The sequence below is a fragment of the Hemitrygon akajei genome, chromosome 6 (assembly GCF_048418815.1).
Source record: "Hemitrygon akajei chromosome 6, sHemAka1.3, whole genome shotgun sequence".
NCBI classification, from domain to species: Eukaryota; Metazoa; Chordata; class Chondrichthyes; order Myliobatiformes; family Dasyatidae; genus Hemitrygon; species Hemitrygon akajei.
In genome coordinates, this window is record NC_133129.1 from 149689983 (window position 1) to 149977716 (window position 287734).

Sequence of the window (287734 nt, forward strand, 5' to 3'; positions counted from 1 at the left end):
TGGCTAGAGTTTGCCAGAAGATATGTGGCCGACTCTGAAGTCGGCTGGAAGAAGGTTCTTTTGGTCTGATGAAACCAAAAATTGAGCTGTTCAGCCATGAGACTAAACGCTATGTTTGGTGTAAGCCAAACACCACATATCATCAAAAACACACCATCCATACTGTGAGGCATAGTGGTGGCTGCATCATGCTGTGGGGATGCTTCACTGCAACAGGCCCTGGAAGGCTTGTGAAGGTAGAGGGTAAAATGAATGCAGCAAATACAGGGAAATCCTGGAGGAAACCTTGGTGCAGTCTGCAAGAGAACTGTGACTTGGGACAAGATTTGTTTTCCAGCAAGACAATGATCATAAGCATAAAGCCATAGCTACACAGAAATGGCTTAAAAATGACAAAGTAATGTCCTGGACTGGCCAAGTCAGAGTCCAGACCAAAATCCAATTGAGAATTTGTGGCTACACTTGAAAATCCCCATACAATCTGACAGAGCTTGAGCAGTTCTTTAAAGAAGAATGTGGAAAAAATGTAAGTGTCCATACGTACAAGGCTGATAGAGACCCATCCACACAGACTCAAGGCTGCAATTGCTGCCAAAGGTGCATCTCCATATACTGACTTGAAGGGGGTGAATAATTATGCAATCAATTATTTTGTCTTTAATAATTGTAATAAATTTAGACCAATTTGTAGAAAGTTGTTTTCACTTTGACATGAGAGTCTTTCCTGTTGAACAGTGTCAAAAAAGACAAATTAAATGCATTGTGATTCAATGTTGTAGAACAATAAAACATGAAAACTTCCAGAGGGTGAATACTTTGTATAGGCACGATATCAGGAGGTGAATACAATGTGAGTGGAGCCTTTAGGAACTTTTTAGCAAGCTTGAAATATTGCACATTTTTAGATACTTGGCAAAAGCCTATAAAAAGGAGTGTGGTTTAAGTGGAGCAGCCATTGTGGAAGTGGCTGTTGTGTGAGTGAGCCAGAGTTAGAGTGGAGAACTCGAGGCTTTGGTTCATGAGGCTTCAATGAGAAAAGGCAGAGACTAAGGTAAGTTCTTTCTTTCATTACCTATTAGTGACTAGTTAGAATATCAAAACTGAATGCTGGGTCAGAGGTATGTTCTTCATGTCAGGTGTAGGAGATCTAGGAGACCTCCAGTCTCCATGAGGTGCATCCAGATGCAGCTCCTTATAAACCTTGTTGGGGAACTGGAGTTGCAGCTGGATAACCTGCAGCTCATTTGGGAAATGAGGAGGTGATTGATAAGAGCTATAGCATAAGGTGGTCATCCCTAAGTTGCAAGAGGCAGGTAGGAGAAGGAAAGGGAATAGGCAGACAGTGCAGAGTATCCCTGTGGTCATTCCCCTCAGTAACAAATATACCACTTTGGATGCTGCTCGGGGGGTGGGGGGGGAGTGACCTACCAGGGGAAAACCAAAATTACCTGGCACTGAGTGGCTCAGAAGCCAGTGGGGGGTGGGGGGAGAAGTGCAGTGGTGAAAGAGTGGTCAATAGATTCTGTCAGCATGGAAGAGACACCCAGATGGTGTGTTGCATCCTAGGTACCAGTGTCAGGGGAGTCTCATGTGGGTCCACAGCATTCTAAAGGGGAATGGTGAGCTGGTTGAGTGGTGTCACAACAATAACCTTGCACTCAACATCAGTAAGACCAAAGAATTGATTGTGGATTTCAGGGAAGGGAAGTGGAGGGAACACACCAGTCCACAACGAGGGATTAGAAGTGGAAAGGGTGAGCAGTTTCTGGTTCCCGGGTAAGAATATCTCTTAAGATCTATCCTGGGCCCAACATACCGATGCAGTTACAAAGAAGGCATGACAGCGGCTATATTTCATTAGGAGTTTCTGGAGACTTTGTGCGTCACAAGACACTCGCAAATTTCCACAGATTTACTATGGAGAGCATTCTAACTGATTGCCTCACCGTCTGGTAGGGAGGGGTCACTGCACTGGTTTGGAAAAAGTTGCAGAAAATTGTAAGCTCAGGCAGCTCCTTCATGGGCATTAGGCTCCACAGCATTAAGGCAGCATCCATATTAAGGATTCCCTTCACTCAGGACATGCCCTCTTCTCATTGCTACCATCAAGGAGGAGGTATAGGAGCCTGAAGACACACATTTTTCATTTCAGGAACAGTTTCTTCTCCCTCCACCATCAGATTTCTGAATGAACATGAACACTACCTCACTTTTTTCCCTCTCCTTTTGCACTACCTATTTTATTTAATTTTCTTATATATATATACTTCTTATTGTAATTTATAGTTCTTTTAAATTATTCTGTATTGGAATGTACTGCTGCTGCAAAACATCAAGTCTCATGACATATGCCAAATGCTGGAGGAACTCAGCAGGCCAGGCAGCAAGAGTACAGTCAACGTATCTCGTTTGTTCATGATGTATGCCACTGATCCTGATGAGTGGCACGTTGTCAAAGGCTGTCTGAACAGTCCCTGGCTGTTACAAGGACAGGAATGGCTGCTGGATGTTCCTGGATTTAGATGTTTCAAAAGGGACAGGGAGGAAGGTAAAAGAAGTGGGGAAGTGGCATTCCTAATCAGGGATAGTATCACAGCTGCAGAAGGAGAGGATATTATGGAGGGATCCTGTACTGAGCAGTGTGGGTGGAAGTCAAAAAAAGGAAGGGAGCAGCTATTCTCTCGGGAGTTTCTATATATAGACCCTTCCCCAATAGCAACAGAGACACTGAGGAACAGATCAGGTGGCAGATTTTAGAAAGGTGCAAAAATAACAGGGTTGTTGTCACGGCTGACTTCAACTTCCCAAATATCAACTAGCACCTACTTAGTGTAAAAGGATTAGATGGGGTGGAATTTCTCCAGAAGGGATTCCTGACACAATATATAGACAGACCAACTAGATCAGAAGCCACATTGGATCTGGTGCTAGGCAATGACCCAAGTCAGGTGTCAGATCTCTCAGCAGGTGAACATTTCGGAGACAGTGACCACAACTCCCTGACTTTTACCAAAATCTTATATGGAAATAAGAACATATGGTATGGGAAAGCATTTTATTGAAACAGGGAGATTATGGTTTTATTAGGCAGGAACTTGGGTGATGGGCAAATTATTAGACAGAATTCCCAGAGACAGCATTTATGGGCACTTGAAGCAGCATAGGGTGATTAGAGATTGTCGGCATGGTTTTCTGAGGAGTAGGTCATGCTTCACCAGCCTGATTGAATTCTCTGAGGATGTAACAAAGAACATTGATGAAAGTAGAGTAGTGGATGCAGTGAATAAATGTGGTAAGGCATTTGAAAAGGTTCCCATGGTGGGTTCATTCAGAAAACCATAAGGCATGAGATCCAGAGAAACTTGGCTGTGTGGATTCAGAATTGGCTTGCCCATTGATGACAGAGAGTGGTTGTAAATGAAGTATTTTCTGCCTGGAGGTTGGTGACTAGGGATGTTCCACAGGGATCTGTTCTGGACCTCCTGCTCTCTGCGATTTTTATGAATGACTTGGATGAGGAAGTGAAAAGATGGGTTAGTAAGTTTGCAGATGATATGAAGGTTGGTGGAGATGTGGTTAGTTGTAGGTTACAACAGGATATTGACAAACTGTAGAGCTGGGCTGAGAAGTTCAACCTGGAAAAGTTTGAAGTGAAAATCCTCCATTAATGGCAAGATTGCTAGCAGTGTGAAGGAACAGAGGGATCTTGGTATCCACATCCAAAGATCCCTCAATGTTGTCATACAAGTTGATAGGGTTGCTAAGAAGTCAAATGTTGTGTTGGCCTTCATGAGTTGGTGGGATGTGGTCAAGGGCCACAAGAAAATGTTGCAACTCTATAAAACTATGGTTAGACCACACTCAGAATATAGTGTGCATTTCTGGTTGCCTCATTATGGGAAATACGTAGAAGCTTTAAAGAGGGTGCAGAAGGGACTAACGAGGATTAGAAAGTATGTCTTATAAGGATAGGTTGAGTGAGCTAGGTCTTTTCTCTTTGGAGCAAAAGAGACTGAGATGTGACTTGTTAGAGATACACAAAATGATAAGAGGCATAGATTGAGTGGATAGCCAGAGATTTCTTCCCAGCGTGGAATTTCTAATATGATGGAGCATAATTTTAAGGTGATTGGACAAAAGTACAGAGGAGATGTCAAAGGTACATTTTTATACAAAGAGTGGTGGTGCGTGGTACACTTTGATAGAGGTGATGGTAGAGGCAGCTACATTAGGGGCATTGAAGAAACTCTTATGTAGGCACATGGATGATAGAATAATGGAGGATGATGAAGATGGGAAGGGTTAGATTGATCTCAGAGTAGGTTATAAAGTCAGCACAACATCATGGGCCAAAGGACCCATACTGTGCTGTACTGTTCTATGTTGTATGTTATTATCGTCTGTCCTACTGCTTCTCTGCGGTGCTCCCTTGTGGATGCAACCAAGCGTGAGGAAGCTGCTGAGAGCTGTAAACCATGATCACCAATAGCTGTACGGATTGCAGAGTTAATGGAGGAGACTCTCCCCTGCTCCTTGACAGGTAAACGGGAGAAAGTTTCAGGTACCCCAGTGCCTGCTTTGCCTCCATGCTTTCACCATGTGGCAGCAGTCAGAGTGAGCTGGTTGATGGGACCTACAGCAATGCTAGGAGTGTGACCTCCGTCAATCTGACACAGGATAAATTTGTGCTCTGCAGAGCACTGCCATTCTCCACGGTAGTGCATTAGCTCTGACACCAACAGGGTACCGTGAAAGCCCCCGACAACAGTGATACCAGAGCCACAAAGCAACAAACTGAGCTTAGTTGGCATAAGACAGAGCTTCTACTACAGCACTCATATATTGCACAAGTGCTTGAGCTGAAATAGAAACTGTGACCCATGGCAGAGCTTTGTGTGCTGTGGAGCTAAGCACTACTTCCATGCTGGCAGATAAGGGCTCCTGGCTTTGTGTGAAGTCCCTCATATTTCTTGGCTTCTCCAGTGGACTTTCAGAAAAGCTCTGGCTTCTTTCATGAGCATGCCTACTACACCCTGAAAATTTGCTGCTCACTATCCTTATCCTTATCCAGAGGAAAACTGATGCACAGCCGTGGAGCTGACACATGAGCTACTAACGGCCTGTCAGGCTGCTGCAGTCCATTTTTTGCCTATGGCTCTCCAGATGTAGACGTCTTTAAACCCCCTTCTCTAGTATGCAAAATGCCAGAATCTGAGCTGGGGAACATGAATACCAGATGCAGAGTTGTCTTTTTTCTCTGAAACCTGGGGCTCATCTGCCTGCGAGAATAATTGTAGTGGTCATTGGCAGGAATATTACAGAGCAGGAGGAAGAAAGAATGACTCCATAGCCTTCAGAGAACTGAGAGCATAGGAGACAAAACAAATCCTTCAGGAGTCAGTAGGTATATTACAAACATATCGGTAATATACATACAGTATATGTGGAAACAGCTCTGCATTGATGAACAAACCCACAATCCAAATGCCTTTCAGATTTTTCCTGCCAAATAAATCAATTGAAATCAGTGAGTTTTTACATGCCTTGGGATCCTGTGCCTAGAGTCCTGTTCTAAGCTTTGCCCACCAGCTATGTGCAAGTTTTACATTTAAACTTACAAACTATGATTGATAGAGGGTGACTGACCCATGGAAATGACTTCCTAGCAGTACATTTCTTTCCTATCAAGGGACCAAAAATTAATTTCCACAGTCTTGATAACTTAACTGTTACTCCTTGACCTGATAGAGTCCCAATAACATTTTTCTATCAGTTGTGTTTTTGGCGTACACCTAAACAACATAATTTCATTAATGCATGCTATGTAAGTTACATAGTTCTCTATAATTTGTACAATTTCTTTTGATCTTCCTTGTAAATTCTCCAATTAGTTGTTGTTGGTTTTACACTAATGATATATTGCTGTCCATGAATATTTGTGAATATCTGTTTGCCTTGAAGCCCTGAGATATTACCACATACTGTGTCTGGCTGTTAAATATGTAACTCAAGTCTATTTTCCTGAAGTGCACACTGTGATAACTTCTAGAAGTTGCATAGTGAAGTAGCTTGAACAGTGCAGGAGAAAAGTATAAATCAAAGGTGGAACTGAGTATTTTGCTGAGCCAAACATTATCCCAATTTCAAGAACTTCATTTTTTAGTATCATACATTCTTCCAATTGTGCTAATAGATTAATCAGGCTGAAAGACACATAATTCACATGGTTTCATTTAAAGAAATGCAAAATTTATTCTTTTTATGATAGTAAATCATTTTAATTATATTTATTTACCATTCCTGAAACTCGTTATTCCCTATGTATAAAATAAAATTAACAGGTGAATAGTAGAATCAGACTGTGAAGTAACTAGTAAAGAAAATGATACCTGAGATAATACTCTCATTCAATATTTATGAGGAAATGGCAAATTAGCTTCAGGTATTTTGAAACATCACAAATTAAGATATGGTACTTAAAATATGAATTTAGTTACTCAATTAAAATTTGTTTTTATTATTTTATACTCTATATATGATGATTTAAGGAGTTTAAATCCATGTGTAGGCATTACAGTGGCTGATTTTTCAAAGTTTTGTACATTTTAAAAGTTTAAGCTTTATTAAATGATCATTATATAAAACAGTAAGTGTGTTATACCTCACATGGGTATAATGAGATGTAATCCAATTTTTGAGAAACATCATCGCACACAAGGCAAAAATACTGAATGAATTAATTAGTATCCAATAGTGATCATCCGCTGTCCTCTTAGTCATTATAGGAACAGCAACCCAGCACACAGTGAGCAACGGTCTACTGAAATCTTGTTATGTGTTTAACAAATTAATTAACTATTTGCTCATGGATGTTGCTTTTGATGTTTAATATAGAAAACATGTTCTGGTTATTCAGCCAATCTCTCCAGATTTCTTCTTGAACACACCAAGCTGTTTCTAACAAAGTACAGATGAATCTGAAGTGACACCTACAGACAATTTGAAGAACTGAAGACTAAACTATAATTTTCCAGTTTTCAAAACACTGGAAATTTTGAACAACACACACAAAATGATGAAGAAACTCAGCAAGATTGGGTAGATCTATGGAGGGGAATAAATAATCAATGTTTTGGGCTGCGACCCTTCTTCAGGAAAATAATAGTGTAGCGTTGATTTAATATTACACACAATACAATAAATCAGTACAACTTATATACTTAAAGTTGTTCGGTACTGAAGAAATGACTCTGCTTTCTATTGGAGACAGATTTGCATTAGTCGCAAATGGCGCAACTTCAAGAAGCTCTTCAAATGCTTCATAATTTGTCCTTAGGCTTCAGTGGTATATCAACCAACTACTGTTTCCAAATAAGCTTATAACCACACTGTAAAGATGTGATGAGGATACTGTAATGCCATCCTTTCTTCAATATAGGCAGTTAACAGTTTATACAAAAACAGCCAATATCAAATCGATCATTATTGCAACTTTTAGTTTAGAAAAACAAACAATATGCAATCCATCACATGTTGCCATTTTGTTTCCTCGTTGCAGTTATTTCTATCACCAACCTAATATCCGCCAAATCTCACCCCTCCCATCCAGACCTCAAGTAAATCAATCTAGTATTCCTTAAATGGCGTGGCAGTGCAGAGATACACCTCTACCAAAGGAGGTGTAAAGTGCTCCTTCACTCCACTGACCTGCAAATCACCCTTGGACAATGTGCAGTAGCTGCTGAGCCCCTCGATCAGGGTCACGTGAAGCCACGAGGAGCAGGTGGTGCATATCACAAGTCCTGGTTACGTGACCACTGACACCAAGCAGGCAACCTCTGAAGAGTATCATTAATGGCTGGGGTCACCCCTCTTGCCCAGAAGAAGGCAATGGCAAACTGTTTCTGTAGAAAAATTTGCCAAGAACAGTCATGGTCATAGACCATAATTGCCCACGCTATACAAAATGGCACATAATGATGATGATGATTCCTGGAAAAGGCCAAGTAAACTGATGTTAGGAGTAAGCATGGGAGTGCAGAGGAGTGGATGAGATGATTAGTGGCATTTCAGGTACCACTAAGCCATCCTGGCTGTATTATTTCTGGTGCTTTGGTATGCAATGTATTAGTATCTTTATCCGGAGTTGTTCTGGGTAATGGTTATTATAATTGTTAAATGCCCCCAATTAACCAACAAGGTAAATCAAATCAAAATCTGGCAAGATCACATTTTGCATAAGCTAATTCTCAAAAAGTGTTAGTCCCAATAAGACACCTTTTATACATCTGCTAAAATGACTACATCTATGGACAAATCAGGTTGAATAGGAATGTTTTGGTTATATGAAGGTAACAAACAAAATGCAGCCTATTTAAATCCAAAATGAATGAAATTAGGTTCCTTATACATTCAATTTAGATGACAGCATTTTCAGATCACCATACATTAATATCCTATTAGATCATTTCTGACAACTTTTCACTTTAAAAGCAAGCTTTTAAAAGAACACTTATTCTCCAGGGTTAAAACTAATTGCAGTAATATTTAAATGAGGTTCTTTATTACAATTGCAAATAACCCAATCACAGAAGCCATCAAAAAAATGGGAAATGTCAGGAAAACGATTGATGGTACTCACTTTGAAAATGTCATCCATTGTTTCAAGTGGCTTTTACTCTAGGCTCTGATTAGTTACTTCGATACAAAAGCATTTAGTCAATGTGACAGTGTTCCATTTTGATGGCTAGCATAATACATGTTCAATGTAGATCATTTATTACCTTAATATGCAATATCTCATATAATTTAATATAATCTTCATAAGATTCAATTATATCTACTCAAAGCTTTTCCACTGGTTATAGAAGACAGCAGGCATCTCGCCACTGTTAGAGATGTATTTACTTCAATTATCATTACAGAATTATCATATAAGTATTGACAGCATTTAGAAACAGCCTTTGTAAACTATGAAAACATTTTATATGGTAGAAGTATATAGGTTTATTATTTTTTAGCTAATTTAGCTTAATGCATTTAGTTATGTCAATATTTAGCATTCAAAAGTTACTGTTCTATGCTGTTGTTTTCATAATTATTGACTATTACATATGGTAGGGATCTTTGATTCAGGCTATGTTAGTTTTGATATAAAGTCTAAATCAAGATTCCAAGATTTTATGGCATGTACAGTATATGAAAGGCAAGCACAAAAAAAATTACCTAGCCATCAAATTCATATTCACTACCACTGCTGAGTTTTAGTTAACTACATAGTCGCCATTAATAGAATCATGCAGTCATCCTCATCAACTTCTGCTTTGAAAATAAACTTACAGTAAATGGCTTAACAGAATAACCACAGCGGAAGCAGAGGAAGAAGCTTGGCCAGGAAATAACTGGGAGGAAGGTCAAATGTGTGACAGTGAGAGAGACCAAGTATGCAGCCAGGGGTGAGGACAGATGAGTGGCCAGGAGTTGGGATACATGCGAGGCCAGGAGAGTGGCCTGATGTGAGGACAGATGAAAGGCCTAGGGCTGGGACAGATGAGGCTAGTTCAGACAAGTATGATTCAGGAGTGTAGCCAGTTAGGGTCAGGAACTAAGAGAGGTACAAGGCTAGGAGTGGAGAGAAGCGCAAGGTCAGAAGTGTGGCCAGAGTTTGGGCCAGATATAAAGCCAGGAGTGCAAACAGCAGCTGGGATGGGTGGGGGGGGGGGGCAAGGGGACTAGAAATTGTGGAGGCATCTTTCAAGAATCACTATATTCTAGAATAGTTCCAGAGGACTGGCAAATGCACCCCCCCCCCCCACCACCCACTCTTTAAGAAGGGAGGGAAGCAAAAGAGAGGGAATTGTAGGCCAATTAGCATGACATGTGTGGTTGGGAAGGTATTGGAGTCCATTATTAATGATAAAGTTTTGGGGTACTTAGAAGTACATAAAAAAAATAGCCAAAAGGAAACCTTGTCTGATAAATCTGTTGGAATTCTTAAAGGAAATAACAAGCAAAATAGACAAAGGAAAGTCAATGGATGTTGTTTACTTGGATTTTCAGAAGGCCTTTAACAAGGTGCATATATGAGGTTGCTAAACAAGGTAAGAGCCCATGAAATTACAGTAAAGATACCAACATGGATAGAAGATTAGCTGACTGACAGGAGGCAAAGAGTGGGAATAAAGGGAGCTTATTCTGGTTGGTTGCTGGTGACTAGTGGTGTTCTGTAGGGGTAGGTGTTGGAACCACTTCCTTTTACATTATATATCTATGATCTGGATGAAGGGATTAATGGCTTTGTGGCCAAGTTTGCAAACAGCACAAAAATAGGTACTGGGACAGGTAGTGTTGAGGAAGCAGGGAGTCTGCAGAAGAACTTGTACAGTTTAGTAGAATGGGCAAAGAAGCAGCAGATAGAATGCAGCGTAGGGAAGTGTATGGTTATGTAACATGGTAGAAGGAATAAAGGCAGAAACTATTTTCTAAATGGGGAGCAAATTCAGAATCAGAGATACTGTACAAAGGAACTTGGGAATCTTAGTGCAGGATTCCTTAAAGGCTAACCTGCAGGTGGAAAGGAAGGCAAACATAATGTAGGCCTTCATTTTGAGACGACTATAATATAAAAGCAAGGATGTAATGCTGAGGTTTTATAAGGCATTCATCAGACCACTCCTGGAAAACGGTGAGCAGTTTTGAGCCCTTTTTCTAAGAGAATATGTGCTGGCATTAGGGAGGGTCCAGAGAAGGTACATGAGAATGATCCCAGGAATGAGAGGGTTAACATTTGAGGAGCATTTGATGGCTCTAGGCCTATACTATTAACTTTTTGACATGTCATAAGTATACCTTATTATTTGAGGTAATGTTACGTGAGTTGTGTGTGAGTTATATGTACTGTGTTGTGCACATTATTTCAGAGGAACATTACTTCATTTGGCTGTATATATGTATATGGGTGAATGACAATAAACTTCAACTCAAACTTAAACAACCAGAGTTCAGAAAAGTGGGGTAGGGAGAATCTCACTGAAAACTATCGAATATTGAAAGGCTTAAACAGTGTGAACATGGAGATGATGTTTCCTATAGTGGGAAAGTCTAGGATCAGAGGGCACAGTCACAGAATACAAGGATGTCCCTTTAGAACAGAGATGAGGAGGAACTTATTTAGCCAGAGGGTGGTGAATCTGTGGAATTCACTGCCACTATTGGCTGTGGAGACTAAGTCATTGGGTATATTTAAAACAGAGGTTGATAGGTTCTTGATTAGTAAGGGTGTCAAAGATTATAAGGAAAAGGCAGGAGAATAGTGTTGAGGGGAATAAATCAGCCATAATGGAATGGGGGAGCAGATTCAACAGGCTGAAGAAATGCAGGGAAAATTAGGATGAGATTCAAACTTAGGTGAAGTAAGGACTATGAGGAGCAGGTGAGTGTATTGACTATGATTGGTGAATAAATTATTCTGGATTAACTGTTTGCTTCACGACCTTCCAACTCAATCTAACATGAAAACCATAGGCTGTGATCATTGATGCAGTTAACTAAGATAAAGTGAGAAAGGACTTTGAAAAAAAAACCCTGGGCCACATCCCTGTAGTATACTAAACTGATCCTGGACAACATCAGTGCTAGAGCAGGCACTGGGGAAAAACACAAACACCAGGCAAGGTATGATCAGTGGGAGGGAATAAGAAAAGTCAACCCCAGTAGTTTTCTCCTCCTAGTAAGATGTTTAGAGCACAATCCTTTCATCACTGACATCCCATTTTACCCAGCAAACAAATGTAAGATTTCATGGCAGCATCACCAATGCAGCCACTAACACCAGTGAGAGAGAATCATAGAATGATTAGAGCACAGGAGACCTCCATTCAGACACCTGTCTGCATCAGCTCTTGACCACAGTATAGCATCATTCAAGCAAGAGAGCACAGGAGAGTGCTTTCACAGACAGTGCAGTCAGTTTGACAGAGGAATCCACTGAAAATCTTCAACACACACAAAATGCTGGTGGAACGCAGCAGGCCAGGCAGCATCTATAGGAAGAAGTACAGTCGACGTTTTGGGCTGAGACCCTTCATCAGGACTAACTGAAAGAAGAGATAGTAAGAAATTTGAAAGTGGAAGGGGGAGAGGGAGATCCAAAATGGTAGGAGAAGACAGGAGGGGGAGGGATGAAGCTAAGACCTGGAAAGTTGATTGGCAAAAGGGATACACAGCTGGAGAAGGGAAAGGATCCTGGGACAGGAGGCCTCGGGAGAAAGAAAGGGGGAATGGAGCACCAGAGGGAGATAGAGAACAGGCAAGGAATGATTGTAAGCGGGGCAGAAAGAGAAAAAAGAGAGAAAAGAAAAAAAGGGGAATGAATAAATGAATGAATGAATGAATGAATAAATAGATAGATAGATAGATAGATAGATAGATAGATAGATAGATAGATAGATAGATAAATAGATAGATAGATAGATAGATGATAGATAGATAGATAATAGATAGATAAATAAATAAATAAGGGATGGGGTAAGAAGGGGAGGAGGGGCATTAACGGCAGTTAGAGAAGTCAATGTTCATGCCATCAGGTTGGAGGCTACCCAGCCGGTATATAAGGTATTGTTCCTCCAACCTGAGAGTGGCTTTATCTTGACAATAGAGGAGGCCATGGATAGACATATCAGAAAGGGAATGGGATGTGGAATTAAAAGGTGTGGCCACTGGGAGATCCTGCTTTCTCTGGCAGACAGAGCATAGGTGTTCAGCGAAACAGTCTTCCAGTCTGCAGCAGTACCTCATTTCTAAAACAGGGTCTTTGACATGAAAGATCAACTCTGTCCTTCTTTCCAAAGATGCTGCCTGACCTTCTGATTCTTCTTCCAGCATTCTTTTTTGCAGAGGAAACTGAAATAATTGTTCTGGGTGCTAAAAAGGAACGATAAAAAGTCAGTGCTTACTTAGAATCCTTGTCATTACAGACCCACAAACCAAGCCAAAAACCTTGGTGTTGTGGTGGACTCTGATTTAAATTTTAACTTCCACATTAAGACAATTACAAAGTCAGCCCACTACCATCTGAAAAATATAGCAAGAGTTAAAGGTCATATGTCTCAGCAAGATCTAGAAAAACCCATCCATGCATTTATTTTAGTTGGCTTGACTACTGTAATGGCATTTTCACAGGTCTCTGTAAAAAAATCCCTCAGACAGCTGCAGCTCATTCAGAACAATGCTACCAGAATCCTCACTAAGACCAAGTAAGTAGAATATATCACTCCAGTTCTCAGATCGCTACAGATTGTCTTTAAAATATTACTACTGGTTTATAAAGAACTGGATGGTCTGCAGCCAAAATACATCTCCGATCTCTTGCTACATTATGAACCTTCCCGAGCTCTCAGGTCATCTGGGGAGGGTCTGCTTACCGTCCCCAGGGTCAGAACTAAACATGGTGAAGTAGCTTTTAGTTACTATGCTCCATGTATCTGGAATAACCTTCCAGAGGATCTGAAGTCTGCCCCAATCTTAAGTTCTTTTAAACTGAGGCTTAAAACTTTTCTTTTTGCTGTAGCTTTTAATTAGAATCTTCTGCAATGTAACTTCTAGTTATCATATCTATTTTTGTGTGATCTTATTTTCTTATATATTGTCTGAAATTTAATGATTGATTTTTATATCTTGTTCTATGTAAAGCACTTTGAACTGCCTTGTGTTTGAAAAATGCTATAGAAATAAACTTGTTTGCTTGCTTTGTTGGTTCTTCTGATTTCCAGCATCTACAGCTTTTTTCTATTTTTGATTTTTGTGAGAAAATCACCATTGAAGCTCTCAAGAACACCACAAAGATAACTCTTTTTCGACAGTACCTCACAGACAACTGTCACTTCCTCCTGCTTGAGTCATGGGACTCTTATTATCAATCATTGGATGCTAATTTTCTGTGCTGGATCCTCCAGGAGTATGGTGTATTTTAGAGCCCTTGAAAATGTGCAGCTGGGATAACATAGGAAACAAAGTCTTAATGCTGCCTCTATACAGTATTGTTTGAAGAAAAGTTAAAGCTTCTAGCTAGCTAAGACCTTAATGGAAGCTGGTCCTTTCCCATTCCATTCCTGTTACATCCTAATTATTATAAGTCAGCATTTCCTCTTAAGAGTGTGAACATGAGTTAAGGTGCAAATGGTACAAGGCTATGGATTATAAAAGGCATTGGAGGCATCACATAGTAAATATGAATGAAGTCAGAAAAACAGAGATAAAAAGCTAGATGGAAAATTTATCTTATCTGAGAAAGTGTCTCCAATATAAGTGAAGAACTAACAAGCAATCAAACGAGCATAAAATAAAGAGATGTTAATGATTTGATCTGAGAGGAGTTGGGGGAATTGTTCAGCAATTGACATCACAAAAATACAAACTGTAATTGGTGTTCACTGTCAGCAACAGGTGAACATGCAATTAAGATGAGAATTTGTAGAGTATCTCTTTTTGATTATGGGAGAAGGTTGTGGAATAAGATAGGGCAGTGGGTAAGAGAACATGTCACTATAGTGAAGAGGAGCTGGAAATGTATACTGAACCAATATCCATTCCTCATTCAGCATCACTAAGAAACCATCATTTGCTGGTTTTATATTGTTTTTGTGGGAGATTTCTGAGCAATTACTGGTTGCTCTACTTCCTATGTTATAATGATTACCTTACCTCAAATGTATTTATCTCTTTGGACAACCTGAGGCCACAAAAGATCTACTAAATGCAATTTTATTTTTAAATATGTCCTTGTCTACTTTCCAGAAATAGAAGTTAATGTTTGGATAGTTAACTAACACCTTGTTTTAGGAAGTCGACTCGATTTATAAAATAAATGCTGTGAACATCCTGCCCTCTGATTAGGCAGGATACTGTCCTCAGTGTAAAGTGTAGGTGTCCATCAGCAAAGTTGATTATTATAAGATTATTATAGACGAGGCTCAAATGTTAAAATCTGTTGACATCAGTGAAAACCCACCTCATTGTATAATAATTTTATGGACAAATGGGTAACTGGAATACAAGAGGGCACTTTGCAATAAAGGTTATGGCTGCACAAGATTAAATCTATCGCTTTGTCAATGTAAGCTGAAAAGAATAGAATTGACTGAATTAAGAGTTTATCTTTAGTAGGAGGTATATATGCATACCTACCACTGCTTCCTTTTTACATTTTACAAATAAAAAGGCTGGCTAATGATATTTCTAAGGAGGCACATTATGGAGTTCGTTCAAAGGGACAAATAAATTCCATGTGTTTATTACTGTCAGCTGAACCCTGAAATTGGTGTTACTCCTCAGAACAGTGGCAGTAATTCTATTTTAGACAGATAACAAGCATGCATGACTGTGCCTTGTGAGTCACACTGAACTGTCATTGTACAGGATGATTTATACTAAAATATTTTATTTTATCTTAGAATAAGCTAAAGGTAAGTGACACCTTACATATATTTATAGCTTTAAATTACACTATTCAAGTTATCTATTATTTAGTACAATAGTACGAAAAAAGCTCTATTATTGACTTCTCCTGCTTGGATTGTTTCACAGCTTCTTTCAGCTGTCTTAACTTATTTTGGATTGATTTCAGTAATCATTGCAAGTTATCCGTGCCTTCCCCTCGTGTTTAATAAGCAATCATGGCTGAGATTTTAAATTATGGGCATTAACCCAGATTACCACATTGCTACCGCTTTAACATTCAGAATGCATCAAGTGACTATCAAAATAATTGCAGTGATTTTAAATTGTTAAGGTATTATTCTGGAGGTGTATGGAGTTCTCATGCATAGCTTGAAGTATTGGTTGAACTTCCCTGCATTACCATAGCAACTGCATTTTCAAACATACTTCATTAGCTGTAAAGTGTTTTCGACCATCTTGAGATAGGCCTCACATGGGAAAATCAATGCCAACAAATGGAAGCTCCTGTTCTATTCATTAGATTTCCATGCACTGTACATCAGACAAATTTTGCTTCTATTATGGTGATCAATAAGATTTGAAGCATAGCATATATTCATAAATAACACTTTGAATGGTGGCATATCAAATCTAACAAAACCTGAGCATTACACATATGATTGCTTTGATAAAGTCTATTAGTACAAAATAGGTAAACATAGCAGGTACGTTCAGTTGTCTCTGATTGGCGGTCAGTTGCATAGTGACAGGTCTTCAGCCAGTTCCAGGGAAGTTCCAGAGATGTAAGCCTACTGTAATTCAAAAATGCTGAGAGAGAGAGAGAGAGATGTTGCTCCATCTGCACTCTCTTTCGATACCAACTCTTGGGCTTGATTGTCGGCTGCTTGGAAGTCACACTCTTAAAGTACAAGGTCAGTCACCTCAGGACCAAGCTGAAAAGAAGGGTCTTCGCCCAGAGAGTACAGAACCTTTAGAAGTTTTACACAAGAAATTGTGGCACTAAGTTGCAAACTGTTTTCATGATGGAGAAACAAAACATTATTATATGTAAAGGCAAACAAAAGAAATGCAAACAAATGGTGCAGCAGAAGTGAAACTTACTAATCAAAATACTTCAACAGCTTTAGTTAAATTACAACTATCATAATAATTGTTTTGAATGTCCATCAGAAAACATTGCTAAATATCTGTTACAGAGCCTTTATGGCTTTAATTGCAGTAGTTGCTCTAGTATCCCCATTCCCTCAGCCTTGCCTCCTATTACAATGTTCCAGACTCAGGTAGAATGCCACAAAGTGACAACTGTTAACAAAACGGTTGGGAAGGAGAACTGCCAGAGGCCGTAGTACATATTGATACCAAAGACATAGGTAGGAAAATGGAAGAGATCCTGAAAACAGACTACAGGAAGTTAGGAAGGAAATTAGAAGGAGAACCTCAAAGGTAGTAATCTCGGGATTACTGCCTGTGGCACGCAACAGTAAGTATAGGAATAGAGTGAAGTGGCGGATAAATGCGTGGTTGAGGGATTGGAGCAGGGGGCAGGGATTCAGATTTCTGGATCATTGGGACCTCTTTTGGGGCAGGCGTGACCTGTACAAAAAGGACGGGTTGCACTTGAATCCAAGGGGGACCTATATCCCAGCAGGGAAGTTTGCTAAGGCTGTTGGGGAGAGTTTAAACTAGAATTGCTGGGTTGTGGGAATCAAACTGAAGAAACAGAGGAAGAGGTGGTTGGCTTGCATGTAGAGAAAACTTGGAGACAGTGCAAGAGGGAGGATAGGCAGGTGATAGAGAAGGGATGCGCTCAGACCGATGGTTTGAGATGTGTCTATTTTAATGCAAGAAGCATCATGAACAAAGCGGATGAGCTTAGAGTGTGGACCAGTACTTGGAGCTATGGTGGTGTGGCCATTACAGAGACTTGGATGGCTCAGGGCCAGGAATGGCTACTTAGAGTGCCAGGCTTTAGATGTTTCAGAAAGGACAGGGAAGGAGGCAAAAGAGGTGGGGGCATGGCACTGTTGATCAGAGATAGTGTAACGGCTGCAGAAAAGGAGGAAGTCACAGAGGGATTGTCTACTGGGTCTCTATGTGTGGAAGTTAGAAACAGGAAGGGGTCTACTCTACTAGGTGTTTCTTATAGACCACCCAATAGTGACAGAGACATCAAGGAGCAGGTTGGGAGACAGATTCTGGAGAGATGTAATAATAACAGGGTTGTTGTGGTGGGAGAGATTTTAATTTCCCAAATATTGATTGGTATCTCCCTAGAGTAAGAGGTTTAGATGGGGTGGAGTTTGTTAGGTGTGTTCAGGAAGGTTTCCTGACACAATATGTAGATAAGCCTACAACAGGAGAGTCTGTTCTTGATCTGGTATGTGGAAATGAAGCTTGTCAAGTGTCAGGTCTCTCAGTGGGAGAGTATTTTGGAGATTGTGATCACAATTCTATCTCCTTTACCATAGCATTGGAGAGGGAGAGGAACAGACAAGTCAGGAAAGTGTTTCATTAAAATAAGGGGAAATATGAAGCTATCAGGCAGGAACTTGGAAGCATAAATTGGAAACAAATGCTCTCAGGGAAATGTATGGCAGAAATGTGGCAAATGTTCAGGGGATATTTGCATGCTGTTCTGCATAGGTATGTTCCAATGAGTCAGGGAAAGGATGGTAGGGTACAGGAATTATGGTGTACAAAGGCTATTGAAAATCTAGTCAAATGTTGCAGCTATATAGGACTCTAGTCAGACCCCACTTGGAGTATTGTGCATAGTTCTGGTCACCTCACTACAGGAAGGATGTGGAAAGGGTGCAAGAGGAGATTTACAAGGATGTTGCCTGGATTGGGGAGCATGCACTACGAGAATAGATTGAGTGAACTTGGCCTTTTCTCCTCGGAGCGACAGAGTATGAGAGATTACCTGATAGAGGTGTATAAGATGATGAGGGGCATTGATCGTGTGGATAGTCAGAGGCTTTACCCAGGGTTGAAATAGGTATCATGAGAGGGTACAGTTTTAAGGTGCTTGGAAGTAGGTACAGAGGAGATGTCAGGGGTAAGTTTTTTACGCAGAGAGTGGTGAGTGTGTGGAATGGGCTGCCAGCGATGGTGCTGGAGGTGGATACGATAGGGTCTTTTAAGAGACTCCTGGATAGGTACATGGGGCTATGAGAAAGCCTAGGTAATTTCTAAAGTAAGTACATGTTCGGCACAGCATTGTGCACTGAAGGGCCTGTATTGCACTGTAGTTTTTCTATGTTTCTATGTTAAAAGAGAGGTCAGATACTCTTAGATTGCAAGCAGGCAAATATGTAGTTCAAAAGGCATCATGGTCAGCATGGACACTGTGTGCCAAAGGGCTGTTCCTATGCTATATTCAATTAGATACAATTAGTGATGAGCCAAATCATATAGCAAAAAATTAGATACTAGCCTGTAGATCGGGGTTACAAGTGTGCTTAAGGAAACAAGGTTTTAAACTCCCTATACCAACTATCTTACTTGCAAACATGTAGTCTCTGGTGAATAAAATCGATGATCTCAGAGCTAGGGTGCTGGGTCAGAGGACATTAGGGCTGACTGTGTCCTTTGTTTCACGGAATCTTGGTTAACCACTTCCGTACCGGATGCAGCGATCCAGATTGACAGGTTTACTATACACTGTCAGGATAGATCTATAGAGTCTATCAAAAGCAGAGGTAGAGGAATATGCCTCATGATCAATTCTTCCTGATGCACAAATATATCAGTACTGTCCCAATTCTGCTCACCAGACCTGGAATATCCAGCAGTGTAAGTGTCGTCCTTTTTACCTACCATGGGAGTTCTCTGGGGTCATTTTGGTAGCAGATTAAGTTGCACCTCAGGCCAATGTCAAGCAGGCTTTAGATGATCTGAGCAATGGGATCAGCATGCATGAAACAGCGCACCCTAATGCCTTCACTATCATTTTGGGAGATTTTAACCAGGCCATTCTGAAAAATCACTAAGTGACTACCATCAACAGATCACTTGCAATAACAGAGGAAACAACACACTACACCATTGTTACACCACCATCAAGAATGCCTACCGTGCTATTCCACTGCCTCACTTCAGGAAGTCTGATCACCTGGCCGTACTTCTACTCCCTGAGTATAGGCAGAGACTGAAGACTGCAGCACCAGCAGAGAGGACCAAGAGGGCATGGACAAGGGAAGCACAGGAGCACCTATGGGACTGCTTTGAATCGGTGGACTGGACTGTATTCAGGGATTCATCTTCCAACCTGGATGAGTATGCTGCAGTTGTCACCAACTTCATTAAAACCTATGTGGATGAGTGTGTGCCTATAAAGACTTACTGTATATTCCCAAACCAAAAGCCATGGATGAACCAGGAGTACGTCATCTGCTGAAGGCTAGATCTGTGGCATTCAAGTCTGGTGATCCAGGCCTGTACCAGAAAGCCAGGTATGATTTGCAGAAGGCTATTTCAAGGGCAAAGAGACAATTTCGAATGAAGTTGGAGGCAACATCAGATGCACAGCAACTCTGGCACGGTCTGCAAGACATTACCTCCTACAAAGCGAAACTCATTAGCATGAATGGCAGTGATGCTTCATTACCAGATGAACTCAACACCTTCTATGCCCGCTTTGAATGGGAGAACACAACTACAGCTGTGAAAATCCCTGCTGTCCCTGTGATCTCCATTTCAGAGGCCGATGTTAGGCTGTCTTTTAAAAAAGTGAACCCTCGCAAGGCAGAAGCTCCCGATGGAGTAGCTGGTAAGGCTGTGAAAACCTGTGCCAACCAACTAGCGGGAGTATTCAAGGACACTTTCAACCTCTCCCTGCTACAAGCGGAAGTTCCCACTTGCTTCAAAAAGAGATCAATTATACCAGTGCCTAAGAGAAATAATGTGGGCTGCCTTCATGATGATCGCCCGGTAGCACTCATATCGACAGTGATGAAATACTTTGAGACGTTGGTCATAACTAGACTGAACTCCTGCCTCAGCAAGGACCTGGACCCATTGCAATTTGCCTATTGCCACAATAGGTCAACGGCAGTCGCAATCTCAATGGCTCTCCACATGGCTTTAGACCACCTGGATAACACAAACACCTATGTCAGGATACTGTTCATCAACTATAGCTCAGCATTTAATACCATCACTCCCATAATCCTGAATGAGAAGTTGTAGAAACTGGGCCTCTGTACCTCCTTCTACAATTGGATCCTTGACTTCCTAACTGGAAGACCACAATCTGTGCGGATTGGTGATAACATATCCTCCTTGCTGACTACCAACACTAGTGCACCTCAGGGATGTGTACTCAGCCCACTGCTCTACTCTCTATATACTCATGACTGTGTGGCTAGGCATAGTTCAAATACCACCTATGAATTTGCTGACGATACAACCATTGTTGGTAGAATCTCAGGTGGTACAGGAGTGAGATATGCCAACTAGTGGAGTGGTGCCACAGCAACAACCTGGCACTCAACATCAGTAAGACAAAAGAGCTGATTGTGGAATTCAGGAAGGGCAAGATAAAGGAACACATACCAATCCTCACAGAGGTATCAGAAGTGGAGAGAGTAAGCTGCTTCAAGTTCCAGGATGTCAAGATCCCTGAGGATCTAACCTGGTGCCAATATGATGATGTAGTTATAAAGAAGGCAAGACAGTGGCAATACTTTATTAGGAGTTTGAAGAGATTTGGCTCATCAACAAATACTTCAAAAACTTCTATGGTTGTACCATGGGGAGCATTCTGACAGGCTGCATCACTGTCTGGTGTGGAGGGGCTACTGCACAGGACTGAAGGAAGTTGCAGAGGGTTGCAAATCTGGTCAGCTCCATCTTGGGAACTAGCCTACAAATTACCCAGGAGATCTTCAGGGAGCAGTGTCTCAGAAAGGAAGCATCCATTATTAAGGACCTCCAGCACCTAGGGAATGCCCTTTTCTCATTCATTCCATCAGGTAGGAGGTACAGAAGCCTGAAGGCACACACTCTGTGATTCAAGAACAGCTTCTTCTCCTCTGCTATCCAATTCCTAAATGAACATTGAATCCTTAGACACTACCTCACTTTTTTTAAATATAATGTATTTCTGTTTTTGCACGTATTTAAAAATCTATTCAACATATGTAATTGATTTATTTGTTTATTTATTTATTTTTTTCTGTGCTAAATTATGTATTGCATTGAATTGCTGCTGCTAAGTTAACAAATTTCACATCACTTGCTGGTGGTAATAAATCTGATTCTGATTGTAAAATCAGTTTCAAATTTATCTCCCCAAGGAAGAAAGGAACCGAATATGGCAGCTACTGACCTGCAGCTTTCAAATAATACTGACTGGGAACAGGCTGTCTGCCTGTTTTCACTTAGTCTACAATGTACACTTTCTGTTTAAAGTAACAATCCAATGTCACATTTCCCTCTATATCAACTCTGTGTGGGTGAGTAACTGTGTGCAATAATTTGGTGGAAGTGATTTTTACAACTGAGTTTTTTTTCCGTAGCTTTGAATATAGTAACAATAATCAGATTTTTAATTGTTTTGATGAATTAGACAAGTCATAAGTTCACAGAGGACAATTATCACCATCAGTTTCATATCTTCACTGGGTTCATGTAGAATTGCTTATAAATATAAAATACAGCATGACTGACTTCAATTATAGATTAGCTCAGTGTTACGGTCATGAGAGTATATGCAAGTAACAAACAACATAAACAATAAAGGTCCCACTCTGGCAAATGCAGCATGGAATTATATTTGGAAACAATTTTCATTTTGTCTAATGTATATACAAATCATTTTTATTATTTCGTATGACTATTGATAGAGTGAATAACCTAAACAAACAATAGGTCATTGCAGTATAGTCTAGGCAGATAATGTCTGCAGTATATCAACCAAATATGCACGGTGAAAACGAGAGTTTAAATGCAAGAATGGACAAATTGCACACATAATGTCTGCAAAGTACAGTAGTGGCATATATACTAATACCATAAAGAAAATTTTGTTCAAGTACGAAGGTATGAGCCACAACACAGGTTCAGTTACTGAACAAAAATTAATCAGTTAATTCCAATTATATGAATTTCTAAATGTTTTAAAAACATGAGTTTGCAAATTTTCTTTTTTTTATCATCTGTTTTTGACTATTTGTATTCACTATTGCTCAAATGTTAATAATTAGTAAGGAGTCAGTCACTTTTGAGACCATAGTTGTGATTCCATAGTGGAAGGGTGAAGGATGTTACTGTACAGCTACAGAACATTCTGAAAGGGAAGGGGAACAGCATCCTAGTCAACAAGAAGGAAAAGGGATGAGGCCCTGCTGGCAGCTTAGGTAGATAGAAAAGAGGTTATAAAGCAGGATTTCAAAGAACGTAATCTCAAGATTATTCTCAATACTTTCCACTATATATAAGACATTTCTGAGGCCTTACAACTATCTCTAGGGCAGTTATATATACATAAAACTGTATGTTCACAGCATTCACAAAGTGATATCATATGGTGACAAGGAGGCAGATAGGCTGGTTGAGTGGTATCGTAATGATTTTGTACTCAATATCAATAAGACCAAGGAATTGTATGCGGACTTCAGGAAGGGGAAGTCAAGGGAACACACACATATCCTCATTGAATGGGTCAACAAAGGAGGGGCGAGCAGCTTCAAATTCCTGAGTATCTACCCAGGCCTAAGATATTGATGCAATAATGAAGACGACATGCAGGTGGCTATATTTCATTAGGAGCTGGGGATGACTTGGTATGACGCCATAGACTCTGGGAATTCTGTAGAGCATTCTGAGTGGTTCTGGTGCAGAGGTGCCAATGCACAGGATCGGAAAAATCTGTAGAGGATTGTAAACTCATCCAACTCCATCATGAGCACTAGCATCCCCTCTGCTGAGGACATCTTCAAAAGGTGTTGCCTCAAAAAAGCAGCATCCATTCTGAAGGACACTCAGCATCCAGAACACTTCTCTCTACTATCATTGATATAGAGGGGTAGGAGCCTGAAGACACATGGTCAATGTTTTAGGAACAACTTCTTCCCTTCCACTAATAGATTTCTGTAAGGTCCATGAACCATAAGCACAGCTCCAACGCCATATTCAAGTTTGATGTCACCACTGTTGTCGGCCAAATCAAAGGTGATGATGAATCAGCATACAGGATGGAGATTGAAAATTTGGCTGGGTGTTGTCATAGCAACAACTTCTCACTCAATGTCAGCAAGACCAAGGAACTAATATAGACTTCAGGAGAGGGAAACTAAAGATCCATGAGCCGTCCTCATCGGAGGATCAGAGGGGAAGATTGTAGCAACTTTGAATTTCCGGGTGTTAATATTTCAGAGGACCTGTGCTGGACCCAGCACTTAAGTTCAATTGTGAAGAAAGCATGGCAGCACCTCTGTTTCCTTAGGAGTCTGCAGAGATTCAACATGAAAACTTTGACAAACTTCTACAGATGTACAGTGAAGCGTCTGTAGCTGCATCACAGACTGAAATGGAAACATCAATGCCTTTGAATGAGAAATCCTACAAAAGGCAATAGATTTGGCCCAGTACATAATGAGCACATCTACAATAAACACTGTCATAAGAAAGCAGCACCCGTCATCAGAGATCCACACCACCCAGGTCATGCTCTCTTCTCACTGCTGCCATCAGGTCGAAGGTACAAGAGTCTTAGGAATCACACCACCAGGTTCAAAAAGAGTTACTACCCCTCAATCACCGGGCTCTTGAATAAAAGGGGATAACTACACTGACCTGCCCTATCATTAAAATGGTCCCACAATCAATGATCTCACTTTAAGAAGGCTTTATTTAATTATCTCATGTTCTTGTTTTTTATATTTGCATTTGCACAGATTGTTGTCTTGCACATTCTGGTTGATCTTTCATTGATCCCTTTGTAGTTACGATTCTATAGCTTTGCAGAGTATACCTGCAAGAAAATTAATCTCAGAGTTGTATATGGTGACATATATGTAGTGTGATAATAAATTTACTTTGAACTTTGAACTCATGAACACTACCTAGTTTGTTCTCTTTTTGTACTATTCATTTTTTACACATTCTTACTGCAAATCATAGTAATTTTTATGTATTGCATAAGCTGCTGCCGCAAAACAAATTTCACGACAAATTTCACGTCAGTAATAATAAGCCTGGTTCTGATTCTAAGAGTAAATAAATTATGGCACAAATAGAAATAAACAGCTATGATCTTACTGCCACCATGGAAACATGGCTGTAGGGAGACCAATGCTGGTTACTAAGTATTTGACATTTAGGAAGGACAGGCAAAGAAGAAAAAGAGTGGTGAAGCAGCATTAATGAAATAGGATATTAGAGCAGCAGTGAGAAATGATCTTAGCATGACAGATTACAGACTGAACAAATTAAATCTGCTGCAATAAGAAGCAAGATGAATTTATAAAATATATTCAGGACATTTTTCTAGATTAATATATGGAGAAATCAACTAAGAAAATCTTATTTCAAATCTTATTTTGTGCAAATGAGAAAGGGTTGATTGATAATCTTGTTGTCAAGGGCCCTCTCTTGGAGAGTAACCATAATATGATAGACTTTTAGTTTGAAAGTGATGCTAGTTGAATACAAAACTTGGCTTTTCAGTCTATACAGAGAAAATTATGAAAATGTGAGAGGAGAATTGGCTGTGATTGATTGGGAAATACATTAAAGTAATGACAATAGATAGGCAATAGTTAGCATTTTAAAAAATAACACATACATTGCAAAACAAATCTTTAAGGCTCAAAAAATCCAACAAGCAAAAGTGATTGACCTGTGACAGACTAGAAAACTTAAATCTGGTATTACATCAAATGAAGAGGCTTATAAAGTTGCCAGAATAGCAATAGACCCAAGGACTGAAAACAATTTAGAACTCAAAGAACCAAGAATTGATAATGAATGGGAAAGACTTTAAATGGTTGCTGCTTCACAGACCCAGAGACCCAGATACCCAGGTTCGAGCCTGACCATGGGTGCTGTCTATGTGGAGTTTGGACATTTTCCCTGTGAACTTTCAGGTCTCCTCAAGGTGCTTCAGTTTCCTCTCACATTTCAAAGAAGTACTGGTTAATAGGCCACTGTAAAATTCCTCTTGCAGTGGCAGAATCCAGGGAGAGTTTATGAAAAAGTGAAGGGAATATAATGGGATTAATGTAAAATTGGTGCAAAGAGATAGTTGATAGTTGGCATGAACCTGGTGGTCCAAAGGACTTGTCTCTGTGCTGTATCACACTCTAACTCTATAAAGGGAAACCGGTGGAGGTTGAGTATTTGGAATTTTGGAAGATGCGGCACATTAGAACACACAGAATTGGGAGTAAACCACTGACACCGATTGAAAGTAAACGATGGAAATAAATGGATCCTTCTCAGAATATCAAACCGTGCTTAATGAGAATCTCAGAGTATCAGTACTTTCACCTCTCCTAGTTACAATCTTCATGAATGATTTAGATGAGGGTACAACTGTCATATTTCCAAGTTTGCCCTTGATTATTAAACCTGGTAGGATTATGGATAGAGAGGAAGATGTGAAGTGGCTTCATGGAGACATAGACAGCTAAGTGAATGGGCAAGAACATGACAAATAGAAGGTAATGTGAAAAAAAAGTCAAGGATATCTATTTTGATGTACATAAGAAAAATCAGTGTATTTCTTAAACAGCAAGAGATTAGGCAGTGTTAGTCTTCAAAAAGACTTAATTGTATTTGTACACAAGTCATTGAAAGTCAGCATGCAGATACAACAGGGGATCAGAAGAACAAATAAAATATTGGTCCTTATCACAAGGGGCTTTGATTACAGATGTAATTAAGTTTTACTGAAATTATGTCAGGTTTTAGTGAGTCTGCAATTGAAGTAATGTACAACTTAGGTCTCCTTACCTAGAAAGGCTGTATCTGTCATAGACAAAGTACAGTGGAGATTCACTGGAGTGGTTCCAAGGATGGCAGTTTTACTGTACGGGCTGAGTGCAGCAGTCTGTGACTGTATTCTTCAGAGTTGAGCAATATGAAAGAAGTTCTTATCAAAATTTGCATAAGGGTTTGACAGGTCAGAGCAAAAAGGACAGCCTCTCAATGAGGGCTCTTGGGAACACAATTTGAGAACAAGTAGAAGACCATTTAGGACTGGGTTGAGGAGAAATGTCTTCACTCGGAATATAGTGAATCTTTGGAAATCTCTATCCAGGATGACCGTGAAAACTCAACCACTACACTCATTTGAAACAGAGATTGGTAGTTTTATTGTAACTAAGGAATGTAGGGATAATGTCTGAAAATAACAAGGAAGATCAACCATTATATTGATGAATGGTGGAGCAGCTTCAAAGACTTGATAATCTACTGCTGTTCCCATTTCTTTTGTTGTTATGCTCGCCTTAAAAAAATACACTCATTAAGCATTTGGATAAGTTGTACATCCAACCAGCAAATACAAGAAAAAAACTAAACAAGGTATTGCTGAAATACAGTATAGGAGAACAATGTCCAGGAAATTTTTAAGGACAAAATGATTTAATACCAAGCATACCATCGCACCTCTTGGAATAGGGGATACACATATGAAAAGCAAAAATAAAACTGCATATTTACAATACAATTTCCTTGCTGCAAATGAGGCCTGTCCTGCTGAATATTTCCAACATTTTCTGTTTTCTTTATTAAATATAGAGAGATCTTCATCTAAATTCTGTTAGTACATGATGAATTGCTAAAACAAAACAAGTCAACTTTGAAAATGTAATACATCATTATTTTCATTAAAATCAGAATATTCATACAGACTTGTAATATTGCATATTTCTTTTTCTCATAAAAATTAAGAATTGTTTTAAGAATAGAATTTTAATTTCACAATAAATGACATATCAATACTTTGCTCTCAATAATTCATTTTGTAACTAGTTGATGTGACTAGTAGAATAGATAAAGGAAAAGCAATAGAAATGGTGAGAAAATAAGTTAATACTTTAAACTATTTTACATGAATCAATTACCAATCTGTTGGGTAACATTTCCTCTATCTCTTTTTTATGCTTTCCTTAAATGTCCAAAGCCTTGAGTCAATTATTTTCAACCTCTATGTGACTTTCAGCATTACAGTCTTTCACCTAGTTAACGTTCTCAACTACAAATGTTAACTACCACTTTATTGGAGAAATTGGAGTTTGATGGGCAGATGTCACAATTGTTGCAGTATAAAACACTCTTATTTGGGTCAATGTACTCAGCCTTGATTGCAATGACAATTCCATCAAATAAAATCTCAACAAGTCACGGCACAATATTATGAAATGATTTCAAAGAGGTTTTCAAAACTGGAGCTAATTCAGCACAGCAACACGGACAGCACAGACATTCTTAAGTATTTGCACAGAATATAGGTTATAGAAAGACAATTTATTTTATTGTTAACATTTTTATGATACACCTGAGCTGGACACTTTTATTACAGGGTTGTGATGAAATATTAGCTAAGTGTTAATATAATGTAAGGAAATGCTTATGCTTAATGTAAAAGTTATAACTGGTACAGTATTACCTTGGGGGGAAAGTTTCTAATATGAATACTTTAAAAAGAAAAGATTAAAAGTTAAACCAGCTCATATAAAATAACTGGAATCACATTACAGAAGAAAAATCACATCTTTTGTATTATCTATTTTCTCATTTGCTTTTAAAAGCCCTGGATATGCCATCAAAACATTAGTCAAGATCAAGCATCATTACCCTTCTCCAGATAGCTGGATGGACTTGCACAAATTAACACATCTCAGGATTCATGGTGCATGATGTCATGCTACAATGCATATCATATTCATTAAACAGAATTTGTACTTTGTACAGCTCAGGAACAAATATATTCATTTGCATTAAATTTACCCACAAAAAGTCTGTCTTTACATTAATACTCGAGAAAATAAAAGACTGCTTTATCTAACATATATTACATTTCTATCCTTATTTGAATAAGTTGGGATCAAATTCTCAACTTACATTTCTGATAAATAACACTGCAATTAATTCAACCAAGATTAAAAATGGTTGAATATTTGGAGTGAATGTAGGGCATGCTAAATAATTGACCAGAAAAACACTTCTTCATGCCTAGTCAACTAACTATACAGAAAAATATTCTCTAATTCTTCTGGAAACATTAGCTCCTTTAGATTTTCTGCAGGTAACAACAGAGTAAATAAGCAGTAACAGTGACTCTACTTGGCAGAATAAAGACAAATATTTTAAATAAACTATTTCTGATTTTAACAATACTGATGTCTCTTTAAACAAGATAAATTATGAGTTTTCCAGCTATAGGCTATACCCAAAGAAATCACTATACACCTAAAGAAAGTTAGACAGTGAACAGTTTCCTGGTTTCAATCTTTTTTTTTGGAATTTTTATAAAATCGTGTGAAACATACAAAGCAAATGCTATGCCCAACACCATTCATAGCGGTCAGCAGAACAGAAAAAGCCAAATTCATTCTGTATTTTGTAATCCATCGTTCCTTCCTGAAGTATTTGCAATTAACATCATTTTGAAGTTTAGTAGTTTTGATGTTTAAATTCTTTATTCTATGTGCTCTTTTTGTTTTTGAAAGAAGATTTAATTGTATGTTTATATCCAGAGCCATTACTGGTTGGGGTTATGGATCTACGTAGCTCTGGCTTACCAGCGATAGAACCAGACCTGACTGATGGGATCAGATGTGTGGGTGACCATGCTCGTTTATCTTGCATTGGTGATCGTTTCATGCTTAATTTTGGAGAAACCTTGCTGCTCCCAGGAGGCTGAAATTAACCAACATACAAGTGAAAATTGATCATAAAATATTTTTTAAAAGAAAGTGAGATTAAAATTTCACTATCACCCTGGGTCACAAGTCATGGTTTGAAAATGATTATATTTTCTAAGTTAAATATTTAGAGAACTTCAGGTGAAACCTCAGGTCTCTAAATGTTTAAATTAAATTCAGATAGGTTTACAAATTATTAGAAGAAAGGATAAGCCCTGAGCATTTGATAAATCATTTTTCATATATTACTGAATTTTTCAAGCATGCAAAACAAGATAATAAGCATAAGCTGATTTAGACACTAACTTTGAATGGATCCTTTATACATGAAAACATGGAAGTGGCCAGTGATACAGGCCTACCTTAAGTTGCAGATATTCATTCCAACATTACATCTTTTTTTATCAGACAACACAAATATGTAACAGTGGAAATGATTTATGAGTTATTAAATGGAAATCAGTATTGAAGGTATGCATATAACTTTCCATGATGTTATGCCACTGAAGATTTTGATCTTAACCCCTACTTTAACTTCCTTGTGCAATTGGAAACTCGAAATCCTCACTTGCAGACCCAGTCAGTTTGGGTTGGCAACATCATCTCCTCCACAATCTCCATCAGCACAGATGCACCACAATGCTGTGTGCTGAGCCCTCTGCTTTACTGGCTTTATACTTATGACTGTGAGGCTAATCACAGCTCCAATAATATATTTAAGTTTGCTGATGACACCACCACTGTTGGCCAAATCAAAGGTAGTGATGAATCAGAATATAGGAGGGAGATTGAACATCTGGTTAAGAGGTGCCACAACAACCTCTCACTCAATCTCAGCAAGACCAAGGAGCTGATTATTGACTACAGGAGGAGGAAATTGGAGGTCCATACACCAGGACTTGTCAGGAGGATTGGAAGTGAAGAGGGTCAGCAACTTTAAATTCTGAATCACTATCAATAACTCTCGGAGACGGGAGGTGAAAGATAGGCTTTTATTAGCAGCAAAACGGAGCACGGCGTCTCGGAGACTGAGGGAGGGAGCAGTGCCTCCAATCACCTTTATACAGGGGTCTATGGGAGGAGCCACAGGAGCAGTCAGCAGAGGGGCATGTCCAGACAGGTATACATAGTTTACCACAAATTCATCAGTGTTATCACAGCATAGGACTTGTCCTAGGCCCAGCACATGAGGACTATTACAAAGAAAGTATGGCACCACCTCTACTTTCTTAGAAGTTTGTGAAGATTTGGCATGTCATCTAAAACTTTGACAAACTTCTATAGATGTGTGCTGGAGAGTATTGACCGGGTGCATCATGGTATGGAAATGCCAATACTATTGAACAGAAAAGCCTACAAAAGGTAATGGATAAGGCCCAGTCCATCACAGGTAAAGTCCTCCCCACCATTGACCACATCTACATGGAGCACTGTCGCAAGAAAGTAGCATCCATCATCAAAGACCCCAACCATTCAGACCAAGATCTCTTCTTACTGCTGCCACCAAGAAAGAGGTACGGAAGCCTCAGGACCCACACTACCAGTTTTATGTACAGTTATTATCCCTCAACCATCAGACTCTTGAACCAAGAGGGATAACTTCACTCAACTTCACTCACCACATCACTGAACTGTTCCCACAACCTCTGACTCACTTTCAAGGACTCTTCGTCTCATGTTCTCAATATTGGGTTATTTGTTTATTAAATATTACTATTGTTTATTTTTTCTCAACTCAAGCTGCTAAAACTTGAGGTAGCCAAGTACATTAATTTGTCAATTGCTAGGAACTTTCGGACTATTCTAGTGGTGTTTTGTATTGTGGATTTCTGAAGATTGACGTAAATATTACTGTGAAGCCTTAATTGTTTAATGCTATTGTGTAGTGCCTTTGGGAAGACACCAGTTGGAGATATTACTATTGGGACAATGTATTCATTGCTTGTGTTCCAAAGTCTTTCAATTTCCTCTTTTAATTCAGCATATTTCTGATGTTTTTCACTTACTGATTTTTGTAAAATATGTATGCTTGGAATGGCACCCTGGTAGCAGCAGAGATACCGAGGAGCAGATTTGGAGGCAGATTTTGGAAAGGTGCAAAAACAGGGTTGTTATCATGGGCGACTTTAACTTCCCTAATATTGATTGGCACTTGATTAGTTCCAAGGGTTTAGATGGGGCAGAGTTTGTTAAGTGTGTCCAGGATGGATTCCTGTCACAGTATGTTGACAGGCCGACTAGGGGGAATGCCATACTGGACCTAGTATTAGGTAACGAATCGAGTCAGGTCACAGATCTGTCAGTGGGTGAGCATTTGGGGGACAGTGATCACCGCTCCCTGACCTTTAGCATTATCATGGAAAAGGATAGAATCAGAGGACAGGAAAATTTTTAATTGGGGAAGGGCAAATTATGAGGCTATAAGGCTAGAACTTGCGGGTGTGAATTGGGATGATGTTTTTGCAGGGAAATGTACTATGGACATGTGGTCGATGTTTAAGGATCTCTTGCAGGATGTTAGGGATAAATTTGTCCTGGTGAAGAAAATAAAAAATGGTAGAGTGAAGGAACTATGGGTGACAAGTGAAGTGGAAAATCTAGTCAGGTGGAAGAAGGCAGCATACATGAGGTTTAGGAAGCAAGGATCAGATGGGACTGATCCTTGGGATCAGATTGGCGAGTAGGGTAAAGGAAAACCCCAAGGCATTCTTCAATTATGTGAAGAACAAATGGATGACAGGAGTGAAGGTAGGACCGATTAGAGATAAAAGTGGGAAGATGTGCCTGGAGGCTGTGGAAGTGAGCGAGGTCCTGAATGAATACTTCTCTTCGGTATTCACCACTGAGAGGGAACTTGATGACGGTGAGGACAATATGAGTGAGGTTGATATTAAGGGAGAGGAGGTGTTGGAGTTGTTAAAATACATTAGGCGGATAAGTCCGCGGGGCCTGACGGAATATTCCCCAGGCTGCTCCACGAGCAAGAGAAGAGATTGCTGAACCTCTGGCTAGGATCTTTATGTCCTCGTTGTCCACGGGAACGGTACCAGAGGATTGGAGGGAGGCGAATGTTGTCCCCTTGTTCAAAAAAGGTAGTAGGGATAGTCTAGGTAATTATAGACCAGTGAGCCTTACATCTGTGGTGGGAAAGCTGTTGGAAAAGATTCTCAGAGATGGGATCTATGGGCATTTAGAGAATCATGGTCTGATCAGGGACAGTCAGCATGGCTTTGTGAAGGGCAGATCGTGCCTAACAAGCCTGAAAGAGTTCTTTGAGGAGGTGACCAGGCATATAGATGAGGGTAGTACAGTGGATGTGATCTACATGGATTTTAGTAAGGCATTTGACAAGGTTCCACACGGTAGGCTTATTCAAAAAGTCAGAAGGCATGGGATCCAGGGAAGTTTGGCCAGGTGGATTCAGGATTAGCTTGCCTGCAGAAGGCAGAGGGTCGTGGTGGAGGGAGTACATTCAGACTGGAGGGTTGTGACCAGTGATGTCCCACAAGGATCTGTTCTGGGACCTCTATTTTATGTGATTTTTATTAACGACCTGGATGTGGGGTAGAAGGGTGGGTTGGCAAGTTTGCAGATGACACAAAGGTTGGTGGTGTTGTAGATAGTGTAGAGGATTGTCGAAGATTGCAGAGAGACATTGATAGGATGCAGAAGTGGTCTGAGAAGTGGCAGATGGAGTTCAACCCAGAGAAGTGTGAGGTGGTACACTTTGGAAGGACAAACTCCAAGGCAGAGTACAAAGTAAATGGCAGGATACTTGGTAGTATGGAGGAGCAAAGGGATCTGGGGGTACATGTCCACAGATCCCTGAAAGTTGCCTCACAGGTAGATAGGGTAGTTAAGAAAGCTTATGGGCTGTTAGCTTTCATAAGTCGAGGGACAGAGTTTAAGAGACACGATGTAATGATGCAGCTCTATAAAACTCTACTTAGGCCACACTTGGAGTACTGTGTCCAGTTCTGGTCGCCTCAGTATAGGAAGGATGTGGAAGCATTGGAAAGGGTACAGAGGAGATTTACCAGCATGCTGCCTGGTTTAGAGAGTATGGATTATGATCAGAGATTAAGGGAGCTAGGGCTTTACTCTTTGGAGAGAAGGAGGATGAGAGGAGAAATGATAGAGGTGTACAAGATATTAAGAGGAATAGACAGTGGACAGCCAGCACCTCTTCCCCAGGGCACCACTGCTCAGTACAAGAGGACATGGCTTTAAGGTAAGGGGAGGGAAGTTGAAGGGAGATATTAGAGGAAGGTTTTTCACTCAGAGAGTGGTTGGTGCGTGGAATGCACTGCCTGAGTCAGTGGTGGAAGCAGATACACTAGTGAACTTTAAGAGACTACTAGACAGGTATATGGAGGAATTTAAGGTGGGGGGTTATATGGGAGGCAGGGTTTGAGGGTCGGCACAACATTGTGGGCCGAAGGGCCTGTAATGTGCTGTACTATTCTATGTTCTATATCTATTAAATAAGTTGTTCTTGCTTATTTATCCTATATTATTATATTTGGATGGTTATTATGGATTGTCCTATCTGTAATAACTGATTAGTCATAATATAATTTGTGGTATTCTGACTCTAAAACTGGATCAGGTTTGTATTTACAGTAAGGTGTGATTTCATTTATGAGTTGGTATTTTAAATCAAGATTTTGATGAATGATATTTGCTACTTGATTGTGCCAGTGTAAGTAATCAGATTATGTTACACTGCTGCAGGATCCTGTAATATGGTGGATTATTATTATTCTTAGATTTTTGTGTATTTGCATTCTGGTTGTCTGTCTGTCCTGTCTTGCATTGATTTTATTGTGTGTCTGCAAGAAAATGAATCTCATAAATTAATCACTTTGATAATAAGCTTACTTTGAACTATTTGGGACAGCAATTAGCATTGTGGCACAAAATTAAGTTAGTAGATCTTTTTAAAGTTCTAAGATCGTATTACTAAAATCCCTTCCATTTTGCTTCCATGCCAAAGTGATTTTATTAATAATAAGAATTGTCAAACAAATCCTTTAACCAAAGAATACCCAACTCCTTTAACAGATAGTTAAACGTAAATTTTAAATAAAATGCTTTACAAAGAACAAACCAGACATGCTTCATGCAATGCTTTTAAAAATTGGAAAGTTTCTAAAAGATGTCATTTGATAGTTTATTTAATACATATAATTTTGTGCAATGCAAACATTAATTAAATGCATCCATAATTGTAAGCATCAGTAAATTAGATCCTACACAATTTCCTTTATATGCCTCAACTTTTGTACCACAAATAATGAATGACACTAACATTCCAGTTTCACTCTCCAATCAACATGTTTTTAAGTGCTTCCAGTCCCAACTTTCAAATTGTCATATTGGTTAGTTCTTGCAAATACTAATCTCATCAAAAAATTATTCCCTCCAATCCACCCCACGACACATCTTTTCCCCAGTCTAATGCTAACAAGCTGATGCAGGTACAAGAGATACAAGACTTGTAAAGAAGGTGCACTTTGACATCTATGATTTACATTATTAACAATATCAAGTAATGAGAATCATCATTGCATTCAGCAAACTCTGTAATTACTTGCTGTTGCAACACTGATTTTAACAAGATACTATCCAGCTTTCATGAGGATTTCCAACATTTACTATGAAACTACAAACCCCATTTCCAGAAAAATTGGGATCTTTTCCAAAATGCAATAAAAACAAAAATCTGTGATATGTTAATTCACGTGAACCCTTATTTAACTGACAAGAGAACAAAGAAAAGATTTTCAATAGCTTTACTGACCAACTTAATTGTATTTTGTAAATATACACAAATTTAGAATTTGATGGCTGCAACACACTCAACAAAAGTTGGGACAGAGTTAAAATAAGATTGAAAAGTGCACAGAATATTCAAGTAACACCGGTTTGGAAGACTCCACATTAAGCAGGCTAATTGGTAGCAGGTGAGGTATCATGACTGGGTATAAAAGTAGCATCCATCAAAGACTCAGTCTTTGCAAGCAAGGATGGGTCGTGGCTCACCTCTTTGTGCCAAAATTCGTGAGAGAATTGTTAGTCAGTTCAAAAGAAACATTTCCCAATGCAAGATTGCAGAGAATTTAGGTCTTTCAACATATACAGTACATAATATTGTGAAAAGATTCAGAGAATTCAGAGACATCTCAGTGCGTAAAGGGTAAGGTCAGAAACCACTGTTGAATGCGAGTGATCTTTGAGCCCTCAGGCGGCACTGCCTAAGAAACCGTCATGCTACTGTGATAACTATAGCCACCTGGGCTCGGGAGTACTTCAGAAAACCATTGTCATTTAACACAGTCCGTCACTGCATCCAGAAATGCAACTTGAAATTGTATTATGCAAGGAGGAAGCCATACATCAACTCTATGCAGAAACGCCGGCGAGTTCTCTGGGACCGAGCTCATCTCAGATGGACTGAAAGACTGTGAAACCGTGTGCTGTGGTTAGATGAGTCCACATTTCAGCTAGTTTTCGGAAAAAACGGGCGTAGAGTTCTCCATGCCAAAGATGAAAACGACCATCCTGATTGTTATCAGTGAAAGGTGCAAAAGCCAGCATCTGTGATGGTATGGGGGTGCATCAGTGCCCACAGCATGGGTGAGTTGCATGTATGTGAAGGTACCATTGACTCTGAGGTGTATATTAGGATTTTAGAGAGACACATGGTGCCATCAAGGCGACGTCTCTTCCCGGGATGTCCATGCTTATTTCAGCAGGACAATGCCAGACCACATTCTGCACGGGCTACTACAGCATGGCTTTGTAGACACAGAGTACGTGTGCTTGACTGGCCTGCTGCCAGTCCAGATCTATCTCCTATTGAAAATGTATGGCACATCATGAAGAGGAGAATCAGACAACGGAGACCACGGACTGTTGAGCAGCTGAAGTCTTATATCAAGCAAAAATGGACAAAATTTCCAATTGCAAATCTACTACAATTAGTATCCTCAGTTCCAAAACGATTAAAAAGTGTTATTAAAAGGAAAGGTGATGTAACACAAAGGTAAACATGCCTCTGTCCCAACTTTTGTTGAGTGTGTTGCAGCCATCAAATTCTAAATTTGTGTATATTTACAAAATACAATTAAGTTGGTCAGTAAAACTATTGAAAATCTTTTCTTTGTACTCTTGTCAGTTAAATAAAGGTTCACATGAACTAACATATCACAGATTTTTGGTTCTATTTCATTTTGGAAAATATCCCAACTTTTCTGGAAATGGGGTTTCTATATATCTTGTTGCACCATCAGGTTATGTATCCTTAAGTGTATTCTTTTAGAGTAAGAAATTTATAGCAGAGATGTACCTAATCGTGTAAGTCATTTTAATTATCGTTTTTTGATGTTCATGTGGAAACAATTCAGTTTTTCTTTAGCTTCCTTCTTTGCTGAATATTCACATTTCATTTCAGAGACTGCTGATATTCCAGAAGCACACAGTATCCTTACTATTCATTGGTTCCCCTTCTCCTTATCTACCACCCCATGAGCCTCTGCATCCAGCGGATCATTCTTTATAACTTATGCCACCTTCAATGCGATCCTACCACAAACACATCTTTACCCACCCCCTCCCACCCACTCTCCGTATCTTGCAAAGATCGCTATCTCTGTGATTCTCTTGTCCATTCATCCCTTCCCACTAATCTCCCTCCTGGCACTTATCCCTGCAAGTGGAAGTAGTAGACTGAAATCAGTATGAAAGGTCATTCATTGGTGATGTAGTGCAAAGTTTGAAAACAGCTTAGCAGCTTTCAGGTTTCTTTCTGCAGGCGGAGATCAGCATGGGGCCAATAAAAAGAAGGGAGGTGAAAGCAGTCCAGCTATTATTTGAGTGGCCATTATGTAAGTGGGCCAGTGTTAGAGTGGTCCAGGTTGGGCAAGCACAGGCAGAGGTTCTAAGTAAGTAAGTAAGAAAGTAAGTTTCCAGTCCGTTTTCCTTCTCTCTATTAGTACATTGCTAGGTGTGCTGAGAATGGATCCAGAGGTAGTGGAATGTTCTTTGTGTCAGATGTGGGAACTCTGGGAAAACTCCAGTCTCCTTGCTAACTACATCTGCACAAAGTGCATCAAAGTGCAGCTCCTTAGAGAGCATGTTAAGAAACTGCAGCTGAACGACCTCAGCTCATACAGGAAAATGAGAAGGTGATAGATAGGAGCTACGGGGAGATAGTCACTCCTAAGCTGCAGGAAGCAGGTACCTGAGTGACTGTCAGGAGAGGGAATAGGCAGCCAGTACAGAGTATCCCTGTGGCTGTCCCCTCAATAATTACAATAAGTATACTGCTTTGGAGGGTGGGGGAATGGCCAAACAAGGAAAAGTTGCAGAGACCAGACCTCTGGTATTGAGTCTGGCTCTGTGGCTCAGAAGCGAAGGGGTGTGAAGAGGAATGCAATAGTGATAGGGAATTCTATAACTAGAGGAGCAGAAAGCAGATTCTTTGGACGTGAAAGAGACAGCCGAATAATATGTTGCCCCCCAGGTGCCAGGGTCAGGAACGTCTTGGATCGAGTCCATGGTATTCTAAATGGGGAGGGTGAACAGCTGGAAGTCGTGATACATATTGATACCAAAGGCATAGGTAGGAAAAGGGAGGAGATCTTGAAGTGAGAATACAGAGAGTTAGATAGTAAGCTGAAAAGCAGGATCTCTAGATTTCTGTTTGCACCACATGCCAGTGAGGGTAAGAAGAGGATAGTTTGGCAGATGAATGTGTGGTTGATGAATTGTTGCATGGGACAGGTTTCAGATTTCTAAATCATTAGGAACTCTTCTGGGGAAGGTAAAACCTGTACAAAATATATGGGTTACACCTGAACCTCAGTGGGATGAGGTAAGTGTAACAGGGGGCCGAAATAAAAAACGGTGATGAATACAGTACTGAGAATGTCATATTTGAATGCATGCAGTTTACAGAATAAGGTATATGATCTTGTGGTGCATTTAGAGATTGGCAGGTATGATGTTGTGGGCATGACTGAATCATGGTTGAAATAAGATTACACTTAGAAGCTTAACATCAAAGGATACACATTGTATCGAAAGGACAGACAGGTAGGTAGAGGAGGTGGGGTGTCTCTATTGGTAAAATATAAAATACAATCCTTAGAAATAGATGGCACAGGATTGAAAGATGTACAGTAGAATCTTGTGGGTAGAGTTAAGAAAATGCAGGGATAAAAAGACCCTGATGAGAGTAATATATAGGCATCCAAACAGTAGGCAGGATGAGGGATATAAATTACAACAGGAGGTAGAAAAGGCATGTAAAAATGGGAATGTTGTAATAACCATGGGGGATTTCAATATACATCTAGATTGGGAAAATCCAGTTGGTGCTGGATTGCAAGAGAGGGAATCTGTAGGATGCTATGAGATGGATTTTTAGATCAGCTTGTGGTGGAGCCTTCTAGGGGAAAGGTAATTCTGGATTGGGATTGAGAGTAAAAGGAATTGCAGAGGTATGAGAGAGAAGCTAGCCAAAATAAATTGAAAGGGGAGACTAGCAGGGATGACAGCAGAAAAGCAATGGCTGGTGTTTATGGGGGAAATTCGTAAGGCAGAGGAAAGATACATCCTAAAGATACAGAATATTTCAAAGAGAGGATGAGGCAACTGTGGCTGACAAGGGAAGTCAAAGACAGCATAGAAAAACTAAAGAGAGGGCATATAATAAAGCAAAAAACTAGCAGGAAGTTTTAAAAAAAACAATAGAAAACAACTAGATTTTGAAATGGTTCCTGAAGACTGAAAAATTGCAAATGTCACTCCACTCCTTAAGAAGGGAGGTAGGCAGAAAAAAGAAAATTATAGGCCAGTTAGCTTGACTTCAATGGTTGGAAAAATGTTGGGGTCTATTACTAAGGATGAAGTTTTGGAGTACTTGGAGGCATTCGATAATATAGGCCAAAGTCTGCACGGTTTCTTTAAGGGGAACTCTTCCCTGATATATCTTTTGGAATTCTTTAATAAAATCACAGGTAGGATAGACAAAAGGGAGTCAATGGAAGTTGTTTATTTTGTTTTTTCAGATTACCTTAGACAAGGTACCACACATGAAACTGTTTAACAAAACAAGAGCAATGGTGTTACAGGAGAGATACTAGCATGGATAGAAGATTGGCTAAGTGGCAGGAGGCAAAGAGTGGGAATAAAAATGGCCTATTCTGGTTGGTTGCTGGTGACTAATGGTGTGCTGCTGGGTCTGCTTGTTTGTATGTCAATGATTTCGATGAAGGAATTGATGGCTTTGTGGATAAGTTTGCAGATGATCTGAAGACAGATGGACAGACAGGTAGTGTTGCAAGGTAGGGTTGCACAGTAGCATCGTGATTAGCACAATGCCTTATAGTACAGGCGACCCAGGTTCAATATCCACCGCAGCCTGTAAGGAGTTTGTATGTTTCCCCATGATTGCATGGGTTTTCTCCATGTTTTCTGGTTTCCTCCCACAATCCAAAGACATACCAACTGGTAGGTTAATTGATCATTATAAATAAACCCGCGATTAAGCTAGGGTTAAATCGGGGAATTGCTGGGCGGCATGGCTTGAAGGGCCAGAATGACCTATTCTGTGCTGTTACTCAATAAATACCGTAGATGTCGGATTATAAGCCGCTACTTTTTTCCCACATTTTGAACAGCTTTGAACACTGCGGCCTTTAATACGGTGCGGCTAATGCATGTTTTTTTTTCATGCCGCCAAAAACATTTTGCCTCGTAACAGTAGACCAATAAAATTGATGAGTAGTTCACAGAGGTCCAATGAAATTGTACGATAAATCAAGCGCACTTTCACAATTAAATTATTGTAAATCAGTCATTTGTACTCACCCTCATCAACATGGAAAACACTCGAAGAAAAGCATTCTGCTGCCTTTATGGCAGTTATTTAGTTTATAATATTTTCGCTTAGTAATTCATTTGTTAGTTAAAGTTAGAACTGTTTTAACTATATTTGTTTTCTGTACTACATCCCGGGATGCTATGACGTCACACCCGGTTTCGCCGCGTCTTGTGGGAAAATGCCAGTTTGCGATAAACGGGAAGGCGGGGGGCAAGCGGCGGAGCCAAAACACTGCTTTTAAGTTAAAGGCGATCAACAACTTTTCCTGGTAGGCTGCAGTATATATATTTTTTACCAGTCGTTAGGAGATATTGGAATGTTGTTCAGTAAAAAAGTATACGCAACGTATATTTAAAAGTAGCCGCGTTACAGGCACGGTTCGAAAAAAAGCATTTGCAATATGTATTTGTTTATGTTACCATATGGATTTAATTAAAAGTTAAAAAATCCTCACGTGTAATATCTTTCTGTGTAAATATCTCATATTACAACGTGGGACACCTGCGGCCGAAAATCCGGTGCGGCCGAAAATCCGGTGCGGCCTAAAATCCGGTGCGGCCTGTACAAGTACAAAATTGATTTTCTTTCTAAAATTAGAGCCAGCGGCTTTTAATCAGGTGCGCTCTGTAGTCCGGAATCTACGGTAAGTAAAAGTATCTAGACAGATAGGGGTAAGGACAAAGAAGTGGCAGATGGAATATAATGCAGGGAAGTGCATGGTCATGTACTTTACTAGAAGGAATAAAGGTGTGAACTATTTTCTAAATGGGGAGAAAATTTAAAACTCAGAGATGCAGAGGGACTTGGGAGTCATCGTGCAGGACTTCCTAAAGGTTAACTTGCAGGTTGAGTCAGCGATAAGGAAGGCAAATGCTATGTTAACATTCATTTCGAAAGGACTAGAATACAAAAGCAAGGATGTAATGCTAAGGCTTCATAAGGCATTGGTCAGGCAGCACTTGGAAAATTGTGAGCAATTTTTGGCCTCATATCAAAGAAAAGATGTGCTGGCTTTGGAAAGGGTCCAGAGGAGGTGCATGAGAATGATCTGAGGAATGAAAGGGTTAAAATATAGGAATATTTGATAGCTCTGAGCCTGTGCTTGCTAGAGTTTAGAAGAAAGTTGGGGGGGGGGGGGGGAAGAAACCCTGTTGTAACCAGGCAGATATTGAAAGGTCTGGATAAAGTGGGTGTGGAGAGGATGTTTCCTATAGTGGGGGAATCTGAGACCAGAGGACAAGGCCTCAGAATAGAGGGACATCCCTTTAGAACAGAGATGAGGAGAAATTTCTTTAGCTGGAGGGTGGTGAATCTGTGGAATTCATTGCTGTACAGGGCTGTGCAGACCAAGTCATTGAGTACATTTAAGGCACTAGTTTTGAGGTTCTTGATTAATCTGGTCATCAAAGGTTATGGGAAGAAGGCAGAAGAATGGGGTTGAGAGGGATAATAAATCAGCCATGATGGAATGGCAGAGCAGATTCGATGGACCAAATGGCCTATTTCTGCTCCAATGTCTTATGGTTTAAGTGCGACACCTGCCCGTTCACCTCCTCCCTCACCCCTCACCTCCATTCAGAGCCTCAAACAGTCCTTCAAAGCGAGGCAACACTTCACCTGCAAGTATGTCGGTCATCTACTGAATCCGGTGCAGCTTCCTCTACATCAGTAAGAGTATCATCACTCTATCTGCAACAAGCAGGATTTCCCAGTGGCCATTTTAATTACAAACCACATTCCTATTCCAACATGTCAGTCACAGGGAGGCCACTCAGCTTGGAGTTGCAGCATCTCATATTCCTTCCGGGTAGCCCCAACCTGATGGCATGAACGTTGATTTCTCTAACTTCCAGTGATTCCCTCCCCCCTTTTCTCTTCATCCATTTCCCACTCTGGCCCCCTTCTTACATCTTCCCTTCTCCTTTCCTGCCTATCACCACGCCCTGGTGTCCCTCCCTCTTTCCTTTCTCTGATGGTCCATTCTCCTCTCAGATTTTTTTCTTTTTCAGCCCTTTACCTCTTCCACCTATCACCTCCTAGCTTCTTACTTCATGCCCATCCCCCAAACACCTACCCCTTCTCCTGGCTTCAACTATCACCTTCTAGCTTGTACTCCCCACTCCCTCCACCTTCTTATTCAGATTACATCCCCTTTCTTTTTTAGTCCTGATGAAGGGTCTCGGTCAGAAACACCCCTTATTTATTTCCATAAGTGCTGATGAGCATTTTGTGTGTGTTACTCTGGATTTCCAGTATCTGCAGGATCTCTCGCGTTTATTCATTGGTTTGTTGACATTATAAGGCATAACAAATTTTGGATGGGAAAGTAAATTCAGAGACAGAAAGATAATTAATTATTAGATAGATAATGATGATGAACTTATTGACTTAATGATCAAGATACAACATTTCTCAAAGACACATACATAAAATACTTTAAAATTTCAACAGTATTTTAACTTTTAAATAAATTGCCAAAGAATTAAACAGAAAAAAGTTAATGATAAATTATATAATACTTTTCTTAGAAGACATTCAAAGTGATACATGTGAAATTCGGTGCGTTAAAGAATTCACAGGGTTTGTCATTAATGAGAAGTTGTCAACTTTTGTCAATTATTACTGAGGAGGAAGGGTGAAAGTTAAAAGAAAAGGTTTACTGCAAGAATTTTTTTTAGAACATCGCATATATTGTCATAGGAGTGGTTAAGGAAAGATCATTACATTTTTTCAAAGAAGAACTGAATATTTTTAACAGCATACAAGAGGGAGTGTATAAGAAAATGTAAACAAAGTAAATTGATTATGGATTGATCCAACAAGCGTTCCAAGTTTCTCTCCAAACATAAAAAGGTTACATATTAAGAAAGACAGATCTTTAAATCAAGACATAGGATCCAAGATTCTATATATGTTTTTCCTCTGATATTTAATGCTTTGGATTCTAAATCCCGAAAGAGGTATTCCTTATGAAACCTTCTTAAACTTCGTATAAAAAGTTAGCCTTGAACAAATCCACCTCACTGCACAAATATAGAGTAATAGAGAGAACTGTCTAACTTCAGTTTAGGTAACTGACAAGGTCAAGTAAAAGGTTATCAATCTGAAATTTTCACTTAGTTTCACTCCTCACAGATGCTGTGTGAACTGCTCAGTATTTTTAACCTTTCCTGCTTTTGTTTTTTTTAAAGTTTCTTAGCAATTGTAAGATTATTTTATCACTATCAACCTGAATTGCTTAACAAGGCTTAGGAAACAAATAACAGAAAATGCTAGAAATACTCAGCAGGTCAGGACTTATCTGTTGCAGAAGTAACAGAGTAAACACCCCTCCTGTAAGGCTGTCAATCTGAAATGTTAACTCTCTATTCTCTCACAGATGTGCCCAGATCCCCTAAGCATATGATTGGGAAGACAGGCAAATTTGAGGTTCCAGGCTGAAGACCCTTTGTCAGTGATCTTGACTCCACTTCTCCTCCCACAGGTGCAGCCTAATCTGCTAAGTTTTTCCAGCATTTCCTGTTTTAAATTACTAGCATCTTCAATATATTTTAAAATATTTCCATTTCTTTGAAAACAGAATCTCTGCAAATATTAGGAGTGATTAGACTGATCACAAAGTTGTTAAACAGGTATTGCCTTATTTCTATACAATGATCTAATCAGGAGGCCCCGCAAGAAAGACTTCTGCAGCTCAGCTGTGTTTTCTACAATAGGTGTACAAATTTCTCTCTTGAGAAAGCTGATTGCATCTGTGTAATCTAATTTCATTGACATATATGTCACTGCGGGAAATATATTTCACTGGATCCATTTAAACTGTAAATGATAATTGTTTTTCCTAAACCAGTCTGAATTAAAATAATAAATCATACTACTCTGGTGTATTATGTTCTCAAGTTTCCTTTTTGACATAGTGCTAACAAAAAAACTTGTTCAGTTTTTCCTCACATAACAGTTCTTCACAAAGATGTGTGGTCCAAGTTGTTTAAAGCATGATAGAGAACTGTGGAGGAATAATTGATGCTTACTGTCTTGAAGCAGATACTGACTTACATCATTCATTACATATTTCAAATGCATTGCTACTGGATTTATTGCTTAATAAATTTGATTCTCAACTTTCAGCAACAGTGTATTATTGTGGCATGCTCTGTGTTTTGAAGAGTTCAGGAGGATACATTGAAGCACAGTACTTCTTTCTGGAGGTTACTATAATGGAGGAGCAGGTAGTGTGGAGGAAACAGGCAGCCTGCATAGAGACTTAGATAAGTTTAGGGGAATGGGCAAAGAAGTGGCAAATGAAATACAATGTTGGAAAGTGTATGGTCATACACTTTAGTGGAAGAAATAAATGGGCAGACTATTATTTAGATGGGGAGAGAATTCAAAATGCAGAAATGCAAAGAGACTTGAGAGTCCTTGTGCAAGATAGCCTAAAGGTTAACCTCCAGGTTGAGTCAGTTGTGAAGGAGGTGAATACAATGTTGGCATTCATTTCTAGAGGTATAGAATTTAAGAGCAGGGATGTGATGTTGAGGCTCTATAAGGCACTCGTGAGACCACACTTGGAGTATTCTGTGCAGTTTTGGGCTCCTTATTTTAGAAGGGATATATTGACTTTGGAGAGGGTTCAGAGAGGACTCACAAAAATGATTCCAGGAATGAAAGGGTTACTGAATGAGGAACGTCTGGCAGTTCTTGGGCTGTATTCCCTGGAGTTCAGGAGAATTAGGGGGATCTCATAGAAACATACCGAATGTTAGAAGGCCTAAACAGATTAGATATGGCAAACTTAGTTCCCATGGTAGGGGAGTCTAGGACAAGAGGGTATGACCATGATTGTAGAACGTCCTTTTAGAACCGAGATGCGAAGAAATTACTTTAGTCACAGGGTGGTAAATATGTGGAATTTGTGGCCACGAGTGGCTGTGGAGGCCAAGTCATTGGGTGTATTTAAGGCAGAGATAGATAGGTTCTTGATTAGCCAGGGCATCAAAGGGTATGGGGTGAAAGTAGGGGAGTGGGGGTGACTGGAAGAATTGGATCAGCCCATGATTGAATGGCAGAGCAGACTCAATGGGCCGAATGGCCTACCTCTGTTCCTATATCTTATGGAAAAAGCACTGCTTGCCTTGTATCTTGGGCACCATAGGGAGAGGGAGTGTGCTATAATATAAACTCATTGGACCAAAACAGAACTGGAGAAAGTAACATAAATCTCTAAACTTTAAATCTCTACCTCTCTGATACTCAATACTGGCGCATCTCAAGGATGCATGTTTAGCTCACTGCTCTACTCTCTCTACACCCATGACTGTGTGGCTAGGCATAGCTCAAATGCCATCTACAACTTTGCAAGCAGAATTTCAGATGGTGACGAGAAGGCGTACAGAAGCGAGATGGTTCAGCAGTTGAGTGATGTCGCAACAACAACCTTACACTCAACATCAGTAAGACCAAAAGAATTGACTGTGGACTTCAGAAAGGATAAGTTGAGGAAACACACACCAGTCCTCATCGAGGGATCAGAAGTGGAAAGGGTGAGCAATTTCAGGTTCCTGGGTGTCAACATCTCTGAGGATCTATCCTAGGCCCAATATATTGATGCAGTTGTAAAGAAGGCATGACAGCGACTGTATTTCATTAGGAATTTGAGGAGATTTGACATCTCACCAAAGACGTTTGTAAATTTCTACAGATGTACCATGGAGAGCAATCTGACTGGCTGCATCAGCCCTCTGGTCTGGCGGTGGGGTAGGAGTGGAGGTCTGTGCAGCCTATTGAAATAAGCTGCAGGAGGTTGTAAACTCAGTATGCTCCATCGTGGGCACTAGTTACCCCAGCATCCAGGACATCCCCAAGGAGTGATGCCTCAAAAAAGCTGCATCCATCATTAAGAACCCCTATCACGGACATGCCCACTTCTCATTACTACCATCAGGGAGGAGGTACAGGTGCCTTAAGGCACACACTCAATAATTCAGGAACAGCTTCTTCCCCTCTACCGTCAGATAGCTGAATAGTCAGTGAACCCATGAATACTACCTCAGTATTGTTTTTCCCTTTTAGCACCACTTTTATACTGTTTATACTTCTTACTGAAATTTACATTAAAAAAAATATGGCAATGTACTGCTGGCACATAACAACAAATTTCACACATATGCCAATGATATTAAACCTGGTACAGATTCTGAAATCCAAAGAATTATTGGATAAAAATAGTATTTAAAGTCATCGGTGCACTTACACAAAATGCTGGAGGAACTCAGCAGGTCAGGCAGTATCAATGGAAATGAATAGATAGTCAATGTTTTGGGACAAGACCCTTCTTCAGGACTGAAAAGGAAGGGGAAAGAGAGAATAAAAAGGTGGGGGTAGGGGATAGATCTATTATCTATCTAGAAGGTGATAGATAAGCCAGGTCAAGGACTGGAGAAGAGGGAATCTGATAGGAGCAGAGAGTGGACCATAGGAGAAAGGAGAGAAAGGGAAGAAGGACAGCACCCAGGGGGAAGTAATAGGCAAGTGTGCCCAAGTCAACCCGAGCTACAAATCTTTCCCAACATCATAATGTAATAGGCAGATGAGAAGAGGTAAAAGATCAGAGTGAGGAATCGAGGAGGTGAGGCGGAGAATTTGTTTACCAGAAGGAGAAATCAATATTCATGCCATCAGACAGAATATAAGATGCTGTTCCTGCACCCTGAGGTGCCATGGACCGACATATTGGAATGAGAGCGGGAACTAGAATTAAAATATTTGGCCACTGGGAAGACCCGCTTGTGGAGCGGAGATGCTTGACGAAGCTGTCCCTCAATTTACAATAGGCTTCACCAATGTAGAGGAGGCAGCATCGGGAGCACCGGACACATTAGACGACCCCAGCAAATTCGCAGGTGAAGTGTTTGCCTGGGGCCCTGAATGGAGGTGAGGGATGAGGTGTATGGACAGATGTAGCATTTAAGCTGCTTGTAGAGATAAGTGCTGGGAGGGACGAATGGAGAAGGGAATCATGGAGGGAGCAATTCCTGAGGAAAGTGATGGGGGTGGGTGGGGGGGGGGGGGTAAGGTAATTATATGTTTAGTGGCCCAAAATGTCAACTATCTATTCACTTTCAAAGATGTTGCCTGACCTTCTGATTTCCTTCAACATTCTGTGTGTTTTGGTTTGGATTTCCAACATTTGCCAACTTCCTTGTGTTTATTACTAGTGTACTTAACTAGGCAGTAGTATAACTGAATGCATAGTAGAACTGAATGTAAGAAAGCAGCACCCATCATCAAAGACTCCACCATCCAAGCCATGCTCTCTTCACACTACTACCAGCGAGAAGCCTTAGGTCACACACCACCAGGTTCAGGAATAGTTATCATCCAACATCAGCCTCCTGAACCAGTGTGGATTCATTCCATGACCTACAGACTCACTTTCAAGGACTCTCTGCAACTCATGTTCTCAATATTTTTTCTAATTGACATAACTTGTCTTCTTTTGCATATTGATTGTTTGTCAGTCTTTGTTTATAATTTTCATTAATTCTACTGTTCTTTTTTCCTATAAATTTCTGTAAGAAAATGAATCTCAATATAATATACAGTTCCATATATGTACTTAACCATATGTCCTTCAGACATAGGAGCAGAATTAGGCCATTTGGCCCATCGAGACAGTTCTGCCATTCCATTAAGGCTGATTTCCTATCCCTCTCAACCCCACTCCTGCCTTTTCTTGACAGTAAGAACCTATCAACTTCTGCTTTAAATATACTTAGTGATTTGGCCTCCATAGCCATTTGAATTTCACAGATTCATAGATTATATTTTGATAATAAATTTACTTAGAATGTTGAATAGAGTAAAAAGAACAAAATGATAAATAGAAATACTAATACTGGAGATTGTAAAGAAAGAACATAGATTTGAGGAGCAAAATCAACACATACACATAGAAACAAGAACACCAGGAACAAATGCTGCAAGCACTGACATCAGTACTACAAGTCTGAAATCCAGCTGAGAGGATGCAGATCACAATGTCACTAATTTTTTACTGAATGTTAAACAGTTCAACACAGATTTAGTCTGGGAAGTGAGAAGTGGTAAAGTATACAGAAAACAAGGATCAGAAAAGATTTGTTACTTCATAGAGATATCAATGAGAGTGGATGTTATTGTCACATTATTTGAATTTTCCTGTATCCTTATTATCACAAACAAACAAAATCCTATCCGTGGTCCTAGTAGGGTCCACCTGGTACCTGAGAAGCAGATGTCATTTGCATCTTCTCCACTAAAACTACTCCTACATCAATGGTTGGAACAATACCTCCACCCGTGTTTCTTTGTTTATTGCCCTGGATCCTTCCTACAATATTATCCTGAAGTTAGACATTAAAGACGTATCCCTCTGTTTTCAATGGTCCTTCCCCTTGCGCATCAGAGGCCACATCCACAAAATGCAGTCCATGGCCTTCGGCAGTTCTATTTCTTCCATCATATAGGATGATATACAAGATTTTCCACCCAAAAGAAGAGCAGAAGCAAGTGGGAGAAGTAGAAGATAGAAAAGCCGTAACACAAAAATCACACAAATAATGCATACAGGATTGAAGTTGCTAATTTACTATGGACAATACCAAAGGGAAACTGTTAGCTTACTTTTTCTGTGGTCATACTGAAGTGCAAATATTTGTATGTTGTAAACTTCTGCATCTATATTCTACAATTCAATCTGAATTGCTGTAATTTTCTGTTTTCCTTGGACTTACAACTAAGGTTCCCCTAGAAAAACTTTTGTCCATTGTAACAGAGACATATGACTATGATCTGTAACTTATCCTGATTCAAAAGATCCCTCTGGAAAAATGTACCTCAGGGTTAGTAATCCATGTTTGAAATGGTTGGATCTATGAAAGGCAATGAGCAGTTCTAAGTTGACTGGTAAAGCCTATCTCCAAAATAAATTGATTACTAGAAAATGAAACACATTTAACTCGCAGTCCTTCAAACTGAGCTCATGCCTGATGAGCATTCCATGCACAGAATTCCGTTAGTCAAACAAAACTAGACAGGTATATGGAGGGACTTAAGGTGGGGGGCTATACGGGAGGCAGGGTTTGAGGGTCGGCACAACACTGTGGGCCGAAGGGCCTGTAATGTGTTGTACTATTCTATGTTCTATGTTTAAAAATACCCTTCAACTAAGGGAAATCAAGATATAGTGGCAAAATAATTGATTGCATAAGTATTCACCTCCTTCAAGTCAGTATTTAGTAGATGCACCTTTGGCAACAATTACAGCCTTGAGTCTGTGTGGATAGGTCTCTATCAGCTTTGCACACCTGGACACTGGAATATTTCCCCATTTTTCTTCACAAAACTGCTCATGCTCTGTCAGATAGCATGGGGATCATGAGCCCTTTTCAAGTGCAGCCACAAATTCTCAATTGAATTGAGGTCTGGACTCTGACTTGGTCACTCCAGGACATTAACTTTGTTATTTTTAAATCATTCCTATGTAGCTTTGGCTTTATGCTTAGGGTCATTGTCTTGCTAGAAAACAAACCTTCTCCCAAGTCGCAGTTCTCTTGCAGATTATATCATTTTTCCTTGTATTTTGCTGCATTCATTTGACCATTAAACCTTCTTTCAGCTGACTTCAGTCTCCCACATGCCTTCAGGCAACCTCTAGACAAGATTCCATGTGAGTTTTTTTCAACAGTGGCTTTTTCTTTGCCACCTCCCATAAAGCTATGATTGGAGAAGCACCCAGGCAACAGTTGTATGCGCAGTCTCTCCCATTTCAGCCAAAGCTTGTAACTTCTTCCAGAGTTGTCATGGATCTCTTGGTGATCTCCCTCACTAGTCCCCTTCTTGAACGGTCACTCAGTTTTTGAGGATAGCCTGCTCTTTCCATTTCTTGATGATTGACTTAACTCTACTCCAAGGGATATTCAGTGACTTGGAAATTTTCTTGTATCCATCTCCTGACTTGTGCTTTTCAATAATCTTTTTGCAGAGTTGCTTGGAGTGTTCTTTTGTCTTCATGGTGTAATTTTTGCCAAGATACTGATTCATCAGCAGTTGGACCTTCCAGATGCAGGTATATTTTGACTACAATCAATTGAAACACCTTGACTGCACACAGGTCTCCAAAAACAGATTTCCATTTAACTAATTGTGACTTCTAAAACCAATTGTCTTTAACAGTGCTGATTTGGTGTGTCATATTAAAGAGGGGGTGATTACTAATTATTATGTGTTTCATATTTGTCATTACCGTAAATTCCAGTATATAAGCCGAGAATATGGCCCTAAATTTTTGTCCTAAAATTAGGGGGTCAGCTTATACAGAGGGTGCCAACTTTGGAAAAACGAATACACGGAAGACAGGTCATATTTATTGGCTGTTATTGAGTCAAATTGGTTCCACCGTCGACACATGAATTCTTTGGTTTGTTTAAACTCACATCTAGTGGCTGGAGCACAGACATCAAACCACCAGGGACGACTGCAATGTCCGTATTTTCAGCTTCCTGTGCTGTTTTTGTCTCACCCGACAAGTGCACTTTGAACATGTCCCAGACAAGTAGCGACTTTTCCTTCCTGACACCTTCGGGACGTTGACGCCACACCTCCTTAACCCACTTCAAGCAACCCGCTTTGTCCATCCAGCAGCGTTCTTGAACATAAACAACACCCTGCGGGAATTTTCTGAGCAAACTTTGTTTTTTTGTCTCAACACAAGATCACATCTATTCATAAATCTGGTGCACCAACTTCGCATAGCTTTGAAATTTTCGCTGACTCACGGTGTTTTTCGGCCCGTTTCGACGCTTGAACTCGGATCATTTCTCTGGTAACAATGTATCCAGATGATCGCTGGTGATTCACTCACTCTAAAACTTTTTCTTCCAGTTCTGGCCACTGGCATATTTTCCCACGGTTTGCACATTTCATCTTTGGTATTTCCCTCAGAGTGTCCTCTGCCTTTCTCCACTCTGTCACTCTCTCTTGTTTACACTAAACTTCTTAGCAGCTGCAGAATTATTCATTCCTTTAGCAAAATAAACAACCTTCAGCTTGATCATATCGCATTTGTTTCAATCTTTTGTACATGGCGGTCGCAAACTCAATACTGAGTATACGTACAGATCCCGCCACCCCGAGTTATGTTTTAATGAGATTATGATGGGTGCTAAATGGTTTCACGGGGTTTACATTTCAGAGGATTCTTTTCCATTGGAAACCTAATCCAAAATTTCTCTCCTGATTTATTTATTAAGAATTCACCTATAATGTTCTACAATGTGTAGGCCTGTTTTCTTAGCAGGTATTGGTTCACAGAATTTCCAGGGTCCAGATCCAGCAAAGCTGAATACCGGCATGTGAGATTTTGCAATCTTTTCTGGTTAAATCAAAAACCTCTACAAAAGGGGTCGGCTTATACAAAGGTAACATGAAAAAGTCAGTTTTTTAACCCTGAAAATGGGGGTCATCTTATACTCCAAGTCAGTTTATATTCCGGAATATATGGTAACTTAGATTACTTTGTAGAGATCTGTTTTCACTTTGACACATAAGAGACTTTTTCTGTTGATCGGTGTCAACAAAGCCAAATTAAATCCACTGTGATTTAATGTTGTAAAACAATAAAATGTGATAACCTCCAAGGGGTGTGAATACTTTTTATAGGCACTATATATATTTATATACCTTTAACTTTACACAGCAGGTATCTTATTGAAACATCTGACCCACTGTTCTGAACCTGTGAGAGAGCATTATAAACAGCAATATAAATAGGAACAGATTAATCTGTTCACAAGCTCTGATGTTGTCTGTATTCACTTATCCAATAAATTTACATAATATCAAATGATAGTAGATTATTAGAAGCAGCTGATAAGGTATCTGATTTAAATATTACAAAAGTTTAGACCAAGTATTGCTGAAATGAATAGATCTATGTCTCCTTAAACTCTTAATGAAATATCGACTTTTTATTTGCATCAATATGTTGGGCCCAGGATAGATCCTCAGAGATGTTGATGATGCACCATCAATAACTCTCGGAGACTGGAAGTGAACGATAGGCTTTTATTAACAGCAAAAGGGAGCACAACATCTCGAAGACTGAGGGAGGAGCAGTGCCCCAATCGCCTTTATACAGGGGTCTGTGGGAGGAGTCACAGGAGCAGTCAGCAGAGGGACATGTCCAGACAGGTATACATAGTTTACCACAGTTGACACCCAGGAACTTGAAACTGCTGAACCTATCCATTTCTGTTCCCTCGATGAGAATTAGTGTGAGTTCCTTTGACTTCCCTTTCCTGAAGTCCACAATCAATTCCTTGGTCTTACTGATGTTGAGTGCAAAGTTGTTGCAATGACACCACTCAGTCAGCTGATCTATCTCACTCCTGTACACCTTCTTGTCACCATCCAAAATTCTGCCAACAACCATTGTGTCATCAGCAAATTTATAGATGCCATATGAACTGTGTCTAGCCACACAAATGTGGATGTAGAGAGAGTAGAGCAGTGAGCTAACCATCCTTGAAATTAACCAGTGTTGATTGTCATTGAGGATGAGACATTATTTCTGACCACACAGACTGTGGTCTCTTGATAAGGAAGTCAAGGATCCAGTTGCAGTGAGAGGTACAGAGGCTCAGGTTTTGGAGCTTGTTGATTAGAACTGATGGTATAATTGTGTTGAACACTGAGCTGCAAACTATAAACCTGATATTGGTATTACTATTGTCCAGGTGATCCAAGACCGTGGAAAGCCAGTGAGATTGCATCCACTGTAGATCTATTGTGGCGACAGGCAAATTGCAGTGACTCCAGGTCATTGCTTAGACAGATGTTGATTCTAGCCATAACCAACCTCTTAAATAACTTAACCACAGTAGATGCGACTGCTACTGGGTGGGTCATTGAGGTAGTCCACCCTGCTCTTCCTGGGCATTTGTATGATTGTCACCTTTTTGAAGTAAGTGGGAGCCTCTGACGGCAGCAGTGAGAGATTGAAGATGTTCTTGAACACTCCGCAAGTTGGTTGGCACAGGTTTTCAGGGACCTATCAGGCACGCCATCAGGGTGTGACACCGTGCAAGGATTCATTCACTTGAAAGATATTCTGACGTTGGTCTCCAAAACAGAAATCACAAGGTCTCTCTTTCAAACCATGCATCAAAGGCATTGAGCTCATCTAAAACTGACAAACTTCTATAGAAGTGTAGTGGAGAGTATATCGACTGGCTGTATCACAGCTCAGTATGGCAGCACCAGTCCCCTTGAACGGAAAATTCTACAAAATGTAGTGGATACAGCCCAGTCTATTACAGGAAAAGCCCTCCCAACAAATGAGCACATCTACATGAAATACTGTTGCAAGAAAGCAGCATCTATCATCACGGACCCCCACCACACAGGTCATGCCGTCTTTTCACTGCTGCCATTAGGAAGAAGGTGCAAGAGCCTCAGGTTTAGAAACAGTTACTACCCCCTCGACCATTAGGCTCTTCATTCATCTTCACTTACCTCATCATTGAAATGTTCCTACAACCAATGGACTTACTTTCAAGGACTCATCTCATGTTCTCAATATTTATTGCTTACTTATTTATATTATTGCTTCTCCTTTTTGCATTTGCACAGTTTGTTGTCTTCTGCCCTCTGGTTGAATGCTCTGTTGGGCAGTCTTTCATTGATCCTGTTATAGTTACTATTCTATAGCTTTGTTGGTTATGCCCACAAGAAATTGAATCTCAGTGTTGTAAATGGTGACATATATGCACTTAGATAATTGAATTTTGAGTGAAGCCTCAGTCATTATGATATTAGGCTTCAGTTTATAGAAGGTGATGGCCTGCAGACCCAGAGCTGACGTGCATCCAATTCCACCTCTAACCTTAATCAGAATTGTTTTATCAAACTTAAAATAGCCTTCCATAGGTCATACTTGGACTTCTTGTATAGCTTTGGATCACTGGTCTTGAATGCCACAGATCCAGCCTTCAGCAGTCTATGAATCTCCTAGTTCATCCACAGCTTTTGGTTTGGGTATGACCAGTATGTTCTCAAAGGCATATGCCCATCCACACAGGTCTTGATGGAGTTGGTAGCTCGAAGATGAATTTCGGAATATTGTCCAGTCCACCATTTTAAGGCAGCCTTGTAAGGTCCTCTGCCTCCCTTAACTACACCTTCTTGGTCCTCACCTCTGATACTGTGGTCTGTAGTCTCTTTCTATATGATGGGAGTAGAAATAGCCAGGTGATCAGACTTTACAAAGTATAAGTGTGGGATGGCACATTAAGTGTTCCTGCTAGTGGTTTAACAGTGGTCAAGTGTGGTGGCTCTTTTGGTTCCACAGGTAACATGATGGCCTCATTGAAATCTCCTTCAAAGATAGAGAAGGCCTCAGAGTGCTCAGTTTAATAACTCCTGATTATGTTGCTCAACTCATCTACAGCCTGCCTGAGGTGGAATGTAACCACTACCAGGATGATGGCAGAAAACTCCCTTGGATAACATTTGACTATTAGATGTTCCAGAATGGTTGAGCAAAACTGAGACAGAACTGCCACATTTGTGCAACACGATGACTTAATCATAAAGCATCACCTGCTCTGCCATTAAAAGACTGAGCTATCCTGTCTTTGCAGAAAATAGCAAAACCATTGAGCTGCAATGCTTCATTTGAAATGGCAGGGGATAGGCACGCTTCAATGAAGCAAAGACACAACAGTCTTTGATCTCCCTCTGGTACAGCAATCTCGCTTTGAGAGCTTCAATTTAATTTTCCTGAGACTGTACATTCATCAGCAGGATAGTCTGCAGTGGAAGGTTAAGGCCTCTGCATTTCAATAGTAACTGTTAGCTGGCATGGTGTCTCTGCTTCCACTTTCTTAAAGGAGAACAGCAATCGCGACCCAACTCTGCCATCTGAGGTTCAGTGATTTTGAGTATTGATAGGCCTTTTAAACATGTTAAGATGATGCTGCTTACTGTAGTAACCATGGCTGGGACTGTGGATTTCACCTGTAGTAGTCCTAAATGGGAACATTTGATGATTTCCATTGGAGCTGCATGCAAATAGTCACTACTTAATGGAGTCATCTTATCAGAACATGTACACAATCCTTTGCCATCTTTCTTTCATTTGTGGTATTGAAATCATCATCTTAAAGTGTTGTTTTAGTTTATAAAACTCTCTTAAATGGTAGCTTGTTCAGCTAATTGGGACAGACACTACATTCCTAATTTTTTATGAATGTGTGACTTAAGTTTGCTGCATTAAGTACTTGTGGTATATTTCTGTTTCTCTCTCAGTTTTAGTCTTATTCAATTGTTTATGTGAGTACTGCCCAATAAAGCACTGGAGCTTGGATGCTATATCCTGACTCCTGTATTCAATTGAGTGGAGGTTGACTTATTGCAGAATTGTGTGTTTCCTACTTCACACATAATTGGATCCTGGATTTGTTGACTTGTAGACTTCAGTCAGTTTAGATTGACAAAAACATCTCCTCCACAATCTCTATCAGCACAGGAGCACCACAGTGAAGTATGCTTCCAGTAGAAGTGGTAGAGGCAGGTTCGATTTTGTCATTTAAAAAAAAGTTGGGTAGGTATATGGACAGGAAAGGAATGGAGAGTTATGGGCTGAGTGCAGGTAGGTGGGACTAGGTGAGAGTAAGCATTCGGCACGGACTAGAAGGGCCGAGATGGCCTGTTTCCATGCTGTAATTGTTAAATGGTTATATGCTTCACCGCCTGCTCTACTCATTTTATATCTATGTCTGTGTGGCTAAGTACAGCTCCAACACCATATACAGGTTTGCTAATGACACCAGAATCAAATCAGAATCAGGTTTATTATCACCAGCGTGTGACGTAAAATTTGTTAACTTAGCAGCAGCAGTTCAATGCAATACATACTATAGAAGAAAAATAAACACAAAATAAAATAATAAATAAATAACCGTATATATACTGCATAAATTAAAAATCATGCAAAAAACTGTAGTGTCCCAGGGTTCAATGTCTATTTAGGAACCAGATGGGAGAGGGGAAGAAGTTGTTCCTGAATTGCTGAGTGTGCGCCTTTAGGCTTCTGTATCTCCTATCTGATGGTAACAGTGAGAAAAGGACATGCCCTGGGTGCTGGAGGTCCTTAATAATGGACATTGCCTTATGAGACACCGCTCCTTGAAAATGTCCTGGGTACTTTGTAGGGTAGTACCCATGATAAAGCCAACTAAATTTATAACACAATGCAGCTTCTTTCTGCCCTGTGCTGTAGCCCCCCAATACCAGACAGTGATGCAGCCAAATGAAGTATAACCACTGTCTTGCCTTCTTTATAACTGCATCGATATGATGGGACCAGGTTAGATCCTCAGAGATCTTGACACCCAGGAACTTGAAACTGCTCACTCTCTCCACTTCTGATCCTACTAGGATGATTGGCATGTGTTCCTTCATCTTACCCTTCTGGAAGTCCACAATCAGCTCTTTCGTCTGATGTTGAGTGCCAGATTGTTGCTATAACACCACTCCACTAGTTGGCATATCTCACTCCTGTACGCCCTCTCATCACCAGGTGGGATTCTACCAACAATGGTTGTATCATCAGCAAATTTATAGATGGTATTTGAGCTACGCATAGCCACACAGTCATGGGTATATAGAGAGTAGAGCAGTGGGCTAAGCACACACCCCTGAGGTGCAGCAGTGTTGATCGTCAGTGAGGAGGATATGTTATCACCAATCTGCACAGATTGTGGTCTTCCGGTTAGGAAGTCAAGTTTCCAATTGCAGAAGGAGGTACAGGGGCCCAGGTTCTGCAACTTCTCAATCAGGATTATGGGAATGATGGTATAAATGCTGAGCTGTAGTCGATGGACAGTATCCTGACATCGGTGTTTGTGTTGCCCAGGTGGTTTAAAGCCGTGTGAAGAGCCATTGAGCTTGCATCTGCTATTCAACTATTGTGGCAATAGGCAAATTGCAGTGGGTCCAGGTTCTTGCTGAGGCAGGAGTTCATTCTAGTCATGACCAAACACTATTGTGGGCTGTACCAAACACTATTGTGGTACTAAATCAGCATACAGGAGGGAAATTGAAAATTTGGCTGAGTGCTGTAATAACAACAACCTTTCACCCAGTGTCAATAAGACCAAGGAACAGAATGCAGAATTCAAGAGGGGAAAACCAGTGGTCCATGAGCCAGTAATCATAGGCAGATCAAAGGTGGAGAGGGTCAGTAACTTTAAATTCCTGGGTGCCACTCTCTCAGTGGACCTGTCCTGGACCTATCATATAAATAAAATTGCAAAGAAAGCTCAGCAGCACCTCTACTTCCTCAGGAGTCTGCAGGTATTCGGCATGTCATCAAAAACTTTGGCAAACTTCTATAGATGTATGGCCCAAGAATGTTACATGTTATCTTGTTTAGTGCTGATTGTGGTAATATTAGTATATTCAGGCACTGATGATTCTGTATAATACATGTTTTACTTAACTGTTCGGTTTACTTAAAGGCTGTTCGGTGGATGAGAATGAGATTCCTGGTTCGTATGTTGCCTCTCAGGTGCCAGGATCTGGGCCATCTTGGATCGAGTCCTCAACATTCTTAAGTGGGAAGGTGAGCAGCCGGAGGTCAAGGTCAACGTAGGTACTAATGACAAAGGTAGGAAGAGTAATAAGGAGCTCAAGTGAGTCTAAGGAGTTAGGTGCCAAGTTAAAGAACAGGACCTCCAGGGTTCTGATCTCAGGATTGCTATTCATGCCATGTGCCAGTGAGGCCAGAAATAGGAAGATCATACTGTTTAACACAAGGTGTTGGTGTAGAAGGGATTGTGTCACATTTTCAGATCATTGGGCTCTCCTTCAGGGAAAATGGGACGTATACAGAAGAGATGGTTTGCACCTGAACTGGAGAACTGAAGGGGGATTAATATCCTAGTGGAAAGGTTTGCTATTGCTGCTTGGGGGGGGGGGAATAAACTAGAATTGTAGGGGAATGAGAAACAGAGTGCCAGATCATGTAGTGGAGAGGTTGTGCAGATAGATACTGTTAAGACCTCAGAAAAAGTCATGAATCAAAAGGCTGAGCATGATCGACTAATGTTCTGAGCTGCATATATTTCAATGCAAAAAATGTTGTAAGCAAGGCAGATGAGCTCAGGGCATGGACCAACATATAGAATTATAATATTGTAGCCATTAGTGAGACTTGAATGTAGGAGGGGCATGACAGGCAGGTCAATATTCCAGTGTTCCTTTGTTTTAGACACGACAGAGTGGGAGGTGTAGGGGTGGCATTATGAGTCAGGGAAAATGTCATGTCAGTGCTCAGTCAGGACAGACTGAAGAACTCATCTAGTGAGGCTTTATAGGAGGAACTGAGGAATAAAAAAAAGGTATGACCACATTAATAGGGCTATATTACAGACCACCAAATAGTCCGAGGGATTTAGAGGAACACACTTGTAGAGAGATCGCAGACTGGTGCAAGAATCATAAGGTTGTTATAGCAGGTGTCTTTAAACTGGCCACATATTGACTGGGACTCCCATACTGTAACAGGACTAGGTAAGATAGAGCTTGCCAAGTGTGTTCAGGAAAATTTCCCTAATCAGTACATTGAAATTCCAATGACAGAGAGTACAATACTTGATCTATTAAAGAATCAGATGGAGTAGGTAACCGAAGTTTGTGTAGGAGGTACACATTACATCTAGTGATCATAATGCCATTAGTTTCAAAGTAAATATGAAAAGATAGGTCTTTTCCACAGGTTGAAATACAAAGTGCAACAATTGCAAGGGCCCTAGCAGAGATATTTAAATCATCCTTAGTGGAAGGTGAAATACCAGAGGATTGGAGGATAGCTAATGTTGTTCTGCTGTTTAAGAAAGGCTCTAAAAATAAACCAGGAAAAAGATTGGTGAGCCTGGCACCAGTGGTAAGAAAGTTATTGAAAGGTATACTAAAGAACCAAATATATGAGTATTTGGATAGACATGGACTGATTAGGGATAGTCAGCATGGCTTTGTGCATGGTAAGTCATGTCTAACCAACCTATAAGAGTTTTTCAAGGAAGTTCCCAGGGAAGTTGATGAAAGCAAGGCAGTGGATATTGTCTACATGGACTTTAGCAAGGTATTTGACAAGGTCCCACATGGCAGGTTGGTCAAGAAGGTTCAGTCACTTGGATGCAAGATGAGGTAGGGAATTGGATTAGATATTGGCTTCATAGGAGAAGCCAGAGAGTGGTAGTTGATGGTTGCCTCTCCGACTTTAGGCCTGTGATTAGTGGTGTGCCACAGGGATTTGTGCTGGGTCCGTTGTTGTTTGTCATCTATATCAATGGTCCAGACCATTGTGATTAACTGGATCAGCAAATTTGCGAATGACACCAAAATTGGGGCCATAGTGGACAATAAGGAGGAAGTTCAGAGCTTGCAACGGGATCTGAACCAGCTAGAAAAATGGGCTGAAAATGGCAGATGGAATTTAATACAGACAAGTGCAAGGTATTGTACTTCAGTAGAACCAGCCAGTGTAGGTCTTACACAGTGAATGATAAAGGACTAAAGAAAGCTGCAGAACGAAGAAATCTGGGAATGCAGGTCCATAATTTATTAAAAGTAGCGTCACAGGTAAATAGGGTTGTAAAGAAAGCTTTTGACACATTGGCCTTCATAAATTAAGGTACTGAGTACAGGAGTTGCAATGCTATGTTGAAATTGTAAAAGACATTAATGGGGCTTGATTTGGAGTATTGTGTGCAGTCCTGGTCACCTGCTTACAGGAAAAATGTAAATAAGGCTGAAATAGTACAGAGAAAATTTACAAGCATGTTGCCAGGACTGAAGGTCCTGAGTTATATGGAAATATTGAATAGGTCAGGACTATGTTCCTTGGAACACAGAAGATTGAGGGGAGATTTGATTAAGGTATACAAAATTATGAGGTATATAGATAGGGTAAATGCAACCAGATTTTTTCCACTGAGGTTGGGTAGGACTAGAACTAGAAGTCATGGGTTAAGGGTGAAAGGTGAAAAGCCTAAGAGGACCACCTTTTCACTCAGAGGGTTGTGAGAGTGTCAAACGAACTGCTAGTGCAAGTGGTGCATATGAGCTCAATTTCAATGCTTAAGAGAAGTTTGTATAGATACATAGATGGCAGGGGTATGGAAGGCTATGGTCTCGGTGCTTATCCATGAGACTAGGCAATTTAAAAGGCTTGGTACCTACTAGATGGGCTGAAGGGCTTGTTTCTGTGCTGTACTTTTCTATGAGTAAAGCCTTGAAGAAAAGCTTCTGGCTCATTTGATTTTTGAGAAGGGGTTTAACTCCCTGCCCAGTTTTATATGCAATGCACTGCAAGGTTAGTAGATACATCATCATGCATGCAAAGGCTTTTTTCCCTGGGACATGCTTTTCAAAGTGCAAATAATGTTATTATTGTAGTCCATACAGTGTACACTACCGTATAGTGTTAAGATTCACTTTCTTTCAAGGATTTACAGGAATAAAATAAATACAATAGAATTTTATGAAAAACAGCAAATCAAAGATCAGCTTTACACGTATTAGGAATTTGCTGTGGTCTGTTGGTACGACATTTAATTAACAACCAACATCCAACAAATAAACTTAGAGGTTAAAATACAGATATGGAATAAAATGTGCATAAATATATAAATACCGTCATGTATTTACAATGTGACTGCATTATTGAAAGTAATTTCAAGTCTTTTCAGTACAGTGCAGATGGTGGGGTCAGCTAACTAGAATGGTTGATCAGATTAACTACTGGAAAGAAATTTTTAATATGGCGTGAAGTTCATTTTAGTTTTATTAGCCCTATAGCACTTTCTAGAAGGGGCTTTTGAAAAGGGCAGTTTTCTGGGTGGTTTGTCTCCACAGTAACTTTTCCTGTTTGCTTCTTTGTTCCAAGCACATACAAGTCCTGCAGAGTTAGTAGACTACAGCCAATATATTTTTCAGTTGACCTGACTGTTCACTGCAGTTTTTTGTATTTTGTGAGAGGAGGCTGCACCAAAGCATATAGTAATAGCTGATGTGAGGAATCTCTCTATGATAGCAGATTGCACCAGTATGTTATGTGAAGAGAGAATTTTACCAACTGTCATAAGAATTACATCCTCTGTCAAGCCATTTTATTAATGAAAAAGATATGGTTCTCCCACCTGAAGTTCTATAAAATAATGATGCCCAGGAACCTTAATGTTGAAACAGTGCTAATTGTAGATTTGTTAACAATGAATGAGTGGATAGTAGACACATTTCTCCTGAAGTTGATTTGGATCTCCGTGGTTTTTGAGGACATTCACCCGCAAGTTGCTGTGATTGCACCAGGATATTAGTGTGTTTACCTCCAGGTGGTACTTGGATTCAACACCTCTTGTGATTAGTCCAATGACATTGCTCTCATCTGCAGATTTTATCAGTTTAACAGACAGACCACTGGAAATGCAGTCATTGGTGTATAGAGAAAATAGGAGAGGGGAAAGAACACCCCCTATAGTGTGCCTGGTGTGCACAACTACATATCAATTAAATAAAAAGCATGCACATGGTAGATTGGTTTACCAGGTGTATTCATAATTCAGCAAGAGAGAGAGAGAGAGATAATAATGTGCATGCGTACACAACAGTGCACGTGCAGACAACCAATTAATACATAGTGCTGGGGGGGGGGGGTCATTGCTCTAAAAGAAATAGATCCATATATTACATTTCTTCCCCCTTTAGATTAATGCAACATTAAAATTGTAGATGTACAAAATGATCAATTTCCCCTTCATAAATCCATATTCCAAATAAGCATGCTTTCATAGTAACAGTCTATAACTAACTTCACAGTTCTAAAGATTCAGTCTTTTAGGTGGCACTATTTCTTTCAGGATAATGCCTCTGGACCTGTGGAGTGGCATCAGGTTTGGCAGGTGTCTTGTCAATGATAATGTTCTCATTGCACCTCTGGACTTGTGGAGTGGCATCAAGTTTGATAGGTGACTTGTCTAAGGCAACGTTCTTGGATTCCCGTGTCACGTTGCTGTCAGTGACATCATCACTGAGAGGTAAATCACTTGTGACTGTAAAGTGCCCATCCTGTTGGATGTAGTTAACTCAGGTGTGTTCTTCAGTTGAGCATCCAGTATCTGGTCCACATGAAGTCTCCATGCACTGTGAACATCAGTGGTCCAGTTCTTGTAGCTATCCTACCAGGTGTCCACTTGTCTTCTGAGTAATCAAGCACTAGGACTTCCTGTCCAATCTTGAAGCTCCTTGCTGCTTCACTTGGCAACTGGCTGAACTGTTTAATCTGCACTTCCCTCCGGAGGTCAGGTTTCAGGAGGTCAATGCAAGATCTCAGATTCCTGTTCATGAACAGCTTTGCATGTGTTTGATTTGTCATTGCATGAACTGAATTCCGATACATAAAAAGGAAGCTATCCACTTTGTTTTGTAGAGAAATGTCCTCCTTGTCCATCACTTTAATAGACTTCTTTAAGGTTTGGATAAACACTTCAGCTAACCCATTTGCTGCTGGGTGGTGAAGAGCTGACTTGAAATGTCTGATGCCATTTTTTTTCATGAACAGTCGGAAATCTTCTGACATGTATTCTGGTTCGTTGTCACTCACAATTTGTGCAGGTAAGCAATTTCTAATGAAGATAGTCCTCAGAGCAGAGACAGCTTTTGCTGAGGTGGTTGGCTTCATTGGTATAACCTCCAGCCATTTCAAATGAGCATCCACAGCAATCAGAAAGATGGAGTCCATGAATGGCCCAGCAAACTCAATATGTGCTCTTTGCCATGGTGACAATGGCCACACCCATGGGTGTAACAGTGCCTTGTAGGGGTGCATTTTAAACTTTTTGGCATCCCAAGCAGATTTTGGCCATATTTTCACTCTGTTTTTCTAAACTCAGCTACCATACATAGCTCCAGGTGAGACTCTTCTTCGTGAGTGTTAGATTTTCTAACACTCTGGTGCGCAGTTTAGAGGGAACCATATCACGAGATCAACATATCAACATCATTTGACATACCGACAGTTGGTCTCGTCTCACTGTGATCTCTGAAATCATAGGGTTACCATGAACTGGCCATTCTTGCATGGTGATTTCATAGACTTTTGACAATGTCAGGTCATTCCTTGTTTCCTTTGTATTTCAAAATTTGTTACTGGCAACTGGTCCATCAATGTGATGTGGAACACTTCTGCTGGGTAACAATATGAAGACTTTTATTTTTCAGTTGCCAATACTGGAAGACATGATGAACCATCAGCGTTGCTGTATTGTTTGGTACCCTTGAACTCTATGTCATAAAAGTGGGCTCCTAGGAATAGTACCCAACATTGTAACCGGATAGCATTCATCACTGGGATTCCCTCCCTGAGATTGAAAATGAACACAAGGGCCTGGAGATCTGTCTCTAGCATAAGCATTTGTCCATAGGGATAGTGGTGGAACTTTATTCCCCATACTAGACAAAGGGCCTCTCGGTCGATCTGTGCGTGGTTGCATTCTGCACTCATCAGTGATCTTGACGTAAATGCAATTGGGCATTCAAATCCATCTTTCATGTGTGACAAAACAGCTCTAATGCCATAAGGGGGATGCATTGCACGCCAGTCTGATGGAAAGGGATGGGTCATAATGAGTGAGCAGTTCATCGGATGTTATTAGTCTCCTTGTTTCCTTGAATGCTTTTCCATGTCTTTGAGGTTCATATGAACCTTAAATCAGTGCTCCCCAAATTCCATCAGTATGTTGACTTTGCAACGAGAGGGGAGAACGCGTTGGATCTGGTTTTACACAAACATTCCCGACGCGTACCGGGCAGAGCCCCACCCCCTCCTCAGTTACTCAGACCACATCTCTGTTATGCTAATCCCAGCATATAGACTGCTCATCAGACACTCCAGACCAGTTCTGAAGCAGGTGAAAACCCGGCCAGCAGAAGCCATCTCTGCTCTTCAAGACTGCTTTGAGCACACTGACTGGCACACGTTCAGGGAGGCTGCAACTGATGGTGGCTTTACCAACTTAGAGGAGAACACAGCATCAGTGACTAGCAACATCAGCAAGTGCATTGATGATGTCACTGTGTCCAAAACCATCACTACACACTCTAACCAGAAGCCATGTATGACCATGGAGGTGCGTGTGCTGCTGAGGACCCGTGACTCCGCCCTCAGAGCAGGCGACAAGGCAGCCCCAACAGCAGTGAAGGCCAAATTGTCCCGGGCCATCAGAGAGGCAAAGCGTGCATACGCCCAGCGAATCCACAGCCACTTACAGGACAGCGGCGACACTCAGCACATGTGGGAGGGCATTCAGGACATCACCAACTTCAGGACAACATCACCTGCCTGTGCTAGTGATGCCTGCCTTCCAGATGCATTGAACAAATTCTACTCTCGTTTCGAGACAGAAAATAATGTGGTGGCAAGGAAGACCACTCCTCCTCCCAATGACCAGGTGCTGTGTCTTACCGTGGCCGATGTGAGGAAAACTCTGTGCAGGGTCAATCCATGGAAGGCTGCTGGACCAGACAATATTCCTGGTAGAGTGCTTAGAGGATGTGCAGACCAGCTGGCAGATGTTCTCACTGACATCTTCAACATCTCCCTGAGCAGCACTGTCATTCCAATGTGCTTCAAGGCAGCCACCATCGCCCCCGTGCCAAAGAAGTCTTCAGTGTCCTGCCTCAACGACTACCGTCCCGTTGCTCTCATATCCATCATCATGAAGCATTCAAGAGGCTCATCATGAGGCACATAAGGACCCTGATGCCCCCCTCACTGGACCCCCTGCAGTTCGTGTATTGTCCCAACCACTCAACAGACAATGCCATCACCACCACCCTCCACCTGGCCCTCACCCACCTGGACAAAAAAGACACATACGTTCGAATGCTGATCATAGTCTTCAGTTCAGCATTCAACACAATCATTCCTCAGTATCTGATTGGAAAGCTGAAACTGCTGGGCCTAAACACCTCCCTCTCTACAACTGGATCCTGGATTTCCTGACTGGGAGACCTCAGTCAGTCCGGATCAGGAGCAGCATCTCCAACACCATCACACTGAGCATGTGGGACCCCCGGGCTGTATGCTCAGTTCACTGCTGTTAACTCTGCTGACCCACGACTGTGTAGCAATAGATAGCTCGAATCACATCATCAAGTTCGCCGATGACACGACCATGGTGGATCTCATCAGCAAGAATGACGAGTCAGCTTACAGAGAGGAGGTGCAGCAGCTAACGGACTGGTGCAGAGCCAACAACCTGTCTCTGAATGTGAACAAATCTAAAGAGATGGTTGTTGACTTCAGGAGAGCATGGAGCGAGCACTCTCTGCTGAACATTGATCTCCTCCATTGAGATTGTTAAGAGCACCAAATTTCTTGGTGTTCACGTGGTGGAGAATCTCACCTAGTCCCTCAACACCAGCTCCATAGCCAAGAAAACCCAACAATGTCTCCACTTTCTGCTGTTATGATCCCAGCCCCCTCCGTTGTGAGAATCGCCAGAGCCCTAGTGAAGGGGGGGGTCAGTTACCCAAGAGAAGAGAGAGATACGTGCGGTGTCTCTCGTTTCACGGCGAGGCAAATCTGGCGACTGTGGTCATTGTCTCGTGGAGACACCTTTGTGAATTGGGAACTGTACTACGTGTATACCCTCAGGGCAACGTGGGTGGAGAGATGAAGAGAGATTGCATCATCCCAACCTGATTGACATCTGAGACCCCGCGAGTTCAGATAAAAGAGGGGTTGTAAAGACGGCCCCCGAGACGCACCAGAAGACACGCTAGAAATCCTGCGACAGCATTTGATAGCGATGGCCGGTGGTGGGGTTCGTGTGCGTCTTTTCCTTGCCTGGGATTGGCGACCTCACCACGAAAGAACGGCTTAGCTACAGGGGAGGCCACAAGTGAGCGTCCATTCCCCAACAAGTCTCCGACGAATCGAACTCCTAAAGGTTGGAAAACCCCGCCGGGTAACTGTTTCATTTAATCTCTATCTCTCTCTCTTTAACAAAGTGCACCAACGCGACACCACAAAAGACGGCAGCTGGTGGAACTGCAGTGAACGCAAGAGACTTTCAGATATACAGCGGACAATATATACATTACCCCTAGACAACGATAGAGCTTATTTCTTATTGGTTATTACTATACCTGCGCTTTAGATTGAGTATTGACGACTTATGGTATCTGAATGTTTGTATTAACCTTACTTTTGTGCCCCTTTATAAATAAAAAACGTTTGAAAATGGTACCATCAGACTTCAGCGGACCTCTCTATCTTTGCTGGTAAGTGATCCAGTTACGGGATACGTAACACTGCGAAGGCTGAGAAAACTCCATCTCCCACCCCCCATCCTCACCACATTCTACAGAGGATGTATCGAGAGAATCCTGAGCAGCTGCATCACTGCCTGGTTCAGGAATTGCACCATCTCGGATCGCAAGACCCTGCAGCGGATAGTGAGGTCAGCTGAGAAGATCATCGGGGTCTCTCTTCTCGCTATTACAGACATTTATACCACACGCTGCACCTGCAAAGCTAACAGCTTTGTGAAAGTCTCCACACACCCCTCACACAAACTCTTCTCCCTCCTGCCATCTGGCAAAAGGTACCGAAGCATTCGGGCTCTCACGACCAAACTGTGCAACAGTTTCTTCCCCCAAACCATCAGACTCCTCAATACTCAGAGTCTAGACTGACATCTACATCATTTATTATGATATTGTAATTTGTCCTCTGCTGTGCCTATTGTCTTGTTTATTGATTATTGCACTGTTTTGTGCACTTTATGTAGTCCTGTGCAGGTCTGTAGTCTAGTGCAGTTTTTATGTTGTTTTTACATAGATTACTGTAGCCTTCTGCTGTCTCACATAGTCTAGTGTAGTTTTGTGTTGTTTCATGTAACACCAGGGTCCTGGAGGAACATTGTTTTGTTTTTACTGTGTTCTGTACCAGCAGGTTATGGTCGAAATGACAATTGACTTGACACTTGACACGACATGACATGACCTGACTTGGACTTCTGACCATTCCCACCTTGCTCCTGTCTGTAACCGTGCATTCACTGGGTGCAGCACTGTAGCAATGTATGGAAGAAACCAGTGGTGGTAGTTTACAAGGTCCAAGTATGACCTGACTTGTGACACATTTTCCCATTTGGATGCCTGTAGCACTGATTCAATCTTCTCTTGTGATTTATGTAAGCCATGCTTGTCAATGACGTTCATCAGATTCATTCTTGAAAACTCACATTTATCTTTCTTTGAACACAGACCATATTCACGCAGTCTGGTAAGCACTTTACCAAAATTCTGGAGGTGCTCATCATCATTTTTGCCAGTCATGATGATATCATCAAGGTAACATTGTGTTCCTGGGATATTTTGGAGTACTTGGTCCATTGCTCTTTGCCAAATTGCTGGAGCTAATGCAATACCAAGGACAAGACAATTATACTGGACCAATCCCTTGTGAGTGTTGATTGTGAGGAATTTCCTGATTAACTCCTCAGTCTCCATTTGTAGATAGGCTTGTGACAAGTCAATCTTTGAAAACCTTTCCCCATCTGCCAAAGATGCAAAAATGTCTTCTATTTGTGGCAGGGGATACTGCACAGTGATTAGCACGGGGTTGATGCTCACCTTGATATCCCTACATCTGCAAACGGCTCCAGCCTTCCCTTTCTTGGTCCCCGGGACAATGGGCATGGCCCAGTCGCTCCACTCAACCTTGGAGAGAATTCCAGATGCCTCAAGCTCTGCAGTTCAGTGTAAGGCACGAGGCGTACTTTATGGAATCTTGGTGTTACTGCTTCATCCAGTTCAATTCTGGCCTTCATGACATTGAGTTTACCAATCCCCTTCTCAAACAGTTTCTCATTAGTATTAAGCAGCTGTACCAGTCTCTGGTTAGTGCTACCATTTGGGCTGCCATTGCCTGTTGATGTCACACTGAGTGCTTTGATGGAGTGCCAATCTAGTTGGATTTTTCTTAACCATTCATGCCCAAAATGTGCTGGCCCTACACTTCTCAATACATAAAGTTGTAATTGTTGTGTTTGGCCACTATATGTCAAATTTACTTTCAGACTCTGGATTATGGATAAAACTAATCGTGTATCCAGTTCCATTTTCAGTTTTACACCAGCCACATCTATTGTGATCCAAATGACTTTGTGATCTGATTCAATTATACAATGCACTTCTGGGCATGACAGTTCACCTATCAGACTCTATGTTGTCTGATTCTCTTTTACATTCAGTAACTTTACACATTTGCTTAGTTTTGTATTTGAGACTTTTCATTCAGTTGGTGCTTTTTGTCTGCCTTGCACACTCTCTCTATGTTACTTTGTCTATGCCACTTCCTGCAGACTTTTTCTTTGTATCACGGAAGGATTTGCTACATCAATAACATTTTTGGCTTTTTGCACCATTTAGGAACATTTTGTGCATTTCACATTCTAACCCCTTTTTCTGTAGTTCTGCTACATCCTTTGTTACCACCTCTAATAATATTGCAATGGTCAATGCCCATTCTAAAGTTAGGTCTCTTTCTGCCAGTAGCCATGTTTGAGTGCTTTGACTATGCATGCCATATACACGCCTGTCCCTTAATGCATCAGAAAGTCCATCTGTAAAGTCACAGTACTGGGGAAGTCTGCACAGTTCTGTAACATATTCAGAAATGTTTTCATCTTTTGGCTGGTTCCTTTTGTAAAATCTGAATCTCTCATCTATTACCAGCGGTTTAGGGCTCAAGTGATTTTGTAAAATTGTAACAATTTCATCGAAAGTCTTGCTTGCTGGCTTTGCAAGGGTTACTAAGTTGCATAAGAGACTGGATGTTCTTGCCCCCATTAAGCTAATAAATGTAGGGGCTTTCTCTTGCTCCTCCACATTGTTAGTGTTACTATACAGTTCCACCTTCTCAATATATAACTCCCAGCCTTCATTAGTGCTATCAATTCGTCAACTTTCCCGACTGAAGCCATCACCACTTTATTTTCATTTTAAATTCAGTGCAACTTTCACTGCATACTATGCAAAACTCGCCTTTATTAGTGTCTGTGACAGTTTTCTAGTGCTGTTCAACTCTTGCTGTTTTGTCCTGTAAATGTTGGAGCAGTTTGTGTTATTTCCTGACATTCAGGTTCGTACTTGTTGTCAATTTATTGTGTCTGTGCACAACATATATGTATCAAAATGAGTGAGACAGAGAAAACAATGCATATACATAGACAACAGCACATGCACGGACAACAGATCAATACATAGTGCTAAGGGATGGGGGTCATTGCTTTAAAAGAAATAGACCCATACATTAAAGTGCCAGATCAGTATGTGGAGATGTGCTTGCTTAAGTCTCATTTCCTGCCTCCTATGAGAGAGGCAATTTGTGATCCACCTGCCGATGGGAACTGGTTCTTTAAGTTTGTAAGTTTCTCTTGCAAAAGCTTAGGAATAATGGTATTGAAGACCAAACTGAAATCAACAAAGGGAATCCATTCAGACATACCAAAGGATATACATAAACAAAGGCTGATGAACAACCAATGTGCAAAAGATGACAAACTGCAAATAAAAGTAATACTGAAAACATGAGCTGTAAAGAGTCCTCTAAAGTGAGTCTGTAGGTCATAGCATCTGTTGAGAGTAGTAGCAAATGATGTTATCCATGCCAGTTCAGGAGCATGTTGGCTGTAAAGTAATAACTGTTCTTCATCCTGGTGATGTGTGACCTAAGGCTTCTGTACTTCCTGCCCGATGGTAGTCATGAGAAGAGAGCATGGCCTGGATGGTTTTTGATAATGCATGCTGCTTTCTTGTGGTAGTGCTCCATGTAAATATAATGAATTTTGGAGAGAGCTTTGCTTGAGATGGTCTGGGCTGTATTCACCACTTCCTGCAGACTTTCCCATTCCTGGGCATTGCTATGTCCATACCAGACCATGATGCAACCAATTAGGACTCTCTCCACTGCGTATCTATAAAAGTTTGTCAATGTCTTTGGTGACATGCCAAATCTAAGCAAACATTTAAGTGCTGCGCCTTCTTTGTGATGTCAGTTATGTGCTAGTGCCAGGATGGATCCTCTGATATGTTAAATCCTAGGAATTTTAAGCTACTGAACTTCTCCACCTCCATTCCCCTAATGAAGATTAGCTCATGGGCATCCAACTTCTTCCTTCTATATTCAGTAATTGGCTCTTTGATTTTGCTGACATTGAGTGAGAGGTTATTGCGGTGACACCATTCAAATAGATTTTCAAATTCCCTCCTAAATGTCGAATTGTCACAATCTTTGATTTCGCAAACAACAGTGGTGTCATCAGTAAACTTAAATACTGCATTAGAGTTGTACTTAGCTACATAAGCACCAGTATAAATCAAGTAGAGTAGAGGACTAAGCACACAGCTCTGTGGTGCACCTAGGTTTGTTGCTGCCGATCAGTACTAACCGGGGCCTCCCAGTAAGGAAATCAAGGATCCAGCTGCACAGGGAGGTACTGAGACCCGAGTCCTGGAGCTTAATGATGAGTTTTGAGGGAATGATAGTGTTCAATGCTGAGTTGTAGTCAATGAAGAGCACCATTACATATGCATCATCATTGTCCAGCTGTTCCAGAGCCGAGAGAAAAATCAATGCAATGGTATCTGCTGTTGACCTGTTGTGATGGAAACTGGAGTAGATCCAAGTTGCTCCTCAGGTAGGAGTTGATATGCTTAATGACAGAACTCTCAAAACACTTCATCATACTAGATGTCAATGCTACTCGATGCAAGTGCTGCTTTTAAATTTTCATATCCATTTTACAATCAGCAGGCAACTCAAGATGATTAAAATTTCTGCTTCCCACTGTGACTGGTTGCAGTATTTGTTCTCCTCCCCTTTTCCATGACCCACCCCCAGAGGACTTCTTGCACAGCAGAGAAGACCAGGGAATCACAGAATGCCAAAGATGGGATGCCTACAACTTAAGTCATTTGTGTAGCGTTTTTGCATACATGCCAGTTAGTGCAAGTTAGATCATCGTAACAATCATTTCTGGGTCAAATCTTGACTATCAGAAGGCCTGAACATTTCCACAGACATTCTATTTAGCATGGCTAATGTCTCTTCACCACTCCCCCCACCCCACACCACCTGCACTCAGTCAAACAATCAATTATGTCTCAGCTCTCACTGCATGTTTCTCTTCCACTTCTGTCAGGAAAAGGAGCTTCTATCGAAAAAGTACAGACTTCATTGTTACCGCTTAAGGATTGACCTATCAAATATTACACAAAGGAGTCTTGGTAAAACTGAAATCAATCAGCATCAAGGATAAAAACACTCCAGCATTTGGAGTCATAGCGATGGAAAATGATCGTGCTTGTTAGAGGCCATTCATTCCTGCCCAGGATAGAACACAGGAAATCATCAGGGTAGAATTTATCCAATCACCTTCAGCTATTTCATCAATGACTTGTTTTTACTATAAGGTTTAATGTGTGGTTCACTGATGATTGCAGTATAGCCAGTTCCATTTGCAACTCTTCAGCATACAGCAAGGTCTAGACAACATTTGGCAAGGACTCCGAAGTGAAAGGTAGTATTCAAATCCTAAAAGTGCCAGACAATAACCATCTACAACAAGTGAAAGTATAACAACCTACATTTGACATTCAATTTCAGTATCATTAAAAGTCTACCACCTGAAGCACAAATCCAATTATACAACCCTCATAAGTACTGGAGCCACAGAGCAGCTACATGAATATCCTGTGATGAATAATATAAATCCCAAAATCCCTGATATTTCCACCATCCACAAGGAGTACATAAGAAATGAGATTCTCTTACCTACATGCAAACCACAGGAGCTCCCTTCATTAACTGCAGTCTTTTTGTTTTGTTATAATAACTCCTGACTTGCATCCAGCAACCACTGGCTTTTGGATCAGTGTATGTTCACATTGGGTTGGACCTATTAGTAGCACAGGGCCTGTTCATCACATTCAGGGCTGGGTCATGGCAGCACTTTTCCTCTCTCACATCTACTCTTACTTGTGCTGCTATACTGTGGCTACCTTGTTAACTTACCCCCAGTGTTTGGCAATGTAATGACATGGGCAGTTGTGAGTTCTACACAGAAGTCCTGACAGGAACCGACACTGTGCTGTCTTAATACATGAATTCATTATCTATTTTACAGCAATTCTCCAAGCTTTTTAAATTACATTGGCATTTTTGGGAGGGATCTCAGAACGAGGTTGCCATTAATACTATATGCCATATATGATGGCACATCAAAGGAGAGTGAACTCCAATTAATGTGCAGAAATGTCCAGATTGATCCGGGTGAATCTTAATGTCTAACTTGTCCAGATGATAAGATGAACAATTTAAAAGAGAACTGAGAAGCAAGTTCTTGCAAATAGTGGGATGTTGATGGAATGAGCTCTCAAAGCAAGCGATTGAGGCAGGTACAATAACAATATTTAAAAGACATTTTGATAAGTACATGAATAGGAGGGCTTGAGGGATCTCAGCTAAACACAAGCAAATGGCACTAGCTTGGTGGGCACCATAGTTGGCATGGACACTTGAGTCAAAAAGGCATGTTTCCAAGCTATATTACTCTAAGATTCAAAGATCTTGGTTGTATGCTGTAACCTACATCAACTGCTACACAAAGATAGCATCTCAATGGAAATTCAGGAGATGAAAGGTACCCATTAGGAGAAAAGCACACATAATAGAGATACCATTTCCTGAAAATATTGGCTACAACAGACATTTATGCATCTAATATTTAAAGACTACTTCTGGCATTCATTTTAATTTCTTATATTGTTATCATGCCTCTAATACTTTTTACCCACCCACTCATTTTTTTCTTGTACCAATCCATTGTTTTCCTCTCAAAGCCATCATAATGTCTCTTTATAATTGTTTCTATTATCCCATGATCCAAACTTTCATTGAACACCATCTATTGGGTCATTTTAATTATTATTTTACATGTATTCGACATAACCATTCTTTGATAGATCTGCTTTATTCTTATTTTACGTGCATCTGATTTTTAGGTTTCATAATGCGGCAGGTAGAGCATTTAGGATTAAATGGTTTCAATTTAACAAATACTTTTTTTTCAGCATCTTCAGTCAGGAACCAAAAAAAAAGCATACTGAATATTGCACTAAAGTAGTACGATGCAAGTTTACTTTTCTGATCTTTAATGTTCTAACCATTGTCTTCAAGCCATAGGACACAGTGAATAGAGGTTAGAAAGCTTCAAGAGAGTTATTCTGAGTTCACTGAGACATATTGAACTCTCCCATTTCAAAGCAGTATTGAAAGAAGCATAGGATTAGGTCACTAACCAAAACATGCAACAGACTTTGCCTATGACTTCATGAATATCAGAATAGTAAAGGAAAAACATATTTATATAGGACAATTTCAACCCAAGAATGTTACAAAATTGTTTCGACAAATTAATCATAGAAACTTTGAACAAACAAGCCAAACATTCAAACGTTGTATTAGTACTGATCATTAAAAGAGTTCAAGTCCAATCCAATTTCTTAACAGTTAGACCACCTCCTTGTAGCCTAATGCATACATACTGTAAGTGCAATCAGAACCTCTGTCTCTACCACTCTTAGAGATCATGAAGCATAAGACCCAACCATAGTCTGGATAAAACAAGTTGAAAACAACAATTAATTATAGATTGACATGACTCTCCATTATTTCATATTCTATTCATTAGCATTACTGATACTTAGAACATAGCACAGTACAGCACAGGAACAGGTCCTATAACCCACAATGTTGTGCCAAGCTAATTAAATTAGTAATCAAATGACTAAGTAAACTAATTTCTTCTGCCTTCACACTGTCCATATCCTTCCATTTTCCTCACATTCACCTACCTGTCAAAATATCTCTTAAAGTCCCTAATGTATCTGGCTCTTCCAAAGTTCAAATTTCAAAATTTAAAGTAAATTTCTTATCAAAGTACACATATGTAACCTGATACAACCCTGAGATACATTTTCTTGTGGGCATACGCAATAAATTGATATTAGTATACTAACCATAATAGAACCAATTAAAGAATGCACCAATTGGGCATTCAAACAGTGTGCAATAAACAACAAACTGCGTCAATACAAAAAGAAATAACAAAAATAAATAAGCAATAAAATATCAAGAACATGAAATGAAGAGTCCTTGAAAATGAATCCATAAGATGTAGGAATATTTCAGTGATGGGGCAAGTGAAGTTAAGTGAAGTTATCCCATTCGGTTCAAAAGCCTAATGGTTAGGGGTAATAATAGTCAATAGATGCAGGAATAGGCCATTTCGCCCTTCGAGCCAGCACCGCCATTCACTGTGATCATGGCTGATCATCCACAATCAGTACCCTGTTCCTGCCTTCTCCCCATATCCCTTGATTCTGCTATCTTTAAGAGCTCTATCTAACTCTTTCTTGAAAGCATCCAGAGAATTGGCCTCCATTGCCTTGTGAGGCAGAGTATCCCAGAGATCCACGACTCTCTGGGTGAAAAAGATTTTCCTCAACTCCATTCTAAATGGCCTACCCCTTATTCTTAAACTGTGTCCTCTGGTTCTGAACTCCCCCAACATTAGGAACATGCTTCCTGCCTCTAGCGTGTCCAATCCCTTAATAATCTTATATGTTTCAATCAGATCCTCTCTCATCCTTCTAAATTCCAGTGTATACAAGCCCAGTCGCTCCAATCTTTCAACTTATGACAGTCCTGCCAACCCGGGAATTAACCTCGTGAACCTACGCTGCACTCCCTCAATAGCAAGAATGTCCTTCCTCAAACTTGGAGTCCAAAACTGCACGCAATTCTCCAGGTGTGGTCTCACCAGGGCCCTGTACAACTGCAGAAGGACTTCTTTACTCCTATACTCAACTCCCCTTGTTATGAAGGCTAACATGCCATTAGCTTTCTTCACCGCCTGCTGTACCTGCATTCTTACTTTCAGTGACTGATGAACAAGGACACCTAGATCTCGTTGTACTTCCCCTTTTCCTAGCTTGACACCATTCAGATAGTAATCTGCCTTCCTGTTCTTACCACCAAAGTGGATAACCTCACATTTATCCACATTAAACTGCATCTGTCCACTCACCCAACCTGTCCAAGTCACCCTGCATTCTCATAACATCCTCCTCACATTTCACACTGCCACCCAGCTTTGTGTCATCTGCAAATTTGCTAATGTTACTTTTAATCCCTTCATCTAAATCATTAATGTAGATTGTAAATAGCTGCGGTCCCAGCACCAAACCTTGTGGTACCCCACTAGTCACTGCCTGCCATTCTGAAAGGGACCCATTAATCCCTACTCTTTGTTTCCTGTCTGCCAACCAATTTTTTTTATCCATGTCAGTACCCTACTCCCAATACCATGTGCTCTAATTTTGCCCACTAATCTCCCATGTGGCACCTTATCAAAGGCTTTCTGAAAGTCTAGGTACACTACATCCACTGGCTCTCTCTTGTCCATTTTCATAGTTACATCCTCAAAAAATTCCAGAAGATTAGTCAAGTATGATTTCCCCTTCATAAGTCCATCTTGACTCGGACCGATCATGTTACTGCTATCCAAATGTGCCACTATTTCATCTTTTATAATTGACTCCAGCATCTTCCCCACCACTGATGTCAGGCTAACTGGTCTATAATTCCCTGTTTTCTCTCTCCCTCCTTTCTTAAAAAGTGGGATAACATTAGCTACCCTCCAATCCACAGGAACTGATCCTGAAACTATAGAACATTGGAAAATGATTACCAATGTGTTCATGATTTATAGAGCCACCTCCTTAAGTACCCTGGGATGCAGACCATCAGGCCCTGGGGATTTATCAGCCTTCAGTCTCATCAGTCTACCCAACACCATTTTCTGCCTAATGTGAATTTCCTTCAGTTCCTCCGTCACCCTAGGTCCTCTGGCCACTATTGTTACATCTGGGAGATTGTTTGTGTCTTCCCTAGTGAAGACAGATCCAAAGTACCTGCTCAACTTGCCTGCCATTTCCTTGTTCCCCATAATAAATTCACCTGTTTCTGTCTTCAAGGGCCCAACTTCGGTCTTAACTAATGTTTTCCTCTTCACATACCTAAAGAAGCTTTTACTATCCTCGTTTATATTCTTGGCTAGCTTACCTTCGTACCTCATCTTTTCTCCCCATATTGCCTTTTTAGTTATTTTCTGTTGCTCTTTAAGTTTCCCAGTCCTCTGGCTTCCCGCTCATCTTTGCTGTGTTATACTTCTCTTTTATTTTTATACTGTCCTTGACTTCCCTTGTCAGCCACGGTCACCCCCTACTCCCCTTAGAATCTTTCTTCCTCTTTGGAATGAACTGATCCTGCACCTTTAGTATTATTCCCAGAAATACCTGTCATTGTTGTTCTACTGTCAATCCCTCTAGTGTTCCTTCCAGTCAACTTTGGCCAGCTCCTCCCTCATGGCTCCATAGTCCCCTTTGCTCAACTGTAATACAGACCTTCCAATTTTCCCTTCTCTCTCTCAAATTGTAGATTAAAGCTTATCATATTATGGTCACTACCTCCAAATGGCTCCTTTACTTCGAGTTCCCTTTTCAAATCTGGTTCATTACACAACACTAAATCCAGAATTGCCTTCTCCTGGTAGGCCCCAGTACAAGCTGCTCTAAGAATCCATCTCGGAGGCACACCACAAACTCCCTTTCTTGGGGTCCAGTACCAACCTGATTTTCCCAGTCTACCTGCATGTTGAAATCCCACATAACAATCGTAGCATTACTTTTGCGACATGCCAATTTTAACTCTTGATTGAACTTGCATCCTATATCCAGGCTACTATTTGGGGGCCTGTAGATAACTCCCATTAGGGTCTTTTTGCCCTTACAATTTCTCAGCTCTATCCATACTGACTCTACATCTCCTGATTCTATGTCACAAGGGACCGCTCACAAGGGACCGAATTTCATTCCTCACCAACAGAGGCACCCCGCCCCCTCTGCCCACCTGTCTGTCCTTTCGATAGGATATATAGGATATAACTGTTCCTAAACCTGGCGGTGCATCCTTAGGCTCTTGTACCTTCTCCATGATGACAGCAGCAAGAAGGGACCATGGCCTGGGTGGTGGGAATCCCTGATGACGAATGCTCCTTTCTTGTGACAACACTCTGTATCGATGTGCTCAATGGTAGGGAGAGTTTTCCCCATGATGGACTGGGCCGTATCCACTACTTTTTGTAGGATTTTCCATTCAAGGGCATTGGTGTTTAAATACCAGGCTGAGATGCAACCAGTTAATATATTCTCCACCACACATCTATAGAAGTCTGTCAAAGTTTTAGATGTCATTTTGAATCTCCGCAAACTCCTAAGGAAGTAAAGATGCTGCTGTGCTTTCTCCAATTTCCTCCTCCTGTAGTCATGTATCAGTTCCTTAGTCTTGCTGACATTGACTTGTTATGGCACCACTCAGCCAAATTGTCAATCTTCCTCCTAGATGCTGATTTGTCACCACCTTTGATTTGGCCTACAGCAGTGGTGTGGTCAGCAAACTTAAAAATTACATTGGAGCTGTGCTAGCCACAGAGTTGTAAGTGTAAAGTGACTGAAGGAGTGGACTAAGCACATAGCCTTATGTGGCACCTGTGATGATGGAGATTGTCAAGGAGGTGCTGTTGCCAATCCAAATTGACTGGGGTCTGCAAGTGAGGAAATCTAGGATCCAATTGCACAAGACGGTGTTGAGGTCAAGCTCTTGAAGCTTTTTGATTAGTTTTGAGGGGATGGCAGTAATGTTTGCATGTCCGACTCAGAGACTGAAATCACTGGATCATTGGGGGCTGTGGAAGTTCATGATTACTCCTCCATGTTTTGATGGTCACAGCAAGCATAGAAGGCACTCTCATCTGGAAGTGAAGCCCTGTTGTCACCAACATTACTTGATTTTACTTTATAAGAGGTGTTAGTATTCCAGCCCTGCCACAACTGTTGTGAATCCTTCATTGATTCAAGTTTAGTCCAGAAGTTCCCTTCACACATGAGATGGTTTTCCAGAGATTGTACCTGGACCTCTTGTACTTTTCTTCATTGCCAGACAAATGCCTCTGATCTGGCCCTCAGCAGATTGCAGATCTCATGGTTCATCCAGGGCTTCTGATTGGGGGGACTCTGAATAATTTTGTGGGGGACACACTCATTAACAATGTTTTTTAATACAGTCTGTTACAACCATTCATTCAGATCCATAGATCAGTCCTTGAATATGGCCCAGACCACCAACTCAAAGCAATCCTGTAGTCACTCCTCTGCCTCCCACGACCACCTCTTTGTTGTTCTTATCTGGGAGCCTTGCTCTTTAGTCTTTGCCTGTATGCAGGTAGGAGAAGGACAACCAAGTGATCAGATTTCCAAAAATACAGTCTAGGCATGAAAAGGTAGGCATGCCTTATCTTTTTATTTCAGTGGTCCAGTGTATTAGGACCTCTGGTGCTACAGGTTATATGCTAATGGTAATTGAGCATGAATTTCATCAAACAAGCCTGGCTGAAGTCCCTGACTATGACTTGAAATTCATCGGGATGGACTGTTCCTTGTTTGGTGACAGCATCATGCAGTATTTCAAGAACTTGAGTACAGTATGTAAATTCCAAAGAGGCTCGTGGATGAGAACTCCCTATGTAAATAGAACAGATGGCATTTGATCTTCAGATGTTCAAGACTGGGGGAGCATGAGTTTGACAAAACCATCACATCAGAACACCACCTAGAGTTTATCATAAAAATCATACCTCCAGCTTTTTCCTTTTCCAAATCAGCAGTTTAGTCCATCCTGTGAATCAAGAAACCTTCAAGTCTGATCACCATATCTGGCCTTCTGGGAGTAAGCCATGTCTCAGTTAAACATTGAACACAACAGTCTCCTTTTTTCCCTTTGATTGAGCAATTTTGCACTCAGGTCCTCAATTTTGTTCTCCATTTGCTTACAAGATGCTAGGTAGAGGGGTCTCATTGCTGTGTTTAGCCTGGCTTGAAGACCCCACTTTTGCTTCACTTCTAGCCATGTTGATGGACTTTCATCTACTTAAAGGTGCCACACCTCCTTGCTTGAGAGTTAATTCCACCAAGTCCTTTAGAAGATCATGAAATTGGTAGTTCATCAAGTCAATTGAAAAGTATGTTCCTTAAAGGTAAACTATATGCTGTAGATTGCAGTGAGTGTAATTCAAAAGAGGTATACTTAGAAGTAATATATGTAACCCACTGAATGTCATCGTGGTTCACTGGTGCCATCTTATCACCATCCTAGGCAGCACATTCCAAGTATACCCCACTCTGAGTAAATTATCTTGCTCCTCACATCCCCTTTAAAATTACCCCTCTTGCCTTAAATGCATGCCCTTTGGCATTAGACATTTCAACCCTAGGAAAAAGATACTGTCTACTCGTATCTATACTTCTCATTAACATATAAACCTATCAGATCTTCACTCAGCCTGCATCGCTCCAGAGAAAACAACCCAAGTTTACCCAACCTCAAATCCACGCAACATCCTGCTAACCTTGAGTATCCTCTCCAAGGCCTTGACTGTACCTCCAGCTGGAATAATTTCCTTTGAGCACAGCCCTCTGTTTTCTATGGGCAATCCTAATGGCCAATTCACATTGATCCTATGCATATTAATCTTTTGATGAGCCTCCCAGGAGGGACTTTATCAAACACCTTACTAAAATTCAAGTAGACAACATCCACAGCTTTACCTTCATCAATCACCCTTGTTACCTCTTCAAAAAACACATCTTACCTACTCGCCAGTTCTCCAGGGCTGTGGCAAGAGAGGACACAAAGATACCGTTCAAGGCCCCAGCAATCTCTTCACTTGCCTCTCTACCTGGGGTATATCCCATCAGGCAGGCCTTGAGTACTTACCAATTATTGCTCTTTAAGCAACCTAACATTACCTCCTCCTTTATTTTGAAACAACCTAGCATATTAATATTCTTGGCACTGATCTCCCTTTCCTCTATGATTTAAGTCTGATGTAGTAAATCAGCTGATGTGTTCCTATATTTAGGCACCCAGATTATACCTGCTAGGCTGTTTTCTCAAAATCAGAACACCACAATGCACATAAATACTATTGCTAATGGTAATGATTTGAAACTGGGAAAAAATCCAAATGTTCTGTGCACTTGACCAATTCAAATTAGGTAGCACAACTGAATACCACAGAATATATGGTAATTGTTTCATGGCCATATGTCACAACTAATGAAACAAAATGGAAATTTACAAAATGAAGCTAGCCAAGCACCATTCTCAATCTTAAAAATATCTGGGACACAATTATCCAAAAAAAAACAAAATAGCTCTTTTAACTCCCAGAACTATAGATGTGCAAACAAAAAAAAGTTACACATTCCATGAACTGAAAATCCCTCAAGATACAAAATTAAATATTTTTAACTTTGGCACTCAAATCTAAAAGTCCAGAATGGTACAAACCAATATAATCATAACTGTACTAGCTATTTGTAATGTAGAACCATACTCCATATAGATTTCATATTGAACATTCAATACGTTTTAAGTTTAAATAGCCTAACTCCAATTATATATTTTATTTCAATTAACCATTTCAATTTTAATCTGATTTTACATTATTTGTAGGGACTCACATCGTTGCAGAACTTGTTTGTTTTCTTCACAGTAAGTGGCCCATCGCCAGGAAAGGCGGTAAAGATATCCTTCTTAAAGCTCTGGAAAATGACAAATTCAATTACTCATTTACCAATGCTGCCTGATTAAACAAGTGTCCCAGCAAGGATATTTGAACATTGAGGCATCTCCCATTGAAGATATGCAATTCAAAAGAAACACTGTCAACCAATTCAAGTAAATAATGTAATTGTAACTACTGAACCAGTATTGAATCATCTATTGGTCTCAAGGGCCTAAGAATGTGATGTCTTTTTGAGTTTAGAAGATACTCCTGTGTATGTGCTTCAGAAAAACGTCTGCTTTTGTGATGAATTTTGTGGAAGACTTCTGTATCACCAGCTTCAGTGTCACTTTAGTGATTTTGATCAGTCACAACATTTGAGTGCTCATCTGGGATACAATCATGACGCACTGTGTGACCAGCGACTTAAGCAGTCTAAAGTGGTGAATATTTTTAAGAGTAGCACCCACACTTACCTTTGTTCAGGTTAACGACTAGAAGATCATGAAGTAGCAAAGAAAATGGCAGAGAGCTGAACTAACAGACATAAAGAGTGTTTGTGTAAGGGGCCAGACATTTTTAAGTAGTTTGTGAGACTGTTATGAAAGGTGGTTACTGACCGCTCAGGATGTCAGAGAGCTGCATGTGTATATTCAGGCAGGATACTTGTTTGTGAGTGTGTTTGTGTGTTTTAAGAATAAGTTTGAAACTTCAGGGTAATAGATGTTATATGGAAGGGAATACAACAGGCATCATGAGTTCAGCAGTACAAATGTGGAAAATTGCAGAGTGCATACTCAGTGGTTTTAACCATGTAGTGTTACGTTTTTAACTATGGTCAGTACAGGAACTAGTGTGGAAATATTTGAGGGAGAGTTTATACCCAGGTACAGTACATCTGTTGAGATGGCACCTATTGAGGTTAGGCAACAGTAGGCTGAGAATCCTGTCGACCCAGACTTGACTCTGATTACTACCATTCACAAGCCCTTCACTGAGAAGCAAGCATTTTGTCAGCTATCCTCACTTAAAGTTGCTTGTAGGATTTCGAAATTCTGGGTCAAGCTCATAGAAATGATTGACATTCACCAGATGCACTGAAAGGATATACACATGTTGGTAAAAGCAAAATGTTTGAGAAATATACGGGACAGTGTGGCCCGAGAGTCCAGGATGGTGCATGGGCAACTAGCAGGATTGCCAGTAATGAGGAGAGATATAATTGTTTTAAGAAGGAAGTGAGTGAGTGATTGGGGGAGGTGAGAGTAACTGGGGAATGATAATGTCAGTGGTTCAGAGAGCTCATGAGCATGCTACGGATTATGTAGAGCATAAATTTCAAGCATATGAGGAATACTCAGGCTGGACAATCCAGGGAGGGATGATCCTTTTTCCTGAAAATGCTGAAGGAAGGCCTGAGCTCAGCACACCAAGAAGTTTTAGATTTGGAGATAGCAGCGGGATCGACCTACCCCGTGAACGTATCGTAGGCTGGGAGATAGACCAGAGGAGGGGAAAGAGAAATCATTAAGTGGATGTAGCTGCTTCAATGACACTGAGGACTTGTTTTGTGTGCCAGCAACCAATCAAATGTTACAGTTGTGGCCTGCTGGAACATAGTTGGTTGCAGTGTCCCAAAAACAGAGGAAGCTGTAAGAATCACTCACCAAAACAGATAGAAATGACAGCAGTGCATCCAGCCACATTTATAGAGCTGGTGACGGCAGCATCCAGTTCAGACAAGTGGATGGTGACAACCTCCATTGCCAGTAGTAACACAAAAGGTTTATTCGGAGGCCAACAATGTGATATGTTTTTTGACACCAGGTTGTCAGTTTTGATAACTGATCTATACATGCCCATGACTGGATGGGTAATTAATGTTACCCATGCAGGGGGTGAAACAATGAGAATAGAGAGAAGCAAGTCTCAGATACATGACATTGAGGGAGTGCAGCTTCTGGCAGATTTTTGGGTGTGTCCAAACAACGAGGGAACCGTCCCGAGGACAGACATACTAGGTAAGGTCAGTGCTATTACTGAGTCAGGAAATGGAGATATAACATGCACAGCAAACATATATGTTCCACAGAGCATACAACACGGCCCACAGAGAGACAGCAGCCCCATGCAGGGACAGAGGTTGGGATAATGTACATGAATCATGTCAGCAGGTCCCAATGGTAGGGGACAAACAGAGTCAAGACGTGTTAAAAGCAGTATAGCTGCCTGCAGATGTAACAATAATTAGACACACCAAAAGGGGGAGAGAAAGGAGCAGAAAGGGAATGAATGTGCAGATCATGTCACAAACGAACAACAGAAGAATATGAGATGACAGAAATTGAAGAGAAAGAAACTGCTGGAGCCAATTTATTCATATGATATGGAGATGTAATGGACCATTGTAAATGGATTAACACTTTGAGGGACAGAGCAGAACAGCAATATATTGCTGATCAGAGAGAGCCTGAGGGAGAGAAAATAGTCCTCCCACAGCCAGATGACCAAATCCTGCTAAGAGAGCTCCCTGAAAAGGCAGGGTTCACTTCCAGGTGGATAGGTCCACAGATAGTGCTCCTGATAAATTACATGTGTGTTTGTGTGCAGACCCAGCAAGGCAGCCAGTGGAAATACTGGAGTCAAATTAAACCATATGATTCACCTTCTCACCCACAGAGAGAACAAGGATTCAAGTCTACCCAGTAACAATGTCTTCACAGAGAATTTAAGAAATGAACACCAGCCTACCACTTCAGATCTGACCATTCCTGATGGAAGAAGACCCATGGATGAAAGGAATGGGAAGGCAAATGCAGAAGACACAGAGAACGTGTCAGCAAGCTGTTAATAACATGTTAATATATACCAGTGATGGTACTTAATAATGAAGGCTGGTTCTGTGAGGTGGATGGTTAGTTACATGGATCAAGATTGAAAGATATTGGGAGAAAAAGGTGTGAAGGGATCCAAGTTACAACAGACAACAATTTGCACAATCTTGATTACAAGGCACACTGAGAAAGAGAAGAAATTGCACACAGCATCTGAAGGCAGCCACCCCAGAATGGAATGAGAGTGGAGAGTGGACACAAATAAGCTGGGCCCAATTAGGCAAGCAATCAAAAGGACAGCCTGGGGGTGGGGGGGGGGGAACAGGGTGAGGCCTTGCAGCCATACCCATAGAGACCACCCCAACCCACCTGTAGATCAATCAAAAGGACTGATGGACTTGTCAGATTATTCTGACAATACACTACCACGGTGTTAAATGCGAACTGTTACCTGTAAACCTGAAAAGCCTTGCTGTGCTTCTGCCCCAAGAGTAACTACTGGTAGCCACTGCTGAGTTTTAGCTATCAGATATTGAAGGGGTGAAGATATGTAACTCGCAATGGGCCAGCAGAGGAGGCAACAACACATGAACAACAAAGCTACATTTTAAAGACTGGCTGACTCTGAGAGAACAAAAGTATCCAAGATGATGATGTGACCAAATTTCTGAAACATGTTATTGCAAGCTCTGCTTAGTCTCATAGATTGCCGATTAGGGATCATAGCATAGATGTAAATGCACATAGGGACATAATAGGTTAGTAATTATGGAAAGGATCCAATGTGAAGGGCACTTTTTCTGCCCTACTTAATTAGATACTTCTTAAAGTTTGGCCTTCCTGGGACAGATTTATGTCCGGGGCCAAGAGGAGGGTATGTTAAAGAGTATTCTGGAGTTATGTGAAGATAGCAAATACTAATACAAGCAAGAACCAGTCTTCAGATTTTATTGCAAATCGCGAGCAGCAAATTGAAATTAAAAGCACAAGCTGCCTCACAGACTAAGAGATAAGGTTTGAAAAATGCTGACCATGTGACATAAGAATCTGCATCAGCCAAACATTAAAACAATGGGATTGTGTCAATTAGTTTGTCTCAGTAAAGATGTTTAAACATTCAGAGGTGTCTCACTGTACATATGCAATTCAAAGGGCATGTATGATTTTGTGAATAGAACATGCAAGAGTCGTTTTATGTGCTTAACAAAAACCACAACCCTTTACTTCCATTACAAACAAAGCTCACACTAACATCATTACATCAGACACTGTCTCTTAAAGTGAACACAACAACTCAATGATGTTGAACATGTTTCTATTATGAACCCATTACATTACCCTACACGGGCCCCTCCAGAATTCACCAAAACTGGCATTGTGAATCTGTCTGGAGCTCATACGAGCTGCCTGTCTCAGGTCCTATGTGCCTCGGTTGGAATAACTGCAGATACCTTTGATTCATCCAGGGGTGTGCTGATACACACATAGTTATGTCGTGATGCAGAGGATATGAAAGTGGGACCATCCAGGTCTTGGTGGGCTGCTTCAAGGCACACTATAGGAATACATTCAGGTTTACACTTCCTCTCTACAATAAAGGTCTTCTTGTTCTGTTCCAAAATGCAGAACGGACCATCGTAAGGGGGCTTAGGGAATGTTGATATGCATCATGGTAGACAAAAATAAGTGAGGTGAAACGTAGGTCACCTGGAACCCAAGAGTGCTGTATGCCAGAACAGGAGGTAGGAACAGATGCAAAAGAACTGAGTTTACTGAAGAGGGTGGAATGCTGCTGAGATGCTGACCAGGCAGTCGTAGCATCAGGAATAAAATCATCTGGCACCCTTAGCAACAACCCATGCACCAACTCAGCTGCGGAGGACTGCAGATCCTTTTTTGGAGTTGTTCTATGCCCCAGCAGGACCCACAGGAGATGATCATGCTAACATTTATCCATCAGGGAGGCGCTCAGACCAGCCTTTAAGGAAGAGTAAAGCTGCTCACATAGGCCATCGGAATGCAGATGATGCAATTTAACAATGAGGCTCTGACCCATAATGGGCTAGAGGTCTTATGTGAATTGGGGACCGTGGTTGGAAGATATATCAGATGGGGTGTCGAACCAAACAACCCAGGTGTTTATGAACATACGGGCTATGTCTGCAGCCGTCATCGACGCTAAAGGGACAACCTATGGCCACCTGGTGGTACAGTTCACCATGGTAAGATGTACAGGACAGCTGGGGGGGGGGGGGGGTGGTGGTGGGAGGGAGAATCAAACAGGATCACATTGACATGGTAAAACTATCACTCAAGGACCTCAAAAATTACTGATGGTGCCCAAATGTGTCAGTTAATTTTCACCCGCTGATACACAATACAGCCTACATTCCAGTCTCGCACACCCTGCCTAAGGCCATACCATACAAACTTTAAAGCAACCGATCTCTGTGAAGTCTTTCCACCCAGATGTGAGAGGCCGTGAATGGAGTTAAAAACAGTCTGCCTTTTGTTTGGAGGGGCTGTGGGACGAGGGTCACTGGTTGAGACATTGCACAGGAAAGAAACTCCTGCATCCCCGAATGATATCAGCTAACCACAGGCCTATGACTGCCGTCCTTAAGACTGAACTTCTGGGTTGGTAGCTCGGTCGCTGGCCATGCCAGTATAGACAACTCCAATGTGTATGACATTGACTGTGAGCCGTGAGAGGTAATCGGCTACGGCATTATTTTTTCCTTCAATGTGCTGTATGCCAGTAGTAAATTCCAAAATGTAGGCCAGGGGTTGCTTCCATGCAGACCAAGGCTCTGACGCCTTGACCATCACATGCATGAGATGGCTGTGGTCAACAAATGCTGTGAAATGGCAAGCCCCAACAGAAAACGAAAATGGCAGGCAGATGTGCCGTACTTCCTTTTGGAGCAGCAGAACTGCTGGCTGAAGAAGGTGAGCAAATGCCACATGCCTGCGACCAACTGTTCGTGCACAGCACCCAGCATAGTCTGAGGCATCAGCAGTCATGGCTATAGGTGCATTAGGGAGTAGGTGTGCCAGCAGGGTCGCATTCATAAGAACTCATTTGGTGTTGTCAAATGCTCTGGTCACGTCTGCTGACCACACAAGCATGAGATTAGGAGCCCTGCACAAGGAGAGCACAAGTTCAGCAGCTCGTGGAATGAAACGGTGTTAGAAATTCGCCATTCCTAAAATGTCGTGTGCTTTGGTAATGCGGTGCAATGGAAAGTCCATAATAGCAGCGACTTTTGACAGCAGGGGTGTTGCACCTTCTGTGGAGATGCGGTGGCTGTGAAAGCCTATAATAGAAAAGCCAACCTATCATTTAGCAGGGTTAATAATTAGCCCATGTTGGCTTAAGTACCTGAAAAGTGTGCAGAGATGTGAAGGCAACAAGTACGTCATCCAGGTAAACAAAAGGAAAATCTAAATCTTTTAACACAGAGTCCGTTAGTCACTGGAAAGTCTGTGCTGCCTTTTTCAGCCCAAAAGGCATGCACAGAAACATAAATAGGCCAAATGAGGTTATAACAGCAGTTTTTGGAATGTCCTCAGCGCACATAGGCTGAGGTACCCCTGACAAAGTCCACTTTGGAAAAAATTATCTTTTAAGCTAAACGTGCCAAAAAGTTATGAATATACGGGACTGGGTAACGATCAAAGGTGGACAGTAACCACCTTTGGGCTTAGGGACCATATGGAAGGGTGGAGACCTGCACACAATGCCAAGCATTGCCACATTCACAAACTCAGCTCTTCTGGATCCAGACTACACAAGATCGTGTACCAGTAAACCAGTTGTGGAAATGCTTTGTGACTGTAGTGGAAAATGTATACTTGGTGAGGTCTGGGAATTCGCCTAGCAGGCAAGTGAATTCACATGTGGTGGTGCATTTATCAGACAGAGTCATCATGGGGAACTTACTTGGGGTAGAAAGTAATGACCCAAAGTCCTTTGCAACCACAAGCCAACAGTTCTTAAGATCTACTAACAGTCCTTTGGCACACAGGAAATCTGTACCGAATAGAGGCCTAGCAACTTTAGCCAAGACAAAGTTCAATGCGTAGCAGAGGCATCACCCCCTGGTGGTCATGTCCCATAAGTCTGTATCGTGCTGCTGTTAGCAGCCTCCAACAAGGGTCCATCGCTCTCTGCTTCGTAATCAATGGGTAAAGCTGGCAGCACATTTACTTGAGGTGCCTGTGTCACATTGGAAGTGTCGCCATTAAAGGGCACCTGTAATGGACAATAGACAACTCTGGCAGCTGGAACTGACAGTATTCACTGACCTTCAACATCCTGATGCACTGGCACTGTCGAGCTGCATGAGGGTTGGCAATTCTTGGTGTTCATGCTAAAGTGTGCGTGATAAAATCATAGATCCGGCTTTGTCTGGTTTGAAATCTTGGCCGTGAGTCTGCTGGCAGGGCTTATTGAGACAAGGAAAGGAGGAGAAACGATGCACCTCTGCTAGGTAAAGTGTAGACAATCGGCCACTTTAGCAAGCTCCCTATGGTCCTCCACAGGTTTATTAGTGAGGGCTGTGCAGAATTGTTCAGGCATTTGTTACATAAAGAGTTCTTTAAAAACAAAGCAAGGATGGTTCTTGCCCAGGAAAGGTAGCATGTGGTCCTTTAGTTCTGAAAGCCTAGCAACACCCAGGCTGGGCAAGGAGAGCAAATGACTCCGACAATCCAAAAATCTGTAATAGATGAATTTACAGAATGACATAATTATCACATGCAGTCATGTCTTCTACTAGACTCACCACTGGCTGCTGTGGAACTACTTAGTGATGCTATGGCGTAGTAAAATTGGTTTTGTCTGCAGTGATTTCTCACACTGCAAACTGGGTTTCCATCTGTGTAAACCACATGGTAGCATGCTGCTCCCAAAACTCTAGCAGTGTCAAAGCGACTTTGTTGGTCGCCATGTCACTGAGTAACTCTGGAATCATCCAAGAGCATCGGGGTCACCAATGTAGGATTTTGCGAATAAAACATGCGAGTCATTTTATGTACTTAATAAATGAGAAACGAAAAACAATCACCTTACACCAACATTATTACATCATCTCTTAAGGTGAACACAATAACTCACTGACGGTGTTTGTGAATTATGTAGAACAGTTTCTATTATGAACAATACGTGTCAGCTATTACCCATTACATTACCCCACAGAAACATTGTCATTGTAACTATTCAAATTGTATTCTATCACTTACAGTTGTTTAGGATATAAAAATGTGATGCACTTCTTGAGCTTGGGAGGCTCTCCAACGAGGGTCTCCAGAAGAATGCCTGTGTGTTGCGATGAATAAAGACTTCTGTACCACCAGCTTCAGTGTCTCTCCGGTGAGTTCGATTACAGTCACAACAACCATGTGCAGTACATTAAGGGTATGTGCCTTGCTGTGCCTGTGCTGAAGTGCCCAATCTGCTGCCACTAACAGAGGTAAATTTTGGTGATTACCTTTAAAAATGCTGTAAAATTTAAGTCTATATTTTTATTTTGATGTTGTAAGGTAAATTAGAGTTAGAGCAATTAAGCACACATGCAAGCCATGCCAACCATGTTGTCCACCTAGCTAATCCCAATTTCCCATGTTTGGCCCACACCCTTCCAAACCCTACTCCTCCAGGTACCTATCCAAGTGTTTTTTAAATGACACCATTGTGCCTGCTTCAACCACTTCCTCTGGCAACTCAATGCATATGTTCACCAACCTCTGCATGAAAAAGTTCACCTTCAGATCCTTTTTAAATCTTACTCCTAAGCCTGTATCTATATCTCTAATGAGGAATTCCCCTATACTAGGGAAGACAGTTTTTGTTCATCTTGTCTGTGCCTCTTAAACCCTTCTATAAGATCACCTCTTATTCTAAGGAATAAAAACCTAGCCTAGCCAAATTCTCCTTCTCATTCATCTCCCTGTAATCTACGATAAGCTTTTCAACATCAACACCACCTCCTATTTTTGTGCCTTGTGCATTCACACACCAAAATCATTTATATAAATAACAGATAACATAGATCACAAAACCAATCTCTGCAGCACACCACAATACACTGGTTTCCATTCTGAGAAACAACCTTCAATCACCACCTTCTACTTCCACATCCAAGTTTAAATCTCCCTGGATCCCACGGGACCTATTCTTTCAGACCACAACTAACCAGAATTTGCTTAAGCAAATGAAAAGAAAATAATGAGAGGAATTGTCTAATGCTAAAAATGAAACAAAATATCAGAAACAGCAGCAGATGAGGACACATTCTAAAAAGTGAAACTCCTTTAATCCAGCATCTCCAGGGTGTTTGTTGACTAGCAGTTTTACTTTTGATAATCCACCACATATTTTATTCACATTTTCTTTAAATGTTACAAAGTACAATCATAAATTTTACATTGAACTTCAAGGGACCATGAGAAACTGAATCAGACAGGTTGCAGGGGAATGCAGCCAACACTTTGAATGAGTTTACAGAGAGCACAGTAAGTGCAGTCCTGTAAGTGGCCAAGAAGCATGGGAGCTGGGGTCCCTGAGTGGAAGGGAACGTAAAAGTCTGATATGTGCAGAATTCAAGGAGTAACCAGAAATGCAAGAACAGCAGTTAATGTGCAAGTGCTGCATGATCCTTTTAAAAAGAGTACTGGTACCATTTGTTCATGTCAGTTAATGTCACAATGTGCTGACTCGTTCACTGCATAGTTGGGTACCATTGGAGTGGTACAAAATGGTAAACATCCTCAATGAAGCAAAGAAACCGAAGCTGATTATATTACTACTTCCCCTGATAAATCAGTAGGTTGTAGACCTCTGGCCAGAAATATGCCCGTTTCTCACTTGCCATTTAGGACACTTAGTAAGCCACTTAGTACTTGGAAAATACTTCTAGTTATTATATGCTAAATGCAGATCCATGACCTCATATAACCATATAACCATATAACAATCACAGCACGGAAACAGGCCATTCCGGTCCTCCTAGTCCGTGCCGAACTCTTAATCTCACCTAGTCCCACCTACCCACACTCAGCCCATAACCCTCCACTCCTTTCCTGTCCATATACCTATCCAATTTTACCTTAAATGACTCAACTGAACTGGCCTCTACTACTTCTACAGGAAGCTCATTCCACACAGCTATCACTCTCTGAGTAAAGAAATACCCCCTCGTGTTTCCCTTAAACTTTTGCCCCCTAACTCTCAAATCATGTCCTCTCGTTTGAATCTCCCCTACTCTCAATGGAAACAGCCTATTCACGTCAACTCTATCTATCCCTCTCAACATTTTAAATACCTCGATCAAATCCCCCCTCAACCTTCTACGCTCCAATGAATAGAGACCTAACTTGTTCAACCTTTCTCTGTAACTTAAGTGCTGAAACCCAGGTAACATCCTAGTAAATCGTCTCTGCACTCTCTCTAATTTATTGATATCTTTCCTATAATTCGGTGACCAGAACTGTACACAATATTCCAAATTTGGCCTTACCAATGCCTTGTACAATTTTAACATCACATCCCAACTTCTGTACTCAATGCTCTGATTTATAAAGGCCAGCGTTCCAAAACCCTTCTTCACCACCCTATCTACATGAGACTCCACCTTCAGGGAACTATGCACTGTTATTCCTAGATCTCTCTGTTCCTAGATCATTAATATCTGCTCACAGTATTATTTTTCTTCTGATTCACAGTTTCAAATCTTCCCAGAACTCTCCATCTTAGGGCAACTTTCCAATTTCAGATCATTACTATAAATAGTGGTCAACAAAAGTCCCAACACCAATCGTTGCAGAACTTTTCTGGCAAATGACCTCAAGGCAGACTCATAACCATTAGTAAGCACGACGAAATCTGCAGATGCTGGAAATTCAAGCAACACACATAAAATGCTGGTGGAATGCTGGTGGAACAAGTGCTACACCTGCCCTTACACTTCCTCCCTCACCACCATTCATGGCTCCAGACAGTCCTTCCAACTGAGGCGACACTTCACCTGTGAGTCGGTTGGTGTGGTATACTGTGTCCGGTGCTCCCGGTGTGGCCTTTTATATATTGGTGAGACCCGACACAGACTGGGAGACTGTTTCGACAAACACCTACGCTCTGTCTGCCAGAGAAAGCAGGATCTCCCAGTGGCCACACATTTTAATTCCACATCCCATTCCTATTCTGATATGTCTATCCATGGCCTCCTCTACTGTCAAGATGAAGCCACACTCAGGTTGGAGGAACAACACCTTATATACCGGCTGGGTAGCCTCCAACCTGATGGCATGGAACACTGACTTCTCTAACTTCCGTTAATGCCCCTTCTCCCCTTCTTACCCCATTCCTGATATATTTAGCTTTTATTCCCCCCTCCTTTTTTTCTCTCTCTTTCTGCCTGTCACTCTGCCTGTTCTCCATCTCCCTATGGTGCTCCCCTCCCCCTTTCTTTCTCCCTAGGCCTCCCGTCCCATGATACTTTCCCTTCTCCAGCTCTGTATCCCTTTTGCCAATCACCTTTCCAGCTCTTAGCTTCACCCCACCCCCTCCGGTCTTCTCCTATCATTTCGCATTTTCCCCTCCCCCTACTTTCAAATCTCTTACTATCTTTCATTTGAGTTAGTCCTGACGAAGGGTCTCGGCCCGAAACGTCGACAGTGCTTCTCCCTATAGATGCTGCCTGGGCTGCTGCGTTCCACCAGCATTTTGTGTGTGTTGCTCATAACCATTTGTAACTAGATGCACTTACACAAAATGCCTGCCATTCAGTAGCTTTCTTAGGCAGTTATTTTTCACATTAAATCAAGATAGTGAAACATTTCTGAAACTCAAAGCCAACACTGAAACTATAGAGTTCAGTGGGAACCTCAAATTAAACAATACATTGCTTTCTGAATATTGAAATCAATGTATCTATAAAGTTACCAATTGCAACAGAAAATTCTTTTCCAAGCAGCTGTTGCCTTTCAGTCAACTTCATAGTGAATTCTGGTTAATTCGGCCACCAGTTACTCAAGCCAGCCACTATTAAAGAACAAAACCTAATTGAGAAAATATCTGAGATTCCCTTTGTTTACTTAGGGCACCATGCCGCTTAATTGGGATAGGAGACTGTTGCTGAACAGTTTCTAACTAGTGTCTGTCGCTTGTACTTGTGTGGCCATGAGATACTACACCGTGCTTAGAACGAACAGCTCTTAAATAGTATCAGTTGTGTGTTTGTCATCAAATATCAGTGATTTTTGGTACCGACACTTGACAAGAAATAAGCAGAGAGAAAATTCGGAACTGTTTTGTTCACTCTGGTTTCAAGCATTTAGGCTTGGAAATGCCAGAAACAGCCAGGAGTGAAAATGAAACAATTTCACTACTTCAGTAAGTGTTAGGAGCTATGAAGAAGTTGAAGCTATTGACAATAATCTTGAATGTTACAATGAAAAACAAAACTTGGATGATGCAATCATCGAAAGCAATGTATGAAAGCAGTCCATTATCTGGACCAGGTGTCCGCATTGATTATGTTAATTAACAGTCAGTCAAAATAATTTAGCAGCATTTACTGGATTCATTCCTCTGTTGATAACATTAGGAACTAATACACAGTTTTATAGTACTGTAATATAATACAATATTGGTAGTGTTCCAATGTGCCCTATATTTCATTTAAATACGTAATTTATTACTCAGTTAAATGGTAATTTTTTTAATACCTTTTTCACTACTTCCATGAAACCTCAACTAATTGGGGCAGCTGCATAATTGGGTCAAAATGTACTGCTCCCAATGTGTCCCAATTAACTGGAATCCACTATATAAATATTCCAAGAAGCACTGGATAACTGCCAGTAATGCTGCCATTACAGATTTTCCCCTTCCTCGTCAAGAACTCAGGAACAATTGTGATATCTTGAAAATCATATTCCCAAAGATCAGTGGACTCAATCATGAGCAAGGATCAAACCTCCAAAAATCAGCTTCATCCAGATTTACCCAGAACCCTCTGTCTACAAGAAGCATCCATCTTTAATATTTTTCCCCATATAATCTTTGCAGGTAATTTTACCTGCTTAGCTGGAGTGTGGGACTGTTTAATGCCAGAATCAATTTCTCTGGATCTATCAGAGATATCATTGCTGCTGGTAGGATTCTCTCCATCTTCTTGGCTAGTCCGACTATTTTGGCAAACACTGCTTGGTACAGAACTATCTGCGTTTGATCCTCCTTCTTCATCTCCATCTAGATCATCTTTCCATTGTTTCATCATTTCAAGTACATTAGGTGGCCTTTGTATGGCTGTAGTATCACCCTGGAATTCAAGGATTGTGTTTAATGACTTTATAGTGAACGAAAAGAAGTCCCTGGCCTTTCTAGCTACATTTAGTATACTTTGAGCTCAAGATAATGTTCCACAACTCTTAAAATCTGGCAAACATTACCACTTTTTAACATGTCTTATTTACTGACTTCCAAGATGAATTACAATCCTTTGCCTTAAGTAAGAGTAGGTCACAGGTAAAGTTTATTTTTCTCCAAGACCTTAGTAGTTCTCTCACTGATGACTATGCCACATTATTAAATGTAAATCTAATGAATGATCACATGAATTACATTTTATTGGATTATAGACTCTCACTCTACATATTCTTGCATTTCATTAATGATATCTTGAACAAAGCACTGATGCACTAGCAAGTGCTCAATACAATCCTATGGTCTTGTAGGACAATGGGGTTGAGAGGGATAATAAATCAGCCATGATGGAATGACACAGCAAACTCAATGAACCAAATGGCTTTATTCTGCTCCTATGTTTCATGTTTTTCAACAGGTAAAAGTAGGATTTTACTTTTTTTTAATCAAGGAGTCTTGAGTGACATGAAATAAATGTAACAATTTTAATAACATTGAAGTATTACATCTCAGAGTTAATGGGAACAGTAGAGTCTTGTAGTAAAAATAACATAATTTGGAGTATTGTGTGCAGTTTTGGTCACCTAATTACAGGAAGGATATGAATAAGGTTGAAAGAGTGCAGAGAAGGTTTACAAGGATGTTGCCGGGACTTGAGAAACTGAGTTACAGAGAAAGGTTGAATAGGTTAGGACTTTATTTCCTGGAGCATAGGAGAATGAGTGGTGATTTGATAGAGGTGTATAAAATTATGATGGGTAAAGATAGAGTGAATGCAAGCAGGCTTTTTCCACTGAGGCCAGGGGAGGAAAAAAAAGGTCATGGGTTAAGGGTGAAGAGGCAAAAGTTTAAAGGGAACATGGGTGGGGGCTTCTTCACGCAGAGAGTGGTGGGAGTGTGGAATGAGCTGCCAGATGAAGTGGTGAATGCGGGCTCAATTTTGACATTTAAGAAAAACTTGGACAGGTATATGGATGGAGAGGGGTTTGGAGGGATATGGCCCAGGTGCAGGTCAGTGGGACTAGGCAGAAAAATGGTTTGGCACAGTCAAGAAGGGCCAAAAGGCCTGTTTCTGTGCTGTAATGTTCTATGGTTCTATAATAGAAGGGAATCTGTTTCTAGATTTGATGTCAGATATCCAAGTACCCCAAGGCAGCTGCAAAACAAGCCTCCAGGCATTTGGAACATCCACTTCAAACATCTTAGAAACGCTAATCAATTCAATTGCTCTGTTGAAGTAATCTTTTACATTATACACCGAAATACTGTCCAACACAATGCCTGGAATACAATTTATTATATATCCTTTGATTTGAACTATACTGCCTATTTATTGACCATCAAAAGGCAAATCTAAGGGAATTAGGAGTCAACTAAACACTGCAGCCTGCTCATAAACTATCCAATTTATCTAATTTAGAATTATGCTTTGCTATGCTGGATTCCACACTGTCAGTTTTATAGTCCAACACCATAACTAATCATCTCCATAACCTTCAAAAATAAACTTTAATTTCAAGGATAGAAAAAAATACATTAAAAAGGAGCATTCTATTGGATCCAAGCTTCAGTTCATCAATCCAATATATGCATATTTGACAAGTTCTGATTTCACATGATGAGCTAAATACACAAAACTAAAAGGGTCCTGGAGGAAAAGGTTGTGCACAATAGCTTGAAACTCCATTAAGTAAATGAAAGTTAAAACATTTTCAAATTATGCTCAAAGATAATAAATGCTGAACAAATAAGACTACTGAAAAAGGATGACAATTAACTAATTAACTAATGAGCAGAATGATGGCAGATGCAGTTTCAAGAACAAAAGTATTAGCTGTTAATGTTAATGATGAAAATTACTATTAAAATAAAGAACAATTAAAATAACTGATGTATTTGATTGTGCATTCAAAATTAAATTTCAATTACAAAATTGTGGCCAGATTATTGAATTCCCTGCTTTAGAACATAGAACAATACAGCACAGTACAGGACCTTCAGCCCACAATGTTGTGCTGACCTTTTAACCTACTCAAAGATCAATCTAACCCTTCCCTTCCACATAGCCTTCGAATTTTCTTTCACCTATTGCATCGGCCTCTACCAACACCTCAGGCAATGCGTCCACACAGCTGTGAGTAAAAGCATTATCTCTGACACCACTCCCCCCCCCCCCCCCATACTTTCATCTTACCACTTTTAAGTTGCATACGCTCGCAGTAGCCACTGCCACATTCAAAATTTCTGAATGTGGCAGTGGCTAATGTTAGTTGTCCACTCTATCTACTCACCTCTATCAAGTCATCTCTCATCCTCCTTTCCAAAGAGAAAAGCTCTAGCTAGATCAGCCTTTCCTAATAACACATGATCTCTAATCCATACAGCATCCTGATAGATCTCCTCTGCACCCTCTCTAAAGCTTCCACATCTTGTCTATAATGAGGCAACCAGAATCAAACATAATATTCCAAGTGTGATCGAACCAGAGTTTAATAGAGTTGTAGCTTAATTCCCCAACTAATAAAGGCCAACACACCATATGCCTGCATACCCCGCCTATCAATTTGGGTGACAATGTTTGAGGGATGTATGGGCACGGACTCTCTTTCTCTATTCCTCAACACACTATCTTCCATTAACCCTGTATTCTGCTTTCCAGTTCAACCTTCCAAAGTGTACGACTTCACACACTTTTTGGATTGAACTAAGTCATTTATAAATATCACAAAGAGTAGGGAGTCCCAGAACACATCCCTATGGAACACCACTAGTCATGGACCTCCAAGCAGAACACAAAATCTACTACCACACTCTGCTTCTGTGGGCAAGCCAATTCGGAATTCATAAAGCCAAGTTTCCATGGATCCCATGCCTCATAACTTTCTGAATAAACCCACCATGGGAAACCTTGTTGAATGCCTTACTAAAATCCATATAAACCACATCCACTCCTCTAGCTTCATCAATCTGTTTTGTCACTTCTTCAAAGAATTCAAACAAACTCATAAGTCATGATCTGCTAACTATCCATAATTGGAGTATGCTTTTCCAAATGCTTGTAAATCTTGCCTCTAAGAATCCTCTCCAATAGTTTGTCCAGCATTAATGTTAAACTTACTGGTCTATAACTCCCAGGATGGCCCCTATTTTTTCTTGAAGAAAAGGAATAGCATTTTCTACCCTCCCAATTTTCTGGTACTACTTCCGTGTCCACTGAGAATGCAAAGAACAACCCCAAAAGCTCAGCAATCTCTTCCTGCGCTTCCCTAGTAACCTAGGGTATATCCTGTACAGTCCTGGTGACTTGTCTGTTCTAATGTTTTTTCAGAAGTTCCAGCACATCTTAATGTCAAAATGTTCCAGCAAATTTGACTGTTCTATGCTGACCTCACATTCATCAAGGTCCCTCTCACTGGTGCATACTGAAGTAAAGTCTTCATTAAGGACCTCCACTACCTCCTCCAACTCCAAACACTTTTATCCCTCACTCTAGTCATCCTCGAGTTCTTCACACAAGTGTAGAATGCCTTGGGGTTTTCCTTAATCATACTTGCCAAGGCCTTCTCATGTCCCATTCTTGCTCTCCTAAGTCCCATCTTAAACTCCTTCCTGGCTACTTTATAACTCTCCAGAACCCTGTGGAAGGACTTGAATGCAACTTCACTTGAAATCTCTGAATGAATATAAAAACACAATTGAGTTTCACAGTATGTTTTTAATATTCTCAAATTAAAAAAGATAGTGCTTTACCGTGACCCATGGGTTGTCAAGAAGTTCATTGGCTGTGATTCTATGAGCAGGATCTACTTTTAGAAGACGTGAAAGCACATCCTTTGCTGCAAGTATAACAAGGAATATTTGGTAAAGCTTATGTTTCAGTACCATCATTTACTAAAAGAATAGAAAAGCTCAATACAATTTATCTGTCTAACCTTTAGAAATCATAAAAATGTTTAATTGATTAGGGAAACAAAAATATTAAAAACAACAGAACTTTAACAATTTATGTAGATTATATCCATTCTTTCCTGAATAGGCAATTGGCACTAAAACCATAAATCATCATAGAACATCTACATGCCCTCAATTTACAATGAGCCAAATTGCACTTGCTGTAGCAGCAGCTCCCACGAGTAGGTATAATCCCAAAACAGAAAATACTAGAAACACTCAATGGGTCAAGCAATATCTGTAGAAAGTAAAATAGAATTAACAATTTAGATTCTAGCGCTCTTTGACAGAACTTCTTAACCTGCAGAGAGATCCCACCAGTAACTTTTTATTTCAGATTTCCAGCATCTGCAGCACACACAGACCCGTCACAAGTTCAAAGTGAGCAGCTAGACTGAAATTGAGCTTCATGAACTGGTATTACAGTAGAACTGGAGTCACGGGCACCATATAAAAACTAACATCTTATTTAATTTTTAAGTAACTTTTAATTATTTGATGTTGTTTTAATGTGTTTTAATTTAAGCCACCTTAACATTTTTAATCACATTATTTAAGTATATTTAATATGTTTTAAAAATATTTATGAATGCCAGTGATCACCAGACACTAAAAATAACTGTTTAAAGAAAACTTAGTCTGCTTTGATGGCCTGGAGCTTTAGGACATGTCACAAGTCGTCATTAAGCTCAAAGCTCATTCCACCTCATGCCCTGTCACCCTCCAAATTAAGATTAATCAAATGGAGTTAAGAAAATGTGGCGGTGGGGAGATAAGACTGCAGGTTAGATTCAAGGTGATTGGATTCATCATCACCAACACTCGAATTTGTTAAGTAGCCTAGTTAAAGTGCTCTGACAGTTCTCAACATAATTCAAATATGAACAACCTCTCACCACTCACACCCCTCTTTAATTTGGCAGCACAACAGTGGAAACAGCAAACAGTTTCAAACATCTGAGACTGAACATCTCACACAACTTCTCATGGTCCCAAAACGCATAGTCCACAGTCAAGAAAGCTTAACAATATTTCTATGTTCTGAAGAGGCTGATGAGAGCTGGACTATGGACATCAATATCCACTATATTCTATGGATGGGCAGGTGAGAACATTCTAATGTACTGCATCACAGTACGCTACAAAAACAGCACTGCATGAACAGGAGGACTGTACAACAAATAGATAAAACTGCCCAATGCATCACTGGCAACAGCCTACCTACCATCAAGGATATGTACACCCAGTTGCTACTTTATTTGGTACACCTGCTCTTTAATAAATTTCTAATCACCCAATCATGTTGGCAGCAACTCAACGCAAAAAAAGTATGCAGACATGGTCAAGAGGTTCAGTTGCTCTTCAGAGCAAGAATCAGAATAAGGAAGAAATGTGATCTAAGTGACTTTGATTTAGAACATGGAATGACTGTTGGTGCCAGACGAGGTGGTCTAAGTATCTCAGAAACTGCTGATCTCCTGGGAATTTCTCACACAACAGTATCTAGAGTGTACAGAGAATGGTGTGAAAATTTTTTAAAAATTCAGTGAACAGCAGTTTTATTTGTTTATTTACTTATTTAGGCCCTTCTAGTCCAATGAGCCACACTGCCAGCAACCCACTTTCTATTTTAACATTAACCTAATCACAGAACAAATTACAATGACCAATTAACCTACAAACTGATACATCTTTGGATTGTGGGAAGAAACTGGAGCACCCGAGGAAACCCATGCAGTTCACAGGGAGATCGTACGAACTCCTTATAGATGACGCCAAAATTGAACTCCAAACTTTGGAATGCCCGAGCTGTAACAGCATCACACTAACCACTATGCTACGGCACCCAACACATAAGCAAGCATGTTCCAATTTGAAAGCTTTTGAAGCCTGATATTTGGTTCATAAAAAATGAAAGCTGGAGACTCATTTATTGTTGATGGAGAGAAATGTTCCTATAAAAACAAATGCTCATAAAATTTCCACTGAGAACTTTACTTTCTATGGGATCCAAGGAGACACTGCTTTGTGAATCAAGAATTGGCTTGCCCACAAAAGGCAAACAGTGGTTGTACACAGGTCATATTCTGCATGGAGGTCGGTCAACAGTGGAGTGCCTCAGGGATCTGTTCTGGGACCCTTTCTCTTCATGATTTTTATAAATGACCTGGATGAGGAAATGGAGGGATGGGTTAGTAAGTTTGCTGATGACACAAAGGTTAGAGGTGTTGTGGATAGTGTGGAGGGCTGTCAGGTGTTACAGCGGGACATTGATAGGATGCAAAACTGGCCCGAGAAGTGGCAGATGGAGTTCAACCTAGATAAGTGTGAAGTGGTTCCTTTTGGTAGGTCAAATATAATGGCAGAATATAATATAGTAAGACTCTTGGCAGTGTGGAGGATCAGAGGAATCTTGGGGTCCAAGTCCATAGGATGCTCAAAGCAGCTGTGCAGGTTGACTCTGTGGTTAAGAAGGCATACAGTGTATTGGCCTTCATCAATCGTGGAATTGAATTTAGGAGCCGAGAGGTAATGTTGCAGCTATATAGGACCCTGGTCAGACCCCACTTGGAGTACTGTGCTCAGCTCTGGTCGCCTCACTACAGGAAGGATGTGGAAACCATAGAAAGGGTGCAGAGGAGACTTACAAGGACGTTGCCTGGATTGGGGAGCATGCCTTATGAAAACAGGTTGAGTGAACTCGGCCTTTTCTCCTTGGAGCGACGGAGGATGAGAGGTGACCTGATAGAGGTGTACAAGATGATGAGAGGTATTGATCATGTGGATAGTCAGAGGCTTTTTCCCAGGGCTGAAATGGTTGCCACAAGAGGACACAGGTTTAAGGTGCTGGGGAGTAGGTACAGAGGAGATGTCAGGGGTAAGTTTTTTTACTCAGAAAGTGGTGAGTGAGAGGAATGGGCTGCCGGCAACAGTGGTGGAGGCAGATACAATAGGGTCTTTTAAGAGTCTTTTGGATAGGTGCATGGAGCTTTAAAAAAAAAAGAGAGCTATGGGTAAGCCTAGTAATTACTAAGATAGGGACATGTTCAGCACAACTTCGTGGGCTGAAGGGCCTGTATTATGCTGTAGGTTTTCTATGTTTCTATGTGTCGATACACTTTTAACCTTTTGTCCCCTCAAGTGAAGACAATTTCAAGACTGCAGAAAGAAAATTCAGAGTGGTAACGTCTACTTAATTTCAAGATGCTGGGAAATAAATTAGAGAAAGAAATATTACAATGATTACCATTGTAGGAAAGGGAAGACCAAGGCTGCAGACATGGGTAGAAATAACTGAAGATTTCAGAAGGAACCTTACTACAAGTTCTGTGGGCAAGAATGATTTGTTAATGAGAGTGTCAGAGAAGAATGGCCAGACTGGTTCGAACTGACAGGAAGGTATCAGTAACTCAAATAAACACACGTTACAACAGTGGTGTGCAGAAGAACATCTCTGAATGCACATGTTGAGCCATGAAGTGGATGAGCAGCAGAAAAGACCACACTGCGTTCCATTCTTGTACTTAATAAAGTGGCCACTGAATGTATACAGAAATCTGCTGGAATAAAGCCAGCCATATCATGATGGATCCACTGCATTGAAATGATAGGCAGGTAATCAGAGATGGTGGGGGGGGGGGGGTGGCTCTGCTGGTAAAAAGAAAATCAAATCTTTAGACAGAAGCGACATAGGATCAGAAGGTGTGGAATCTTAGGAGTAGGATTAGGAAACTGCAAGGGTAAAAAGAGAGTAATGAGAGTAATATACAGGCCTTTGAACAGTAGCCAGGATGTGGGACATAAATTACAACAGGGGATAGAAATGGCATGTAATATGGTCAATGTCATAATAGTTATGGGGAATTTCAATATGGGGGTAGGTTGGGAATATCAAGATAGTGCTGGATTGCAAGAGATGGAGTTTGTAGAATGCCTACAAGATGACTTTTTACAGCAGTCTGTGATTGAGCCCACTAGGAAAAAGTCAATTCTTGATTGGGTGTTCTGAAATGAACCAGATTTGATTAGGGAGCTTAACATAAAGGAACCCTTTATGACCATAGTATGACAGAATTCACCCTGCAGTTTGAGAGCGAGATAGTAAAATCAGATGTATCAGTATTACATGGGCATGAAAAAGGAGTTAGCCAGTGTTGATTGGAAGGGGATACTAGCAGAGATGATGGCAGAACAGCGATGGCTGGAGTTTCTGGGAGCAATTTGGAAGGCGCACGAAATACGAAGTATTCTAAAGGTAGGGTAAGTCAATCACGGCTGACAAGGGAATTTAAGGAGAACATAAAAGCAAACGAGAGGGCATATAATAAAGCAAAAAATAGTGGAAAGTTATAGTGGATTGTGAAGCCTTTAAAAACAAACTGAAGGCAATGAAAAAGCCATATGAACAAAAAGATGAAATATGAAAGTAAATTATAAAAGTGGAAACCAAAAGCTTTTTCTAAGATATACAAAAAGTAAAAGAGAGGCGAGAGTGGATATCAGACCACTGAAAAAGGTGGAGAGCAGTAAAGGGGAACAAAGAAATGACAGATGAACTTAGTAATTATTTGCATCAGACTTCACTGTTCACTGGCAGTATGCAGAAATTCAAGAGAGTCAGGCCACAGAAGTGAGTATAGTTGCTATTAACTAAAGAAAACTGCTTGGGAAGCTGAAAAGTCTTAAGATAGATAAGGCAACTTAACCAGATAGAATATACCCCAGTGTTCTGAAATATTCTGAAATGTTTTCAGAGGACAGGAAAATTGCAAATGTCACTGCACTCCTTAAGAAGGGAGGGAGGCGGAAGAAAGGAAATTATAGGCCAGTTAGCCTGACTTCTGAGGTTGGGAAAATGTTGAAGTCTATTATTAAGGATGAGGTTTCAGGGTACTTGGAGGCATGTGAGAAAATAAGCCAAAGTCAGCATGGTTTCCTTAAGGGGAAATCTTGTCTGACAAATCTATTGGAATTCTTTGAAAAAATAACAGGCAGGATAGACAAAAGAGGGTCAATGAATGTTGTTTACCTGGATTATCAGAAGGCCTTTGACAACATGCCACAATGAGGCTGCTTAACAAGATATACGCCTTTAGTATTGTATGAAAGATACTAGCATGAATGGAAGATTGGCTGGCTGGTAGGAGGCAAACAGTGGGAATAAAGGTGGTCTATTCTGGTTGGCTGCCAGTGCCTATTGATGTTCTGTGACAGTCAGTATGGGGGACGCTTCTTTTTGCATTAGTTATCAACGATATGGATGATGAAATTGATGGCTGTGTTGCCAACTTTGCAGATGATACAAAGATAGATGGAGGAGCATGTAATTTTGACAAAGCAGAGTCTCAGAAGGACTTAAACAAATTGAGAGAATGGGCAAAGAAGTGCCAGATAGAATTTAGTATAGGGAAATATATGGTCATGCACTTTGGTAGAAGGAATAAAAGCATAGTCTATTTTCTAAGTGAGCAGAAAATTCAAAAATCAGAGGTGCAAAGACACTTGGAAGTCCTTGTGCAGCATTCCCTAAAGGTTATCTTGCAGATTGAGTCAGTGGTAAGGAAGGCAAATGCAATGCTAGCATTCATTTCAAGAAGACTAGATTATAGGAGCAAGAATGTAATCGTGAGTCTTTTGGTCAGACTGAACTTGGAGCGATGTGAGAAATTTTGAATTCCTTATCCAAGAGAAGATGTGCTGGCATTGGAAAGAGTTCAGAGGAGGTTCCAGGAATGAAAGGGTTAACGTGCGAGGAACATTTGATGGCTCTGGGCCTGTACTCACTGGAGTTTAGAAGTCTGAGGGGGGATCTCATTGAAACCTATCGAATATTGAAAGGCCAAGATGGAGTGGATGTGGAGAGGATGTTTCCTGCAGTGAGAGAGTCTTGGGCCAAAGCCCACAGCCTCAGAAGAGGGATGTCCACTAAAACAGAGATAAGGAGGAATTTCTTTAGCCAGAGGGTGGTGAGTCTGTGAAATTCATTGATGCAAACGGCTATGGAGGTCAAGTCATTGAGTATATTTAAAGCAGAAGTTGATAGGTTCTTGTTTAGTCAAGGCATCAAAGGTTACAGGGGGTGGGGGAGAAAGGCAGTAGAATGGGGTTGAGTGGAATAATAAATCACCCATGATGGAATGGCAGAGTAGATTCGATGGGTCCAATGGCCTAATTCTACTCTCATGTCTTGTGGTTTTAAGATCCCACCCACCATACTCATGGACTAACTGACATACTCCCATCAGAGCAGATGCTCCACAGCATCCATCCATGCCAGGACCACTAGACTCAAAAACAACTGCTTCCCCCAAACCATTAATCTGGACAACACCTCCACCTATTAATCTACCCCACAACACTACTTTATTATTTCATGTCGGAGTCACATTATGTACAGATACTCCTGTATCTAGCGTCATTTTATATACATACGATCAGTATATGTATATGAGTTAGTCAAATGTATTTATATTTATTGTTTTTTATTAATTTCTTCATGCATATTTTGTTTTTTATGCTACATTACATCCAGAGTAACAGTAATTTCAATCTCCTTTACACTTGTGTACTGACAAATGACGATAAACAACCTTGAATCTTTGATCTTGAATTATCTTGAATTTATGTGATTGCTTCTCTGTTACTTACAATGGCCAGTATGTTTTTCAAAATGAACCTTTCTTTAACCAACATCTGAAGCTATTTTTAAAATGGGCAATCTCAAAACAATTGGGTTATTTTTCAAAATACAAGATAAAAGCATTTTTAGAAATTCCAAATAATTTGCAAGACCAATGTGAGCAGCAACTCCACAAACCATGCATCTGGCATAAAGAGATAAGACCATAAGACATGGGAGCAGAATTAGGACATCCAGCCCACTGAGTATGTTCCATCATAGCTGATCCCGGATACCACTTAACCCCATATACCTGTCTTCTCACCATATCCTTTGATACCCTGATCAATCAGGAAACAATCAACTTCTGTTTAAATATATCCACAGAGTTGGCCTCCACTGCAGTCTGTGGCAGAGCATTCCACAGATTCATTGCTCTCTAGCTAAAAGAATTCCTCCTAAAAAGTCACCCTTCAATTTTGAGGCTGTGCCATCTAGTTCTGGATACTACCACCAGATGATACATCCTCTCTGCACCCACCCAAACTAAACACTACATTCCTGCAATTTTTCCATGCTTCCATCCAAGCTCTACCAGAGAATGTTCATTCTTGAACTGACTTTGCTCCAGGTGCAAGTCAAAATAGATAAAACTGATCTTTTACTTACCACCATCACTAATTTCATGTAAAACTGAACTGTCTAAGCAAAGCTCCGCCCTGTTTATCAATTCAGCAAGCTTCTCTTCTGAACTTGCCACAAATGGAGGAACTCCAGAAAGTCTGTATGGAAAGGATCAAAGGATATTTCCTTTTAGCTGCTGATACAACCCTCTCAATGATCTGCATTCAGAGATAGCTTCACAGCACAAGAAACTTAGCTCTCTCATTTGTTTTGTTGGCACATATAACATAAGGTATTAGTAAGTAATTGTGGATTAACTGTACAACCCAGTTCAGTAATGTTATGCCTTTTGCAGACTATTATGTAACCATCAAGATAATCAGACAAACCAAATCTCAATCATACTCTCATCAAATATTCTGAGTTCAAATTCATTTGTAAATAATGCCAGTTTCAAATTTATATTTTGTAATGTAGGCAGCAAAATGCTGTTGACTGTTTATATAATATATTACATGAATTTTCACAATGTTTTCTTACATTCTTATAATATTATCTGATCTTTCATTTTGGACTGAGATACAATCAATGTGTTCCACAGGTGTAAATAATTGCAACACCCCATGCTTACCTTCCAAGAATGTCACTTGGTAAAATATCACCAGCACATTTATAGCTATATCCATTAAAATTAAAATCAGTATAATTTGGCAAAAAGTAACCAGTATTCAGCTGGCAAAATTACATAACCATAAACTGACAACAATATCTGATACAGGCACTGTGGACAGACACTTCCTTTTACATTGTGTTATATCATAGGCAGGGAACTTCATAATTATATGCCTAGTAAGCTTTCATTTGTACTACAGAAGTAGCAGCGGCAAGTTAGTGGAGTATTTTTTTACGGAGTAAGGGAAATTTTGTAAACAATCTTTGTGGATGAACTTGTATATGTTTTGTTGCACTTGGATAAAGAGTGCCTAATTCTCCTGTTTGCTCTGTATTGAGATTAAAGCAAACTGAGATATACAATACCAAATGTCTCACAAATACATGCACTTAATGTTATAGAATACTTTTCATCACATTTCTAATAGCATATTTCTATCATGATCTGATACCATAATATCTCAAAATAAAAATGGCATAAATCAGATTTAAAGGGTAGGAATAATAAATCAAAAATAAGGAAAAAGCCTTTAAAACCATGAGATTCTAACAGAGCTATAGAAGCAATGCATATTCAAAATCCAATGGGGGAAATATATCAAGTAATAGAAAAAAAACAAGTTTGGAATCAGTCAATAGTCTTCCTGGAGAAACTCTGTCACCCTTTTTTATTGAATATTCATTTGAACAAAATGTTAAAGAAATCAAAATAATTCATATTTCTAACTAAAACTGATTTTATATTCTTTAATTTGCATAGTTTTGATAACAATTTTATTTCAAACAATAGCCTAGAAATAGTACAACAATGGAAATACATACTAAATGCCAAAGTATACATAAACTTTACCAAGTTAATCTTAAAACAGAAAATATTGGAAATTCACAATAGGTCAGACAGCATCTGTAGAAAAAGAAACAGATTTAATGATTCAGATAACGTCCCTGTTTCTCTTTCCAGATAAACTGCACAACATTTGTTTCAATTTTGCAGGATTTATTGATTTCTTGCTTTATCCATAATCACGGAAGAGGGTTTTAAGAGTATACAGCATGTACGCAAGACAAGTGATCCTCAAGTCATCAGTACAATTATGCACATTGTTTATCCATTCAATACTAATTTATCTCCGTCCAATATTCCTCCAGGACCAGAGATGTTAAAGCAATTAATTTCTATGGAATTTGGGTTACTATCTGAAGAGTTTCATGAATTATAGTGGAACAGGAAAACCTTTGCACAACATGTAGTTTGACATGATGGCAGCAATGATGGAGCACATTTTTAGATTGGCAAGTAGAATATTGTGAACATCATTAAGCTGAAGCTGAAAAAAGATCATCATTAGGTGCTTAACATCCAAGGATACTCATTATATCAAAAGTACAGGCAGGTAGGCAGAGGGGGTGAGATGGCTGTGTTGGTTAAAAAAAAAATGAAATCAAATCCTTAGAAAGAGATGACATGGGATCACAATACTTTATGTAAAATCTTTGAGGATAGAGTTAAGCAACTGCAAGGATGAAAAGACCCTGATGAGAGTTATATACAGATCTCCAAATGAGGGAAGAATCACATTGAATTGTGGGATATAAATTTCAATGGGAAATAGAAAAGGCATGCAATAGGGCAACATTACAATAGTCCATATTTAAGAAAGGATGTAATGACCTTGGAAAAGGTTCAAAGGAAGTTCACAAGAATGATTCTGAGAATGAAAGGGTTATCATATAACCATATAACAATCACAGCACGGAAACAGGCCATTCCGGCCCTCCTAGTCCGTGCCAAACTCTTAATCTCACCTAGTCCCACCTACCCACACTCAGCCCATAACCCTCCACTCCTTTCCTGTCCATATACCTATCCAATTTTACCTTAAATGACACAACTGAACTGGCCTCTACTACTTCTACAGGAAGCTCATTCCACACAGCTATCACTCTCTGAGTAAAGAAATACCCCCTCGTGTTTCCCTTAAACTTTTGCCCCCTAACTCTCAAATCATGTCCTCTCGTTTGAATCTCCCCTACTCTCAATGGAAACAGCCTATTCACATCAACTCTATCTATCCCTCTCAACATTTTAAATACCTCGATCAAACCCCCCCCCCCTCAACCTTCTACGCTCCAATGAATAGAGACCTAACTTGTTCAACCTTTCTCTGTAACTTAAGTGCTGAAACCCAGGTAACATCCTAGTAAGTCGTCTCTGCACTCTCTCTAATTTATTGATATCTTTCCTATAATTCGGTGACCAGAACTGTACACAATATTCCAAATTTGGCCTTACCAATGCCTTGTACAATTTTAACATTACATCCCAACTTCTGTACTCAATGCTCTGATTTATAAAGGCCAGCATTCCAAAAGCCTTCTTCACCACCCTATCTACATGAGACTCCACCTTCAGGGAACTATGCACTGTTATTCCTAGATCTCTCTGTTCCACTGCATTCCTCAATGCCCTACCATTTACCCTGTATGTTCTATTTGGATTATTCCTGCCAAAATGTAGAACCTCACACTTCTCAGCATTAAACTCCATCTGCCAATGTTCAGCCCATTCTTCTAACCGGCATAAATCTCCCTGCAAGCTTTGAAAACCCACCTCATTATCCACAACACCTCCTACCTTAGTATCATCAGCATACTTACTAATCCAATTTACCACCCCATCATCCAGATCATTTATGTATATTACAAACAACACTGGGCCCAAAACAGATCCCTGAGGCACCCCGCTAGTCACCAGCCTCCATCCCGATAAACAATTATCCACCACTACTCTCAGGCATCTCCCATCTAGACACTGTTGAATCCATTTTATTACTCCAGCATTAATACCTAACAACTGAACCTTCTTAACTAACCTTCCATGTGGAACTTTGTCAAAGGCCTTGCTGAAGTCCATATAGACTACATCCACTGCCTTACCCTCGTCAACATTCCTCGTAACTACTTCAAAAAATTCAATAAGGTTTGTCAAACATGACCTTCCACGCACAAATCCATGCTGGCTACTCCTAATCAGATCCTGTCTATCCAGATAATTATAAATACCATCTCTAAAAATACTTTCCATTAATTTACCCACCACTGATGTCAAACTGACAGGTCTATAATTGCCAGGCCTACTTCTAGAACCCTTTTTAAATGGAACCACATGAGCAATACGCCAATCCTCCGGCACAATCCCCATTTCTAATGACATCTGAAAGATCTCCGTCAGAGCTCCTGCTATCTCTACACAAACTTCCCTCAAGGTCCTGGGGAATATCCGGTCAGGATCCGGAGATTTATCCACTTTTAAATTTCTTAAAAGCGCCAGTACTTCCACCTCTTTAATTGTCATAGGTTCCATAACTTCCTTACTTGTTTCCCACACCTTACACCATTCAATATCCTTCTCCTTAGTGAATACCGAAGAGAAGAAATTGTTCAAAATCTCTCCCATCTCCCTCGGCTTCACACATAGCTGACCACCCTGATTCTCTAAGGGACCAATTTTATCCCTCACTATCCTCTTGCTTTTAATATAACTGTAGAAGCCTTTCGGATTTACTTCCACCTTATTTGCCAAAACAAACTCGTAACTTCTTTTAGCTTTTCTAATCTCTTTCTTAAGTTTCCTTTTACATTCTTTATATTCCTCGAGCAATTCCTTTACTCCATGCTGCCTATATCTATTGTAGACATCCCTCTTTTTTCGAACCAAGTTTCTAATATCCCTTGAAAACCATGGCGCTTTCAAACCTTTAACATTTCCTTTCAACCGAACAGGCACATAAAGATTCTGTACCCTCATAATTTCACCCTTAAATGACCTCCATTTCTCTATTACATCCTTCCCATAAAACAACTTGACCCAATCCATTCTCTCTAAATCCCTGCGCATCTCCTCAAAGTTAGCCTTTCTCCAATCAAAAATCTTAACTCTAGGTCCAGTCCTATCCTTCTCCATAATTATATTGAAGCTAATGCTATTGTGATCACTGGACCCGAAGTGCTCCCCAACACATACATCTGTCAGCTGACCTATCGCATTCCCTAACAGAAGATCCAACACTGCCCCATCTCTAGTCGGTACTTCTATGTATTGTTGCAAAAAACTATCCTGCACACATTTCACAAACTCTAAACCATACAGCCCTTTTACAGAATGAGCTTCCCAATCTATGTGTGGAAAATTAAAATCTCCCACAATCACCACCTTGTGTTTACTACAAATATCTGCTATCTCTTTACACATTAGCTCTTCCAACTCACGCTCCCCATTAGGTGGCCTATAGTACACCCCTATCAGTGTTACTACACCTTTCCCATTCCTCAATTCCACCCAAATAGCCTCCCTAGAGGAGCTCTCTAATCTATCCTTCCAAAGCACCGCCATAAGATTTTCTCGGACAAGCAATGCAACACCTCCTCCTCTGGCCCCTCCTACTCTATCACACCTGAAGCAACTAAATCCAGGAATATTTAGTTGCCAATCACACCCTTCCTGCAACCATGTTTCACTAATAGCTACAACATCATAATTCCAGGTATCAATCCACGCTTTAAGCTCATCCACCTTTCTTACAATGCTCCTAGCATTAAAATAGATACATTTAAGATACATTTTATGATCAGCTATTGAAGGCCTTGGGCCTGTACTGGCTGGAATTTAGAAGAATGAAAGGCGTAGATAAAGTGGATGTGAAAAAGATGTTTCCTTTAGTGGGGGAAATCTAGGAACAGAGGACATAGGCTCAAAACAGAGGATATCCATTTAGAACAGAGGTGAAGAGGAGTCTCTTTATCCAGAAGGTGGTTAATCAATAGAATTTGTTGCCATAGGTGGCTGTGGGGCCAGGTCATTGGGTGCATTTAAGGTGGTGTTTGGTGAGTTCTTGATTAGTCAAGATGCGAAACAATACAGGGAGAAGGGAGGAGAATGGAGTTGAGAGGGAAATAGATCAGCCATGATGAAATGGTGGAGCAGACTCGATAGGCCTTATTGTCTAATGCTGTTCCTATGTCTTATGGTCTTATGGAATTCATCTGCCATGTTCTTTTGATTGACAGTAAATGAACAAAATCAGCACAGATGCCTAATGCAAATAATGTATTGCCTTCAAACAATGCTTTGGATGATTAAATCCTCCAAGTCTTTATTTTCATTGTAACAGTCAAGATAATTAACTTGTTGAAGTAGTGAAATCATTTCACTTTCTCTCCCAGCCGTTTCTGTCATTCCAAGCCTGAATGCTTTAAACCGCAGTGTGCAAAACAGTTACTGTTGTCTTATTGCTTATTTATTACCAAATATCAGTGACAAAAATCACTGCTTTTTGAACACAAACACAAGCAACTGATGCTACCTCAAAATAGATCATGCTAAACATGGTGTAGTGTCTAATGGCCACAGAAGTGCATGCAAATGATGTTAGTTAGAAACTATGGGGCAAAAGTTTTCTGCCCCTATTGAGTGACATAGTGTCCCAAATAAACAAAGGAAATCACATCTATTTTCTCAATTAGTTTTTAGTCTTTAAGAGTTGTCCCAAATAATGCCTGCCCCAATTAATCAGAATCCACTGTGCATTCAATCCAGATGGCAAACCTAACAGGACCCATGGAACCTTTTATACATAGTTTTTCTTCTCTCTCCATTACTGAGCAAAGAATAATAATGTGACAGAAGTAATGAGCAGCATAAAATTTGAAACTACGGAGCATTGGGAAGACTGGCATAACAAATATGGGATGGTAGCATTGCTGTTAGCAAAACGCTTTACAGTACCAGCAACCCAGAGTCATTTCCTGGTGCTGTCTATAAGGAGTTTGCACATTCTCTCTGTGATCATGTGGGTTTTCTCCCACAGTCCAAACATACCAGTTGGTAGGTTAATTGGTCATTGTAAATTCTCTCACGATTAGGCTAGGGTTAAATTGGGGATTGCTGGGCAGCATGACCAAAGGGCTTGAAGGGTCTAGTCCCTGCTGTATCTCAATAAATAAATAAAAAATAAAATAAATAAATTTGCTTGAAAGAAAATAGAATGTAAAATTTAAATCAGATGAATGCTGGAAAGGAATAAAGGAATAAAGCATTCATGTAATATGGCTAGAATATGTTTAAAAATTCCAAAGAAATAAAAAGGAAAATTGTTGTAAGAAAATAACAACAGAAATAGATTATTTAAACACTGAAAGGCTGCACAGACATGGATCTAAATAAAGGAGTCAGAGAAAATGCCAAGATAAAAACAGGGTTTTTTTTTTAAAAAGGATCAATGATAAACATTTAATGTTCTTGTTCGTTCTAATTGTTATACCTTTTAATTATACTTTAAAGCACCCAGTTTAACTCTATATTGTTAATAACTATGCAAATTTGGTAAGTCAGTAACTTCCTCTAGGAGACAAATAGATCTATCATATACAGATTTCATGACTATTTAGTACAACATAATTACCTTTTTCAAAATAATTCTGGCAATTGTGAATTGCTAATGAGCTTTCAAATTAATCAGGAAGTATCAGGATTGTTATTTACATTACGTAAATCACACAAGCGCATACACATCCCACATAAAATTAACATTAATTTTCCCCAGAATTTACTTACAAAGTATACATAATGACTCCTATGCTCCATGTGTCACATTGTTGGGTATACTGATGGGCACTAAGAACTTCTGGAGCTGAAAATGAAAATAAAATAAAATGATTAATCAGAACATAGAACAGTACAGCAGACAGGCCATTCAGCCCACAATGTCATGCTGACCTTTTAACCTGCTCAAAGAACAACTTAACCCTTCTCTCCCATATAGTCTTCCAACTTTTTGACTATTTAGACAAGTACACTGGAAGGCATCATTCAAGATAGACTGATAACAACTAAGTAAGGAACAAAACAAGGAAACTAAGGTGAAGTACTGATAAAGCAGAATTTGCCTTTTGTTTTGGATAACTGGGCCAAGCATAATCAACCATAGAGGCTGTGCTAATCGAGCTAACGTTTTCCATTCTCTCTCCAAGTAATTATGGAGAAATATTATTAAATCAGTTTTTTGTATCATACATGTAAAGCTTTACAATTGTCAGAATTAAGCTCACCTTGTGTAATTAACCTTTTCCAAATTTTGCTTTCCAAGTCAATTTTATTAAATAATGCATTATTAATAATTCTATTTAAACACAGTATATAATTTTTATAATTATGTATAATATAAAAATAATAATTGTTTTATAATAACATTATTATTCAGTAATTTCTTATTCTCATGGTGAAATTTCATGAACAATTAATTAGAATTTTTTTCATACGGAGTTTTGTCACAAGAATTCCAAAACCTCAGAGCATGAACATCTAATGGTTGGATACATTAGAGACTGTAGATACTGGAATCTAAAACAAAAACCAATAAAATGTTGGAAAAACTCAGTGACTCAGGCAGCAAATGTGGAGGTCAATGTTTGGGGCTGAGATTTTGCATCAGGACCAAGAGTGCAGAGGGAAGTGCGCCAGTACATATGGAGAGAGGCAGAGGTCAGACAGACTTTTAAGTGACAGGCGGAACCAGATAAGAGAGGGATGATGACCAGATCAAAACAGGCCGGGAAAAGGATAGAAAAGGTGAAGCAAAGAAAGAAGAAACCCAAGTAGATAGACAAGTGTGTGGTGAGCAGAAGGAACCAGGTAGGGTAAGGTGTTGATTCCACATAATGGAGGATGATGGGGGGGTAAGTGGTGGAGGAATGGAATAAGGGAAACAAAGGGAGAGATAACATGGGTGAACTGATGTGAGTGGAATAGGAACATAAGGGGTGAGTGTTACCCAGAATTAGAAAATTCAATATTCATACTATCAGGATGTAGCCTACTAGTTTGCATTTAATCTCATTATAGCAGTACAGATGGCTGAGAACAAGACAGTTTGGTGACGGAGTGGAAAGGAAATAGAAATGATATACAACTGGAAAGCAATTTGACACCTGGAGAGAGTACAGGTGCTCTAAATACAGTCGCCTAGTCCATACTTGATCTTGCTAATGTAGAGGTGACCATACTGCAAGCACAAAATAGACCAGGGAGGAGGAAGTGAATGTGAATCTCTGCCACTTCTGGAGCAACCATTCAGTTTCCTGGAGGATGGTGAGGGAAGAGGTGTAGTAACAAGCATTTCATTCCTAAGGTTGGAGGGGAATTCATCAAAGTCATAGAGGGAAATGTTCCTGCAGAAAGCAGAAGGGAAGGGCATGGGGACGGGAAGATGTGGCTGGTCGTGGATCTCATTGGAGCTTGGGGAAATGGTAAAAGACAACATACTAGAAGGGGAGGCTAGTGTCAAGATGGCACCAGTGAATCATGGTGATGTGTTACAGGCTTTGTACTTGTTTTTTACTTTTGTACTTTGTAATAGATAAGGAACAGGGAAAAAGTTATCTGTGTTTATCAGGGGGTTTGGGGAATGCAAGAGAACAGAAGTGTGAGAAATGGAGGAAACATGTGAGGACTCCAACTACAGCAGAGGGGAAGCTACGTTTCCTGAAGATTGGCTCATCTTAAGGAGAACAGATGCAACTAAGACAGAGAAACAGAGAGCAGGAGGTGGTATCTTTAAATGAGATAGTGTGAGAGCAAGTGTGAGGTAGATTTATAGAAGATATCGGTGGATAATTTATTGCCCGAGATGGTGACAGAGACATCCATGTAACAAAAAGTATCAGAAGTAGCCCAGGTGAATTTGAATACAAGGTGAAAGTTGGCAAGAAATTTGAAAAATTCCACGAGTACTAGAAGCAGCACAATACAGTCACTGATGTAACAAAGGAGGAGATAGAGAAGGGTGATCGCAATTGTTTGGAACAAGTACTATTCCACAGAGTCAATAAGATGGTGTAACTGGGGCCCACAGAGGTGGCCACTGCTACACCTTTGATTCCTACAGTTAGAAAAAATTAAAAAGTGAAGTTGTTGAGGGTGAGGATAAGTTCTACCAGGAAGATGGAGAGTGTTAGTGAAGGAGTACAGGATGAGTTTTCTTTCCAGAAAGAAGTGAATGGTTATGAAATTCCTGATGGAGAAATACAGGTATAAAGAGACTGGGTGTCCATGGTAAATGGAGTTGTTGGGACCAGGCAGCTTGGTAGAGGATAGCAGCATTCTCTTGGAAGCAAGTGGGAAGGGACTAGAAAAAAGGAGATATGAAAGAGTCAAGATATGTAGAGATGAGTTTAGTGGCAAGAAAAGGCAGAAACAATCTGCCCACCCAGAGAGTTCTATTTGAGGATCTTGGATGAGAGACAGTGTCGAGTTGGAGAACTCAAGTTGGAAGCTGTTGAGGGGAAGTATACTGCTGTGATGAGATCTGTAGCAATCAGAAGACATTAGCCTGGTGATAATGGGCTCCAGGCCCAGGGGAAGGTGTCTAATAATTATCTTGAGAAGACAACTCTCCATAATCATTAGTTTTACATAGTTAATTAAATAGGATAAATATTAGAAAATTAGTACAAAAATGCAAATCACTGAATGCCAAAAGTCTTGGCTGGGTATGGTTCCTTACTACATCTTTGTATATTGGCTGAAAATGGTCATAAAAAATCCATTCATTATTTATAGAAATATAGTAGCATTTTGCAAACAGCAAAATTCTCGAAACAAACAACAAATTAAATGATTAAAATCTCTCTTTTTACAGCTGTGGTAAAAAGTAGATTGCCAAACAGAATACCTACTGAGTTTACCATTCAAAGGATCTTACAACATCTTTCAAATCCAAATGAATCACCTAAAATAAGAGTCATAGGCTAAGTTAACATTTAGCTCCAGAGTTCCCAACCTGGGGTTCATGGACCCCTTAGCTGATGGTAGGGGTCCATGGCATAAAAAAAGTTGGGAACCCCTGACTTAGGCAAAGCAGATAAAGCTTTATTCATATGCTGTAAGACACTTTGATTTAAGTATTCCAGCTATAATTACAACACCATATCTAAATACATGTGCTTACAGTTTCCTAAAAATTCAATAAATATTGAAATGAGTGATGCTTAAGGTAACAAATAAGGAAAAAGTGGAGACATAGAAAGCAGGAATAGATCATTTGCTTTCGAACAAGATGCCACCAGCAAACAATGATTCCTCGGGTGACATCTTCCAGATAATCCACAAAACTGTTTATTTCACTTCATGTGCATCATCTTTTTATCTTAAATGTGTTTCTGGAACTGTTAGAGTTTGCAATGAACAGTCTGGAAATCAATTGAGTGATCTAGCACTCTGCTGTCTGAGAAGGAGCGCGGTCAGCCTCATGGAGAAGCTTAGAGACAGGGTCCAAGTCCATTGTCGACTCTAAATTGCTGATTAAAGCATCGAGGAAGATTGAAACATCGAGGTGAATGCAGAAGGCGAGTGAGAATTCAGCGCCAATTATCTGCCTCTCACTGCTGCCAGATAAGGTGTCTGTGTGATTCCCTATTGCTTGTTGCTCCCAGATAAAGTGCCTGTGGGTGATGACCTATCTCCCTCACTGCTCTGCCTCTACATTAAAGTGGTCTCCCTCTTCCTTGCAGCTGTCAGAGAATATTACCGAAATTCTGAGATTTATGGATTTTACTGAACTCTATTCGGTTTTATGTCTTTCATATTCTGTGTTTTAGCCCGCTCTTTCTTGTTGCCGTCTGGGCAATTTGCTTTGAATTTTTTTTTGTGTAGGGGTGGTAGTGTTTGTTCTTGCAGTTTGTCCAATTTGTTTCTCTACATTGGGGGGGTGGAGGTTTTTTGTGCGGTGAGAGGTTGATGCCCCTGCTGCCGCTGCAGGATTTAAATTTGGCACAATTCATAAGTTTTTTTTTGTGCTGGGGGAGTGTTGGTGTTCAATACTTTTCTTTAAACGATTTCCATCTTTTTTTTTGTTTCACGGCTATCTGAAGACAAATCTCAAAGCTGTATACTGCATACATACTTTGATGCTAAATTAACCTTTGATTTGGTCCTTCAAGCTTACCTTGCCATTTAGTGGGATCATGGCAGATCTTTTTCTCAATACCATATTCCTGCTCTCTTCCCCACAATCAGTATCTTGATGCCTCGTGTATCTAGAAATCTATCCATCACCTTCTTAAACACATTCACCAACTTGGTCCCTATAATCATATGCTGTAGATAATTCCAGAATTTCACTAACCACAGAGGCAAAATTTTGCTTCTTCTTAGTCCTAAATGTCTTAATCCAAGAAACTTCCACTTCTTCTTTCCAGATGCACCCCCACCCAGGGGACATATCCTGTCTAAACTTGCAAGAATTTTGTTTATTTCAACAGGATCTCCTTTCATTTTTTTAAACTCCACTGAGAATAAATGTGATCAATCTAATCTCTCTTCATATGTCAGTCCTACCATTGCAGGAAACAGTACGAAAAACCTTTGCTGCATTTCTTCTATAAAAGTATATCCTTTCTCAGGGTCAAATACACACACAACACTCCAGACATAGGGACACCTGAACTCTACATTATTGCAGCAAGTTAACCTTGTATCTGTACTTAAAACCTCTTACAATGAATTTACTATACAATCAACCATAACTGCTTGCTGCATTCATGTTTGCTTGCAGTGACTGATGGAGAAAGACCCTCAGGTCTCTATGTACATTAATATTACCCAATTGCCACTCAAATAATACCCTAGCTTTCTGTTTCTCCTATAACCCCAGATTATTGAATACTGTATCTGCCACTTTTACCCACACACTCAATTATTCTAAATTGCCATGAAGCCTCCTCAAATCCTCATTGAAACCCACAATCCTAACCAGTTTCCAGTCTACAAACTTTACACATATTCAATTTATTTATCACATTTTAAGTGCCCAAAAACCACCCACTGCCATTTATTCCTATTGTTTTCAGAATGTCAACCAATTTTTTCTCATCTTCAATAATATTACCACCAATCCCATGTATTTTAATTTTGTGCACTAACCTCTTCCATGGGATTTTATCCAGGCCTTTTGAAAATCCAAACACACCACATCCATTGGTTTTCCCTCATCTATTCCACTAGTTACATTCTAAAAAACTTTAGTAGGCTTGCCTAATGTGACTTCGCCTAATGCTATTGACATTTTCTCCATATCCTGTTAACACAGACTTTGTGCTCTAGTTTTTTTGGGTGACTCAATAATTTATGCTAGGCTATACGTAGTTAAAAAAAAATCCAAGATATGTACATCAGATTATGATGAAATTTTGGCATTCCTCTACAGAATTTTAGGACATGAAGCACTCATTTGGAATAATAATTTGAATTTATACAATTGCATTCATGGTGGTGTTGCTACTAGCTCACTGATGCTGCCTGTGTGTAACTCGCATGTTCACCTTGATGTTGTGTGGATTTCCTCTTGGTATTTCAATTTCCTTCTCAATATCAAAGATGTCTAAGTTAGTAGATTAGTTGTCATTGTAAATTTCTCCAAATATTACAGGATGCCATCGAATCTGAGGGAAGGGTGAACAGAACAGTTAATAGTAAAGAGAAAGAATTAGTGTAAATGGGTACTTGACTGTCAGAGAGCCAAAGGACCTGTTTCTGTTCTATAAGCTCTCTGATTCTAAAACAATACTTTTAGGATTCTCCATTTGTTGCTCCAGCACATTTGCACTAGATTTCATATGCAAAATCTCAAACACTCAAAATGATTAACAATTCACAGAAAGTTTAAGCCATTTAGCTGATTGTGCCTGTGCTGTCCTCGGAGAGCATCTACATTCGGTTCCACACTGACAGAAATATCTTCAACCTCTGCCACCTTCTTGCCCGAACAAAAACCATGCAAGAGCCCATTTTCAAGCTACGATATGTGAATGATGGCATTCTTCTCACACACACTGAGGACACACTACAGGCTGCAGTCACTCAACTCGCCAAAGCTGCAAGAGCTTTCAGGTTAATGGTCAGTCTGAAGTAAATAATGATCCTCCATCATAAACACCCTCGTGGCACTTACAACCCACCTCGAATCACCTTTGATGAGCACCCTCTCACCACGGTTGAGCAGTTCACCTACTAGGGCAGGGTCATCTCCAATGATGCTATGGTAATAAGGAACGTTGACAAATGACTCGGCAGAGCCAGCAGTGCCTTCTGGTGCCTCCAGAAGCATGTGTGGAAGAACCACCAGCTAAGTCCATGCACAAAAATCCAGGTGCACAGGGCTGCTGTCATCACAACACTGCTATACGGCTCCAACACCTGGGTCTTGTACTGCAAGCAAATCCCGTTGCTCGAGAACCTCCATCAGCATTGCCTCCGCTCCATCATGGGTATCAGCTGGTGGGACCGTGTCTCCAACAACAAGATCCTGGAGAAGGCTCAACTTCCCAGCATTAAAGCCACTTTGCTGCTCAAGCAGCTCCACTGGTCAGGCCATATGTCTCGCACAGACAACTTCAGGTTACCGAAAGCAGTTCTCTACAGAGAACTCTCTCAGGGCAAGAGAGATCGTGGTGCCCCGTGCAAGAGGTACAAAGACAAATTTAAGCAGCAGTTCTCTCAGGCAAATATCGAGGTCAACGAGCGGCAGCAGGTGGCCTGTGACAGAGCCCTCTGGAGAACGCTGATCTCATGGATCAGCCAAGAATTTTGAGGAATGCAGAAGAGCGAATGCTGAAGAGAAGAGGAGAAGCAGCAAGAATCCTACTACCCAAGCACCTGCATCCAGCTATTCCCATGTCCCTACTGTTCCAGAGTCTGCAGATCCAAGAATTGTCCTCTACAGTCACCAACGATCATGCCATCACTCCTGAGGACTCTTCTTCCCTCTTGATCTTTGCAAGTAAAGAACCAGCCATCATCATCATTGTCTGTGCTGTCAATCTTAATCAGAATCAGAATCAGGTTTATTATCACCGGCATGTGATATGAAATTTGTTAACAGCAGCGATTCAATGCAATACATAATCTAGCAGAGAGAGAAAAAAACAAAATAATAAATAAACAAGTAAATCAATTATGTATATTGAACAGATTTTTAAAAATGTTCAAAAACAGAAATACTGTACATTAAAAAAAGTGAGGTAGTGTCCAAAGCTTCAATGTCCATTTAGGAATCGGATTGGCAGAGGGGAAGAAGCTGTTCCTGAATCACTAAGTGTGTGCCTTCAGGCTTCTGTACCTCCTACCTGATGGTAACAGTGAGAAAAGGGCATGCCCTAGGTGCTGGAGGTCCTTAATAATGGACACTGCCTTTCTGAGACATCACTCCCTAAAGATGTCCTGTGTACTTTTAGGCTAGTGCCCAAGATGGAGCTGACTGGATTTACAGCCTTCTGCAGCTTCTTTCGGTCCTGTGCAGTCGCCCCTCCACACCAGACAGTAATGTAGCCTGTCAGAATGCTCTCCACCGTACAACTATAGAAGCTTTTGAGTGTATTTGTTGACATGCCAAATCTCTTCAAACTGCTAATAAAGTATAGCCGCTGGGTAATCCCAAGTTATGTGCCTAAAGGTCAAAGTTTTTCAAATGTATATTCAAGTACATAATAATAACTTACATCTTTACCATCCTCCCAGACAGAACAAATTATGATTTTTCACCCATGCTTTTTTTTACTTCAAAAATAAAATTTAATAATAAAAATATGCAGAAGAAAAAAAGGTGCATTTTTTTACATTCATGGTCTTTAAATTCAGTAGTGCAAGTGTCTTTTTAAAAAAAACATAGTACCATATCACTCATGTGGCCCCCTTCAGTACATGCCCTTTACATTGTTTGAGAGGCTTTCCAATCAAAGACTCTCCCCCTCCATGTGTGGTAGCAGAAGGAGCCTAGATGGTCTTTTTATTCCCCCACACAAACTTCACACTGGGTGTACCAAGTTTCGGTGCATCACTTACAATGTACCCTGCAGCCTGGACTCTGCCAATCTGCAGCATTCCTTTACAGACATCTCACTACACTGGAAAAACAACAAGTTCCGGGCAGATCAAAGGCTGCCTTTCACCGAGTCGATGACCATCTAGCAGAACTTGATGTGTGTCGTTCTGTATGTCAGAAGGAACAGTCCAGAAATCAGAAATAATCTGTCTGAGCAGCATACAAGACAAGCTTTTCACTGTACATCAGTAAACGTGACAATAATAAGCTAATTCTAATTGCACAGTTGCTGGGGATGAAACAGAACATGGACCCTTCCATCCTTCTCCACATCCTCCTTGCAAATCCACATATACAGCAATTACAGGTATTTCACTGATCTATTAACAAGAAATAACTTGCACTAATTCAAATTATGTCTACTCTTAAACATTGATAAACATTTACTCTAGCTTCTGTTTGAAGGCATTATGCAGTTTGGGGAATTTTTTTTTAAATGCCAACACAAAACTAGCAAAGGGCATCCAGTTGTATGACAATGACCTTGCTGTACTGAGCAAAGCGCAGAGATGGACAGAAAAATTCAGCATGTTGGGTTCAAGAAGACTTCTTGGACCAAAATAAAGAGGCAGTGGGAGGAGGTGGAAATACAAATCAACTTCGGGAGAGATGCTCCAAGGACCTGGCCCTAGTGCCAGGAGAACTTTAATGACCTCACACTCAAGGTCATGTCAGGTTAAGATATATCTAAGCCCACCTACTAGCAACTGCATTACTTTCCACACAATACTCCACATCCAGACACCCATCGTGCCACTAGCAATAATCTTAAGCAATTAGCATTCCTACCTAGCTATCCTAAGTCCCAACATACACACATTTTGCATCATATAGACACTCAATAATGAATTGGATCCATCCAGCCATGAACCAGAATCTGGTTTAAAATCACTGACACATGTTGTGAAATTAGTTGTTTAGTGGCAACAGTACACTGCAATACATTAAAGAACTATAAATCACATTAAGTACATATTAAAAATTAAAATTAAATTAATCGTACAAAAAGGGAGAAAAATGAGGTAGTATTCATGAGTTCGTTCATTTTTCATTCAAAAATCTGGTGGTAGAGAGGAAGAAGCTGTTGCTAAAATGTTGAAAGTCTCTCTTCAGGCTCCTGTACTTCCTCTCTTATGGGAATACTAAGAAGATGGCATGTCCTGGATGATGAATGTCACCTTTTTGAGGCATTACCTTTTGAGGGTGTCCTTGATGCTGGGGATGATAGTGCCCATGACAGAGCAGCTTTTCTTGATACAACGCAATGGCACCTCCATTGCAAACAGTGACAGAACCAGTTAGAATGCTCTCCATTGTACATCTGTAGAAATTTGCTAGAGTTTTTGGTGACATACCAAATCTCTTTACACCCCTAATGAAACTTAGCTGCTGATATGCCTTCTTTGTAATTGCATCAAAAAGTTGGGCCCAGGGTAAATCTTCAGAGATATTGACACCCAGGAATGTGAAACTACTCACCCTTTCCACTGCAGATCCCTCGATGAGGACTGGTGTTTGTTTCTTCAATTTCTCCTTCCTGAAGTCCACAATCAATTCCTGGGTCTTACTGGCATTAAGTGCAAGGTTGTTGTTGTGACACCACTCAACCATCCAATCTATTTCACTCCTGTATGTCTCACCATTTGATATTCTGCCAACAACAGCTGTGTCATCGGCAAATTTATAGATGTTGTTTGAGTTGTGCCTAGCCACACAGGCAGGCATCACAAAGTTGCACAATTACTCTTCCCTTGTTGTTGGAATTAAAGGCAATAGGGATGAAATTAGGCAGAAAAAGCATGATCATATTCAATGGCCGGACAGTTTTAAAGGCTTGGTGGCCTATTCTGCTGCTAGTTTCTCATAGTACCTTCAGGCCTGAAAGTTAAATGGTGCAAGTGTATGCGACTGCTAGTTTGGCAAGCTGTGAATGGCAAAATATTATGGTATTTGCTTCCATGTGAATTAATTGAAGATAATTATAGAAAAGTACAGCACAGAAATAGGCCCTTTGGCCCATCTAGTCCATGCTGGACTATTTAAACTGCCAACTGCCATCAACCTGCACCAGGACTATAGCCCTCCATATCCCTGCCATCCATGTAAGTATCCAAACTTCTCTTAAATGGTGAAATCAAGTTTACATGTACCACTTGCGCTGGCAGTTCATTCCACTCTCTCACGACCATCTATGAGTGAAGGTTTCCCCTCATGTTCCCCTTAAAACTTTTCACATTTCACCCTTAACCCATGACCTTTAATTGTAGTCCTGCCCAACATTAGTGGAAAAAGTTGTATACCTCTCTCAAATTTCCTCTATGTTCCAAGGAATAAAGTACTAACCTATTCAAGTCTTTCCATATAATTCAGGTCCTCCAGACCCAGCAACATCCTTTCAAATTTTCTCTGTACTCTTTCACCCTTATTTACATCTTTCCTATATGCAGGCAACCAAAACTGCACACAATACTCCAGATTAGGCCTCACCAATGTCTTGCACAACTTCAACATAACATCCCATCTTCTGTGCTCAATACTTTGATTTATGAAGGCCAATGTGCCAAAAAAAATTTTATGACCCTATCAACCTGTAATGCCACTTTCAATGAATTAGGGACCTATATTCCCAGATCCCTTTCATCTACCGTTCTTCTCAGTGTTCTACCATTCACCATGCAAGACATACCCTGGTTGATCCTACTAAAGTGCAACACCTCCCTTAAATTCCATCTGTCATTTTTCAGTCCATTTTTCCAACTGGTCCAGATCCTGCTGCAAGCCATGATAGTCCTCCTCGGTGTCCACTAAAGCCCCAAACATGGTGTCATCTGCAAATTTGCTGATCCAGTTAACCATGTTATCATGCAGATCATTGATATAGATGACAAACAACAACAGACCCAGCATCAATCATTGTGGCACTACACTAATCACAGCCCTCCAAGTCAGACAGGCAACCATCTGCTACTACTCACTGGCTTCTCCCTCAAAGCCAATGTCTAATCCCAAAGTCAACGTCTAATCCAATTTACTATCTCATCTTGAATGACAAGCGACTGAATCTCCTTGATCAACCTCACATGCAGGACTTTGTCAAATGTCTTGCTGAAGTCCATGGAGACAACATCCACTGCCTTGCCTTCATCCACTTTCCCGGTAACTTCCTCAAAAAACTTCATAAGATCGGTTAGATACAACCTACCATGCACAAAGCTATGTTGACTATCCTTAATCTGTCCACATCTATCCAAATACTCATATCTGTTTCCTTAGAATACCTTCCAATAACTTTCCCAGATAGCATTAATTGTATGATTAATGAAAAACTACATACTTCTATGTCCATTATTTCAATAAACTATAGATATATGAGCAAAGAAACTTGGTATATCTCCAAAACTTAATCACTTGCGCAACCCTATTTTTTGCTCTGCATGGATAGGTGCAAATCAGTGAACAGATTGAAAAAAAAAATCTACTGGAAAAATATCCTTCATTCAGTCAAAACATATCTGTCTGGCAATTCTATTGTAGCTATACGAGTGCATAAAAAAGCACAGCAATGGGACCTTGATGATTTCAGCCATTAACACTACATTGTAAACTTCAGAATTATATAGCAGGAACACAGTCCTTCAGCTCTATTTTTCTGTGCCGATCAAGATATCAATCTGATCCAATTTCATTTCCGTGTTTGACCCATATCACTACAAACCTTTTTCAATCTATGTCCAAATGTCTTTTAAATCTATAGCTTACATCTGTTCCCATATACATACATCCTCTGTTTGAAAAAGTTTCCTCAATCATCCTTCATCCCACTGAAGTATGATTGAGGAGAAAAAAACTCTGGGCCCAACAATGAATGTTTCAGTGAGTTGTGGGGCTTGTGGGAGGTAGTCATGTTGTAGATGATAGCTACCATAGATCTTCAGTGATCAATGGGAATGGTTCTTGGGGTGGGGGGGGGGGGTGGGTGAAGATTCAAATTGAGAAATACGACTGTCCTGTCATGATAGATGGTAAAAAGGTAAGGCAGTGATTTGGATGATGTGAGAGTAGGTACTAGCTGGAAGGAGTAGTGAAGTGGACCGAGAAAGAAGAATGTAAGGCAGGTAAAAGAACTTGTCAAACAGAAATTCCAGTCAGGCACTACCCAAGGAAGAGCAAGTTATCTCAGAAGCACTCAATGATGGTTACTCTGGGATAACAAACTCCAAATGCTCTGAAAGATCAATTTACTGAGAATGGAAGTATTCAGCATGGCTCCTAATGTGATGATTCTGTTAGGGGTACAAGGGTTACTCATACCAGAAGTGCAGATCAGATTTCCAGAGTGACATGAAATGGCCTTTTCAATCATGTTACTGAAACATAGAACCAAGTAATTAGATTTCCAGGCAGTTATCTCTTTTATTTGTTAAGTCAGTTACTAATGCCTTTATTTATATTGCAGAGTAGCAAGGATAGCACCATCTAGTGCCTTTGCAAGACCAAAGATTACACAGAGAAATATGACAAAAATATTGTTTTTAAAAAAAGATTAACAACTTAAAATGGTTATCTAAATATATGATTTGGTAAATATTGCTTTGTTACAGCATGTATTTAAGAATAATTTATATATTTCTTTGTTTACCAATAAATGGGCATTATAAAACAAAATTATTTCTCTATCATTTACCAGTTATTTTCTGGTATCTCAAAAACAGAACCTACACTTGCATTAATTACTTACCATTTAAAAACTATTCTTCATTTGCTCAATTATTATAAGGGAACCACCACAGGTACACGTCAAGAGTTGAAATCAGGTTACAAGTGTATGCCATCTGATGCTTGCAAAAATCCTTGCTCAAATTTATATAACATTTACTAATATGGCACCACATTCTGTAACATTAATCGGTAATCCTAAAAATACTTAAATCATAACATGGAAATGTCATTTCTTTTATCATATAAATTTCAGAAAGAGGGAGACTTCTCAGTAATCTATTTTAAAGTGAACTGTCCATCTTCTAACAGGGTTATCACAATTTTTTAAAAAAAGATATGGGTATAGAGTACTTTTATAATAGTGCTACTGTAAGATTGTGCAAATAAGCACAATTATACATCAAACTAATTTCATAGTGCGAGTATCAATAATAACATTAATATTTCAGATATATTTGACAGTGTAGTGATGGATGTTCAATTTCAAAGGCCCAAAAGGCTTATTGCTAACCTCAGCTCTCTAGCACAGCAGCATGACCTTTCCAAAGGATCAATTATTTGTGACAAGTTAAACTTCTAAACAATATTCCTTGCTCAGCTTCTGGTTGTAAACAGTGAGGTATTGTGGGCCCATCTTTAATCAATGTAAGACAAAGTAGTTACGTTTACTGGCCTGCATCAAACCAGACAACATAGGCTAAGTTATTTGCACCATTGTGACTAAGTTCAAGGAAGCTTGCAAACAAGACAGATTTTGTCACTTAGCACATTAAACACGGTTACAGGAATAGTTTAATCAATTAATAGCTGGAATAGCTGTGTACTTAGAGAGTCAGCCAGCACAGCATGGATTTTGGGTGTCTAGCACCTCTGTCCCAAGCAGCTTTTAGACCATTTATGTGAATTACTTTGTCCCGGCAAAGAAAAACTTCACATGCCAATAATGTCAACTAGTAGCAAAACAGCAAAAATTTTGGGAAGAATTCAGATTGTTAGGAATGACAAGGACAATGACTGAAAAAGAGTGACAGAAAGAAGAACTAGAACTCATTCCTCAACCTTCTGTTTCTGCGACAGACAACTCACTTGGCTGCAACTTATATATTCGTCTAGTTCATAATATTTGTACCTTTACTTGGAAATCCTTCGTAGTTTATAAATATTTTAAAATTTGTTAATGTTTTATAAATCACAAATCCTTTGTGAGTATTAAATGTGTGTTAAGAACTATTACTTTAAATTTAAATGTGTATCATTAAAAATAAAATAAACTGAGTTTAAACTACAAAGGATGATTGATAAGTTTGTGACCTTGGAAAACCTTAGAAAACCTAACACATTTATTTTTCAACATATATGAAACACATGTACACACTTAGTCCAGCGGTCGTGGAGCATATGGATCCCTTCTTCGTAGAAGTGGTCCACAGCAGGGGTGATTGATAAGTTTGTGGCCAAAGGTAGAACGAGATGAGTTATTAACTTCAAACTTTCTGCATTATCACTCAGAGGTGAACTTCACATGCATGTAACAAGAGCGTCTTCGACCTCCAGGTGGTCCACAGCAGGGGTGATTGATAAGTTCGTGGCCTAAGGTGGAAGGAGATGAGTTATACAGCTCTCACTACATGCACATGCAGTTCAACTCTGAGTGAAAATTGCCACAAACTTAGCAATCACCCCTGCTGTGGACCACTTCTGTAAGTCCAAGATGCCAACTTCTACAAAGAAGGGATCCATATGCTCCACAACCGCTGGACAGATGTGTAAATGTAGGAAAAATAAATGTGCTAGGTTTTCTAAAGCTTACTCCTTCTACCTAAGGCCACAAACTTATCAATTACCCCTCGTACTTCATTTGCTGGAAGCATCACCTCCTTGGTAGGGAAGGGGAACCCACCACTCAAATAGAGGGTGCTGGCAGCCAGAACTCACTGTAGAGAGTAGAGAGTGAAGTAAGCTAGTCTTTGAAGAGTAGGATGATACACTACAATCTCCCTATAGTGAGGGTACCCATAGATACCAATAATTTTGAGATTAGGGCTTTGAAGACAACAAATCCAATACAACAGAGTAGGATGGTATTTTATATCAGCTTTTGGTAGACAACTTCAAAACTAATTCTACTGCTCAACATTTCTACCCAATACTTCTAGTCTTCTTCAATATCAAATATTTACTTAATGTTCCCTGTTGTAAAACATCCAGGTAACATATGTATTTTATACAATGGCTCTGACCAAAAGGAAAAAAATTGCGATCATTCGATAGCTGGTGCATTCAACTTCAGTGCTTATTAGCATAAGTAGATTATTAAAAACAAATCTGGCTTTACAATAAAATTTACTTCAGCCAGTAAATAGGTAGTTGAACACTTTGGCATACAGATTTTTTTTAAAGAAATTAATGTTGATAATTACTACAATAAATATTTTTCTTTGCACAGGAAATAAATTAGGATAATGATATTATGTAGAAGGACACCCAAATATTTTAGTGCTATCAATGAATAATCATTATTATTAGGTGAATTGAAAAACTCTGTGCAGAAAAAGCAAGTTGGAATGTAAACGACAGCACATTTCTTACCCATGTACATAGGTGTTCCACAGGTTGCCTGCAACATTTTGTCACTGCCAACACCCCCTTTTTGCACAGAAAGTCCAAAATCAGTCACCTGGTTCAAAAAAAATCACCATTTTAGAATAGAGTCAAAAAAAGGCATAAATCTCATATCCATTGATTTTGCTGACAATTTGTTTTCCACATTATTTCTCCATCACGTTAACACGTCAGATCCACATTTCAATTTTTAAATGGTGCATTCAACAGTGGGCACTTACCTGGAAGTTTATGCTTTGCCATGCATCCTGACTAAACAAAGACCATTTCTATGATTACCTAGTGCTTAAAGGTATAATTAATCTAAGCATTTAGCACTGTATAGTCACTGACAATTAAGTTGCAGTCATAATGTCATATAGAATGCAAATATCTCAACAATTTATGATGTGTATACCGCTGGCTCTTTTTGCCATTATAAGCCCCCAGAACTGGTAGCAACTTACACAGAAATACAAAGTTACTGTCTATAATTTGTCACAAATCAAGGGGCTGCATTCCAATGCTGTACAGGTAGTCCCCGAGGTACGAACATCTGATTTACGAACAACTCATACTTACGAACCGTGGAAGAAGAACATCGTCCACCATTTTAAGTCAGATCGCAACGCTATCCGATGTTTTAAGTCGTTGCCATTGACACTGTGTTGAGTGCGTAACTTTGTATTTGGCTTAAAGTTTTCTTAGTAAGATTCACCCTGACCCTGTCACCCCCCCCCCCCCTTTTCCGGTCGGCTGGTAGCGCAGTGAGACCAGTGCCGGGCTCGAGAACGGAGGTTCCCGAGTTCAATCCAGTGACAGAGCGCTCCTGAGTGCACCAAGCTTTCAATTCAACCTCGTAAAAAGAAAACACTGCCACCTCCAGTTTAAATTCCGATACAGAATAGTGTGGAGGATGAAATACCCAAACCCAGCACAGCCCCCACTTGTCCCACTTAACCTGTCTCAGTGCAGTGGACCTTAGGACCCAGGGAATTAAGTGCACTGGTCCTTAGGACCCAGTGGAGCTCGGGAGCCGGTGGAGCTCGAGACCCGCCACCCGCAGTGTTTCTGTTCCGTTGACGGGAAGCGATCATGATTGAAAATAAAGTGGAAATAATAAAGCGTTTGGAAAGAGGTGAAATGCCATCGGTCATTGGAAAAGCGTTAGGCTACAGTCAGTCAACGATCGGAACAATTTTATAGGATAAAGGATAAAGTGAGAATAATGGAGCATGTGAAAGGCCCTGCCCCGATAAAAGCTACAATTATTACTAAGCAACACAGTGGTTTAAGTATTGGAATACATACATTTCTTAAGTGTTTTATATGCATAGAAAGGTAAAATATATACTATATACTAAGACAAACGTTTGACTAAGTGACGCTAAATAATACCGGATGTACTTGTTCCGACTTATGTACAAATCCAACTTAAAGACAGACTCAGGATCGGAACTCGTTCGTAACCCAGGGACTGCCTGTATTTAGCATTAAATTTAGGAAGGAAGCAGAAACTTAGGCCTATTGCCCAACATTATGTTATTACATAGAAGAAATTTATGCCCAACCTCAAACAGGTGCAAGAAATGGAACAGCTTCAGAAGCTTTAAAAAAATTTAACAATGTTTAAAAAAACACATTTAGATAGGTGATTAGTTTTTAAATGCTCCTTGAAATCTTGCCAACATTTTTATGCACTCTAATGATTATTCACTTAGACTTTTCTTAAAGGTATCTAATAGAGTTTGAGTGAATATATAAAAAAAGTTTTAAGGGAACTGGAGAGTTTGTCTTTTGAACCGGTGGTTCATTAAGGCCACTAACTATAAATGCAGAGAAATCCCGAAGTTTCATGTGATGAGAACAAAAGCAAACAGGCAAAGTTCATGTCATAGTTTCTCAGATATTTGTATTCTACATGATTTCTTTACTTATTACTGGCAGTTCTTTCCTGTACTATAACTACACAAAATGCTCAAACAACTTTGCTAGGCCTTGTCTGCATAATATATTGGAGGCCAGGTTGTGTAATTTAAGATAATTTTCAAAGAAATTGAATATAGTCCTATGATGTGAACATAGACTGCAGAAAAACACAGAATAATCTTGAAGCAGCAAACTAACCATTTCAGGGTTAGGGTGACCAGATAATGAAACAGATCTTGCATGCCACTGATCAACAATAACGATGTAACTCCCATACTTTTATTTTCCTCCCACCTCAAATCCTGAATGGTGAAATACCCAAGAAAGAACAGGACTTCTGATTTAGTCTTTAATGCAAGGATAATACCACTGGGATGAAGAAGGAAATCGTTCTAGTGTAGAAATAGCAGGGGCTCTGACAGAAATATTTCAAATGTCATTAGAAATGGGGATGGTGCCAGAGGATTGGTGTATTGCTCATGTGGTTCCATTGTTTAAGAAGGGTTCTAAGAGTAAACCTAGCAATTATTGGCCTGTAGGTTTGACGTCAGTGGTGGGTAAATTAATGGAAAGTATTCTTAGAGATGGTATATATTATTATCTGGATAGACAGGGTCTGATTAGGAACAGTCAACATGGATTTGTGCGTGGAAGGTCGTGTTTGACAAATCTTACTGAATTTTTTGAAGAGGTTACTAGGAAAATTAACGAGGGTAAAGCAGTGGATGTTGTCTATATGGACTTCAGAAAGGCTTTTGACAAGGTTTCACACAGAAGGTTAGTTAGGAAGGTTCAATTGTTAGGTATTAATATTGAAGTAGTAAAATGGATTCGACACTGGCTGGATGTGAGATGTCACAGAGAGTAGTGGTGGATAACTGTTTGTCAGGTTGGAGGCCGGAGACTAGTGGTGTGCCTCAGGGATCTGTACTGGGTCCAATGTTGTTTGTCATATACATTAATGATCTGGAAGATGGGGTGGTAAATTGGATTAGTAAATATGCAGATGATACTAAGACAGGTGGCATTGTGGATAATGAAGTAGGTTTTCAAAGCTTCCAGAGAGATTTAGGCCAGTTAGAAAGATGGCAGATGAAGTTTAATGCTGTTAAGTGTGAGGTGCTACATTTTGGTAGGACTAATCAAAATAGGACACAAATGGTAAATGGTAGGGCATTGAGGAATGCAGTAGAACAGAGTGATATAGGAATAATGGTTCCCTGAAGGTGGAATCTCATGTGTATAGGGTGGTGAAGAAAGCTTTTGTATGCTGGCCTTTATAAATCAAAGCATTGAGTATAAGAGTTGGGATGTAATGTTAAAATTGTACAAGGCATTGGTGAGGCCAAATTTGGAGTATTGTGCACAGATCTGGTCACCGAATTATAGGAAAGATGTCAACAAAATAGAGAGAGTACAGAGGAGATTTACTAGAATGTTACCTGGGTTTCAGCACCTAAGTTATAGAGAAAGGTTGAACAACTTAGGTCTTTATTCTTTGGAGCGTAGAAGATTGAGGGGGGGACTTGATAGAGATATTTAAAATTATGAGGGGGATAGATAGAGTTGACGTGAATAGGCTTTTTCCATTGAGAGTAGGGGAGATTCAAACAAGAGGACATGAGTTGAGAGTTAGGGGGCAAAAGTTTAGGGGTAACACAAGGGGGAACTTCTTTACTCAGAGTGTTAGCTGTGTGGAACGAGCTTCCAGTAGAAGTGGTAGAGGCAGGTTCAATTTTGTCATTAAAAAAAAATTGGATAGGTATATGGACAGGAAAGGAATGGAGGGTTATAGGCTGAGTGCAGGTAGGTGGGACTAGGTGAGAGTAAACGTTCAGCACAGACTAGAAGGGCTGAGATGCCTGATTCCGTGCTGTAATTGTTATATGGTTATAGTAGGGGAAAATAACTAGGCTGAGGGAAGGGATATAGTGTAAAACTTTGCTCAGGGTCTCTGGGTCATGACTGATACATTTTAAAAGAAGCTAAAGCAGGTTGCAAGGTTAATTGTTAAACATTTTCTTCAATGTGCCTTTTCTCTGATTAATCTAAAACCCCTTGGTAATGTTTCTCATTTGTGTTTAATATTTAGATTGAGGTAGGTTCTGAGATCCGCACCCATACAAGAAATAAGGACGTGACCACAGTGTGACATGGTGGTATAGCAGTTAGTGTATCACTAATACAATGCCAGTGACCTGTGTTCAATTTCACATCAGTCTGTAAGGAATCTGTGCGTTCTCCCTTTGACCGCATGGATTTCCTCCAGGTGCTCTAGTATCATCGCACATTCCAAAGATGTGTAGGTTGGTAGATTTAATTGATCACCCGTATGTAATTGGGTGGACTGGGCCTGTTGGGCCGGAAAGGCCTGGTACCATGCTGTATTTTTAAATAAATAAAATATATCTTACGGGTTCCTGTTAATCGAATGGATTATACAGCAGTCATGTACACAGAAGTTCAACAGAGGTTCCTGTAGCCTTTGATCAACCAGCAGTCCAGCCTCCAGAATCCAAAATTGAGACACCATTTATTCGATTTATCACATTTGTGACTTGCTTATTTACTCTAACCAGGTATAGTGTAGAGTTATTTTTGGTTTTAACAACAAATCTTAATTGTAATTTGGCTATTAATTCATGACTGAGAAAAGATAATGTTTGAGGCTCATTTACTACATTAAAAACTACACTTCTGGGTTATGATTCTGTAAGACCATGAGATAATACAAGATAGAAGAGCAAAACTAGGCTATTCGGCTCATCAATTCTGCTCCACCATTCCATCATGTCTGATTTAATATCTTTCTCAACCCCATTCTCCTGACTACTCCCCATAACCTTGGACGTCCTTATTGATCAAAAACCTATCAATCTCCACTTTAAATAGACCCAATGACTTGGTCTTTATAGCCATCCGTGACAATAAATTCCAGATTCATCACACTCTGCTCAAAGAAATTTCTCCTCATCTTTAAAGGGAAAGCCTTGTATTCTGCAGCTGGCCTTTGGTTCTAGATATCTCCACTGTAGGAAACATCTTCCTGACACTGTATTCCACCTGCCAATTCTTTGCCCATTCCCCTAATCTGACCAAGTCCTTCTCTAGCCTCGTCACTTCATCAAAACTACTTGCTCCTTAATTTATCTTCACATTATCTGCAAACTTTGCAACAAAGCCACCAATTCTATCATCCGCATCATTGACATATAATGTATAAAGAATCAGTCCCAACACAGACCCACTAGTCACTGGCAGCCAACCAGAAAAGGCTCCCTTTATTCCCACTCTTTGCTTCTTGCCCATCAACCACTGCTTTGTTCATGCTAGAATCTTTCCTGTGTTACGTACCCGTGGGTATCTTGTGCCTGTCACATGATCATGGTGTAATTGAGGCTTGTGTAATGGGCTTGTGATGGTGGAGTGATGTAATTTTCCCACCAGTGAGAGGTCATGTGATAGTTTTTTTCAACAGGGTATAAAAGGAGAACCCCTCCCTGTGACACGGGGCAGTTCATGGATGAATTCGCCAGTGACTCCGTTCTGCTGCATATTCGATGTTATTATGCTGTTTTATTTTAAAGTGGAGTTTTACTTTCTGCCTTAAGTCTCAAAGGTTATTGCTGGCAGTTTTGCTACAATACTGCCAATTCAGTCCAGTCAGAGAGTGAAGATTTATCGAAGTTCGGGAAGCTGGAAGAATCGAGGAAACTTGGTGTTGTCGGCTTTAAAGCAGGTTTGACCTTATTTAATTTTCGTACAAGGAGTTAGTAACCTGTGTCCATGATAACTCCTGCATTTCTGAAAGCAGAAAGAGTTTGACGCAGAGTTTCGCCAAGGAAAGGTCAGTGCCTTTAAGCTGTTTTATTTCCTTCATCGTAAATCCTTTGAGCAAGGCATACTTCAGCTGGGATCAGCAGTAACGCCAGGAAAGAGAATTTATTACCTCAAGGAAAGTCTCTCCTAAGCGACTGTGTAAAACATTTGGAATTTCGCAGTACTACTTCTAAGAACTGTTTTCGCATTATCGCATTAAGAACTGAGTTCACATTTCTCGCTTTAAGAACTGTTTGAGCTGCCGCATAGCAGTTGACTTCTGGTTAAGTTAGTCGTTTGTTTACTTTTGGGGTTTTTTTAAGCAGTGTTTAATAAATGTTTTATTTGTTATAAAAAACCTGTCTCAATTATATATTCATTGTTGCTGGATCATAACATCTGTAATATCATGGGCTTTAGCACGTTAAACCCCCCTCACGTGTGGCGCCTTGTCAAAGGCCTTCTGAAAATCCAAGTACACAACATCAACCAATTCTTCTTTGTCTATCCTGCTTGTTATTTAACCATATAACCATATAACAATTACAGCACGGAAACAGGCCATCTCGGCCCTTCTAGTCCATGCTGAATGCTTACTCTCACCTAGTCCCCCTGACCTGCACTCAGCCCATAACCCTCCATTCCTTTCCTGTCCATATACCTATCCAATTTTACTTTAAATGACAATATCGAACCTGCCTCTACCACTTCTACTGGAAACTCGTTCCACACAGCTACCACTCTCTGAGTAAAGAAATTCCCCCTTGTGTTACCCCTAAACTTCTGCCCCCTAACTTTCAACTCATGTCCTCTTGTTTGAATCTCCCCTACTCTCAATGGAAAAAGCCTATCCACGTCAACTCTATCTATCCCCCTCATAATTTTAAATACCTCTATCAAGTCCCCCCTCAACCTTCTACGCTCCAAAGAATAAAGACCGAACTTGTTCAGCCTTTCCCTGTAACTTAGGAGCTGAAACCCAGGTAACATTCTAGTAAATCTCCTCTGTACTCTCTCTAGTTTGTTGACATCTTTCCTATAATTTGGTGACCAGAACTGTACACAATACTCCAAATTCGGCCTTACCAATGCCTTGTACAATTTTAACATTACATCCCAACTCCTATACTCAATGCTCTGATTTATAAAGGCCAGCATACCAAAAGCTTTCTTCACCACCCTATCCACATGAGATTCCACCTTTGGGGAACTATGCACCATTATTCCTAGATCTCTCTGTTCTACTGCATTCTTCAATGCCCTACCATTTACCATGTATGTCCCATTTTGATTATTCCTACCAAAATGTAGCTCCTCACACTTGTCAGCATTAAACTCCATCTGCCATCTTTCAGCCCACTCTTCTAACTGGCCTAAATCTCACTGCAAGCTTTGAAAACCTACTTCATTATCCACAACACCACCTATCTTAGTATCATCTGCAAAGAATTCCAACAGGTTTGAATGACGCACACTGTTTTGTAGATTAGCACAAAAATCTTATGTCAATGAATTTTAAATTTAGAAAATGAGTCAGTAAAATATGAAGATAGTTGAGAGGCTGAATACTTTTTCAAGGTACTGTAGCGATGTGCTACACACAGCGCTGAAATAACGACAAGTCGTTTCGAGACTAGTTTATTCAAACTTCGCGGCGGTGGCATTTAATCCCTAGCCTCCGCCCTCTCCGGGCGGAAATGACGTCAGAGGTGCATTATCAAAGTCTCCCCCCGCGCGCTGGCTATTTGTGAGCCGGTTCGCCTGCGCAGAAAGTGGGTCGCCACAGTACTATACAGTTTTGCTTAAAGAAAATTATTTAATTCAATACACTAACATAATTTTTAAAAACAATTAAATGAAATAAAAAGAAATAACCTTTCCTTGTATTTTTTCCATGTAGTTTCATAATCCCATTCAAATGAAAAAAGTATTGCTTCTGCTTCAGGATCCATGAAATGGGATCCAGGGAAACCCGGTGGATGAGAATGTTAAAATACTGTAGATGATATTAACTACTCTTGGTAGATCTGAAACTTCTCCAGTTGACTGAGTTTGTGCAAAGTCCCTGATTTGTTAGCTTTTAAACAAGCAAATGTCAAATCAGAGCTTCCGCTATTTACCAACAGAATCTGACAAACAATTTCCCTGAAGCTTAATACTTAAACAATAACAACACTGTAGATGTTATCTGATAAATGCTCTTGGATTTATTCCTCACATTTAAATTCTAACTTGTTTGAAAAATAAACCAAAGTTTAATTTTTTTATACTTCTGTACTGGCTTTTACTGATCTGAGTAGGAGAATGGGCCAATGAAGAATAAGACACACAGTAAATAGAGAAAGGAAAACTGGCCAGAAAAAGCACAGCGATCAGCAGATTGAATGTCAAATAAACAAGAAGTTCCAGCAGTAGTTGTACAAGAACAATTGAGACATCAAATAGGTATCTTTTGTGATGGAAATGACATGACACCCAACATCTTGAGGCTAATCCTTGATGATTTAAAGATAATTTTTAAGCTTATAATGTATCAGAAGGGGTAGTATGAGCCAGAGGTATGATTTGTCCAATTAAGTAACTTACAATAACATTATTACACAATTAATTCAATTTACCTTGATGTTTAACTTCATGTCAAGTTCACTGCTGTTTTCAATGTTTTTCACCAAGATATTTTCTAGCTTTAAATCCCGATGGACAATATCTGTAGAAAGACCACACAATATTCAACATATATTGAAAATATACAATTCAAGAGAGATGATAAAATTAACAAATCACAACTTCCGTCAGCATATTCTAACTTAGATAGGTGTATTAATAAGTACCAGAAACATTGCTCATGGAAAGACTCCCATTTCTGAAACAAGTTTTCCATTTCAGCAGTATTCTAAAGTGGCATCTGATTAACAGAACAGATTAGGTTGTAGTAATAAGACAGTCTTTTCTCCCTTAAAGTTTTGAGTGATATATAAGTAGGCATCAACGAGCTTCTCATTCACAGCACTCTGCAAATTACAATGAAGTGGAGCAAGATGGGATAGGAATAAAAAGGAGGATTGGCAACCAAGTAAAAAATGATTAAATTTGTTAAATTAAATTGATTAAATTTGCATTTGTGATACATTAATATCTTTAATGAGTGTGTAAAATGTTTTAATCCCAAACATTTCTCTTAAAATAAATTGTTCTTGTTAAGTAATTACTTGAATTGATTTGTCTGCATAAATTCAAGATTGTTCAATGTCATTTTCAGTACACAAGTGTAAAGGAGGACTAAATAATTGTTACTCTGGATACGATGCAGCCCAAAAAATATACACAATATAAATACATAGTGTGTTTATGTAACTATATATGTGTGTGTGTGTGTGTGTGTGTGTGTGTGTGTGTGTGTGTGTGTGTGTGTGTGTGTGTGTGTGTGTGTGTGTGTGCGTGTGCGTGTGCGTGTGCGTGTGCGTGTGCGCGCGTGCGTATATATATATATATATATATATAGAGAGAGAGAGAGAGATAGATAGAGATTCTATGTTATTAAAGTGGCACCAAGCACAGGAGTGTCTATACATAAGGTGACTCTAATGGGAAATGATAAGGTAGTGGTGGTGGGAGGTGTGGAGGAGTGGTTTAGTGGGTGGAGTTGCTGATCAGCCTTGATGTTCAGGGAAAGTAAAGTTTTTGAATTTGGTGGTCTTCACATGGATGTCACATAACCTCCTTCCTGATGGGAGTGGGACAAAACAGTCCTTGTGCACGATGGGTGGGATCCTTCATGATGCTGCTGACCTTTTTCTGGCATCTGTCAGTATATAGAGCACTGTGCAAAAGTCTTAAGCACATGTACCAAGTCTTTGCACAGTACTGTAGTAATTTTTATGTATTGCACTGTACTGCTGCAAAGAAAAATACTCATGATATATGAGAATGATATATCTGATACAAGTCTCTATTGTGGACTGACTGGGAATGGGGCTGGGAGAGGGGAATCGTGGTTGTGAAAACAGGAAGGGAGAAAGAAGCACCAGAGAGAAATTCTGTAAAAGACCATGACCATAAGATACAGGAGAAAAATTAGGCCATTTGGACCATCACATCTGCTCTGCCATTTGCTGATGCAATTTTCCTCTCAGTCCCAATCTCCTGCCTTCTCCCTGTATTCCTTCATTCCAGTGACCAATCCAGAATCTATCAAACTCTGCCTTAAATATACATAAAGGCTTGACCTCCACAGCTGCACATGGCAAAGAATTATACAGATTCGCCACTCTCTGGCTAAAGAAATTCTTGCTCATCTCCATTCTAAAAGGACACCCCTTTATTCTGAGGCTGTGTCCTCTGTTCTTAAGACTCTCCCACCATAGGAAACAACCTATCCATATCCACTCTTTCAAGGCCTTTCACCATCCGATAGGTTTCAATGAGGTCACCCCTCATTCTTCTGAATACTAATGAATACAGGCCCAGAGCCATCACACGCTCTTCATATGACAAGCCATTCAATCCTGGAATAATTTTGATGAACCTCCTTTAAACCCTCTCTTATTTCAGCACATCCTTTTTAGGATAAGGAGCCCAAACCTGCTTACGATACACCAGAGCTTTATAAAGTTTCAACATATAACCATATAACAATTACAGCACGGAAACAGGCCATCTCGGCCCTTATAGACCGTGCCGACGCTTACACTCACCTAGTCCCACTGGCCCGCACTCAGCCCATAATCCTCCATTCCTTTCCTGTCCATATACCTATCCAATTTTACTTTAAATGACAATACCGAACCTGCCTCTACCACTTCTACTGGATGCTCATTCCACACAGCTACCACTCTCTGAGTAAAGAAATTCCCCCTCGTGTTACCCTTAAACTTTTGCCCCCTAACTCTTAAATCGTGTCCTCTTGTTTGAATCTCCCCTACTCTCAATGGAAAAAGCCTATCCACGTCAACTCTATCTATCCCCCTCATAATTTTAAATACCTCTATCAAGTCCCCCCTCAACCTTCTACGCTCCAAAGAATAAAGACCTAACTTGTTCAGCCTTTCCCTGTAACTTAGGTGCTGAAACCCAGGTAACATTCTAGTAAATCTTCTCTGTACTCTTTCTATTTTGTTGATATCTTTCCTATAATTCGGTGACAAGAACTGTACACAATACTCCAAATTCGGCCTTACCAATGCCATGTACAATTTTAACATTACATCCCAACTCCTAAACTCAAAGCTCTGATTTATAAAGGCCAACATACCAAAAGCTTTCTTCACCACCCTATCCACATGAGATTCCACCTTCAGGGAACTATGCACCATTATTCCTAGACCACTCTGTTCTACTGCATTCTTCAATGCCCTACCATTTACGATGTATGTAAATTACATCCTTGCTTTGATATTCTATTCCTCTTGAAACGAATGCTATAATCAATTGTACTAATAAATAAATCAATTATTTGGAATCAAATAACCTTGCCTGGTGTCTCAGGCCTGGGTGTGTCTACACCCACGCCAGTCCCCACCTATGGCATTCCTTCTCTGTCCAAGTCCCACAACTCTCCTGCAGCGTTCCACTCTCGCCATTTCCACCAGATTTATAAACTCACTCTCCATTCCACGTTGACAAACATAATGCTGTCCAAAAGTCCAGAGCACCCTAGCTATGTATATGTACGCAAAACATGTGCACAATACTCTATATCCTTGATGGTGGAAAGGCTGACGCTGGTGATGCAGTTTTGACTACCTGTTGTAGAGCCTTCCTGTCCACCGCAGTGCAGTTTCTCAACCATGCAGTGATGCAGCATGTTCAGATGCTCTCTACTGCACATCTGTAGAAGGATGTAAATATAGATCTGTATAATCCAGCTCTCTACAACCTCATCAGAAAACAGAGGTTCTGGTGAGCTTTCCTGATTGTGCAGGATTTGTTCTGTGACCATGAAACGTTGTGCAAGGTGTGCTTTACCAATTGAGACTCTATTACTTCAGAAATTTATAAGGGTGTTTTTGTCTGGACTACAAGGTTATTTATTTACTTTCTCTGATAAAATCTTACCATTTTTATGTAAGTAAGCAATTGCACTTGCTAGGCTACGGATCACATGTCTTGTCTCATTTTCATTTAAGCGCTTTTTTCTATGAAGTATTGCACTTAGTTCTCCACCCTCACAGACTTCCGTCACCAGGTACATTCGCTGCAAACAAATAATTAGCGTTACCTATTAAGGAGGTCATGGAATCCAACAGCAAAATACTTCAGATGCAAAAAACATTAAAAATATTCAGCAAGTTACACAGTGTATCTAGCCTTTCTATTCGAAGATGGTGCCAGACCTTCTTAATATTTTGTTTTTATTGTGGTTATCATGAACTTTGCGGCAATTCAAAGTCAATTTTATTGTCATATGAATAATTACATGTACGCATAGGTGCAGTGAAAAACTTATTTGCAGCACCTCCACGGACACACAGCATCATACAAGCACATTCACCAGAGAAACATAAATTAACCACAAATTTTGCAAGAAATAACACAATTAGAACAAAACAAAAAAATCAAAGTGCTGCTAAACTCTAGTATTTAGAGTTGCGCCTGTTAGTTCAAGAACCATACAATTCAATAGATGTTTAAGAGAAATGAATGATGTTCTTGAACCTGATTATGCAGGACTTCAGGCTTCTGGATCTCCTGCCAAGCTGTAGCTACGATAAGGTGGGATGAATCAGAAGGCGAGGATCTTTCATAATGATGTTGCCTTCCACTGAGGAGGAGAGATGCGTTGGGCCAAATCCACCACTCCTTACAGGAGGGAATTCCCACCTTTGTTATGCTGTGGACCCCTACCATTAACCAACAGGTGGACCCCAGGTTGGGAACCCCTGCTCTGTAGCTTCTTGCAATCCTGCACATAATGAATTGACACATCAAACCATGATCACTTTCAAGTAGTGTGATTACTTTTATTCAAGGTGATGCAATGCTGAAACCATACAACCCCTCTAAACCCCACCCAATTCCCAACCACCTGATGTATACTTTTACTGAAGACTTTTAAAACATTCAAGTATGCTGCCAGTGTATGCATATAAATATAACAGTGACAGACTTGCTCTTCTGTTTATCCCTGTGTCACTTATTGGGTAGACTACTACTAGGGACAATCTCTAAATAGAATTGGTTATTTCATTATTAATATATAAAAAGATATTTCTAATTGCAGATTTATAGTCACTATCAATCCTGTCACCATTTTTGAAAATGCCATTTCAGTCGGAAAGACAGTAATGTTATGTGTATAGCGAATTTTTTTTTAAACTTTTCCTCTATCACTGGATGCATAAAAACTCTTGCTTCCTGTTTTGCCCCAAGTACAGGAAACAAGCTTTTATGTACCTAATGAAAGCTATCCATTGGTTAAGCAAGTGATCTAAAATACACATTGTTATATCCTGACAAACAAATTATATGTTTATGCTCGAATCATTCTGCTGAGCCACAGATCTATATAATATATAAATTCATAAATGTTTCATTAACACTGTCTAATCCATTAAGGTATTGAGGTACACATACAGCCTTGTCCACGTTAATGTGGTTCAGCTTCAATCTATTGGAAAGACTGCATTGTCTAACACAATTTACCACTTTAGGCAACAGAGGCTATACTTCACACCAGCTTTTGTTCAGTAAAGTGGCAGAATGAATCATTCATCAGAAATAAAATCACTGAAATCAATTAAAACAAAAAATAGAAAGTTTCTGTGAAATTCTGAACATTTTGCTGTTCCAGATTACCACCAAGCTGGTGGAGTTAAAAATATTAGCCTGGGTGGATGTCAATGCAACATTGTTCTGTTATGAAAAACTACAAGTGCTTTCTAAACTATTTTTATTTGAGAAGGGACTGAAAACAAAAGAAAATTCTTGGGTGATAATTGTTTATTTCCTTATCAATGATGCCAGTAATTATTTTAATATACATATCAAAAACCTATACAGAGAAGGAAAGATAGTGGTTTGAGAGGATTAACTGAAAAAAAGAAAAAAGGAAAACAACTGTGAAATATGATTTCAGAGAAGGGAAATGGAGAGATGGAGAAGAGGGAGAAAACCACAATGTGAACAAAACAGAAACCCAAGAGAAGAAATATCAGTCCATCCCATCCAAGGAGTGTGAAAATCAGTAAGAACTGAGTGAAAGAAGACATCGCAGACCATGGATCAAAGGAAGAATGTATTTAAAACTTATAATGTTTTCATTTTGTTAAAGTTCCCAAAATCTCATTACATCTTACTTTGGGTGTTTCAAACACCTCTTCCAAATGAATTATATGTTCATGGTTCACTTGCTTTAAAATGCTGACTTCTCGTTCCAGTAGCTTCACTGCTGAACTTCCAGCCTGGATTGGAAATAGAAAGAATACTGCAAAGGTATGTAAATGAATAAAGGCCTTTCTATTAATTTAAAGCTTTCAATTTCCTTTTGATTTTATCCCTTTCTCAATATTTATTTGATACGATTTTTAAAAACTATAGCACAACTCCAAGCATTTTTCCTTTTTCAAAACTAATTGTCATCTTAATAATTTCCATTTATTTTTAAATTCAACAATGCACTTTCTCTTTAAGACTATCATCCTTTATATATTTAAATCAGATATAATTTAAATGAAGCAAAAAATTATCAAGGAAAATTTACCTTTTCCCGGTTCACCTTCTTGATTGCCCATTTTTTGCCACTCCTATTATGCGTCGCCTCAATCACCACACCATAGCTTCCTTGTCCTAACCTTTGACCAAAACTGTATATTTGCTTAAAAAAAAGAAAGTACACTCCAAAAGGTCAAAGAAATTACAAAATGAAACAACTTGCTGATATAGGAGCTAATGCTTAAACTCAAATCACAACTAAGAACACAAGTACACAGAGACCAAATTCTCATATAACTAATGTACTATATACAAGAGAAATTAACAGTTTAAAGTAACCTAGTTCATGAATTTATGACTACATCAATGTCAATAGTAGTGAACTAAAGTATTTTCATTAAATCTATGGTTACTTTTTATATTCAAGGCTAGATGGCACTACATGAATAGGAGGGGGTATGGTCCAAGTGCAGCTCGATGGGACAAAGTATATGAACAGTTCAGCCCAGTCTAGATGGACCAAAGGGCCTGTTTCTGTGCTGTTGTGTTCTATGACTCTATGTCAGTTCTGCATGACAGTGAAAGCGTACCTCATAGAACTAATTAGGATATACATAGTTGTACTGGCAAGGATTGGGAGACAATTAAGCATTAACTTCTAAGAATCTGGTGAAGCTGGAGGAAAGAAATCTTCCATTAACCTTTCCAGGCTTTTGAAAATGTCAGTGTTTTATTATTAAAAATATACATGTAGTGTCATTATCCAATGAAGGAAACATGTACTGCACATTCTTTAAATACAGAAGAAAAAAATACTGGAGGAACTTAGCAGGACAGGAAGCATCTGTAGAGGGAATCTGCAGTCTCTTGTGTCTTTATTACTTATTCACTATCTAAGCTCTGATTGTCCAGCATATCGGGACCTGCTGGGACTATTTTTGGACCTTGTACGGTTGCTCTTATATTAATTTGTTATATATTGAAACTTGAGATTTAGATCTGTGACATAACTGCATGACTTCAGGATTTCTGAGCAACTATGCATCTTCCTGGATATCACAAAGTTGCTGTTATTAAATCAGGCCTTAGTATATGTTGTATTTGCTTCTATCTCCAACAGAATAAAGGAAGATAACTTGAACTCAACAGATATTTGTTAAACAGTCCCACTGCAAAATATCCTGAAAAGATTACACAAAAGTCGCAAAAGACCTAAAAGGATTTTTAAACAGCATGCCAAGGTATTGTTACAGACTAGAAATTACTTTGGCATTTTGCATGTGAATTGTAACATCGCGTTACATCTCTGTCTAAATGTGAAATTTATAGTAATTTATAATAAGTATTATGTACAACACGATAGTCAATATAACATAGAAATACAGTTATAAGTTAAGCAGTCTGATTGCCTGGTGGAAGAAGCTATTCTGGAGACCGTTGGTCCTGGCTTTTATGCTGCAGTACTGTACCCGGATAGTAGCAGCTAGAACAGTTTGGGGTTGGGGTGACTCGGGTCCCCAATGATCCTTCAGGTCCTTTTTACACACCTGTCTTTGTAAATGTCCTGAATAGTGGGAAGTTCTCATCTACAGATGTGCTGGTCTGTCCGCACCACTCTGCAGAGTCCTGTGATTCAGGGAAATACTGTTCCCATACCAGGCAGTGATGCAGCCAGTCAGGATGCTCTTAATTGTGCCCCTGTAGGAATTTTGAGGGCCCATTTCAAACTTTTTGAACTATCTGAGGTAAAAGAGGCACTGTAATGCCTTTTTCACCACACAGCCAGTATGTACAGACCACGTGAAATCCTCAGTGATATTTATGCCAAGGAACTTAAAGCTGTTCACCCTCTCAACCCCAGATCTATTGATGACAATAGGGGATAGCCTGTCTCCATTCCTCCTGTAGTCCACAACCAGCTCCCTTTGTTTTTGCAACATTGAGGGAGAGGTTGTTTTCTTGACACCACTGTGTTAGGGCGATGACTTCTTCTCTGCAGGTTGCCTCATTATTATTTGAGATTAGGCCAGTGTAGTGTTGCCAGCAAATTTAATTAGCAGATTGGAGCTGTGGGTGGCAACACAGTCATGAGTATACAGAGAGTAAAAGAGGGGGCTTAGTACACATCCTTGAAGGGCACCTGTGTTGAGGGTCAGAGGGGCAAAGGTGAGAGAGCCCACTCTTACCACCTGCCGGTGACTTGACAGGAAGTTCAGGATCCAGCTATACAAGACAGGCTGTAGGCCCAGGTCTTTGACCTTCTTGTCGAGCCTGGAGGGAATTATGGTGTTGAATGCTGAAATGTAGTCCAAGCACAGCATTCTCACATATGCACCCCTCTTCTCCAGATGTGTAAGGACAGTGTGTAGAGCTGTGAATATGGTGTCATCTGTCGATCAGTTGTGTCGATAGGTGAATTCTAGGGGATTCAGTTTGGGTGGTAGCAGGCTGCAGATGTAGTCCTTGACCAGCCTCTCAAAGCATTTGCTTATTATTTGAATAGCAATTTATATCCCTTTCTCTACAGCTAAAGAATATTTGCAGAGTTAATTCATAATTGTGCTTTTTCCTTGTTAATCTACATTATGTGCAGCTAACTTGATGATATCACAGCTGAATGCCAAAGATTTTATTGAAATGATGCCTGTCAGTAACAGTTATTTAGAAAACAGTTAGTTCTCATCAGAGTTTACTGGATCTTTTAGTCTGAATTTCAAAAATCACCTGAAAATACCATCACTTGAAACTTCCTTGCTAATATTTTTGTAGGAGCCACTTACTTACTTTCTGCCTCTCTGAATTATGTTTTGTGTTGTGCTTTTATCATAGGTCATTTCTCAGATGGGTTGGGGCGTGGCAGAAGTGAAGAGTATAGTTAGGTATTCATGCTTTGTTTCAGGTTAGTTCAATCTAGGTAGAGCCAGGGGGTAAGTCACGGAGTGATATACTCTTGTTGATCGCTCATTACAATTAAGAACAGTTATTTTTCTATTATGTTAAAATCACTAATGTAACTGCTTAGACTGCTTTACTTTGTTATATCTCTAGTTTTAATTTCATTAGATTGTTTTTACCGCTACAAGGTTGCTCTTCATTACTGTTTACTTAATAAAGGATTGAACATACTCTCTGGAACACTGTTATTTTGGAACATGTCATACAGAGTCAACCCTGTGCTTAGTCTCTGAAAGGTGTGGTTTGTTTTCAAGTAACCACTACATTTTGTCAACAAACAAAATTTATACCAAGCAACACCAGTCTATGGCTGAAGATTGCCTCGGACCTGTTGGGGAGATTGGAATCGCAATAGTAAGGAGCCAGAGCAGCTTGCAGCAAGTAACAACCTCTTGTTGACATATTGCTGTGTTTATGATTTGAAAACACTTTGGAATGGTCAGCACTGCCTGTCCACTGGGGACAGTTGCTCAATCGTCTGTTGTTTGCCTGAGGGTTCATCACTTTGTTTTATGAAGTGCTGAAATATTCCAGTTCCCAACATTTGAACGCTGTTAGTTGGTCTGGTTTAAGTGCTGTAGATGCACAGCTAGACTGTTAACTACATTTATTGAATCAGTAATTTGCTGCTGCTGCAGACAAAGAATTAATTGCAAGTGAAGCAAAGTTTGGAACTGCTGCCAGTGACCCTCATATCAAAACTAAAAGACAAATTAAACTTACTTTGAAACCTTTATTGAGTAGAACCGAGTCTTCGAAAGGAATATTAAAAAAAGTGAACAAAACTAAAGGTTTAATACCACCAATTAAAGATCCTTTGGGAAATACAGAAAATGCCTTACAAGTGTAATCATATCTTAAGAACTTGACTAGCCTCCATGAAGTTGTTGCTAAGCAACATAACACGCTGTTGTCTATAATTCCTGAGGTCAAGCAAGATAAGCACCTGAAAGTTTTGTACATATTGAATGCCTTAGTAGGGCAGTCATAGGGGATATTAAACAATGGCTGAACTAAACTTGCAATGTTGAAGGTCAGGTTGTTGAAACAAGTTGAAATGTTTCTCAAATTCCATGGCACATTCTGACTACACATATAACAGAGGATCCACAGGATGATGTAAACCCAAGCAACAGTGGATCAAATGAACGTGCTCCAAGTTCTGCTGCAAGCACAGCATCTTCTGTATCTAATACGTCCTTAAAATGGAGGCTGATTTAGCTGCATTAATCACACAGCAACAATTAGGACAAACAAGCACTCAGAGGAAGAGGAGCAGATGGAAGAGCAGCCATGGAGAAGGAAGGAACAGCTTAAGTGACAGGAAGAAATTGCCGCAAAGATGTCTGGTCATAATGTAGTAAAGTTAATCTTAAATGATCCTAGGTAACACCTGATGAGCAATAGAGATGAGAATTTCCCATAGTTTCTTCAGCTTTTCTAAACAAATTGATTAGTCTGAACATCCTTTATGGAATTACATTACTTCAATCTCACTGTTCACTGAATTTGTGAATAGGTGTGCATTTTCACTTATATCGCTGCGTTTGATATTTTTTAAGCACAGAGAAGTAATTGCAGAGTCTGCCTGATATTCTACCTGATGTGAAGGATGTTATAATAGTTAAAATCATTGGGGAACTGATTTCCTACTGCATAATAAATAAACTTTAATATCTTTTTATTTTATGCCTTTAAGAAAGAATTTGTGTTATGGATTGTCTAATTAGTGTAAACAACAGAAGTGGCAACAAGGGGGTTTTGCACTCCATTAAAAAAATCCAAAGCATTTTTTTTATATGGGCATGAAATTGCCTATCATTCAGTGCTCACTTTGGCTATGCTTAACATTCAGAAGTTAAAGATGGAAATCTGAACTATTAAGTTTTAATTTGAGTTGATAAACCACACATTTGCAAGGAAAACTCTCAATTTCCAATTATATCCTAAACTGTCATTAATTTTAGAAGCTTCATATTAAGATTCTGGACAGAATCATGCTGGTTGTGGTTGGTATTTCCAAAGGTAACACCTGGTATCCAGCTGCATCTAGGTAAGCTCAGGTACTGCTGATTGACAAATACTGGCACATCTGTCACTCCACAATATGAAAGCGTTAGCTTGAAACTTTGTCTGCTGGCCTTGAATAGATCAGCAGATCGAGCAGCTTGTTACACACTGTTCAGGATGCCAAGACATGCAGAAGATGCCAAGAGCAGCACCTCTCCATCTCTGGGAATGGCCTGAGTTGCCCTTGCAGAGGATTCATGTGGATTTTACCAGACCATTCATGAGGACAAATTTCTTGGTAGTAGTCCATACAGCTACAAAGTGCCCAGAAGGATTGCCAATAGCCTCTACTACAGGCTCACACACTGTTAATGAGTTAAAAAGACACTTCAAAGACTGCTGTAACAGGATATTTAATCAGTGACAATGGACCACAGTTTGTAGCGGAAAAGCTTCAGTCATTCCTGAAAATGAATAGAATAAGGCACATTACATCAGCACTGCACCATCCAGCTACAAATGGCTTAGCAGAAAGGTTTATCCAAAGTCTACAGAACTCTCTACAATCAATGTCAGCAGAACACACTACACTAACACTGAATCAGAAGCTCGCCATTTTCCTCCTTGCATATTGCAATGCAGCCCACTCCACATCCAACAACTCACCAGCTATGCTGTTCCTGGGTTGACACTTGTGCTCATGCTTGGATCTCAAACCCAACTTCAGGAGGAATATGCAGGATAGACTGCTGAGACAAACTGAGGGCTCCTCAAACAAGGAAGTTTGATGTTACACTCCTGGACAAGCAGTCCTGCTGATGGGCTACAAAGGTGATCAAAAGTGCGTACTTGGAAAGATTAAGGACCAAACTGGACTACTCTACTACACAGTGGAGATTACATCTGATGTCATCTTGATCAGCTGAGGACAGCAGAGTCAATTGTTAGAGAAGAAAGGTGTCCAGAGCAGTCAGAACCACTTCCTGCAGTCCTAGAGTCAACTACTAAAACCACCACACAGGAGGCCCCAGAATGTGAAGATATTTCACAGCCAGACATCTCACCTGCCAAGCAGGGTGGCCCCCCTTGTCAAGAGTAAAATCATAAGATGTAGGAGCAGAAGTAGGCCATTTGGCCCATTCAAAGCGATTAAATCTTAGCAACATGCACACATTCTGGAGGAACTCAGCAGGCCAGGCAGCATCAACTGGAAAAAGTACAGTTGACAATCAGGCCGAAACACTTTGGCAGGACTGGCCCTTCGACTGACACAAGAAGGAAAAACATAGAGGTCCTGAAAAGAGAATTCAGAGAGCTAGGCAGAAAGCTGAGAAGCAGGACTTACAGGGTAATAATTTCTGGATTGCTACCTATGCGACACACCAGTGAGGGTAGAAACAGGATGATTTAGCAGATAAATGCGTGGCTGAGAAACTGGTGCAGAGGGCAGGGCTTCAGGTTCTTGGATCACTAGGATCACTTCTGGAAGAGGTCTCCCTTCCTGTACAAAAAGGATGGGTTGCTCCTGAACCTGAGAGGACCAATATTCTCACGGGCAGGTTTGTGAGAGCTGTTGGGAGGATTTAAAACTAATTTGGAAGGAGGATGGGAACTGGAATGAAGGCACTCAGGATAGGACGGATGGATTAAAGCAAAAAATGGCATGCAGTCAGTCTGTCAAGAAGCATTGGCAGATGATAGGACAAAATTACAGCCAGCAGTCATGCATTAGGGATGCAGAATCAAAAAGGGTAGCAAATATAGTAGTCAAAGTTTTATATCTCAATGCATGAAGTATAAGAAATAAGGTGGATGATCTTGATGCAGTTTTATAGATTGTCGGATATAATATCGTGGCCGAAGGATGTTTGTAGTTGGCAGCTGAATGTCCAAGGTTACACATTGTATCGAAGGGATAGAAAGAGAGGCAGAGGGGTTGGCATGGCTCTGCTGGTATAGAATGGCATCAAATCAGTAGAAACATGTGACATAGGATTGTAAGATGTTGAATCCTTGTGGGTTGAGTTAAAAAACTGCAAGGTAAAAGGACTCTGATGGCAGTTATATATAGGCCTTCAAACAGTAGCTGGGATGTCAACTACAGATTACAGCAGGAAATAGAAAAGGCATGTCAAAAAGGTCATGATATGATAGTCATGGGAGATTTTAACATGCAGGTAGATTGAGAAAATCAGGTTGGTAATAGATCGCAAGAGAGTGAATTTGTTGAATGCCTATGAGGTGGCTTTTTAGAACAGTTTATCATTGAGCTTACTAGGGGATCAGTTATATTGGATTGGGTGTTATGTAATGAACCAGAGGCGACTAGGGAGCTTAAGGAAGCCTTAAGAGGCAGTGATCACAATTTGATTGAGTTCACCTTGAAATTTAATAGGGAGAAAGTAAAGTCTGACGTAGCAGTATTTCAGTAGAATGGTGCAGGATAGATGTACTGCAAAACACAAAGAAATATTCAAATGGTAAAATAGTACAACGGTAGATGACAAGGGAAGTCAAAGATAATGTAAAAGCAAAAAAGAGCATAAAACAAAGCAAAAATAAGCAGAAAGATCAAGGATTGGGAAACTTTTAAAAACCTACGGAAGGCAAATTAAAAAATCATTAAGAGGGAAAAGATGAACTATCAAAGCAAGCTAGAAAACAGTATCAAGATGGATAGAAAGAGCATTTTCAAGTATACAAAAAATGAAAGAGATGAGAGTGGATATAGGACCACTAGAAAATGAGGCTGGAGAAATAATAATGAGGGAGAAGAAGACGGCAGATAAACTAAATGAGTATTTTGCATTAGTCTTTACTGTGGAAGACACTAGCAGTGTGCCAGGTGTTACAAGGTGTGAGGGAAGAGAAGTGGGTGCAGTTACTATTACAAGGGAGAAGGTACTCAAAAAGCTGAAAGCCCCAAAAGTGCGTAAGTTACCCAGACCAGATGAACTGCACCCTAGGGTTCTGAAGGAGGTAGCGATAGAGATGGTGGGGCATTAGTAATGATCTTTCAAGAATTGATGGACTCTGACATGGTTCCAGAGGACTGCAAAATTGAAAATGTCACTCCACTCTTTAAGAAAAGAGGAAGGCAGTAGAAAGAAAATTAGAGACCAGTTAGCCTGACCTCAGTGATTGGGAAGATGTTGGAGTCAATTGTTAAGGATGAGATTGTGGAGTACTTCATGACACAGGCCAAGATAGGACAAAGTCAGCATGGTTTCCTTAAGAGAAAATCTTGCCTGACAAACTTGTTGGAATCATTTGAGAAGATTAAAGCAGGATAGATCAAGGGGATGTAGGAGATGTTGTATATTTGGATTTTCAGAAGGCCTTTGAGAAGGTGCCACACATGAGGCTGCTTACCAAGTTAAGAACCCATGGTATTTCAGGAAAGTTACTAGCATGGTTGGAGCATTAGCTGATTAGTAGGAGAAAGCAAGTGGGAATTAAACGATCCTTTTCTGGTTGGTTGCCAGTGATTAGCGGTGTTCCACAGGGGTTGGTATTGGGACCACTTCTTCTTATACTGTATATCAATGACTTAGATGATGGAATAGATGGTTTTGTTGCCAAATTTGTAGATGATATGAAGATTGGTGAAGGAGCAGGTAGAAAACAGGAAGGCTGCAGAAGGACTTAGACAGATTAGGAGAATGGGCAAGAAAGTGGCAAATGAAATACAATGTTGGAAAATGCATAGTCATGCACTTTGGTAGAAGAAATAAATCTGCAGACCTTTTTCTAAATGGTGAGAAAATCCAAAAATCTGAAATGCAACGAGACTTGGGAGTCCTTGTGTAGAACACCCTAAAAGTCAACTTGCAGATTGGGTTGGTAGTGAGGAAGATAAATGCAATGTTAGCATTCATTTCAATCTAGAATACAAGAGCAGGGACATGATGTTGAGGCTTTCTAAGGCACCGGTGGGGCCTCACCTTGAGTACTGTGAACAGTTTAGGGCAACCTTCTCTAAGAAAAGATGTGCTGGCATTGGAAAGGGTTCAGAGGAGTTCACAGGGGATGAATGTGGAACGAGCTTCCAGTAGAAGTAGTAGAGGCAGATTCGGTATTGTCATTTAAAGTAAAATTGGATAGGTATATGGACAGGAAAGGAATGGAGGGTTATGGGCTGAGTGCGGGCCAGTGGGACTAGGTGAAAGTAAGCGTTCGGCATGGACTAGAAGGGCCGAGATGGCCTGTTTCCATGCTGTAATTGTTATATGGTTATATGGTTATATGATTTGGGGAATGAAAGGGTTATCACATGAGGAACATTTGATGGTTCTGGGCCTGTACTCGCTGGAATGTAGAAGGATGACGGGGGGAATTTCATTGAAACCTTTCAAATGTTGAAAGGCACCAACTTCATGTAGCTTTGAAATTTTCGCTGACTTCACGGTGTTTTTCGGCCTATTTCAACGCTTGAACTCGAATCATTTCTCTGGTAACAATGTATCCAGACGATCGCTGGTGATTTACCCACTCTAGAACTTTTTCTTCCAGTTCTGGCCACTGGCATGTTTTCCCACGGTTTGCACATTTCATCTTTGGTATTTCCCTCAGTGTGTCCTCTGCCTTTCTTCACTCTCTCACTTGTTTCTCGTTTACACTAAACTTCTTAGCAGCTGCAAAATTATTCGTTCCTTTAGCAAAATCAACAACCTTCAGCTTGAAGTCAGCATCATATTGCATTTGTTTTAATCTTTTGTACATGGTGGTCGCAAACTCAATACTGAGTACACATACTGATCCCACCACCCCGTGTTATGTTTTAACCAGATTACGATGGACACTAAATGGTTTCATGGGGGTTACATTTCAGAGGATTCTTTACCATTGGGAACCTAATCCAAAACTTCCCTCCCTAATTTATTTATTAAGAATTCGCTTAGAATGCTCTACAATGTGTAGGCCTGTTTCCTTAGCAGGCACTGGTTCACAAAATTTCCAGGTTCCGGATCCAGCAAAGCTGAGTACCAGCATATGAGATCTTGTGATCTTTTCTGGTTAAATCAAAAACCTCTACAAAAGGGGTCGGCTTATACAAAGGTAACATGAAAAAGTCACTTTTTTAACCTTGAAAATGGGGGTCAGCTTAAACTCCGGGTCGGCTTATACACCAGAATTTATGGTAATTATATTTCAGCAGATGAATCCTCCAAGCGCTAGAAAGGTTCATCACATGGGCAAGGATGAGGTTTTAGCCAGAGAAATCCAGGTCTCTGGTGTTAACTGAAAGGCAGATTCAGAGACGTTCCATTTCTCCTTGGATGGTATTGCTATCCCATCCATCTCTGAGAAACCAGTCACAAGCCTGGGGAAGATTTTTCACTGCAAGAAGTTAGAAGTCTGGATCATCAGTGTGGACAAGTCAGGCCTACGCAGCAAGTTAAAGGCCTGGATCTACCAGCATGGCATCCTTCCCCAAATCCTCTGGCTCATGCTAGCATAAGAGTTACCCATGTCAACAGATGAGGCTCTTAAAAGAAAAATCAATAGCTACTTTCGAAGATGGTCAAGCCTCCCACATAGCCTGAGCAGCATTGCTCTGTATGAGAAGAGAAACTGTTGCTTCTCTTCAGCAGCCTGAAAGAAATGTTCGTGGCTTCCCATACAAGAGAATTGCTGCTGTAAAGAGATTCCAGCAACTCCAAAATCTTATCAGCAGACATTGAGGTCTGGACAGACAGGAACTGGAAGGCCAAGGATGCAGTGGAGATGGCTGAGTCACATTTGAACACAGGGATCCGGTAGGGACAATGACATCTGCTCAGGCAAGCCTGGGCAACTTCCATTCAACCCACTTCAACAGAGCTCAGCACAGGGATAGAGGCAAACATGTCCAGGAAGAGATGTGAGCAGCTGTTGAGAAAGTGTGTACCACCAGGATGGTAGGAAGGGGGGCATCTGGGATCATAGACAAGGAGGAAGGCTGCAGTAAAGTGGAAGATCTCCTGGTCCAACATCTGGTGGGCAGATCCCCAATGCATCATGATCCAGGCTGTCTACAATGCCCTCACTAGTCCAGTGAACCTTTATGCTTGGGTCAACAGTGAGACACCATCATGTCCTCTATGCCCTGGCAGAGGGACCCTGGAACATACCCTCAGCAAATGCCTTGAAGCCCTGGGAGAAGGTGGCTGTGGCCGTGGCAGAAAGCATCTCCTCAACCATTAAAAACAGTAGACACCTCCACCAATCCAGAAAGCCCATAGCCATAGCCATTTTTAAAGCTGGAGGCCAACCACAGTCAGCCCAGATTACCAGCAGGCTTCCTTACCACAGCGTCTGACTGGCAACTGGAAGTTGACCTTGGCAAGCAGTTAAAGTTCTCTGACTTCATCTCATCATTATCCCCAAGGCCTGACATCGTCATTCTGTTAGCAAACCCGAAGCAGGTAGTCATAGTAGAACAGATAGTTCCTTGGGAAGACTGGATTGAGGAGGCATTTGAGCATAAGAAAGACAAATACCAGAACTGGTAGAACAGTGACAGAGACTGGGGTGGAGGGCACAATGCAAGCCTATAAGGGTGTAGAGGTTTTGCTGGCTGCTCACTATACAGAACCTACTCCTTCCTTGACATTACGGGGACTACAAAGGAAGGAGCCATCAGGACCAATCACAGAAGTGACTGAGTGATCCTCCAAATGGCTATGGATTAAAAGGTGTGACTGTGGACCAGTGCTGCTGGGACATAAACCAGGGCCTAATGTTGAAAGACCCAAAACACCCAATGACCCCACATTACATCACTGATGATGTGTCCAAGCGCATCCTAGGATGCATCTTAGCGTCAACTGTTTCCAAATGTCTAATCAACTGAGACACTAGGAGACATTTGGGAGCAAAGTCAGTGATCAAGACGATCAGGAGTGGTTCGTCATATTCCACAACTTGACACAAAATTGCAGCTTACAGGGCACACTATGGGATAGCCACGGTAGCATGACCTAAATGACATGTTTATTCCTATTTTTTTAAATTCTCTCCTCAAAAATTGTGTTATTTCTGATCCTGTATTAATTGTTAATAACTGTCACATTTAGGAATTTCAATTTTCTAATCCAAGATTGTTACTGAAGAAATAATGGTAATGGTCAATCATTCAATTATTTTCTTAAATAAAACTTCAAATGACAAAATATTTACCTGAAAATAAAAAGTACCTTGCAAGTAAAATGATAGAATTCACCCTGCAATTTGAGAGGGACAAGCTAGTGTCAAATCAATCAGTATTATAGTGGAGTAAAGGGAATTACAAAGACATGAGAGAGGAGCTGGCCTAAGTTGATTGGAAGGGAACAATAGCAATGTTGACAGCAGAACAGCAATGGTTGGAGTTTCTGGAAGCAATTCTGAAGGTGCAGGATGGATACATCCCAAAAAAGTATTTTAAAGGGAGGATGAGGAAATCAAAGACAGCATAAAAGCAAAAAAAATGGCATATAATAGAGCAAAAATTAGTGGGAAGTTATAGGATTGGGAAGCTTATAAACCAACAGAAAGCATGTAAAAAAGCCATTAAGAGAGAAATGGTGGAATATGAAGGTAATTTAGACAATAATATAAAAGAGAACACGAAGATATTTTTCAGATATATAAAGAGAAAGAGAGGCGAGGTTGGATATTGTACTGCTGGAAAATAATGTAAATAATGTTGGAGAGGTAGTAATGGGGTACAAAGAAATAGCAGACAAACTTACTAAGGGTTTAACCAATCAGTCTTCACTGTGGAGTGTCAAGGTGCAGAGTGTCAGTGTAGTTGCTATTACTAAGGATTAATTGGGAAGTTGAAAGGTCTGAAGGTTGTTAACTCACTTTGACCAGATGGACTACAGGTGTCCCCAGCTTTAGGGATGTTCACTTTATGCCACTTTGCTTTTACAAAAGACCTACATTAGTAATCTGTTTTCGCATCACAAAGAGGATTTTTGCTTTTACAAACATTTTTTCATATAAATTAATGGTTCATCGCTTTACGCCATTTCAGCTTAAGAAGGGTTTCATGGGAACGCTCTACCTTTGTAAAATGGGGGGAGGGGAACACCTGTACACCCTAGGATTCTGAAAGAGATAGCTGAAGAGATTGTGGAGGTATTAGTAGTGAGCTTTCAAGAATCACTAGATTCTGGGTTAGCCTGTTAGAACCAGTTAGCCTGACTTAAGTGGTTGGGAAGACTTAAGTCCATTATTAAGGATGAGGTTTCAGGGTCTTGGGGGCACATAATAAAATAGGCCAAAGTCAGCATGGTTTCCTTAGGGAGAAATCGTGCCTAGCAAATCTGTTGGAATTCTTTGAGGAAATGACAAAGGAGAGTCAGTGGATTCTGTTTACTTAGATTTTCAGAATTCTTTTCACAAGATGCCACACACGAGGCTGCTTAACAAGACAAGAGCCCATGGTATTACAGAAAGATACTAGCACAAATAAAAGATTGGCTGACTGGCAAGTGGCAAAGAGTCAAAATAATGGGGGGCTTTCTGGTTGGCTGCTGGTGACTAGTTATGAACCACAAAGATCAGTGTTGGGAACCACCTCTTTTCATGTTATATTTCAATGATTTGGATGACAGAATTGACGCCCTTAAGGCCAATTTTGCAGATGATGCAAAGATAGGTGGAGGGGCAGGTTGTATTGAGGTAGGAGGGAGTCTGCAGAAGACTTAGATCAGGAAAATGGGCAAAGGACATATGGAATATAGTGTAGGGAAGTGTATGGTCATACACAGAAGAAATAAAGGTGCAGACTATTTTTTAAAATGGAGAGAAAATTCAAAAACAGAGGTACAAAGGGACTTGGCAGTCCTCGTGCAGGTTAATTTGCAGATTGAGTCAGAGGTAAGGAAGGCAAATGCAATGTTAGAATTCATTCCGAGAGGACTAGAATATAAAACCATGGATACAATGCTAAGGCTTTATAAGGCTTTGGTAAGACAGCACTTGGAGTATTGTTCCATGCTACACTTCTCTAACACTATCACTATCACTATTGTGAACAGTTTTGAACCCCTTATGTAAGAAAGCTTGTGCTGCCATTAGAGAGGTCCAGAGGAGATTCATGAGAATGATTCTAGGAATGAAAGAATGAACGCATCTGGAGCATTTGAGTTTAGAAAGGCTTATTATTGAAAGGCTTAAATAGAGTGGATGTGGAGAGGATATTCCCTATCGTGGGGGAGTCTAGAACAAGGAGCACGTCCTCAGAATCATTTAGAACAGAGATGAGGAGGAATTGCTTTAGCCAGAGGGTAGTGAATCTGTGAAATCCATTGCCACAGGTGGCTGTGGAAGTTATTGGGTATACTTAAAGCGAAGGTTGATAGGTTCTTGATTATTCAGGGTGCCAAAGGTTACTGGGAAAAGGCAGGAGAATGGGGCTGAGAGGGATAATAAATCAATTCTGATGAGATGGCAGAGCAGACTTGACAGGCCAAATGGCCTAATTCTGCTCCCATGCCTTATGGTCTTAACTGTCTAAAAAAGCAGAAAATTGTGTATTAATGAAACATTCATATGCAAAAAACTGTCTCACTTTGAAAGGCTAGTTAGGACCAGGGTGGTGGTAAGGGAGGAAGTACATGACAGGTGCAATACTTTGCACAGTTACAGGGACTAGTGTCTTGCAAGGGAGGGGGATAGTGAAGAGAGGAGAAAAGGGAAAGTGTGCATTGTTGTGGTATCCTGTTGGAAATGGCATAAGTTGCAAGGAATGATATGTTGGATGTACAGGTTGGTGGCGTGGTAGGTGAGGATGGGGAAATTATTAGCAACATTTTCTTTCACGATTAATTCTAAATACAAACATTAGTTATAATTGGTTCTAAAAGTTAAATATAATGAACATTTCATATGAACAGTTTCTGTGATATTTGCTCATTTTATTGGCAGACCCATGCCACCATAGCAATAAATTGATTAATTTCTACCTCATCTAGGCAGCCAGTAATCGATTTTGTAATCAACTTCAAATCATTTTGTATCTCAAAGTTGTTTAACCTATCCACTAGAAAATTAGAACAGCTTGAAATCAGTTTGTACTTTTAAAGTTTATTTACTTTTATTATCCTGATAGTGATCATAAAACAAATTTCACTATTTTCAGCGATATAGCAGCAAAGGTCATCTATTCAATAGATCGTAATTTCTATAAACTATGAAATCTAAAGATATCTAGAAGTCCAACCTAATAGCAAATCTTTTATTATCATACAACTGTTAAGAACTAAGAGCTTTGAAATTGGCTACATACCCGAATAGCAAATTCATTATCAACCCTGGTATGAGGCACAACCTTGCATTCAGCATTGCTGACAGTGGCACGTTGAGAAGGCATTTTCTACAAATTGTGAGTGACCTCTAATTTCCTGAAAATGAAAAATTGGTGGAGATTACACAATCCTGTTGTTAGTATTGCTTCAAAAAGTGATAACAATTGATAGCATTTTCACAAGTTTCTGTTATCTAATTTTCAACACATTAACATTCTGCTTGCAGCTTATATTTTCTTTTGAAACAGTTCAAACTGAGCAGGGCTCATATCCTTTTCAAACAGGCACCCATCCTATGGAAAGCAACCTTGAACAACAAAGTGGTTGATACTATTTCACAAAAAAAACAGAGAGTACCATTGTCCAAAAAAGATTAGTACAGGAGATGAGTGAGTGCACACATTTTCACAAAATAGAAAAGATCAAGAAACAGATGTTTAATAGCTGAAAATATGCCCAAAATGAATCCTTGCAGAAATGTCTTGCATTCCCATTTATTCTTATTTATTTTTATTTTACATAGCGATAACGGAGTAGGCCCTTCTGGTCCTTCGAGCCACGCCACCCCAGAAACCCCAGACAAACCCTAACCTAATCATGAACAATTTACAACAATCAATTAACCTACCAGGGACATTTTGGACTGTGGGAGGAAACCAGAGAAAATGCATGCATTCAACAGGGAGAACATACAGAGACTCCTTACAGAACTGTGCTGGAATTGAACTCCAAACTCTGAAACACACTGAGCTATAATAGCATCACTCTAACCACTACACTACCGTGGTGTTCAAAGGTAACCAATCAGATATCTGTGGGAGACATCTGTGACAAACATTTACATTAGAACCAATGTATCTTCAAGAGTTTTCATAAAGAGAAATTAAGAACTCCTGATCATAAATAATCTTGTAAAGTTCTATGTACCTATCTAAAAGCCTCTTAAAAGACCCTGTCATATCCACCTCCAGCACCGTTGCCGGCAGCCCATTCCACACTCTCATCACTCTCTAAGTAAAAAACTTACCCCTGACATCTCCTCTGTACCTACTGCCCAGCACCTTAAACCTGTGTCCTCTGCTGGCAACCATTTCAGCCCTGGGAAAAAGCCTCTGATCCAGGCAATATCCTTGTAAATCTCCTCTGCACACTTTCTATGGCTTTCACATCCTTCCTGTAGTGAGGCAACCAGAACTGAGCACAGTAATTCAAGTGGGGTCTGACCAGGATCCAATATAACTGCAACAATATCAGCTCCTAAATTCAATTCCACGATTGATGAAGGCCAATACACCACACGCCTTCTTAACCACAGAGTCAACTTGTGCAGCTGCTTTGAGCGTCCTATGGACTCAGGCCCCAAGATCCATCTGACCCTCCACACTGCCAAGAGTCTTACCATTAATACTATATTCTGCCATCATATTTGACCTACCAAAATGAACTACTTCACACTTATCTGGGTTGAACTCCATCTGCCACTTCTCAGCCCAGTTTTGCATCCTATCAATGTCCCACTGTAACCTCTGATAGCCCTCCAAACTATCCACAACACCTCCAACCTTTGTGTCATCAGCAAACTTACTAACCCATCCCTCCACTTCCTCATCCTGGTCATTTATAAAAATCACAAAGAGTAAGGGTCCCAGAACTGAGGTATTCCACTGGTGACTGACCTCCATGCAGAATATGACCCATCTACAACCACTTTTTGCCTTCTGGGGGCAAGCCAGTTCTGGATCCACAAAGCAATGTCCCCTTGGATCCCATGCCTCCTTACTTTCTCAGTAAGCATTGCATGGGGTACCTCATCAAATGCCTTGCTGAAATCTATATACTCTACATCTATTGCTCTTCCTTCATCAATGTGTTTAGTCACATCCTCAAAAAATTCAATCATGCTCGTAAGGCATGACCTGCCCTTTTCAAAGCCATGCTGACTACTCCTAATCATATTATGTCTCTCCAAATGTTCATAAATCCTGCGTCTCAGGATCTTCTCCATCAACTTACCAACCACTGAGGTAAGACTCACTGGTCTATAATTTCCTGGGCTATCTCTACTCCCTTTCTTGAATAAAGGAACAATATCTGAAACCCTCCAATCCTCCGGAACCTCTCCTGTCCCTACTGATGATGCAAAGATCATCACCAGAGGCTCAGCAATCTCCCCCCTCGCCTCCCACAGTAGCCTGGGGTACATTTCGTCCAGTCCCAGTGACTTATCCAACTTGATGTTTTCCAAAAGCTCCAGTACATCCTCTTTCTTAATATCTACATGCTCAAGCTTATCAGTCTGCTGCAAGTCATCACTACAATCACCTAGATCTTTTTCCATAGTGAATACTGAAGTAAAGTATTCATTGAGTACCTCTGCTATTTCCACCGGTTCCATACACACTTACCCACTGTCATACTTAATAGATCCTATTCTTTCACTTCTTATCTTCTTGCTCTTCACATACTTGTAGAATGCCTTGGGGTTTTCCTTAATTCTGCCCACCAAGGCCTTCTCATGGCCCCTTCTGGCTCTCCTAATTTCCCTCTTAAGCTCCTTCCTAGTAGCCTTATAATCTTCTAGATCTCTAACATTACCTAGCTCTCTGAACCTTTTGTAAGCTTTTCTTTTCTTCTTGACTAGATTTATTACAGCCTTTGTACACCACGGTTCCTGTACCCTACCATACTTCCCTGTCTCATTGGAAAGTACCTATACGTAACTCTACACAAATATCCCCTGAATATTTGCCATATTTCTTCTGCACTTTTCCCTGAGAACATCTGTTTCCAAGTTTAAGGACCTGAACGGTGGTGAGCAAGGACACATAGCACTGTTGCAAGCATAAATAGCTACAGGGGATCAGTAAGGAGTGGAGGGAAGGATATGGTTACTGGTGGGATCCCACTGGACATGATGGAAATGGCAGAGAACAAGAGGTTGGATGCAGAGATTTGAGGATGGTAGGCGAGAACAAAAGGACCCCTATGCCTATTGCGTCAGGGTAGTGGGTTGGGATGAGGATGCATGTGGGGAGAAATGGACTGATAATGGTGAAGAGTGTTTTAATAACAGTGGATGGGAAACCTCATTTTCTGAAAAAGAGGACATCTCAAATGCCCTGGAATGGAAAGTTTCATCATGAGAACCGATGGATTGGAGACAGAAGAACAGAGAAAAGGAAATAGAATACTTGCAAGTGTCATGCTGGGAAGAAATGTAGTAAAGGTAATTGTGCGAGTTGGTAGGTTTGTAAAAGAGGTCAGTGGATAATGACAGCCATCCAAAAGGAAAATATGAAGCACCATTCACATTATTACAGAAAAATTTTAATAACTAATTTAAGTCTCCACCGTCCTTTCTGGAAGTCGAAGGCTGGACAATTGATGCATCAGTTCTTTTTAATATATATATTCAATTGCCATTTACTGATTTAAACCTATGTTTCATGCCCTTCTGTTTTTTTTAAAACCCCAGAAAGAATCCTTCAGATTTAAATTTTGCATCCTGTTTAAAGCGGTATGTGCATGTGTTAATCGGCTAACTAGAAATATGAAGCATGATACAGTACTTTGAAAAATCTACACTAGAAAATAAGGCATGTAAAGATCTGTGTCATTTCAAAAAAATTATGAAATATGAACCTGCAACTCCAAAAGGGATTCCTTCTATCGAGGAATTGTTTTCTGGGGTGCTACATTTTGGGAGGACTAATCAAAATAGGACATACATGGTAAATGGTAGGGCATTGAGGAATGCAATAGAACAGAGTGATCTAGGAATAATGGTGCATAGTTCCCTGAAGGTGGAATCTCATGTGGATAGGGTGGTGAAGAAAGCTTTTGGTATGCTGGCCTTTATAAATCAGAGCATTGAGTATAGGAGTTGGGATGTAATGTTAAAATTGTACAAGGCATTGGAGAAGCTAAATTTGGAGTATTGTGTACAGTTCTGGTCACCGAATTATAGGAAAGATGTCAACAAATTAGAGAGAATACAGAGGAGATGTACTAGAATGTTACCTGGGTTTCAGCATCTAAGTTACAGAGAAAGGTTGAACAAGTTAGGTCTTTATTCTTTGGAGTGTAGAAGGTTGAGGGGGGACTTGATAGAGGTATTTAAAATTACGAGGGGGATAGATAGAGTTGACGTAGATAGGCTTTTTCCATTGAGAGTAGGGGAGATTCAAACAAGAGGACATGAGTTGAGAGTTAATGGACAAAAGTTTAGGGGTAACACGAGGGGGAACTTCTTTACTCAGAGAGTGGTAGCTGTGTGGAATGAGCTTCCAGTAGAAGTGGTAGAGGCAGGTTCGATTTTGTCATTTAAAAAAAAAGTTGGATAGGTATGTGGACAGGAAAGGAATGGAGAGGTATGGGCTGAGTGCAGGTAGGTGGGACTAGGTGAGAGTAAGTGTTCAGTACGGACTAGAAGGGCCAAGATGGCCTGTTTCTGTGCTCTAATTGTTATATGGCTATATAAGTCACAAAGAAATATGATGCTACAAAATAGAACAATAACATTACAGATGATCAACAAAAGTTAATAAACCTTTGATGAAATTCTAATCAACAAGCTGGAAATCTAAAATCATTGTAATAGATTAGTACTGAAAAGAATATGAATAGAAAATACAATGAAACCAAACCATAATACTTTGAACATAATTCTGAATTGTGGTTTCTGTCTTTGTTCAAAAATAATGTTTCAAAGATAATTATTTGGAATTTACTTGAGAGCAATATATTCTGGTCTAACTCAACTATATGCCAAACATTTTTACACAAAAACATATAAAGATACGTAGGATTATATTAGGATTATTATTAAACACTGTTGAGTTTCAGATTATAGTAAAAATTAGAGCAATATAAATTCTATCCAAACCTATAACTAGCAACATATTTACCTACATTTATTAAATTTAATGATTTTCATCTACTTATGAAAATGTTATTTTCAGCATCAGTGCTGACATAAATGAAGCAGAGTCTGCCTCAATTCCAACTCATTCAGATAGTGCCATACAAACTGGAAAAGGTTACTCAGCTCCTTTTTACCATTAACATGATTATAGCAGATTTGTAACTTGCTCTGTTTATTAGTCTTTGTTCTAAATTAGCTGATAACCTATATGACAAAGAAGCATGTAACTCTGCACCAACTTGTAATGACTTTTGTACTTTAACACTCAAATTTCACATTTCTCCCAAATTCGCTATTTAAGAAAATATTCTGATTGTTTTCCCCAAAGTAAATGTGCAAAACTATGCACTGGAGTCAATTCTACCACTGTTTTACCCAACAAGTATGGTTCTTTCTAAAAGTGTTCTTCTCCCACATAACTTATGCACCTCATATCATAATAGCACAACCAAAGCATCAGATCACTGGCTTGCAACTCTGTCATATGTTGTCATAGATGGTAGTGAATAATTACATAAAAGGAAGATGAAATAGCTCCAAAAATCTCCCAAATAATCCATGTTCAGCCAGAATTGCCAAGTGGATGATACAACAGAGCTTCCCCGAGATGTGTATCATTATGGAAGATAGTCTTCAGCCAATTTGATCCCCCCCCCCACTTCACAACAAATCAATAAACAACCAAAAACACTGAACAACATGAGCACTAGAACACTATGGGACTAGATTATAGTTGGATTAGTATCATGGACCTAGCATTACTTATTTGCATGTATATCATTTTCCTTTCTTAATAAAGCTCATGTCTTGGGCTCCTTTCGCATTTAAATGCAAAGACCTGTTTGCATTTAAAAACTCCAGCTGAGTTTCAGCAATAAATGCCATGTAGTTTATGTCATCCCTAAGACATACCACTGTTTTCTTACTCCTCAAAAATTCAGTATTAAAAGCAAGAGGTAAAGATTAACCAGTTGGCTTAAGAAGCTTACAAGGTTGACCAGTAAATGAGACATTAAACCCTAAAAAGTTAACAGTAAAATTAAATAGACTGAATCAACCACACAGAGGAATGTTAATAATTAAACACATTGCTTTTTACAGTTAGATTTAAAATTTTCAAAGCAGCTATACATCATAAAATGCAAACAGAAATTAACCATAATTCAAATACTTTTTCCCCATTTGTAGTTTGTGGCTTCACAAGTAAGGCTTATTATTGTTCATACCCAATTGTTCCTAGCTTGCTTGATTAAAAGGTAGTTAAGACTCAACTGGATTGTGGTGGCTCACACGTAGACTAATTTGAGCAAGGATAAGATAACCTTCTTTGCTGAAGGATATAAATTAAATAGATAGGCTTTACAACAATCTTATAGTTCATAGCAACCATTAGAAATTCAAGTTTTTTATTCAATTTTTATTTGATTCATGGAATTTAAATTCCTTAGCAGCCTTGATGTTGTTGGAAATCATTCCTCTAGGTCAAAATCCAGACCTCTGGATTACTGCTCACATAAAACAACTACAATCACGTTTCATACAAATTGGAAAAAAACACTCAGGTCTCAATGAGTGAAAATACAGTAAAATACATTATTTTCCACCATCACAGGCAAAAATATTCAATGACTTGTCCTTTGGTATCACAAATTTCTCCAAATTGTTTTTAAGTACTAGACTATAATAGGAAAAGGAATACCTAGACACATTATTACTGTTATGCCTAATACGTAATTAAAACAAGTGTCTAAATCAGCCTCGTAAAGCTAATTGTATTGGAATGAGAGAGGGAGAGAGGGAGAGAGGGAGAGAGGGAGGGAGAGGGAGAGGGAGAGGGAGAGGGAGAGGGAGAGGGAGAGGGAGAGGGAGAGGGAGAGGGAGAGGGAGAGGGAGAGGGAGAGGGAGAGGGAGAGGGAGAGGGAGAGGGAGAGGGAGAGGGAGAGGGAGAGGGAGAGGGAGAGGGAGAGAGAGAGAGAGAGAGAGAGAGAGAGAGAGAAACTGGGAAATCAAGATAGACTGATGGAAACAGACAACAAACTGCTGAATTTGCAGAACCATTGTAAAATAGAAATTGGATAAAGAAAAATATGGACAGGAAGTGATTCACACAGCAATTAAGTTCTCTCTATATTGTTTTCCTACAAATCAACATTAATTCAAGAAAAAATGTACTAAAATTAATTGCCCATCTATCTACTCAGTAGAAACAGGATTTTATTTATTCTACAGTTCATACTTTGCAACTCGTGTTTTTACTGATTCCTTACCATTTTTGTTTATTTTCCACCCCGTCCCCCGTCATTTGCTTGCAATACTATTCATCTGTCCACTATACTGGCCTCCCCTCTTTAAACATTACTATGAAATTTCTATAGAGTCAAAGACCTCCAATGAAGAGATGGGGAAATTCCCAGTGCATTTGGAATGTGAAGCAAACCGAATCTCACTTGGCATGATGGACATCTAGAAAGCTCCAAATTTCAGTTTTTAAGTCCTTTATAAATAAGGTATCACCAATGTCCACAGGACAAGTAGATTTCTTTTAAAAAGCAAAATTAATTCACAGGCTACACTAAGATTCAATCTAAAGGCCCAAAACCAGATATCCATGAAGCACTGGAGGCCAAAATCAGCAGCAAAATTATCCACAATCACAATCTTTACACTTGCTCGTTACATGTCATGACCATGATAGTACTTGGCCAATTTTTCTACAGAAGGGGTTTGCCATTGCCTTATTCTGGGCAGTGTCTTTACAAGACTAGTGACCTCAGCCAAATCAATACTTGTCAGAAATTGTCTGCCTGGTGCCTGTAGTCGCATAACCAGGACTTGTGATATGCACCAACTGCTCATATGACCATTCACCATCTGCTCCCATTCGGGGGTCTAAGCAGGTGCTACACCTTGCACAAGGGTGACCTGCAGGTTAGCGGAGGGAAGAAGCTCCTTACATCTCCTTTGGTAGAGACTATCACTATCCCACCATCCTAAACTCGTAGGTCAACAGCCATCACATTTTGATATCAAGCAATGTAAGCAAAAATAAAAGGGAAAAGCGAAGATCAGACTTTAGAATCAGTATGTTTTGAGATGCATTAGACATTCAAAATGAAGCACAAATACTTCCAAAATAAATGGCAAAAATGGTTTGTGAATCAAATAAGAGATGACTAGGTAACAAAAAATTAATTTAAAAAGGTAATTTTACACTTTAAGTATGTGAATGGGGCAAAAATATTCCATAGAATATACAACAGCATGGCATAGGAATAGGCCCTTCAGGCCACAATTTAAGAAAGGAATTCCAGACTGCTGAAAACACAACTGCCAAGGTCATCAAATGAAAAGAAATTCAAAGTAATCTAGCATCTGCAGGTTTTCTGGTGTTTGGTATTCAATAAAAAATATCAGCATTTCCTGGCTGAGTTACCACAAGAGGGAGCTGTCTAAAACAAAGTCTCCGCTCAGCTAAATCTGAAAGTCAAAAATAAAATGCACCTTCCAAAATTTACAGACACTACACACATTTTAGATTTCCATGCAAAACTACTTCTACTTTGCTTTCCTCATATAGTTTGATAGTTCCAAGTAATCTATGACAGAGTTTAAAATGAAGTTGTTTACTTACTCAGATCAAGTGGGTAGATTCAGTTGAAACAGGATTTTGTTTTTTCTCCAGTTCCATCTGTTGGGTCCTTTGTTTCTTATGTTTTGTCCCATCAAATTTTTCGAGATCTTTTCCTATTCTGCTGATATTACTTTTGTACCGTATAGCCTACAGTAAAATAAGGGACTACTTTATGTGTTAGCAACACGTCAGTGAATGTGGTATTAGGTGCATATTGAGCACGCGCTATTAGGCGCGTATTGATCTGTACGTGTGTGTCAAGTTCGGATTCTGTCAGTAAAGAACCATGAAACTTAGCTCCCGTTTTCAGCGTTTTTATTAATAGTATTGTTGTGTAGCCAGGCCACATACACAACAAATTGGCGACGAGGTTAATGAACCTACATTATATCAGAACACCGTGGTTTAAATGATAACGACACTCGGAGGAAGAGCGCAAGGAACGAGTCAAAGAGTGGGAGAAGGAGGCAAAGCGAGGCCATGAGTCTGAAAGGAAGTGGGAGCACAGCCAGGGTCGGAACGTCGGGAGACCAAGAGATACAGTCGGAGCTGCAGCACGTCCAGGCGAGACCACAGCCGGCACTGACCCTCAGATGCTGAGGGTCTGCCTGCCCCAGAAGGGAGATAAAAAGGAGCGACACACACACACACATCTAGATGGAGTGCGCTCGTGGTGCTAGCTAAAAGGACACGCGAGTCAAAAAGAAAACAAGGGGAAATTGGGGCTAAATTAACATAAAGATGGTAATGATTGGAATCATTACAGCATTTAATAGTGGCAATGAAGACTGGGCAACTTACATTGAGAGAGTGGAGTTACATTGTGAGGCTAACGGTGTTTATGATAAAAAGAAAGCCAGCGTCTTACTCAAGCTACATCCACACTAGACCAGATAATTTTGAAAACGCTAGTTTCATGTAAAAACGATAGGCGTCCACACTATGCGCTTTTGAAAATATCTCTATCCACATTGAAACGGAGATTTCGGCGAATCTCCTCCTACTGGGCATGTGCAGGACACATCTACCGAAAACAAGCAACATGCTTGGTGTCGAATCTCAGCATAAAAGTGCGCGTTCGTGTAGTTACAGACTAGAAAAACTTAAAACGAAGGACAGCTGTTGGCTCTCGCGCAGGAGAACTTAAAAGTAAAAAGAACAAAAAACACTGGAGTGAACAGAGGCAACTGACAGGGAGTTCACGGATAGATTGACCCGACTGACGACAAACATTGAAAAACTGACTAACTCTGTTGCATTAATAAAGCACCTTGTTAAATGTAAAAATGTTTTAATGTCTGCATCAGTGTTACCTTGTAGCATTTTCAGAAGTCTCTGGTTACCCCGTCCACACTGATCTGCCTGAGCAGCGTTTTCAAAAATACCCACCCTGGAAAGCGTTTCTGAAAAGCTCCAGTTTCGGGGGATGAAAACGCCATTTTAGTGTGGACGGATGGTAAAAACAAAGAGAAAAAGCTTCGGTTACTGATTTATCTGGTGTTGTATGGATGTAGCCTCAGTATTATTCAGCAAAAACATATGGGCTGCTATGGAGCTTGTTAACCCCTGATACACCAGCTGACAAAACGTTCAAGCAAATAATAGACACTCTCCAACAACACTTAAATTCCAAACCACTGGTCATTGCTGAAAGATTTAAATTTCACAAACAGAATCAGAGCAAAAATGAATTGCGCAAATTATCAGAACATTGTCAATTTGGAACTGGTCTATCGGACACATTGAGGGACAGGTTAGTGTGTAGCATGCACTATGAAACCACACAAAAGTAGTGCCTGGGTGAAAAAGACCTTACTTTAGAGAAGGCGCTGAACATTGCAATATCAACAGAAACAGCAGCACGGGGTGCTTCAGAGATAGAACAAAAATCTCTGGAATATGCTACGAATAAAATGTCACCAAACAGAAATGAAGGAAAGAAATGATAGCGTTGTGGGAGCATGTCACATGACCCTGATGACTGTTAGTTTAAAGATAAAGAATGCAGAAACTGTGGCAAACAGGGCCACACTGGCAGAGTATGCACAGCTAGTAAACAGCAGAAAAAGGACAAAATACAGAGAAACAAGAAACCCCAGAAAGGAAAACACAATAATGTACACAAAATGGAAGAAAGCAGTTCTGACGAAAACAACTCTGACGAAAGTGAATTGTCTTGTCTGCAACTTCACAGCATGAAAGAGACAGATGATCAAAGTGTAATATGGATCACTCCACAAGTGGCAGGCGTGAGACTGAAAATGGAGTTGGACACAGGCTCAGCTTTAAAAGTGATCTCTGTACATGACTACAAGTGACAGTTTTCTCATATACCTCTGAAACGAACTAAACTACTGCTAAAGACTTACACCGGACAGGAAGTGCATCCCAAAGGTAAAATTAAAGTGACAATGACCTATGGAGTCAAAACACAGCAGCTGATCCTCTATGTACTGAAAAATGGAGGACCACTGCTGCTGGGATGTGAATGGCTCAGGAAAATCGAGTTGGATTGGCACATCATCAAGGCACTAGTTATGTCAACAAAGGAGGGCAGCTTGGCGGAGAAGATGTCCGCAGCTCTCCTCTCACCCATTGTTGACTATTACAACAACGAGGAGGAGCTAGACAGTGTCGACAACAAGGATGAATGCAGTATCCATGGCCGCGACTCGGATGAAGATACAGAGGATGCAAGGGAGACAGATATTGGCCAATAAGCAGGATGATGAAGACGACCTGGAAGTAAAACAGCAGATGTACCAGGAGAAGTTAACATCTCTCAAAAGACAGTTACAGGACGGCACTTTGCAGGAGTATCGGAAAAGGAAAAAGAAACTAGATCAACAATACAAGGAAGGAATACGAAATGCAGAGTTTTTTCTGCAACTGGATACAGAACATGTAGAAAGGAACTAAATTAAAGAGAAGAAAGCAGCAGTGACTGAATTTGAAGATAAAAAGACTGAGTTAGAAGAAAAGAAAAAGATGATTGAGAATGAGAGGCTAACAATGGAACTCACAGGAGATTCAATGGCGATAAAGCCAATAATGACTAGGAAACTAAGGAGGAGACCTAATGACCCTGTTCCAATTACTGGTAAAAGACGAAAACCTGCACCTGCACAGTTAAATTACTTGTTAACAGATGAACAGATAATGGAAGATCTGCGAACTCTCAATAAGCTTAAATCTCTGGAAAAAAAAACAGCATCTCCATTTTCCCCTGAGTATCTTCCCAGCACTCCTGCTGAATCGCCAGCTCAAAGATATGAAACACGAATAGAAGATGGAAAGTTATATTAAGATAAGAGACTGTATCATAAAGGTCAAGCTATCTATTTGGAATCTAAGGAGAATAAGAAGATTGGCTGTGTAATTAGCTCAGATGGATCAAATGAGATATGGGTAAGGAAGACAAGTGATTACACAAAGATGTGTATTTATCTAGGACAGCTACACAGAGGTGTCTTCAGTATACAGAGGCGATCTGCTGCCTAGAACTCTTAGCAAGTTCGAGGCACACATCTTCTTAACTCCCTACGCTCAGAGGTCAACTTTTCATAACTTTTATATGGAAATCTGTATTAAAACAAATGAATTATTGACAGATGTTACCCGGAGAGGCAGAGAAGACCCCCTCCCCTGAGACTTGAATAATAAATGGGTCTTAGACCAAAAGTAAAAAAAAGGCTTGTTATAATTTGATATTATTACATTACTTTGTTATAACTTGATATTATTAAGTTACTAAGTAAACAAATGGTAGGCATTCATATGTTAAGTGTAAACATATTTGTTTAGCATAGTGCCCCAGTAAAAAAAGTTGATACACTATTAAAGGGGGAGGAGTGTACTGTATAGCCTACAGTATAATAAGGGACTACTTTATGTGTTAGTAATACGTCGTTGAATGCGTTATTAGGTGCATATCGAGCATACACTATTAGGCACGTATTAACATAAAACATAGAATAGTACAGCACAGTACAGGCCCTTCGGCCCACAATGTTGTGCCGACCCTTAAACCCTGCCTCCCATATAACCCCCCACCTTAAATTCCTCCATATACCTGTCTAGTAGTCTCTTAAATTTCACTAGTGTATCTGCCTCCACCACTGACTCAGGCAGTGCATTCCACGCACCAACCACTCTCTGAGTAAAAAACCTTCCTCCAATATCCCCTTTGAACTTCCCACCCCTTACCTTAAAGCCATGTCCTCTTGTATTCAGCAGTGGTGCCCTGGGGAAGAGTCGCTGGCTGTCCACTCTATCTATTCCTCTTAATATCTTGTATACCTCTATCATGTCTCCTCTCATCCTCCTTCACTCCAGAGTATAAAGCCCTAGCTCCCTTAATATCTGATCATAATGAATACTCTCTAAACCAGGCAGTAGCCTGGTATATCTCCTTTGTACCCTTTCCAATGCTTCCACATCCTTCCTATAGTGGGGCAACCAGAACTGGATACAGTACTCCAAGAGTGGCCTAAGTAGAGTTTTATAGAGCTGCATCATTACATCGTGTCTCTTAAACTCTATCCCTCGACTTACGAAAGCTAACACCCATAAGCTTTCTTAACTACCCTATCTACCTGTGAGGCAACTTACAGGGATCTGTGGACATGTACCCCCAGATCCCTCTGCTCCTCCACACTACCAAGTATCCTGCCATTTACTTTGTACTCTGCCTTGGAGTTTATCCTTCCAAAGTGTAGCACCTCAAAGTGTATTGATCTGTACATGTGTGTCAAGTTCAGATTCTGCCAGTAAAGAACCATGAAACTTAGCTCCTCCCTCCAGCATTTTTATTGCCAGGCCAATAAAAGGAAGTTTGGTGGAATTCTCACGCATGTGCATTTAATTGGTTATACTTAATTTATGCTGAATACACAGTGACATAAGGAAACTGCCAGGCAATTAATCTCCTTAGGAGAGCCTAGCAAATTAGAAGTATTAAAATGTGTAACAGACTGTTACTATCTAACATCAGAAGTTTGTAAAATAATTGGTTGCAATATTTTTGAAATACATAAAAGCAAGACACCATCTTCTAAGTTAAAGATTTCTTTTAAATCCTTTATTTAATTGGATAGAAAAAAGTTAATGTTCCAAATGTATATTCTCTCAAGAATCACACCCCCCAGATTCAAAATTCCTGAATGCTGTTAACACTATGAGCACAGGAACAAAGTTGTCGATCTTCTAAAAGTTATTTTGACATGGAAGTCCAATCAAATGATCTAGCCCATTTTGCAGAAAATGTTTGCACAAAGCTGAAGTAATCCACTTTGAGAAATTTCTGTGTACTCATCTGGAGTATTATGGAACTTCCATAACCCAAAAGAGCTACCCTTAATGTACTGCTTTGTTACCAGGGGTTAAATGTTATCACATTTATTTAATGTTTTCACTAAAACTGAATAGCTAAAAATTATGATTCAGTACAGAGACTTTTAATTAGAGTAAGTTATCAAAACATAGATGTAAATAGAATAACTATAAATAAGGTGCAATTAATTAAACAACAAGGACTTGCTTCATTGCAACTTTTGCAATGAAAAATTCATTGTAACTTTAAATGATTACAGAAAACAGATCCATCTTAAAAAGGCAAAAAACAGCAACAGGAGATAGACAGATTGTGTGTGTGTGTGTGTGTGTGTGTGTGTGTGTGTGTGTGTGTGTGTGTGTGTGTGTGTGTGTGTGTGTGTGTGTGTGTGTGCGCGCGCGTGTGTATGTGTGTGCGTGTGTGTGTGTGCGCGCGCGTGCGTGTGCGCGTGCGTGTGCATGTGTGTGTGCGCGTGCGTGCGCCCTTAACTCAAATACAGATACCAGTTTTAGCATGCATCTTGTTAACTTCTTTGTTTCAGTTCTCCTGCTGTTAAAGTGTTTGCTGATAACTAACAAGAGACTGTAGTGCAAGTGCACAGTAAATACAGCTTTTAATACAGTTATAGCTTCCACAGCATCTGGATGACATTTGGGGATTCTTTTTCAATCACTGAAAAGGACTGCTTCCCATGACAGTAATTTCAGCCTTGGGCAAACAAACTGCTCTCCTGCATCTTTGGTGTGGTCATGAATCAGTGAACCAATGATAAGCAAAGCTAATGTTACAATGCGGAAAACAGTACACAGTATTTTACTGAATTTAATTAGCACATGTTCAACCACACATGATGCAGCCAGCTTAGTTTCAAAAGTAAAAGGTTCTGCCTCACAGATCTACTGGTAGTCATACAGAAGATTTTCAAATTTGTGGACAAGTGTTATCCATCACCTGATGAGGCCCCACATCCAAGGTATTGATGTGATGCAAAGAATGACGCATGCAAATGACAACAAATTAATTTGCTTGATTCAAAGCTAGTTTACCGGTAAAGAGAAAAGAACACAAAACAAGGGCATTGAATCTATCAGACTTACTCCAGAAGAGAATAACCAGTAGATTCTAGTAACCAGTAGATTAACTCCACTTGTGTTTAAACTATTGATGGGAGAGTTCTTAAAGCAATAGTATCATTTTTGGTAAAGACATTAGTCTACAGGTAGAAAATGGCTTGTTCAAATGAGAAATGTTGTGTAACTGTTTAAGATAGAAACAGATTTTTAAGCAGTAAGTGAAATAGATTATATAAAAGAAAAATATTTCAATCAAATTCTTTAGTTTAAGATTACCAGAATGCGTAAAACCTAATATAATATTAAGCATTTCTAACCAGGTCATAATGTAAGCTAATTAGTAGTGAAATTTCACATAAATGTAAACCTGTCATACCAAACAGAATTTGTAATTCAGTTTGACTGAGCTACCATAATGACTGCCCTCAACTTTATAAGTGGTGTAATCCAGACAAAGTACATGAAAGCTGAAGCACTGCAATAGTATACCTTACATTAATAGAGCACACCATGAAGTTTATGAACTTCAAGCTTAAACAAGGTAGAAGATCAATACACTCATACATCACAAAGTAAACAGACAGCAAACAGACGAGGATTAAAGTTTTGAAATTTCAGACATGATCATAAGATCCTTCCTCTTTTCCACATAATGATCAAAAATAACGTTTTGCTCAGTTCTAAGGTGAATGAAGAGGAAAAGTTGAGAATAACAAACTCCTGCAATGAAAGAATACTGATGCTCCCATTCAAAAGAGATTCCACAGATGCTAGAAATCTTAAGCAACAGTCTTTACCTGAAACTTTAACTCAATTTTGCTTTCCACAGATCAGAACCAAAATCAGATATATAACTAACATATCTCATGAAATTTGTTGCTCTGTGACAGCAGTATAGTGCAAAACATTAAAAAATCAAAATAAATACATAAACAGTACAAATTAGGAATAGTGAGAGATCTGGGTTCATGGATTGTCAGAAGTCTGATGGCAGAAGGGAAAAAGCTGCTCCTAAAGCATTGTGTGTGCATCCAGTGGCACTTGTACCTCCTGCCCCATGATACTAATCAGAAGAAAGCATGTCCTAGGTGGCAGGGGTCCTTAATGATGGATGCCACCATCTTGAGACATCACCTTTTGAAAATGTCGTAGATGATGGTGAATCTTGTGCCCGTGATGGAGCTAACTGAGTCTATAACCCTCTGCAATCGCTTGTGATCCTATGCACTGGAGCCTCCAAACCAGGTGCTGAGGCAACCAATCAGAATGCTTTCCACAGTACATCTGTATTAATTTTCTAGAGTCTTTGAAAACATAACAAATCCCCTCAAACTCCAAATGAAGTATAGCTGTGGGTATACCTTCTTCATGATTGCATCAATGTGTTGGACCCAGGATAGATCATCTGAGATGGTGACACCCAGGAACTTGAAAAGACTCACCCTTTCCACTGTTAACCCCTTAATGAGACCAGGTGTGCATTCTCCTGATTTTCCTTTCCTAAAGTTCACAATCAATTCCTGGTCTTGCTGACATTGACTGCACCATCACTCAACCAAAATAAATGATGTCTGACCTGTTGAATATATCTACTATTATTTTCTGTTTTTGTTTTAGCTTGTTGATTTTTTATTCTTACTGGGTGAGAGATATCTGAAAGGACTGTGTACTGCGTCTGTTTATGTAGATCTTTCTTACTCTACAGCCAACAGCTGGTCTTTGTTTCTCAAAATCATCCCAAATGTTCCTTGTCCATTTTGAGCATTCATGGGCCAGGGATTTCCAAGAACAGTGGAGATTCAGCAATTTCTTGACCATCACCACCAACCTACCTATTCTTGAATCTTCTGCGACACAAGGTGTGAGGCAAATTAACAAAGCAGACTCTCCAAAGCAATAAACCTTGAGTAACAACCTTAATATTTTTAAGAAATTATTTTTCAAGTAAACATGTATGCCTGAAATTGGATTTCAAGCTAAACATGCACCTATATATAATTCAAATTACCCAAATTCCTACATAGAGCAGCAAAATTGGCTAAAATTATTATTAACAGTTCATTAGGGAACAATCAAGCAACTATTTGCTAAGCAGTTCTCTTGTGGGAAAATCAGCTAACTTAGTGTAGCTAGAATAACTATGCTGTGCATAATCTGAAAAGGAAGTTATATAATATGGCATCAAAACAGGAGGTCTACATCTATTACCAGCATGGAGGAAACAGCAGAAGGCAAAAAGAGAGAATTAAAGTTTACTCAAAGAGATATATCAATCAAGAAGGACAGATAGAGGTTGGATATAACATCTGATACACCATAAGAGTTCAAAATATTCAAGTCCATCACTTAAAGAGCCTAACTGGAGGTCACTGTACTTTCTCTTCCAATATGTTTCTCTATTCTGTCACTGCACTATGAAGCAATAGCAAAATAAATTTCAAGCTGAACTACAGATGAACAGAAATTCTGCTGCCCTTCCATAATTCACCATACCTCCCCCTCACCTGCATCATATCATACCCCACCATTGACCTAGCACTCCTTATAATCATCACCCTTCTCCATCTCACAGAGATCAAGCCCCAGAAAGGACAACAAAGTCAATACTATTTACCCCTTCATTTAGATCGACTCCTGCAAGTGAACTACAACCTTGTCATAGGGATTGGAAGCTTGCATGCTGGAATCAGGGCCTTGTGCTTTGGTTCTTGGTAGGGTCCCCTATGCCCGACAGATCAGACGGTAAAGGCCAGACAAAGAGTGGTCCACCAATCCTCCAGGTTCAGGGATTCAACTCAGGGCTAACAACTCTGTCTGGTCCAACAAAATTGTTATGGAAACTGTAAAGAAGAATCCTTCTATATCTTCTATATCTGTGTGTGACAGTACAGACAGGCAAAAATGGAGGGCCTTCATTTCTGCCCTAAATACCAGAAGCATAATGGGCAGGAAGAAGAATTTAGATAGACTGCAAGAAATATGGGGTAGGTTTTATAATTTTGTTGCCTGAATCAGATCAACAAGACCAGCCTACCCACTCAAAGGAAAAAATCTGTGGTATCTCTCTATTCAAAGAAGACGTGATCTGATCAGATCAGAATCAGGTTTATTATCACCGGCATGTGTTGTGAAATTTATTAACTTAACAGCAGCAGTTCAATGCAATACATAATATAGAAGAAAAATAAATAAATAAGCAAATCAATAACAATATATGTATATTGGAGATTAAAAATCATGCAAAAACAGAAATACTGTAATACATATTGAAAACATGAGGTAGTGTTCACTGGTTCAATGTCCATTTAGGAATCGGATGGCAGAGGGGAAGAAGCTGTTCCTGAATCGCTGAGTGTGTGCCTTCAAGCTTCTGTACCTCCTACCTGATGGTAACAATGAGAAAAGGGCATGCCCTGGGTGCTGGGGGTCCTTAATAATGGACGCTGCCTTTCTGAGACACTGCTCCTTGAAAATGTCCTGGGTACTTTGTAGGCTAGTACCAAAGATGGAGCCAACTAAATTTACAACCCTTTGCAGCTTCTTTCAATCCTATGCAGTAGCCCTCCCACACCAGCCAGTGATACAACCTGTCAGAATGCTCTGCATGGTACATCTATAGAAGTTTTTGAGTGTTTTTGTTGACATTCCAAATCTCTTCAAACCCCTAACGAAATACAGTCGCTGTCTTGCCTTCTTTATAGCTGCATCAATATGTTGGGACCAGGTTAGGTCCTCAGAGACCTTGATACCCAAGGACTTGAAACTGCTTACTCTTTCCACTTCTGATCCCTCTATGAGGATTGGTATGTGTTCCTTCCTCTTACCCTTCCTGAAGTCCACAATCAGCTTTTTCGTCTTAGAGCCATCGAGTGCCAGGTTGTTGCTGCGACACCACTCCACTAGTTGGTATATCCTGCTCCTGTACATCCTCTCATCTCAACCTGAGATTCTACCAACAATGGTTGTATCATCAGCAAATTTATAGATGGTATTTGAGGTATGCCTAGCCACACAGTCATGCGTATAGAGAGAGTAGAGCAGTGAGCTAAGCACACACCCCGGAGGTGCACCAATGTTAATAGTCAGTGAGGAGGAAATATCATCACCAATCCACACAGCTTGTGGTCTTCCAGTTAGGAAGTCGAGGATCCAATTGCAGAGAGAGGTACAGAGGCCTAGGTTCTGTAACTTATCAATCAGGATTGTGGGAATGATGTTAAATGCTGAGATACAAGTTGATGAACAGCATCCTGACATAGGTGTTTGTATTGTTCAGGTGGTCTAAGGCCACGTGAAGAGCCATTGAGATTGTGTCCGCCATTGACCCATTGTGGCAAAAGGCAAATTGCAGTGGGTACAGGTCCTTGTTGAGGCAGGAGTTCAGTCTAGTCACGACCAATCTCTCAAGCCATTTCATCACTGCAGATGTGAGTACTACTGGGCAATAGTCATTATGGCAGCTCACATTATTCTTCTTAGGCTCTGGTATAATTGTTGCCTTTTCGAAGCGGGCATAGAAGGCGATGAGTTCATCCGGTTGTGAAGCACTGCTGCCATTCATGATACTGGGTTTCACTTTGTAGGAAATAATGTCTTGTAAATCCTGCCAGAGGTGTTGTACATCCAATGTTGCCTCCAACCTCGTTCGAAATTATCTCTTCACGCTTTAAAGAGCCCTCCACAAGTCATGCCTGGTTTTCTGGTACAGACCTGGGTCGCCAGCCTTGAATGCCGCAGATCTAGCCTTCAGCAGATGACGTACCTCCTGATTCATCCACAGCTTTCGGTTTGGGAATGTACAGCAAGTCTTTGTAGGCACACACTCATCCACACAGGTTTTAATGAAGTCAGTAACAACTGCAGCATATTCATCCAGATTCGAAGATGAATCACTGAATACCGTCCAGACCACCAATTCAAAGCAATCCAGTAAGCGCTCCTGTGTTTCCCTTGTCCATACCTTCTTGGTCCTCACTACTGATGTTGCAGTCTTCAGTCTTTGCCAATATTCAGGGATTAGAAGTACAGCCAGGTGATCAGACTTCCCGAAATGAGGGCGTGGAATAGCACGGTAGGCATTCTTGATGGTGGTGTAACAATGGTCCAGTGTGCTGTTTCTTCTAGTATTGCAAGTGATCTGTTGATGGTAATTGTTCAGTGATTTTTTTCAGACTGGCCAAGTCAAAATCCCTCAAAATGATGGTGAAGGTGTTAGGGTGCACTATTTTGTGCATGTTGATCCCATTGCTCAGATCATCTAAAGCCTGACTGACTTTGGCCTAAGGTGGAATGTATACCGCTACCAAAATGACTACGGAAATCTCCCGTGGTAGGTAAAATGGACGGCACTTAACTGCAAGAGATTCCAGGTCTGGTGAGCAGAATTGGGACAGCAATGATATATTTGTACATCAGGAGGAGTTGATCATAAGGCATACTCCTCCCCTTCTGCTTTTGAGAGACTCTATAGATCTATCCTGACAGTGTACAGCAAACCCGTCAATCTGAATCGTTGCATCCAATTCATTCACCAACAAGAAAATCTGCAGTTACTGATAATTCAAAGCAACACACACAAAATGCTGGCGGAATGTAACAGGCCAGGCAGTATTCATTCACCATTTGATGCTTTCAGCTACTGCCACATTGCCATAAAGTTGTTTTGCTGCAGCTTACAAGAGAAACATTTTTCTGCCTTTTACTTGCAGCATCTTTTACTTGCACAAACAAAAAATGTTCACCACATCACTACACCTGACACCCCCACAGCACCTCTTCAGAGAACAACTCATCTATTGCTGTGTCAGAGGGAATCAGAGGACAGGTGCATGTATCTATATGGTTTCAGAGGACTCTGGAGGACCAGATTTGGTATGCTCAGATGATAAGTCTATTGCATATAAGCAAACAGGTAGTTACCAAGTTGTTAGGCCTGCCGCAATAAATGCAAGAATATGGAAGAATTCATCTCCAAGGTCTCAAAGGATATTGTGCAAAACTAGAAGATCATGATTCTCACTCAGGACATCATACACATTTCTTTGTGATAAGACTATTGCTGATCCCCTGCACAGCATGCACTAATTCAGCTAACAAATGTTGTAAAAGCATAGCTGATGGCCACACAGTATTGTTGCTTCTATAAAGTCTGACCACAATCCATCTAGACATCTGCACAGATGCAATTTGAAGTTCTGAAAGAAAGGTAATATGCTACAAAGTAGAGAAAATCTGCACAATGCTGGAAATCCAAGTAGCAAACACAAAGGAAGGGTCTCAGCCCAAAACGTCGACTGTACTATTTTCCATAGATGCCGCCTGGCCTGCTGAGCTCCTCCTGTTGCCACAAAGAAAAGTTTAATGTCCTTTTTGAACAAAAAGATACTGTTCACAAGCAGACTGCCACTTTCAACATATACAGGCATGCTTCAATGAAGCAGATAGAATTCAACAGAAGCAAAGGACAATTACAGCAGTAGCTAGCTGCTCTCCATGGAGAAATGCTGCACAAAGACATGGTCTTCTTTTGTAACAGAATTACAACATGCAAAAAAGACATCTCCTTTACTAACATACACTCAGTTTCACCTGCACCACAATTCAAGCTCTTCAGCTTCGTGAAGAAAATTGTTGTCTACATTTGATATTCAGAGAAGAGCAAAGTCAACAAGCATGACTAGATTCTGTAAGCCATTTCAGCATTAGTGCTTGAAACAAAGAATGAGCAATCTAGTACAGAACACTGATTACATTGGAAGTTATTTAGAGAAAAAACAAGATTTTGCACACAGAATCAAACAAAGCAAGTATAACGCAGGAAAGTGGATCTAATTTAGTTCATTGGTTAAATTTTTACTTTGAAGATTTTTCTGCCTAGTTCTGAGGAGCTGATCTCCATCATTTATCTACTTTTATTTTATTTTACTATAACCATTTTCACTCTGTTACTGAATAATTTTTTTTTTAAAGGGTTTAGGAGGTGCTATGGTCCACTCCAGTTCATATTTACGTCCATATGTCTCACACTCATTAACACTTGAGGACACAACAAATGTTACCATAGGGGCTAACTGGATTGAGGAATAGATAAACTGTTTACCAGAGAAAGTGGAAATTAACAACAGCCTGCATATATTTAGGACTACCAAAGTCACACACAGTAGGTTAGAGTAAATTGGATTTTAAACAGATTATAAGAGTGATTGCAAAAATGCCTGCAAGATCAAAAATAATGCACACTTCAGAGATCAGCAATTTATTCCTTACATTTATAAGTCTCAATACTCTTTTAAAAAGTGTATCAGAAAACGTGGCATCTTACCAAAGTCTGTTGTTCTATTATAGCCTGTAAGTGTGCTCAATATTTAAAGCCCCATCCATATTATTGCAATTTATATGTCACCATGTGGCTGCGCCTATATGGAAGAAAATAAATAAGTACTAATGAACATTATATAAACAGAAGATCAACAATTTCATAGAAAAGAACTATACCGAACTGAATTCAAATATACTAAACTGCAAAGAATTATTGTGGAGAATGATGGAAATCTAAAGAACAACAAAAAAAATGTCAGACATATTCAATAGGATCAGCTGGCATCCGTAGAGCAAGAGGGATAGTGTTTCATATTGATGACCTTCAGATAGAGAACTTGAGAAAATATGGAGATGGAAAAAGTTCTGAGCAACTTACTTCTCTTGCATAAAATCAACAAACAAATTTGCCTTGCTACAGTCATTGTTTCAACACTTTCACATAATTTCCTTTTCCAGTTTTTATTCCAACATCCATTACAACTTTAATATTTTCCTGGCTCATTTTCCCCTTTATCATGGGGATCTAACCCCTCAAATACCTCCAACCAAGGCAACCTCCTTAGCCCAATTACATCCTATCCACCATCATCAAATTACTTTTAGCCAAACATGTTATGATATTTAGCTACATATTTCATTGACTCAATTCACTTCCTCAAAATAAAACATGTTGGTTTGGCAAACCATGGCTATTCTTTGTACCTTGTGGCAAATGCGCACCATTCTTTAATCCTACAGTAGTTCACTCCCTCGCCTCTATTTTCAGTCTATTCCTTATTCATGTTTCAGAATGGAAAATCAACTGTGTCAAATATAGCACCATATCATTATCTTCTAAAAGTTCACCCAACTCTTTAGAGAACGTAAGGGTTTCATTCTGAAACTAGCCATTAGCCTATTTTACCTTAAGTAAGAGATTTGCCTTTTCTGTGCAAACCCATATTGCATTCTCTGCTATAATTCATTCAACATCTATTATGTCAACTGTCTTCCACAGTTAAGTCTTTTACTTCTCATTCTGCAAGGATTCTGTTCCATTCTCCTCATCGGTGTCTGTGACGTCTTCATTGTTCTTCGTCCATCTAATCTCCAGGTTAGGACACCAACCAATTCAACCTTCAGCCAACTTATCGCCTCAATCACATTCATTCCATTTCATTCCTGATTTCCTCAAAACTTCCCATTCCTATTAGAAATATACTAAAGTTGCTTTATCCTCACTTTCCAAACCACTAACCTCCACCTTCAGTGGATCACACTATGCTAATTTCACTATTAAACAGATCTTATTAAACACTATCAAACAGATCTTCACTGACATAATGAGGCCCAACATCTAGAAGAACAGCATCTCCTCTTATTCTTTGGAACCTTCTGGAAAAAAAAACACTAAATGTTTCATCTTCATGTAAACTGCTTTCTCACCATTTCCCATTACTATGCCTATATCCCTTCCTCACTGTAATTCATTTTAAATGCCTTGCTACTTGATATGCTGTAATCTATCTCTATATGGTCTTCAGTCTTTCAGCTCATTCCTCCACCATGCCCCCAGCCATGATTTGAAAACTATAAATCTTAAATTCTTTTTCTTAAGTTCTGAGGAAGGATTGCTGACCCAAAACATTCTACCACAGATGTTACTCGACTGGCTGAGTTTCAATTGTTCTTTCAGATTTCAGCATTTGTAGTTTTATATGTTTTCCATTTGTTTTGTCAGTTGGATACATAGATTGCTGGCAGATTCTTTCCAGTACAGGCAGTCCTCAGGTTATATAAGGGTTTCATTCCTGAGAACTGCCCATTAGCCTATTCACCTTAAGTAAGAAATTTGCCTTTTCTATACTAACATATTGTATCACTCTGCTATAATTTCCTTCCATTTAATGAAAATTCTAACACTACCATAATTAAACAAATGGAATACATACTGTATACTATCATTAATGAAAACCATGAACTATGTTATTATTATTACTAGCTTAAAATACATGGAAAAATTTGTAAGTCAGGTTATTCATAATTCATGGAGTTCTTGTACCTTGGTAATTAGCCCTCAAACAACATTTAGAAAAATAATCAAATTAATACTGCTTTGCAGTTTGTAACAAACTTTTATGCAAACGGACAATGACATCCTGCATTACATCAATGAGATTACTAATTATTAGACAAAGTTCCCAGAAACACTGCAATGTGAAAGATGAGAAATCAGATAGAGATCAGATGTTAGTGCAGAAGGAAGTTTGGAGTAAGTAGCATGATATGCCATTTGAGTGGGGTTACGCGTGTTAACTGAAAATTCATGTGCGAATGCTTCTGATCATTGAACACAATTAAAAGCAGTTTAAAGTCTGCTAACAACGTCAAGCTTTCAAAGGCTATTGGGACAGTCTAGGAGCAGAAGATGCAGCAGACATGCCATAATAGTGTGCTCTTAGTAAACAGCGGGGTGCAAGTTCAAACAGTGCTCCAAACAAATAAGCCCAATTCCCACTCTACTCCCTTGAAACATACACACAATGATTCATGTTAAGTGAAACCTGCAAAAGATGGCATTTTTCCAAAGGTAAAACATATTAGAACATGAGGAATGCATAATAATTCTGTTATTTAAAATCTAAATACTATCAAGCTTCCTGTTTGCATAGATGTACTGATGTCTAGTTTTCTTTTTGGCACAGACAGTGCTAATTTTCCCCCTATTAATTACCAATAAAGTACTTATCACAATAAGCGCATTTAGCACTATAAAACTCTTATCATTCTAGTCTCAGACACTTGCATATGTACTGAAAAATTAGGAGTCATTCAACAGACCTGATAAACATTTGATATTTTCACAAATCAGCAGCGAACATTTTTAATGATTAGATGAGATCTGTGACACACTGGCAAATCTTCAAACAAAATGCTTACATTTAACAAAATAGGTGAGAAAAGGGTGTTTAGGAGAGATAAATTTTCAGAGACTTGCAAATAGGAAAGGGCACTTTTGCAACTATTCAATTTCATTTTCCCCTGCATATCTTTGTTCATTTTTGTTACTTTTGTGGCACTGCAAAGCCCAGCGGTCGTACATAACACACGAGAAATGGCGAGGTGATGAACAAACTTACAGCTGTTTATTTTGCTGGTTAAGTCACCTACCCAGAATGCCCTCTCAAATTACATTGAATGCGTAACACACAAGGAAGCTTGACAGCAGCCCATATGGTTTGAAGTATACATGAATATATTAACATATCCCTGCCGCTTATTTTAAAAGTTTCTTCCCCTTCCCATACACAGATGAGCTGCTGAACTATTAACATTCAATGGAGTATTCATCAAATTCAGTAGACTGCCCCTATTTCCAGACATTACCCTGGGAATTATTCTACCCCATGTGCTGAGGGTCAGTCACTAGAGATTCAAACTGTCTGGAGGCTGACTGTTCCTGTGAGGGTACCAATGACCTGGGGATGATGCCAAAGTCATTTTATCTCTTGGTGTATGTATAGATCTTGGTTTGTGTACTGCATTGTTAGTAGGAGGCACCTCAGAAAGCACAGGTGATGGGGGAGCAAACGAGAAAATCTGCAGATGCTAGAAATCTGAGCAACACACACAAAATGCTGGAGGAACTCAGCAGACCAAGCAGCATCTATGGAAAAGAGTACAGTCAACGTCTCAGGCCGAAACCCTTTAGCAGGACTGGACAGGTGATGGGGGAGCATTGGCTTTGACATTTGATCATTACAGATGTTCTGCATTTTTTTTTTAAGTGTGTAACAGCTGAACAATGTGCCTTCTCCAGATATGATTACTAGTTTCAACTGTCTACAACACAGGTCGTGTTTGTGCCTCCACCGTCACAGGAATGCACTTTGTTCCAGAGATGTATTTTCAGGCAAATACTCTCTCGTTTGCTGTGAAACTTCTGTATTTTGCTTTGACATGTTGCTCTGCTTGGGTTTTCTGTTCATTTAGCACAATCTTTTTTGTGTTTGGTTGCCTAAATAGGTCAACGGGTGCGAAGCTGTCTTTTCATCAATAAAAGTTTAGAAAAATAGTGGTCCTTTAAGACTTTAGCCATTTCCTCATAAGGTTTATTGCAAGGTTTAGTATGTTAGACTGTATAATTAATCAGACGTTTTTGCACACATCACAGTCAGAAAAATTGGAACACGAATATCATTAGAAGTTTGATTTGCCAGTGCAAAATATTCAAATCTTTCAGTACAGGAACTCCATTGTTCTATTATTTCCTCATACAGCCCCATACTTCCAAATATTTTCGTTATTTTCAAACACAATTACATTCCAGAAAAATTAACTAGTCTTATCCATTTCTCTTGCCCTCTCTTACTTGTTTTATTTAACCATCCCATTCTCGTTCTCTCCCCTCATATTCTTCACTCACCACTCTTCCTGCAGCTGTTTACTTTTTGCTCACCCACATTACATAGTGGTACACCGCCTGTGTTGCACAGGATTTTTCTTGCCAACGGGAACAAAATAATAAATATCATGAGAACTTGTTACCTAGTTGCCAATTGTAATGCTTGTGGTACTGGGAAGCCAAGTGGCTGTGAATAACACACAAAAGACGAAGAGATGAGAAACAAACATGTAGTTGTTTGTTTTGATAGCAAGTCATCTACCGAGAATGTGCTCTTACTTTACATTCAGTATGTAACACACAGGGAAGCTTGGCAGCAACCTGTAAGAATCAAAATATACTGAATATGAATACATAACAATTTTACCAAAAAATGTACAATTTGCTTTTATTTCAGCTGCCCCAAAAATTCTCTTTTTCTTTCTAAAGGGGAAGCACATATTAGAAGCCTGTATCCATGTCACAGAATATTTATATTAATCTCTTTTATAATGGAAAAGCACTAGGTTTAAAAGCTAATCAAAATGAGATGCTGCTGGATAAATTGTTGTGTTGATGTGCCGTGACAATATCCGTGAGGATATTGTTTTTGCCAATCAGTTCAAGATTTCTGATGCTCTACTTACAACTACGATATTCATGCATTTCTATCCATTTGCCATCAGCCTTCATGCAGAACCCACTTCCCCAAAGTGAATGTTTCCTTTATAAACACCCAATTTTTATATCTCTGGACTGGGCAAAAATACTCCCGATAGCTCACCTATTTAACAATAATGAAGGTCAATATCCAGTTTTACTTACCTTTTCTGACAATGGATTAACTGAAGGCTATCTGCACAATGCAGGTTGTCATATCTATGAATAAGTCTAAGCTTATGACTTCTATCACTTTCTCAGTACCTATTTTGTGACTCTACTGTTAGACTGTAAAGGAGGTACACAATTTCAAACCACGATCATTATTGAGATTTACCTTTATCAACTACAATTTATCTGAAAACCACATCTTTAGGATAAAGTCAATAATAGGGCCAATTATACAAGTGGCTGTTATAGTGACCCAAACTCTGAATGCTTTTATGTCACGCCACCTCAGAAAATAGATGCCAAACTACTTCATTCACAATCCACTGGCGTGTGAAGTAGATGACAAGTTTTATGTTGCAGCAAGCTCCTTCATCACTTTCCTTCTGTAATAACAGCCAGCACCATGAGATAGCATTGTTTCCCCTAAAAAGGCTAAGCAGTTCAAAAGACAAACAAAATAATGCTATTGTTTCTATTCCTGAAGTCATAACCAAGCTATCAGTTTGCCATAGTTTGTAGATGATATATGTTTATTAATATTGAATAAGCGACTGAAACCACCACCCCCTTACCTGGCTTCTATAGAAACTTGGCTCGCTAGCCACTCTGCTAACAGCCACTGAAATCACTGGTGAGAAAGCTACTTTTCTCGAACTCTATACATCTAGGGTCAGTATGACTTCAATCATGGGCTGATCCAATTCTTCCAGTCATCCCCACTCCCCTGCCTTCTCCCCATACCTTTTGACGCCCTGGCTAACCAAGAACCTATCTAGATCTGCCTTAAATGCACCCAGTAACTTGGCCTCCACAGCCACTCGTGGCAACAAATTCTACAGATTTACCACCCTCTGACTAAAGTAATTTCTCTGCATCTCTATTCTAAACGGACGTCCTTCAATCCTGAAGTCGTGCCCTCTTGTCCTAGACTCCCCTATCATGGGAAATAATTTTGCCATATCTAATCTGTTCAAGCCTTTTAACATTTGGAATGTTTCTATGAGGTCCCCCCTCATTCTCCTGCACTCCAGGGAATACAGCCCAAGAGCTGCCAAACATTCCTCATACGGTAACCCTTTCATTCCTGGAATCATTCTCGTGCATCTTCTCTGAACCCTCTTCAATATCAGTACATCTTTCTAAAATAAGGAGCCCAAAACTGCACACAATACTCCAAGTGTGGTCTCACAAGCACCTTATAGAGCCTCAACATCACATCCCTGCTCTTATATTCTATACCTCTAGAAATGAATGCCAATATTGCATTCGCCTTCTTCACCACTGATTCAACCTGGAGTTAACCTTTCGTCAGGTTTCAGTCCTGACGAAGGGTCTCAACTCGAAACATTGACAGCTTCTTTCAATGGATGCTGCCCGACCTGATGAATTCATCCAGCTTTTTTGTACGTCTTGATTTGACCACAGCATCTGCAGTGTACTTTGTGTTAACCTTTAGGGTATCCTGCACAAAGACTCCCAAGTCCCTTTGCATCTCTGCATTTTGAATTCTCTCCCTATCTAAATAATAGTCTGCCCATTTATTTATTCCACTAAAGTGCATGACCATACACTTTCCAACATTGTATTTCATTTGCCACTTTTTTGCCCATTCCCCTAAACTATCTAAGTCTCTCTGCGGGCTCTCTGTTTCCTCAAACTACCTACTCCTTTACCCATCTTTGCATCATCAGCAAATTTTGCCACAAATCCATTAATCCCATAGTCCAAATCATTGACATACACAGTAAAAAGCAGCAGTCCCAACACTGACCCCTGTAGATTCTAGTTGGATCAAATCCTATAGCTGTCTCTCCTGATCTTCTTCTCTCTCCATCTCCTGCCAAAAGACCACAACCCCCACTAGTGTCCATCACAAAACCCTCTCTGCCAAGCTTCCTCTAGAACCTCTTCCCAATGACACCATCCTGATTGGCAGACCCAACATTCCTAAGTTGAACATCACAGCCACTTATCTGTACCTGAAACCCAAACACTAATAGCTGCACACACTGATTCTACATAAAGCTATTAAATGAAATACCCTACAGCATTAGCAGTACAAATCGTAACCAGGGTATTACACAACCTTGTCACATTCCTGGGTATTTTTGACAGCAAGCAGTAGATTTACAATTTTTTGTTTAGTGTTGACAGTTTCAAGATAAATATTCTTTCTCATAAAATTCAGTGTGCAAGATGCTTGTATGATAGATGTAATGTACCACATATCCAATAGTTCTGCAACACCTCTTGTCATGAAAGATATAAATCGTGCGCATCTATAAAGGCAGCTTCCACATTTGGGAAGTGGGCTCTGCACAATGGCTGATGGCAAGTGTATAGAAATCCATGGATATACAGGTCCATGGTGAAACTCAGCATTCAGTTGCAGAAAGACCAAAGTAGTACATTTATAACTTTGCTAGCCTCTCACTAACTGTATTTGTTAGTTCCACAAAGATACCTGGCAAAGTTTCCCCTGGCTATGATAGGAAACAGAAATCTGAGCACTCAATATCCAAAGCAATCACTATCCACCATCACTATCTCAAGTGTTATGAATGAAAATCATTTTGAAGATTCATGTTTACAGGGCACCTTCCTCATTGGAACACTATCACAGATGAAATAAGCATGAACATACACAATTTGCACTGGGCTAAATGTTCACTATAAGAAAAGCATCACCTTGCATGATGCTTTTTTTGCATTGATGTGGATCTGCATAATATTAGATAGGCAAAAGAAGAATTGCAGAAGATATCAGCATTGGAGGGAAAAATTTCAGAAGGCAGTAGGAATGCCATTTAGAAAATTATATTGTTGGCATTTACTGAGGATTTCTTTAAGAGAACAGTATCAATAATTTATTACCCAACTACTCTGTAAGATAACTTAAGTTTCCTCATCGCTTTGTTGCGAGCTTCCCTCTTCATGCTACACCAACGCTTCTAATTTTAATAACTACACTCACTTGGAGAAATTGATTCTTATTCTTCAAGCAAAATACACATGAATTCTAATTTATTTAACTGAATCTGATCCATCATTTTGAATAACATGTTCTTGTTGCATACTTTTCAAAATGGAGAGGCTTTTTAATTAAGTACATTCCCCAAATAAACTACTTAGTAATGCACCTCTAGCATCATACAGCTAAATTACAGAGAACCAGAGTACCCAAGTGTAAAGCACAATTTGTGGTGAATTAATCTAATTCAGTTTTGACACCTTACATCACCTTTAATTCACTGGGCAGATACTGAAAACAAACAGTTTGGCATATCCCTTCCTGAACGATACCCAATAGCACCTGGAAATTTATGCCTGTAGGAACCTAATCACTAGCTTATCTCCAATTATTATCACTGAAATAAACAATGTAAACCAAAACAATTTCATGCATCAATATAACTGTTTCACATGAAAGTAGATATTACTTTATAAACACTCATTGATCACCAATAGCTTTGTAAACAGGATAAAAGGTAAAATGCAGATCTGAGATAAAGGAACGTTAGAGAATTACAACTTCAGCTAGATGAGATGACTGCACACTGAACAACTTATTATTGGATAAAGTGACAGCAAATCAGTGTAAGGTACTCAAATAGAAATTTAACACAGGTCTATTTCCCAAACATAAAATAGACAGGGCTGAATTAAATAGTAGGAGACAAGAAAGAAAAAGCATCCACAAATGAAATGCTACTGAGAGAAATACAAAGAGCTGAGACCAAAATGTTGACTGTTCATTTCCCCTTCATTGATGCTACCTGAATTGCTGAGTTCCTCCAGCATTTTGTGTGTGTTGCTCAAGATTTCCAGCATCTGCAGTATCTCTTGCATGTAAGAGTCAGGCATCTCTTTTTGTGAAAACATACATTGGTTTATTTTCACTTGTATTGAGGTACAGTGGAAAAACTTGTCCATACAGATCAATTCATTACAATGAGGTAGCACAAGATAAAACAATAACAATGCAGAATTAAGTATTAAGTTACAGAGAAAGTACAGTACAAGTAAACAGGAAGGTGCAAGGTCACAATGAGGTAGACTGTGAGGTTGGGAGTCCATTTTATCGTACAAGGGAAATCTTCAATTGCCTAACAGTGGGATAGAAACTGCCTATGAGCCTGGTGCTATAAAGACAGAAAATGCTAAAAACACACAGCAGGTCAGGCCACATTTACACAAGAAATAGGTTTAACCTTTTAGTTAACAACCCTCCAACAGCACTGGGAAGGAGACAAAAGAAGCTGCAGGGAAAATGGGGAGTGGATAAAACCAGGCTGACCATGGGAATAAGGCTACGTCTACACTAGACCGGATAAATCCGTAACTGAAGCTTTTTCTCTTCATTTTCCCCTCCTTCCACACTAAAACGGTGTTTTCATCCTGCGAAACCGGAGCTTTTCAGAAACACTTTCCAGGGAGGGTATTTTTGAAAACGCTGCTCAGGCAGATCAGTGTGGACGGGGTAACCGGAGACTTCTGAAAACACTATCAGACAGCAGCACGCTATTTTATTGTTTTCTTGAACGCAACCTAACAATTTCAGAGCAGATGGCAACAAGACTGAAGCCAGAAGAGTTAGAAATGTACTCACCAAATACTTTGACCCATAACTTACTGAATAAATAAGTATACTCACTTTGCCCCGTTTTCTGTCCTTGCTCATATGAAGGTGGTTTACCTATTTATGCAAGTACTTCTCTAACAACAGATGTGTAACAGCCTAATGTAACATTGTTTGGAAATACAAGATAACACTGATGCAGACACTAAAACATTCATACATTTAACAAGGTGCTTTATTAATGCAACAGAGTCAGTCAGTTTTTCAATGTTCGCCATCAGCCGGGTCAATCTATCTGTGAACTCCCTGTCGGTTGCCTCCATACGCTCCAGTATGTGTTTTTTTTTAAATTTTAAGTTCTCCTGTGCGAGAATCAACAGCTGTCCATCGTTTTAAGTTTTTCTAGTCTGTAACTACACAAACACGCACTTTTATGGTGAGATTCGACACCAAACATGTCGCTTGTTTTCGGTAGATGTGTCCTGTGCATGCCCAGTAGGAGGAGATTCGCCGAAATCTCCGTTTCAAAGTGGATAGAGATATTTTCAAAAACACATAGCATGGACGCCTATCGTTTTTACGCAAAACCGGCGTTTTCAAAATTATCCGGTCTAGTGTGGATGTAACCTATGCTGTAGACAAGGTTATCTCGTTAGTAAGTGAATACTGGCAGTCTGAGAATGAGAACATTGACAAACACATATAGGAGGTGTGAAGTGTAAAGCAGGATACATGCCTGCTCAGGTGCTGTAGGAACAAAAATCAAAAACATGAGGGGAAGAAAGAACAAAGTCAGAGCCAATATCGCAAATCAAAAATCAAATTACTTTAAGTTGTAGAATTAAAATATTTTCAGAGGCTACAAAGGGACAAATGAGGTGGTTTTCATAAAGCTTGCATTGGGACTCATTGTAACAGTCAGGAGTCAACCGTAGACTGCTAAATCAGAGTGGGAGAGGAATAGAGAACTAAAGAGGCAGGTAATGGGAAAGCTCAGGGTTACCCTTGTGGACCACACACAGGTGATCCACAAAGCAGTCATCGAATCTGCAATTAATTTTTCCAGTGCCAGTGAAACATCTTAAATACTAAATACATTAGATTGTACATTAGATTTGATTAGGGGAAAGGCAACTGAATCACTGCCTCACCTGGAAAAGAATGTTGGGGCACTGGATAGTGGTAAAGGAAGAGGTGAATGTACAAGTGTTGCATTGACTGAAGTTGCAGTGGTAAATGTCAGAAGAAGGACAGGTGGGAATGGAAAAATGGACTAAGCACAAGAAAGTTCTGTAGATGTTGGAAATCTTGAGCAACACACACAAAATACTGGAACACTGATACTGAGGACCAAGAACTCAGTAATTCAGGAAACATCTGTAGAGGGGAATAAACAGTCAATGTTTCAGGACAAGACCCTTGATATGATTGGAAAGGAAGGGGGCACATTCCACTTGTCCTTACCTACCACCACCCCATGGACCTCCATATCCAGCACATCATTCTCTGTAACTTCCACTATCTATAACAGGACCTTCCACTAAGTAGATCTTTCTCTTCATCCCATCTTTCTCTCCATCCCCTTTCTGTTGGAATCGCTCTCTACATGATTCTTTTGTCCTCTCACCCCTTCACTCTGATCTCTCTCGGCACTTAATCTGCAAGCATCAACAATGATACACCTGTCCATACACCACCATTTGGGGCCCCAAAAGTCCTTCCAGTGAGGCAGTACTTCACCTACAAGTCTTTTGGGGTCATCTACGGAACCCGATGGAGCTCTTCTACATTCGTGTAACCTGACAGATTCAGGAACTGCTTCGCTCTGTCCACCACAAAAGACAAAATCTCTTCATGACCATCCATTTCAACTTCACTTCTCATATCTGTCCATGGCTTCCTCTAGTACCATTATGAGGCAAAACGAGGGTTAGAGAAGCAACACCTCATATTCAACCTGGATGGCATGAACATGGATTTCTCCAGCTTCCAGTTATTTCTCCCCCCTTCAATTCTTTTTTTTTCTATTCGTCATTGTGGTTATGTTCTCACCCCTTCTCTTCACTTGTGCATCATTGACCTGTTTTCCTTCCCTATTCCCTTTCTTCCATGATCCACTGTCCTCACTTATGAGATTTCTTCTTCTTCAGCTCTTTACCTATTCCACCTACCCTCTCCCAGCTCCTTATTTCATTCCCCATCCTTCACCTACCCACCTTCTCTCACACCCGGCTTTACTTATTACCTGCCAGATTGTACACTTTTCACCTTCCCCCCACTTTCTTATTCTGGGCTCTTTTCCCCTCATTTCCAGACCTGATAAAGGGTCTTGGCCTGAAACATTGGCTGTATATTCCCCTCCATAGATGCTGCCTGACTTGCTGAGTTCCTCCAGCATTTCGAGTTTGTTGTAAGGTGGCAGCGCATTTGGATGCGGGGCTAGTGTTTTTTATTTGTTAAATCTGTTTTTTATTATAGCAAGGCAATACTGGACTCCAGGAACTTTGGGTGCTTCAGGTCTACGTGAGCTGCTCAATGATCAGAGTAGCTGGCCAACGTGTCAGAGGAGCCGGATTGGGTTTGGAGAAACTGCCTGCTACTCAAAGGCATCAGAGTTGGTGTGCAAAGGTGGCATGCAATGTAACCATGAGTGATTGCCTTGGACGTTTCTCTTGTGATCACAGATCTCTGTAAGATGCCACAGGGTGGTTTGGTGGCTTGACAAGAGGATGGGAAAGCTGCATAGCCTCAGTTGTAGCTAGGACTAGGTGTCAAGCCATAGGGTTTCCTGCTGCTGCACATGTGGTGCAACATGCTGTCTGTGCTCAGTTAGGGGCTGACCTCTCCCATCAGAGCTGCCTTCCAGTGTTCAATCAGTGGAATGCCGGACGGAATGCAGTGCCGGGGACTGCAGCATCAACTTGCAGGACATGTTGCTCAGGGTCTTGGGCTGCACGTGTTTTTTTGCTCGCTATTTTGAATGTGCTGTGTATGTTTTGCACCTTGGCCCCAGAAGAATACTGTTTCAATTCAGCTGTATCCATGTATGGCTGAATGATAATTAAGCTTGATTTGATTTGGTACCTGGTAAAATGCAGAAAGGGGAGTAGATGAGAATATGCATCTGATGATGCAATATCATTGAAAGGTGCCTATTGCAAAGAATTATTTGTTGAATGTGGAATTTTACAGATCTGCAGATTTTTTTTTCATTGTCGCAAAGTTCCATCCATTCTACACTTTGCTTACACAATATATACATCAGAAATTTAGATGTGGTATAAAATACATGTGAAAAATAAAAAGGCAAAACTACAACAAATGCTGGAAATTTGAAATAATAAAATAGCATTTATGGAGGGAAAATAGAATTAATGTTTCAATTGATGTTTAAGTCTGGTGTCATTTTAACCAAAATTTGCTGATTTTAGTACATCTTAAATATATTTCAGGTTCAATAACAAATAATGGTTCTAGATATGGGATGGTTGTCTAATGCTCTTATGCTCACTGTAATGAATGGAAATTTATTTCTATATGCACAAACCAAATCATCTTTTGAAAGGCCTGCTGTTAACATAAGGCAAGTTAACTAAAGCAAGAACAATGATATAAACCCACATTTAATTTGACAAATTCCTAAAATGTCTATCATTTCATCCAAAATAACAACCTCACAAAATTATTTCAAAGATATTTCAAATTTGAAACAGAAGCACATATACATTAAGAGTACAAAAGAAGTTAATACAACATGGAATTATGCTATTATAATGAAAATCTATTTCTAATAATGGGTGTTTGTTACAGAACCTTGATGTACATTTTGTTTTCAAACTACTCATTAATTTGTTGCAGGAAGATACAAACCTTACACAAAATCTGTTCAGGTATACTAACTCAAATTGTGTTATTCAGATAGCTACAACAGCAGTCAAAAATGGTGGTAAAACTCTCTCCATTTGACATATGCAAAGGTTGATACTTTAAGATATTCCAGGTTACTGGAAATAACAGACAAAAGTATTGAATAGAATTATACATTTGTCCAGGCCGTTTATTCAACTGACATTAGAATTAAAGTAAAATAATAAGTAAAAATTTTCAGCTGCAGCTTATGATAGATAAGCTACTGAATGTCCACATACACAAAATGCTGGAGGAACTCAGCAAGCCAGGCAGCATCTATAGAAAAGAGTACAGTCAACATTTTGGATCGAAACCCTTCAGCAGGACTGAAGAAAAAAAGCTGAGGAATTGATGGGGGGAGGGGAGAGAGAGAAACACTAGGCAATAGGTGAAACCTGAAGAGGGAGACATGAAGTAAAGAGCTGGAATTTGATTGGTGAGAGAGACAAAAGACCATGGCAGAAAGAAAAGCCGGAAGGAGCACCAGAGGGAGCCAATGGGCAGGCAAGGAGATGAGGTGAAAGAGGGAAAAGGGGATGGGAGATGGTGAAAGAGAGTGGGCGTGGGAAGCATTACCAGAAGTTTGAAAAATCCATGTTCATGCCGTCAGGCTAGAGGTTACTGAAATAGAATATAAGGTGTTGTTCCTCCAGTCTAAGTGTGGCCTCATCACGAAAGTTGAGGAGACCATGGATGGACATATCAGAATGGGAATGGGAAGTGGAATTAAAATGGGTGGCCACTAGGAGATCCTGCTTTTTCTGGCGGACAGAGCATAGGTGCTCAGCTAAGCCTCTCCCAATCTATATCAAGTCTCACCAATATACAGGAAACCACACCGGGAGCACCAGACACAGTATATGACCCAAAGACTCACAGGTGAAGTGTCACCTCACCTGGAAGGACTGTTTAGAGCCCTGAATAGTAGTGAGGGAGGAGGTGTAGGGGCAAATGTAGTACTTGTTCTGTTTGTGAGGATAAGTGCAAGGAGGGAGATCAGTGGGGTGGGACGAATGGACATGGGAGTCAGAAAACAAAGTGTGGGGGGGGGGGGGGAAAGCAAAAGATGTGCTTCTCCCAGCATGATTTTCCAGTAGCCACCCATTTTAATTCTACGTCCCATTCTGATATGTCTATCCATGACCTCCTCCACTGTTGTGATGAGGCCACATTGAGGTTGGAGGAGCAACACCTTATATCCCATTTGGGTAGCCTCCAGTTTGATGGCATGAACATCAATTTCGCAAACATCTGATAATGCCTCCCACACCCTCCTTCACCATTTCCCATCCCACTTTTCCTCTCTCACCTCATTTCCTTGCCTGCACATCACCTCCCTCTGGTGCTCCTCCACCCTTTTCTTCCTTCCATGGTCTTCTGTCTCTTTCACCAATTAACTTCCCAGCTCTTTACTTCATCCCTCCTCCTTCAGGTTTCACCCGTCATCTTGTGTTTCTCTCTCTTCTCTCTCCACCTTTTAAATCTAGTCCTCAGCTTTTTTTCTCCAGTCCTGCCAAAGGATTTTGGCCTGAAACATTGACTGTACTCTTTTCCATAGATGCTTCCCAGCCTGCTGAATTCCTCCATTATTTTGTGTCTTTTTCTTGGATTTCCAGCATCTGTACATTTTCTCTTATTTGCGAATGTTCACATATACTGATGCCAAATAGAATAAAAACTGCAAAAAATATATTTTTAGAAGATGGCAGTCATATGAAATGACTGTAACAGAATTAAGTTTTAAGCAAAAGTATTAAGAATTCTGAGTTAATGTAATAATATTATGTTCATATTATTGTAAAATCTACTATCATTTGATAGCAAGGATGATGATCACAGCATTTTGTAAAAGCCAGGCATCAGCGAAGCCAATATTCTGTGTACATATAACAACCCATAAATCAGAAACAGAACAAAAGAAACTTAAGTAAGATCCATTCACAAAATTTAAAAATTAGATACAATACCCAAATTATTTCAGAATATTAAAAAAGTTTCTCTCTTAAATTTAGGACAGTACTAACCTATTGGTTTGAGCTTTTGTTTAACTTATTAGACAGGATCAAGAACAATGTAATTATGTCAATTATTATTTGTGAAAACTAAATGTTATGTTCAGTTACAACACAAGAATAGAACAAATGTAGCACAAGTCAGAATACCCCTATCTTGCGCATGTTGCCCAAAATTCAACACAGAACAATGGTGCTCTCACCACAGGCAAAGGTAAATGTGGCATCTGGAAGTTCTTGGCCTTTTTCTGACTACACTCTACAGCTGAACACTATATAGTCCAAAAGCTTGTTATCATACCCCAACATTTATATTGAATAATCTACTCTTACATCATATGGCAAGGTAGATCCAATGCAGAATTCAAGAGCCCAATCATTTGAATTGGAGTTTTAATCCCGTAGGATGAAGGAAAAAGGACGAAATGTTTACTTATGTTTTGTTTCACAATTTTCATTTATTTACACGAAGGCAATTGATGTGTTTGTTTTCTCTTAGCAAAGTAAAACATTAACTATATCCTTAGCAACTTACATTCTCTTCCTGTCAAATAATGCACTCTCATTGCAAGTGCTTGCATCATAAAGGCTGTTTCAGCATCGTTCCACTCATATGAGGTCACTAACTAACAAATACACATTAAATAGTATAGAGAGCTTGGCCATCAAGTAGACCTCTTTGAAATTTCTCTTCTCACAATTAACTGTCAAGAAATCAGTCAACATATGTTTTAAAGATCCCCGTCACTACTCAGAAAGAGCTCAAGTGAGCCCAAATACACATTAATATCCAGCAGTTTCGCCAAATTTGTCAATAGCATTCTGCTGAATTTACCAGTGGAAATGAAACAGCTTGCAGGGTGCTCATTTAATTGTTCCATTTGGTATCATCTAGATTATATACTAAGTTCATCATAGATTTAAACAATTCTGATAAGCAATCTATGTCATTCATATGTATTTTTTTGTGGAATATGCAACACAATTAGATTTCATGTCTACCAAAGCTGCTCAGAATGATGCATAGTTTGTCTGGCTTCTTCGTACTGAGCTCAAACCCATCAATCTTACTGGTCCAAAACGAGATGCTTGAAGTCACGTCATTCGTTGGGGAAAAAAACAGAAACCAATTTGCACAGCCTTAATTTCTGAGGTAAAATACGTGTGCACAGTGACATTTTAACTAATAACTTATCAAAGATCCATAACAGGTCCATGATTTGACCTGTACTATACTATAATCTTGAGTCATACCAGCAACTAAGAAACAAGTAGTTGCTACCTGCATCAATAAAAATATACTTGCTTCCACATGAGACTCAGAGAAAGTGAATTGAAATTGCTTTCACTTAAATTACAAGTCCATGTCTTCTTTCTGTTAGTTTTGAAGATATCTAGATGTTGAAACCAACACTAAGGTATCTCCTAACTTATCTTGCCCACTCATTATTATAGCTCCATCTCCTAAATGCACAACCAACAATATTTCCAAGAAAAGTTCACTTCTCCCATGTTTTCAGTCTCAAAGAATCTCACAAATTTTACAAAAAAAACATAATTATACAACAGTACAGAACATGTTATCACAATGAGTAAATGTAATCCATATATACATTATTCAATAACTATATAACAGTAAGAAAATCAGATTGTTATCTGGTTGGCATTAAAACCTTATAAATATTAAATAATTCTCCAATCTTCCAGAGAATAGACTAATGATTTCCATTCATATAATTCATAGAAAATTCCAAAGATTCAAATTACATTTATGATCAAAGAATGTATAAATTATACACCTTGAAATTTGTCTGCTTATAGGCAGCCACAAAGTAAGAAACTCAAATAACCCAATTTAAAAAAGACCAAAGACCACTGCTCAGAGAAAGAGAGATAAAAAAACACACCATGCAAGCAACCGAAGCAAGCCAACAGCATCCCAAACCAGACTGAGTCCCAGATCTGCTCCTGGAGCAGCCAGAGTATGCCCAAGCCAAGCCTCGGTTCCCAGTGTTCACACCAGCGGGGCAGAAATGTATAGCAGCCGGATCAGTCCACAGCCTCGTGAAGAAAGGAATGAACATTCACCGGAGTGTGAGCAAAATCAGCCTGACTCTCACCTCCGTACCTGATGCTCTGCCTTCCAGGCTATCTGTGCTGGTGTTTAAATTGTCCAAGCACCGAGTAGTGCTACGTTCCAGGACGCAGATCCAAATGCCCCTAAGTGCCTGCGCCGCCCCATCCAAAGCCATTCTGGATCTCACCATATCAGCTCAGTGCCTGGAGCGATCCAACCTCGCACCCGGGTCAAGTGGAAGGGCATCAAAACTCTTCTGCATTGATTCCTCTCCAAATCGCTCACTCCATCTCCAGCAGCGATACAAACTCCATCTCCATCTACAGCTCAAACATGCTGCACCTCACAATGCTCATCCCTCAAACCAGATTCACCCACACCTGCCTCCTCACCGTCTGTGGCAACATTTCACAATTTGCTTCATGAAAGGTGTTACACATTTTTAGTCCATTCTCTTGCCTTATGATTTACTAGATAAGTTGTCGCACATCATCAGTAGCATCATCTTAAATCGAAATGATGATGCTACTCCCAAGATTACTCAATAATAGGATTATTTGATAACTAGAAATTTATTTATTATTACAGCCTTTGTTTCCTCTCCATAAGTGTATGCCTGTGACAATCCTACAGCCTCTTAGTGGCAATGTCTTGGAGCACATGCTTCAGCAAATTACTAAACAACTCAAGCAACTGAGCCATGAGTTAGTATTCAGCAGATATGAAATGTTCAGTCATTTTTCCACTTTAACACAGCCTAATGCTATCTGAATAGTTATTAACTAACTTTAACCAAGTATCACTAAATACATTTTTTAAAATATCAAACTCAAAATCAATGCAGTTACAGAAAATCTTTTATATTAAGCCCTTTAACAATATTATTATTGCACTGTCATTTCATTAGCCACCATTTTTAACAACCATTATACTTAACAGAAACTTCATTAAAGCATCCCCAATGTCCAAATATAAACCCCAATCTTGCTATAAACTATATCTAACCAGTTTCTGCTTATAATTTCATGATTCAACTGAAAAAAGTTGTTCGTTCTTAAGAAGATGGAACCCACTCATCTTAAGCTATTAGGACAAATTTCTGATTAAATTAATTCTTAGAAACATGTTCTATGTAAAAGAGAATCAGCAGATGTATTACACCTACATTTCCAAAAGGCAAAATATAAAAGCTCTTGTTGCAGGATGTAACACGTTGGCCAAGGACAAAACTGGTTAGCTAACAGAATGTATAAATGTATCTTTGGTTGGCAAGATGTAATATCACAGGAACTGGTGCTGGGGTTCAATTTCTGATAACATACATAAATGACTTGGGTGAATGCACAAAGTACAACATCTAACTAAGTTGATGACAAAGGGAAATGTGAAAGTAAGTTCAACTGGATCTGAACACATAACAACTACCAAACAATACAGGGAAATTAAATGAGTGGATAAAGATCTAGAAAATGAAGAACACTATGGGAGCATGTGAAATTGTCCATTTTGGCACGAAGATAAAAACAAAAGCATGTTATCAAATTGACGATTTGTTTCTGTGCGTGATGGATATTCAGACAAATATGTTTTGCCAAACCCACTTTCTAAATACAGCAGCTGCCACTTGTGAGATCAAACAGTGAAAATAAACAACGAGTATATGTCTTCTGGTCATAAAGTCATAAACAGGGACCAGTCCTCAGTTCTTAAACTGTGGACTGCAAGCAGTAATCAGCATGAAGTTAAAAACACAGCTTTGCAAACAAGCTCCATATAGAGCCTCAATTTGCTGGCTCTCACCATGAGGGTAACTGCTGGAGATACAGTTCAGACAATTAGTTATTTGATTTGGCTTGTTGCAAAACAGACAATGCTGACTAAATTGCTTAATTCAAGAAAGCTTGTAGACCAGATGGAAATAAACACTCGGCATATCAATAACTGATCTATTAATGCTGGAAGTTTTATGAACTCAAAGAATTTATTTTTACAATAGTAATTGAGGTCTGTCTCTCCAAAAAGCTTTTAGACAGTTTGTATAAAAATAGCTGAAGAAATATGTTTGAATTCGCCCAAGTGGCAAAGAAAAAGTGTACAAATATAGACAGCAGTTCAAGCTTGTTAGGAATGAGGTAAGGAATATCAAGAAACATTGAAGAAACATAGGGTGAACTAGAACCAATTTTTTTTAGTTTTGGTTTCTGTGACAGACGATTCATTCATCTGTATCTTTGGTATGTCTTTTTAGTTAATAGGAATTGTACCTACATTTTGAAATCCTTTGAGTGTTTTAGAAATGGTTTGTAATTTGGAAATATTTAAGACAGAATTCCTCTGTAGTTTTAAATGTGTTTTAACAACATTGTTTGGATTTAAACATGTATTGCTGAAAATAAATTAATGGTGTTTTAAACTACTTTGCGAGTGGGAAGTAGCTTCTTCATGGTAGGGAGAGGGGACCCATTGCTTGAAACTTGCTATGGAGAGCAAACAGGGAAATGAACTAGTCCTTGAAAATAGGGTCATTACAGTATAACCTCCCTTTAGTGAGAGTACTCATGACTATTTATTAATGTATAGGACTTAAGGTCTGCTTTTCAGTTTAGAACTTCACAGTCAGCAAACCCAATACCATCACATGCAGAAACTGTAACTTTAGATGGCAATGGCAGATTAAAATTGTAATAAAAAACTTTTACATAAGAAATTTACATTGAATGACTTATGGGCGTATGGTGACTAGATGCAATTTACTTTGAATACACCAGATATAGATCAGAAAAATTATGTGGGAAATAAAAAGTACACACTCGCACAAAATCAGCTATAGAGAATTTTGATAAAATTACAAGGATAAAGAAAATAATAATGTTGCACTAGCTGCAAAGAAACAGAAACAATAAGTGAGAGCAATGACAATTATTGCAGAAGTGTTTTGGGAGCATCCCTTTCATCTGCTGAGTATAGGAAAGTATCAATGTATTTCCAAATGAATCAAATTCCATTAATTAATCATCTAGCAAAAGACAAAGAATTTAAGTCATTACTGCAATTGCAATGACACATTGAATACAATTTGGCTTATGAACTACTATTAAGAAATAAAAATTGAATACAAGATATATATTCATCCCAGCCACCATCTTCATGCTTGATCCTCATAATTGAGAAAATTTAATGTTGAATTATTGTAGTCAGTATACCTGACCAACTCAGGTATCATATTTTTCCTAAGTAGAATCTACTAAGTATACTCTAACCAGAGTTCATAAATGACAAAATGAAAGAGCTTTCAACCCTTTGTATTCCTGTCTCATGAATATAAACTATGTAGTTTTATGTGTGTTCTATATTATTCATAACATTTTGCTTCTTCACAAGTCCTTAGCTTTTCACCATTTCAAAAAGATTTATTAATCTTGTTTATATTTAAAATGAACAAACTCTTACACCATCACAAGCTCCATTTGCTATGTGTTGCTTACCTTGGCGTTTTGCTCTTAAACCTCATTGTTCCTGTTTATAATTCACAGTGTCACCAAATGAGATTCACAACTCTCTATTTCTTCACTTGGGTTTTACAAATATCTGGATGAGTGTCCAAAGTTGCATTTTCAATGTGTATAGATATGTATTACTCTAATGCTCAACTAGTAAACTAATTTATAATTAAAAACTAATCACAGAGAAAAAGCAAAATTGCTTATAAAGTTATGAGTTTGAAGTTGTTTCAGGGTGAAGAGAGATGCAAGAAATATAAACAAAGTTCAAAGTACATTTTTAATCAAAGTACATGTCATTTTCTTCAGGAATTCACACTAGGACAAAGAAATACAAAGGAATCTATGAAAAACTTACACCAAGACTGACCAGCAATCAATGTGCAAAAGACACACTGTTTAACAAATACAAAAATAATAAAAATAGTAAATAAAAAAAAGAAACTAAGAACACGAGTTGTAGAGTCCTTGAAAGTGAGTCATAGGTTTTGTTCAGTGATCAGTTCAGTGTTGAGGCAAGTGAAGTTATCCACTCTGGTTCAGCAGCCTGATTGTTGAGGGGTAATAACTGTTCCTGAACCTGGTGGCAAGGTTACTATACCTCTTTCCTAATGGCTGCAGTAAGAAGAGTGCATGGCCCAGATGGTGGGGGCCCTTGATGATGGGTGCTGCTTTCCTGTGGCAGCGCTCCTTGTAGATGTGCTCAATGGTAGGGAGGACATTTCCTGTGATGAACTGGGCTGTATCCTCTACTTTTTGCTAGGTATTTCCATACCAAGCTGTGATGCAGTCAGGATACTCTCTAATGTACATCTATAGAAGTCTGTTAAAGTTTTAGATGACATGTCAAATCTGCACAATCTTCTAAGTAAGTACAGGCGCTGCCATGCCTTCCTTGAGATGGCACTTACTTGCTGGTGTCAGGACAGATACTCTAAAATAATAACCCCCAAGGAATTTAAAGTAACTGACCCTCTCCACTTCCGATCCCAGAATAAAGACTGTCTCATGGACTTCCAGTTTCATCCTCCAATAATCAATAATCAGCTCTTTGATTTTGCAGACAGTAAAAGGTTGTTGTAGAGCCATTCAACCTAGATTTTCAATCTCCCTCCTATATGCCAATTCATCACTATCTTTGATTCAGCCAACAACAGTAAACTATTGCAAAAATTATTCTCCGATGAGCATGGCATTCATTGAGGAAGATTTTTTAAAATTCAGAATCAGGTTTATTATCACCGGCATGTGACGTGAAATTAGCAGCAGCAGTTCAATGCAATACATAAAATAGAAAAACAATAATAAATGAAATAAAAATAACAATAATAATAATAAAGTAAATCAATTACAGTATACATATATTGAATAGATTTTAAAAGTGCAAAAACAGAAATACTGTATATTAAAAAAAAGTGAGGTGGTGTTCAAAGGTTCAATATCCTTTTAGGAATCGGATGGCAGAGGGGAAGAAGCTGTTCCTGAATCGCTGAGCGTGTGCCTTCAGGCTTCTGTACTTCCTACCAGATGGAAACAAGTGAGAAAAGGGCATACCCTGGGTGCTGGAGGTCCTTAATAATGGACACTGCCTTTCTGAGAAACTGGTCTCTGAAGATGGCTTGTGTTCTCTGGTAGTTTAGCTATTTGTTAAAGTATGTTTGTGAATTTATTTTGTCAACATTTCCCTTCATGAAAATTTCTATCAAATTTACTTGAATTTTCTTTTTTTTTGCTTTACAAATTTAATAAAGAGAACTCAGCAAAGACTATTAAAACTAAAAATGCACACAAGTCCAATGGGAACCATGCAATAGAATGATTATAACTGCATGAAAGATTGCAACAATAATTATGGGAAGGCAGGCAGGAAGCACTGAATGGTAAAGTGAAATGCAGCTAAATGGGTGATTCCCTTAACTACTAATATTTAATATTAATTGCCCTGTATTTTCAATAGCAATAATATGTATCCTAGATTGTACGTAGTAATTTGTTTGTGATCTATAATTCGTCATGAGTGTGATAACATAAGGATAACATTGATGATCTGGTAGAAGTATGCTCAATTACCAGAGTTAGCTTGACACCTTAATCTTAATTAAAAATAAATAATTGCTTCTTTGCAATTATGAAATTCTAATTACTGTTGTACTATTTATTCAGAGGTAATTTATTGTAATTTTATTTTGAAAATCACTTGTGTTCATATTTTCTATCCAATTCTTAACATTGAAAAAAAAACAATTAATGCATGCAAGTATGGAATATAGAAAATCCACCTACTAACATTTCAACTTTAAACTCAAGTCTTGTACTTGTAGTGATGCAACTAGGTTCATTAGGTTCACTTTGTAATAAACACTGTTAAATCTTTACTAATGCTAAATAATGTACAGATGAAAGAGAAGGAATTTCAAGATTGTAGTATGTATAAAAAGGCCATATTTTGTCCAGAATAGTGTACGTTGAAAATATTACTGAAGAACTCTGTTAAATCTTTACTAATGCTAAATAGTGTAGATGAAAGAGAAGGAATTTCAAGATTGCAGAATGTGTAAAAAGGCCATATTTTTTCCAGAAGAGCATATGTTGAAAATATTATTGTAGGACTGTACATTCAGATGTCTTATGTATTAGAACATGGTATTTCTGAATTTAGAAGTCCTTAAAGGAAAATATAAGTTCAAAATAACACCAAAACAGAAGTAGTAATGGGAACTGGAAACAAACATTGAGTAAATTGAAGCAACACACACAAAATACTGGTGGAACACTGCTGGTGCTTGAATTTCCTGCATCTGCAGATCTCCTCGTGTTTGCTATTGAGTAAATTGCCTATCTTTCTTTTTCAATCTCTTTATTATTATTAATAATATTATGAACAAAATACAATTGATATATTAACAAAGGGATTACAAACATACAAATTCCCATTACACATGAAAGAATACATAAGCAATGATTACAGTATAAATGAGTTTTCCCAAAACATGGACCATACAGTATATGTATGAACAAGGTAAATCTAGGTATTTCATAATATATGATATTAAAAACAGAAAAAAGAAAAAAAAGATTGCAAAATTGACTAAACTACTAATCTAATAACTAATAAAGAAGAAAAAAAGAAGCAAAAAAAAGAAAAACTAAAAAGGAAAAAAAAGCGCTGTTTAGAATATCTCACAAGAATACATAATCATCAGTGTTGTCATCTCCGATCCTCTCAACATAAATAAGATTAAAGCTGGAAAATCCAATAAGCTTGGAACAGGGTCATATTACATCATATGAAAATATTGAATAAATGGTCTCCATATCTCTTCAAATTTAATAGAGGTATCGAATACACCACTTCTAATTTTTTCTAAATTTAAACATAACATAGTTTGAGAAAGCCAATGAAATACAGTGGGAGGATTAATTTCCTTCCAATTCAACAAAATAGATCTTCTAGCCATCAAAGTGAGAAATGCAATCATTCGACAGGCGGAAGAAGATAAATGAAGTGAGTCCATCATTGGTAAACCAAAAATTGCGGTAATAGGATGGGGTTGTAAATCAATATTCAATACCGCAGAGATAATATCAAAAATATCTTTCCAATATTTTTTCAAAAACGGACATGACCAAAACATATGAGTTAAAGACGCGATTTCAATTTGACATCTATCACAAATAGGGTTTATATAAGAATAAAAATGAGCTAATTTATCCTTGGACATATGGGCCCTATGTACGACCTTAAATTGTACTAATGAATGTTTGGCACATATAGATGATGTATTAACTAATTGAAGAATTCTATCCCAATTCTCAATAGGAATAATAAGATTAAGCTCTCTTTCCCAATCATTTTTTGTTTTATAAAGGGGATCCGAACGTATCTTCATAATTATATTATAAAGTTTTGATATAAGCCCTTTTTGAAAAGGGTTTAATTCGAACAAACTCTCCAAAATATCTGAAGAGACAAAATTTGGAAACGTAGGAAGTACCATACTTAAAAAATGCCTAACCTGTAAATATCTAAAAAAATGAAATCTAGGCAAATTATATTTATTAGATAATTGCTCAAAAGACATAAAACAATTGTCCGAAAATAAATCAGAAAATCTTAGTAAACCCTTAGTTTTCCAAGCCAAAAAAGCTTGATCTATAATTGAAGGGTGGAAAAAGCCTATCTTAATGAAAGACCATTTTGAAGGTTTAATTTAAGAAGCCCCAATTGGCAGTAACAGCTCACACTTCCTAAACTTCAGATCATCAAATTGGTTGCTATCTGTGCTGTTAGAAAGCAGGACATAGCCTTAGTTACAAAATACTGGGCTGTGAAAAACTTAACAGTGATAAATATAATTTCACATCTTTTGTTCCAGTATTCACCTATTTGCATTTACAACTGCAACAACACTTGATTATTCTTTCAAACAAAATGGAAAGAAAGTTGTTTGTCAAGCTAAAGGCAGTGTACTGCTCCAAAATCATTTTGAACCCTCAGCTGCCTAAGCAGAAAAATATTTGTTTTAGTTTTTCTTTTTTTCCCCCCCACACTCACTCTCTCACTCACATTGGTAAAATGTACTGCAGGTAAAAATTGATAAAGATTTATTCATTCTGTATCACAGATATAAAGCACTTTTGGATCGCAAACTTCCAAAATCTCTAAAGTATCAAGAATTTGTAAGGTGTTAAATAGCAACGTTGTTTGAAACAACTCTAGGTGACTGACCTTCAGTGAATTTACTTCAAAATAAGGAATTGGTAAAATTAACAAAAAATATTACTTTTACAAACTGTTCTTAGGAGCCTCTCCCTATGACAAACTGAGGCTCTCCTTTGCTATCACTATACCTAGTAGTTCCCACGATCACACGAGTGACAAAGAAAAATAATGTAATGTGCCTTAATGACGGTCACCTGATAGGCTGACATCTGTCACCATGAAACTCTTCCAGTGGCTGTTCACAGCACACAGCAAGTCCAGCCTCCTCGAACACTACAATTCACCTACCACTGAAACATGACATCATTTCCCTGGCCCTGCACTCATGTCTGGAACATGTGGCACCTACATCAGACCCTTACCTATTGAATATAGTTCCACTTTCAACACCATAATATAAAACAAACTCATATCCAAATTCCTAGACCTAGGACTCTACACTTCCCTCTGCAGCTAGACAATTCTTTTGACAGTAAATCAGTAAAAATAGGCAACAACACCTCCACTACAATTACCTTCAACATCAATGCCAGCAAGCCTGCACCCTTAAACCCTTTTCTATATTCCCTATATGCTCGTGACTGTGTAGCCAAGTTCTGCTTCAACTCCACTGACAAGTTTGAGAGTACCACCACTACAGTGTGCCATATCTCAAACAGCAAGACAAACAAGGAGAAAGAGTCTTAGTGACACAATGGCAAAACAACAACATTTCCTTCAATGTCACCAAAACAAAGGTGCTGGTCATTGCGTACATGCCTTTGTCTCTATCAGTGATGCTGAGATGGGTGGGGATGTTTGACAGCTTCAGGTTGCTAATCCAGCCACAGTTACACTGCGGCCAAAAAAAAGGCCAAATAACATGTCTAGTTGTCAGGGCCATGCCAAATTCTTCAGGAGCCTTTGTAAATTTAACATATCCCTGATAACTCCTACCAAACTTTTAAAGATGCACTATAGAAAGCATCCTATCTGAATGCATCACAGCTTGGTACAACAACTACTTCATCCAAAATTGAGTGAGAATTGGAGTTCAGCATTGACTCCAGCATGGGCTTGTGCCACACCATCACTCCAGTGGAGCACCCAACTCCAACACCTCCCCCCGGGTGGCTGCAAGTAGATGGAACTGCCACTGGAGGCCTACTCCTCACTACAAAGACACACCACTTCCCACCGTTCACCAATAAAGCAATGCAGCATTCTACACCACCGATCATCTTGCGATAACAAGAAAAGCAACTAAAATGATCACTTGTTGTTAGACAGCACATCAGTTTTTTGGACCAACACTTCTCTGTCGCAGGCAGCATCACAGCCTGGACCAAGTAAAGCTCCTTCAGTTTCTCCACCAACGAGCAACTCGCTGATGGGGTACACCTTTAAGTTCTAAATGTCCAGCATGGTCTTGTAATCATAAAAATATACTTTTGATAAAGACAACATCATCTTTGGTTCATCCGTAGATGCTGTTGCGTTAGAGCATGCTACCATCTTAGAATTTTCTCAAATATACAATCTTCCTTTCACGTAACTACATAAATAAATTACCAGCAAATTCATAAAAATACTGTGGCATAAGTAATAACATTAGTTGGTACACTCCAAACTATGAAACAGAAAAATCTGAAGGTTTAATCTTAATTTTTCTGATTCAGATAGATCTTGAGCCATTTGCAACATTCACTGGTACTCAATATAGATTGCCAATATTTCTAGCAAGTTTTTAAAATGTTACAATCATAGATACATTTTATTATCATGTATCTGCTCCATGCCACCAATATGTTCAAAACACCAAATTTATTTTTGTAAGACAGCTTTTTTAATATGGACAGAGTACAGAATAAATAAAGAGCAAATCTTAGGAAACACACACAAAATGCTGGAGGAACTCAGCAGGCCGGACAGCATCTGTGGAAAGGAATAAACAGTCAACATTTTGGTTCGAGATGCTTCATCGGACACTGGAGCAAATCTTTAGCAAGAAATTTGAGTAACTGGCTTGGTTTCAGTCAGATGAGCAACTCACACATTGTTCACTTTAATCTAATGAAGACATTACAAAACTGCAGAGGACTGGTGATGAGACATGGGATAGTAGGTCATTATATCCATCCTCACCACTTTCCAATCCAGTTTTAACATCTCCAGACTTCACATTTCACTCATCCTGCTCCAGCCTACCAAAAACCATTTACCCACACCACTCTCCAATACCATGTCACAATCCTACCTCACCCTTTTCTGAGATGACTTCTTTTCTTCTTCCTTTTTATGGTGGTTGGCAGTCCGACTTAAAGTTGCATTACGGCCACCAACTGGACTGGAGTGTGGTGCAGAGAATTGGGGGAGAAAACCTTTACTACTTATTTTGAATGAAAGCTAAATTTACCCCAAAAGCCCTATAGATTGTAAACAATGAAAGACAATACTGTGAATTAAATTAGTCACTCCCATAACTTAACAACGTTTTTAAATGAAAACTATCAATCCATCAAACCCCAAAAATTGTAATGAAACCTGCATGTAGTTCCTTTCAATCTTATATGCTTCACACTGTAATAGTATATGTTCAACTGTTTCACAATAATGACAAAACCTACACAACTCAAAAAGCTGTTTTCCATCAAGATATAATTAAGCATGGTATGCCCAATTCTAAGTCGTGTCAAAACTAAACTCACTTGCTCCGCCAACCTCCAATTGCTCTCTGCCTGCAGTCCCCACCGTCCAATTTCCCAATCCCACACTCCAAATAAACTTCCATGTTCACATGCACAAATCCAAATCTACTTGAGAGACCCAGTGGCCCCTCTCACCCTTCCCTCCCTCCATTCTTTCTGCTAGAGGCGGCTCTCTCCCTCCGTCCACCCCCCTTGCCAGCGTCCATATTCCCTTTGGTATATGCTCTCCTTCACCTCTACCCTTGCCAGCACGTACTCTCTCTTCCCCTTCCCGGTGACAGCTTGCACCCTCTCTCCACACGGTCTGCTGATCACTGCTCTCCCTTTCTTTCCCTCCCTCTACCCCTATTTCCAATGTCCAACATCCCAAATTCCCCTCCTTACTGGTGCCGACTCTCTCTGTCTTCTATTTCCTCTCCCTCCATTCTTGCCACTCCCCATCCATCCCCCGATTCCCTCTTGCCAATGTTTCTCCTCCACACCTTTCTTCCCCACCCCTCCGTTCCCTCACTCTCCGGTGCTTCTCACCCCGCCGCCCACTCTCCTCCCTCCAGACGCCGCTGCCATGGTAACGGAGCTCGCCCTCTAACGGTTGAGAAGCTGCTCGCCCTCTACTCAGGGACGAAGCGGGGAGTCGGGACGCGCCGCTGCCGTGACAAAAATAAGATACTCACGGTAACGCCGTGCCTTTGAGCAGACGCCAGCTCTACCCTCTCCCCCGTTGTCCCCGGTACACTTTAGGGAAAACTTCCACCACAGAGCCACCGTGACTACGGCATCTCCCGAAGCTCAAGCAGTTCCCTCAGCGGAGTGCCGCCAACTCGAAATAGCGCTTATCACTCCGACTCCCAGCCGCTGGAGCAGCCAGCCCTCTCAGTATCAACCAGAGCGTGCCTACCTAAAGGTGATCAATGTTTGCAGACTATCCAATTAGATGATTAGAATAAGATTCAGAAGGCTAGAATTTGGATCCATTGGCAACAGACTATTTTTGATTGTGTACAAATAGCGATCAATCACCTGGATGATTTTCAAGTGTTTTTACCAAAGTTCATACATCAGACATGAATGAGACACCTTATTATTTTAAATTGGAGGCTTTGGATGAGAGTTGTGATTTTGCTAAACGTAACTAAAAGAAACATAAACAGATCACCAGTTTGATATTTGATACAGTATTAATTAAGGATCACCATTCCAACATTGGTGTCTTGCACACAACATCTGCTTCATTACTGTTTATAAACTTTTAATGTCATCCTTATCAGAGTTACTTGCTCTACCTCCAAACAGCAAGATGCACCAGAGGCTCCAGGAATGGGTCTCAAAATCGGAACAGATAATTTCTTGAGGTCCTTTCTCTCCTTTCTGACAGCTTATTTTCAAAGAAAACCACAGCAACTGGTCAGTGCCAACCAAAAGGAGAGTTTATTTCAGGTTTGAGGCCCTACAGCATGAAAGACACACATTGGCTGAGAAATGGCATGCTGTTCTCATCCAGACCAGATCAGATATTGTTTAAACACTTCATTCCTGGTGTAAATCACTCCAACTCTGTTCTAAATGGATTTTGGGGTAACTTCATGGATTTTTTTATGTGGATAACCTGATTGACCTTGGTGCAGAACACTGAAAAGCTAGTTGAAACACAATTTCAGGATAAGAATCTCAAATGAGTGAGATACTTCACTAACTTTTGCAATTACAAAGAAGGCATGACAGCAGCTATACTTCATTAGCAGTTTGAGGAGATTTGGCATGTCACCGAAGTCACTCGCATATTTCTACAGATCTTCTGTGGAGAACATTCTAACTGGCTGCATAACTCACAATATGCTGGAGGAACTCAGCAGGCCAGGCAGCATCGATGGAAAAGAGTAAACAGTTGACGTTTTGGGCCATGACCCTTCATCAGGACTGGAACAAAGGATGAGAAGTCAGAACAAGGACTTCTCATCCTTTTTTTTGCCTCTCCTGATGAAGAAACTGGACCTGAAATGTCAATGGTTTAATTTTTTCCATAGATACTGCCAAGCCTGCCGAAGACCCCCATTACAGAGGAGGGGCCCTCTTTCCATTGTCATCATCAAGGAGGAGGCAAAGGATTCTGAAGTCACACACTTAATGTTTCAGGAACAGCTTCTTCCTCTCTGCCATCAGATTTCTGAATGAACAATCAATCAATAAACACTACCTCACTATTTTTGCTCTCTTTTGCACCATGTATTTAATTTTCATATATACTTCTTATTCTAAATTATAGTTTTTTATTATCTATTGCAATGTACTGCTGCTGCAAGACAACAAATTTCATAACATATCCCAGAGATATTAAACCTCATTCTGATTCGGTAGATTGTGTTTATCTTGATACTTTTTTAAAAATTATAATCACATGAGTAACACAAGAGGTAGTGTTCATGAGTTCAATGTCCTTTTGGAAATCGCATGGCAGAGGTGAAGAAGCTGTTCCTGAATCACTAAGTGTGTGCCTTCAGGCTTCTATAACTCCTTCCCAATGGTAACAATGGGAAGAGGGCATGTCCTGGGTGGCGGGGATCCTTAATCGCCTTCCTAAGGCACCACTCCTTGAATATGTCTTGGATACTACAGAGGCTGATAGCCATGATGGTGCTGACTAATTTTACAAGTTTCTGAAACTTATTTTAATCTTGTGCAGTAGCCCCTACCCCCAATACCAGATGGTGATGCAGCCAGTCAGAATGCTCTCCATAGCACATTTGTAGAAGTTTACAAGTGTTTTAGTTGACAAACTAAATCTCCTCAAACTCTTAACCAATATAGCCACTGTCTTTCCTTCTTTGTAGCTGCAACAATATGAGGTTAGATCCTCAAAGATATTGACACCCAGGAATTTGAAATTGCTCACTCTCTCCACTTGATACCACCAGTTGTGGGGAGAGATGTCCTTGCGATGTATTGGGCCAAGTCTACTCTTTTCTGCAGCTTCTTATATTCCAACATATTCAACTTTCCACACCAGACCTTGTCAGGGTACTTTCAACAGACAAGACTCTACATCATGTCTAAGACAAAGGGGGGAGGCGGTAACTAGTATAAAGAAATAGGAAGGAAAAGTGAGTCAGAGGATGCCAGGTGATAGATGGAAGCAGATGATGAGGTGGCTGATGGCAATGACTCCAGACTGGGGAATGGGACATGAGAAGCTGGGAAACAGTAACAGCTAGAAACAGATAAGGAGTGAGAAAATGGAGAGGAAGGAGCCAGGAGCAGTGAGGAGGCTGGAGATATAGAGGGTGGAATGTTATGTGGAGACACAAGAGGCTGGAATCTGACAAGTAAGGTTGGTGATAAATGGGACCAAAAAGAGGGAAGAGTGGTAGGCAAATGGAACCAGTTGGGAGAGGGGATTTAAACTTTGTAACTGGAGGGGGGTGCTATTAGGAGTGGGGTTGGAATAAGTGCAATGACTCAACCTGAGTGGATCATAAGCAAACATGGTTGTGTGGGTTACCTGAAGTTAAAAAATTCAATATGCGTGCCATTGGTTTGTACACTAGATATGTCCCAGGTGAACTATACGAGAGACTGCTGTAATGTAGAGCAAAAGAACACATTTCTGAAAGAGTTCAACAGGTCAGGCAGAATCAGTGGATCTGAGGTATAGAAGTGAGTGGTCATATTTCAGCTTGATACCTTGCAGCAGGACTCACAAGGAACATGTGGTGTCCTAGATTGCATGTGGCTTCATCCTGGCAGTGGAGAAAGCTGAGAACAGAGGAGAATGGGAAGAGGAGATGAAATGACTTGCAGCAAAGTGCTCAGGTCATCTTTGTGGGCAGAGTACTGAGGCTGCACAGAAACAGTTGCCTAGTCTACACTTGGCCTCATCAATGTAGGGGAGGAGATGTGTTGGGAGCAAATATGTTGGATGAGGTTGGAAGATATGCCTGTGAATCTTTGCTTGACGTGGAAGGGCTGACTAACTCCCTGGGTGGTGATGATGTAGGTGCTGCAGAACTGCACTTCCTACAGTTGTGGCAGAAAGTACCAGGATGGGGAGGGGTGGGTGATGTTTTGTAGAATTCTCTGGTTTTGTTTTGGTATAATTTTGGCTATATAGACTGTTCCTCAGGGTACAAGTTCCACAAGCATATACCATTGCTTGTCAATGTCTGCCAATCAATTCAATGAACGATATTCCCTGGCCTGCCTGGAACTTACTGCTGTTCAAGCACATGGAGTGACAGTGATTGAATGTGTTAGACTACTACATTCCAAGGACAAAATTGTGAGTGATGCACCTAACTTTAATTCAGCCACCAAGGAGACTTATTATTGGGAAGCCATAAATTAAAACTCTCCAGTCATGAAACACACAAAGTTGGATTCTTCAGCATTTTGTGTGTACTGAAGACATGTAATTCCAGTAAAACACTTTTGATTGCTGAAAGATTCAAAGCTATGCAAGAGCAAACTTAACCCACTCTGTAACTGAAGTACTGTGCTGTACTTATCCCAATTTAACTTTATTACACTTTATATAAATTCTGTCATCTGGATTATATTATAATCCCAGCAATATTCTACAAGGAGTTATTTTTTGGGGAGAAAAAGTCAAATGGAGCTCCCATTTCATTCTCGGGTGATGAATTCAGAAATGGCCACTTCATCTAAAAAAAAAATCAGTTTTGTAATGAAATCTTTGTATTTAATTTTATTCAAGCACAATGTAAAGTTTAAATGGCTTTTTTGCCATCCTATAGAGAGCCCTACGTTTTCCAGCCAAGCTACGTTCATTTGTATGCAGGGAATGTCACAGTTTCCACTCATAAAATAGTGCCATGAAATAAAACATCTATTTTAATGAACTGAAGAAGTATAGCACACAATTAAGAATTACTCTTTTATCACAGTATTTTCAACACAACATGAGAATTGACGTATATTTTCAATATTCAAAATTGCCCAGAAGCAAAAAGAGTATCTTAAATTCCATATATAAATTCAACCTGGCTTGAAAGTAGATATATAATCTTAAGAATTCTTTTTAAAATCTTTGAAATGCAACTTTAATGTACAGTGCCTATGAAAAGTATTCACCCCCCTTGAAAGTGTTCATGTTTTATTGTTTTGCAACATTGAATCACAATGGATTTAATTTGGCTTCTTTGACGCTGATCAACAGAAAAGACCCTTTTGTGTCAAAGTGAAAACAAATTTCTACAAATTGGTCTAAATTTATTACAATTATTAAACACAAAATAATTGATTACATAATTACTCACCCCCTTTAAATCAGTATTTAGTAGATGCACTTTTGGCAGAAATTACAGTCTTGAGACTGTGTGCGTAGGTTTCTATCAGCTTTGCACATCTGGACACTACAATTTTTTCCCATTCTTCTTTACAAAATTGCTCAAGCTCTGTCGGATTGCATGAGGATCGTGAGTGAACAGCCCTTTTTGTCCATCCACAAATTCTCAATTGGACTGAGGTCTGGACTCTGACTTGGCCACTCCAAGCCATCAATTTAGTTGTTTTTAATCTATTCCTGTGGAGCTTTGGCTTTACACTTGGGGTTATTGTCTTCCTAGAAAAGAAATCTTCTCTCAAGTTGTAGTTCTCTTGCAGACTGCATCTGGTTTTCCTCCAGGATTTCCCTGTATGTTGCTGCATTCATTTTACCCTCAACCTTCACAAGCCTTCCAGGGGCTGCTGCAGTGAAGCATCCCCACAGCATGATGCAGCCACCGCCATGCTTCACGGTAAGGATGGTGTGTTTCTAATGATGAGCGGTGTTTCGCTGACACCAAACATTGCATTTAGTTTGATGGAAAAAAAGCTCAATTTTGGTTTCATCAGACCAAAGAACCTTTTTCTAGATGACTTCAGAGTCTTCCACATGCCTTCTGGTAAACTCTAGCTGAGATTTCATGTGAGTTTTTATCATCTGTGACTTTCTCTCTGCCACTCTCCCATAAAGCTGCAACTGGTGAAGCACCCAGGAAACAGTTATTGTATGCACAGTCTCTCCCATCTCAGCCACTGAAGCTTGCAAATCCTCCGGAGTTGTCATAGGTCTCTTGGTGGCCTTGCTCACCAGTTCCCTTCTTGCATGGTCACTCAGTTTTTGAAGACAGCCTCCTCTAGACAGATTTACAACTGTGCCATATTCTTTCCATTACTTGATGGTTGACTTAGCTGTACTCCAAGGGATATTCAATGACTTGGAAATTTTCTTGTATCCATCACCTGACTTATGCGTTTCAATAACCTTTTCCCAGAGTTGCTTGGACAGTTCTTCTGTCTTTGTGGTGTAGTTTTTGCCAGGATACTGACTGACTCACCAGCAGTTGGACCTTCCAAATACAGGTGTATTTTTACAACAATTAATTGTTGACTGTAAACTAGTGATCTCCTTTAACTATATGACTTCTAAAACCAATTGGCTGCACCAGTGATGATTTCATGTGTCATATTGAAGGGGGTGAATGCTTATGCGATCAATTATTTTACATTTTGTATTTGTAATTAATTTAGAAATTTTGTAGAGATCTGTTTTCACTTTGATACGAAAGAGTCTTTTCTGTTGATCAGTGTCAAAAAAGCCAAATTAAATCCACTGTGATTCAATGTTGTAAAACAATAAAACATGAAAACTTCCAAGGTCGGAGGGGGTGGAAATGAATACTTATTTTATAGGCACTGTATAATGTGAGCCCTGAAGTCCTATCTCACCACTGCAGTGAGAAGCAAACTGTCCAAATAAAGCTTTTGATCACAGCTGTTCTCTCATACAAAGCATGTAAATATGTTTTTAAACAGTTTTATTTTTCTGACAGATATTGTCCTCGAGACTTATAGCATTTGATGCTATTCAAATACTTTGCATCTAAATTGTGCATTAAATAGCTTGGCCATCCTCAAACATTTGGAACTGCGAACTTGTCTGTGTTTATAGAAGAGCATCATTAGAGAATTAGTGTTGCAATTTAGTTATGAGGATAACCAATCTGCGGCATTGAGATTAACCAACTGCTTATTTCTTCAGTGTTTTCCCAGCACAAACAAATTAGAATAAAGCTCCATGTCAAAATTAGAATGAATTGGTCTATCTAAAGTATTTTATGAGAAATATTTGTAAATGAAGCCAGGCAATTTTTCAATCTGATTCATTGTAAAAGTACAGAAATGTTTCTGTACCTTTACAATAAATAAGATTAAAATATTGTCTGGCTTCATTTTATCTAAAATGTATATATAGTATTATATTTATCTGATTAACTGATAATATGAAAATAGGTAGAAGGGCATGTAGTAATGAGGATATTGAGATTTTGCAACAGAATATAAGTAGTATAATGCCCCAGTTAAGATTTTACTGCTAATGCTGCAGGGTTCTTCATTCAGTAGCTTTCTACAGAATCAATGTTTCCTGTTGATAGCATGTTTGGTTTTGGTTAAAGATGAGGGGCTCTGATGTTCAACTTAGGAATGTTGTGTCTGCCAATCAGGATGGTAGAATTGGGAGGAAGTTCTAGAGGACGCTGGGCAGAGAGAGATCTGAGACAGACACTGGTGAGGTTCGTGGTCTTTTTAGTGGGAACTGCAGAGAGGACAGGAGGGAAGATGGCTGAGGATGCTGTGGGAAGGAGAGTCCCCCATTGCACAAGGTGCTTTGTGCAGATAAATGGCTCCAAGCAAGAAGGGCCAATACCCCAGAGAGAGCACCCATTTGTTTGAGATGGACTTCGAGCAACACTTGGGATGTGGTGTGTGCTTTCACACAAACCATGGGCCCAGAGCATGAGCAAAAGACAACTTCAAGATGAGCTCCAATTATGTGCACACTTAGACTGGTTTAACTGTAATGGGCCCTTTTATTTTTTCCCCCTTTTCTTTTTCCTACTAACTGTTAGATAAAGCTAAAATTTGTAAATATACTTTCTTTATAAATTTATAGGTGTATGATCTGTTATTTCGTGCCAACCAGCAATGGTGTATGAGCCGTATTTACACAGCGTTAGCTCAAATTGAGGTTTCTTTAATCAGAACATCAGAACGTTCCTTTTTGGCTGAACCCCAAATCATATCAACCGTAGATGTATTTGGTTTATGAAAGATGGCCTTCTCACTGCTGTGTCCCGTGGCTGTTAGTGAGGCCGGCAACGAGCCAAGTTTCCATACGAGCACGGTGGGGGAGCTTCATTGTGGGGTTTCATCTGGAATTCACTGAATGCTGAGTAAGTGCCATTAATAATTGATTAAGCGGTTTGTGTTTTAAAGCCTGTGTTTAAACTAGTGTAGGGAAAAGTGACTAAGGTACTTTATTATGGATGCAGCAGGGATTAAGGTGTTGGCCAGAAAGAATGACAGTCTACAAATCATAGAATAGTACAGCACAGTACAGGCCCTTTGGCCCACAATGTTGTACTACCCCTTAAATCCTGCCTCCCATATAACCCCCACCTTAAATTCCCCCATATACCTGTCTAGTAGCCTCTTAAATTTCATTAGTGTATCTGCCTCCACCACTGATTCAGGCAGTGCATTCCACGCACCAACCACTCTCTGAGTAAAAAAACCTTCCTCTAATATCCCCCTTGAACTTCCCACCCCTTACCTTAAAGCCATGTCCTCTTGTATTCAGCAGTGGTGCCCTGGGGAAGAGGCACTGGCTGTCCACTCTATCTATTCCTCTTAATATCTTGTACACCTCTATCATGTCTCCTCTCACCCTCCTTCTCTCCAAAGAGTAAAGCCCTAGCTCCCTTAATCTCTGATCATAATCCATACTCTCTAAACCAGGCAGCATCCTGGGAAATCTCCTCTGTACCCTTTCCAATGCTTCCACATCCTCCCTATAATGAGGCGACCAGAACTGGACACAGTATTCCAAGTGTGGCCTAACCAGAGTTTTATTGATCTGCATCATTACCTTGCGACTCTTAAACTCTATCCCGCGACTTATGAAAGCTAACACCCCATAAGCTTTTTTAACTACTCTATCTACCTGTGAGGCAACTTTCAGGGATATGTGGATGTGTACCCCCAGATTCCTCTGCTCCTCCACACTACCATGTATCCTGCTATTTACTTTGTACTTTGCCTTGGAGTTTGTCCTTCCAAAGTGTACCACCTCACACTTCTCCGGGTTGAACTCCACCTGCCACTTCTCAGCCCATTTCTGCATCCTATCAATGTCTCTCTGCAATCATCGATAATCCTCAACACTATCCACAACACCACCAACCTTTGTGTTGTCTGCAAACTTGCCAACCCACTCTTCTATCCCCACATCCAGGTCATTAATAAAAATCACGAAAAGTAGAGGTCCCAGAACCAATCCTTGTAGAACACCACTAGTCACAACCCTCCAATCCGAATGTACTCCGTCCACCACGACCCTCTGCTTTCTACAGGCAAGCCAATTCTGAATCCACCTGGCCAAACTTCCCTAGATCCCATGCCTTCTGACTTTCTAAATAAGCCTACCGTGTGGAACCTTGTCAAATGCCTTACTAAAATCCATGTAGATCTCATCGACTACACTACCCTCATCTATATGCCTGGTCACCTCCTCAAAGAACTTTATCAGGCTTCTTAGACATGATCTGCCCTTCACAAAGCCATGCTGACTGTCCCTGATGAGACCATGATTCTCTAAATGCCCACAGATCCTATCTCTAAGAATCTTTTCCAACAGCTTTCCCACCACAGACATAAGGCTCACTGGCTATAATTACCCGGACTATCCCTACTACCTTTTTTAAACAATGGGATAACATTCGCCTCCCTTCAATCCTCCGGTAGCATTCCCATGGACAACGAGGACATAAAGATCCTAGCCAGGTGCTCAGCAATCTCTTCCCTCACTTCATGGAGCAGCCTGGGGAATATTCCGTCCGGCCGTGGGGACTTATCCATCCTAATGTATTTTAACAACTCCAATACCTCCTCTCTCTTAATATCAACATGCTCCAGAACATCAACCTCACTCATATTGTCCCCACAGTCGTCAAGTTCCCTCTCATTAGTGAATATCAAAGGGAAGTATTCATTGAGGACCTTGCTCACTTCCACAGCCTGCAGGCACATCTTCCCACCTTTATCTCTAATCAGTCCTACCTTCACTCCTGTCATCCTTTTATTCTTCACATAATTGAAGAATGCCTTGGGGTTTTCCTTTACCCTACTCGCCAAGGCTTTCTCATTCCCCCCCCCCCCTTCTTGCTCTCCTTAGCCCCTTCTTAAGCTCCTTTCTTGCTACCCTATTTTCCTCAATAGCCACATCTGATCCTTGCTTCCTAAACCTCATGTACGCTGCCTTCTTCCACCTGACTAGATTTTCCACCTCTCTTGTCACCCATGGTTCCTTCACCCTACCATTCTTTATCTTCCTCACCAGGTCAAATTTATCCCTAACATCCTGCAAAAGATCCCTAAACATCGACCACATGTCCATAGTACATCTCCCTGCAAAAACATCATCCCAATTCACACCTGCAAGTTCTAGCCTTATAGCCTCATAATTTGCCCTTCTCCAATTAAAAATTTTCCTGTCCTCTCTGATTCTATCCTTTTCCATGATAATGCTAAAGGCCAGGGAGTGGTGGTCACTGTCCCCCAGATGCTCATCCACTGAGAGATTTGTGACCTGACCCAGTTCATTACCTAATACTAGATCTAGTATGGCATTCCCCCTAGTAGGCCTGTCAACATACTGTGACAGGAATCCATCCTGGACACACATAACAAACTCTGCCCCATCTAAACCACTTGAACTAATCAGGTGTCAATCTATATTAGGGAAGTTAAAGTCACCCATGATAACAACCCTGTTATTTTTGCACCTTTCCAAAATCTGCTTCCCAATCTGCTCCTCGGTATCTCTGCTGCTACTAGGGGACCTATAGAATACTCCCAATAGAGTAACTGCTCCCTTCCTGTTTCTGACTTCCACCCATACTGACTCAAAAGAGGATCCGGCTACATTACCCACCCTTTCTGTAGCTGTAATAGTATCCCTAACCAGTAAAGCCACCACTCCTCCCCTTCCCCTCCTCCATCCCTTTTAAAGCACTGAAATCCAGGAATATTGAGAATCCATTCCTGCCCTGTTGCCAGCCAAGTCTCTGTAATGGCCACTACATCATAATTCCATGTATGTATCCAAGCTCTCAGTTCATCACCTTTGTTCCTGATGCTTCTTGCATTGAAGTACACGCACTTTAGCCCTTCTACCTTACTACCTTTACACCCTTTATTCTGCTTCTCTTTCCTCAAAGCCTCTTTATATGCTAGATCTGGCTTTACTCCATGCACTATACTTGCAGTTCTCGCATGATCTTTATCCTCCTCCACCTCACTATCTGCTCTAACACTCTACTTCCCTTCCCCCTGCAAATCTAGTTTAAACCCCCTGGAGCAGCACTAGCAAACCTTCCCGCAAGGATGCTGGTCCCTGAAATTAGAGAATTCAAATGAACCAAGGACAGTGGAAGCAGTCAGACTAATTGTCTTTATTCTTGCCAAGTGCTTGGGGCTGGAGGCTATTTTGTGAAGACACTCTAGTCACCATTTTGTGAGCTTGACATGCTGGGCTTGATCAATGTTTTTAAAAAGACACAATGATACTTCAGATAATCTGCTGGACTAGAGATCATTTCCAAATAAGAAGTTATTTGTGAGATGTTCTTTGGTTGGATATAATATGGAAGTTTGTGAATGTTGGGGTTGATGCCTACCTGGAATGATACAAGCTCATTGCTGATTGAGAACAAAGGGCCATAAATTTTCGACTGTCACTTGATGGGAAGAGGGCAATAAATGGATGCCGGCTTGGAGGTGTTTAAAGACAGACACATAACCTATGGCCAATGACACTGGAATGCGATATTTTAACTGATAAGGAATAGATGTAAAACTGGATGCTTCCTGTGTGCTGGCAGTGGTAACTTTGAAGAATAACCATCGCAGATACAAGCATGAGCGATCCTGCATGAAACACATGGCGAGTGAATCAGGAACACAAGGAATGCCTGGCCAGCATAAACTCCTTTGCCCGGGTAATACCTTTGCTATTCTTTGACTATTCAGGAGAATCAGAGGTACCTAGCGAGAATGCACACAGGCATTTAGTGTATGAATTCACATACTTGTTAATACTAGTACGATAAAGGTACTTGTCAGTAAATACAAATCTCTCTGTGCCTCACTAATCATCATTATAAGAAGTATTTTTCTTACAAATGAATGAAACACCCTACTGCTGATAGAGATGAGGGGCTCTGATGTTCAAGTTAGGAATGTTGTGTCAGCCAATCAGGATGGTGGAATTGGGAGAAGGTTCTAGAGAAAGCTGGGCAGAAAGAGATTTATGACGGACTTATGGGGTTCACAGTTTTTTTGGCAAGGAGCTGCAAAGAGGACAGGAGGGAAGGAGAGTTCCCACTGCACAAGGTGCTTTCTGCAGATGAATGGCTCCAAGGAGGAAGGGCCAATACCCCAGAGAGAGGGCCCATTTGTCTGAGATGGATTTCAGGTGACTTTTGGGATGTGGTGTGCGCTTTCACACAAAATGTGGGTCCAGAGCACATGTAAAGGACAACTTTAAGATGAGCTCCAACGATGTGCACATTTAGACTGGTTTAACAATAATGGGCCCTTTTTTTCCCTCTCTCTTTTACCTAAAACTCTTCGATAAAGCTAAAATTTGTAAATACACTTTCTTTATAAATTTATGGGTGTCTGATCTGTTATTTCATGCCAACTGGCAATGGTGTATGGGCAGTATTTACACAGTGTTAGCTCAAATTGAGGTTTCTTTAATCGGAACATCACAACGTTCCTGTTTGGCTGAACCCCAAATGATATTGACCCTGGACGTACATTGTTTATGAAAGGTGGCCTTCTCAACTCTAAGTCCTGTAGCTGTTAGTGGGACCAGTGACAAGCCAAGTTTCCAGAGAAGCCCGGTGGGGGGTGGCTTTAGTAGATTTATTGATAAGATGAAAATATAGCAATTAAGTTTAAATTGGGGATGTTTGAGGTCATATACTGTAGTTTAGTAAGAGGAATCAAACAGCAGATTATTATCTAAATAGAGAGAGATTACAAAAGAGTGAATTCAGAAAGATCTTGATGTTCTAGTGCATGAACCACAAAAGATTAGCAGGCAAGACAAGTATTTTAGCTTTCATTTGCAATAGGTTTGAAGGTTAAGAATAGGGAGTTATAGTTATAGTGAGATAATTAACACCTAGAATACCATGCATACTAGGGTGTCTTTAACCAAAAGATGACCATTGCTGCATTAGAGGCTGTCCAAAAGAGATTCACCAGGCTAGTTCCTGGGATGAGAAGGTTGACCTGTTAAGTGAGACTGGATCTATATTCCCCGGAGTTTAGAATAATGAGGGTTTTCCCACTTCAAACATATAAAGGTATGACATGGTAGATGTTAGGACATTTTTACTAGTGGAAAAGTCACAAACAAGAGGAAAATAGATACAAAATAAGAAGCCAATGATTTAAAACTAAGGTACATAGAAATTTCTTCTGTCACAGGATAGTAAATCTCTAGAATTCTTTGCCCTAGATGGTGATGGGGGCAAAATCATTAGATATACTTAAGGTGGAGATAGATAAACACTTGAATAATGAAGGAATTGAGGGTTATGGGGAAATAAAAGAGGAATTAATGCAGGTACAGATCACTCATGATCACGTTAAATGGCGGGGAAACTTCAACGCCACCTGCTCCTACTTACTCGTGCTATTGTGCCCTTGTGTAACTTCCCTCTCTCTCTTCCAATTCAATTGTGCTATAATTAACAAAGCACGACAATTAGCATAATATCCAAATCTGATTACACAGGTGTATAGTGAAATTATGCATTTTCTCCATCCCATTTTCCTGGCGTGCTGTTGCCTTTGATTAATTAGTTTTCAATATATTCCAATCAATCAGAACCTGGGAAGAGGAAGTTTTGGGAATTGGCAGCCAGGGATTCAATATATTGAATAACTTTCCTCAGCCTAGGACATCACTATTCTTAAATATAAATTAATAGTTTTAATAATCTTAGTGCAAAAGATAAGTTTGAACCGACTTTGAGAGTACTGTACTAAAGCGTGGCACAGTGATGCAGCAATTTGGGTTTAATCCTGCCCTCCAGTACTGCCTGAGTGGAGTTGTTCAATCTTTCTGGGATGACTATGATTTCCCCTAGATGCTCCATTTTCCTTTCACATCTCAAAAGTACAAAAATTGGTACATTAATTGTTTCCTGTGAATTCCCATCTGTGTGGAGGGGAGAATCTGGGGGGAATCGATGAAAAGAGGGAAAATTAGGTGTGGGATGGAATGCATTGTTCTGAGAGCTGGCATTGGCTAAATGGATTCCTTTTATGTCATGGAGAAATATGAAATACAGCAACACTGTCATGAAATTTGACTACCAGTATTTCAGCACGTAAACTTTTAAGCCTCGCAAATGTGTTATTTGCTTGCAATTTATTCTAACCAGTGCAAAATAATCAGATATTCTTGAGCAGAGCAATCAATAACTAAATTCCAATGCAGTTAAGGTTAAACAGGCAATGCTACTTGCTGAATAGATTAAGCTTATTGGGTTTAACTTATTTGAGCTTATTGTCAGCTTCACCCCAATGAAATCCCCTTCAAAGTCACAAACAAATAGACTTGTAAATTCACATACACAAAATGCTGGAGGAACTCAGCAGGCCAGGCAGCATCTATGGGAAAAAGTACAGTCAACGTTTCGGGGCAAGACCCTTCAGCAGGACCCGTAGATGCTGCCTGGCCTGCTGAATTTCTCCAGCATTTTGTGTGTATCGCTTGAATTTCCAGCATCTGCAGATTTTCTCTTGTTTGTGACCAGTAAGTTTATCATATTTTGTTGTATTGTTCATTGTTGTAGGCTCAACATCCTGGAATTTCCCTTCAAACAACCTGGCATCTCTATCTTCACTGCAAATACTGCAAGTGTTGAAGAAGTGCTCAGTCATTTCAGGTTAGGCTCTAAATGTTGGTCTTGTCAGTAGCACCAGATCCCATGAATGAAATAAATAAATGCACATTATCTTCATTTCTGATAACTTATGAAGTCTTCATCAGCAGTCTAACTGCTTGACTGATTTAATTTACCAGGATGTAATGTATGAAGTCTTAGTTTTAAGATTTGTTAACAGCTGAATACATCTTGATTGAAACAAGTTATTTATCAATTTGTAATTGTTCTGATCATTAAAAAAATCTGTGTAGTTTTCTCCTTGATTGTTCCTTGAGTGAACCAAGAGCTTCGCCAAATAGACGAGCAAAAAAAAAACACTCTACAAAGCTATAGCAGAAAATGTTGGAAACACTGCAACTCAGTCAGCATCTGCAGATCTAATAGATGAGTTACCACTCCAAGGGTGGAACCTGCATGATAACAATGATATATGTTGTCCTGTAGAATACTTGCTCTATTTTCTCTTCTAGTGTTCAAAATATGAAAGTTTTACTATCTTTTCAGCCCTGATATAATGCAATGGAAATTCATTTTGTGCTTATTATGAATGGCAAGAAATGAGGCCATGTTTTCGCTTAGGTACTAATAACAGTGTTATTCCATCACCAATGAAATGTGAAATTAATTGTTCTTGTTTGAATTCACAACTTTCTGGTTAGCCTTCCACACTATCACAGATTATATTCAAAACTGATTCTATTAGTATTGTGAATGGCAGTGCAGGAATTAACGTAACACGGAAAACAATTCATCTTTAATAATTATGAACATTTTATTCATAGATATGTAGGATCAAAGCTCTTCTGGAGATTACATCATTGGAATTAAGCTGGACATTACACTAGTTATCATATTAATGGAAACTAGTGTTAATAGTTTGATACAATTGTTACTCGCAAATTATTCTCATGCACACATACTCAGAAAGAAGAGTTGCTTAGAAAATACATAGAAAATTTTGAATGTGTAAGGATATATTTATTCAAATTTGATCACCTCTGATTTAATTTACAATTTTTTGTGTTATTATTTTAATAAAGTCAAATTTTAAGTGAAGTATATTGGAAGTTTTACTTCACATTGTTCCTTTCTATCTCCCTCAGATCATAGTTTCTTCTCTCTGAATTTGTTCAATTTAGTGAAAAGTTACTTCTCAGTTCTCGAATCTGAGCTTTTAAGATTGATTTAGGATTTGACTCTTTTAGGGTTGGACATTTGAGCCAATGTGCCTATAGGTTGCAGTAGATAAGTAGCTACAGGAAACAAGAAGCAGGTTGCGGACATATGACTATCTTGACACTTACAGAAGGCTCTGCACACCCACAAGGACTTTTAAACCCTTTATTAGTTATGTCCTGAGTATTTCCTCTTTTTTTCTCTTAATCTTCTCTTTTCCCACTGAGATATTTTTTTCTCTAAAATGTTTGTCTATTTTGGAGACAATATAATCTAATATAATCTTATTAAAGCAATTATATCCAACATCTCTGTTTTGCAGTTGGAGGGTGTCACATGCACAAGGCAAGTGCTTCAGCCACGGGTACTCATCCCTTCCCTTATTTCCTGCATGTACAGCATACATTCGTAAAAGTTCTCAAACGATTGACGCACAAACCAGTCATGTGCCTCCCACTCAGTTTCATAGCAGGTGTAGCTATAACGACATAACTTGCCACTTCTTGTCTAAGTAAACATAGTGACTAATGGAAATTGATGATACAGTACCACAAAGCATTTATTCCTCTATATTCTGCTGTTTACATTTTGAAGAGCTCATCAACCTTGACAATGACTGAACAGCTTGACCTGGCCAAAGCTGATCAAGGACTCTGTGTACTTTGCATAATACTTTACTAACTTAAGATAATTCCCTACCATCTAACAATTGCAAGTGAAGCCCCCTGGTTAGGGAAGACCTCTCCAGTCCCAGCAAACACGTGAGATTGAGACGGATCTCCCACCCCAAACCCCGGTTTGTGTGGATGTTGTATAATTTACTACCCTGTTACAAATTAGTGTCACAAAATAACAGACAGTACACTGCAGATGATTAAAGGAATTATATTTATGAGTCTTAACTTAACTAAAGGGTTAGTAAAGAAAAACAAACAGAAAATTAAACAGTCAAATGTGCACAAGTTGGAGCTCATCTTGAACTTCTCTGTCACTCAGCATGAAAACACACCATCTTCCGAAGGTCACTCACAATCCAGCTCGAGCAAACGGGTCTCCCACCGGGTGGTATCCTAGGACCGGTTCTCCCCAGCGTTTTCTCACTTCATCTCCTGCCGCACAGAAGCCCCAAGCCCAACGTTATTGTCCCCCACCAGAGAAACCTCCCCTCAGTTCTACCATCCTAGTTGAATGGCACACATTTCTCTTCATCCCCTATCTTCAGCAATAACCCAAACAAGCTGAAAACAGAACTGACTGCTGTTTCAGAACTGCTAAATGAAATACATACAGTATAACAATAAAAATGTGAACCAGAGCATTACACAAGCAAGCATAAATTAAACAACCGAAGTGAAGGAAAGTATGACTGCACAACACTAAGAATGTGCTTATGTACCTGCATATTTCAATTAACACAATAATTAAGAAAAGCTGGCAACAGGGGCATAAGTTGGTCAAGTCAAACAAAAAATATGAATAAGGTAGTTTACCCAACCCTTCAAATCATGGTTGACTTGATTGTAACTTGAACTTTACATTCTTTGCTACTTGATGTGTTTAATGAAACTTCTGTTTATCAAGTATCTACTTACTTCCACTTTAGGAAAATCCTCTTACATCTGGTTTGTTTCAATTTTTCTCACAGCATAAGAACAAAGAAGCAACATTGTTTTTTTTTGTCAAGACAGATTCTGGAATGTTTAAAAATGTGAACGCCACGCTTAAAGAAATCATGAAGTGTCCAGGGAAGGTGCAAAAGAGATTTATTAAAATGATTACAGATTTGAGAGATCTGAATTGAATTAATTGACTTTATTTCTTATATCCTTCACATACATGAGCAATAAAAATCTTAATGTTACATCTTCCTCTAAATGTGCAATGTACAATTTATAGAAATTTGTAATAAAGAGTATGTACAACAGAACAGGCGATATGGCATAGAAATACAATTGTATCAGCGTGAATTAATTAGTCTGCAGCCTGGTGGAAGAAGCTGTCCTCGAACCCGGAGTCTGTTGGTCTTGGCTTTAATGCTGTAGTACAGTTTCCTGGATTGCAGCAGCTGGAACAGTTTGTGGTTGGGGTGACTCAGGTCCCCAATGATCCTTTGGGCCCTTTTTACACCTGTCTTTGTAAATCTCCTGAATAGTGGGAAGTTCACTTCTACCGATACGCTGGGCTGTCCACACCACTCTTTGCAGAGTCCTGTGATTGAGGAAAGTACAGTTTCCATACCAGGCAGTGATGCAGCCAGTCAGGATGCTCTTAATTGTGCCCCTGTAGAAAGTTCTTAGGATCTGGGGACTTATGCTAAACTTCTTTAACCGTCTGTGATGAAAGAGGCGTTGTTATACCTTTTCACCATTTAGCCGGTATGTACAGACCATGTGAGATTCTCGGTGATGTGTATGCCAAGGAACTTAAAGCTGTTCACCCTGTCAACCCCAGATCCATTTATGTCAATAGGGGTTAGCCTGTCTCCATTCTTCCTGTAGTCCACAACCAGCTCCTTTGTTTTTGCAACATTGAGGGAGAAGTTGTTTTCTTGACACCACTGTGTCAGGGTGATGACTTCTTCTCTGTAGGCTACCTTGTTATTATTTGAGATAAGGCCAATCAATGTAGTATCATCAGCAAATTTAATTAGCAGATTGGAGCTGTGGGTGGCAACACAGTCATGGGTATACAAAGAGTAAAGGAGGGGGCTTAGGACACAGTCCTGAGGGGCTCCTGTGTTGAGGGTCAGAAGAGCAGAGGTGAGAGAGCCCACTCTTATCACCTTCCGGCAATCTGACATGAAGTCCAGGATTCAGCTGTACAAGGCAGGGTGAAAGCCAAGGTCTCTGAGCTTCTTGTCAAGCCTGGAGGGAATTATGGTGTTGAATTATGGTTATGTAGACAGACTGAAAAAGCTGAGACTGTTCTCATTGGAACAGAAGAAGTTGTAAAGGAATCTAATTATTTGATAACTTCACTTGACTTTACTTATTTTAACCTTCAAACATATCCCAGTTGATTTCAAATGGACTGTTCTATTTATATTAATTTTCAGGTAATGAGATACCATGGCTGACTGTAGCAAAGCATTTAGCCATTAATGCTGGATCAATTAAAAATATATGTTCAGTTACAAATTATTTTCCTGTAATATTTCATTTCCTACATATCTGATGATGCTATCTCTCTTAACTGCTCATAGCCATTATTTCCTATTGGTGGCAAGTTTTCATCAATGTCCAGTCAGCTACACCACCTTCAATCTGGGTCTTCCCCACAACTAAGCAAAAACAATGAAAATTGTGTCAGAATACAATGTTCAGGAATGAATTAACAGCATGCATGTTTATTGTTGAATTCACCCTGTCTACAAATTTCTTTATTCACCTTTCAGGAAGAACAAACACATGCAGAACCAGTGATGAATTGTATATCAATTTACCAGACCTTTTTGACATGGACTGATTCTGTCCGCACCCAATGGTCACTCAGAATTTTCAACGTCTTTCAATAATTGTGAGAAGCATTGCCTCAAGTGGGCCAGTTCTAGGACCAGAGACTTATGCAAGCTGGAGGCACAACGGCCAGTGATTTCGTAGGTACATGACTCAGCAAGCCCAGAGTTCGTGTTCCCATCATTGGTAATTCCTGAGGTCAATACCAAAGGTCGACTCCCGAAAGGCAATTGAAAGTCGAGGCCTGCTGGTTGAAACCCTGGGTCTGCAAGACCATTGGGGAAGTCGGAGGCCCGATATCTGTGAGTCCACTGGAGGCTGGAGGTCCAATGGTGGACTGTCCTGGTACTGAAGGAGTGTGTGTGTTGGGGGGGTAATAGGAGAGAGGAAAGGGACTTGATTTTCCTTTGTTGTTTTGTTACAATTTTTCTGCTGTTGTTGTTGCTCTGCTAAACATTGTGGGCACGTTGTGTCGGCTCCTGAACATGTGGCAACACTTGCGGGCTGCCCCCAGCACTTCCTCAGGTTGTGTTGGATGCCAACACATTTCACTAAATGTTTTGATCAGCGTTCCTTCTAATACTTCCTTACAGCTGCACAGACCAACCACTGCTCTGAGCAGAAAATTTTTATATGGCCTAAAAACTGTGCAACACTTTAAATGCTTTTTATAATATACATACTATGAATATTTAGAATAAACATTGAAAAAGCACATTTAGTTATAATAATTAATTAAAGGGGATGAAATACAGTACAACATAGAAAATCTTCCATGTTTCATGAACTTTTTCTAGCTGCATCAAATTCCATTGGTGAAGCAACAAAGACTATGTGTATGGGAATATTTCAGTTACTGCACGGTTGCACACGCTGGAGGGAACAGTGGTTTCGAAGTACATGTTAAATAAATTAATCTGGATCTGAATCTGGAGTTTCATCGCTATCGTTACAGAAGCATCCACATCACAAATCAAATGAATGATGTCATTTATAGCTACCAAAGTCATGAATCTAACTATTATTCAGCACCATCTTATGATATCCACATTCTTCCTGAAATTATGGTAGATGCAAGAGGCCCATTTATTGTAGTGAGTCATCCATACTTTGGCAGTAGAATATGGCACTCATTGTCTCACTTGCTTAGGTTATATGCCAAATAGTGCTGAGAGTGGAAGACATTCATAACCCTTATCGGTTACACAGGACTACATACAGTACAATTGAAGAGACAAAGTAAATACACCATGTGCACTTCTGTATACACAAAAATGATCAATTTCTATTACTCCTTACATTCTGCTTAGGATTGCTCAGAGCAGAAAGTACTTTTGTGTTTGGCAGATTAGCTGTTATGAATGCCTGCATAGTTTTTGATATATTCTACCTCTCACAACCATTATAATCCGCTTCATGATTTGTGAACAATTCTTGATGATGTGAATAATGTTGTGTGAAATTGCATGTGAGATTCAAAGAAGCTCCTGTTGTCTCATGCATTTTTATTACAGCTGAAAGGCATGAGCAATCTTCAGCCAGTTTTCTCCATTCAACTTTCTGAAGTAAGCTTTCAAGTAAAGCTCTCAGAAATGATTGCTAAGATGCTCAGCAGTTATGCTGAATTGATTTCCACTATATTTCAGCTATCTAAATCAGAAACCATTTTCCTCTAAACATTAGGGTTGTCTTAAGAGAGTCATTGTTATTCATTACTGATAATAAAGCCATCAAACTACAAGAGGATAAAGTGGATAAAGAACACATTTTCAAAAGCACACAAAATTAGAATTCCAAGAACAAGCCACCTCCCAACTTAAATAAAATGCATGATCTCCCAGCTAAAATGTCAGCCTGAAAATCTGCTCACATTGCTTTTATGTAACCAGTAAATAATAGTTACACTGCAAAACATTCTGAATATTGACACATTAACAATTTTCTCATCAACACAAAACATTGAGTATAAATCACAAACCCCTGTGCTGAAACGAAAGACTGGCCTAGAGTATTCATTGAGAGTAATATTGAGGCTTTTAGTGCTCAGCCACATAATAAAGGAAAACTGATAGCAACTCTGGATTACACTTTCATAAAATTACACATGGATAGTCCTGAAGTTGTTGTCAGTTATACCTTCTTTTCCACAGGGTGCAGGCACTTCACTAAGGCAATCAAAGTGGAATCTGTGAATTAATGTGAACTTCAGATGTTTTTGCTATTATCTATGTATTGAGCCTTTTTAAACAGAACAAAGAACAGTACAGCACAGAAACAGGTCTTTCAGCCTAAGGTGCCTGTGCCATAAGCAACAGCAAATTAAATCTACACATGTTCCACAACCCTCCATTCGCTGCATAATCACGTGTCTATCTTAAAAACCTTCTAAATGCCATTGTTGTGTCTGTTTCAACCACTATCCCGGCAGCCATGTCCAGGGATCTACTACACTCTGTAAAACAACTTGCCCTGCTCATCTTCCTTAAACTTCCTCTCTTTCACCTTCAATACATGTCCTCTGGTATTTGATATTTCTACCCTGGGAAAAGGATTCTGACTGTCTACCCTATCCATGCCGATCATAGTTTCATAAACCTTTATCAGGTTTCCCTTCAACCTCCAATGTTCAAGAGAAAACAACCCAAGTTTGTCCAGCCCTCTCCTACTAGCTCATACCTTCTAATCCAGGGAGCATCTATCTTCTCCAAAGCTTCCACATCCTTCCAGAATTCCACAATACTCCAAGCTGTCAGAGTTCTCAATCCACTTAGTAACTTCTCAAACAACCTCAACCAACTGAAATTCACCTACTGCCAAAACATGTCTACGGCAGACACCTGCTCCCTGGTGCCACATTCTTCTCTAGAGTATCTGGACAGCAAAGGGATCTATGTTAGATTATTAGTTATTGACCACAGCCCTGCCTTCAATATCTTAATTCCAAGTAAACTCAGCTCCAAACTGCTAGATCTGGGTCTCAACAACTCCCTTTGCTACTGGATCCTTGTCTTCCAGACCAATAAACTGCAATCAGTAAGGATAGGCAGGAACACCTCTGCCACAATTATTCTCACCACTAAAATATTATGCTCGACAAGGCTGAGTCCTCAGTCCTCCCTATGCACACATGACTGTGTGGCCAGATTCAGCTCTAGCTCCATCTACAAGCTTGCAGATGATGCCACTGTAGTGGGCCGTATCCTAAATAACAATGAATTGGAGTATAGGAAAGAAATAGAGAGCTTAGTAACATGGTGTCATGACACCATCCTTTCCCTCAATATCGATGGGCCGAATGGCTTACTTCTGCTCCTATATCTTATGATCAGTAAAACAAAAGAACTGATCATTGACTTCAGGAGGAGGGGGTGTATACATGTTCCTGGTTACTGTACATTAACAGTGCTGAGGTCAAGAGGGTTGAGAACTTCAAATTCCTAGAGTTAATACCACCTGTCCTGGTCCAACAAATCTGATACCACAGCCAAGAAAGCTCTCCAGAACTTTTACTTCCTCAGGAGGCTAAAAACATCTTACCATGTACCTTTTGATCCTCACCAATTTTTGTCGATGCACCATAGAAAGCTTCAGCCACAGGTACTCATCCATTCCCTTATTTCCTGCATGTACAGCATATATTCTTCAAATCTCTCAAACGATTGACGCACAAACCAGTCAAGTGCCTCCCACTCAGTTTCATAGCAGGTGTAGCTATAACTACATAACTTGTCGCTTCTTGTCTAAGTAAACATAGTGACTATGGAAATTGATGATACCACAAGGCATTTATTCCTCTATATTCTGGTTTTTTTTACATTTTGAAGAGCTAATCGACCTTGACAATGACTGAACAGCTTGACCTGGCCAAGGCTGATCAAGGACTCTGTGCACTTTGCGTAATACTTCACTAACTTGGGTAATTTCCTACCATCTAACAATTATTGGCAAGTTCTCTGATATGCAAGCAAGCATAAATTAAACAATCAAGGTGAAGGAAAGTATGACTGCACAACACTAAAAATATGCATATGTACCTATATATTTAAATTAACATAATAATTAAGAAAAGATATGAAAAAAATATGAATAAGGAGCATCCTATCTGGTCAGATAGGTTTAGTATGGCAACTGCTCTGCCCATGACCACAAGAAACTGTAGAGAGTTGTGGATGCAGCTCAGCACATCACGGAAACCAGCCTCCCCTCCGTGGACTCGGTCTACACTTCTCGCAGCCTCAGTAAAGCAGCTGCTAAATCTCCCTCCTCCACGCCTCTCCACCCCATTGAGAAGTCTAAAAGCACATACTGCAAGGCTCAAGGACAGCAGCTGACTTAGACATCAGTGAAGTTATAATCAGAATCAGTCGTGCTCTGCCATCACAACAGCCAGTGCCCCTTACTAAAGACCATGTCCAAATGTATTTTGGCTATTTAAAAAATGCTATAGTAAACACTTCACAGCCAACATACCTTTCACATAGTCCAGGTATTGACAGCCAAGGTCTACAGCAGCAAAGACCCACAACATCCCCTTCCACAGTTTGACCAAAGCAAAGGCAAAACTTGCTACTGATGTTAACCCTTTCTGCACAGACGTGGACAGACTGAACTTCTATCCATCCCAGGACACATATTTAGCAAACCAATCTCCACAACGCCCTAATTCAGGAGCTGCAGGCGTATTAGATTTGGCTTGATACCTGGCTCATCAAGACCTAGTTACAGCAGGCCTGAAAGGTTTGGACAACCAGTCTGCCAGTTAGCTGTCCTAGAAGTCAGGCCTTTGCAATGCCATGGAAGGACTAAGTCTCAAAGCCAGTGAAGAGCTCAACCTTTTCTGTAAGCAGTTTGTTGGGAAGTCGCTGCAGCATGCAAGAAGGGTTAGGGCAGTGCCCATTAGTGTTCTAGCTAGAGGTTTGCAAATCCCATAGCAGATGCTGGACAAATTCTATGGCTTTCCAGAGGCAATTGAAGAACCTCTCTTCAGCAGACTCAATAATTTTTGAAAGCTGTCACAGAAAGAACCACGGAAGCTGCTGGAGCTTGCGGATCTGTTGTCGGAACAGCAAGCCACAAAAAACTAGGGTTATCTAGTAGAGGTTCTTAGATACAGCAAGAGGAATAAACCCCATAGTGGAGAAACTACCAAACAATATACAAGAACAATGGCTCAAGTATAAAACAAAGCATCATGCCCATATCCATCATTATCATTCATTGCGGAATTCATAGGCTGCCATGCAGAAATGCAAAATGATTCTAGTTTTGGGCTCTCAACTTCTCATTCAAAGAGAGGTCTCCAGCGGAAATATGAAAAGCCAAAACCCCTATCACAGTCAACAAAACTGAAGTAGTAGACTCCATCACAAATCCTGATAGACAATGCCTGGCCCATAAGAAATCTTTGCCCTTAAGGAAATGGAGAGGATTCAGAGAAAAGCCATTTGCAACCAGAGGTGCATTCTAAAACAGCACTCAGTATGGTTCAACAGTCGTGTTTCAATACACCAAGCAAAAGACAGTAGAATTATCATGCACTGCACCCAGTGTAACAGTAACCAGCACATATCTGCACTTCATTCAGAGCCAGCATCTTGGGCTACTTCTATTGCCAGCACACCCACAGCAGAGCAAGGCAGGGAACCAGCCGAACACCCATCAGATTTAGCTACTTCCTCATGCACAGAGTTATGCGGAAATGGTTTCCAAGGCAACTCCTGCTCTTAAACATGTCAAGTCAACAGCTACCCAAAAGGACATCCTGAACAAAAAAAACATAAAGGCATGACCATACATTTCCTGACAATGTATTCCATCTGCTGTTTCTTTGTCCTTACTCCTAATGGCCATGCACTTTGTTAGAAGAATTGAAAGGGTTGACTATTTTCTAAATGGAGAGAAAATACAAAAAAACTGAGATACAAAGGGACTTGGGACTCCTTGTGCAAAATTCCTTAAAGGTTAATGTGCAGGTTGTGTCATTGGCAAAATCAACTTTCCTTGACACGTTCAAAATTTAGGGCTCTGCTTCCCCATACACTCTAAGGACATGTTCTAGAGCATCAGATGTTGCCAGAAAAAGAGCCAACGGATTTTTCATGGAGTCAATTAGGAGGAGAGGTCCACTTATCCTTGCTAACTTTCACTGAGTGCGATCATATTCACAACAACAGAAATGAGATCCCAACTCCAGAAGCTGCACAAGGTCACTCACATCGTAAGGCAATAGCTGACAAGATTTTCCCCACTTCACTTTTCTGCTGAGATTCTACTGTATGAACATCCATGAACATAAGATACGTGGACAGCACAATGCACCTTATGTCCAATGACCGGACCTGGGTTGGGTCATAGTTGGTGATGTCTGCCTCGATGGTGCTCAGCAATCCACTGTCAGCACATTTAAGACTACTGTCCCGCAGAGTTGGTGTCCAAGTCATTTGACACTTTGTGAGAGTAGAATTTGTATGAATGAGAAGACTGTAGGTAAGTGAGCCAAGCACCCTGACATATTTACCTCTGCTCAACCAGATCTAGGCAAGCTGATCTTCGGTCACTTGGAAAATGATTCGAAAGTGGCACCTTCTATCAAAGATGAGGTCTTTTTGGAATTATGAACAAAGAGTCCAGTAAAGGTGAGTTAAGCAGTTGGGTAGTTCCAATTCCTTTTTGCTCTCCACAACAACTCCTACCAAACAACAGAGAGTAGTCTCTCAGTTGCTCCATTGAGAAGGAAACCAGAAATGAGAGATTATTATGTGGAGTTCACGGAAAGACTGTTCAGGAAAAATCACGCTGAGTTAGTGCCTCCACCAGATCCCAACAAAGAAAACTGGTATTTGCCCAAACAAGAGGGAATCTGCAGATGCTGGAAGTCCAAGCAACACACACAAAATTCTGAAGGAACTCAGCAGGCCAGGCAGCAGGACTGAAGGGTCTCGGCCCAAAAAGTCAACTGTACTTTTTTCCACAGGAGCTGCCTGGCCTGCCGAGTTCCTTCAGGATTTTGTGTGTGTTGTCTGGCATTTGCCCAGCTTCAGTGTTTGCCACCCTCAGAATCCTGCATAAATACCAATTGTCTTTGATTCCAGTATATCACTGAACTACATGATCTTGTGGGGTCCAGACCTCAATAACAGTCTGCTCAGGGTCCTCATGCACTTCAGAACCAAGTCTGTTACAGACATTGAACGAATGCTCCACAGCTTCCTAGTGAGAGAGGATCATCGAGATTACCTCAGATTCTTGTGGTTTCATGACCACCTACAGGACAACAAGATTCTGGAGAACCACATGAGAGTTCATCTGTTGGTAACTGTCCTTCACCAGCTGTGGCAATCTATGGCATTAAGAAGACAGCTATCGAGGGAGAGAAGGAATTTGCACTGAAGTATGAAGGTAGGTAGGGAGGCATTTCTATGTAGATGATGATCTTAAATCATTTTCTGGTGCAGAAGAAACCGTCAGCTTGCTAAAAGTAGTGCAAGACATGCTGGTGCAGTCCAATCTCAGACCGCTTAAGATCACAATCATCAGTGATGAGGTCATGAAATGTTTCCCATCAGAAGATCTGGCAAAAGGTCTACAGAATCTTGATCTTGGGCAGAACCTCTCTCGTGTGCAACATAATCTGGGCCTTGGATAGGACCTCATTACTGGCACCTTTGCTTTCCTGGTCGCAGATACTGAAAGACCCTTTGCACATCATGGTATGCTGTTGACTCACAGCAGCCTATTTGACCCTCCTGGATTTGCTGCTCCAGTTAGCATCCAGGGACACTCCATGTTAAGAGAGTTGACCTCAGATACTTGTGGATGGGATGTCCCTCTCCCAAAGGAGAAACATGGCAGTGGTGTTCTTCCCTCAGGATCTTAAAGGTTTAAAGTTTCCAGGAATCTGCACAACAATTCTGCCATTCACAGCTAAAAAAAGAAGTCATCTGCAATCCATCAACTAAAACTATTGCTACTGTTGCATACTTGAAGGTCACAGTTGCTGCTGTATTTAGTGAAGTCGGATTCATCCGGTTCCCAAACCAGATCTCACCATACTTGAACTTGGTGCTGCTCTCCTAGCAGTTGAGATGGCAGAGATGACAACCAAAGAGCTGGACATGCAACTAGATGATATCAAGTTCTTTACTGACAGCAAGGTTGTGTTTGGTTATATATTTAATTAAAAAAAAGGAGATTCTATGTCTATGTACACAATAGGATCTGACACAAGACCATAAGGCCATAAGATACAGGAACAGAATTAGCCCATTTGGTCCATTGTGGCTGCTCCTCTATTTTGTCATGGCTGATCCAATTTTCCTCTCAGCCCCAGTCTCCTGTCTTCTCCCCATATCCCTTCATGCCCTGTCCAATCAAGAATCTATCAACCTCAGCCTTAACTATACATAAAGACATGGCCTCCACAGCTGGCTATGGCAAAGAATTCCACAGACTCACCACTCACTAGCTAAAAAAGAATTCCTCATCTCCATTCTAAAAGAATGCCCCTCTATTCTGAGGATGTGTCCTCTGGTCTTAGGTTCTTCCACCATAGAACACATCTTCTCCACATCCACTCTATCAAGACATTTCACCATTCAATAAGGTCACCCCTCATTCTTCTGAATTCTAGTGAATACAGGCCCAGAGCCATCAAACACTCTTCATATGACAAGCCGTGCAATTCTGGAATAATTTTCATGAACCTCCTTTGAACCCTCTCCAGTTTCAGCACATCCTTTCTCAGATAAAAGGCCCAGAACTGCTCACAATACACCGTGAGGCCTCACACCAGTGCCTTATAAAGTCTCAACATTACATGCTTGCTTCTATATTGTAGTCCTCTTGAAATGAATGCTAATATTGCAATTGTCTTCCTCACCATAGACACAACCTGCACATTAACCTTTAGGGAATCTGCACAAGGACTCCCAAGTCCCTTTGTATCTCAGTTTTTTTGTATTTTCTCTCCATTTAGAAAATAGTCAGCTCTTTCATTTCTTCTCTCAAAGTGCATGACCATACATTTCCCAACACTGTATTCCATCTGCAATTTCTTTGCTCATATTCCTAATCTAAGTCCTTCTGTAGTTTCTCTAAAACTGCCCACCCCTCCAGCTATCTTCATATAGTTTGCAAATTTTGCAACAAAGCCATCAATTCCATCATCCAAATCATTGACACATAACATAAAAAGAATTGGTCCCAATACCGACCCCTGTGGAATACCACTAGTCTCCAACAACCAGTCAGCAAAGGCTCCCTTTATTCCCAGTCTTTGCTTCTTGCCCATCAACCACTGCTTTATCCATGCTAGAATCTTACCTGTAATACCATGGGCTCTTAGCTCGTTAAGCAGTCTCATGTGTGGCACCTTGTCAAAGGCCTTCTGAAAATCCAAGTACACAATATCAACCGATTCTCTTTTTTCTATCCTGCTTGTTACTTCTACAAATAATTCCAACAGATCTATCAGGCAAGATTTTCTTTTGAGGAAACTATGCTGACTATGGCCTATTTTATCATGTGCTTCCAAGTTCCCTCATCCTTAATAATTGACTCCAACATCTTCCCAGCCACTGAGGTCAGACTAACTGGTCTATTGTTTCTTTTCTTCTGTCTCTCTCCCTTCTTAAAGAGCAGAGTGACATTTGCAGTTTTCCAGTCTTCCATAACCATTCCAGAATCTAATGATTCTTGAAAGATCATTGCTAATGCCTCCACGATCTCTTCAGCCACTTTTTCCAGAACTCTGGGGTGTACACCATCTGGTCCAGGTAACTTATCTACCTTCATTCATTCAGTTTCCCAAGAATGTATCAGGCAATTGACCCAGAAGAGCCAATAGAACTACATTCCTGCTACTCTCAACCCAGCTAATCATATGCCACAAGAGGATTCCAAACTAATCAGTTGCCCCTCTCCTCATGGTTAACTGGCCCACCATTTCTTGCTGAACCTTACCAGGAACATCATCAAGGCTAATACTTTTGAGGTGAGAACGGTTAAGGACTGTGTAGTAAGACAGTTTTCAATACCAGACTCTGAGACCATCTTTCTTTTACCAAAGTCTTAGTGAAATGATCATTTGGCTTTTAGTTTCAGTAGTTAAGTTTGACATCCTAGTCCTAGCCAAACAGGGAATGTTCTGTCTTCCAAAGGCACAGTTCATTTTGTATGCAGCTCATTTTGTAAGATCATCACTTCCTGTACATAAGCTGTTTTTTTTTATAATTTCCTTTGCGAGTTAATTTGGATTTCAATTTGAAGCACATGGTGGAAAGATATCCATCTCCATCCTCTCTTTATCTGCCCTTCAAGAGGCAAAATCTGTGAGTCTTAAGCTTTCGTTATTATTAGTAAACATTTAGTAGATATATTTTGGAGGAGTATTATGTTTATTCTTTGACATTATTAAGATATTGTTGCACTACAAATATCCTCTTGTTTACATGGCACAGTTATTGAGTGCTCTGTGCGTGTGTATGACCTTAGTTAACACCTGATCATGAGAATAATTAACAGTATTAGTATATTCAAGCATGCAGCGATTCTATGTTGAATTTAATACACATTTTATTTCTGCAGTTTCACAATTAAGATCTCATTTAAAACCCTGAAGGAAGCTTGCAGTGTAGGTGATTTTTGAAGTGTTTAACTCACCACATAGTTTTGTACATGTACACTGAGAGTGCAGTAGAGTTTCTATCTAATTACTACATTATAAGGCTATTGAACAGTCTCCTAGTGTGATAAGATGGGCTCTTGACTTCATGGTCTATCTTGCATCTTATCATCTTCCTGCAGTGTACTCTCTCAGTAACTAAAACACTATTCTGCTCCCTTATTATTATACCTTGTACTACCTAAATGTACGCTTGTAATTAATCGCTCTTTAAGAGTATGCAATACAGGTTTTTCACTGTACCTCATTACATTAACAATAGTAAGTCAATTTACTAACTGTTGGCAAATCTGTTGGAAAAGATGAATGTTGTTAAGTACTGCAGAGTTAAGCAGTTCCTCAACCAGAAAGAATCTAATAGCTCCTGACCTCTTTCAAGTAAACCAGAAAATCCAAGACAAAATTCTTCTCAAGCTAATCTATTGTCTTCATTCAGTCAGCAAATATTTGGGTATTTTATGCCTGTCCTGTAGAAAATTATTGGTATCCCTTTGTTCTTGTTAAGTAAAAGCTACATAATTTTCAAAAGCAAAAAAACTGAACACTTTTCATTGACACATGACTAATGTATGTACCAAACCCAAATATATGCAGGAACCCACATATCTACATCAGCCACTGTATGGAAGCATTCAATCAGCCCTGTAAACCAGATGAGAAAGAAGCCATTAATTCCCACTCACTGGACAGAAATATCTTGCCTCCCAAGCAATTTGTCTATACCCACACCACCAAACAAGCTGCCCACCCTCCCCATAATCTCACAGAATTCCCTGATACTTCCACCTACACAATACTGTACAGAAATAATTATAGAATATCATATGCTTCAGCAAAAATATATGTCCATCTGCACTCCCTACTAAACATAACTAACACAGTAAACTTATTTCCATACCTTCCCCTTTTCAAACCTTTACAACACGTGGGAACAATCTGATCAGTAACTTAGCATCAACTTCAGAAGGTCACCTCTTAGAATTTTGGTCCTAACTAACAGAAGGGATAAACCAAATTGATGTCTTGACAAATCTACCCTGTTATGGATGCAGGGGCAAAAGTGAGTGTAGTTGCTATTACTAAGGAGAGTGTGCTTGAGAAACTGAAAGATCTGAAGGTAGACAAGTCACCTGAACTAGATGGACTGCACTTCAGGGTTATGAAAACGGTAGCTGAAGAGATTGTGGAGGCATTAGTAATGCTCTTTCAGGAATCACTAGATACTGGTACTGGAAAATTGCAAATGTCACTTCTCTTTAGAGGGAGAGAGGCAGAAGAAGGGAAATTATAAGCCAGTTAGTCTGACCCCACTGGTTGGGAAGAAGTTGGAGTCCATTATTAACTATGAGGTTTCAGGGTACTTAATGCACCAATGTCAACTGGTTTCCTTAAGGAGAATTCTAGCCTAGCAAACTTGTTGGAACTCTTTGAGGAAGTAACAAGCAGGATAGACAAAGGAGAGTCAGTGGATGTTGTTTACTTTGATTTTCAGAAGGCCTTTGACAAGGTCCCACACATGAGACTGCTTAACAAGATAAGAGCCCATGGTATTACAGAAAAGATACTAGCATGGATAGAAGATCGGCTGACTGGCAGGAGGCAAAGAGTCAGAATAAAGAGGGCCCATTCTGGTTGACTGCAGGTGATTATTGGTGTTCCGTAGGGGTTGGTGTTGGGACCTCTTCTTTTCACGTTCTATGTCAATGATTTGGATAACTGAATTGATAACATTGTGGACAATGCAAAGACAGATGGAAGAGCACATAATGTTGAGGAAACAGGGAGTCTGCAGAAAGACTTAGAAAGATTGGAAGAATGGGCAAAGAAGTGGCAGATGGAAGTGTATGGTCATGTACTTTAGTAAAAGAAATAAAGGCATGGACTATTTTCTAAACAGGGAGAAAATTCAAAAATCAGAGGTGCAAGAGATTTGGGAGTACTTGTTCAGGATTCCCCAAAGGTGACTTGCAAGTTGAGTTGGTGATAAGGAAGCTAAATATAATGTTAGCAGTTGACATAACTAGAATATAAAAGCAAGGATTATAAAGTATTAGTCAGACCACACTTGGTGTATTGTGAGCAGTTTTGGGCCCCTTTTCTAAGAAAATATGTGCTGGCATTGGAGAGGGTCCAGAGGAGGTTCACAAGAATGATACCAGGAATGAAAGGGTTAATGACTGAAACACATTTGATGGCTATGGGCTTATACTCATTGGAATCAAGTACAAGAAAGATGATGGGAAATAACATTGAAGCCTAGCAAATATTGAAAGGCCTAGATAGTGGATGTGGAGAGTATTTTTCCTATAGTGGGGAAGTCCAGGACTAGAGGGCACAGCCTCAGTTTTTTTAGCCAGAGGGTAGCCAATCTGTTGAGGCCAAGATACTGGGTATATTTAAAGCCATGGTTGATGCGTTCTTGTTGAATCAGAGTGTCACAGGTTGCAGGGAGAATGTTAGAGAATGGGGTTTAGAGGGATAATAAATCAGCCATGATGGAATGGTGAAGCAGACTCAATGGGCCAGCTGGTCTAACTCTGCTCCTACAGTGGTGCCAGACAGTTTGTGAACCCTGTACAATGTTCTCTATTTCTGCATAAGTATGACCTAAAATGTGATCAGATCTTTACTGAAGTCCTAAAACTAGATTAAGAGAACTCAATTAAATAAATAACACAAAAAAGCATTATACTTGCTCATTTATTTATTGAGAAAATGATCCAATATTACATATTACAAAGAAGGCATGATAGCAGCTAGGATTTTGAGGAGAATTCAAATGTCACCAAAGACACTTCCAAATTTCTACAGAGGTACCGTGGAGATACTTTCTAATTGGTTGTTTCACTGTTTGGTATGGCACAGGATTGGAAGAAAACTGCAGAAAGTTTTAAACTTAGCCAGCTCCATCATGGCCTCCTAGCATCCAGGACACCTTCAACAGGCAATGTCTCAAAAAGGCACCATCCATCATTAAGGACCCCATCACCCAGGACATTCTCATTCCTACCATCAAGGAGAAGGTGCAGGAACCTGAAGACACATACTCAACATTTTAAGAGTTGCAGGAGCCTGAAGACATACACTCAGTTTCAGGAACAGCTTCTTCCCCTCTGCCATCAGATTTCTGAGTGGACGATGAACCCATGAACACCACCTCAGTTTTTTTCCCCCACTCTTTTTGCTCTACTTATTTAATTTAAACCTTATATAGATACATTTCTTAATGCAATCTAGTTTTTGTTATTATGTTTTGCAATGTACTGTTGCCATAAAACAACTCATTTCATGACATATGCCAGTGATACTAAACCTGATGCTGATTCTGAGTAACCTACCTCAATGATTACAGTTCCAGTGGCACTGACCTCAACAGTATTTCAGTGCTTTGAGCAGCTGAGTAGAGATTGCATTAAATCCCATCTCCCCACTACATTGGACCCTTTCCAGTTTGATTATCACTCAGATAGGTCTACTGATGATACCATAGCCCCTGCACCCCACTCCGCTCTGCCCCAGCTGGAAAATGATGCTTCATATGCCAGGCTCATCGTAGAAGCTGGAGGGTAAATTGTCCTCACTGGATCTCAACACCTCTCTTTGTAACTGGATCCTGGATTTCTTGAAAGACTCATCCTTATTGGCAGAAAGACCTCTAGTTCCATCATACTGAGCAGTGGCGCTCCTCTGCATGCTCCACCCGCTAGTTCACACTGTTGACACATGACTGCATTGGTAGATCCAGCCATTTCAAACCGAATCATCAAGTTCACTGATGATACAACAGTAGTTGACCTCATCAACAATGACAATGAGACCACATACGGAGAGGAGGTGCAGTGGCTGATAGACTGGTGTGAGCACAGCAACCTGAGCCTCAACACGGACAAGACCTACGAAATGATTGTGGACTTCAGCAAGGTGCAGGCTGACCACTCCTCACTGCACGTTCATAGCTCATCCATAGAGAGGGTCAGGACCACCAAGTTTCTGGGAGTGCACGTAATGGACAAACTAGCCTCTTTGGTCAAAAAAGCGCATCACTATCTCTACTTCCTGGGGAAATGGAGGTGAGCAAAGCTTCCCCCATTCTCCATTTTAACCAATTTGTACAAGAGCACCACTGAGAGTGTCCTGACCAGCTGCATCGCCGTCTGGTTTGGGAATTGCAAGGCATCTGATTGCAAGTCCCTACAAAGGATTGTAAGGACCGTTGAGAGGAATATCAGGGTCTCTCTTACACCCATTAAGGATATTTATCAGAAGCACTGCATACACAGGACCCTTTGCATTTTCTGTGATCCCTCCCATCCGTCCAACAATCTTTTTGACCCACAAGCCATCAAGCAGGAGGTACTGTAGCATTAGGACAAGAACCGTTAAGATGGGAAGCAGGTTCTTCCCCCAGTCCATAACACTGAACTCCCTGCCACCACCCAGGATTCATCATGTGTGAAGTGCCAGTAGCATTATACTGTATACTTTTTAATTTGTATGAAATCCAAGTTTAATTATCACTCAGCCATACAGGAATACAGCCAGAGGAAATAGTATTCCTCTGGGACCAAGTTGCAAAACATACACAGTACATTCAAATTAGTGATCAAAATATATATAGTTAAGCAAAACAAAAGCAAATATGTGGCCCAAGGCCCTTTAGTGACATGTCCCGCAAATTGATGGTGCAGTTACTGGCACACAATCCAGCCTGTTGTTCCACTGATCAAACACTGGGGGGCAGCACCAACAGGAGCGGTCAGCTCCTAACTAAGCACGGACACCATGCTGCACGGCTCCAGCGCCTCCACACTTACACTGTAGCAGTAGTCAAGCCCTCGGCTTGAGACCTAGTCCTCAATACAACCAAGACTACACAGCTTCCTCGCTGCCTGTAGTACCACCAAACATGAGAAACAAGCCTCTGGCATCTTACGCTATCAATGTCCAAAATGGTCTTGCAATTATACTGCATGTAGCCTTCACACACCACTCCAATGTCTTCAGGTAGTAGGCAGAAACATGGTCTGGCTCCTCTGACACCCCAGCTGGCTACGTTGACACCCAGTCCAGCTAGACCAATCAATAAGCAGCGCACTAATGGGGTAAACCTGCAAAGTTCTTGGAGTCTAGTAGAATCTTAAAGAAGAAGAAAGCCCTTAACTCCAAGTGGAGTCATCAGGACGCAGTCGTAACTGTGCTTTTTTTAAGCAGGCTTTCTTGTTTTTACGAGGCTGAGTTGCTAGCTCGACGCTCAACCCAGCACGGATGGAAAGCATGTAAGGGAGCCGGCTGGATTCGAACTCCAGACCCTTCGCTCCGAAGTCCGGCGTTGATGCCACTACGCCACCAGCCGGCTAGTAGAGTCTTGAAATTGTGAAAAAAAACAATCAACAGAGAAACACCTTTAGTTGGCCACCAGGAGGCTGCTGTATCCAAACATGCTGCCACCTTATTGTACATGCCCCTCATTATTTGTTAATTTATTTGAGGTAATATTACTTTGTGTTAGGTGCATGAGTTATATTAACTGTGTTGTGCACCTTGGTCTGGAGGAACATTGTCTCATTTGGTGGTGTAAGTGTATGATAGAATGACAACAAATTTGAATTTGAAAGGAGGTAAGAGGGGAGCCTGAGTGGTGAATGGAAGAAGAGGGTCGGGGAAGTGGGGTGCTCATGCCATCAGGTTGGAGGTTACCCAAATGGAATATGAAGTGTTACTCCTCCAACCTGAGCGTGGCCTCACCACGGGTGGCCATGGATCAACGTGTCGGAATGGAAATGTGGATTGGAATTAAAATTGTTGGCCGCCAGGAACTCCTGCTTGTTGTGATCAGAGCATAGGCACACGGCAATGACGTCCCCTGATCTTTGTCAGGTCTCACTGGTTGACAGGAGGTAGCATCAGGCACACCAGATATGGTTGTTACCCTGACACACTTTCAGGTGAAGCTTTGCCTCACCCGGATGGACTACCTGGGGCCCTGATAGGAGGTGAATGGACAAGTGTAGCATTTCTTCCATTTGCAGGAGTTGGCAGCCAATCAGATATATTCCTTTAAATCCATCACAATACTTACATATTCTAATCCAACCAAATATGCATCCCGTTTTTTCTTTTTTTCCATGCTCCACAGCCAGCTTGCCTGTGTAGGGCCAGCAAGGTGTAGCTGTAATATTCAGCTGAAGTTGGTGTGCAAAATTTTTAAAAAATTAGTAAATAGACCTTACTTTGAACTGCATTCTGTGTATTTTTGGATCATATTAGAATAGGAGAACTGATGAAATTAGGGAGATTCTGTTCAGTACAAACCTAGAAGGTGTAAATGACAGACTTGGGAATACACCATAGGGATCCAATAGAGATTCAGTCTGCAGTTGTTGAAATTTTAGAAATTCAGTTTCTAACAATTGTGGAAACGAGCAAACACAACATTTGATTCACTGCTCCTAATTAAACATGAATACGATACAATAAGATGGCCTCTTCTCAGTGTTACCATTAGGTAGGAGGTCCAGAAGCCTGAAGGCACACACTCAGCAATTCAGGAACAGCTTCTTCCCATCTGCCATCCGATTCCTAAACAGACATTGAACCCAAGAACACTACCTCATTACTTTTTTAAAATATATTTCTGTTTTTGCACTACTTATTTTTAACTTAACTATTTAATGTACATATATATACTTTCTGTAATTCAGTTTTTTTTCTATATTATCATGTATTATATTGTACTGCTGCCGCAAAGTTAACAAATTTCATGACAAATGCCGATGATATCAAACCTGATTCTGATTCCTGTTAATGTTTAATATTGATCAATTTCCATTAGTTATATTTAACAGAAATATTTTACTGTTCATATGTGCACTACACTATATGCTGAAGGGTCTACTCCTGTGTTTTACTATTCTATGGTCAATGTTTTGTGTTTTATATTCTTAATTTTGAAGGCAACAAAGTGCAAAGTGTAGTAAAGCAAAGGAAGACTGCAAGAAAATACAAGATTTTGAAAAATAGACAAAAATGCAAAATTGCATCAGCGATCAGTTCTGGGTAAAATACATTAACTCAAAAATTTCAGACCAAGCACTGCTATCAGCACATTTTCCATGTAGTTCTATATTTTCTCAATATAAGACACATAGTTAAAGTTCAAGTAAATTTATTACCAAAGAATGTATATATATATATATATGTTTCACTGTATAGTACCCTGAGATTCATTTTCTTGAGGCATTCGTAGTAGAACAAAATAATACTGTAAAATCAATGAAAAACTACACACAAAGACAGACGACTAACCAGTGTAAAAGAAGACAAACTGCACAAGTACAAATGACAAATAATAAATAAAGAGTAAATAAATAATGAAGAGAACATGAGCTGTAGATTCCTTGAAAGTGAGTTCATAGGTTCTGAAATCAGGTTAGAGTTGAAGTAAGTGAAGTTATCCACACTGGTTCAGGAGTCTGATGGTTGTAGGGTAATAACCGTTCCTGAGCCTGGTAGTGTGGGACCAAAGGCACCTGTACCTCCTTCCCGATGGCAGTAGAGAGAACAGAGCATGGCAGTGGTCCTTGATGAAGGATGCCGCTTTCTTGCGTGAGCACTCTTTGCAGAAATGTTCAATGGTGGAGAGGGTTTTTTTCTTATGATGGACTAGGCTGTAGTTTTTGCAGACTTCTCCATCTTTGGCCATTGATGTTTCCATACCAGCCATGATGCAACCAGTCAGGATACTCTTGCACTGTGCATTTGAAGAGATTTGTTAAAGTTTTAGATGACTTGCCAAACCTGCACAATCTTCACAGAATGCTGCTGTGCTTTCTTTGAAATGGCACTTACATGCAGGTCCCAGGATAAATCCTCTGAAAAGGTAACTCCAAGGAATTTAAAGATACAGATTCTCTCCACCTCTGATTCCCTGATTAGGAGTGGCTCATGGACCTCCACTTTACTCCTTTAGTCAATAATCAGTTCTTTGGTTTTGCTGACATTGAATGAGAGGTTGGTGTTGTGACACCATTTAGCCAGATTTAGTTAATGAAGTCAATCATCACACAATACTCACTTGAATCCTTCATGACATAGAGTGGAGTTTTTGTGTTCAGAAAATAACTTTTGCCAGTTGTAAAGTAAGTAATACCATTTAAAGGACCACTCATCTCACAATGAGGTACTTCACAAGCATCTCCAAAATCCACTGGATGTGGCCCTCGTACCTCCCAGATTGTATTCAGGCTCATTTGTAACTCCCTGGGCAATGAAACTAACCATGCACTATGCCATGGTCATCATTCAAGATGGGGATGACTCCATGGTGGGTGACTCCATTTCTGACTCTGAAGTTCTTGCAATATTTAAAGCACAAAAGTGAGAAGTGCATTGGAAAACTCTACACTTGCTCGGATGATAGCAGCTCCCTGATCTCTCAAATGGTTCAACTCTATCCAAAACAAAACAGCCAATTTGATTAGCACTCATCAACCAGCCTTGATACTTTATAGATAAAGAATGTACCATCTACAAGATTGACCAAAATGTCTTAAATAGCAATCTCTATAAACATAATTTATGACTGCTAAAAGAACAATGGCACAAGGTACTTGGGAACCTACCACCTCCAAGGTCTCAAACATGTCCCCATAATTTTTGTCATTCCTTCCTTGTCACTATCAGTGGTCCTGAGAATCCCTATCAAAGTGCATTGTCACTGCATGCACTGCAACTTATCATCAAGTGCTCAATAGAAGGGGAATCTGCCCTGGCTGCATCTGTGGACAGACAAAACAAAACAAAAAAATGCTCTGGTGTCCATCCAAAATGTTCATCCTTCCAAAAAACTGCACTATCTTTACTTATTTTTATCCCCCAAATGTGACCCATTGAGTCTTCCAGCATCAAAACTTTATATGATTTCTACCTAAACAAACATGGTAGTTCAGAGGCTCCTTGTGTCCTCAAGTCCCCAAAGTCTCCATTTAACATCCGCCACACTACACAGTAACTTCTCTTTATTATAAAATTTGCTCGTGGCAAACTTGCATTGAGCTTTCTTCTCTTTCACTTTCTCTCAATGTCCAATATTTTGTTCTGAGGCTTATGAGAATTTTCCTATAGGTGAGAAATGAAACATCATTTCAAGGTGAGCCTTTTCTTGGAGGCAGCTACAGCAATGGCAAAAGGTTTAGAAAGAGCTCACTTTGACATTCCATCAGACCCCAGCTGGTCCCGTCTTGGTCCTGTCTCCATTTTTCTAATCTTTCTCCACATCCTTTAACTTTAATGTAATTTAGATGTCTGTCAGTTTTCACCTTGAATATATTCAATGACTCCATCTCCATAACTGTCTGGGGTGGAGAATTCCGAAGAGTCATAACATCCGAGGGAAGAAATTCCTCTTTATCTCCATCAGAAGTGGGAGACCCCTTATTCTGGAAGCATGCCTCTTAGTTCTAGGTAACATTCCTCAGGAGAATAGCTTGTCAAAAACATTCATGTCATCCCTCTTCGGAATGTTATATGTTTCAGTAAGATCTTACTCTCGATGTGGTCTCACTTGAATCCTGCAAAAATTGCATCAATGTTCCCTCTCTTCATACTCGAAAGTTCTTGTAAATCAATTTCCATTGACATTCCTTAATTACTTGCTGGACCTGCATGCTAATATTTTGTGTTTCATGTACTAAGATTGTTGGATCATTTTAAACCACAGCGTTCTGTTGTCTCACTTCATTTAAATAATAATAGGAAGAAATTCACCATTTTAATTCTTGCTGCATGATCACAAATGATTTATGTAAATTGTTCTGGATTAAATCAGCAATTTATATTAGGCCCAGCCACATGAAAGGTAGCAAAGTGATTTATGCAATTTATTAACATTTTTGAGTCACCTTCCACTACTGTAATGTCGATATGGTGCCATTACATCTCAATAAAATGTTCCAGCTAACAGAGAAATGAACTGGTTGATGAAATGTTATCGGGGAGTATTATATCTATCAACAGATTTAATTAGCATTTTGAGTCCACTTTCCACTACTGTAATGCTGATATTGTGCCATTACATCTCAATAAAATGTTCCGGATTACAGAGAAATGAACTGGTTGATGAAATGTTATCAGAGTTTTATATCTATCATCAACAGATTTCATAGCCGTCTAAATGCAGAAGTTGGAAATGTGATACTCTGTTTGCTCGGATGAGTGCAGCTCTGACAACGCTCAAAAAACATCCAGAACACCACCCATTTGATTGGCCACACAGCCACATCCTAAACATTCATTCCCTCTGTGACCAGCCCATTGTGGTTGCAATATGTTCTATTCACAGAACGGACCACAATTACTTTCTTACACCTCTACCATCAGAAAGATAAAGCCAGCAGGTGTATGGATGCCATACCCCAACAGAACTACAAATAAATTCCCTTTTCTATTTCATCTGTAAAGTCTCTAATATCTTTGTGGAAATACGTTCACCATCTATCCAAGAAAGCCACTCACCAATACCTTCTTAATGGCAATGAAGAATAGGCATTAAAGCTGACCTTACTTGCAATGCCCAGAATACTGTACTATAATATGACATCAAAGTGGCAACCTATTCAGAATCAAATATATTATCACATGAAATTTGTTATTTTGCAGCAGCAGTACAGTACAAGACTGAAAAATTACCACAAGTTACAAAAATAAATAAATAAGTAACAAGGTAGCATTCATGGATTGTTCAGAAATCTTATAGCAGAGGGGCAAAAGCTGTTCTTAAATTGTTGAGTGTGGGCTTTCAGGCTCCTGTACTTCCTCCCGGTGGGAGGAACGTGAAGAGGGCAGGTCCCAGATTGTGGGAGTCTTTGATGAGGGATGCTGCCTTCTTGAGTCACTGTCTCCTGAAGATGTTTTCAATCGCTCGGTGGGTTGTGCCCATGATGAAGCTATCTTGAGTCCTGCTGTGCAGCCATTCAGACTCCTCTCCACCGAGCATATGTAGAGATTTGCAAGAGTCTTTGGTGACAGATCAAATCTCCTCAAACTTCTAACAGAGCAGAGCCACTAGTGTGCCTTCTTCCTGATTGCATCAATGTGTTGCGCTCAGAATGGATGCCCTGAAATGATGACACCCAAAAATTTGAAGCTGCTTACTGCTGCCCCCTCAATGAGAAATGGTGTGTCTAAATTGTATACCTAGACTCATAAAAGGGTCAGAGCCATACCCTTCATAATCTGAGGGGCTTTCAAAGTGTTGAAAAATCTTTATGGCATGTTGTTGGGAATGAGAAATATTCCTTTAGACAAAATTAAAAATCTCTGGGAACAAGATTTACAGATTCCAATTTCTGAGGATATTTGAAATGAAATTTTTAAATTGGTTAATATCTCATCATTCTGTGTCTATCGTTCCCTTCTACAATTTAAAGTGGTTCATAGGGCCCACATGACTAAAGATAAGCTGTCTCATTTTTATTCTGATATATCTCCCTATTGTGATAGATGTAGCAATGGAGAAGCTTCACTAATCCATATGTTTTGGACATGTCCGAGTCTTGAAAAATATTGGAATTATTCCAAACTTTTTTGGTGCTTCTTAAAGTAAATTTTAAACCTAATCCTTTGACTGCCTTATTTGGTATTGTTGGAGGAAATGATATTATTTTGGAGACACATGATTTGCACATTTTAGCTTTTATTTCTCTTATAGCCAGGAGGGTGTTGTTACTTAAGTGGAAGGATGCCACTCTGTCTACTCATACTCATTGGTTAAATGATGTTATGTCATGTTTAAATTTAGAGAAGATTTGCTGTTCAATTTCTGAACCTAGACAAGATTTTTTGAACATTGTGGGGACCTTTTTTGAATTATTCTCAAAATCTTTGAATTGCTAATTAAGCACAGATGTTGACTAATAATATGCTTTACTATATGTTAAGGACTTTTTCCTTTCCTTTTTTTTTTTTAAAACCAAACAGCTGCTTTTTTTTTGGTAGCGAGTTTAGATTTTTTGTATGATAAAATTATTTATTTTCAACATTGTTTAAATTTAATTTATATGGTTATGGGGTAATGAGACTATATTTGTGATTCCAATATATTGTAATTAATATATATTATACATCCTACTGTACTCTGTACTCTTTTAGGTAAGAAATCAATAAATATTGAAAAAGAAAGAATAATCATAATACTGTAAAAGAGAAAAAATGATTGATAACCTCAATTACTTAAAGTTAGGCAGTGAAGATATAAAAATCTGGATAGTTTTTATTTATTTCAGACTTTCAGTTAAATCTTTGTTGATTTAATTAATTATTTGTCCCTGGACATAGAATTGCTATAATGTTCTAATCTAATTCTAATGATCAGTGGTACTTTTAATGTAAGTATGCATCTTCTGACTGAATAAAAATTACTCAGGACTATATTGGGAAAAATTGCTTCAGACCACCCAGTTGGAAGAGGAATTTTGCTGGGGAAAGAGAAGTTTAAAAGGAGAATAAAAATATTCATTTTACAAAGGAATAATTATTTTACTTAATTATGAATAAATGAGTGAATGGTACTTGAAGAGCAAGTCCAAAAAGGATAGTTTATTTTTTGTTTTGTGTCAAACAAATATTCTTTAATGGCTGTTTATCTGACATACCCTGTTCAGGAGGAGCTTTCTACCTGCACTTTTTCTTCCTCAAATTTTTTTCTACTGATGTTAAGGAGAGGTAGAATCTGCTTGGATTCTAGCAATGGACTTAGAGCTTGTAAAAAGAAAAATCATTGTCCTTTATCTGACAGAATGGCAAAAAAAATGAATAAAACTTGCCAAAGAAAACTTTAACTCACCTAAGGAGTAGGCAGTCAGCATCCACAGCAAATCAGTGGGATGTGGCTAAATTGAATTTTGAAAGCTTTATGCCAGTAGGGCAATGAAAAACAGTTTATGCAAACAAAAGAAGAATATATAGATATTCCCAAAAAATATTATTTATTGAGAAAGGAACAAAACAAAGTCATTTGCAACAAACCATATTATATCATTTATATGCTTCATTTTAATGAGAGATGGCAATGCTGGGTTGTTTCATTTGGCAGTATCAGTTTAACCTTAGTCCAACTGCTACGTATAGATCAGCATTAATGGTCCCTTGAATTGTACCATCAATGATGCAGAATTACAGGTGGTCAATAATTCAAAATTATTTCCTTTTACCTACAAAGAAAAAACAATGAAGGTTGAAAAGCCTTTGACTAAAATTGTCCTATATTGATGCATGCAGTATAATGTCCTTGGAAAAGCATAATCGGAGTAAAAAAATAGTATGAATGGAAGCTTCAGAAAGGGCAATTTACTGCGCAATAAACATCCCAAAGATCTATCACCATTGATAAAACCTGAATAAAATTTCTCTATATTTCAACTGCCCGGCAGAGGGGGCATATTTAATCGTATTATGTTAAAACACTCAATTCCAAAGAGCTGAGATTATCAGGAGGTATCATTACACAAAGCAGGGATGTGAGAAATGATTTTTCCCGTGTACTCTCCTACAATGAGCCATCCCCTCACACACGATGTTGTGCAGCCAGATTGAGTTGTGTGGCATTAGAATATCTATCAAGTCGAAAACAATTTAACAGAAAATCTTTCACCTTTTATTAATTATTTCAATCAATTGAAACAAAACCAATACACACAAGATCATCAGCACCGGTGAAGTGTCTCAGCCCAAACAGCTGACTGTTTATTTCCCTCCATCAATCCAACCAGACCTGCTGAGTCCCTCCAGCATTTTATGTGATTTCCAGAGCCTGCAGAATCTCGTGTCTCCGATTTATTCCTCAACTCAATCCGATTATTTTAAGTAATATAGGTAAAAAAATATTTAAAACTCAAACCGAAGTTAACTTGATTGTTTACTTATTTACACAAGATAGTGCAGGCCTGAATTTTGCTGACCAGAATATCCCAACAATCTGAACTCAAAAGGAAACAGAAAGGAAAGCACTTTATGACTTCAGATTGATTTGCTGGAAAGATTATTTACTTTGCCTGCTAACATAGATATCACAGGGATTACCTGAGTTGTGTTATCTTATCTGATTTACAGGGAGCTGATCAATGGGAGGACAGATCTATTCAAAAGTACAGAATACATTCATCATCTGTCAATATTGATTTACAGAGGAATCTTGGGCGCAAGTCCACAGCTCCCTAAAACTGGCAACATGGTTGGATAAGGTGATAATGGAGGTATAGGGCATGCTTGCTGTCATCAGTTAAGGAAATGAGCATAGGTGTTGGCAAGTCATGTTGAAGTATAGGGAGAGGGCGCAGAAGACGTTCATTTGACTTCTGCCTATTTTGGTGAATATTAATGACCAGGAAAGGTTGGATAGATTGGAGTGTTTACCCTGCAGCATTGAAGACTGAGTGCCAGCCTGATAGAAGTATTTAAAATTATGAGAATTATAGATTGTCAGGGTCTTTTTCCAGGGTGTAAATGTCAAATACAAAGGGTTTAGGTTTTAGGTGAGAGGGGAAAGTTTAAAGGAGATTTAGGAGGCATTTTTAACGCACACACGCGTGCACACACACACACACACACACACACACACACGTACGTGCCTGGAATGTGCTGCTAAGGGAAGTGGCAGAACATTTAAGAAAAAAAATAGAGGGTCATGTAAAGAGGCAGGGAATGAGAGAGGGGTTCCTTTTGTATGAAAATAGGTTTGGTTAGATAGGCATCATGAGCAGCACAGACCTAAGTAATAAAACAAAATTCAACTTTTCCAACATTTTGGATTAAAATTAAATTCCTTTATCAAATTTTATATGATGTTGTTAAATTAATAACAAGTGTAGATAGATTGGCTGGTAGAGTGGTTTTGCATCAACAACCTTGCACTCAGCATCAGTATGACCAAGGAACCGATTGTGGACTTCAGGAAGGGGAAATCAGAGGAACACACACCTGCCTCATTGAGGGGTCAGCATTGGAAACGGTGAGTCAGCATCTTAGAGGATCTATTATGGGCCCGAATTATTGTTGCAATCACAAAGAAGGCACACCAGCAGCTATATTTCATTAGGAGTTTGAGGAGATTTGATATGTCTAGCAAAGACTATCAAATTTCTGCAGATGAGCCTTGAAGAACAGTCTGACTGGTTGTATGACTGACTGGTCTGGAGGCTCTAATGGACAGGATCACATGAGGTTTTAGTCTGAGCTAACTACAACACAGGCACAAGCATTGCCACCATTTTCAAAAGGTGGTGCCTCAGGAAGGAGGCATCCATCATTAAGGACCCTCACCATTGAAGGCATGCCCTCTCCTCATTACTACCCACAGGGAGGAGGTACGGGAGGATAAAGACACACTCTCACCATTTTAGGAACAGCTTCTTCCCCTCTACTATCAGATTTTTGATGGGTCCAAGAACACCATATCACTATACCTCTTTTGCACTTGTTACGTACCCCATAACTGGGTGTCTGACCAGCAGAGAAAGAAGAATCCGTTGGAGAGAGAGAGAGAGAGCGAGCGAGAGGTAACAGCTACAGCAGCCAAACCTTTTGTGGCTTTCTTAATCTGTCATATCATTGTGGTCATTCAGTTATGACCCCTCTGTTCTTCAGCTAGACCGTTCTTCTGTGGTGGACTCGTCACTCTGGCATGAGCGGACACACACACAAGTCCCCACCGGCCCTGCTGTATCACTGAGTTTTACTGACCGATCTCCTGGTTTGGTCTCCGAAGCCCCCACCTTTCTGTGGGTTCCCAACACTCAGTCAGTGTCCACTGGTGTGTCTGAAGGGTGTCTCTCCAGACCTGTCTTTTATCCCCACTCACGGGATCTCAGCTATCCATCAACTCTGAATGACCGTGTCCATCAAATCAGGCCACTCCTGCTATCTCCTGATGAATGTTAACGAGCAAAGTAAAGTCCTTGTAGTAGAAGGTAAATAATCCAGGAAGAGTCATAATACAGTAAATCAACAGTCTCTCTCCCCCTCTTATCTGTAGCAGATGTTCTTGCCTGGGCTTTATCTCTCTCTCTCTCATGAGTAGCATAGCAACAGCAATAATTCGTAGTTCTCAGGAGGGGGGTTAGGAATGGTTAACTCTGCACCCCATTGACCATCAAGTCTGTTCATTACTCATAACACACTCCTTTGCTATTTTATTTTTTATTGTAACTTAAGTTCATTTGTATTTTTTTGCACAGTACTGCTGCCACAAAACACACGCTTCATGACATATGTCGGTGATAATCAACCTGTTTCTGATTCTGAATTCACCTGTGAATAATTTTTCTCAGAAAAACACTGCCGATGCAGCAACCACGCTCATGGACGAGACTGCTGCTTTCAAAGCGACTTTTTTCATGACCATATCTGTTCATGCATAAGAAGCCACAAATGGTTCCAATTTCGAAGCAATTAAATCATAACGTTGTTCATTTCTTTTATCTGAACAGACCTTGGGAAAACTTTTTATTTTAAAGTTTAGATTTGATGTAAGAAATTGTGCTCACTTTCTGTCATTTCCTTATGATATTATTTTAATCCTCATTTTACATCAGAATCCAATATGTACATTTTTCACTTTTATCTTCTGAACACATAATATCCTATGTGTGGTTAAATCTTACATCTTTACAGTGTATTCCTGTTGGTAATTATTTTGTTAGCCTCTGTTATTGTACCAAGCCATCACTCATCCATCAGTATCAATTCCAGCCTTTCCAAAATCAGCATTAAATTTGAAACCACAAGCCCAAAAGTAAATAGGAAATTCCACCATCCTTAAAAAGAACAGCTTAAGAAACTTATTAAGCTTTGTAATAGATGTACTGACAATGCCATACTTTTACAAATCCATTGTTGATATTTTATTGCCATGACTCTCAAAAATGTAATGATTTCCAATATCCAAGGAGATTCCAATTTGGATACCTAGTTGTCCACTAATTACAGGAAAGATTTCAATTATTTAAGAAAGAAGCAAGTTGTTTATTTTCCTTAAATATATAGCTTCTAAATATAAAAGACATTTACTGTCCATTCTGAAGATATTTTATTCTTTATTTTCCATTAATTACCGATTCCACTTGAAGCAAGCAGTCAAAGAATTATAAGTACAACTGTGAATATACTGTGTATGAGAATTAGGGGAAAAAAGATAAATTGGAGAAATGATACAAAGGGCAACACAAATGTAAATTAGTTTATAATTCCATCAGTTAAGGTTGCTAATTTGTAGTTAATGATAAAAAAAAGAGCTTTAGTTGGTTCCTCTCGGTAGTATTCACTATGGGAAGGGTAGTGGAGCTGAATGACACTTGCTAGCCAAGAGCAGGTTAGGTACCATCACAACAAGAGCAAAATGCTAGAACCCCAAAGTCAAAACAGAAAATACCAGAAACAGTTATTAGGTCAGAGGACATCAGTGGAGAGATAAGGCTCTCCACTCAGTCCTTTAATCACCTGGACAATAGTAATACCTACACCAAGCTTGTGTTTATTGATTACAGCTCAGTGTTCAACACCATCACACCATCAGTACTAATCAATAAGCTCCAAAGCCTGGGCATCTGTTTCTCCCTCTGCAAGTGGGTTCATGACTTCCTCACCAGGAGAGCACAATCAGTGTGGATCAGAAATAACGTCTCCTCCTTGCCGACAATCAACACTGGTGCACCTCAAGGATGTGTGCTTAGCCCACTGCTCTGCTCTCTTTACAGCTATGACTGTGTGGCTGAGCACAGTTCAAACAACATCAATACCTGTAAATTTGCTGATTACACGACGATTGTTGTAGAATTTTAGATGGTGACAAGATGGCATACAGGAGTGAGATAGATCTGCTGACCGAGTGGTGTCACAATAACCTCGCACTCGATGTTAGTAAGACTGTGGAAGTGATTATGGACTTCACGAAAGGGAAGTCAAGGCGCACACATCCGTTCTCATTTAGGGGTTAGTGGTGGAAAGGGTGAGCAGCTTCAAGTTTCTGGTGGTCAGCATCTCTGAAGATCTATCCTAGGCACAATATATTGATGTGATTACAAAGAAGGCATGGTAGCAGCTAGATTTCATTAGGAGTTTGAGGACACATGGTATATCACCAAAGACCACTGCAGATTTCTACAGATACACCATTCTAACTGCTTGCATCACCATCTGGTAAGAAGGGATGTCTGCACAGGATTGGAAAAAGCTGCAGAAAGTTGCAAACTCAACCAGCTCCATCATGGGCACTAGTGTCCCCAGCATCAAGGACATCTTCGAAAGGTGCCCAAAAAAACAACCTCCATCATTAAGGACTCTCGTCACCCAGGATATACCCTTTTCTCATTGCTATCATCAAGGTGGTGGCACTGGGGCCTGAATACACACAATATTTTAGGAACAGCTTCTTCCCCTCCACCAGCAGATTTCTAAATGGATAATGAACCCATGTACACTACCTCACTCACTATTTTTTTCCTTTTTTTTCTCTTTTTACACCACTTAGTAAATTTAATATATATATTTTATTGTAATTTATAGATTGTATATTGTTATTATGTATTACAATCTACTACTGTTGCAAAACAAAAAAATTCACTACATGTGCCACTGATACTAAAGCTACTCTGTAATTCTGATTCTGACGGGATCTTGCTGTGTTGTGTTCATGGCACTGAACTACCTCAATATATCACCATCTGCACTGTCTACATCCAGAACATTAATTTGGTTCATCCTGGAGTCAAATGCCACGGTGCTGAGTGGTGACAGACCCTCAAATGATAAAATCAGGGCAAGTACTGGGCCCAGAAAACACATCACGCTGTCCAGCTTTGCTCTCTGTCAAGATTGTCAAGCTTTTGGATTGCCCTGACATCCAAAGATTTAAGAAAATGAAATGGACAATTAAAGTATGTTAAAACTTATTAAAGCACCTTTAGAATATTTTCTTCCAGATGACTGGCTTTACGTTACTCCACTAAATACCAGGCCACTTTAAAGCACCAGATTACAACTGGATTCCAGCTTCAACTGGATAATGTGTGTGCGGCGTTAGAATTCCGCCAATTGGACAGAAAAAGCCATGAAGCTCATACCTAGGTCCCCATTTAAATATAGTATACTTGTAATTACAGGAGATAGGGGCTGCTCTGTAGTCAAATATTCTACAATGGCTATTAACTCCAGAGCTGACCATTCCAGTACAGAAACCATACTGGCATTTACTCTGCACTGTGGAATGCCCAAAATTACCCAAGGTGAGTCTTGTTCACAAAAAAGTAGAACAAATCCTTTCTGACCGAATACCAGCCAATCAGCTCACCCTCAATCATCAGTAAAGGTCTGGAAGCTGTTGTTGCAGTGCAATCAAGTAGCACTCATTTATCAATAACCTATTTATCAATTTATCAATGCTTCATTTGCATTTCAACAGGACCACTCTGCTCCAGACCTCACCAGAGTCTAGGCCCAAACATAAACCAAAGCTGTGGATTTCTGAAATGAGATGAGAGTGCTATCCTTGACACCTAGAGAGTATGTGGCAGAATGTGACATCAGTGTTAGGGAACACAAAATCTTGCCAAAAAGGAGACAATTTGCCTAATGGGCACTAAGACGCCAAGAAAAGTGTGTAAAATTGTTCTCCTGTCATTTAAGGTTATTCTCAACAGAACAATGGTTTGCTTCAAAGTTGTGAGAATGAATGCCAAACTGAAACTTTCAGTAGCACCGATCTCTCCCTCTTTAGCCGCACGTCCACCTGAACTTTTGCATCTGAATCAACAGCTGTGAATTCATGTCCCTTTGCAGTGACTTTCAAGCAAGAGTTCCATCAGAAACATAAATAGTTTTAAAATGTTATCTGGGTGTTGCTTCATCTCCAAGTGCAACAAGATTATAAACACAAAGTACACTGCAGATGCTGTGGTCAAATCAACACGTACAAACAAGCTGGATGAACTCAGCAGGTCGGGCAGCATCCGTTGAAATGAGCAGTCAACGTTTCCGGCTGAGATCCTGAGATCCGTTGACTGCTCATTTCAACAGATGCTGCCCGACCTGCTGAGTTCATCCAGCTTGTTTGTCCGTGTTGCAAAAAGATTATAATTCTTGCTGAGGAGAGACTTTGGCAACAGGAGGTTAATGCCTGCTGTTCTCTACTACTCCAAAAGATGGTGCTGCTCTCTCTAAAATTAAAAGAATTTTTATTTTGGACGGATGACAATGCTGATGGAGTAATAATTCCAAACTAACCCAAAAAATGGTAGGACAAAACAAAGGGTCTTTATATCTGGCCCTTGACTGCATAGGTGATTACCCAGTCTGAAAAGGTAAGATGTTAGTGGGTTTGAAGACATTTGCCCCATTAATAACATTCAAACAATTTGATTTGACTTTTAAAGTCCATTCTGACTTTGAGCACTTCTCCCACATAAATGACCTGATGGGAAAGTCACAATGGCTTACTGCTGATTAATTTAACAAACGTCATCTGAATCAGATCTACTTTCAAGATCTCCTCTTGTTTTGACTTATTCTGGGAGAAGGGCTGTGTCCTCATCCCACTGGAATACTCGGCACAAAGACAAAAGGGCACGCACACTTTCTCAGTGATGAGTCGCTCATATTTACTCTGGAGGCACAAGCAGCATCTGCTGACGTTGCCTCTCATGGCTCAGCTTCTCTACTCCTCTAATAATGTGAATCCCATGGTAAATACTGTGGGTGTTTGGTAATTAAAACTTGACTGCTAAAGATCCTCAGTGGGGACATGGAGATGCAGCTGTCTAAATGCACACGCATTTAGTCTACCAACAGGTAAGTGATCAGAAAGTCTGCCTTAGTGATGTTGACAGTGAGCCAGAATGATGGAAGACTGTCTCTTCTCTCCTTCCAATATTGCTAAGAAGTCACTTACAAGGATGAGGTCACAAGAGGGTAGGAAATTCGGAAGAAAGACCAGTGATGTCCTGAAACATGACATCAAAGAGAAATACATAGCAAGTGGTAGGACGTTGGAGCTTGTTGAAGAACTGAGAGACAAGTGGTGAGGCAGGTAGACAGGGTGATGAAGATAGCTTATGGCAAGCTTACTACGTCAGTCAGGGAAGTAAATACAGATATTGGGACATCATAAGGGGAGCACGGTCTTGTAGCAGTTACCGTAACACTTTACGGTGCTAGCGACTCTGGTTTAATTCCTTCCGCTGTCTGTGATGCGTTTATAAGTTCTTCCTGTGACCACCCTCTGGGTGTTTCGGTTTCCTCCCACGTCCCAAAGTCAGACAAGTTAGTAGATGAATTGGTGGCTTGGGTGTATTTGTGTGGTATGGGCTCGTTGGAGCTGAAAAGCCTGTTACTACGCTGCATCTCAAAGACATGAGGCAACTGTACACTTGTTGGTGAGACCACACATGAGGGACCATGTGCAGTCTGGTTGCCCAGCTTATAGGAAGGATGTCATTAGGCAAGAAAAGGTGCAGGGAGGACTCCCAACAATGTTTCTGCAGCTGGAGGGCTTGAGTTATAAGGAGAGGCTGGACAGGCTGGGACGTCTTTAATCAAGGGTATAGGAGGCTGAGGGTTGACTTCATGGAGGTATCCAAAATAACGAGAGATGGACACAAGAGGGTTGGTCACAATCTTTTTCCCATGATGGGGGAAATAAAAGACCAGAAGGCATAGATTTGTGAGGGGGGGGGACAATTTAAAAGAGATCTGAAGGAAATTTTTCTCCACATAGTGGGTGATGAATATATGGGACGATATGACAGATGGGACTATCTCTGATGCGAACCTTGGTCAGCATGGACAAGTTGGGCTGAAGGGCCTGTGTTCAGGCAGAAGGCTCTGTGAATCTGAACCACCCGCTCAATGGCAGCTTGTTTAATGTCAGTCCAAATGACAGCAAACCCTTCAGTGAAGTGCTCAAATCTGAAGTGAATTCATGAACTGATTCACATGAGATTACTTTCACCACTCTAACGCTTGAAGCAATATACAGGGGAAAAAACACAAAGTAGATCATTTCTATTGCTTCGAATCCATCAGTTTATAGGGGAGAGAAAAGAACATGAGGTTAGAGAATTGATTCCTAATCTGCATCCCAATTTTGATTATATAAAGTTAACCATTTATAAACTTCACCTTGCACTAACAATGTTCTGATGTTTGCTTATTGATAGTTTTGCATTCAGATTTATGTAATTAATTGAATTTAAACTGATTTCATTTGAACTAATGGCTCCTACACATTACTCAGAGCTAATCAGCCCAAAAACCACTGTATTGCAGTAATTTTTTTTAAATATACTTGGAGACAGTAGGCAGTAATTGCTTCAGCAACTAAGCTTGTTGTGGTATTGTTTCGAGTAAAGGGAATTTTGGTGACTTCCTCCTCTAGGTGTGATGACTGGGATAAGGTGCTACCTGGCGGGTTTATACTGTGAAGTGACTTGCGGCTGAAATTCTTTGCAGCTGCAATTTGGGTGTAAGTTTTTATAGGACAGGCTACATTATTTCACCAACAAAACAGAGTTTAAAAATGTTGTAAGAAAGTTTTCTAAACTTGAAAATGCTAATGAATTTGAAAGCACTATTGTTCACTTATTGAGATATTCTGAAAATGTGATTTAATTAGAATGGAAAAGAAATCCTATCCCTTTAGAATTTCTCAAGCAGCCTGCAAATATTTCATTGGCCCAAATGCTGCAAAATAATTCCATCTATGGTGTGAATAATTCTCTGGAATATAACACAATGGAAATGAGAATAAACAGACATTATTCAGGGCATGTTTAAAACTATTCTTCAGAAAGCCCGTTTTTTTTGTAGGAAATCTGATGAGAAATAGTTCTCCAAATCTCCCTATACTCACAATACACAATATACAAGAAAGATGTGTGGTTTCAGAACAGACACAGCATAAAGATAAAAGCTAATATCAATAAGGACGATATATGCATAAACAGCTGATTGAGTTGTTGGAGTCAAAGTTTTTCTTGTAGTTTAACTTTTCTATGCTTGCCTGTATTTTTATATAATCACCTGTATATACGCAATTGTTCAGTGAAGTTTGAGTAACTGCAGTTCGGCTACTTCTATATTTTTCTAGTAGTTTCTTGGCTTTTCTGCAGCAGGTGTCACACCACTTTAATCTGGCTGTTTTATAAGCTAATTCTGATCACTGAGTGGTGCTATAATTTTTAAGTCAGACGACCATGATTTTGTTGTACTCAGCACTTTTCCGTTCACTTTTGTTCTTGTAACACGTAATAGAACAGCCATAAGCAACAAGTGCTATGCCTCACTCCAGATCATAAAAACGCCAGGATCCAACAAGTGAATTAGGATAATCAACTCCAAAAGTGACAATGCCGAGATGAGAGTTTCAGTAGCAGACGAGCAGAGGCAGAAACGCAATCAGCTCCTTCCGCCACGCTCTCCTGAGATATTTAGATATCCATTTGGTGGAACTGTGATTAGAAATGTCTCATCAGCTTGTACATGAATTTCTGGAGAAACTAAGTTGTATCAAATCCTCACCATTCAACACAATTCCCTGCAACACTTGTGTTATTGGTTACCCTAAAGCTTACTGATTAAAGACACTTGAGGGTATTTCTACCAGTTGTCACCTGGAACATAGGAAATCTGCCAGCACTGAACATCACCAGACTACAGGGTCTTACCCACAGAGGAGTATTACTGCTACCAAATTCTTCCTGCAGTTACAGCCAAACACTCTGTTGTACTCATTAGAATTAAGAGGTATGCTATAAAGGAGAATACTTATTATCTGTCCCTGTATGCCCATTCATTTAAGAGTCAACCACATTGCTTTTTCTGTATTCAATCTAGGCCAGACTATTTAAGGATAACAAATTCCATTCCCTCCAAGATATAGAACATAGGACACTACAGCACAGGACAGACCCTTCAGCCCACAATGTTGTGCTGTACCAATTAGTAATCAAATAGCTAACTAATCCCTTCTGCTTACACAGTTTCCGTATCCTTCCATTTTTCACACATCCATGTGCCTATCCAGGTGTCTCTTGAAAGTCGCCTATGTACAGGATCTGCCTCTACCACCACTCCAGCCAGTGCATTCCAGGCACCTACCACTCTCTATGTCAAAAAAAATGTGTCCCTCACATCTCCTTTGAAATTACCCCTCTCATTTTATCGGCAAACAAAATGGTTTTTACCCTATAGTTCAACTGTTTCAAGATTTGTTTAATAAAAAGTCTGTATTTAATTACATATTTAATTTCACTTATGAGATTTGAACTCAAATCACAAGATCAGTGATAGAGGATTCTGCATTGACGATCCTGTTAATCAATCACAATACATACTGCCATTCCACCTGGTTCAGCATCTATCCCAAGCCCCCTTACATGTTACATGCCAACCTGATGGCATGAACATTGACTTCTCTAACTTCCGTTAATGCCTCACCTCCCCTTCTTACCCCATCCCTGATATTTTTAGTTTTTTCCCCCTCCCCCTTTTTTTCCTCTCTCTGCCCATCACTCTGCCTGTTCTCCATCTCCCTCTGGTGCTCCCCTCCCTCGGCCTCCCATTCCATGATCCTTTCCCTTCTCCAGTTCTGTATCCCTTTTGCCAATCACCTTTCCAGCTCTCAGCTTCACCCCACCCCCTTCGGTCTTCTATCATTTCACATTTCCCACTCCCCCTCCTACTTTCAAATCTCTTACTATCTTTCCTTTCAGTTAGTCCTGACGAAGGGTCTCGGCCTGAAATGTCGACAGTGCTTCTCTCTATAGATGCTGCCTGGCCTGCTGTGTTCCACCAGCATTGTGTGCGTGTTCCTCCTTACATGTAGATTCTCTGACAGCCTGCAACTGATTCCAAATGGTTTGGAAACGTCAGTGGATGCCAGCATTGCTGAAGCCTTTTGTGAGGCATGATCCCCCTTCAGTTTACCTCATAAGTCACTTAGTGCTTATATTTCAGGCCACCAATGCACTGGGAGCATGTTTCCCAGGTCTATTCTTAAAGTTACCATTGAGCTTCAATGCCTATTGTTATGGCTGCTTCCACTTTTTCTTGATAGGTGAGATCAGATAAAATCCTTCATGCTGCACGGATTTTTCTTCTGATTTTATCAAAAATGAACAGAAAAGGCAGCTCTTGTGTATTTTAACAAATCTAGCTTGAAGCAGTGTTTAACAAAGCATACTTCAAATGAATTTTCTCATATGGAGGTGATATTAACCTTACACATCTGTCTATTAATACCAATAGCAGAATGGTCATGATGAAAGTGTAAGGGCAGTTGGAGACAGTTACTCCTTTTAGTTTTATTAATGTATAATAATGAAACTAGAAACCAAAATGATACAATTGCAGGAAACCAGAAAATTTAAAAAACAAATAAAACTTCCAACTCATCAGCTCAGAATAACAAAGAAATGAAACCACCTCAGTCTGTTTCCTTCCAATAATACTTTTTAGATGCATTGAGTATTTTTAACCTTTTCTGTATCCGTATATAGTTAGGAAGTGTTTTGTTCTCTATCAATGATCCTTAATCACATTTTTTTTGTGGAGCAGATTTAGTTTGCATCTTTTAATCCAAGCAGACATTGTTTAGGTGAATTAATCTCAAATTCCCCTTGACACTTTAAATCTAGTCTGGACTACACTTGGCCATTAGGCAGTTCAGAATTGATAACTGGTGACTTATACTTTGTTCCGCAATAATTGTTGCAAAAATACATTTTTATTGAACTCAATTCCATAAATTATAGATCTGCAATTTAAATAGTATCCAACTTCACAAATAGTAACATTTTTTGCATGATGTACTTAACAACTGACTGCACTGACATATATTCAGCTTAATTTTGAATTCTTCCACACTGATTACAGTACATAATCAAAAGAACTGAATCTCTTTATCACAACTAAACTCCACAAATAGCATGATTATTTAAAATGATCACCTGCTCTTCCCAAAAACACTGTTAATAAACACCCATTGATTTAGAACTAGTATTGCTTCTCTTGTCTGCCTTCTCCAAACAATCCCCAACAGCATGAATTAGTTTCAGAAACATTCTGAGTATTGCATAGTAATGTTCTGCTGCTGCTTCCGGGAATCGGTGGGTTACCTGTGACAAGCAAGTGAGTTTGTTCTTCATGGACCTCCCTGGAATGACACACTTATTGTCAACCAGGCTAATGGTCACTCTCATTTCACTGAAAAATAATGGCACAGAAAAAATAAAGTTTGTGATTTTTCCCCCCAAAAAGAGCATCTCAGTTCTGTAACTCCAGTTTAGGTTTCATTTTGTCAGACCTAGGAGAGTGTTTTCTCAGTGATCGTAAGAACCAGGACTCAATAAAATTCTCAGACTGCCTAATCACTTGTGTGTGTGTTCAGAGACCTTGAAGGGGTTGTATTAATTGAGCTGTAACTTGACTAGGGAAAACATTCAGATTTCTCACGGATACCTATCATCCAAAAACTTCAAATTATTTCTACAAAATCTGTCAGTGAACAGGAATTGAGAACTCCCGAATCTCATTTTCTCAATTTAATAATGAGAAATAAGTGTTACATTTTCCTTGGAGGGGCAAAATAAATTGGAGAGCCCAATTCTAAAAGATACACAAGAACAGAGATGTCTGAGAGTGTACTTGTATTATTCATTAAAGGGATCAGGCAGGTACAAGGACGTTGCCAGGAGGACCTGAGATACAAGGAAAGATCGAATAGATTAGGAATTTATTTCTTGCAACGTAGAAGATAGAGGGAAGATTTGACAGAGGTGAGCAAAATTACAAGGGGTATAGATAGGGTAAATGCAAACAAGCTTTTTTCCACTTGATGCACCATTAATAACTCTTGGAGATGTGAGGCGAGATATAGGCTTTTATTGGCTGGAAGAAAGAACAAGCAGCAATTGACCACCACACTGCATCCTGGAGACTGAGGCCGGGGCGGTGTCTCCAATTGCCCCCATACCGGGTCAGTGGGAGGAGCCACAGGAGCAGCCAGCGGGGGGGCGTGTCCAGACAGGTATATGTAGTTCACCACACCACTGTGGTTGGGTGGGACTACAACTAGAGGTCATGAGTTAAGGGTGAAAGGTGAAAAGTTTAAGGAAACATGAGGGAAACCACCTTCACTCAGAGGCTCATGAGAGTGTAGAACAAACTGCCAGTGCAAGTAGAGCATGTGAGCTGAATTCCAACGTTTAAGAGAAGTTTGGATAAGTACATGGATAGTAGGGATATGGAGGGCTATAGGTGCAGGACAATGAGACTACGCAGTTTAAGTGTTTTGGCACAGAGTAGATGCCAAAGGCCCTGTTTCTGTGCAGTACTTTTCTATGACTCTTTTGAGAAAATGGTCATGTTACATTAAGAATCCTGGGTGTATATATGGTAAGGTTCATAGTACAGGAAAGAGAAATCATGCTGAACTGTACAAATTGGCCAAAAATATCCCATTTTGAGTGCCACACAGTCAGAATGACAATGAAGGCTTTGGAGAAGATGCAGAAGGAGAAGCTGGACTCATTTACAATGAAAGTGAAACAGATACCGTGGATGCCAGTTAACTGGGACACATCAAGACCAGTACATTTTGGCCCAATTAAGCAGCCACCCCAATTAGCCGAAGTTTTATGGAAATAGTTAAAAGCTATATTAAAAAAAAGACAAACTACTATTTAACTGAGAAATAATTAGTGCACTTAAATGAAATACAAGACAAATTAGAACACTACCAATACCTCTACCATATTATAAAACTGCGTACTAGTTCCTAACAGTTATGAATGGCTGCAACTAAACAAAGTCAGCGGAGACATCTAGTGCAGGTAACAAATTGCCTTCATACAATGCATAAAATGATTGCATCCTCTAAATCTTTATTTTTTATTGCAGCATTCAAGATGATTAACTTATTGAAGTCGTGAAGTCATTTCATAGAAACATAGGAAACCTACAGCAAAATACAACACATTTCATTTTCACTTCTGGCCATTTCTGGCCTGAAAGCTTGAAGCCATGGTAAGTAAAACAGCACCAAATTGTCCTACTGCTCATTTCTCACCAACTATCAGTGACAAAAGTCTCTGCTTTTTGAACACAAAGACATGCAGCTGAGGCTATTTAAAAATTGTTTGCTTTAAGCACGGTGTCATGTCTTAGGCCACACAAGCGCACACGACTGATGCTGGTTAGAAACTGTTCGGCAACAGTCTCCTGTCCCAAATAAACAAAGGGAATCTCGGCTAATTTCCCAATATATTTTTTGTTTTTTAAGGGTTGTCCCAAATCCACTGCATTTGCAATCCTTAAGCTGCAGACAAAATAAAGAGAATTCCCCCCCACCCCCAATCGGTTGTTAAGTGAAGAATTAAATGACAAAGAATAAGAATCAAAATTGACATGGGAAAAAATTTGTCCTTACATAGTGATAGATTAGAACCGAAAATACACACACAGGGGTGGTCATGGACATAGGTGGCATTGTCAAGTTCAAAAGGGAGCTGGATAAGTATCTGAAAGGAAGGAATCTGCAGCTCAATGAGGAGGATTGAAGAGATTACTCCAACATAGAATCGGTACTCTCGTGAGAAGGAGAATAGCCTCTTTCTATTCTGCAAGCATTCAGTGAATCAGTCACTGAGACTCACATTCCCATGTGAGGAAAAGATGAAGCTACCCATGTTAAGGCAAGGCGATTAAACTGGAACTTGCAGTTGATATTCATGTTTCAGCTGAGAATCAAATTGATTATAAGATAGGCAGTGGAGAAATGGAAAAATAAAAAAAGGATTGCAATAGTGCATAAGAATTGACTAACTGGCAGTTATCAAGAGATCAGAGATTTTTAAGAAATTGCAGACCTTGGTACAGGGTGGGATCATAAAGTACTGGTGCAAGAGATTATATAAAATTTTGCATGTGCTTTATTGGGGTTTGTGGTGTTCCGATGTGAGCAGCACACTAGAGTGCAGGGGAATGTATTATAACGGACCCAAAGATAGTCGAACGTCATCGAGTCGGAGTAGTACAGCACAGAAACAGGCCATTCAGCCCAACATTGGCCCTATTAGCCGTGCTGCCTGTCTGCCCATATCCTTCTACATCTCTCTTATCAAATCACCTCCCCAAATACCTTTTAAATGCTGTTGTTCTATCTACCTCTGCTGATCTCTCTGCCATCTCATTACATATAATCACCAAGTCCAGTGTGAAAAATTTGCCCCTCAGATCTCCTTTAAATTTCTCCTGTTATCTTCCACTTCCGGTTCTCAACCTCCCACACTAAGAAAGTGACTCTGATCAAAAGCCCTATCTATGATTTTATAAACCTCTCTAAGGTCAACCCTTAGTCTCTTACATTCTAGTGAAAACAAACAAACAAGCCAAACCAGTCTCTCCTTGTAAGTAAAAGCTCTTCATTCCAGGCAATATCCTATTCAATCTCTTCATTACAGTTTTGAATGCTACTGTATTGTGGCCTGACCAATGTTTTCTACAGCTGAAATGTGATAACTGCAACTCTTACACTGAAGGCATGCATGCCAAATGCCTTCTTTACAACTAGAACCAGCTGTGTCAATTCTTTTCAGGGAACAATGAGGTTAGACCCCACCGTCCCTCCATACACCAACACGCCGATGTCCCTGAATGTTGACATATGGATGGGGTGATTATCTCAAGGTACAGCTCCCAATTCATTTCCTGACTCAAACTGTTGAAATCAGCCCTCCCGAAATTTAAGACCCCAACTGATAACCTCCACTTATGTAAAGGGACTAGAATAGCTGACAATTAGAGGAGATGGAGATGTTCAAAATCATGAACTGTCTTGATAATAAGTAGGAACTGTTTCCAACAGCCAAAGGTCCCCAGGGGTGAATAAAGCAGAGGCAACTTGTGGAAAGTATTGGATACAGAGCAAGTATTGCAAAATGCAGACCTAGTAATAACTATTAAGGCAATTAGATTAACACTTGGAAAGAAGCACTGCCTGTGGGCAATACTTCCTGGAACCAATCTTTCAAATTGCAGATACAAATACAATGGGCCAAATGGCTTTCTCTGCACAGAATCAGTCCATGATTTGATGAATGCGATTTAAATTCTTCATTACTACAAGAATGAAAAGCAGATGCATACACCGTGTGATTTATACTCTATTCAGATTCCTACTTTGAAAGTCACCCTCTGTGCTGTTCCTCTTGTGGTCCATTAATCTCACAAATAATATTCTTGGCGGTCAGAAAGGAATCACAGTCTCTGATGTTGAAAACCACAATGAAGCAATAAGCCCACACCAGCAGTTTGAGCACAGGATACTGGTCTTCACTAGTCTGCCAGAAGAGGAAGAAATAATTATTTGTTATACTGCTACAAAAATACGGTAAAAACTAATATAATTTATACAAATTAAATTCGTGATAATAATCTGCACTAGTGCCCAAATAGGAATTACTTTTAAACAACTAAACAAACCATTTAAAAGTAGCAACAGCATAGAACCTTACGGAAGGAAATGCTTTGATATTTAGGATGTAAACACTGGAGCAGGTCATGGACTGTGAGTTAGTAAGATATTTAAAGTTTCCCATCCAAAGTTATAGGTCACCTCAGGTGCACTGTGCCTGCAGACAGCCAGGGGTATGTTCAAAGAAGGAACAGGGGTACTATCAAAAAATGTGTAAGTTATGCAATCTTGAGATTTTCTTTCTCACAGGTTGCCACGAAGCAAGAAAGCTGAAAGAACCCAATTTTTAAAAAAAGGACCAACAATAGATGCGCAAGAGAAAGAAAAAAAATACAAGTCATGCAAATAACTGAAGCGAAGAACAGCATTCCAAACCAAAACTGAGCCTTCAGATCCAAACCCCGGAGCAGCCAGGAGTAGGCCCAAAGCCTCGATTACCAGTTCATTATATTAGTGGGAACAGAGCACTGCAGCCAGAGCCCTCTTCACAGCCTCAGCGCCATGGAGTACGAGCAATATCAGCTCTCATCCCAACCAACACCCTACCTTTTGAGTCCAAACAACAGACATGCGAAAGGCTCTGGTGCCCTGGAGAGAGGATTGAAGATTGCGGAAAGCAAGCAAGATCAGCTCTCCTCTCGGATCTAAGCCAATGATTAAATTGTCTAAACAGCATAGGGTACCTCACCCTAGTACCCGGGTACAGCTGCTGCAAAGGGCCTTGGGCCTAGACCATGCTACTCAGCAACTCACTCCAGGCCCAGATTTCATGCCCAGCCCGCAACCATTCTCAAGCTCTTCAAATCAGCTCAACACCCAAAACGCTCCAACCTTGTACCCAGACAAATGTACAAGCATTAAAATCAAATCTCCTCTGCCTGGGCACCATCTTCACCAGAGTGATCCAACCTCTCACCTGGGCCAGCTGTATTGGCATCAAAATCCTATCTGCAACAATTCTTCCCCCAAACTCACCTCACCATCATTCGCCCCTTCACTGTTTGCTGCAATAATTTTACACAATTTACCTGTCTTACAGTATAGTTGACTCTTTACTTGGAAACACAGTCAATTTCATCTTTAGAGTTGAAGACCAGAGAGGAACTATAAAATTTATCATCTATGAGTGACAATCAGACAACAGCGACGACACCCCCCCCCCCCCCCCCACCAACCATTGTTACAGTGAGATTTCACTGCTCAGATGCTTTAAATAAAATCAGAAAGAAACATAAATTGAAATAAACTTTAAATAAGCACATTTCTTCCCAGCTTTCAGCAGCTTAGACCCTGTCCAGCCACAGCTGATATAAATAATGCCTTGATTAAAATCATCTCTGCTAATTGTGTTTTGCTCCTCATTGGCTTAATACAATTCCCATTTCAAAGTGATACAAATGGAAATTTGCTTCAAGGTGCCAGTAGAAGAAACCTGAATTTCAGCAGCCTAGAGATAGACTTCTTACATGACTGACACAAGTCTGTTTGTTACAGATTACTCCGTACAGACATTATAGCATTTATAAAATATGCTTTTATATGCAGGGCCTATCATAGAAGGAATGAGAATTTCAAAATTAGAGAGAGTAAAAGCTTACTATCATGTTTGAAATGATTTGCTACTTACCTGAAACAAGTCTGCTTGTTAAACACTCTCCTGCCAAAGAAAATAGCTTCTCAGCATCTACTCTATCAATCACTCTCAAATATCAGACATTCTTTCAATGGGAATCGCTCTCTGTCTTGTAAAATTCTGATAAATATAGATCTTCAACCTCCTCCACTCAGGAAACAACCTGATTCTCACACACAAAATGCTGGAGGAACTCAGCAGGCCAGGCTGCGCCAATAGAGAAAAAGCACTGTCAACGGTTCAGGCCGAAACTCTTCAGCAGGACTGGGAAAAAAGCTGAGGAATAGATTTAAAAGTTGGGGGGGGGGGGGGGGGGTGCAAGAGGAAGAGTGAAACACAAGGTGACAGGTGAAACCTGAAGGGGGAGGGATGAAGTAAAGAGCTGGAAAGTTGATTGGTGAAAGTTAGAAGGCCATGGAAGAAAGAAAAGTGGGGAGGAGCACTAGAGGAAGGGGATTGGCAGGCAAGGAGATAAGGTGAGAGAGGGAAAAGGGGATGGGGAAGCATTACCAGAAGTTCAAGAAATCGATGTTCATACCATCAGGTTGGAGCCTACCCGGATGGAATATAAGGTGTTATTCCTTCAACCCAAGTGCGCCCTCATTACAACAGTGGAGGAGGCTATGAATAGACATATTAGAATAGGAAGGGAATTAAAATGGGTGGCCACTGGGAGATCCTGCTTTTACTGGCGGACGAAGCGTAGGTGCTCCGCGAAACAGTCTCCCAATCTACATCGAGACTCACCAATATACAGGCCACACCGGGAGCACCGGACATAGTACATGAACCAACAGACTCACAGGTGAAGCGTTGCCTCACCTAGAAGGACTGTTTGGGGCTCTGAATGAGGGAGGAGATGTTTGGGCAGGTGTAGCATTTGTTTGCTTGCAAGGATAAGTGCCAGGAAGAAGATCAGTGGGGAGGGATGAATGGACAAGGGAGTCACGGAGAGAGCGATCCCTGCAGAAAGAAGAAAGTGGGAGGGAGGGAGGGAAAGATATGCTTAGTTGTGGGATCCAATTGGAAAGATCGATTGTACATTTTTCCATAGATGCTGCCTGGCCTGCTGAGTTCCTTCAGCATTTTGTGTGTGTTGCTCGGAGTTCCAGCATCTGCAGATTTTTTCTTGTTTGAACCTGAATGATATATTGCCAAGTCTCTGAAGCAAGAATTTCAGAGTTGTATACTTTGATAATGAATCTTTGAACATCTTTCATTTGTGCAGAAATCAGAATTCAAAACTGTGCTCTATATATGGCTTTACCATTGTTCTGTCCAATCCCTGCTCTCTATTCTAAGAGCATTCCCCAAAACCATTTGCTTGGCCAACTGATTCGACATTTCACTAAGACATATCGGAGTAGGAAGGGAGTTAAAATGGGTGGCCACTGGGAGATCCCGCTTTTTCTGGCGGAATTAATTCGACATTTCAAATAGATATTCATTAATGTCAAAATTTGTAAGAGTTTTTTTTCTGTATCATCTCCAGCCACTCTCTTTCCCAAAACCAGCTGGAAGGAGGTATAGAATAGAATGCCGTGATCCAACTTGGGGCTGCTCAAGGAATTGTAACAACCGATTGCCACTTTCAGTGAATTCAGAGAACAATGAAACAGTACAAAGTTCTAAGTTCAAAATAAATTTATTATCAAGGTACATATATATCACAATATACTACGCTGAGATTCATTTGCTTGTGAGCATTCACACTAAATACAAAGAAACACAATAGAATCGGTGAAAAACCACATACAAGACAAACAAATGTGCAAATGATAATAAACTGTGCAAATAAAAGAATAATATAAATAAATAAGCAATAAATATTGAGAGCACGAGATAAAGACTCCTTGAAAGTGAGTCCATAGGTTGTGGGAACAGTTCGGTTTCCCAAAACCAGCACAATTGGTTGTGGGTGAGTGAAGTTGAATGAAGTTCAAATGTGCTGCTCCAAAGATCACTATTATGAGGTCATTCTTACCGTCAGCCATTAGGCTCTGAGTCAACCTACAGCCGGGGAAGTGATGACCCCCTCCTGTTAGACTGTTTGAGGTAACTTATATTTTAATAATCTTTCTACTTCTCTTCTAATTGTACTTCTGTGCACTTGTAATGCTACTGTGACAATGCAATTTTCTTTGGGATAAATAAAGTATCTATTATCTGGTTCAACAGCCTGATGGTTGAGGGATAATAACCTGGTGATGTGGGTCCTGAGGCTCCTATATCTCATTCCCGATGTCAGAAGCAAGACAAGAGCATGGCCTGGATGGTGGTGTCCTTGATGATGGATGCTGCTTTCCTGCAACAGGGCTCCATGTAGATGTGCTCAATAGTAGGGAGGACTTTTCCTGTGACGGACTGGGCTGTATCCATCACTTTTTGTAGGCTTTGGCTGTGATGCGAGTAATCAGCATACTCTCCACTGCACATCTGTAAAAGTTTGTCAAAATTTTAGATGATATGCCAAATCTTTACAAACTTTTAAAGAAGTAGAGGCACTGCCATGCTTCCTTTGTCATCTGACACCGATAAGTGACACACAAAATGCTGGAGGAACTCGGCAGCCAGGCAGCATCTACTGAAAAGAGTACAGTTGACGTTTGGGCGGAAACCCTCATCGACTGCTGCAAAAAGTTGTAAACTCAGCCATTTCCATCATGGGCACTAGTCTTCCCAGCATAGAGGACATCTGCAAAAGATGATGCCTCAAAAAAAAAAGGCATACAGTATTAAGGACCCCCATCACCCAGGTCATGCCTTCTTCTCATTGCTACCATCAAGGACCTCCACGCAATGTTTTAGGAACAGTGTATTCCCCTGTCATCAGATTTCTGAATGGACAACAAACCAACCTATGAATACCTCAATATACTTTTCTTTTTGCTCTCTTTTTGCAATACATTATTTTAATAAATTTCTTATTGTAATTTAGTTTTTCATAATTATACATTGTAATGTATTGCTGCTGCAAAATATCATATTTCACAACATATGCTAGTGCTATTAAGTCTGATTCTGATTTTAATGGTAAGTAAGTGTTGGACCCAGGACAGATCCTCTGAAACGTTAACAGCGAGGAATTTAGAATTGCTGACCGTTTCCACCTCTGATCCCCAAATGAGGACTGGCTCAATGACTTCTGGTTTCCTCTTCTGGTAGTCAATAATCAGCTCATACTGAGTGAGACACCATTGTTGTGACACCATTCAGCCAGATTTTCAGTTCCCCTCATATGCTGATTCATCACCACCTTCGGGGTAATTCGATGCCATCGGTGATGTACTCTACCTGATGTAGAATCTTCCTGCCTGCCACAGTGCTGTTTCTGCACCATGCAGTGATACAGCACGTTAGGACTCTCTCTTACTACACTTCTGTAAAAGAGCTGTGCAAAGTCCAGCTCTCCTCAGAAAGTTGAGGCATTGATGAGCTTTCCTAATTGTGTAGGTGTTTTCCTGAACATGAGAAATTGTGCATTCCCAGCAGTTTGAAACTGCTGTGGTGTTGATGTAAAGTGGGGTGTGAGTGGTACAAGTGCTCCTGAAGTTTCTCTTGTTGGCATTGAAGAAGTTACGTCTTGTACCAGGGCTCAAGATCTTCTGCCTCCTCTTTGTAGGCTGTCTCATCATTGGTGGTGCTGTCATACCATTGGTGAACTTGACTCTGAGATTACTCGGCTGTTTAGCCATGCAGTCATGTGTAGAACTCCAATATTACCTTGCGGATCTTATACTCAGTTTCCCGAATAATGAAGGCCAACACACCATATGCCTTTCATAATGACCCTATCAACTTGCAGGGCAACCTTGAGGGGTCTATGGACATGGACTTTAAGATTCCTCTGTGTCTCCACACTGCTAACAATCCTGACATTATCTTTGCATTCTGCAATCAAGTTCAACCTTGCAAGGTGTACCACCTCACACTTTCACGGATTGGACTGCACCTCCGTCCAGCTCTGCCTCCTATCCATGTCTCATTGCAATCCATGGTAATTCAGCCAAGAAGTAAGTCCTTGTAATAGAATCACAAAATCACTATCTTCAGTTATATCATGGAGACACAGAGGGCTGCAGACGTTGGGATCTGGAGGAGCACACAAACCGCAGGAAGAACTCAGCGTCAGGCAGGACCTAAGGAGGAAGATGTTTTGGGCTGAGACCCTTCATCTGGACTGATTTAATTAGATCATGTTGGAAGTTGTATTCAGATCGAGCTTCATCGAGATTTAAATAGCAACACTGCTTCAACATTTGAAGTTCTCACAAACAAATGTCAAGAACAAGATGCTCTTCTACATTTAGGACCTGAATTGAAACTTACACACATCCCATTAAAACAGAAAGATTGAATTATCCTAAAATTCTCTTGCTCTGCAATCAAGTATAATCGAGAAATTCTATTTAATTCCTATAAAAAATATGAAGCACGGGGAAATGAAAATGCCATGTAACTAAACCATCAGTGGTAGAGGTTAGTCCCTGATCCTGTCAGTGACTGTGCCATTATAACCAGCAAGGATGCAAATCTATTACTGGCCCAGAGCAAATTGCGTGTTTCAACTAAGGTGGTTACAGATGGCCTGAATTTGTTCAGGAGCCCCTGGATGAAGGACAACCAAATGAGCCCAGCTTTTTATTTCCTAAGCTGACCACAAACCATGTGTCTGCAAATAGGACAGAATAAAGAGGGTGCCATTGTGATACATTGACATTCAAATCCTCGGGCATCTATAACCTCAAAACGCATTATAAAGAATGGAAGTTGCACAGAACACAAAGAACAGCCGACATTAGGTTTATCTTCCCTAGTGAAGAAATTAAAGATATTACTGACAGTAGGGAAATAAATTACATATCTCAAAGTAAATCTGATGTTGTTGAGTGCTGTTGAGTCATTGCTGACTCATGGCGCCCCTATGGATAGTGTAGTTATCCATGGGGTTTTTGTGGTAAGATATGGAAGTAGGTCACAGGGCCTTTCTTCTGCACAGATATTGCTGCTGCCCAGGTTGGGCCCCGGCTGGATTCGAACTCAGGGCCATCTGCCTCAAAGGCCAGTCTTGATGCCACTACACCACCCGCCAGCCACAATCTAGCAGGCATCCATTAAAACTCTTCTGAGATAGAGGAAATCTGTAATGTTTGAAAGGAAATATTTTATTGAATGGTTCCACAGCTTTTAAATATAACCCACACACAACTCGATCTTTAGTTATATAAAAAAAGATTGCAGCCACTGGGCAACTGCTCCTTCCCACACTAATGTGTTGCTTTGGAGAGATATGGTACACTTTTGTGGGTGATTTCAATCAAGGTTCACAACTGGCACATTCAAAGATGCTTAATAGTTAGCAGATTTATTGAGGATTGGTCCAGAAGAATGCTTCAGAGTTGCCAGATCAGATTTTTTTTCCCAGCCTGAGAAATAAATGCTACTGCACTTTTGTACTTGAGTGGCAAGGTGGAGATGCGACTCTACTGAAGGAGGTGCAAGGTGCTGCTTCCCTCTGCTAGCGTGCAGGTCACCTTTGGATAAGGTGTAGCACCATCTTAGTCCCCCAGCCAGGGTCATGCGAAGCCATGGGAGCAGCTGGTGCATATCACAAGTCCTCGTTACCAACGATGCCAGGCAGATGATCTCTGAAGAGTACTGATCACAGTTGGGGATCACCCATCTTGTAAAGACACTGCCCAGAAGGCAGCAAACCACTTCTATAGAAAAATTTGCCAAGAACAATCATGGTCATGGGAAGACCATGATCACCCATGTCATATGACATGGGACATAACGTTAATGATGATGACTTTTGCTCAAGTGCCAGGTTGATTTGGAAATGTCAGTTACAGTCTGGAACATAGTGGCAGGGTCCAGGTCCAGAGTGTATCAAACCAACAGGGCCTGGGTCCCAGTGCGAGGGATGACCTAGTGCTTGGACAATTTAAATGTTGGCCTGGAAGAATTGAAAAGGCCAAGTGTCAGGACCAGAGGTGAGGGTTGAGCTGGTTCTGCTTGCTGCTCCACAATGTCCACTCCATTATTCGCGGCACTGCGGCTGAGGCTGTGGCCTGCTCTGGGCTTAGTGTGTGCAAGCTCAGTTGTGTGATAAATTGAGGCTGAGGCTGGGGCCTGCTCTGGGCTTAGTGTGTGCAAGCTCAGTTGTGTGATAAATTGAGGCTGAGGCTGGGGCTGAGGCTGCAGCCTGCTCCGGGCTTCGTGTGCATGAGCTCAGTTGTGTGATAAATTGAGGCTGACGCTGTGGCTGAGGCTGCAGCCTGCTCCGGGCTTCGTGTGTGCAAGCTCAGTTGTGTGATAAATTGAGGCTGACGCTGTGGCTGAGGCTGTGGCCTGCTCCGGGCTTCGTGTGCGCAAGCTCAGTTGTGTGATAAATTGAGGCTGACGCTGGGGCTGAGGCTGTGGCCTGCTCCGGGCTTCGTGTGCATGAGCTCAGTTATGTGATAAATTGAGGCTGAGGCTGTGGCTGAGGCTGCAGCCTGCTCCGGGCTACGTGTGCATGAGCTCAGTTGTGTGATAAATTGAGGCTGACGCTGTGGGCAATGGGCTTCGTGTCTATGACTCACTTTCATTCTGAATGCTGTTGCTTGCTCTTATCATTTGCATGATTTGTGTTTTTGTTTTCCTCGGCTCATTGGGGGTTCGTTCGTCTCTTGGTTTTAATAGCTTCTTTCCGGTTTCTTGTTTTGTGGCTGCCTGGAAGGGGACAAATCTCAAGGTTGTATAATTTATACATATTTTGATAATAAATGTACTTTGAACAAATGCTGATACTTTTCATCTCCCTTGTCAAAATCATACAATCATGCATACGTATTCCTTTCATGACCGCCTTCCCAGTGGTTTTGATAGCCACATTGCTTCTACTCAGAGCCCTCCCACAGGCTGCTCTCCCGACATGCTTTATTCACCAGCAGTGGAGGACTTTGTAGAATTTTAGAAAGCAAAAGAGATTTTGAGATGTGGGGAAGTGGGAATTATCTTTAATGACTTCTGAACAGCTGCTCACCACTGACCCTTGAACACCAGCACCCTGTCCTCAGTATGACTGAGTCTCAAAAGATGACCAGAAACTCCTGTTAGTGCTACCATGAAGGAAGTGCTGAAAATTGAGAGTAAAACATAGTGAGTTTTCAAGCAAAAGCTTTGTGGGTGTGCGTGTGAAAGTTACGTACCAGTGGCAGTTGATAAAGACTGTTGTCCGTTACCACTGCAGGTAGGTGAATGGGGCAGGCTGGGAATGTTGTCCTAAACACAAGAGATTCTGCAGATGCTGGAAATCCAGAGTAACACACAAAATGCTGGAGGAACTCAGCAGGTCAGGCAGCATCTACAGGGGTAATAAGGTTGATGTTTCAGAATCAGAAATTCAGACCAAGACTCTTCATTAGAGCTGACTGCAGTTGTGAAGAAACCCAATTTTCTCTTTCCGACAAACAGCTGGAGGTTGAGACAATAATGCATTTCTAGCTCCTTAAGATGAAGTTTCTAAATTTAAGATGTTGCTGATCTCTCTGTTGTTGGACAAAACCTCAGTGCAAACTCCCACGTTCAGAACATAGTCCAAAGCACATATCTCAACGATTGCAAGAGATATGGGTATAACTTTTTGCAAACCTTCTTAGGGTGTACTCACTGGACTTTGAGGCATACTCTCTGATGAATCTTTTTGTTGGAAATTGCACTAGAATGGCTGGATGAAGTGAAGAACATACATGATTGTCATCAGCTGAGAGAAGACCTAGTTGGCGTCATTCCTCAGTTGCTCTCCTCTTCCCTTGTCAAATCCTTAATAACATATCGACTGATCTCAAAAAAATCTAGTGAATTCTCATTGCAATTTCCTTAAGGAACAGGTCACCAGTTAGGGTTCCTCCAGGTGCTCTATATCGAATAGATTCCGACAGGATAATTGCAACAGCGTGCATGTACAAATCATTAAATCTAACTGTGCTGGAACATCTCAAACATTGCTCCTACAACCAATATTAGAGGCAAAAGTTTTCCATGGAAGAATCTGTACATAGTTCTTTCCTTTTTCTTGTTTTTTCTTTCCACTCTTTTCTATAAGTGTATACCCCAGATAAATACTTTGTGGAGATTTTGTAATATATATGATTATATGATATATATGTACAATGTCTGAAATACATCTTATGGAAATGTTTGTTTGATGAACTTCAATAAAAAAATAAATTACAAAAAAAAACAACAGTGTCCAGAGCACTCTATTTCCAATTCCCAAACTTATCTGATTTATCAATTGCCTTCTTACCCAGGAGAGCAACTTTAACCTCATTGCCTGTTCCCATTCTGGCTCCTTGCTGCCTTCGGTTGTGAACTCTCAGTCAAGGTGGACAGCACACTGACAGTTTGAATCCAGCCTCCCGCTGTATTAAATGGCTGACTGCAAAGTCACTGCCCTCTGGCTTGGATGCAGTCTGCTTTCTGACAACACCGGAACTCCCTTTCTTTCCGATGAAAAGGAAACTTTACTAAGCCTGTGTTGGATTGGGGTCGGTCATAAGCTGAGGCAGACAAAGGCACGTTGTCAGGCAGATAGAATGAGACCACTGTACAGGACATTGAACTGATTAAAGCAGACAGAAAGATAGAGGCAGAATTACAAATGCAAAAAGCACAGCCCTTTAGGGAGTGCAGAGCTGAACGACATAAATGCTGCCCTATTTTGACTGTGTAACACTGAGCTCTCTTCAGGTGATCAGGTGATTAGATCAGATTAGATTAGATGTGAAACATACAGTGAAATGTGTTGTTTATGTCAACGACCTACACAACCAAAGGATGTGCTGGGGTATGTTGTAGTGTTAGGAGAGCATGTGAAGAACTGAGCTATAACTGTATAAAATTTGCTGATGATCAGGGCATTGACATTACCCTGTACCAGCATAATCAGTAGAAGAGGTTCCAGAGCAACACGTGCAAAATGCCGGAGGAATTCAGCAGGTTGCGCAGCATCTACAGAAATGAGTAAACTGTTGATATTTTGGGCTGAGACTCTTCCTTAGGGCTGGAATGGAAGGGGCAAGATGCCAGAATAAAAAGTTGAGGGCAGGGGAAGCAAGACAAACTGGAAGGTGATTGATGAAGTCAGGTGGGTGGGAAAGAGAAAGGGCTGGAGAAGAGGGAATCGGATAGGAGAGGAGAGTGGACCTTAAGAGAAAGAAAATAAGGAGGGGTACCTGAGGGAGGTGATAGACAGGTAAGGAGAAGAAGAGGAAACATTTGGGAAGAGGGAAGTGGGAGTGGAAAAGAAAAGGAAGTCCGGAAAGAGAAAGTGATGTTCATGCCGTCAGGTTAACGGCTGCTTAGATGGGATATGAGGTGTTGCTCCTGAGCTGAAAGTGGCCTTATTGTGACAGAAGAGGAGGCCAAGAACCGACGTGTTGGAATGGGAACTGAGACAGGAATTAAAATGGCTGTCCACCAGGAAGTTCAATTTTGGACTGATGGAGCAGAGGTGCTCGACAGAACGTTTCCCCAAGTTACGCGGGGTCTCACCAATGTAAAGGAGGCTGCATTCAGAGCACCAGATACAGTAGATAGCCCCAGCAGATTCACAGGTGAAGTGCTGCCTCGTCTGGAAGGACAGCTTGGTTCATCTGGTAAGAGGAAACGTGCTATTAAGGAAAACAGACTGGATAATCCATAGCAAAAGAATTTTAAAGGTTTGGTAGCTAATTGTAGGAAGGGTAACTACTGAGCTTGAACTGAGATTGCTCTTGAACAATTAAAGTGCAAACTATACTTGCTTTTGGAATGGTTAAATATGCAATGGAAAATCAAGGCTGATGCCAAAGGTGGAAATCAAGGACCACTTCAGTGGAAGTGGATGACATTACTCATCGTCCAGGATCACACACAGAGATCCTCAGAAAATTGTATCAAGCAGCGGCAAGTAATGAAGAGGCAAGAAAATTGGAGCAAAGACAAATAGCTCATGCTATGCTTAGAGGAGGTGCCATGGAAAGGAATTTAAGTGCATAAATGTTGTGACATCCAAATGATGTAATACATCGGTGTATCAGATTATAGATCAAAAGTTCTTTTCTCACCTCGCCATGCAGAATGATGCATCCTCATGTTTTAAAGGTCAAACTCACCACTTCCGAATTTGGTGAACCATTTTTGATGTCTTTATTTATGTATTGGAATATTTAAACCATATGCATTCACCAGTTATTCTTTGTAAATATTTTCCCAGCTGTCTTTCTTTCTTACCTGCCAAAGAATTCTTTAAATAAAATCTGACATTATACATCTGATGAATTAAAGACTTATATAGGAGTGGTTTTTGAGAGGTTATTTACTTCTGATTTCTTTGGTGGAAGAGAAACCATACTGATTAACAATGATCAAGATGGCTTGATCAATTTATTTGTGCTGTGATATCTGCAGTATTTATTATGTGTTTTCTTGTCATTAATGGCAATTTTTTGATCAGAGATTTGGAAAATAATTGAATAAGTAAGGAATAATCATCACCTTGTTTACTGCAGCCACAATAGTACCAAACCAAATCTTTTTGAATCAGAGGCCAACATCTTGTTTGCCCTCCCAATTCCTCATTTCACCTGCACATTGCACACCTGTACCTTAGTAATTAAATATAAATGTTAGTCAGTCTCTCACCATTTAAAAAATACCATTTTAAATTGAGATGGACAGTTTCACATTTTTCCATATGATACTGTGTCAGGGCATGTTCCCCCCCCACCCCCACACAATTCATCTGCATTGCCTTGAAGTGACTTTAAATCCTCCACCCTGACCATAATCTTACCCAGTTTATATCCTCAGCAAACTTAGAAATAAGACCATGAGATTGTTACCATATGGCATTGTAACTAGCCAGGACCAACTGACAACCCCACAAGCCTACCAAGAAGACAAACTTGCATGTTTATGTATCTTTAAAAATAGCTTAGAAGTGTCATTTAAATTGCAGATGATACAATTCTAAATTTACAACTTGTTAATTATTAATCTAGGTCACAAATGCAACCAAGTAACGATTTTTAAAAATTTGGCTAAGGCTGAATCTTGTTTTGTTCAAATGTATACAATACGGTGAATGGGCTAAGCTTCTCCCATGATTTGGTGAGTATATCTGTTGGGAGTGGCCAACCCTTGAACATCAGCAAGGCCTGCTGTTCTCTGATAATATTGATCATCATGTTGCAAGTGTCCTGAACCTTCCCAATGAACACTGAGGATATACATATCCCTGACGTTTATTTTATTTATTTAGATACAATGCTAAATAGGCCCATCGAGCCCAGCAAACCCTCAATTTGACACTAGCCTAATCACGGAACAACTTTCCATGACCAATTAACCTACCAACCAGTGCATCTTTGGAATGTGGGAGAAAACAGGAGCGCCCAGAAGAAACCCATGCCATCACAGGGAAAACACACAAACTCCTTACAGGCAGCAGCGGGAATTGAACCTGGGTCGCCTGTACTGTAAAGCATTGCTTTGAGCACTACTCTGTGACACCCCAGGACATCAGATGAGATTGGTGAAGGAGACAGTTGGTCAAGCTGGAAATGTGAGACAGCACAGCATACAAGACAACAGACAGAACTATATTCTTCACCAAGTGGACAGTGTTACTAAGTGGATGTGGAGGGGATGGGATAGTGGGGAAACCAGCAATTTAAAGTAAATGAATAAAATAAAACAAAATAGTGGAAAGAGGAAAAACACAAATAATCAACATGTTCATTGATGAAAACCAATATCATCACCTGTTGCAAAGCACCTTTAGTCTGCACACTTTAACCCTTCACATTCAAGAAAACCTCAATTCATCTACAATCATAGACTGGAGGGTACCGAGATTACTTGCAACAAGAAAATCTTGTTCAACTAATTTCTCTCCATACTGAAATTGTGTGAAATTGAATATGTACAGAATTAATAATATTTTAGCAACTCTTAGAAAAGTGCAGGAAACAGTATACCATAAAACGCAGACTCACACTCTGTAACCCATTTAGATATCCTGTTGATTGGTGCTGATAATTTCTTTCTTATTAATAAGCCTATCTTAGATTCAAACACTTAAAATATGAATGTATTAATAACTAGAGCCAAACTGCCACTTCATCCAATATGTCAGTTTAAATAACGAATTTGTTTAACAAGTTTCAATTGGAAAGAATGTTTAATCTACAAGAACTCTTTTTTTTTATCATGTTCTGGTACTGACCTGCTGTTGACAAAACAAACTCAAGTTTGGTTTCCACCCAGTCAGAATTGAAAGCAAGCAACCACCCTGCAAAATTACTCGTGGCTCTTTTGTATACTTCACACTTCACTGTGTCAACATATTAATTTCTTTGTTGGAAGATTTTCATTTCATTTGATATTTCTCTGAAAAACTGCTTGTTGAATGTGTGTGAAACTGACCCTGTAACTTAACTCCCGATTCATCTTGCACATCATATCGCATCACCACCTTCCAGTAGTCAATTCTTACAAAGCTCGACAGTAAATGCAGTGACAATGGTTCCCTTGGCTGAGGTAACTCAAACGAGGGGTTACAGTTGCAAAGGGTTTGGTCAATCAAGATTGAGATGATAAGGCATTTCTTCACCTCAGTGGAAACCCTACCCAGGAGAACTGTGAAGGCTTACTGAACATACATGTAGCAAAGAGGATATGCATTAGGTGCAGGAAAGAGGCAGTGGGTCAGGTACAAGAAACTCTAATTCTACTTGCAGATAATTGCAAAGCTTGTTTTTCAGTCGATTAAAATTTATCCTGATAAAGTGGCTAAGCCAGAATTATTTGTGTATTTGTTGCATCAAGGCAAGTCAGCCACCAGAAGATGTTGAGTTGAACCATCGGTGTTCAGCCTGTGCAAAACCCCTTGGCTGCTACTGTAGCTTGTATTTCATTACAATGCCAGACACAAACAATGCTTCCTAGTTGCAAAGTAAAGAACAGGTTCAAAATAAACAGTAAGATATTCAAGTATGAGAGGAGATGATATTTCTTCATCCTGAGGGCAGTGAATATTTAGAGTTCTTTGTATAAGAGGGCTACAAAGACTCCAATACTGAATATATTCAAGATAGATTGACAGATTGAGGTACAGGTAGTTCTGGTACAATGTTTCCATAATGTAAATTGGTTACACAAGTTGAGTACCCTTATCCGAAGTTCAAAAATCTGTAAACCTGAGAGATCTTAAGTTTCTTAGATGACACAAATTGAAACTTCCACAAGGCGCTGGGAAGGTTCCTGGTGATATACAGGTCTCTGTGCATCACAAACAGTTCAGAGAAGTAACCTCACATATGAAATGGACAGAAATAATGAAAAACAGAAAACCACTGCATTAAACAAAATACGAAGATCTTGACCATATACAGGAAGAATGCATTCATCAGCGTGCTGATTAACGTATGCTGTTCATGAAACAAGCAAAGATCCATCACGACAAACTGAAAATTGAAGGTAATTGTGAATATTCAGCAGACTGGTTGCAGAAATTTAAGAAAAGGCACAGCATTAAATATTAAAAGATTAAAAATATTTAAAGACAAAGCCCAAGTTTGCTAAGATCATCACTGATGAAAATCAAACACCAGAACAAAGTCAACAATGCTGATTGTTTTTAAACCTTAGATAAAACCTTGAAAAAAATACAAAAACAGTATACTGTAAGCTTTTAATCAAAAAACTGCATTGCAAGTGGAGATTGAAAGCCTGTCATTCAACTGGCAATTCAGGTATTCTCCCGATGTGGCTGGGTTGCATTTGTTACCCTCCACACATTGAATTTTCATTCTATTAATGGTACGTAACAACTTTTGCTGATAAGTACATACTGGTAGCACATAAATCCAGAGTTGGAAATGATGGTGATTCTAAGCTATTCTCATTATATTCCAAACTCCGAAACACTTCCAGCCCCAAGCATTTCAAATAAGGGATACTCAACCTGAAATATACAGTATTCAATGGTTTAGGGTACCCTATTTGTGTTACACAGGCAGAATCCTGACTGGGAAAATCTTTGTTTTGAAGGCTACTACAGTCTACTCTGCTATCACATAACTTTCTAGGACGTGATTTACTTAGGAATGTAATAAGGGAAATTTGACATTGTTGCTAGTACAGAGACCTGGTTGTGTGAGGAACAAGACTGGCAGCTCAGTGTTCCTGAGTTTCATTGTTTTAGTTGAGATACAGAACAAATAAATGGTGGAGGGGTTTCACTACTTTAAGGGAGAATGTAACAGCACTTGGAGAGGACACACTCGAGGGCTCATCCACAGAGGCAATGTGGGTGAAACCCTGAAATAAGAAAGGTGCAATTAATCTGATGGCATTATACTACAGGCCCCCAATAGCCATTGAGAGGTGGTGGAACAGACATGTAAACACATTATGGAAAGGTGCAGGAAGAGCAGAGTTGTCAAAGGGTGGGGACATTAAGTTACCAGTATTGATTACCACTTCCTTGATACAAGAAGTTTAGATGGGGCACAATTTCTTCAGTGTATCCAAGAGGGGTTCTTGAACAGTAGGTGAAGAATCCAACTGGAGGAGAAAACATTCTGAAAGAAAGTGAAAGGAAGGAAGTTTAGGAAGCTAAAGTGAGACTGGGCCCTTCTGCAATATAGCAGGAAAATGCTCAAGCAAGCAATTAAGAAATCCACAAAGGGTCATGAAATGTATTTGGTAAGCAGAAGCAAGGAAAATCCTGAGGCAATTTATACAAACACTTAAGAAAAAGAAGATATCAAAGATGAGGGTTGGTCCACTTAAGGATAAAGGAGGGAATTTGTGGCTGGGTACTAAACGAGTACTTTCAATCAGTAATTATGAGGACAGTGAAGGCAGAGTGGTGCATGCTAGTGTACTAGGATATTGTATGATTATGGAGAAGGTAGTGCTGGGTCTTGTGTAAAGCATAAAGGTGGATTCATCCCCAGGACCTGATGCCATTTAATTCCAAAGTACTGAAAGCAACAAGTATAGAATTTTGTAGGGGTTTTAACAAAATCTTTGTTGTCACTAGCAACAAGAAAAAGTTCCTCATGGTAGATTGATTCAGAAGGAAAAGATCCATGGGATCCAGTGTGAATGGAAGTTTGGATTCAGAACCGACTTGCTCATGAGATAGACCAAGAATGGAAGGTCATCATTCTGGCTGGCCGGTCATGATCAGTGGCCTTCCACAGGATCACTGCTAGGCCTCTGTTGTTTGTGATATAGGTAATCTGGATGATAATGTAGGTTGGATTAGTGAGATCAAAATTGATGGATCTGGTTAGTGTAAAGGACTATCAAAGAATACAATGGGATATGAGCAGAGAACTGGAAGATGGAGTTTAATCCAAGTAGGTGGTGTTGCACTTCAGGAGGTCAAATGAAGGAAGAAACTACAGTTAATAGTGGACCCCTTAATAACACTGAGATATAAAGGGATCTTGGAGTCCAGGTTCACTGAAAGGGTCTGTGTAAGTGGATAAAGTGGTGAAGACGTATGGAATGGTTGCCTTAATTGATGCTGGGGGAGATGCCAAGTCATGCTGTAGATGTATTAAACTTAGTCAGACCACACTCAAACTATTACACGCAGTTCCCATTGCCCCATGAGGGGAAGGATGTGAAGACTGGAAAGGTCATCAGGATGCTGGCTACATTAAAGAGTATGAGCTACATGGAAAAGCTGGGCATATTTGCAATTGTTCTCCTTAGACTGCCAGAGGCTAAGGGGAGACCTAATAGTTTTCTTTAATTACGAGAGCCTTAGATAGGGCAGACAGTAATAATCTTTTCTTCAATATCAAACACCATAGGACATTCTTTCAAGGCAGAAGGGAAAACTTTAAAGACCGAATGAGGGGCATATTTTGTAAAAGGTAGAGTGGCAAGGTCTGGATTAGGTTATGAGGGGTATTAGTGGGAACAGACAGATTAGTGGGCTTTAAGAGACTGTTTAGAATTACACATGAATATGAAGAGAATGGAAGGATCGAGGTGGAGGTGGACAACCTGTAGTAGAAGTTAACATCAAGACTGGCACAGGAGACCGTGAAAGAGTCAGAAGAACTGTGTGTTGCCTTTCAGGAGCTAGAGTCCAGGATGTCTCAGAGCAGCTGCAGAAGATT

The 287734-nt window shown here is 40.0% G+C and overlaps 1 protein-coding gene across 18 annotated transcripts; it reads right to left on the reverse strand.

Annotated features, from left to right (window-relative positions):
* Positions 1–27037: 27037 nt before the first annotated feature.
* stk33 (serine/threonine kinase 33) lies at positions 27038–232352 on the reverse strand. Of its 18 annotated transcripts, XM_073049521.1 has the most exons (16): positions 209746–209836; positions 208626–208710; positions 180392–180485; positions 166666–166812; positions 158092–158206; positions 142915–143028; positions 142511–142615; positions 140271–140409; positions 136835–136923; positions 128457–128544; positions 112829–112904; positions 105589–105701; positions 98100–98185; positions 94003–94245; positions 81043–81123; positions 27038–29328 (listed from the first exon to the last, which is right to left on the reverse strand). In XM_073049521.1, exons 5-16 carry the CDS (start codon positions 158173–158175, stop codon positions 29113–29115), a joined length of 1434 nt encoding a protein of 477 aa, XP_072905622.1. In that variant the 5' UTR covers positions 158176–158206; positions 166666–166812; positions 180392–180485; positions 208626–208710; positions 209746–209836; the 3' UTR covers positions 27038–29112. The 18 variants fall into 18 exon arrangements, with proteins under 18 accessions (XP_072905622.1, XP_072905623.1, XP_072905626.1 ...); XM_073049522.1 differs by lacking the exons at positions 208626–208710; positions 209746–209836 and adding an exon at positions 232263–232322; XM_073049525.1 differs by lacking the exons at positions 208626–208710; positions 209746–209836 and adding an exon at positions 232270–232308.
* Positions 232353–287734: the final 55382 nt, after the last annotated feature.

Coding starts and splice junctions, on each gene's coding strand:
- stk33 (XM_073049535.1), bottom strand. CDS start 158,175: ATGCCTTCTCAACGTGCCACTGTCAGCAATGCTGAATGCAAGGTTGTG. Junction 140,410..142,510: donor AGGTGTTTGAAACACCCAAA/GTAAGATGTAAT, acceptor ATTTGTTTGCAG/CGAATGTACCTGGTGACGGA. Junction 94,246..98,099: donor TTGACAACCCATGGGTCACG/GTAAAGCACTAT, acceptor CTTGAATTCCAG/GGTGATACTACAGCCATACA.